The sequence below is a fragment of the Stegodyphus dumicola genome, chromosome 6 (assembly GCF_044657685.1).
Source record: "Stegodyphus dumicola isolate Sdum_Otavi_A_Nest chromosome 6, ASM4465768v1".
Classification (NCBI taxonomy): Eukaryota; Metazoa; Arthropoda; class Arachnida; order Araneae; family Eresidae; genus Stegodyphus; species Stegodyphus dumicola.
In genome coordinates, this window is record NC_140773.1 from 39,007,484 (window position 1) to 39,295,841 (window position 288,358).

Below are 288,358 nucleotides of genomic sequence, written 5' to 3' on the forward strand. Positions count from 1 at the left end.
GACTACAGTAATTTGCAGAGACCGGACTCAAATTCGGATGTGAATCAAAAACCTTCTCGCACAGGCAGAACTATACGTTTACCTGTTAGATTCAAGGACTGACTAAATTATTTTGATAGTGGTTAACACTGCAATACTAGTTACTACCTATTTCTCCATCTTCGTAACGTAACTTAGTTACTGGTGCGGGAGTAGTGTAGTGGCCCAGTTATTGCATGAGAAATAATTATTTTTTATTTCATATATTTGTTCATGTGTTTAATTATTTTATAAAATTAACTTTAATATTTTGTTAATATTCATATTTATATTTAAATTTCTTTATGCTGAATGGCAACTAGTTCTAGTTCTGATTCATGATTGCTAGGTTTTGGTTTCAAAACGTTGCTCGTAGCGTCGCATTTCGATAGCTGGAAAATAAAATGCAATAACTTAGCTATTTGTTTATAATTCATGCTGTTACTAGTCATAAATTAATTTTAAACATTAGTAGCCAAGGCTACAGCGTCACCCCTGATCGACTTCTTCACTACTGAAGACTTTGCACTTTTATTACAAATGCATATGACTTTTCCAGTTTATGGAATTTAACGAACTTTTACAGGTCCTTAGGGGATTGATAAACATGTAGTGGTAAAGGCCCTCGGGTCGAACACTACTTAACGAATAATGATCTCTGATCTCCCCGTTGAATCACTATTATAAATGTTCGTTTTACTTTTCAAACTGTTGCCACCAAATGTTAGAGTCTTGCATTATATTTGAAGAAATTAAATAATGAAAAATTAGAGTAGCTCCTAAACACTATACCATCTGGGGGGCAAGATCTTTTTATTATAAATTAATTTTAATAGAAAAGTTATTTTAACATATGTGCGTTTAAGAAAAAAGAGCAGCGAAAATTTCCCAAAAACGCAAGCACATGAATTTTGGCAGCATAGTTTTGTCGAAAATTGCGCGATTTGGCAACGTTGAAACGTAAAGCTGATTCGCTGGTTGTGTTTGCGCCAATGAACAAATGTGTTATTTACCGTGTGCTTTTCTTTTTAAAAGTTCCGAGACTTCAATGGATATTGATGCGGGTGATGAAGAAGAACGCTTCAAAAGGCTTGCTGTGTATGTATTCACTTATATATATATTTTTTCAAATACACAAAATATTGGTAAAAGTTTACAATTGGGTGCCCCTTGTTTTTTCTCGATTCTTTTTTTGATGCCAAGATCGGCACCAGGAAGGTACAATTTCTTGATGGTCGCTACACAAAACAAAAATAAGAAGTCAAAGAATTGTACAGACTCTGTGTCCATGAACACATTGATCTGTTTTCACTTAAAAAAAAATCCTAGAATTGCACAAACTAGGCATTGCGCACTGCCTTAAATTTGCCCATGTACACATCAATCTATTTTCATTTAAATAAAATCAGGAAGCTAAAACAGAGTTAAAACTATCATGGTAACCAGAAGTAAGGTTTCATCGCCAAAATTTAAAAAAGTTGTCGTGAAGCGAAGGGGCACTCAGTTCTACACTAGAGCGAAAATATTTATATTCGTGATCTGTTTGTATGTAGGAATTCAATATACAATTAAAGTAAAATGTTTGATATCCAAATGTAATCGAATATGTGTAGTTTCCTAAAAAAGTGCCAGAATATTTAAATGTGCGAAACTAAAAGTATAAAATGTTAGTTTCCTTGAATTATGCGTTTTCTTAGTCTTCATTTTACAATAAATCCAGATGTGAAGTATAAGTTCAAAAATAGGCTGACTATATTTTCGTCATGTCACATGTTATATTAAGTTGACCATTATTCTTCAGAACCGTATGTTTAGCTTAAAATGCTCGTTAAAAATGGGACAAAATGCCATAATGCACAAAATACCTTAGATGGAGCTCACACTGTAAATAAACTAGAAACTCTTAAATTTGTTATTAGTTTGCAAGTAGAAAAAGGGAATTTTTTAGTAAAATTTTTGGTGAATCTTCGGATTATGGTAACTTGGCGAAACTTTGGCGACCATCCCTGCTACAGCAACCTGCTAGTTTTTTTTTTTTTTTTGGATGCCATTTTGTTTTCACGAAGTAAAGCCATGTTTTATTTTATTTTTTTTTTTTACTCAAAATTTTTTCCAACAATCTGCTAGCCGAATTACGCTTATGCTAGAACTTTTATGGAACAAAAGTGCTTAATCATGACGAAGATTAGGTGCGAAATTGGGAGGAAGTGTAGAATCGCCCACTGCTTGCTGCGTTTTTAAGAATTGCATATACACGATATCTATGTACACATCAACCTATTATAACTTAAAAAAAATCCCAGAATTGCACAAAAATGGCATTGTGCACACTTTGGTATTGCGCAAACAAAAATGACTTTATCCATGTACACATTGACCTATTTTCACTTAAAAAATAAAAATTAAAAAAAAAAAAAAAATTACAAAAATCCAATTCTTCTTACTCTTGTAAAAAGCACCAAACAAATAAGTGGGCGATTCTGCACTTTAGCAGCGAAATTGTTTCTAAGTGCTTATTAGCTAAAATCCTGTTTGGAATTTTCCGGAAAATGTCACATGACATGTCTCATGATCTCTCATTTCTCTGAGACAAAATAATCTGTGATTCGAACTGTGTACTTCTCAGATTATTGCTAAAATCCTAGCTAGTAACCTTTATCACCTTACCAAAATGTCACCAAACTACCTGTTACCATGTTCCAAAGATTAACCAAATTTTTGAAATGATCTTTCTGAAAATTTCTAAAATCATGTATTTAACAGCTTTTGACACTATAACATATTTTCTGAAGCAGGGCAGAATTTGAAAGGTGAAACCTCTTGGAAAACACACAAAGATGTCTTGTAGAATATAATACAGTATTATCAATTAATTACATAACTGCTTTTCTCTTACTTGAAGCAGAACTTTACTAATCTTGTGAGATATTTAGTCCGAGACAATTTAATTATAATATTGGGTACTTTTCCGTTTCGCCGGCGCAAATCTCGCCAAGCAGACTTTATTGACAGCAACATACAGTATACACATAAAAAATTTAACCAATGTTAGTTTTAAGAATTTTTTATTTTGAAGGCATAAGCATTTTAGTATGGTTTAAAATTTTGTAAAAAACCAATAAATAAAGACAATAAATTTGTAAAAAGACATTAATTTAAGAATTTACTTTGCTTTCATCCTGATTCGCCGGTTCATATCACGTGACCCCAAGTGATCTTATCTCATGTAAACTACGCTACAAAAATATAATTCTCTCAGTAATTATCTACATTAATTTCAAGTTAAATCTTATGGAATACAAGTTCGAATGCAAGAATTATTTTAATTCGTACGAATAGCTTACTCAGAAATTATGTAAAACCGCAGTGCTTTACTTCGCTAGTGCATTCTCATTAGATTTGATGAATTTAACCCTTGATTTTCCTTTTCTATATCTTTGCGTTCAGGTGAGTGGTGTGATTGCATTGTAATTAATTACCGCGAATGGTCTTAGGGCAAAAAATTTAACTATCTTGTAAAAATTCTATGTAATTGTATGTCAGTATTGAAAGAAACAATCAATCTGATAAGAAATGGCTGCGACTTGTTTTGAAAATGAAGGGTAAAAGTTTGCCAGCGAAGATATTCCGTTTGGCATCAGTTGTACCATTATTGGCGACTTTATCGTTTGTGCCGGCAAAACGGAAAAGTACCTAATATTATTTTTCAAACTTAGGTATATTTATATTGTAATAGATGAGTAAGAATTAAGGATACAGTGGATATTTAGCTGAAATATGCTAATCAGCCTAAATGCTACTATTTATCCAGTAATGTTAAATATTTAGGAAGAGAAAAATTTCCACACTTTTTTTTAATAATTCAGGATCTTTATTGATTATTTATAATGGGGATATTTCCATTCTATTTTATTTCTTTCTTCCTGTTAAATAGTCTTAAAATTTGTTTTAATTAAAAATAAATAAAAGTTGTAGATTGGTAGAAGCTTTCCGTAATGTGAAACAACCTTTCCATGAATACGTTTCTTCCCATAATGTTATGCAATTGCAACTTTAAAATATTAGATTATGTTAATTAAAATTTGGGTAAAATCCTATAAGAGCCCTTGGCGATAAACTGGGAGAGTGCAGAATCACCCACTGCTCCGCACGTTTCACAAAATTGCCAACTTGAAAATAGCAAGTAAAAAAATTGGGCTAGAGTAGACTTTAAGGTACCCCTTGTATTATGGTGAAGTTGTTGTTTGATTTATCACCAAGTTGTTGTTTCATTTATGGTAGCCTGAGTAGTTGAATGTTATGGAAACCCTATTGTGACATAATCGGGTGCATGATTCTGGGAAATTTTGAATCATGGGATGTTTTGTAAGCGTTTTTGTGGTGTGTGTTGGTTTGATTCTTTAGACAGTAGAATGGCCGAATGTAGTAAGATTAATTTGAAGTTTCTGTACAATTTGGAGCAAAAGGGGAAAAGAGCTTTAATTGACTGGTGTGTAAATGTAGGTTTACTTAGTAGCCATTATAAGTGTTCTGTATGTAGGAAGGATATGCGTCTAGTCGAACGTAAAAATCGTTTAGATGGATTTGAATGGGTTTGTAGGAAGAAAAGTTCAGATGGTCACTATGTGAAGTGTTCGATCAGAAAGAGTACCTGGTTTGAAAAAGTCATTTGAGTATGATTGATATTTTGATTTTTACATGGCTCGGGGTGTACGAAGCGAACTCGAAAATCATGGTAAGTGAATATTTGCTTTTGGTAGTGCTTAAATATATAACATGTTTTTTCTTTTCTATGTTATTTTATTTTTTGGTTTAAAATGTATTTTATTGAGATTTTGCATTTTTTCCCCCTATATTGTAGAATTTGGTGCTCCTTTGACTTTTTAAGTGTAAATATATCAATGTGTACATGGACAAAGTAAAGGGAGTGTGCAATGCAAGTTTGTGCAATTCTGGGATTTTTTTTAAGTGAAAATAGGTCGACGTGTACATGGATAAAGTTAAAAGAGTGCACAATGCCATTTTTGTGAAATTCGGGGATTTTTTTTTTTTAAGTGAAAATAGATCGACGTGTACATGGATAAAGTTTGTGAAATAATGAAGTATTTATGACCTAAAGGGTATCAAAATTTACAAAAAAAAAAAAAAAAAAAAAAAAAAAAAAGAAGCTTAATATTGATTTGTTTGCCTTATTAAACATTTCTCTCAATGCAAGTTGTTTAAGTTGCTCCGTTTGTTGCGCTAATACATTCTCTTTAATTCTGTAGACAGGCATAATCCTTTGCTTAGTTACATTGTTGATGTCCTGTAACTGCTGTTTCGAGAATTCCGATTAATTTGTCAATCAAAATTTTCTCGTTGTCAGTAACTTCTCTGTCACTTTCTTCACTATCAGTAGCGTATTTTCTGGATCTAGAACTATACTACAGATTTCGCCATTCATTAATTGATTGATGATTGAGAAGGATTGTCATCACAATGAAAACTTCTTTTATATCATCCTCATTTATTACAGCTTGTCCACATTTCTTTACAAAATCCGTTAATTGGAAAATTTTGCCTTTGTTTTGCTATATCCGAAAACCTTTAAAATTAGTGGCTATCATCATCAAATTTAGCTATCCTTCACTGTACATATTTGGCTATGCATCATGAGCTTGGCGACTAACGACAAGTTGTTCTGTTAAATTTTATCTTGCTTCTATCACGCACTGAGACAATTATGCCTGAATTATATTAGTTTTGTTATTTATCATACTTATGTCTATTTCTTTCACGTGCTTAAGGCTTATTAGAGTTCTGAATAAATAAATTCCCACATATATTTCAGCCTTATTGAAGGCCGGCGCTAGATATCTTACCGCCTGATGCAGTCTCTGTGGGTCCTAAATTCTCCGAGTCTCTGCAGCCATACGAGCCCTGGTGCTGGTTCTGGGTTTATGTGAATAACAAATCAATTATTCTTAATTCAAATAGCCATAAATTTAATCTTTGAGTCTATGAGTATCATCAACAAAATCTATTTTTATCACATGGAAAGAAATGTTTGGTAAATGTTTCCTCGTAAACATTTTTTTAGCACATTTAACTTAAATCTGTAATCATCGCCAAGCGTAATGTCAACATATAAGGTTACCATACACCTTTATTATTCAATTACTAACAAGAAAAATTGGGTACTTTTCCGTTTCGCCGGCGCAAATCTCGCCAAGCAGACTTTATTGGCGACAACAGACAGTATACACATAAAAAATATTAAAAAAATCTTAGTTCTAAGAATTCATTTTTTGAAGGCATAAACATTTTAATATCGCTTAAAACTTTATAAAAAGCCGATAAATAAAGACAATAAATTTGTAAAAAGACATTAATTTAAGAATTTACTATGCTTTCATGGTTCAAAATCCTAATTCGCCGGTTTATATCACGTGACCCCAAGCTATCTCATCTCACGTAAACTACTCTACAAAAATCTAATGCTCTCAGTAATTATCTACATTAATTTCAAGTTAAATCTTAATTTGGAACACAAGTTTAAATGCAAGAAATATTTCAATTCGTACAAATAGCTTACTTAGAAATTATGTAAAACTGCAGTGCTTTACTTCGCTAATGTATCCTTATTAGAATTGATGAATTTAACCCTTGACTTTACCTTTTCTATATTTTCGGCTTCGGGTAAGAGCTGTGATTGCATCCTAATTGACTTAACTACTGAAAATGGCCTTAGACATAAAACTGAACTATCTGATAAAAATTCTATGTAATTATATGCCAGTATTGAAAAAACCAATCAATCTGATAAGAAAAAGCTGCGACTTGTTTTGAAAATGAGGCGTAAAAGGTTACCAGCGAGAATATTCCTTTTGGCATCGATTGTACCATTATTGGCGACTTTATCGCTTGCGCCGGCAAAACGGAAAAGTACCAAAAATTGTTTAGGCATCGCTACATGAGTCATTACTGAAGTTGTCATGTTTTGATAAACATGCGGTGATGAAAGGAAAGTATAATAAATAATGATTCCCAAGGTTGGCGTCAGATCAATGATGTATCTATGTGGAATGTTTCAGTTTGAGATGTGTACCATAAAGCGGATACGCAGGAATGAAACCAAGTTACTGATCCTGATCGTACACATTTATGCTAAAAGGTTTGTTTCTTCAATAACAATGTATTTCATTTAGTGTCAAAGTGAAATTAAGAATTGGCACACTCCAGATGTTTTATTATGCTCGGAGGGGGGTGGAATCAAATGTGCATGCGTAAAACCTAGGAGAAAAATGTTGTTGGTGGTTTTGAGGTCCGGATTTTAGATCATTTCGGATAATGGACGTCTGGATTTCAGACTTTGTACTGAATTTCTTATTTATTTTGATTAATATAGCAATTGGATTATATGGATGATCTTTAACTTTGTTAGAGATTTCTTGCTGGTAACTTTATGCTTTCTTGACTACTGTTATTATAATGACTTTTGAAATTGCTTGTTTTCATGAATGTGTTTGATTGATTTAGAAATTCTGAATTTTCATCCACAGAGAACCCGTTGGCGCCGTTGCTGTTTTACTCGCCAAGTTCACCTATGGTTGATGGGCGTTGGTTATGAGATATTAAAACACATGGAAGTAAGCCGCGTAAACATGATATTTAAAGAATATAATCAAAGTAATTAAAGAATAAGTAACATAAATTCACGTTAGCAGAGAAAACAATATATTAAGCATATGAAAGTGAAAATTCAAAATTAACTGGTTAAACACGATGCACGAAAATAAATTTGTATTTAATTCAAGTTAGCACAGAAAACAATATGTAAAGCTTAATGGAAGTAGAAAAATCATGTAATATTGAGCTTTGTAATAATGACCCTTTTTCTTGGCAATTTCTTGGGAAAATTGAGATCTGTCTTTGAATATCTTTCAGTATTATAAAATTCCAAAATATTTATGTTTTTAACAGTGCAGTTTCTAAAGAAATTGTGAATTTACGATTAATATCTTCATTGCATAATTTTAAAGTACTTCCAAAACTACGATTGAAAATCCATTATGATCGCATAAATGAAATGAATAGATATTCTCATTTAAATAGAAACTTAATTGCAACTGATTACATAAAAGTTTTTTTAGTAATAAATTATATTCTGCTCTGACTTATTTTTTTAAATTTTATGTATATGTTCATGTATTGCACGAAAAAACCAACATATTAACTTTACATTTGGCATATCGATTTTTATTAAGACTTGCTTTTTTGCATGTAACCAGGGTTCATAGCGGTCCTTATAAGTGCTTATAAGTCCTTATATTTGAAAATAAAATATAAAGGCCCTTATAGGTGCTTACTTTTTCTTTAAAGCCCTTATTTTTTTGTTTTTAGTGCTTATTTTTTGCTTTTAGTGCTTTTTTTTTAATGAACGCGCTATTTTCCCCCTACCAAAGCCGAAACTAAATAAACAACTTTTCTTAATATTGAATGTCAGGTGGTGAATCATACTCCCGGAAATAGCTTTTCCCCCTTTCTCTGCATTAACATAACCTTTGGTGCGCACAAAGAGTACAGACAGGTGCCCGTCGTTATATTGGTCAAAGAATTGCGAAAGCAGTAGAAAATTTCGGTACATTCGGCATTCTTTTCCTCTCACCCAAATACTATACACGTTTAAATTTCTATCCAGATCTTAATAATTTGCATTCTCGTTCCGCTTGGTCAGTTCATATTTGTGTTTATTATGATCATTATGCTTATATTATGAGTATATGTATGAATGTTTATAATAACAGTTGCAGTAACTGCTGAAGTATAGTAAACTTCCAAAAATGGTTGTATTTTAACACAGCGTTTTAGGAATAATACTCGGAATGGCTTAAATAAAGGGAAAGTAATCGAATAGTCAAAATAATTTAATTTTTTTTTGGCCAATACATTATATAGTGCGAAGATTGGGAGGTTCTCCCCTTTCTCCACAAAATCTCAAATATTGAAACTGTTACAAGTTCGCTGCAAAACAAGCAACGGACTTTTTTTTTTTTTTTTTGTCACTTTCCAATCTGGATTGAATAGGACTAAAAGTTCTGTGGTCTACCAACCCAAGCGAAGAATGATTCTATTGCAGAAATTTAACGCCGTCTGTTGAAAATTAGAATGAAAAACACCCCAGTTACTCATATTTAGTTCTTTATTCTCCCAATTTCAGCAGTTGTTGATTCCGATTGCGTAATATCACGTAGGGAAGAATTATGGCACACGTATTGTGCAATAATGTTTGCGATATTTCGCAGAGATAATTAATTAATTAATTTTGATGTTCTGTTTGAGATTTGTTTATGAACACTTAAAAGAGTTTTACTGTGCTTGCTAAGCAGAATATTTTTCAGTTCCATTGGTTTATTTTTATATGATTCACATATCAAAATGTCAAAAGCATTTATTTAGCGGAAAAATCTAAAAAGTGGCTACAGTCAACCCCCCCCCCCCCTCCGCTCCTCTTTTTCAAGTTACGCTCAACTGTCCGAATATTCGCCAGTTTCCAAGTATGCGGCTTAGTTAAGCTTTTACTGTTAAAGGATGACTGCATGAAGCAAATTTCTGTCTTCTGATTTCAGAAATGTTCCTCTTTTTTACTTAAATTACTTTGCTTGCAATATCTGTTAAGAGAAAACTGATATACAATGAAAATTTAGAAAATATTCAGAATTTAGATTTAAATTATTTAAATATTAATATGAGTGGAAAAATAAATTGTATTTATTATTAGGTTCCAAGCAAATACAATAAATATGCCTTATTATTATTTATTTTCTCTATTTTGAACTGAAATTTCATCATTAAATCTTGTAATATAGTTTAGTTCTGCATAGTTTTTTTTCTTTTCTCTCATTGTAAACTAGTTCTGTAAATTGAACTGTTATTTAAAATTTAAAGGGAAAAAAAAAAGTAATTATTTTCCATGGTTGAGGTAATGCTTATTCTCTCTTAATAAATACTGCATTTCTCATATTTTAAATTACAAGTCTAATTAAGGTTATGCAGTTGTGTATAATGTCATTAGACAGGTGCTTATTTTTTTTCTTAAAATGTGCTTGAAAAGTGCTTATTTTTTTAACTAAAATGTGGCTATGAACCCTGTGTAACTCATAACGAGAACCAAGGAATATATCATTTTTTGTGCACTGCTTTGCAACTGATATACAGCTCATCAGCAGCTAAACAGTAAAGTGACTGAACTCTGGTAGTTTAGTTAGCCAAGCTAATGGGCAAGTTGTATGATTGTTTTCATGGTATTCCCAATATGTAACGTGGATTCAAACCAGTGTCCTTCAGAAAGACCTCCTTGAAGGCATCTTTTCTTTTAGGCAGATATCTCTCCCATGCTTTTCCATAATTTAAACAAACCCAAATGATGTATGCTGCTAAAAATTTTATTTAAAGTCCATATTTAATAACATTACAAAAATTGCAAATATGGTCCAAGTTAGATCATTTTTAAATGCATATATTTATTTTAATTACACTAATTGTATATATTTATTATATGAATATTTTAAATGTCCATTTTATCATTAATTATTATTAATATATTTATGGACAACATTTCTTTTTTGATTGTTCTGTCCAATGTATCCTTGATTTTAATTTCACATTTAAATTTTCACACCATAATTTTATAAGTCTTCTGAAATTTAGTCACAATTTCACTCAATTTAACCGCGTAGTTCACAAATGCAGCATAAAAACTATGTTAATATCAGTCACCAAGGATGTATGGATTAGGTTTTTCATGCATAACCATGAGTTTTTGAGTATCCATAAAACTATTCTGTCATTTTAGAGAATCAATAATACTTTTTATTTCAGTTTAATCATCTCTTTGTGTGTCACACCTGAAATCTTCTCAAATGTTATTGTTTTGTTTATTTCATGCTTATGACTGCATAAGAAGACTTAAGTGAAACAAATGTGTCACAAGCAGTGACACTGAGATGTTATTTCACATATAACTGAGAAGTACAGCACTAATTAGCACTGTAATTGTTAAAGAAAGTATCCTGGCTTGTAAAAAGCTTCGTTGCATGTAATGTGAACTTAATAACTTTATCATTTTAAAATTAAGAAGGGTTTGTGTGTACTTAATTCAATATACAAAGCATGTGAGAGCTAGCTGAAAAAGGCATGCTTTTGTGAATATTTTCTAGGGTAAATAGGCTCATGGAAAACCACGAAAATGTCACAAAATTCACAAAACACATACGAAAAAAATAAACTGCACAACCAGCTCGTTTTTCAGGATTTGAGCCGAGATTGAACTACCACTATTCAGCCTTCTTAACCACTCGTAGGACTAAATATGTAATATGTAATATCATGTAATCAAAAGTTAACTATGTGTTGTGTAACAGGATTGCTTTCTCAAGTATTGAGGTAGGAAATACTTAATCTATTCTTTTTTTTAAGTGTTTGGTCATGGTATTATTCATTACATGTACTTTCCATAATTCATATAGAATATTAATATTTCTACTACAAGTGTCTTTTTTAAATTTTTAAGTGTTTTGCTTGTTGATATTCTCAAAATTGTATCTGATAATTAGTATAATAGGTATAAATACAGTAGACATATATAATCGATCAGGAGTGGCTAAACTTTATGTCAGTGAGAACCACAACTGCATATTTACATCATAGGTGAAGTAGGTTTCAGACAGCAAGAAATGTCGATTCCAAACAATCATTCAGTGACAGTCTTAGTTCAATAAGAGCCATGTGCCTGTAATAAATTAATGAATGCATGACTTTTAATACATCCATTTTACATAAACAGTTTTTCAATGTTATTTTTATCAATTTACTTGTAAACAGTTTAAAGCATTTTATGTTGAAACAACTGCCTGTCTTTCATAGTATATTTGACAGTGCCAATAATTTTCAGTATTGAAATTCTATTCAGTAGCATTGTTAATAAAACTTTTGAAGAGTCATTTGCACTTGGATTCATTACACAAGTAGTGGTTTGCTAATTTTGATGACTTTGAGTATCCATAAAACTATTCTGTCATTTTAGAGAATCAATAATACTTTTTATTTCAGTTTAATCATCTCTTTGTGTGTCACACCTGAAATCTTCTCAAATGTTATTGTTGGAAAAGCATTAACAATATATTATCTGGTTAAAGTTTTAAGCCATAAATATTGTTTTTCTCATAATTTTAGATGACCATACCAATAATAAAAACATTACTTAATTAATTATTTAAAATGCATATTTTGGCAGGTGATGAAGTCAAAATATTTTATCGGTTGGAAACCTCATGATTCTGTGTGCTTAACGCTACGTTAACAGCCATGTTACCAATTATCATTAACCCCTCTCCCGCCATATTTTCTTCCACAAACTAGCATCTGTCACCGAAAACTTCCTTTATTATATGAAAATATTTCTATCTATTTGTTAAAAGTTCATAAATAATAACGTGAAAATACAAAAAAATAATAATAAATAAGTGAAGAATAATTTAAATTGGCAAATGCGAACAATGACGGTGATAATTCAACAAAATGAACGTTAGAGGAATGGTTGCAACCTTCTTACAAGCGAATAGGTTGAATCTGCCGGATTACCAGGTTTGAACTATTATCGCCAAAGTTGGCGATGTTTACATTTGCCGGGTTCTTTGCGGAAGTGTTCCGAAATTCTAATTAGATGTAAACAAATTTCATTTAATAATAATTAAATGCCGTGTAAAGGTTCAAACTTATTTTTTTTTAACTAATACTTAAAAGATCTAACATTGTGGTTCTCAACCTATTTTGCCCTATTCCACCCCTTTCACCATTGCTAGAAGATCATTCCCATCATGCCCTTCCTTTTCAGTACTTGAAAAATGCATATATATATTTATTTAGATTGCTTTTGAACTTACTTTATAAATTAAACCAAAAAAAGTACAGAAAATGTTGGTATATACCAGGATTCGAATAAAAATAGTTTTTTATATTTATAAACCACAGCTGCCAACTCTGCTTTTTCTTCTGGTCTCCTGGTAGATCACCAAATCTCGATAAACTTGTCTCAGTTGCAACAAACAGGGCGAAAAGAATGACCGGGGTAAGAAACGTTTTTGTTATTATTTTGAAAGGAAAAATCAGTGACAAGATCTTACTTACCATTGTATCATTCATCAAGAAGCGCTTTGTGCTCGACATTTCCAGAAGAAATTTGCAAAGTTATGGAATTCATAATTATATTATTGTTAACCTCATTATTACTACAGCTTTTAATCATCGCCAGTTTAAAGAATTTTTAGTTGAAATGGAGAGCGAGTACTCAGATCTTCTGCTGAATAATAAAGTGCGTTGGTTATCAAGAGGAAATGTTTTGAAATGTTTTGCATCCTTATTAACAGAAGTTAAAGCATTACTCCTTGAAATGAGTGTTTATAATCCAGAACTAATGAATGATCAGTAGATCCAAAAATTTTATTTTATGGTAGACGTTACATCTCATCTAAATCAGCTTAATCAAAAAACTATAGGGAAGAGGTGTGTGTGTGTGTGTGTGATTATGGCAAAGCCTCGAGGGCTATCTGCCTAAGAGGAGGGATGCCTTTGTGGAGGACTTTCTAAGGGAAACTGGCTCGTTTTTAACACGTTACACATGGGGAAAACCACGAAAACACCCATGCAGCCAGCCCGTTCGCGGGATTCGAACCTCCTATAGGGAAGAGGAAACACAATTTTTCTGATGTTGGAAGAAGTTATTTCATTTGAAAGCAAATTATCTCTTTCTGCTCAAGATTTTTGAAACAGAAACTTTGGTTCACTTTCCAAGCCTGTTGAAACATTCTCAAGAAAATAGATCTAATATTGACATTTGCCATTTCAAAACAACAGTTTTATGACAGAAGTTTTTCTCAGCGGTTTCAGGAATTCTGAATCAGCAAAGCAACATTAGCCTTTGTTAAAAAACCTCTTAATACTAGTGCAACGGAATTGCATTTCTCTGTTTAATATTCACATTGGCAACTCTGAAATCAATTGCTGAATTTAAAAAAAAAAAAAAAATTATGAAACTTGAAATTTGAACATTTTAAGTGCTGATGTAGAAACATTGGAGAAAAATAAATGTGTGCTTAGTTCACAGCACAAGTAATCTGGAGAAGGAAAACATGTGGAATAATATTATTCCCGACTCATGTAATCAGCTTAAAAAACTAACGTTTGATGTTTTTCTTATTCGAGTCTACGTATTCATACGATCAATAATTTTCAAGCATGAACTTTTTGTCAAGAGTAAGTAGAGAAGTCATCTTATTCATGAAAACTTGTAATAAGGCTTAAAATGAAAAACAACATACAAAATGCAAACTTTTCAAGAAGATGCAAGGCCATTGTTTACATTAGTGTTTTGTTAGTCATTATTGCGATTCAAGTTTTTCAATATATTGCAATTCTCTTTTATCAATAAAATAGTATCGTTATTAAGTATAATATCAAGTTTTATTCGACATATATATATAGTTTAACTAAGACTTAAAAACTGAAATATTGAGTTAATTTTAGGGAGTGTTGTGGAGCGAAAAAAGATGTAGTGTTGAGAAAGGTATAAGATGGTTTGGACATATGCAGAGAATGAATGGAAGAAGATACTTGAAAAGAGAATACAAGTATTAATAAATACAGTGCTGAACTGTTGATAATTGACTCTGTTGACTAATGAGTTTGCCTTCACTGGCCAAAGGGATATAAAACTGAACTGAGAGCAAATTGTGTGCCATCTCAAACCTTTTCTGCTGCATGTACTATGCCCTAAAAGGCTGAATTGTTATTATGCCCAACAGTGTTATGTTGTTATATGTAAAGATTTTAAACAATTATTTTTTTGTAACTGTTTCTGAAATTATTAACTTAGTGTTTTATGTTCAGTTTCAGCAGTTTTCTTAGTGTTGATTAAAGAGTTACTGTTTATTACATTTGCTATTCCTTATTACTGCACTAAAGGCTATGATTCTGTATACATTAATTAGCAGCATGTTTAAATTCTTAGTTAAAGGTCTTCAATTTAGTTTCATAATTATTTATTGTATACCTTCTTCATATTCATCTTAAATTTCAGAAGAAATTTACTTCCCAGTTTAGTCCTTTGAAGCAACTTATATGTAAATATTGTATAGCATATTCTGTTATGTACTGACTATTGAAATGCATTTTTATTTCTTTTTTGCAGGACATTTTGCAGTTTGAAGTCTCTATGTACTACTGAGGTAAAAAAATTCTTTTATATCTAATCTGAAAATGAAATATTTTTTCATAGGCAATAAATTCAGTTCTTGACAACTGCATTCTAAATTAGAATTTTAAGCACATGTGAGAAAACAGGAAAGTGCTTTCCAGTATTTAATTTTAAAAAAAGTTGAATTTTTATTTTCAGAAATCATCTTAAATTTATTTAATAAAGATCATGGCAAATGATTCCAAAATTTTTGGTGCATGTTTTACTTGTCCCCAGAACTTTCTGAGTTGTCCTTCTGTGGATAATTTCTACATAACCACTGAATTTCTGTGATTCTGATTAATTCAGGCTCCTAAGAACTTGATGTTTGTGTCATTATTTGATTTTTAGGAAAGTGATTATTCTAAACCTCATGTTTATAAAAAAATTTACTGTAGTTTGAAAATATGAGTCTTGGATGATAATATCAGCGACTCTTTTAAATATAAGCTACAACTTGCTTAAAAGTATCTTATGCAGTTAATGCCACTAGATACCTTTCAACATAAAAAACATCTTCAGAATTATTTTTATTTCTTGCATTTGCTGCAAACATGAAAGAAAAGAAAAATCTTATAATTAAATTTTGTTGCTGTTAAACATTTCTGTAGTAGAAGATAAGCATGTTTAATTTATAATACTTTTTATGTATTATTTGACATATTTAGAAGTATTAAATATGTATATGATGCACAATTTTGAAATCTACAAAATAAATTTTGTTGTATATAAAATTTAATTATAAATATTGAAGTAAAATAACAGACAATAACATTGCAAAATTAAAAATTTACTCTTACAAACACTTCAAAAAAGTGAGAATAAAATGCATTAAAAATTTAAGCAATATTTTTTATAATTTAAAAAAGTATCTCTTCATATAGTATTAATAAATACAGTACAAAGTTCGAAATCCGCACTAGCCGATTCCGGATTTGGGATATTTCCAAATCCTGTGGGGGGCTGTAAAGTAATGTTGCTTTCTTACATTAAATTCAAACAAATAAATTTGTAACAAGTTTTTATTTTTAAGCAATAATATAATCACCCTCGTTATCAGCAACCTTTTGCCATCTAGTATGCAGATTTCAATCCCAGATCAATAAAAATCAATTGGTTTTTGAGTAAAATATCTCAAGATGGCATTTTGGACATCATCAAAATTTTGAAATTTTTTGTTACTAAGAAAATGTTGTAGGGATTGGAATAAATGGAAATCCGAGGGTGCGATATCGGGCGAATATGGTGGGTGAGGCAGTACCTCCCACCCCAATTCATTATGTTTTTCCAGTGTTCGTCTTGCACAGTCGTGTTGCAGAATGACGCCTTTTCCGTTGACAATCGCCGGATATTTTCCAATTAAAGATTGGTTCACTAGATCCAATTGTTCAGAATAAAGGTCTACATTAACAGTTTTTCCAGATTTCAGCAATTCAAAATGAACAATTCCACGAATACTCCACCAAATACCCAGAAGTGCCTTTTCGGGATGTAAACCCTTTGTAACCCCTATTAAAACTGCCTTTTGAGTTTTGGATTATCATATAGGACTTATTTTTCTGTCTCCACTAATCAAGCGATCAAAAAATGGTTCTGTATGGTGCCGTTGAAGCAATACATTGCGTGTAATGGATAGGTTGGCTTTGTTCTCTTCGGACAGATTATGGGGGACTCAAACACCTGCTTTGCTTATTTTTCCATTCTGCTTTAAATGTTTTTGGTCGACCAAGGTTGGTTAAGAGTGTTTGACAGTTCCTCGATTGTTTGACATTGATTTGCGTCCACTTCTGCCCTTAGCATGTTGTTGTCGACATGCATAGAAACGACATTACTTTTTGGTCCCCCTAATAATAGATCATCAATTTAAATCTGGTAAGATGGCATGCAGAAATTATACAATTAAAATTACGAAATTGTAATTTATGAAATAAAGAACAATTATGATCTAAAGGGTATCAAAATTTACAAAAGAAAGCTTAATATTTGTTTACTTTATTAAACATTTCGTTCAATGCAAGTTGTTTAAGATGCTCCCACAAAAAATTCAAAAAGTTCCTTTTTCTTTTTTCTTGTGTCATATACAGTGGACTTTCCAATGCCATACTCCTCACATAATTTTAAGACGAATATGCCTGTATGCATTTTTTGCAGCAATTCCACATTTTGTTTAATGGACTTCTAAACATGGTTTCGCTTTGTAGATCCCTTTTGTAACTCCAGAATTGGAAACTCTTTTCGACATAATCGAAAGTTCAAGCTTAGTTTTTATAAAATTTCTGTAATAATAACAGTCTGCGAAAATTAATAAACTGGGTCAAATTAGAAGGTCAGGGAGCAGCGCAGTCTGCTACATTAATTTAAAATGCCTTAGAATCAGTAATGATAATTTTAGCCTAACTTAATAGCGTGTGTTATACGTTATTGGCTATGTATCACAAGATTGGCAACGAAACCCAAGTGGTTTCGCTAAATTTTGTCTTGCTCCTATAGCGTTCTGAATTAAGCCTGAATTGTAATAGTTTAGTTTTTTACTATACCTACGTTTATTTCTTGCACATGCTTCAAACTAATATGAGTCCTGAATAAATAAACTCCCACATATATACTTAAGGCTTTATCTAGGGCTGGCGCTTGAAACCGCCTGGTATCGCCTCTACAGGTCCTAAATTCTGCTGCAAAGCACTTTTGTAAGTTCTAAATTTTAACCATGCCTAAACTTTGGATCCCAGTGCTTTCCCTAAATCATAAATACTTCTCATCCCTTAATTTTGACACTCGGTGCTTTCCCAAATTCCAAAAATTTCAACTTCCCTAAATTCTGCCGTCCAATACACACATATCTATAGTGCAGGACGGGTTTAAAAATTTTGCTTTTAATTTTTAGCCTATTATTATGTTTTTTTTTTTTATATGTATGTATATAGGCATAAATAAATGCAACAAAATAAAGAACAAGGTTATAAGGTATTTCTCCCGCCTTCCTAGCATCCCTTCGTGGTATAGTGGTTCTGCATGCTGAGCCGGTATTGTCAGAGGTCCGTGGTTCGATTCCCAGCAAAGGCGTTGTTAATTTTTCATCTTGCCTGCTTCCACAAAAAAATACCTAATGTCTCTAAAGTGGCGCCCGAACTAAAAGGGTGTTTCATGAGGATTCTCTGCGCCCAGGATTTGGCGATTGGGTCCCCTAAAAACCTCAGTCGCCCTTTCAAAAGGGGAGTATGTAAGGTATTTCTCATGCCTTCCTAGCATCCCTTCATGGTGTAGTGGTTCTGCACGCTGAGCCGGTATTGTCAGAGGTCCGTGGTTCGATTCCCGGCGAAGGCTCTGTTAATTTTCATTTTGCCTGATTCCGGAAAAAAATACCTAATGTCTCTACCAGGTATAAAATATGAAAGAAAAAAATCTTAAATATACAATGTTCATTAATGTATGTATATGTATATAATATCAATATAAATGTTAGGTTCTGAAGCAATTAGAAAATTTTTAATTACGCATACACACACATATATATATACATTTTATAAGCATATATAAAATAAAGCGATTTTTAAATTACTTATATGGTTTGTTGTGGTTTATTTAAATATAGCAAAGCACTCGACGGCTATCTGCCTAAGGGTAAGGATGCCTCTGTAGAGGACTTTCTAAGCAAAACTGGATCGTATATGCGTTATACATGGGGAAAACCACGTAAACGCCCATACAACATGAAAATGGATTGTCTGGTCCGCACTTCTTAAGCAGAAGTATCACCAGAGCCAATAGGCTAAGGAAATTTTCAATTTTGGAGCAAGAGCTCAAAGATCAAATAATGCCAATTAGAATTTTTGAAAGACCTAGTTAGAATTTTGAGGTCTTCTGACTAGGAGACGTGTTGGCCTCGCCAACATCTTTATTGAAAAAATACATTACATAGCATGTTTTTATATTTACAAAACAAATTATTTTTTGAACATAAATTGAGTTATACAATGCAACATAGAATGATAGGAAGAACAAAGTAAAGAATCAATATTAAGTATTACAATAATTAAATGATTAATAACATGGCAAATAAAAGTACAAAGATATTACATGATACGATTGAATTTACAAGTACAGATCTAATTCATTGTGATATGAGTATTCCAATATAAGTACAATAATATTATATAATACAATCAATTTATAAGTACAGATCTGATTCATTATGGTATATGTATTCCATAAAACTTGATAACAAAGATCGTCCCTTGTCGTTCTTAATTAGTTGTTTTAGAGTTTCTAAAGTTATATTTTGTTTGAAAATTTCTCTACGTTTTGTTGATACACTGGAACAGTCTATAATCATATGAAGTGCATCTGCGGATTCACTACCACATTGACACTTGCATGTAGATTCCTTTAGTTTGAATCTGTTAATATAAATCGGAAAGGCTCCGTGATTAGTGATAACTTGATTTAAAAAAAATCACTGAAATGCAGTTTCTCCGAAACATTCGGTAGAAGTGTGAACGTTTGTCGTCCTGTTTCTTCATCGTTCCATTGTCTTTGCCATAGATCGAGAGCTTTCATCTTTGTCGTCCTGATGCTATTACTCATAGGGATCTTGCAGTCTAGGTACGTGTTCGAGTAAATCCCTTGTTTGGCTAGCTCGTCGGCTTTTTCATTGCTGGCAGTGCCTTGGTGTCCTCTTATCCAATGAAGCTTTGCTTTTGTAAAAGCCAGTAATTTCTTTATGGCGATAATGTTCTGATTATAGATATTGTATTTATGGATAGACTTTAAAACAGCCTGGCTATCCGAATATATATGCGCAGGACTGGGGTGTGATTTTAACCATAGTAATGCCGACTTTAATGCTAAAGTTTCAGCTTGATATACTGTACTAGTCTTATCCAGTTTAAACATAAATTGATTGTGACAAACTCCATTCATGAAGGAACAGAAGCCAGCTCCAGTGCCGTCTTCACTTTTTGAACCGTCCGTATAAATTTCTAAACCTTTATTGATTGGAGGCTTGTTGTCCCATCCGAAGACTTGAATATGAGCTGGATGAGAATGCCATTTAGGTACTGGGAATTCAATCTGATCCCGTGAAAGTTCTAAGTCCTCATATTTAAAGTCAGTCCATCCTCGTTTGGTACGTTGGATGATGCTTTCCATGTCCAATTTAAGATCAAGCGGCATAATTCCAGCAATCACTTGAAGAGCTGCAGTAGGGGCAGTCTTATAGCTTTTGGTCATTGCAAGAAGTGCTATGCGTTGTATAGAGTTTGTTTTGTTTCGCATTTTTACCGTAGGTGGGTACCACCAGGCAGGACATGTGTATACTATGGTACGCTCTATTGCACGTTTATAAAGTTCTTTCAGAACTGGTTTGGGCATCCCAAGTAATCTAAGAAGATTGTTCATTATTTTACAAACTTTAGATTTAATATAATCTAGATGAGGTAGCCAGGTAAGGCATTCATCTATGACTATTCCAAGATATTGAATGGATTTTTGTTGCTTAATGGTATGATCGTTCATCTTTATTGTCGGTGCTGAATAGGCTGCACCACGCTTTTTGATTGCTATAAACATAGACTTTGACTTTTCGGGAGAGAATTGAAGTTTGCACTTGAGTGCCCATTCTGATAGTTTTTGAAGCGCCAACTTTGCCTTGGTTTGAATTTGCATATGCATAGATCCTGTTACTAGGAGTGAAACGTCGTCCGCATAAGCTTGGATGTGGATTCCATCTTCAAATTCGAGTTTTAAAGCTATATTCATTACTATATTCCAGAATAGTGGTCCAGAGTTGGATCCTTGTACACATCCTTTTTCTTGTTTTATGGAGTATTGAACATTATTTATTTCATAGATTATATGTCTATTATCCAATAAACTTTCAATAACTTTATAAATATTTAGAGGACATCCCAGATTGCGGAGTTCCTGTAGTAGGAACGGCCACCAAATATTGTTGAATGCACTCTTGATATCCAAAGAGATAACATTGGTGTAATTATTATTACGTCGGTTTGCTTCTATTTGTGAGACTATGTTGTCCTTGATGGCATCTGCTGAGCATTTTCCCACCGTGAAGCCATATTGTTGTTCACTTAATTTGGAATTCGATACTAAGAAATAAGTCAATCTGTTAGTGATTAATTTATCATAGACTTTACTCCATGCGTTAAGCAAGCAAATAGGGCGGTAAGCATCAGGAAGCTCACCATTTTTTCCTTCTTTTGAGAATAATACTAATTTCGCTGTCTTCCAGCAGTTAGGAAATATTCCTCGACGGAAGAGTTCATTAAGTAACGCTACTTGTAATTGTGGGTTAGCATAGAAAACTTCAGCTATAATTTCTTTAGATATATTGTCCATTCCAGGTGCTTTGCCTGGATTGAGGGATTTGATAGCATTTTCTACTTCTGGAATCGTAAACGGAACATCATTTATTGAATTATATGGATTCCTTAAGTTGTTACGAATTGTCGTATGAAACTCCGTGTCTTCGCTGATTATATCTTTAGGAAAGTGGTAATCCATTAGGAAACGTATAGTTTCTTCTATTGTGGAAGTCTTGGTTTTATCTGGTTTGAGTAACGCTTTTAATTGTAGAGGGGATTGCATAGTCCCCTTAGCAATGTCATAGTGTACCCCGAAGGGTGAACTAGGACTTAGACGCTCCAGATATCTTTTCCAGGTTGTTCTTTTGGCTTGCATAAGCTTTCTTTTATAGAGAGCAAGGTCTTTTTCATAGACTTGCTTATAGTGTGCCCTTAGTTCGTCATCATGAATACATTTGTGATAACGCTTTCTCAAAGCGAGGATTCTTTTTCGTAATATTGAGAGCTCCGGGGTCCACCAAGGGACACCTTTGTGTTGAGTTTTAACATATTTTCCCTTGGCGTGGGTTGCCAAGTCACAGTATTCCTGTATTTTCTGAGTCCACTTAATTATAAGTTGATTAAGATCAACTGTATCTTTAGGCAAGTAAGATTCCATTGAACCAAAAAAGTGACCAATTTTTGCCTTCAGTAAGAGCCAATCCATTTGTGTAAGTTTATATTTGACTCTTTGAGTTGAGCTAGAATGTTGATACGTAATTTCAAAAGAGATATAACAATGATCACTTAAAGTGATACAGTCCATAACTTTCCAATTATGAATGAAAGACGTGGAAGAGATTGATCTGGAAGCTGTAATATCAATCCAGCTCTTTCCCCTTGTGCAGTTGTAGGTAGGGGGACCATCCGGATCGTTTTCAACAGCCAGTCTATGCATTGTTAAGAATTTTCTAAGTGTGCGTTTTCTGGGATCCTTGAAGGGGGAGCCCCAGAGCACACTTTTCGCGTTTAAGTCGCCAAGGAGAAGAAGATCATGTTGATCGTCAAAGTAACGTTCAGCTAAGTTTAACAGAGTAGTTAAATCTGTTAAGTCCGTTATAGGTTGAGTATAACAGTTAAAAATGGTTATTGTCCTATGTTCAATCTTTAATGTAATAACATTTAAAGTAGAAGAAGCGTAAGTATTCAGAACCGTAAGTCGTGGGTTAACCACCACTGTGGCTGTTTTGGGGTGGTCATTTGGAGAAAAAATGTTTGAGTCGGAAAGCCAGACGGCTTGTCATTGATACAGTATGGTTCTTGAATAAAAATCAAGTCGTATTCAAAGATACAAGTCTTTAGTTGTGCTGTTGCGACATGTGATCTCGCTAAATTAATTTGCAACGCTTTTATATTTTGAATAAGTTCTCTAGCCATAATTGATTTTTCTTCGAAGATCTTCAATTTCTAGCTGTCTGCTAGGACAGTCTTTTGAGAAACTTGAGTGCTGCTCGTCAAGGTGCTTATCACTATTCGCATTTCTTTCTGCACAATGAATACATCTTTGGTAGTTATTGTCACAATTTTTGTGGGAATGTCCCACTTCTCCACAATGTCCACATGCCTCTTCTGTTTGGCATTGTTTAGAAATATGTCGGTATTGGCAGCATTTAAAACACTGCGTTGGTCTGATGTATTCTCTTAAATTGAAACGTTCCCAATTAACGCACAGTTTGCGTAACTTAGTAAGTGTTTGAAAACCTCCGGTGAGGTTTCACAAACCCAATGATTTCCGTTCTTATGCTTGATAGGAAATTTAACCTGTAGGCCATCACCATCGATGCCTTCGTTTTGGGCTAAAATGGCTTCCTTAAGTTCTTCCTTAGTCAAGTCCCTTGGAATATCATATATTATAATTTTAGGAAGCCTACGTGTAGGACGAACAATTTGTAGGTCCTTTTTAAGTTCTGGTACAGTATTTATTTCATTTTCTAGCGTCTCTATGTCTTCCGCTTTATTGGTCTCTATTAAGAGACCACCTTTTGCCTCATTTTTAAGTCTTTTCACTCCAATGTGGAGCTTTGTGGGATCAATAGTTTTTAAGAGCTTCTTTCTGATGTTGTCTGGTTTATCCCCTTCATTTGTGGGGTATAAAATAGTGACATGTTGTTTATCTGGTTTTCTCCATGTTTTGGATCGGTCACGAGCTGGACGTTTAAGTACGTCCGCATAAGAGTCTTTAATGTTTGGCGTTTGATGAATTTGTCCTTCCATGTGTGCCATCTCGACACACTGTTCAGTTAGAAGGTTGAACATCAATTGAAATTGATGTCGAATATCAGCGGCTACTGCCTTGTTTATGCCAGAAGCTTTATTTGTCAATATTGTCTCTAAGGTGGCAATATATGCCTGTCCTTCTTTGAGAATGTCTTTAGAACTCATTTTGATGTAGGTAGAGTTATTCAACGCTTAACTAAATAAGATGCACTTGGTCTGTAGACCGACCTGGTACCCTGGGGTTCACACCAAGTCAGTAAGTAGTAGGCACTTTTGCTCAGGCTTTCGACCCTCCTTGGAGAGGGAGCCCCCCGACCTTGCCAAGGTACCCGAGCACTGGGAAAGCACGAATGAACAGGTGAAACAAATATTCAAAATTATATCAATTTTGCACATTAATATCGCATTTCAATCGCATACAAATCGTATTTCTAATCGCTTTCCCCGGGGAGCGTAAACGCCCATACAGCCATTCCGTTCACTGGAATGCGAACTCCGGACCGAACTATCACTGTTTAGCGGCTTTACCACTCAGACGCTAATGAACCTTCTCCTCACATATACATGCATATATATATTATAATATTTACATGTAGAACATTTGTTATGGTGAAATACCGAAATCTGGAGAATGTCGACTTTCACCGGTGAATGTTGAACATATAAGAATATATTTCTTCTCCGTAATTCAGTCACGAAAAAAAGCACTTGAGACTTAAAATAAGAACTTAAAACACACAGTACATTGAAAATGAGAAAGGAAAATAATAGAAGTTAAAAACTTACTTAATTATACAGTGCGTTCTAAATGAGAAAATAAAATAATAGTAATAAAAAGCTTACTAAATTATGTGACTCAAATCTTATTTATTGCAACAACTTAAACTATTATGACTTCTTATGAACTCTCTTTTCGACCTACACCAGAGTATAACTGTGATTGTCGACATAACACCGGTGAGGGTCCGAATGTACAAGAATGTAATGCAGTATTCGATCTTTCACCGATGTATGTGGTAAATGTTGTCATTCTCCGGTGAAAGTCGATATTCTCCAATTTCGGTGTTTCACGGTAACATATACGTACACATTAAATTATTAAATTATATTTGCATGTCGATAAATTATATTTACAGGTTGATCATTGATAAAAAATTATAAAATATTGTACGGAATTACTTCGCTTCCTAGATTTTTCGTAAGCTTCATCATATTTCTAAAACAGAATCTAAGTGGTGATCCCATTTGCAAGCTGTTTATATATCTTATTTTTTCTGCACTGAATTATATTTAGAGAATTATTTCACATGATTATAGCTGAAAATGCAGTTTTACAAATGAAGAATTTAAAGGCAAGAAGAGAATTAGGTCCTTTTCTAATTATTCTTGAAGCATTTAAATTAAGAAAAACAAATGGCAGATTAATAGAGATCACTGAAATAAAGTGCTCACAGAGGACAGATTAATATGCAAATAAATTTTAGTTTTCATTAAGTAAAACAGAATTCATCTGGCTTCTGTGAGAAAGGAATCAATCCAAGAAACTATTTTTCTATTTTCGCAATCATAATTTTTTAAAAAAATATTCAAAGAATTCATATTCAAACATTGCAGTCTATTATAATCAGTAATAATTACCTAAAATGCAATTTTAATCAATATTAATTCTCATTTTCTCTTTGATAACCCCTCTTTAGAGTTAAATAGCAGTCACAGCATTTTTTGGCTACATTTTCCTTTATAATATGCTTACGTTTTCATTTACAACTTTTAATACTCTGGGAAAATTTCAGTATGAGAACCCAGAAAATTATTCTTAGTGATGCTAAGATTATTGATCATTGTCATGCCGCTGTGCTTCAAAAGAAATCCTATTGTTTAAAGGTTCATATCCTTAACCTTCCGACGTTCATATCCTGGCCTTAACATTACATTCATATCCTGACCTAAAAATAAAAGCTGCGAGTCAGAATTAAAGGGGTTGCTCATAGGCAACCTTAGTTAAAAAGAAGTTAGAGGAAATGTTAATCAATGCATAATATTATCTTTTGAATTAAACACTAACACACTATTTGATCAAGTTCAAATAGAAAACAGATATTCGGCATTTGATTTGAAAACAGATTAGACTTGCAAACAGATATTCGGCATTTGTAAAGAAAATAAGGATGAATCAATATGAGTTTGTTTTCTGATTGCAAAACCATCTTAAGATACTATCGGATTTAATCTTTAAATTATTCCAATAATATTCAGAATAGTGGGGAGCCACTATTCTTAACTAAAATTCACTAACACAAATCCTATTTTGGGTTGAAATGATTTTCATTAATTACGTTTTAGAATCTATTAGGTTATTTTTTTATAATACGCCGAGAGGTATTTTTGAAAATGAGCAATGCCTTTTGCCAGGACTCGAACCTGAACCTCTCGAATACGCGCCTAGTGTGCTAACCGTCACACCACAAAGGCATACTGGAAGGAGAGAGAAAATACATTATCCCTTTTAAAGGGCAAATGGAAATTAGGAAACCCGATCGTTAAATCCTGGTTGTGAAGAATCATCGTTCACAACATTTTAGTTCGAGCGCCACTGTAGAGTCATTAGGTTATTTTAAAGGAGCTGTGAAAAATGTGCAAAGGAGTCGCCGGAACTTGAACCTGCACCTCTCGAATACGCGCCGAGTGTGCTACGGTTACACCACGAAGGCATGCAGAAAGGAGGGAGAAAATACCTTATAACGTTAATGAAAAAATACTAAAAATATCTAAAAAGTTAATTTTTTAATTACCTCAGTTTTTGTACTGATAAATGATAAACTATTATAATATGAAAGAACAAAAGGAATAAAATTAATTATTTACTGATATTTGAGAACTCACTTTTTTACTTCCTTGTACGAAGTAAGTTGTAAATAATGAGACAGACAGTGAACGAAGTAAGTTGTAAGTAAATCAAACGAAGTAAGTTGTACTTTTGTAAGAAGTGTCGCAGCCATGAAAATTTTCGGGTATCATATTTCAATGAAAATACTCATATATTAACTGCTATCAGATACAATGAACGATGTTTTTGCATGACATCTGTAGGTAAGAACAGAATAAAGGACTCTTTTTCCCAAAACGGTTTGCAAAAAGGATTTAAAATGGATTCAGGACAGATATTTTTGTGATGTCTAGATGTACGTATGTAAGTATGTAGCTCGCATAAATCAAAAACGAGTAGACTCAAAACGTTGAAATTTTGTATATGATATAACATGTAGTTGTGCACCTACCTTTTTGGTTGGATTCGGCTGCACCAAAAGTGTATAAATAAGCAAATATACCCACTTTGTAACTCAGCTGCGTGAGCTCAGTTTTTTTTAAAATTAATTTTTATATATTGGTAAATTGTGCATGTTTTGCTTTAAAAATGATTGAATTATGTTGTTTTTATCTCCCAGTTAAAGTTCTTATGCCTTTAGTTAATCTGCATGCAATAGTTGTAGAATTATTAGCTATTTAAAAGTTTTTTAAGTGCGGCTAAGCCTAATTTTTTTTTACTATAGCTGCCATATTTGTTTGCATTTGAAACTTAGCGAAATAGTGAATTCAGTTTCTGCACTTTTAGTGTCTTTTTGCCAAGTGGGACCCAAAGTAAAAGTTTTGTGCACCGAAAAATCTGCCTTCTTGTCGCTGGCATAACTACTTGTTTTTGCGTAGAAACAATAATTTTAATTGTAAAAAAATTTTTTTTTTAATTGTTTTAATTGTATTTGGTGTTTCAAGTCTCTATATTTTGCAATTTTTAATAAAGCTATTTTGAGGTTTTATGTATTTTTGTCTTGTCGCAAAGTGAGAATTGAATTAATTGAAAGAGAAAACTATCTCTAATGAGAGAGGAAATAAGTTTCAATGAAATGCAGAAAAAAAATGTGCGTATAATTTAATATTCCGCGCAAGGGAAGTCGGGGTCTACATATCAGACTTTTTAATGCTGTGCTTACAACAAATCGTTTGAAATAGATTTTGACAAGTAAATATAGCAGTACAAAATTGGGTGTGTTTCATTCACTATATGCGTAAAGTTCTTGATATTATCTATATCCATCACATTTAGGAGCTCACTTTCAGTTATATTAATACCAAATAATTCAGTGAAATACTTAAACCAGCTAATTTAATAAAAAAAATTCACACTTGTATTTTCGTACACTGAAAATTTTCTTATCCGTAATATAAAACACAGCACAAGAAATAAATATTTTGCAAAACAGACAATATATATATATATATATATATATATATATTAATATTTAATAAGAATAAATCTTATTATATATATATATATATATATATTAATATTTAATAAGAATAAATCTTATTATGCAAATTTGAAAGGTAGTTCTGAATATTTTTTAATTGGCTGTTACATTGGCGAATGGCAACTGTGTGATGAAATGACTTGAAAAAGTGGTGGCGCTGTCTGTTACAAAAGTAATAACTAAGTACCAAAATTCGCCACATCGCAAGTCACGACAATACCCCTTTCCTGGCTCCCGGCCACTTTATAGTTGAGAAAAACGGGTCATAGCAGTACAGCAGTAAAGTCGCTGAACGCTGGTAGTTTGACCTGGACTCAATTTTGGGCGAACGGGCTGGCTGCATCGGCGTTATCGTCTTTTCCCCCATACATAACATGGGTATGAGTCAGTTTTCCTTAGACATTTCTCCAGGAAAGTATCACTGCCCTTACTGAGGTAGTGTGCTATGCCGTAATCAAGTAAACCAAGCCAAAAATGTGAAGAAAACGACGAAACTGCGATGCAGCTAGGATATGAACCCTGTTCGAACTACCTGTTTTCACCTATTTTTCCGCTTTGCCTCTGGTGAGCTAAATACAATTTGAAATGAATTGTATTAAGGAACTGGCAGAATTGAAGACTTTTAAGATTATATGACTGAATGTTGCTAAACATGATAGAAGCGGTAAAGCCATGTAAGAAATTATTTGACTTTATATGATATATCTCAAGATTTGTAAGCAATAAAAATAAACAATTCTCCCTGAATAAAACAAAAATCGGCTGCGTTTTCTTTCGATCTAATTCCTTTCCAGTTTGTAGAATTAAGAACTAAATTACGTTTAGACTTTTTAAAGGTTCATGTCGTAACAAGCAAACCTTTTCTTTATGTTTGAACGTAAAGAGCTCTTTGTCCCCGCTAAGGTCTTTGAAATATTAAATTATAAACTGTTAGCTAAAAGTTGATTACGTTCGATTAGTAATTTACTTAAATAAGTGATTAGACAGAAATTATAATTATTTAATCGTCCATGTATGAACTTTTTAAAAGTCGCACAACATATTAAGCAGCAAGTTTTCTGTTTATGCTTCAACCTAAGACAGACAGAAGTCTTTCTTCCCGCAGGGTGTTGATTTTGATTGATGTATTGAGATTACGGTAAAGCACACTAGAGCTATCTGCCTAAGGAAAGGGATGCCTTTGTGGAGGTCTTTCTAAGGGAAACTGGCTCGTATACACATTACACGTGCGGAAAACCACGAGAATGTGCATGCAGCTAGAGGATTCGAACCTCGCCCGAACTGCCAGTGTTCAGCAACTTTTACCGCTCGGCCGCTAGTGGGCCTCTCCTCGCAGGTCGAAAGATCAAGCTTAGAGCGAACAAAGGGAAATTCTGTGTGAGAGAAAGCTAATTGTGAAGCATTTTAATACAGAATTTTTTAAAGACCAGATAAAATACTGCATTAAAAAAATGTTTGATTGGAATGTATTAATTTCTTCTCATTCAAGGCGATTACACTTAATTAACCATTCACTTTTTGTTGGGAATTAACAGAAATATTTCGAAAACTAGATCATTTGGGATACGGTTTATATGCTTTCACTATAAAGAATCAAATTGGAAAAAGGTTAAAAAGTCGCGAAGAAAAGTCTCTTTTCTGTGTTATAAGGGCAAAAAAATATCTTTTACTTATATATGCTATTAAAGAAGTGTGTGTCTTAATACAGTGTAAATTGATGGTTTAAAATTCATTTTATCTGGTAGTATCATTTAACTTTTACAGTGAGTGTTATTTTATCCTACGAGTATCACCCATAAGGAAGGTTTCTTTCTAGCAAGTTGTAAAAAAAGTCGATTGCAAAATTTGTGTCGTATTTTTAACTGCCTACCTTCAAAGTGAAAATCTGATCTTTTGCTTTTGTTTATTATTTGAAAGAAAATTACTAAGTAGTAGCATTATTTTCAAATAATAATTGTGAGAGAAAAAATCAAATAAATATAAATAAAAAAAATTTTGAAAGCATTCAGATTTTACATTACGCCCAAAGGGGCGCTTTTTTAACATTTTGTATGTTACCTTTACTTATTAAATATCATGTTCTTCGCATTTAAACCATAAAATTCAGTTCGTCAGCAATATTGCAAAATAATGTTAAACGGGGCATAGCTTTAGAATTTCCAATACACAGTCTCGCGCTCTGGAGATAAAAATGATTTTTCCTTACAGTCTTGCCGTTGTTCGCTTTGAAATCGTGGAGTTTGTTAATAAAAAATTTGTTAAAGTTTTACAAAATATAAAATCGAGAATTAAACAAATTCTAAATTTCGGCTTCCTAATGCCCATATTTGGGTGGAAATGTTCAGTATTCAAAGTTTGATGACTCTAGGTATTGTTGTTTTATCACAATGCGAGAAACATACAGGGGTTGGACAAAAATATGGAAACACCTTTAAAAAAACATGTTTCTTTGCTTAATATGAGGTAGGAAACCCGTTGGCATCCAAAACAGCTTGCAGTCTTCTCGGAATGGATAAATACAGTTCCTGTTTGTTTGCCAAGGGAATATTATACCATTCTTCCTGCAAAACGGTGGCAAGTTCAGATAACGATGTTGGCGGTGGATAACGAGAACGCACTTTCCGTTCCAATGTAGACCACAAAGGTACGATAATATTCAGGTCTGGTGACTGTGGTGGCCAGGGGAGATGGGACAACTCATCCTCGTGCTCAGAAAACCAGTCCTGGACAATGTGAGCTGTGTGAACAGGGGCTTTGTCATCTTGGAAGACACCATCACCATCGGGGAACAAAGTTTGTACCATGGGATGAACTTGATCGGCCAAAATGTTCACATAAGTCTTGGCAGTCATGTGCTCTGACACAGTTATCATGGGGCTAGCAGAGAACCACGATATGGCTGCCCAAACCATAACAGAACCCCTGCCATGTTTCACTCTTGGCAACAAGCAGTCTGTATTATAGGCTTGAGATGGCGTTCTTCAGACGTAAACTCGGCCAGAAGTGGGAAACAATGTGAAAGAAGACTCGTCAGACCATATTACTCGCTTCCACTGCTCTGTAGTCCAGGCTTTATGACTTAAACACCACCTTTTCCTGTTACGGGCATTAGCATCACTGATGAGTGGCTTCTCAATTGCAGCACGGTCAGCAATTCCCTGTTTATGAAGCTCCCTTCTAATTGTTTTGGTACTCACAGGGTTTAATAACACAACATTCATTCAGGCAGTAACTTTTGCAGCTGTGGTCTTCTTATTTTTCGTCACAATTGCCCTTAATGATCGTCTGTCACGATCACTCAGGACACACTTTCGTCCGCGCTGTGATTTAGCAGATGATGTTTTTCCGCTTTTCAAATATGCGGAATAAATCTTTGATACAGTACCTCTTGAAACACTAAACACCTCGGCTACCTTGCTTACGGAAGCACCTACCATACGTGCTCCAACACTTTGCCCACGTTCGAAGTCTCTTAACTCTGACATAATGCAATGACAACCTCACATAACTGTACTCCGACAACAACTGAACTGTTTACCACATTTACGAAGTTGTATAGGTGGCGTCAGTAGTCAAAAATGCCAGCGCCACCTACATATTTCATTAAAATCAATCTTTCTTTTCAAACGTGCATTTCACAAGGTGTTTCCATATTTTTGTCCATCCACTGTACATAACATTCATGCAGACTCTTCATTAAATATAACACAACGGGGCTCTAATATTCGGCGGCAACAATTTAAAAAGTGAACCGACATTTATAGTGAGCCAACGTAGAATGCTGAAACGAAATTAATAGTCCTTCTGGGCAAATCGCCTCTTTGGAAAAATAAAAATACAATTTATTACAATGATGGGAACGAAAAGCGGAATATTGGGACATTAATTTATTCAGAAATGCTTATAAGGTATTTCTCCCACTTCCCTAGCGTGCCTTCGTGGTGTAATGGTAGTACGCTGGGCCGGTATTCCAGAGGTCCGTGGTTCGATTCCAAGTGAAGGCGGTTGCATATTTTTGCATCTTTTCTGCTTCTAATTAACCTAATGACTCTACAAGTGACACCCAAATTAAAAGGGTTGTGGATGAAGATTCTCCACACCCAGGATTTGGCGACTAGGTCCCCTAAAACCCTAGTCACCCTTTCAAAAAGGGGAGTATATAATGTATTTCTCCCACTTTCCTAGCGTTCTTCGGGTGTAATGGTTCTGCACGTTGGGCCGGTATTCCAGAGGTCCGTGGTTCGATTCCCGGCGAAGGCGGTTGTTAATTTTTCATCTCTCTGGCTTCCAAAAAATCCTAATGATTCTACATGCTTTATTAATGTCGCTTTTAATTTAGATGATTTTGTAGAGTAAACCATTAGGCCAAATTTTGTCAAATGCGATGTCCAGGAAGCAGGCAACGAAACAAGATTTATTATTAAAAGCTTCTGCAATTTTTTTCTGCTAAAATTGAGAATTAGTTGTTGAATGTCCTTGACGAAAGCCGAATTGATTATTCTGAATGTTGGAGTGGGATCTGACCTTTCAGGTCAGGTCAGGTCATAACGTTATACTTCAAGTTTTGTACTAATAAAAGTACATTACTTGACCTGTTATATTATCCATTAAAGGCCTTAGAAATGTATTGGTGCTTGTCTCATAAGGATGCATGTAAGTAGTAAAATAGATTCCTGAATCACAGTGTTAATTCGAGATGTTGATTACAAAAGTGACATCTATGCCAGGGATGTAATTTCAATTTACTAATGTAAGTCAGAGGTGCTGGTCACGTGTGCTATTTCCGTGATGTTGATTGGCAGAGTCGAGAGATGCTCAAGATGACATATTTTGCTTTATATTAAAATAAATAATAGACTATTTACAAATCTGATGAATAGAATTGTATTCTAACATTATCAGTAAACTTAGAAAAATATCAGTATGATGATGCTGATGCATGATGATTAAAGAAAAATATAACTTGAGTATAGAGGTGTAGCTGCTAATCGGCCAATACAGTTGCAGATAAATAAGGTAATTCCTTCAATAAAAGTTCATTCAAGGTTAAAAAGAATTGAAGTATAGCAAAAATCTTGAGTAAATACTGAATAATAAAATAATAAAATACGATGATGAGTATATACATATGTTACCAACGAACATTGTGATGAATTGTCCTTGGTCTTTTGTACGGCTGTTCTATAATGTAATCGTAATTGCCCATGTTTTTGACGAGATTTGAGGGATGATTTTCGATTTTATTGTAGAATTTATAGACGGTCTTTAGTATTTCTTCGTTAGTTGTGTTAATTTTCATATGTCTATGTAGGACTTCATTTCTTACGAACCACGGAGCACCCAGCATGGTTCTTATGATTTTATTTTGCAATGTTTGCAGAGGCTTTCTGTTCGTGCGTGCTGCTGCTGCCCACTGGCGAACCGTAAAGCATTACAGGACTTATGAGTTGTAAATAGATAATTTTTTTTGTATTTATGCTCAGTTTCGAGTGTCTATTGAATATACACTCATAAAAGCTTGCATAGTTTTGGCTTTGGTAGCTTGTGGATGAATTTTAAAATTAAGTTTGGAATCTAGGTTAATGCCAAGATATTTGACTGAGTTATCTGTATTGACCGGTTGATTATTAATGTACAGATGATCGCATACAGGTCTTCTATTAGTGCGTTTGAAGATGATATTAGTACTTTCCTGTGAATTAATTTTAATCTTCCATTTTTGGAGTCAATCTTGGATATTATTAACAGCATTTTGCAATTTGTGTTGAGCATAGGTAAGGTTGATGGATGTAGAAAAGATAGCAGTACTATCAGCATACTGAGCTAACTCAGTACCTGGATAATTTGGGAAATCATTTATATAAATAATGTAGAGATAAGGAGCCAAATTTGCTCCCTGAGGGACGCCAGCATTAATTTTTCTTTTGTTTGAGTAGTCAGAGTTGATTCTAACTTGGAAGTATCTGTTTTGCAGATAATTGAAGATAATGATGATTAGAGCAGGAGGGAAATTGTAGGTAATAAGTTTGAATATAAGGCCAGTATGCCAAACTTTGTCAAATGCTTTTTCCACATCGAGGAAAAGAGCAGCTACTGTTTCCTTTTTATTAAAGGCTTCACCGATCTTTTCAACGATGCGGGAGACTTGGTGAGTGGTGGAGTAATTTTTCCTGAAGCCAAACTGATAAGGAGAAATTATGCTATTATCTTGAGCATATTGTTGCAATCTTTTTTGAATGATTTTTTCAAATAATTTGGAAATAGTAGGTAAAAGAGAAAATGGTGTAACTTGTGGTTAATTTTTTGTCCTTTCCAGGTTTTTTAATGACAATAATAGTAGCAATTTTCCAGACATTAGGGATGTAATTATTCCTCAGGCTGTCATTGAATAAGTTGACAAGAAAGATCATAGCTTTTTTAGGAAGATTCTGTATGGCAGTATTTGAAATTTTGTCATAACCGCTGGCTTTTTTAGGATTTAAATGCTTAATCAGATAGAATACTTCAGAGGGAGTGTTAGGAGGATTAGCTGTGCTCCTATTGGAATTAATAAAGTTATGAACTTGTTCTTTAATGTTGTTGTCTTCCGGATGCGAAAAGTTATTTTTGAATTGTTCTTCATAGACATCTGCAAATTCATTGGCAATATCTACAGGATGATAAATAACTGTGTTGTTGTTCTCAATAGGTCCAATTTTCTGGTTGGTATTTCTTAGTTTTCTGGCTAATTTTCAAACAGAATGATCTGTATGAGATAAGTTTTCTACAGAGTCGTTCCAGCTGTCTTTTTTAAATTCAAAGATAGAATGATCTGTATGAGATAAGTTTTCTACAGAGTCGTTCCAGCTGTCTTTTTTAAATTCAAAACATAATTTTTTGACTGTGTAGTCACATCTTTTATAATTATTATGATCTCTCTGGTCTCTAGTTCTCTGCCAGATCTTCCTTAATCTGTTCTTGTTTCTAATTTCTTCTACAATATTGATAGGAAGGGAGTAGTCTTTTTTGGATGAATTTCTAGTTGCTTTATTGATGGCATCCAGAATTTTATTGTTAAATTTAGTAGTTGCTTCTTCTTTTAAGTCTGGAGTAGTCATTTTAGCTGCAGCAGAGATATTGTTGTATAAGATATTAAACTAGTATATTTAAAGTCAGTCGAGTTTACTTGAGTAGGCTGTGGGGGCATATAATGCTTAATATTATTCAAAATGAACATAATGGGATTATGATCAGAGTCCAGGTCTGTGATATTGATAAGGTCTGGAATTTGAGGGATATTGCAGGTAATAAGTATGTCTATAACATAAGAGATGTGGTTATTATTAGCCGAAATGTGTGTTGGCTCTGTGGTAGCTAGAATATTGATAGGAGAGTTTTGCATATAATTATACAATCTAACTCCATTACTGTTAGTAAGTCTGGAGTGCCATGCTGGGTGTTTGCAATTTAGATCACCTGCAATGATGATAGGGTATCCCAAGTTGGAGATATAGTCAATTTCGGTAGTATTGATAATTTTTTGAGGTGGTTTGTGCACTGAAACAATTAGATATGGAGTATAATTATTGCTTTAGATTAGGCAGGCACAAGCTTCTATTGTAGAAAAATTTGGCAGAAGATATTCAGTATGTTTGACAGAATTTTTTACAATGATAGCTGTACCTCCTCCACTTTTGTGCATTTTATCATTTCTATAGACTCCATAATTTGCAACTTTGAATTTTTTATTGGGCTTGAGATGTTTCATTGAGTAACATCATATCTAGGTTGTTTTCAAACAAAAATTTAGTATTTTGTAAATGCTGCCTTAGTAAACCATCACAATTGTAGAAAATTATCTTGGTGTAGTTTAGTCTATTAAAATTTGAATAATTTTGGAAATTGTTTGTATTAGTCATTATTGATATTTTTGTAGATCCTGAGTGCTTCAAATCCTACAGTCATTTTGTCAGTGACAAATTTAGCATTACAGAAGTCATCATAAAGATCATATATTGAAGCCATGAAAGCTATGAATTTGTCTAGGTTTTCCCCTGTACGTCGTTCATGCCTGTTATTTATATTTTTTCTCGGGATTGTTCCTTTTTGGCATTAGAATTGGAATTTTTGATGGGATTTATTTTATTTTAAACTTCAGTTGCATATGAGTTAGTGTTTTCAGATTGGTTAGCAGTATCACGTGACCTGTCATAACTTTTTTGAGAGTTTTCTGAGGTAGCATTGCTTTGAATATTTTCCATTTCAGAATATTTAATATTTTTTTATTTCTTCATTGTGGTTATCGTTACTATTTAGATTTCCTGGTCTGCGTGGGCAAGAGATAGAGGATGCTAGGTGCGGTCCCAGGCATAGGATACACTTTGCATTATAATTTTGGGTGCCCTTAAAAGAGCAGAGATGGGATCTGTGATTTTCAGCACATCTTACAAAGAACAGACACTATAGTACCATATGATTCCTGCCGCGCCTGAACACAGCGAGGTGTATTATGACACGCTCGCTGTGTATGATTCTATCGTTGACAGTTATAACACTGGGTAGGCCCAGGTTTAGATTTGTATTTAATAATGCGGACCCATAGTCTTATGATTTTTTCGAGGACTATGGGTCCGCATTATTAAATACAAATCTAAACCTGGGCCTACCCAGCGGTACAACTGTCAACGATACAATCATAGTGATAATTTTTCGCGTTTTCACTCTTCTCATTTAAAGCATAGTTGCTGCAGTGGACGATTTTTCACCAAATATAAACAAATATTTCACTTCTTTTCTCATGATTCACTCTTCCACACATGCAGATGCAACTTTTAAGTAATTTAAGGGGCGTTTTTTTAACATTTTGTGTGTTGCCTTTATTTATTAAATATCGTGTTCTTCGCACTTAAACCATAAAATTCAGTTCAACAGCAATATCCAAAATAATTTTAAAATCAGCATATTTTTAGAATTTCCAAAACACAGTCTCGTGTGCTGGAGTGGTTTTTTTTTTTTTTTTTTGTTGTTGTTGTTGTTGCCAGTTCTCGCTTTGAAATCGTTGAGTTTCTTAATCAAAAAACTCATAAATGTTTTACAAAATATGAAACAGATAATAAAGCAAATTCCAGATTCCCAATTTGGGCTTTCAGTTGCCTATATTCGGATGGAGACGTGCGTTATTCAAAATTGGATGGCACTACGTACCGTTGTTTTATCACAATGCGAGAAACAAGCATACATTTATGCAGATTCTTCACTATTTAATTTCTTTAAATATAATACAGGGCTCTAATATTTGGTGGGAACAATATAAAAAGTGATTCGCCGTTTATAGTGAATATAAAAACGAAACTAACAACCCTTCTTGGCTAACGCCCTTTGGGCTAAAAATGTGTTTATCTGTAGGAATAAGCGCGTTTGAATAGAGTAAGTAAAAAAAAAAAAATAAAAAAAGAAGTTCAGATTTTAATGATTGCCCAGATGGACTATTTTAAAGTTAATATTTTTTAACAGTAGGAATTATCGATCGAGATGTCCATGGATAACATGGGGACGTTATGTATCTTCTCTATATTTAAAAAATGACAAGGTGTGGAAAGTAATTCTATAAAAGTACTGAATGTTTTTTATTATATATATCATGAACGAAATATGCTTATTTTTTTAAATAAGTCGGATTAAAAAGGGAGGAAAATAATATTTCTCTTAAACAGTTTAGTTTGTTCATGAATAATAGATAGATTAAATATGAAATAAGAATGTCACGTTTGCGAACGGGAACAGACTCGAAATAAATAGAAACGACGCAAAATCTCTTTTCGAGACCAATAGCCCTTTTAAGTAAAAAAAGAGAAAGGTAACTGGGTACAGGACATTTAGTAATTAAAAATTCAACTATTATTAAAAAAAATGTTTTTTGTAGGTAATACTGTATTAAATCTTTTACGATGAAATTGATAAAACTAATAAAGGATGAAATTAAATAAAACTAATAAAGGAATTAGTTATTTTGTGTATTTAAGTATTTTGTTTATTTTATTTATTTTATCGTTGGAAAATTAAAGTTAAAAATGTCTTGGAACATTGCGGTAATAGGTATGAGAAAGAACCAGTTCTGATAGGCTTTTCTTGTAAAACAGCTGGAAGAATTTTAAACTTTTGAAAATATAAGGTTCTAGTTTTTCTTTGTTAAAATGCGTCGAAAAAATTCTGAGATATTTTTTTGACGAGAGAAAATATACAACTTGCTTTTTATAATCGTGGAAAATTGAAGAGAAAAATAAGTGTAAAGTAAGCGTGCATGAAATCTACTAATTCAAAATATTTACTTCGAAATACAGCAGAAATTTTTTTTAAAAAAATAAATTGCGAACAAAGCGTCCAAGGCATTTCAATAGCCGTGGAAGCTGGATCATTAAAAATAATATTAGTAATCTTTTAAAACGATAGCAGTTAAACTGAACGAATATTTAGAAAATCCGCTAATTAAGAAACCGTTGGGCCTATTTTAAGAAAAAATAATTTTCATGACCAAATAACTTGAAATAACCATTTCTCGTTGAAGCGAATTGAAAGGCAAATTTACACTTCGTTAAGATGTTTTGAAAACCTTCAAGGTTCTTCGTATTCAGTCAAATTGTAGGATTTTATGGTAAAATTAACCGGTTATGATTTGAAATTTTACTATTAATCTTTATCAAAATGAAACTTGATGATTATTTAAGTTGATGTTTTGAATGTTTCAGAATTAGAGCTCGCTTACAGTTACATATTATCGCCAGCTTTGCCAGAATTTAATCCGGCTTTAGATATTTTGCTAGCCGACTTTTGAAAAAGCGCGCCGTTATTTACTTAAGTAAACTATTTTGTGTGTAGTATCAGCCTTCTTTACTTGAATTTAAACGCTCAGTTCTATGTTATTTTAAGTACCGGAGGTGGTAGAGTTTCATCTGTACACAAGCAGTGCCTCCTGTTAATTTCAACAGTTCAATAAAAACGTTATTGCCTTAAAAAAAAAAAAAAAAAAAAAAAAAAAAAAAAAAAAAACTTAAAAAAGACCTTTTTAAGAAACCTTAAAAAAATTTCTGTCATTTGAATTCAAGCTGGAGCGATAACTTATTGTCATTATAATAGGATCTGGGATAGGTCTTACAAGTTTGTTATTGTCTTACAAGTGAAGCTTTTCACATTGAGTTAACATAAGCTTCTAGGTAAGTAAAACCCTATGATATTTGTAGGTAAAAATGAAGTCAGCATTTTTGGGAGTGATAGAAATCGAATGGTGTGAGGTATGGAAAAAAAACCCCATATTGAACTTCAAATGAAAATTTTACATTAATAAGGTATTTCTTCCGCCTTCCTAGCGTGCCTTCGTGGTGTAGTGGTTCTGCACGCTGGGCCGGTATTCCAGACGTCTGTGGTTCGATTCCCGGCGAAGGCATTGCTCATTTTTCATCTTGCCTGCTTCCAAAAATGCCTAATGTTTCTACAGTGGCGCCGGAACTAAAAGGGTGTTGGATGAGGATTCTCCACACCCAGGATTTGGCGATTGGGCCCTCCAAAAACCCCAGTCGCCCTTAAAAAGGGAGTGTATAAGGTATTTCTCCCAGCTTCCTAGCTTGCCTTCGTGGTGTAGTGGTTCTGCACGCTGGGCCGGTATTCCAGAGGTCCTGGTTCGATTCCCGGCGAAGGCGATTGCTCATTTTTTATCTCTCCGGCTTCCAAGAAATACCTAATGTCTCTACAGGTTAGGTTATAAATATGGTAAAGCGCACTTGTCCAAGGGGAGAGATGCCTTCATTGAGGATATTGTAAGGTAAACTGGCTCGATATGCGCATGGAGTTCAGGATTTACGCCAGCAAAATGCTCTATCTACCGATTAAAAAGAGTCCTGTACCACCTTAGCGCGCGATTTCCGCGAGCGTATTCTATTATAAAATTTGCTTATTTTGGTCCCTTTGTACACTGCGCAAATAAATAAATAAATAAAAATACAAGGACAATTCTAAATCTCCCATTCTACTGGGCCTATTGACGAAATTCAAACTGTATTTTTCATGTCTCGAAAGTGCGACTTATGATATATATTAGATAGAAATGGGAGCTTTAGAACTGTCTCTTTTTTTTTTTTCCCAGTGTACATATTTATTTTACTCCCTTTTTACCAGGAATACATACCATATTCCCGCGCATAACAGGCACCTGTAATTTCAAATTGCATTTTTTAATTTTTAGGTATATTCGCTGCATAACGGTGTAGAGTTCTTGGGATTTTTGAAGGAGACATGAAAAATGAGCAGTGCCCTCTCCCGGAGACGTAGCTAAGGTTTTGAGCGCTCGGGGACAACTGAAGATTTTGCGCCCATTTCTGTGTGCAAGAATGGAAAACATTTCATTTTAAAATTCGGTAACATCAATTTGGCGCTCCCTCGTTGCTGCGCCCGGTGACAGATGTCTCCCGCCACTGCCGTCGCCGGGACTCGAACCTGGACCTCTAGATTACGCACCCAGTTGCTAATATACTTCATACTACAAAAGGAAAAAAAAAAAAAAAAAAATGACATCGTATGTTAATTAGCACAAGACACAAAATGTGTTCTAAACCAATGTTTCTCAACCGCCGGTCCGCAAAAAAATATTTGCCGTCCGCGAAATATCCAGCTATGTGTCCAAAAATTGTGCCAATGGGTCGAATTATTAAACTTACCGGTCCGCTAGAACGTACCGAAATATTTTACCGGTCTTTGGAGTAAATCTAGTAGAGAAACACTGTTCTAAACTACAGATAGATATTATTTTTATTATCTTTTTACTTCTGCAAATAAATCTTTCCTTCTACGTAAATTAGGTTTAGAAATTCGATGAATTTGAACAGGCTAGTCTATTGAACATGAAATTAATGGTATATGTCTTTAAACAAATTTTATTCAGCGAAATTTTCTGCAAAAATTTGCATTAAGATCATGTTTATTATATTCATACAAGTGTTTGTGGCTGTAATATCCCAGCTTTACTTCTTGAAAATCGTTAATCGCTCTTTACAATTCAGATGATTTTTTTTTTTTCATTTAATTCGCATTTGAGAAAAGTTAATTTTTTAAGAGAAGAACTCGGTCTATCTCAAATAATTTATGATAGAAATCTAAACTATAATCACATAACTGAAAACTATTACAAAAAAAAAAAAAAAAAAAAAAAAAAAAAAAATTCCAGCGCACGAGACTGTCTATCGGAAATTCCAACAATATGCTCTTTAAAACATTTTGTGATACTGCTATTGAACAGATTTTTATGGTTTAAGTAAGAACATGATATTTAATAAAGAATAAAGGTAACACACAAAACGTTAAAAAACGCCCCTCTGGACGTAATATAAAAATCTGTTTTTTTTTTTTTTTTTTTTTTTGATCCCAAAGGGCGTTAGCCCAGAAGGGCTATTAATTTCGTTTGGCATTTTGCGTCGAAAACTTTAAATGTTCGTTTGACTTTTCAAATTTTTGGCACCAAATATTATCACCCTGCGTTACATTTAAATAAATTATATAATAAAGAATTTACATAAATGTGTGTATGTTTCTCGCTCTGTCTTCAAACAACGGTACCTAGAGCCATCTAATTTTGAATAACGTAATCCTCCCTCGAATATGGGCATCTAGAAGCCCTAATTTGGGATTTAAAATTCATTTTATTATCGATTTCATATTTTACAACACTTTAACGAATTTTTGATTAATAACTGAACGATTTCAAAGCGAGCAATGGCAACACTATAGGGAGAGAGAGGGGGGAGCACTTTCATCTCCAGCGCGCGAGACTGTGTATCGGAAATTCTAAAGATATGCTCATTTTAAAATTATTTTGCGTTATTGTTGTTGAATTTATGGTTTAAGTGCGAAGAAAATTTATTTAATAAATAACGGTGACACACAAAACTTTAAAAAAGCGCACCTTAGGGCGTAATGTAAAATCTAAAAGCTTTCAGATTTGTAATTAAAAAAAACATCTTTTTTCCCATAAATATTTTTGTTTGCCTGATTCCTAGAAATAAAATCAGGAGTAATAATCACTCTTACTTGGAAATTCTGTTTTCCTTTTACGAAATCGTTTACATTTATCTTATCTAAAAACAATAAATTGTAATTTAAAAAGTTAAACGTTATTGATGCTACAGATTTTCAAATAGTTTTATAAGGTAAAAGCTCCGTTAAAAAGGATGATGTCAAGCAGAATGTAATTGTTTAGTTCATTAAAATCACCGCACTTAGCGTTATTTATTCTCAAGAACTAATAAATTTAGAAAATATTTTAGGAATATAATGATAACAAATTGCCAAATCAGACTGGAGTGAAAAACAAAAAAAAGTTCTAGAAATACAATTTTGGAACACGTTGTTTATGTTCAGAGGCTATATTCTCTCGTCAATGTATAAGGCTTAAATGCTTCTGATGAAGTAAAACATGTTAGAGTATTAATAATAAAATACTGTGTAAGAATTTTTTGCAAGCCCTTTTTACTTCCTTGTACGAAGTAAAAAGGAAGTATTGTAATCGCGAAAAGTTTCAGGCAGCATATTTCAACGAAAATATCCATTTTGACCGCTATCGAATGCAATTTAACGATGTTTTTGCGCGATATCTGTACGTGAGGACAGAATAAAATACTCTTTTCCTTCAAAAAAATTATAAAACTGCTTTAAAATTAATTCTGAAGAGAATTTTTCGTCGCGTCTGTACGAACGTATGTACGTACGTGCATGCGTACGTACGTATCTCGCATAACTCAAAAACGAGTAGCCTCAGAACGTTGAAATCTTGTATATAGGACTGCTATAACATTTAGATGTGCACCTCGTATTTTGGTGCAATCGGCCGCACCAAACGTATATTTATATATATATCCACTATGTTACCCGGCTCAGTAATCTCAGTTTCTTTACTCTTATATGTTTGTAAATTGTACATTTTTTGCTTTAAAAATAATTGAATTATGTTGTTTTTATCTTCCGGTTAAGGATTTTATGCCTTTAGTAAATCTGTGTGCAATATTTTTAGAATTATCAGCAATTTTAAAGTTATTTAATTGCCGCTAAGCTTTTTTTAATGGCGGCCATTTGATGTTTACATTTGAAACAGGAGACTAGTGGATTTGTTGCCAATCTAGAGAAACTTAGCTTCGCAACAACAAAGATAACGCCTTCATTTATTATTTAAATCATGCTTAATCCTTTCTGGAATTTTTTCGAGGAAATAAGCGTTTAAAATTTACTTTGTAATTTTTAATATAGATATTTTGAGTTTTTATGTATTTTTGCCTTCTCGCGAAGTGAGAACTGAATTAATTAAATGAGAAACACTCAATCGTCTGTGAAAAACTATTTCTTTTTTTTTTTTTTTTGCTTAATTTCTTTTATACATCATTCTAGCTTTATTATAGTATTTGAATAGAACATGTGGCAACGATTAGATAATTCTATTCTTTAAATGATATAAATTTTGTGCATTATGAGTTATAATATGAACGAAATATATGAGTTAACTGTTATATAATTATTGGATTATATAACAGTTAACTTAGTTTCCGTTATAAAATTATTATATAAGTTAACTGTTATATAATTATTAATACTGTTAAGTGAACCTAGCGCCAGAGTGTCGCTATGGTAAACAAATACTAGAGTTAATTTTAAAGAATGCATTTATTCTATTGTGGTTTATGCGCTGTCGGCGGAGTAGATTTAATTCAATCCAATAAGTTTAAATGAAATGCAAGAAAAAATGCGTATAATTTAATATTCCAATACAAGGAAGTCATGGTGTACACATCAGATTTTTAATTCCGTAAGAAAGAGAGACTGTAATAAAAAATTCAGATTTTACATTACGGCCACACAGCCGTTTTTTTTTAACGTTTTGTGTGTTACCTTTATTTATTAAATATCATATTCTTCGCACTTAACCATAAAATTCAATTCAACGGCACTATCGCAAAATAATTTTTAAAATGAGCCTATCTTTAGAATTTCCGATATACAGTCTCGCGCGCTGGAGACAATTAGCCCATAGGGGCTTTGTCCCTGAAGAACTGTTGTTTTCGCTTTGCGATTTTGCGTTGGATCACTATAAATGTCCGTTTCACTTTTCAAACTGTTGCCACCAAATGTTAGAGACCTGCATTATATTTGAAGAAATTAAATAATGAAGAATCTGCATAAATATAAGTATGTTTTTCGCATTGTGATAAAACAACGAGACCTAGGGCCATCCAGTTTTGAATGACGTAATCCTACTGCGAATATGGACATCTGAAAGCCCAGATTTGAAATTTGTTTCATTATCGATTTCATATTTTGTAAAACTTTTACGAATTTGATTAACAAACTCTACGATTTGAAAGCGAGCAATGGCAACGTTGTACAGGAAAAAAAAAAAAAAAAAAAAAAAAAAAAAAAAAAAAAAAAAAAATAAAAAATAAAAAATAATTAATATATATATATATATATATATATATATATACACAGTAAGACCCCGCTTAACGCTGTTTCGTTTAGCGCTGTTTCGGTTTAGCGCTCTTTTATTTCAACCCGGGGATTCCACGAAATCGCTCGCAGCATAAGGGGATTCCCCGAAATATTATGCACCGATAGGTTTCAAATACATATCCGAAAGAGTGTACTTGTATTTCTTGTTTGGTGCGGTATTGTACAGACATATTTTTATTATTGAAAACATTTGTTGACATTATTGTAAGTATTAATTTACATATTTAATACTATATTACAGTGTCAAATATTTTGATCTTTAGTTTTTTACTATGGGTGATAATGAAAAAGAAAAGAAAGCAACCAGAAAAAGCATTTCACTCAAAACTAAAATGGAAGTGATTAGAAGATTAGATTCTGGTGAACGTCAAACTCTAATTAGTGCTTCATTGAATTTGCCAACTTCAACAATAAGGACCATCATGAAGAATAAAGAAAAAATACTGTCATCGGCAACTGCAACTACGTCAAGCTCTGCAACTAAAATTACCCGTTCTAGAAATAATATCATAGAGGAAATGGAAAAACGACTGTCTATATGGATTGACGACGAAATTGACCGCAATATGCCATTAAGCCAATCTATCATAATGGAAAAAGCTAGAAGAATTTTTTATTACATTCAGGCTGAGACAATTGACAAAAGTGAAACTTTCGTTGCTAGTCGAAGATGGTTTAATAGATTTAAACATCGAAATAACCTTCACAACATAAAGATTACAGGAGAAGCAGCAAGTGGTGATACAAAAGCGGCGGCTGAATTTCCAGCGATATTAAAAAAAAAAAAAAAAAATAATTGAAGAAGGAAACTATCCTCCAGAATTGGTTTTTAATGTTGATGAAACAGGCTTGTTTTGGAAAAGAATGCCGAAACGAACATTTCTATCCCGTGAAGAGAAACGGGCACCAGGATTTAAAGCTGCAAAAGATCGCTTAACCCTTCTACTAGGTGGTAACGCAAGCGGAGATTTTAAATTAAAACCATTACTAATTTACCATTCCAAAAACCCAAGAGCGATGAAAGGCATATCTAAATCAACTTTACTTGTAATTTGGGAGTCTAATAAAAAATCATGGATAACTGCGAAAATTTTCCAGGATTGGTTCACTGAACATTTCTGCCCGTCTGTTAAACGTTATTGCAAAATTAAAAAACTTGAACAAAAAGCACTTCTGTTAATTGATAATGCTCCAAGCCACCCAACAAATTTATCAGACTTAACAACATGCATTCCAGTCGAAATGGTTTTCTTGCCGCCTAACACAACTGCCTTAATTCAACCAATGGACCAAGGCGTTATATCAAATTTTAAGGCTTATTACTTGCGGCGAACCTTTAAGCAAATGTTTGAAAAAACAGACGGAGAAGAGAACCAGTCCATAAGAGAATTTTGGAAAAACTACAACATCGTGGATGCTGTAGAAAACATAGGCCTTTCTTGGAATGAGGTAACAGAAAGATCTTTGAAAGGAGTATGGAAGAATATTTGGCCGGATTTAAGTAAGAGCGATGACGTTGGACACTCTGTCGATGTGGATGAAATAGTGGAAGAGATAGTGAAATTAACGAAGCAAACCGGTTTTGAAGGGGTAAATGTGGAAGATGTCGTAGAAATAATTCAAGAAGCAGCGGCTAGTCTTTCTAATGATGAGCTCAAGGAATTAACTGAACAAGAAGAAAACAAAAATGTTGACAGCAGTGATTCAGAAGAAGAGCAAAAAGAACTTTCGATGGCGTTTGTAAAAAGGAGTTTGTCTACCATAACTGAAATAATGGATCAATTCATTGAAAATGATCCGAATTTTGACAGGAGCTCAAAAGTAAGGCGTGGTGTTAGAGATGCTCTATCCGTTTATGAAGAACTTTTAAGAGAACAACGCAAAAGAAAAAAGCAAACAACATTAGATGCTTTTGTCACAAAAAGGCAGAACACTGAAAACGCGGAAGGCTAACTAAATATGACTGACTGAGAATTTTATTTGTTTTTTTTTAAGAATATTCGTTTTGTTATTTATATTTTGTTTTTATTTTTGCAAGAAATAATAATGTGGTATTAATTTGGGCTTTAAGAAATAAATGTTTGGTTTTATTTTTATTAAAAAAAACATACTTTTTAAATTTAATACCTAACCAATTTCCTAGCCATCTTCCCCTAACCTCAATATTTACATGTAAAGATAGCCTCGTTTAGCGTTGTTTCGCATTACGCTCTACTTTGATGGAACGTATCCCCCGCGTTAAGCGGGGTCTTACTGTATTTTTTATCCTGCAGTTGTTTCTTATCCTTAGTTAAAATTGCTCTTCTTGACCGAAAGAGAAATTCACCCCACCTCATAAATTATTCACTTCCGAGGTTGGGAAACACAAAGCTTGGACCCACATAAGCTTTGTTTTTCCCGACGTAGTTAGTTTTTACAGAAGATTCGCTGCTTCTGACGTAAAAGGAGGTGCATCACTAGTTTTCCGCTGATACCATCACTGACCAGAGTTTTCTGCAGATTATGCTCTTCCAGCGTAGTAAATCTTCAAGGGAAACTCAAATTTTAAATTCTGAGAATTTTTTTTTTTCAGGTGTACAGGAATATTAATTAAAAATACTGATAAAAGTGTTAAAATATCAAACAATAACGGCACTCTTCTGTTATCGGGACTGGATTCAGAAATGTATGTATGTGTGTGTATGTATGCATGTAAGAAATGTATGTATTCAGAAATGTATGTGTGTGTATGTAACATATATACGTCCATACATACTATGTATGTATGTATGTATGGACGTATATATGTTAGAGTTGCCACGCTACCTGCAAAATCGGGAAAACCGGAAAAAGTCAGGGCATTCGAAAATTGACCAAAAAAATCGGGGAAAAGTCAGGGAATTTAAATATTTTAGTCAAAATCGGGAAAAGTCAGGGAATGTCATACGGCCCAAGGCCCAAGGCGTTTGACTTCCGGAGTACCTTCGCAACTTAATGCAATTACCTCCACAACTTCGATAAGGAAAACTGAGTTGAATAAGAACAAGCAATGGCTAAAGAAAAATGAACAAACCGTTAAGGGTTTACTATGAAAGAAATGAATAAGGAGTCCGCGCAAGGGACGAGTAATTCTCTCTGCTTTCAACTTGTAATCCAAGATTGAAAGAGAGAGAGGTGTTGATTGAGGCGAATTCCAGAACGCATTGCATTAATGGAATCGGAAAGGTTGGAAGAGAACAGCCGGGAAACATGTTGTTCCAGGGCTTGGGAAAGGTAATATTAGGTAATACGGACAGCCGCAGTGATGGCTGATGCCTTGGGGATGAACGGGGGGGGGGGAAGAGTCTTGCGACTAAACTGGAATCCAGGGAAGAAGGAGCGAAGAGGCATGGAGGTAGGAAAGGAACTTCCTACCTCCATGCGAAGAGGAGGGAGGGGATAGCCTATTCAGGAAGGCGAAAAGTTCTCCGACCGCCCGTGGCGAGTAGAGAATGGGAGCAACTTTTCGAGCGGAAGAGAACCGTGAAGAAAGTTAACTGCGAAAAAGACGGAGAAATTTTTAGAAGAGGATTTAAAGGGACTGGTATTGAGCAAAAGAAGGAAAGCAGGGAAAATAAAGGAAGGATTAAAAAGAGAAATTATATTAAATTTAATTATGGAAAAGAGTCGTGAAGTGATGAAATGCAAGCTTGTAATACCTGTGAAAAAATAAGGAATTGGAACTTAAATTTAAGTAAAAGGTGGTCTGCAGGAATGATTAAATTAAAGATAATTTATTGCAGGATTATTTAAGTCTCAAATTTAACGAAATTTTACTAGAAGTTAAATTAGTTTAATAAGTTGATGTTTAATATTGCTTATTTTTAAAGTTAACTTTAATGCTATAAGTCTGGTCCGTGAAAAATGAAAAGGTGAGGTCCTGATAAATGGGGGGAGGTCATGTTTAGTGGTACAGGTGTAGGTCGCGATGAACGAGGCCAGATTAGATCCGGCGGGCAGTGATGTAAAAAGGAGAGTTAGTTAAAGGTCGCCGGGTTAGGCCCGTGAAGTGCTGGTTAAAGTTTAAAGTTTAAGATTAGAAAGAATTCCTAGTCAAGCAAGCACCTCCGCTTTGGCTTCCTAGGAAAGATGTTAAATGTTCTATCAAGAACGCTCTTAGGTCGCTTAGCAGAGCTGGGCTCTGCTGGATTATAGGCAGGAAGTGAATGCAAGACTGGGTTTTCAATCTGAGAAAGTCTATTGAAAAACTTGGCCGAATTTTGCCGAAAAAAGGCATCTAGGGGTAAAATTTTGAGATCGTTATGGAGCACTTCATTCCGGACGAAATAATGAGCATTGGTGAGTATGCGAAGCGTGACGCTCTGGAATACTTGGAGTTTCTTTAGGTGGCTGTTGGCTGCGGTTGACCAGATGATAGCTGCATAGGTGAGGATGGGAAGGATGGTACTGCGATAAAGGAGGATCTTGTTGCTGAGAGAGAGGTTGCTGGTTCGGTTGATAAGTGACATTAGTTGGGTTCTGACAGTTCTTGCTTTGGCTATTGTATAGTTGATATGGGTACTCCAGAGCAGCTTCGCATCTAGATAAACTCCCAGATATTTATAGGAATCCACCCAGGGTATCTCCTCTTCAAATAACCTGAGTGGTTGGAGTTGACTATGGACGTTCCTCTTTCTGGAAAAGAAAACGGTGGCGGCACTTTTTGCGACGTTAATTTTGATTTTCCAGGTAATGAGCCAGGACTCCAAGTCTGTTAAATAAAGTTGAAGGTGATTGAGAGTGGCGTTAAGTGTTGGCTGCTGAGAAATGATGGCTGTGTCGTCCGCACAAAGGGCTAGATCGACACTTGGTGATTGTGGTATGTCATTTACATACAAGTTGAAGAGCGTAGCGCTAAGAATTCCTCCCTGAGGCACCCCCGCCAGGATAGGCCGAGGAGAAGAAACAGAATATTTAACTTTGACAGAAAAGGTACGATTATTGAGGTAAGAGTGCATTATGTGCACGAAATTAGCCGAAATTTCAAGTCGCATGAGCTTGAATAAAATTCCGATATGCCAACACCTGTCGAAAGCCTTTGCTACGTCTAAATAGACTATAGTTGTAGGCTTTCCACTGCGAGATCCTGTGTGAATGATTTCTACTACCCTCAGTAGCTGGGTCTGAGTTGAGTGTTTTGCGCGAAAACCGAATTGTTGAGGAATAATAATATTTCGGTTTCGGCAGAAATCATTCAGGTATCTAAGCAGTATAGCTTCGTAGATTTTACTAAGTGAAGACAGGAGGCTGATCGGTCTGTAATTTTGAGGGACTTTGGGTCCATACCAGGTTTTAGAATAGGAATGACTAAAGCATTCTTCCAGCTATTAGGATAATATTTTAACCTTAGCATTGAGTTAATCAAAACTGCTAGGTAAAATATGAATTTAATAGGCAAATTTTTAATCATGCGATTAGAAATCCTATCAAGGCCAGGTGCTTTTGCAGGGGTGAGATTTTTGACAATTGCAGAAATCTCAGTCATGGTTGTGGTAATGGGTTCCTCAGAATGTGTATCTGAGGAGAGAAATTCTTCAACTTGGTGTTGGACTTCATGCGTGTGCGTTGCACAGGTATCGAACATGAGTCCAGTGTTTAATGAGAATTGTGTTTGAAGACTGTCCGCTATGCGTTCAGCCTTCTCAGTATCTGTTAATGCCATCCGGTCATTGACCGTGCTCATTAGAGGGGGAATGTCATGTTTAGGTTTGCGAAGCCGTGCGCTAGCAACCCAAAGGCTATTGTCAGAAGTCTTTAAGGACTTAAGATAATTTGAGTATTTATCATCTGCGTACTTTTTAATGTCAGACTTGATCTCATTCTGGATTCTTCGCAGTTGTACTCGAAAGGATTCTAAAAGTGTGTTTTGCCAATCTCTGCGAAGACGGTTTTTAATTTTGATTTTATCCTTAATGAAGTCAGGTAATTTATAGTGATTAGGCCTGAATTTGGGTTTGGAAGCAGCCGTGAACGCACTTCCCAGGGTTTGGTTGAGCCTGTCAATGGCTAAGTCAACCTCCTGATTATCGTTAATTTTGATAGGGGGGAGAATACTATTCTCCAAAACATACCGAAAGTTGTCCCAGTTAGTCGAGACTTGCGCCGGTAAATTTTGATTGATTTTGGTAGTTTTAAGGGTGAGGTGAACCGGATAATGGTCAGAGGACAATTCCGGAATCACTTTGATCGAATAATCTAATGGAATATTTTTAAATAAAGCCAAATCAATAATGGAAGGAGCACCTAACCCCCCAGGAAACTGGTAATGGGTAGGTGAGTTCGGCGCTATAATTTGGGTACGGGCGTCCTGAGCCCAAATTTTGAGTTTATCGCCATAGTTGTTGGCATTGACACAATCCCAACTTCTATGACGGGCATTTAAGTCTCCTGCGATAATCAGGTTATTTGCTACACCACTTAATTTTCTGAGATCAGAGAGAAAGGCAGGTCCCTGTCTCGGAGGCATATAGCAGGACGCTACTGCTATTGGGGGGGGGAATTTTGAATATGAATTTGAATAATTGTCGCTTCTAGGGCCTCCAGTGGTGGCGTGGGTATTCTAGAATGCTTTAATGAGCGTTTTACATATATGCTAGTACCGCCACTAGCACGAACAGTGTCACTGATGCATACCTCTCTATCATTTCGGTAGCATAACATAATTCGCGATGTTCGCGCTAAGTCCCTCAACCAGATGTACAATCCTGTACGAGGAAGAGGTCCATGTGGTGCTCATTAATAAAATCCCGGACTTCGTGGATCTTGTTCTTTATTCCGTTGGCATTCCAGAACGAAATCAGTAGCTCTTCATCTCTATTTGGATCGTTGAACGTGCTGGTTTAGTTGAGGAGTCCAACGTAGGCCTCGTAGATAAAAAATGCTCGCTCAGGTCCGGTGGAGACTGTCCGTAGCTGAGGCAGGGCATTTCTGAAGGCTTGTAGTAAGGTTTTGTGGTCGATTCCGAACTCAGATGAGATCTGGAATACTCAACGGAGAGTGTCGGTACAGCTGCAGTCCTCAGGAGTTGGGGCTAGAGCCTGGGCCGGTGGTGCTGGCTGTGATGCAGGTCGCAGTGCCGGGGCTTGCTATGTCATACGGTGATCCTCCAAAAAGCGAGTTTTGCGCCAATGTTGGAAACGATCACTTTGTTGGCGACTTATGTATCGGATGAGTGTCATTCGGCCAGCTGGCGTAGAGCCAATTTTCGCATTGTCTTTTAGAAAGGCAAAGCAAGTTTTCGAACCGCGAGAATCCTAAAGACTCGCTTGTGCAGATTATGTTGAACTGAAGAAAATACTTTTCCATTCTCGTATGCAACAAAATCGGTTTAATCCTAATATACGGTACCATGGACTCTGATCTAATGTAAGAATGTCTATGTAAAGAAAGAAAGGTTCCATAGACGTAATGTAAATCAGTTTGCTAGAGTGTCGGTAGAAAGCGGAGGGAAAAACTCGCCAAGGGAAAAGAATGCCAAGGGGATTTGGCGACGGAACCTGACGGCCAGAATTTCCCTTTCCGCGATGTTCTTAGACTTTCGTGATAATTTATACTCGGATTTTCGTACTTTTTTTTGCTCAAAATAGCTAATCTATTAATTAATTTACTCGCACAAAAATTATTTTCTTTTCCTTTAAAGGAAATTTAAAACGATATTCGTTTTATGTACTCTTGATAAACTTGACCTTTGAATTTCGCGAGCTCCGGCGACAGATATTTCGCGCATACGGAGCTGTTTCCCTCAACGTTGAGACGGAGCCATTTCTGTTGCAGAGAAGTTTTTTTTATCTTAACAATACATATTTAGTTTATTCTAACCTCCATGTACGGTACACACAGGATTTGGTGATATTATGATGAGCAGTAACAACAGTTACCTTTTTCTGTCTCTTAGTCTCTGTTTAAGAAGATGTTGGGCAGTAAACCGGTCATTTTGGTGTTGGCGGCAGTTTTCAAAATTCTACCAAGGCCGTAGCAAAGACTAGGATTTTATCGCAAAATCTTTTAAACTTTTTTTTTTTTTCATTTTAATAAATGCCTTATTTTTCATTTTGCAGTAAAATAAAAAATCGTAATCAGTCAGTAAAAATAGTAATCGTTTAATCTGACTATATTCGCCAAAATATCATTGATTATGGTAATTCAATTTTTAAGTAATTAACTTCATTTTAATGTTATTTATAGCATTTAATGTTTAAATCCTCTAAATTTATTTATTATTAGTTAACAATACTTTCAAATTTAGGCAAATTTCTCTGGCATAATTCTGAAACTAAATCTAGCAGTATGATGACATACTATCACGAAATTTAATGCACATATTTTTGTTTATGTATGCTGCTAAATAAATATAAAATACCTGAATTTATTTTAAAATATCATTAAATAGATTTATTTATTTCGTTTAGCTGCAAAATGTCTGCAAAAAAACTCGTTTTTTAATCCAGATCGGGCAGATTCTAATCTCAATCTTCAGTGGAGAAAACAGCTCCTATTATAGCTATAATAGTAATTCTTTCAGGATTTTATTATATAATGCCTCTGATGCAATTGACAAACTTTTGTGTTTACAAATGGTACTATAATTAATTTACTTCTCAGCGCAGCCAACACGCACTATGCGAATAGACTGGAGTTTTCTCAAAACACACCTGGAAAATCTGGAAAAGTCGGAATTTCATTCTCCTCTTTAAGAGGCATACATACTATGTATGTGCTTATATGTGTATATGTATGTGCGGACTTACAGTTAGTCAATAAAGTCTGCGTACATCAAGAAAAGTAGTATCAAATCCAAATTTTAAGGTGCGAAAAGGGTAGTTTCTTAAAGTTTTATTTTTTAAATATTTAGTTTCAATAAGGGACTTTGAAATTATTTAACTGTAATATTTTCATATCTAATAATTTATGCACACTAATTTTTAAAAGATAAGTGGCCAGAAATTAAAGCCTATAAAGTTTGCGTACAACGCGAAGGAGGCAGGGGATTTCTTATCTAACTTTTAAACTTCAAACTTGAGAATGCAAAGAAGGTTACACTTTGAAGGTCATTGACTTCCGAAGCAAATTTCACGTTGATTGGAAGTTGCTATTTCTATTTTCTTTGACGAAAATGACAACCAATGAAGAAATTCCTTTAGTTACGAGACAACTAATTATCAAATTGAGAGATGAAGGTAAACCTCTTCGTTATATTGGTAAAACCATTAGAAAACCATTTTCTAGTGTGCAAAGAGTTATTCAAAACTATCTTGACACTGGTAGTCTTGCTGTAAAACCAAGATGTGGGAGACCGAAGAAGCTAACGCAGAGAGAAGAAAGAAAAATTCTTTTACGAATTAAACAAAATCCTAAACTTTCTTCTGCAAGCATTGCAAAAGACATTTTTTTAACTAGCAACAAGGAAATTTCTACTGAAACTGTACGAAAAGTGCTGCGAAAGTCCAAATATCATAGACGCAAACCTAGGTCTAAGCCATACATTTCCGAGACAAATAGAAAGAAAAGAATTGCTTTTGCCAAAACATATTTAAACTCTTCGCAGGACTTCTGGAACAATGTAATTTGGTCAGATGAAAGTAAATGTACAATATTTAAAGTTAATGACCACCCTATTGTATGGAGAAAACCAGGAACAGAACTGAATCTGAGAAATTTAAATCCAACTGTCAAACATGGAGTTGGCGGTGTGGTAGTATGGTGGTGTATGTCGTCGAAAGGAGTAGGAAATTTTCACATTATTGATGAAGTCATGGATAAGTATGTTTATCTGGATATTCTGAAGAAAAATCTACGAGACAGTGCCCGAAATTTAAACCTTTCTAATACCTTTATTTTCCAACAAGACAACGACCCGAAACATACAGCTAAAATTGTGAAGGAATATCTCCTCTATCACACTCCAAAACAGTTGCGTACTCCACCACAGTCACCAGACCTCAATCCAATCGAATATTTGTGGGCAAAATTGGAGAAATGAATTCGAAAACACAATATTACGTCGCGAAATAAGCTAATTAGTAAATTGCAGGAAGAATGGGCGAAATTTACGTCGGATGACACTGAAAAACTAGTTCAGTCAATGCCCAGACGTCTGCAAGCTGTTTTGAAGAATAAAGGATATCGTACAAAGTATTGAAGTAATGTAAAAAACTTATATTTTGCTTTTTTTTTAAAGTGTACGCAGACTTAACTGGAGGGAATTTCTGAGTTTTTTTGACAAAATATATTTTTGAAAAAATGTAAAAAGTATTACACTGATATTATTTACTTTTTATTTAAGCTTACAATTTTAGATAATAGAAGAAAAAAAATGCCCAGACGTCTGCAAGCTGTTTTGAAGAATAAAGGATATCCTACAAAGTATTGAAGTAATGTAAAAAACTTATATTTTGCTTTTTTTTTAAAGTGTACGCAGACTTAACTGGAGGGAATTTCTGAGTTTTTTTGACAAAATATATTTTTGAAAAAATGTAAAAAGTATTACACTGATATTATTTACTTTTTATTTAAGCTTACAATTTTAGATAATAGAAGAAAAAAAATGCAATGATTAAAATACATTTTTCTATGCTTTAAGTGTTTTTTTAATTTAAAATTTAGTCTGTATGCAGACTTTCGTGACTAACTGTATGTAGGTGCCTGTATGTGTGCGTGTATACACAGACATGCATACGTTTTTACACTGCGCGAAAAGCGGGGGGGGGGGAGTTCTTTATACCTTGTTCTACTGGGCCGATTGACAAAATTCAACTTGCGTTTTTCATGTCTCGAAAGCGCGACTTAGGATATGTATTAGAGTTATATATAGCATTGCTCTAACATAGGCATTTTGACACAAAATCGGACTTTTTCTGAAATAACGTACCAATTTTTTTCCCCTCTATATTTCGATTCTACGAGTTAATATTAAATTTTCTAATTTATTCTACGAGTTAATATTAAATTTTCTAATTTTTGGTGAAAAATTTATGGAGAAATTTCAAAAATCCACCTTGGAGCATTTTTTTTTTTTTTTTTTTGTTTCCCAGTTTGAGCCAAGATTAATTCACTCAGCGAACTTCTTAATTGGTACTTACGTATTATCGCAACCAGGTTGGCGCTATTTGTAAGTTTGAGTAAAAAAGTATGAATAGAAAGAAAATGTACATTTATTAATTACAGATAATTTTTAATACAGTTTTTTATATTATTTTGTTTTAAAATATAAAATAGCAATTAAACCCTTCCGGTTTCGAATTTGAATAAGTTGCAGAATTATTTTTTCGGCGGAAATCTTTTGGCTATTGCTTTTAGCACTGATTGAAAACCGTATTCGCCATAACCATGTACACGTCGACTTATTTTTACCTAAAAAAACATCCCAGAATTGCACAAAAATGGCACTGCGCACACTGTTGACTTTATCCATGTACACTGCTATTTTCTCATAAATTACAAAAATTTGCACGAAAATGCAGGAAAATTTTGTGAATTTCCACATGCTCGTTTTACAAAACTACGTATAACACGTAGGGGTGCCGTAAGTAGGGTAGCCAAATTTGGCAATTTATGCGAATTTTGGCCTGGTTGCGATAATACGTAAGTACCTCTTAATTTATTGCAATCTATTTTCCGTTCCTTTTTTTTTAATTATACAGGAGCGGGAAAAAGTCATCGTTCTTACTTTCAACTAATTTTAACAAAGTGCGTAAATGAGATTTGGCGTTATTATCGCTTATAGCAAATATGCCAAATTTCAAAACGCCCCAATGTGTAAATTCACGTATATCTTAGGAAATTCTGGATAAAAAAAACTCGAATTTTCGTAGATATGCTTAGAAATACAACTACTTTAAGATGATGGTAAAAATTTTATAGGTCAGAATTCAAAATTTGTTTCGAAAAATTGATAAAATTTGTTTAAAAATACAAATTAACAAATAAATCATAAAAAATGGGTGAATTTGATTTGGAATGAACTTAAATTTCGAAATGTGGAAGGAAAAATACAAAAAGTTTAATAAAAAAGAGATATTAATAAATATATATATTAAATTCAATTAACATGGAGGAGCTAAAATTTTGAGAGCGAATTTTTTAAAAATTCCCGTGCGAGTTTTTACAAAACTTGGCAATCTGGCATCATTTGAGTCGTAGAATCGAAATATGGAAAGAAGTAACATACTGTGGGTAAAAAAAAGTATTTGCACACCTACATTTTTGTTTGCAATTCATAAAAAGAAGCATTAAGAAATAAAAAAAATTGGTATTTCCAAATCAGAATAAGTTTAATCATCCGAAACAAACAGAAAAATTACAATAATATAAATAACAATGCTTTTTTGTAACAAAATTAAAATATCTCATATCAAAAAATATTTGCACACCTGCATGAATACAAAAGAAATAAAATATATAAGCAAATTTCAAATAACTAATATTTAGTATGCATTCCTTTAGCATCTATTACTGCTTGTAATCTTGCTGGCATTGATTTAATTAAATTTTCTGTAACAGTAGGGTCAGTATTCGACCACTCTTCAATAAGGGCTTAAGAGCAGATTTGCTTGAAATCTTCCTTTTTCTTATTTTTAAATCCAAAGAATTCCACAAATTTTCCAAAGGATTTAAGTCTGGTGATTGTGGTGAAGTGGCAAGTTTTCTGGGTACATTATAAAGCAACCACATACGTGTTATACCGGCAGTGTTCTTGGGATCATTGTCTTGCTGAAAATAGTACGAATTACTGATACCAATTTTATTGCACTTTGTGGCAAATTATCTCGCAACACATCAATATAGGTTCGAGCTATCATATTCCCATCAATAAAACACAAATCACCAACTCCTTTGCTAGCCATGCACCCCCAAATCATAACATAACCTCCTCCATGTTTAACTGTAGGTAACACATTTTGGGTATGAAAAGCAGTACAAGGTTTTCTCCAAATTATTTTCCTGCCATCTGATTTAAAGATATTGAACTTACTCTCGTCGGAGAATATGACATTTTTCCAGAAATGAATTGGCTTATTGTTATATTCCTTAGCGAATTCAAGTCTCTTCAGACTATTTCGTTCAGTTATGAGAGGTTTTTTTTCCTTGGTGATCTCCCATAAATGTGTGCTTCATGCAGGACATTTCGAACACTTTGGGCACAGGTTTGAACTCCAGATGTTGAAGCGACATCATTGGCTAAAGTAATTGCACTAACAAATGGACTTTTTGATGCTTCTCTTATGAATTTTCGCTTCATTCGCAGTGAAAGTTTCTTTGGGCGTCCAGAGCGCAAGTTATTTGATGTAGATCCTCTTTCTTTATAACGTTTTATAATATACCGAACAGTAGAGAAGCAAACATTTACTTTTTTACCTATTTCTCGATAACTTAGGCCATTTTCACGTAGAGACACAATTTTTTCTCGCAACGAAATCGGCAATTCAGATTTCTTAGGTGCCATTACAATTTGAATCGACAATCAACTGATAACGTTTCGACAACACCTAGTCGTCTTACGTACGTTATTTACTGCGGGATGACTGTCAAATAATAGCATAAAAATGCAAATTTGCTAAAGTTGAGTTGAGTGTGCAAATACTTTTTTGACATAAGCTATTTTAATATTGTTGCAAAAAATGTTTTTTTTTTATTAATATTATTGTATTCTTTAATTAATTTATATAAATAAGCTTATTCTATTTTTAAATGCCAATTTTTGTATTTCTTAATGCATTTTCTTATAAATTGTGAACAAAAATGTATGTGTGCAAATACTTTTTGTACCCACTGTACGTATCCTAAGTCGCGCTTTCGAGACATGAAAAACGCAATTTGAATTTTGTTAATCGGCTCAGTAGAACGGCAGATACGGGAAGTGTCCCATTTTGTGTTTTTGCGCAGTGTACTTCGCCAACATCACGCCAAAGTCGCCTAATCTGTACTTTTACTATTTTCACTTAAACGCATTTCTTGTATTATTTATTTTCAATGCTTCGCATTGTATCAGAAGGGAACACGCATATTTTGTGATAGTATTAGAAGAGATATTTTTTCTAGGAACGATAACTTGTTCGGTTTTCAGTCTCTTGAAGCAAACATTTTTAAATATTCTTGATTTTTGGTACGATGTCGACGACACATAAATCCACATGGCTCAATTTCTCTTCCTTGTTCTAAATCATGGGTATCTAAACTAGGACCGTTTGAGGGCCACTTTGTAAAGGATAAAAATTTGCGAGGCCGCATTGCAAAGAAAGAAAAATTTGCTGGGCCACACGTACAATATTTTTAACAAATTGAAATAAAAATTAGCTCTATGTTGTTTTATTAAAATAAATTAATTTCTTTTTATTATTAATTTATTAATATTTGAATTAGATATTTATGTTATTATTAATTAGTAAAAGTTTCATTTCATTTAGTTCGGATTTCATACAAATGGAAAAAGTTCGAATTAATGAAGATGGTTGAATTTGCTTTTGTTGAACAAGCAAATCGATATCGGGTTCAATAGACGAGATAGCAATTCTTAATGCATTTTCAGGATGTTTGTCAGTGATCTTTGTTCTACATTTGTATACTTCATTCTTGAAAATAATTGTTCACGAATATAAGTGAAGACATTAATAAAGCATGATTGTTAAAATTAGGATATTTATCGCGGGGTAGGTAATCTTTATAAAACTCCAGTAAAAAAAAAATTTCAAATTTTTCTTTCAGTTGAATGTCACTTTGCATATCAACATGACATACTAAGATGTTTTTATTTAAATTTTTATTTTAAAATAAATGCCAACGAATCGAGTTCAAACATTTATTTTTTTAATAAAAAAGTATAAATTTAAATACTTTCACAATTTGCGTACTTTAGACACCCATGTTCTAAATGTGTGATAACAAAATGGATTGCGAAAATGCGTATAAATCTAATTAAAATTAAATACAGTAGAATCCCGCAAACATGACTCCCCATATCCAGACATTCCGTATAACTCGACAACCTTTTTAAGATATTTCTAGGCCAAACAGAGCAAATATTACGTACAGTACATATAATTATTGCTTTCCTGTTCTCTTCAAGGATTTGAGTGTTCTTTTTCCGTAATTTTTGCCGTTTTTGCATTTTGCCATTAATTCTTGGAACTGTCTAACAAATTTCAAGGTATGTTGTAATACATGGCAACGCTGATTGCTTCTTTAGAGGTGGTGGTGGTGTAATTAATTATGGCAAAGCACACTAGGGCTATCTGCCTAAGGGGAGGGATACTTTCGTGGAGGACGTTCTAAGGAAAACTGGCTCGTATACACGTTACACATGGGTAAAAACCACGAAAACACCCATGCAGCCAGCCCGTTCGCGGGATTCGAACCTCGGACCGAACTACCAGTGTCAGCGACTTTACCGCTCGGCCGCTGGTAGGCCGCTTCTTTAGAGGATACGAAAAAAGTCGGGTAGCGGCTGGCCGCTGTCTCACATACCTTTATATTGTTGCGAAATCAGAGCTTAAATTGCACGGGTTCTGGTACTTAATTACCGGAACTCGGCTATTAAGTACCGGGTTCCGGTACTTCTTAGTTTTTAGGATAAATAATAATGCTAGCCGGAGCCCTAAAAAAGAAGGCTTCGGTACTTCTTCTATGGAACTGAACAACAATTTCAGTGGAAATTTGATATCGAAAATTTTATTTTAAGCAATAAAATTATATTAAAAATTACTTATTAGATTTATTAAAATTAGAGATAAATTTAAAAAAAAAAGACAAAAAAGAAAATCTGAAAGGTTTCAGATTCTAAAGTACGTCCAAAGAGGCGTTTTTTTAAACATTTTGTGTGTTACCTTTACTTATTTAATATCCTGTTCTTTGCACTTAAACCATAAAATTCAGTTCAAGATAAATATCGCAAAATAATTTTAAATTGAACATATCTTTGTTTCCGAGACACAGTCTCACGCGCTGGAGATAAAAATGTTTTTTCTGTACAACGTTGCCATAGCTCGCTTTGAAATCGTAGAGTTTGTAAATCAAAAATTCGTTAAAGTTTTACAAAATATGAAATCGATAATGAAACAAATTTCAAATCTGTGCTTTCAGATGCCCATATTCGCAGTAGGATTACGTCATTCAAAATTGGATGGCTCTAGGTATCGTTCTTTTATCACAATGCGAAACACATACTTACATTTATGCAGATTCTTCATTATTTAATTTCTTCAAATATAATACAGGGCGATAATATTAGGTGACTACAGTTTGAAAAGTGAAGCGGGCATTCAGAGTGATTCGACACAAAATCGCAAACGAAAACAATAGTCTTTCAGAGACAAAGCCCCTTTGGACTAATAATCTAATATATAGTACGAGGGCCATCCAGGAAGTAGATTACGTTTCCGTCTGTGTCCGCTAGGGGCGGGGTCAGAGCGTTGCGCAGCTCAGTCTGCATCTAGCCGTGCTAGTGAGAGGTTCGTGCTGTGCTCCGTTCAGATACTGTGACGGTTTGAAATGTCTGCGTTAATTGAAAATCCTGCGAGGTGCGCTCAGTAATAAGGTTTCTGACTGCAAAAAACTGTAAACCGATAGAAATCTATCGGCAGCTTCGTGAAGTGTATGGGGACAACATTATCACTGAAGGTGGAGTGCGTCAGTGGGTCATAAGATTTCAAAATGGCCGAACCAATGTTCACGACGAAGATCGAAGTGGGAGACCCAGCATAGTGACCGCCGAACTTCTCGAAAAAGTCGATGCTAAAGTCCGTGAAAATCGAAATTTCACAATAATGGAACTTTCTTTGAGTTTTCCACAAATTTCGCGAAGTTTGTTGCACGAAATCATCAGCGAAAAGCTTGGTTACCACAAGTTTTGTGCAAGATGGATTCCAAAAATCTTGACAGAGGACCACAAAAATCAGCGAATGGCTGCAGCGTTGAACTTTTTGGACGCTTACCATAAGGATGGTGACTCTTTACTCGATCGCATCGTTACTGGTGACGAAACATGGGTGAAACATGTGAACTGTGAAACGAAATTGCAATCAATGCAGTGGGGGCACACAAGTTCTCCCCAAAAACCCAAGAAATGCATGCAAACAATGTCGGCAAGGAAGATGATGGCAACTGTTTTTTGGGACAGAAAAGGTGTAATTTTGGTGGACTTCCTGGAAAGAGGCACTACAATAAACTCTCAAAGGTATTGCCAAACTCTCCAAAAACTCAGAAGAGCAATTCAAAACAAGCGCAGAGGAATGTTGAGCTCTAAGATCTTGTTGATTCACGACAACGCCCGGCCCCACACGGCAAATGTCACTCGTAAAGTTCTTGAATCTTTTAAGTGGGAGTTGTTTCCTCATCCGCCGTACAGTCCCGACCTGGCACCGAGCGACTTCCACCTATTCCCAGCAATGAAGAAGTGGCTGGCTATGCAGCGTTTTGATGACGACGCACAGCTGCAAGAAGAGGTAACGAAGTGGTTGAAGGCGCAGGCGGCCGAATTTTTCGACGAAGGAATTTCCAAGCTCGTACATCGCTACGATAAATGCCTTAATTTGTATGGTGACTATGTAGAAAAGTAGTATTTGAGTGTGGCTTTCATCTGTATATAATAAAATTTGTTTCCTATACTTTGTTTATTTTTTTATTCCAAAACGTAATCTACTTTCTGGATAGCCCTCGTATATTTAATCGAATAATAAATTATTCGATTAAATTATTATCTAATAATAAAGTTATTAGATTAAGTTATATTTAAAATCACCAAAGAAATAAATTTTAATATATTTCTTTTATTATTTATCACTTTGATCATTAATTATTTTAATGATTAACAATTTTATTAATTATTTTATTTATTTATTTATTCTTGTTCCTCTTTCCTGAGGGTCTACGGTAGGGCTTCGGCTCTCCTAATCTTAGAAATTAAGCCCTGTGTGAAACGTTAGAACAGCAGTTTTCAACCTTTTGTCTAACGCGTACCATCTAAACAAAAATTGATTGGATTGGATTATTTAATTATGACAAAGCACACGAGGGCTATCTGCCTAAAGGTAGGGATGCCTTTGTGGAGGACTTAAGGGAAACTGGCTCGTATACACGTTACACATGGGGAAAACCACGAAAACGCCTATGCAGCCAGCCCGTTCGTGGGATTCGAATCTCGGACCGAACTACCAGTGTTCAGCGTCTTTACCGCTCGGCCGCTGGTAGGCCCTAAACAAAAATTGAAAAACTTTAGTTCCACCACTACATTTTACATTGATTATTTTTCAATTTCTCAAATGGAGGAAAAAAAAGTTTGCCATTTGCACAACCTGTTGGCTATTTGCATTAAATATGCACGCATAAAAAATATTCGATTAAAAATGGGTTTCCATTTTAATTATCAAAATTTAAGTTATAATAATTAAATTCTAAAATTGAGTGCGAAATTGGGGCCCATTTAAGAGAGATAATTTTCATTATTTCTGGTTTTATTTCACTTAGTTTTAACCGTAAATTAGGATCCACTTTTAATTTAGTTCTGTATTTATTTTTAAAATACAGCATGGAAGAAAATCCTTATTCACACAAATAGGTTTTGCAAAAAGGCAATAAAATTTTAATAACTTTATTTGAAATGCCTTTAATTTTTTTCCACGGTTGAGCCGCTAGTTAGCCAGTTTTCTTCACGAGATTTTTGTGTGTGTGTGTGTGATTATGGCAAAGCCTCGAGGGCTATCACAACGAGATTTTTGAATTTAATATTTAAAAATACTTTGTTTCTCTTGATCCCAAAAGTGGCTCCCAAAAGTGTTCTTACACTTATGATTTTCATTGAAATAGGGCTCTATCCATTAATTAAAAGTAAACTTTCTGAATCAGATTTTAATAATAAGAAACTATAATCTATTCGTAACAAAATGACATGTAATATATTTAAAATAAGCGAAACTTTATTTTTAAGGAAATAATAATCAAAAAATGACAAACATTTTATCTCACAAGTCTTCGTACACTTCAAAAAAATCTTGACATATTATTAAATATTTTCATTTTTCGTTCAATTAATATTAGTAGGATATCCTTTAGCATCCACAACAGCTTTTAAATGTCTGGGAATAGATTTTAATTTTTTTTGTAATTTCTGTATCAATGTTCATCCATTCTTCCATCATGGCTGTTTTGAGTTCGATTTTCGTTTTGATGTCGTGTTTTTGTACTTTAACCTCTAGCTCTTTCCAAATGTGTTCTATGAGGTTTAAATCTGGCGACTGAGTTGGTGTTTTCAAAACCTGTGGACAATTGTAGAGACACTACAGGCGAACGTTGAGAGAACTTAGAATCGTTATCATGAATAAAAATAAAGTTGTTTCCAATACCCAAATTTTGGGCTGATAATTTTAAATTGTCTCTTAAAATATTTAAATAAAGAGAATGATTCATTATGCATCAATTAATACCAAATTACTTAGTCCTGATGCTGTTATGCCCTTCCCCCACACAAGTACACATCCACCGCTTTGCTTAACTGTTCCAACTAAGTTCTTAGAATAAAGTTCCTCATTTTTTCTTCTCCATACAGTTATTCGACCATCGGAACCAAAAATGTTAAATTTGCTTTCCTCAGCGAATAGGACATTATTCCAGTACGTTTCGGGTGTATTTATCTCTGATTTTGCGAATGAATGCCTAAGCTTTCTGTTTTTCTCACTAACAAAATTTTTTTACGGGGTGAACGCCCATGTAATCCAGCTTCTCTGAGAACTTGTCGAACAGTTTAAGGTGAAATTGAAGTAGAAAACTTTGCATTAATTTCTGCAGAAACTTTTACAGCACTCAAATATGGGTTTTTCACAAATTTTCTAATAATAAATCTCTCATCACGTTTAAATAGTTCGTATATCACGTTTAAATAGTCTCATCACGTTTAGTTAACTTTCTCGGTCGACCTTTTTTTACCTTGTTTTCAATCCGATTTTCTTCTTTAAAGCGTTTTATCACATACTGCACTGTAGAATGTGATACGTTAACTAATTTAGCGATATTTCGAATTGATTTAACTCTACTGTGGTGACAAATTATCAATATTCGAATGCTGTTTGTAATTTCTTTACGACTGCAACCCATTTTTCAATAATAAATAGAATATTATAAAGTAAACAATAAAAAATTAAAGCAAGCGATTTTTTAAATGTCACCACATTGCAAAAGTTAAAAAAAAGCGGCGAACTGTAATTCTAATTTTGATTTTATCTAAAAATATTTCAGTGTACAAAGACTTTTGTGAGATAAAATGTTTGTCATTTTTTTATTATTAATTTCTTAAAAATAAAGTTTCGCTATATTTTAAAAATCATGTAATTTTGTTATGAATATGTTATAGATCTTATTATTAAAATCTCATTGAAAAAGTTTACTTTTGATTAATGGATAGAGCCCTATTTCAATGAAAATCATAAGTGTTCGAACACTTTTGGGAGCCACTGTACCTAGCCAACCGGAAAAAAGAAGAAAGAAACAAAGTTCTTTCATTTCGTTAGAGATATATCCGAGTTCTTTAGGGTGAAAGGCAACAGCAAGAGCAAAGTTAAATTCCCAGCGAGTAACTAAAGGACATGTCTGAATATAATAACAGAAAATACGAATAAAATTCTGTTGACTTTGCATCTTTCGATACGCGCCAAAGCGGAAAAATAGATACTGTTTATGAGCTTTGCATCTGCCTTTTAAAACACTGCAGTTGAAGTGAACTAACTTCGTGATTCATGAATTTCCTTACATCTACCTTTTCGTTTCCAACGTTTTCGTATAGTAGCTAGGGTTGCCATAAGGTAACTAAGATTAATTAGGAAAAAAAAAAAGAATACTATTTAAAACTGTGTGATTACTTTGAAAATGGCTAAATTTCTTACAGATACAAAGCATACTGATCGGAAATCATATCCAAGAAAGCTAAGCTAATTGTCATTCTAGCCCACGATGCAAATTTCCAGAGAATATTTTCATTAATGGTCCTCAGGAATCGGATAAAAGTAACAAGTTTGCAGTGGAGGCAGTTGAAGCAATTCTGATTTGTCATTACAATGACTCACGCTCAATTTTGAAATTATGTGAAAGAAGAAAATGATATAAGTAAGAAAGTAAAATCAACATAAAATATGACTGGCATAAAAAGGATTGGTTTTACATCTTTTTTATTACTCATTGTTTAGGTTCCAAAAACTTTATTCATTTTTTGTCAGAGTAAAATAAACCATTTTAAATGTAGCCTGTAAACATCCCCTATCAATGCTTAACAGTTATGCCATTCCTATTCATAGCAGTTAAATTTTAACGTAGGAGGTCCACCAGCTGCCGAGCGCTAAAGTCGCTGAACACTGGTAGTTCGAGTCCTGGCTAACGGGCTGGCATGGGTGTTTTCTTAGTTTTCCCCAGTTTGAGCCAATTTCACTTAGGAACTCCTCCACGAAGGCATCCCTTCTCTCAGGCAGATAGTCCTCGTGTACTTTGCAGTAATTTAACAAAACATTAATTTAGGAAACCTGCCGTCCAGACGGGAACGTAACCGTAACCGAAGAGTCTGATTTCGAATCCCGGAGAAGGCATGTATGTAAATTGTCTGTGCCTTCATAGGACGTAACGGTGGCCGCCGGCCCCATAATAAAACGACCTCCTTTTCTGACCTTAGTAGGGGGCAACGCCTATAATCGGTTAGTGCCCGCCATAATTTAAAAAATAAATAAATAAATAAAATAAAATAGAAAGGCTTTCACGTGTTATATTACTCTCAAAGGGGCTTTTTTTTTTTTTTTTTTTTTTTTTTTTAATTACGTACATATACACGTTTGTGTTGGTTGTGCTGCGTTAACCATGAGGCCTATTATTATCGGCCAGGAGGGTTGCAGTACACTCGTATATATTACATTACGTTACACATACACATTTCGAGAGCATTTGGGCTAAAAATATTTAAAAACAGCATATCTTTAGAATTTCCGACAGATAGTCTTGCGCGCTGGAGATAAAAGTGTTTTTTCAATACAACGTTACCGTTACTTGATTTGAAATCGTTGAGTTTGCTAATCAAAAATTCGTTTTGACAAGTTTTACAAAATATGAAATAGACAATAAAAGAAATTCTAAATTCGGGTTTCCGGGTATCCATATTCGGGTAGAGAACTACGATATTCAGAGTTTAACGTCTCTAAGTAACCCCCCCTTTTTTTTTCCCGCACGATGCGAGAACCATACATGCATTCATGCAGATTCTGCATTATTTAATTTCTTTAAATATAATACAGGCTCTAATATTTGGGGGCAACAATTTAAAAAGTGATTCGCTGTTTATAGTGAATCCACGCAAAATGCCAAAACGAAATTAATAGCCCTGCTGAGCCAACGCCCTTTGGGCTAAAAAAAATAGGAAAGCTAAACTTCAGTCCACTTCAGGTAGTTTTTATTAGAATTTACGACTACCTGGATTTAGTGTCAAAATGGTCTTCAGTTTTTAATTTTTTTCGAAATTGTTTATGTCGCCAATATCGCCAATTTAAAAAATAATAATGAAAAATCTGAAAGGGTTGATTTTACCGATCGTCCAGAAGGGCCTTTTTTTCCCTTTGAAAGTGGAGATTATGGGCAGAGACGTCCCAGGTGGAATAACGGAATATTTTAAAGGATAATACAGGTACATAATACATTTAGGGTAACACAGGAATGTTCTGTATCTCTTGTGTACTTAAAAACTGAAGGAAATATAAAATGCAATTCTATATAATTAGATGTATCATGAATTAAGTGCATTTTTACTTAAACATATTAAAATGTAAATAGATAATATTCTTTAGAATTGCATCTATTTCTTTTAAATAGCTTAGTTGTTAATACTGGACAAACGAAAGAATTATATCTTCCGTTTTTCCGAAAGGCAACTGACTCGCATGAAAAGTGAAACAACGAAAAATCTTGTTTCAAGCGGGGGGGGGGGGCGACAGAGGCAAGACAACACGCGCCAAACAATTTTCTCTAGACTAAGTTTCGATCAAGGTTAATTTTTCTAAACTAAAGTTTAGTTTAGAAATCTCTATTTTAATTAGTTACTGAAGTTATCTTTAGTTTCTAAACTAAAGCTGTCTTTAGTTATCTTTAGTTTTTATCCCTGTCTTGAGCTAGCTGTAACGATCTGTAAACAAGTAACGAAGTAAGAATCATATTCAGTTGCTTTGAAAATGTGGAACACATTTAGTTTAATCTTGGTTAAATAAATAAATAAAAATATTTTTTTTTAAAAAATCAATCTTAGCTTTTCCAAAACCCCACGAGTGACCACTCAATACCGGTAGTTCGACTAAAATTGTAAACCTCTTCGAACTAGTGGGCTACATGAGTACTTCTCTTGGTTTTTCACTTGTCTGTAACATGAGTATAATCTAGTTTCCTGAGAAAGACCTCCACAAAGGCGTCCCATCCCTGAAGGTGATACCCCTACAGTACTGTGTGTATTCAGTTAACATAACCTAATTTTTTAACCCGAGCGGGCGGTGAGCCAGAAGGGCTATTAGTCTCAAAACGGCATTTTATGGCGTTTCACTATAAACGGCGAATCACTCTTTAAATTGTTGCCACCAAATATTACCGACCTGTATTATATTTAAAGAAATTAAATAATGAAGAAGCTGCATGAATGTATGCATGTTTCTAGCACTGTGAAGAAAGTACGGTACCTACAGTCATCCAATTTTTAATAACGTAATCCTCCACCCGAACATGAGCACCTGGACCCCCGAATTTTGAATTTCGAATTTTTTCCATATTTTGGAAAATTTTAAGGAATTTTTGATTAACAAACTCAACGATTTTAAAGCCAGTAGTGGCAACACCGTACAGAAGAAAAGTGTTTTTATCTCCTGCGCGCGACACTGTCTACAGATGTTCTGTTTTTAAACATTTTGCGATATTGCTGTTGAATTGAATATTATGTGGCCTGAGTGTGAACACACAAAACGTTAAAAGACGCAGTTTTGAATGTCATATAAAATCTGAAAACTTTCAGAATTTTTTTAAAATTTTACTTACTTATTTGTTTATGTATTTTTCAAAATTGGTTTCACGCTGATTTCCTTCAAATGTTAGGTTAGGTTATTTGGCCAAGCACATTGGCCAAATAACGTAGGTTTGATTTCGTGGAGTAATTTCTAAGGAAAACTGATTGCATAGTAAAAATCACAAAAGCCAACGCAGTAGTCAACAGTTTTAACTACTCGGGTACAGTGGAGCCAGATTTGCTTCTAAAGAATTTGGAATTTAGTGACAGAATATTACAGCCATGCGCCAAAAAAAATGGATAATGATCCAATTCCAGATGAAAAAAAAAATCATATTTTCTTGAAAGGAAAATCATGCAAACTGTCATTCTGTCAACCAAGAGTTTGAATCCCCCCCCCTGTTAATCAGAAATTGTAAAATACAGTAAATGCCCCTTAATGTTATCATTTGGATATTGTTATCGAACTGCAGAAATTCCTCTAATTTGTATATGAAAACATGAAAAATACATCACTCATTGCGATTAACAGTTCGGTTAATACGATCCAAATATTACAAATACATTTTTTAAACAAAGGTTTCTTTTAAAGTTTAATATGGTTTATCAGTTTGAGTTTATGTATAAACATGGCTCAAGTGGAATAGCGACACATTTTACAGGATATTAGAGGAATTATGCGTTTAGACTAACGTATTTCGTCCATTTTACGCCTATTTATTTCGTTTTTTCATAGTTGCCGGTTTTTCCCGGTTGCATATTTCCGAATTCTATCCCACCCCCTTTTCGAATTCAAATAAAATCGTGACTGTTTCGTATCATTTAAGTCGTTATTGTATTTTTCTCCATGGATAATTGATGTCATTTTTATTGCCGAAAAGGAAGATTGAGCGATTCTCCAATTGTATGAGGTTTTAGATTTTTCGTAATTAAATATGAAATTTGTAAGGATGCCGATGAAACCTCAGGAACTGTTGTATATTTTCTCAAAAATACATTTTGATATTTCACGCTGTTAGTTAATTTCTTAAAAATTAATCAGATTTATTTACTAAATCGTTATGTTTAGTTTCCAAATATAGTTTTAATTTAACAGGTTTCATGCATTGATTTTTCATTGCATTTAACACACAACGGATATTCATTTTCCACTGATAATGCAACATGTAAAACAGTATCTAATAAACTCTTCTTGATATTTACTTGATTTTTTATTAGAAGTAGAAAGAAAAATGTTTATTAGATGTCTGGCCATCATTCCCATTTTCACTCTTGCCGATTTAATCCCAGTATACGTTACACACGGGATTGGGTGAATTTTGCGACATTATTATAAGCAGTAAACGGGTCATTTTGGTGTTCGCGAAAATTTTCAAACTCGCGCCAAGACCATACCGCGTTCTAGGATTGTACCCTCTTGTGTAGCCATTTATCCATCAAACAAAACTGATTTTTTTTTTTTTTTTTTTTTTTTTTTTTTTTTTTTTATCATCCTTCAAGCACGCAATCGAATTTTCCAATACTTCGAAAATGTTATATGCTTGCTTGACAACAAATTTGGTTAGAAATAGGGAACACAAGTGTGTAAACTATGCATATTACAATTATCGCTGCGCGCTTTGAAATTCGATTCTCGAATTGTTCAAGCATAACGCCTGAATCAAGGGGAAAACAATACAATCAAAATTAATATATGGAAATGATTAATTTAAAATTCCTAGTAAATGTTAAACATCCAAAATTCTTTTCAAATGCCGTTATATTTTTTGTTGTCAAATAAATTTTTTTTGAATTTAGCGACCCCCCAAAATTTCTTCGCGACTTGCGTACCATTGCCATAATAACGCTTTGTATTCATGTAAACCTGATTAATTCTGAAGTGGTTTAAATTCTGTCAGAAACAGTACAAGTGATCTATTTTTCAATTGCATTTGGAAAAAATGATTTCAGACTTGTTTTCAACTGCATGTAACAGAGTATTATCAGAATTACGGGAAAGTGCGACTGTGAAAATGGATAAACATCAGCTGTCCAATGTGAAAAATAATGTTATCATTTGGATATTGTTATCGAATTGCAGAACGCCCTTCAGTTTGTATACGAAAACATGGAAAATACATCGCTTATTGTGATCAACAGTTCGGTTAATACGATCCAAATATTACAAATACATTTTTTTAAACAAGGTTTCTTTTAAATTTTAATATGGTATATCAATAGAGTTTATGGATGGACATGGGTCAAGTGGAATAGCGACACATTCTACAGGATATTAGATGAATATGCGTTTAGACTAACATATAATATAACATCTTTCATATATTCCAAAACGAAAAAAGACTTTCGGCCCGCCGCGTATTTAGAGTGCCCCCCATGCCGCACAGACACTATACATTTACAAACATCCATGCAGTCTCCGGGATTCGAGCGCGAGTCTTTCGGTACGGTACTCAGAGTCACTAATCACTATCCCGGTTGGAAAAATGTGATCACATTTAATGGAGTCTTGGTGTATCACGATGGAACGGTGTTTGGACACAACAAGGTGCCCAGGCACAGTCGCCTTAACCCTTCTACAACAAGTAAAAAATTCCTAAATAGTGCACGAAATAACTAGAGCAACGCATATAATTTATATGTATATTTGTATCTAATTTAATTCTTGCTTTTAATTTATTCCTTTTACAATTGAAATTTTGGTATTCATGATTTAATTCCAGTCCCCGTTAAACATTTTTAACAATTTTCATTCAAGTTGCTTAAAAACATCTTTCGAAATAGAACTTACTAAGTATGGATTCACTCTTTTCAGATAAATCTACTATAATTAATCTTAGAAGATAAATATAATCAATATTATTTAGTAAATAAATTATATATATATATATATATATATGGATATGGTATGTGTGTGTGTGAGAGAGAGAACACGTTTTAATTCTAGTTTGCAGTACATACGGGATTCGGCGGCATTATGTGTCATTTTGGTGTTGGCGACGATTTTTAAAGTCGCGTCAAATGCTGTTCCGTATACTAGGATTTTACCTAGAACAGGGTTTCTTAAACTGTAGGTCACGACTCCCGTGTTGGTCGCGGGACCTGCAGTAGGATGTTGCCAAAATTTTAGCAGTTTTGATATTTCTTTAACTTAATATAATAATTTTACAGTTATCAAATATTTTTACACAATGTATCTGAAAATAAAAAAAGCTAGACAATACAGACAAAGGGAAAAACGAAAACGTTTCGACGCATTCTTTTTATAATATAAACGTTCATTTTCCTTGCTTTGCACGTGAAGCTGTCATTTCGTTTGTTACATATTTAAAAATTTCACATCGTTCTATGTCTTAAAATTAGAAATTAAAGGGAATGACCTGAAACTGCAATAGTATATTACAGTACAAGTGAAAAAAATTGAGAGTTTCACTCACGCGTGTGTCTTATTTGCGCAATACTTATGGAGTCCCACAAAATTTGTGTAAATATTACGGGGTCCTGAGGTTTAAATGAAAGTTTATTGCAAGGTGGTAGTAGAAAGTTTTCCCTGCCATTTATATAACCGTACTTGCTACAATAAGATATTCCGCCTCTCCCGAGTAGCTAGTCAAATTATTTCGTTTGTCTAAAACTGAAGTGAAACTCATTTCAATTTAAATCTGACAGTTTTCGGAAGCGAAGTGTTTGTTTTAGACTAAAAAAATCACCAGCATTAATTGAAATGGTAACAAAGGATTCGAATTTGCAATGACCAATGCCTTTATCCCCACATCATCAAAGAATTATTTTTATCGCCAAAAAGAGGGTTCCGCAAAGAGGTAAAATTTAGTGCCAAATGTTAAATTTAACAAGAGTAACTGCCTTCTACAGTGAAAAAAAGGTAAAAACACTGAAGGACTTAATTTAGTAAATTTTTTTGTGTCAAAAAAGGGCCAGAATCAATTTTGTGAGGGGTTACATCATGAATTTTGACAAGCATCGACGTTTCCTTGATCAGTGGTTGTTAACAAGAGCAGAGTGAAAACGCTCGAACTTTATGTCGCCAAGTGCTTCGGGTCTGGGAGGGGGCCGAAATTTACTATTAGCAAACGGTGCAAATCCATCCAATGAAATTTTAGTGTAATTTTTAACTGATTTTTCTGATTGGCTAGAAAGGGCACATGACCGTTCGCCACTGACTTCGCGACGAAGTGCAAAAGCTTTACGGCTCATACTAAGGCTATACTAAGGTTTAGAGGAGCCTTAGCTCATACTAGACTTTAACTATGTTGGATCTAGGTGCTATTCTTGCCATTATAAATTCTCTATATATTTTTCATTGTCTAATTTGATCTAATTTTCTAATTCTTTTTAAGATCTTTAATAGCTTTCTGTTTGATATATTTTTTGTATAATTTTCTAATTCTTTTTAAGATATTTAATCTTAAATATCTTTGTATTTTTGATTTTTTTTAATATAATTTTCTAATTCTTTTTAAGAATCTTTAATATTTTTGTATTTGATATATTTTTTATAAATTTTCTAATTCCTTTTTCAGATATTTAAGCTTTAATATCTTCGTACATAACTAACCTTACTAACATTTGTATATAAATACTAATTTTTCTTACTAACTATTAACATTTGTATATAATATTTTTGTAAATAATCTTTGTAATAAATACTTTTTTTCTTGCCATTAAAATTTTTGTATTGTAGTATATATATTGTAATTTACTTGTGTAATAAAAATAAAAATTTCTGAAATGGAGTCCGAGCCTTTCAGCTCCAGGTAATGTATATTTGCGTATTTATATTGTTTTATTTATTTTTTAGCACTTCACTCGGTTTGTCGGTACTACCAATGTCCCGGTTAAATCTTTGTTGATGAAAATTAAATTATCTGCATTAAGTTTTTCATAATAAACTGTAGTTAAATTCTTTTAATGTATTGCATCAGTCTATTCTATTGGTTATCTATTTAATTAAGTGTTAATATTTGTGTTTAATTTTTTACATCAGTAATTGTTACTTAACGAAAGTTCATCCACTCATTAGTATGTACATGATTATTAATTTTATTTTCATCGTATTTAAAAGTACAGTTGGCGTCGTTTGATTTGCGTAACGTTTGTCTAGAGCTATTTTGTTAACTATATATATCGTTGAGCATAGCAGCAGAATTCAATTAATTGACTATAAATATAACTATAAACGGATAAATCGATGCTTTCACAGTATATTAGGAAAAGGAAACAATTGGTTTAATCCTCTGTTTGAAACAACGCAGCAAATATAAAATTAGGGTGTGAAGTGCAGAATCGCCCACTTATTTGGCGCTTTTTACAAGAGTAAGAAAAACTGGATTTTTGTCAATTTCCTTTGACTTTTTTACATCAATGTGTACTTGAACAAAGGAAGATGCACATTGCCGATATTGTGCAATTCTCTGATGTTTTTTTAAGTGAAAATACGTCGATGTGTTACCGGATAGGGTAAATCATCTTTATATGTCACAAATTTCATTTACATGATCAGCGCAAACTGATGCAAAACGGTGATATACAATCTTTTCTAAATTTGAAAAACTGAGATTTTAGTTGGAAAATGAGCTAGACAAGTTAAGGTACTGCTAAAATGCAGCTTTGTATTAACAAAACACAGAATCACAATGAACAGTATTTCGATAGACTTGCTTTCGATCGAATTTCGGATCCTTTAAATTCGGTGATATCGGAAAAGCTGTGATAGAAGTGGCGGTACGCCTCAATGCCGTATAGGCTATCTATCTTGTCCGGAAAAGGTCTAATATTTTTTGCCGATTTGAATATTTTTTTTAAAGTTTGTTCAGCATATTGTGAATTTCAGAAATGTTGCATGAGTATATGAACACAAGATTCATGTAATGAGAAGTGCAGTGCATATGGATTGCTTTTGGAGCAAAAGCTTTAATCTGAGCTCCAATTCCCTTTTTTATAACGTTACCTGCACCATCATAACTCATAGCTAATGTTGCTACCATCTAACCCGGATTTTGAAATTATTGAGATTATAGAATTATTATTGAGTGGACCTGTAATCTTAGCTAGTCTGAGAAAATGTAGGATGTCTTTCTTATCTAATATTTTTTGACTGTTCACAAATCATCTTGTACACCATCATAAAGTTTCCTTATTATTTGAAGTGACTTCATCAGTTATAATGGAATAAAAGTGAGCAATGGTATTGCTGTATGGGAAAAAAATTTCTTTACCTCTAGCACGCAAGGCTATTGGAAATTTTGAAGATAGGCCTTTTTTAAATATTTTTTTTATATAGCTGTTTACTTGAATTTTATGTGATTTATGTACGAAGAACAGGCTATTTGAGAATTAAAGGTAACACACAAAACATTAAAAGAATTCCCTTTGGGTGTAATATAAAATTTGAAATCTTTCAGCTTTTATTTTAATATTTTTAATTTTATATTTTTTTCTAAAGCACAAATGTGAATTACCCCAGAAGGGCTATTAGTTTCAAAATGGCATTTTGTGTCAAATCACTTTAAATGTCCGAAGCACTTTTCTAATTGTTGTCACCAAATATTATCACCCTGTATCATATTTCATGAAACTAAATAATGATAATTTGCATGAACATATGTATGTTTACGCATTGTTGAAAAACAATGTTGCCTATAGTCATTAAATTTTGGATAACATAGTCCTCCACCCGAACATATAGGCACTTGGAAGCCTGAATTTGGAATTAACATATTTTTATTATCTATTTTATACTTTGTAGAAATTTAACAAATTTTTGATTAAAAATCATAGTTTTAAAGTGAGCAGTGTAATTATTTTACATTTTGTAAAAATTTAACTAATTTTATATTGTAAACTGAATTTAATAAAAGTAGTTAAATAAGAAATTAAAAGATCCAACTCGGTAAGTCAGAGCCGGAACAGCTAATGAAGGTTATGAGACTGTGATATTACTTTTGGTTTTGTGAAACGAAGGATTACTAGGATACTTTCAGATTGAAGTTCTGTAGAAACAAAAGTTTAAGTACCCTCCCCCTTTCTGAAGCTCTTTATTTGTTTATTGACTTTTGCTTATTAAAATGTCACTAAAGGAGATATGAGCAGAAAAACGTACATTCGGAGTTGCGATTCGTATGTTACGCTGTAAGAAAGAAACGTAGTGCCAGAGTGTCACTATGGTAAATAAATGTATTGAAAGTAAAAGTGTTATTTTCTGTAATGTGTGTGGTGTTATTTTATTGTGATATATAGCTATTCATGAGAAATAGAATAATTCAATTCAAGTGTGTTTGGTGAATTGAATTATTCTATTTCTCATCAATAGCTATATATCGCAATAAAATAACACCACACACACATTACAGAAAATAACACTTTTACTTTCAATACATTTATTTTCCATGGCGACAGTCTAGCGCTAGCTTTCTTTCTTACAGAGTAACATATGATTCGCAACTCCGAATGTGTACAACAAGAATCAAGTTTATCGAAAATATATTTCAGCGGCGATTCTAGTGGCGCATGCGCTATTAGACAAGATTCTGCTCTGTCGCCAAGTATTTCTCAGCTAATACAAAACAAAGCCACTGTACTGAAGATAACACAGTTCAGTGAAAGAGTCTCTAAATGTCAATTACATTTAATGTTGCTGACGCAGACTCATTTTGCGTAGGATGCATATTCATAAATCGTTTCAGATGAACATACACTTGTTCGTGGTGATTAGAGAACCTTTCTTCTAGTAATGAAAAGGCTAATTTATAATTAGAGTCAACTATGGATATTGACTGAACAATACGATTAGCATCTCCTCTTAGCTCAGATTTTAAGTACTGTAATTTGACCACATCTGTTAAATTAGGATTTGAATCAACACTGGCTAAAAAATATCTTTAAGTGAAAGCTACTCGTGTAAGTTACCCGAAAACGTTGGCAAAATAATTTTGGATAATTTAACATTGACCTAAGCATTCGTGAAAACCAAAGGTTCCTATTCAATTTCTTTGGAAAGCTTAGCTAATTTACGATTTAATTCGACTTCTACATCTAAGGCAATATCGTCAATCTCTTCTTTCTCTTTTACATAAGTATCAATACAATCAAAAGTCTTTAATCCGGACTTGTCAGGACTTCAGCGATTCCAGATTATCGGTTTTCCCGGATTATAGATCATCAGTTTAAATCTGGTAAAATGGCATGCATAAATTATAAAATTAAAAATATAAAACCGTAATTTATGAAATAAAGAGCAATTATGATCTAAAGGGTATCAAAATTTACAAAAAAATCTTAATATTTATTTGTTTACTTTATTAAACATTTCTTTCAACCCGCGCATGCGTAAAGCATACATTATGCATAGAAATTAGAAAATTGCAACCAGAAAACTATTTGATGTGTATTCGTGATATTTGTAATGACGAGGAATTTGATTTAAATAGTATCAAAGAGGGAGCAAATCGAGATGAAATACTACATTTAATAAGGAATTATAAGCCGATTAAAATAAAAACATCTGCCATGAAAATGAGGATAGTGCTGAGAGATCAATTTTCAGTTCATTGCACGCCGTGACGTCCCCCCCCCCCCCCGCAGAGCAGCTTGAAATTGATAAACAGATTTTGGAATGGTTAGAGAAACAAAGGATATGCCTTTATCCATTTTTTGCAGCAATTCCACTTTTTGTTTGATGGACATCGAAACATGCTTTCCCTTTGTAGATTCTTTGCAGCTCCAGTATTGGAAATTGTGTTTGACATAATCGAAAGTTCCAACTTACTTTTATTAAATTGCTCTAATAGTCTAAAAGAAAATAATAAGCCGTATCCAATTAGAAGATTAAGGAACAACACAATCTGCAACATTAACTGAAATAGATTATTTTAGCTTAGCTTATACCGTCCGTTATACATTAAACGCGCATGCGTAAACGTATTATGCATATGCGTAAACGCATGCGCGGAAAATTTGTAGCTTTGAGGTCCGGATTATAGATCATTCCGGATTATGGATGTCCGGATTAAAGACTTTTGACTGCACTTTCTTCAATACATAACCCGAACAAAGAATGGAAATTGGAATTTATCTTTGTCTCGAACACTTTAAACTTATTCTTCAGCACTTCCAAATCACTTCTTTGGATATTTTTGTCGGCAACGTTTTGTTTTAACTTTGTTTTCAATGTATGTTTTTTCGCTGATATCTCCTTTAGTGACCTTTTAATTACCAAAAGTCAATAAACAAATAAAGAGCTTCAGAAAGAGGGATGGTACTTACTTTTTTGTTTCTACAGAACTTCAATCTGAAAGTATCCTATGTAATTCTTCATTTCACAAAACCGAAAGTAATATCACAGTCTCATAAACTTCATTAGCTGTTCCGGCTCTGACCGCCTAAACAATTAATTAAACAACGTTGAACAATTTAATTAATTGTAACAAATTGCCTCAGGCTCTTTTATAAGTATTAGTTTATGTTTTATAAAAATTTAGCAAATTTTTGATTAAGAAACATATTTTTAAGACAAGCAGTGTAATTAATAAAACATTTGTATTTTAAGTGTGCAAGACAGTCTGTCTGAAATTGTAGCTTTTAAATACTTTTAGTCCAAAGTAGCATTAGCCCAAACATCTAATGATTGTCTGTAAATGAAAAAAATTGCCCGTTTGGACCTAATTTTTATCCTATAAAATCTGAGATTGTTTTCATTATTTATTTGAGGGGTACTGAACCCAAGGTTTGCATAACTTTTCAACCACAAGGTTTGTGCTTACATTATTTTCTTATTTTTTATAAAAAGTTTTAGAAAAGTATTTAAAATAAATGGATCTTATATCGAGTTAAAGAAAGTGCTTACAGATTGTATTTTTTAAATAAGCTAATTATCTTTAAGATAAATGCTATTATTTTTTTATGATGACAATAATAGGAAAATAAGGGGAATAAAGTCTCCTGAATATTTCTTTTTGCAGAGTTATTTATATTAAAATAAATTTCATAATCCTTAATTTTATTTGCATGAATTTCACATATTTCATAAAAAAAGATGCATATTTGTATCCTATAAAATAATTTGTTAAAATTCTACAGGATATTTGAGTGGGCTTCCCAGACACTGTTATTTCATAAAATAACAAGCAAATATTTATATTGTATACATCAATGCCTTTAAAGATTACGTTATTTCATGTAATTGTAAGATACCTGTTTAAGTATTTATTCCATGCTAAAAGAAATTATTTGTAAATTAGGTGATATTAATTTCTTTAAAAGTAATTCATGGGTTCAGTGCAAATTGCATTTTATTTTATAGAAGAAATTTTGTTTCACAAACTTTTTGCATACACAAAGCTTTCGGTCGAAGGCTTCTTAGTATTTTTCGGTTTCGGCACGAAAATCGCCTACAGGTCGGCAGATAGTGTGGCTGGATACGAGGTTTTTATTTATGAACCTCGCGCTGTAACATCTTTCTCTATTGATTGCTATTTCCCTACTGCCAGTTGCCGCATTCATTCGAAACCATTTCGTATTTATCAAAATCTGACAAGAATATTCTGCGTGTCGTGATTTGGAAAGCCATCTTTCAATACGAAATAATCCGTAGATACACCTAGAAGATTAAAGGTGCCATTTAGTTGTTGAGTTATCGATGAAATGGTTTCATTTCATGGTTCTTGGACTATAGTTTAAGCCTAATTTTCTATCACGAATGAGGCCCACCAGCGGCCGAGCGGTGGAGTCACCGAACGCTGGTAGTCGGTCCGAGGTTCGAATCCCAGGAACGGGCTGGGCGTTTTCGTGGTTTTCCCCATGTGTAACGTGTATACAAGCCAGTTTCCCTTAGAAAGTGCTCCACAAAGGCACAGGCAGATAGCCCTTGAGGCTTTGTCATAATCACACACAATCATGAATGATGCCTTTTCTTTGTCAAAATTTTATTGCAAATTTTTCATCTCTGGCAATTTCTAAATAGATAGATTCGATGCACTTTTAAAAAGTATACCAGTATTTCAGTGGTAAATTAAAATTTAGAGCTATCTAAATTTATGTGCAGTCATAATTCACTTGCATTTAGAAGTATCTAAATTTATGTGATGTCAATTTATGATTTAAATGGATGTGTGTGCCAAGTTTGGTGCTTTTATGCATGTACTGTCACTGTGGTTTATTATGGTCTCGGTAATAAAATTGTACCTATTTTTGTTTATTATAGGAATGCGAAGCGCCCAAGAAGAGGATGTGAGCAAACAAGCCCTGTGGATGTGGAGGCTGAGAGGTAAGATACCAATTTTTTCTCTTGGCTTCTTTTTTTTTGTTATTGTTGCTTCTTTGTCTTTGAGTATGGTAGTAAAGTCATGCTGCGATAATGATGTTAATGTCACACTGCGACTTTTGTATAACTTCACAAAGTGACATAAATTTAATTGCTTTAAAGCAGCGGTTCTCAACCTTTTGACTAACACATACCATCTAAACAAAAATTTAAAAACCTTAGTACAACCAGTATAATTATTGTACATTTTATAATACTTATTCAGTTTCTCAATATAAATAGAAAAAATAAATGTTTTGCCATTTGCACAAGCTATTGGCTATCTGTATTAAATAGGCACACATAAAAAATATTAATTAAGAATTGGTTACCATTTTAATTATCAAAATTTAAGTTATATACTTAAATTTAGTGTAAAATTTGGGCCTGTTTAAGAGAGATCAATTTCTTTGTCTGGCCTTATTTCACTTAGCTTTAAGTGTGATCCACTTTTAATTTTATTCTGTATTTATTTTTCAAATAAAACATGGAAGAAAATCCTTGTTCACACAAATAGGTTGTGCGAAAAGGCAATAAAAATTTAGCTTTATTTGAAATGCCTTTAAATTCTTTTTTTCGATGTAGCCAAAAGTTGTTATTTATGAAATCTTCAGTGGAAGTGCAATCACAGGAATTTTCTAACAATTGTTCTTTTTTTCTTCATAGAATTTTTGAACTTTCTTTGCCTACCACCTATTTTTTATCTTGTGTACCACCTGTTGAGAATTGCTGCTTTAAAGATCTGTGTGGGTGTCGCACAGTGTTACATTAGTTTAATCAGTATAATGTCGCAATAGCAGTATTTCAGACATCTCCTCCAGTAAAACTGATAACAGCAGAAAAGCGTTTTATTGATCCAGTAAGAAGTTACTCTTCCAGTTATTAAAATCTTACTGGAATCTTTGGAATTTTTTAATTATTGAATATAGTCATCACAATCATATCAGATTTCCTCAGTGATTATTGTTATATCTCATTGTATTGAAATTATATAACAGATGCGTTTATGATTAATTTACATTTTTATGTAAAACTTTGCTCTCATAAATTGCTATAAAACTATATGCTCATAGTTTTTGTGTATCACTTTTGTGTACTTGCGTGTATTGCTATGAAACATATGCTAATAGTTTTTGTGCAAATAAAACTTACATTTCTTCATTCAAATATTTAGTATAGCCAATAACTACAGTGAGCATAGTTATGTGAATGAAATTAAGCATATAAAACAATTTGTTTTCCAATAAATGTAAGAAAGTTTTAAATAGCAAATTTTCTAGTGTATAAGACGCACTTTTTTTCTTTGAAAATAAGTCGGGAAAAAAAAGGAGGTGCATCTTGTATGTCGATACTCAGTTTTTGATTGCATTAATTTCTGGAAATTTCCTCTTTTTTTGGAGTTATGTGATTTTTTTCTTGTTTCCTTGCGATGTGTGGGAATATTACAGTTACGGAGAGCTTAGTAAATGTGCATCTGGCATGAAAACTGCAATTTTTGCGAACGACTTTTAAGTGTGGGAAATTTCAACTGTTTGGTGTTTCTTAAGTTTGTTGGCAAATTATGGTTCAAAAACAATGTTGAAATTGCTGTAACAAAGCATGCAAGCTGGATGCAGGCTTCAAATTTTGAGGTTACACCATCAAGAAGAAGGGGAAGGCCTAACATTTGGAAAGTTTGTGAATGGGTCAAAGCATCTTGGGATGCTGTGAAAACAGAGGCAGAGGTTAAATCATGTATGAAGTGTGGCATTATTAATACACTGGATGGTACAGAGGACAATCTGTTGTATGAGGACTCGAATGCTGATTTAGGAGAGGTTTCAAGTGACTTTTCATTTAGCTATGGTGATGAGTGTTTAGGTTTTGATGAAGAAAATTAAAAGCTCTTCCCCAGATGAATTGTGGGTATAAAGTATTACTTTGTATTTATATTTAAAATACTGTAAATTCATTATAATGAAATGTGTATAAAAAAAAGGGGGATGTGCCTTATGCGCCTGCAAATACGGTAATAAAGATATAAAAATATCCATTCACTTAAGAGAAACTTAAATTCATTTCCTGCAAAAATTTTAAAAGATCCTTTTAATATATTTAATGCAGCCTTTTCTTAATTAATAAGAAGTTAATATTGTTAATAACATATTTTATTTATATCGGCAATTCTGTCAATGTATACATGTTTTTCGAATGGCCTATCATCGAATTTTACAAAATATGACTCGTATTCATAATATAAGTTTACAATGTCTCCTTCAGCCTCATGAAATTAAACAAAATATGCATTATTATTATAAAAAATTATAATGCTATTATATGCATTGAGATGAGCAGTCACTGGCAAGAGTTTTAAAGCTATTTATTAAATTTTAAATTACTTTAAAATTGAAAGAAAGCTCCAAATTTTTAAATAGGTACTAAACATTTTGATGATTGTTTGATTTACTATTTTGAAGCTTTATTATTTATCATTTATACTTTTATTATTTTTGAAACTCGGACGCTTCCAAACATATGAATTTATAATACTTACAATTCAGTAAAAACAAATACAAACTTCAAATTTTAGATTCTAAGCTGTCAAGACAGCTTCTGTACACAAAAGTACTCGCTGTTATACACTCATGTCCATAAATTAAGGATAATGCAAAATCAGGCAAAGGAAAAGTTAGAAGCAAAACAAATTTGACTTATTTGTAAAGCTTATTTATTAAACAAAAGGTAAAGAGCAAAAACAGATGCTATATGTTTGATATTATTAAAAAAATTAGCGATTTTTTTTCTCCCTGGAGCAAATTACCAAAAAAAAAAAAAACTTATTTACAAAAAACCAATATTACATGGTTGGTTTGATTGTTAATACATTGTATGTCTCCCAGACGATGCAATACAGTCCGTACAACGCCTAGGCATCTGAGTATCAAATTATCGATCTGATCTTGGGGGATATTACATCACTCAAAAAGCAATGCACTCCGAAGTTCCGGTAGACATGTAGGAGGTTGACGGGCTGCAACTCGTCGGCCAAGCATGTCCCACACGTGTTCTACTGGTTCAAGTCTGGTGAGAATGCTGGCCAGTCTGTACGGGTGATATCCTCTGATTGAAGGCATTCGCTTACGATATTTGCACGGTGAGGACTGGCGTTGTCATCCATAAACAAATTGTGTGCCCATGGCACCCCGAAACAAATGTACATGTTGTTCCAGAATGACATCCCGATAGATATGGCTTGTCATGATTCCAATTTGAACATGAAGGTCAGTTCTGGAACCCAGAATAATTCCACCCCAAACGAGCACTCCTACACCACCGTAACGGTGTCATTCAATGATGCTTTCTTGATGGTAACGAATACCTGGAGCTCTCCATATGAAAGTCCGGCGAGAATCAGACTGCAAGCTAAACCTGGACTCGTCGGAAAACATCACACAAGCCCACTGTTGCGGTGTCCACAGTGCATGCTCTCTACTCCAGGCTAACCGCAGGCGACAGTGAGTTGCAGTAAGTGGAACGCATCTGACAGGTCTACGAACATATAAACCAATCTGCCCTAAGCGTCTGTACACGGTCTGCCTTGAAATTGTCGTACCAGTGGCTGAAGAGAGCTGACGAGGCAGGTCTCAGGCTGTGCTCCACCTGTTTGTTTTGGCAGTAACTGCCAAATACCGGTCCTTATTCGGCGCTGTAACTCTGGGGCGACCTGTGCTGTAACGTCTACTCACATTACCATCATCTCCAGTATCGGAAATTGTGTTTGACATAATCGAAAGTTCCAACTTACTTTTATTAAATTGCTCTAATAGTCTAAAAGAAAATAATAAGCCGTATCCAATTAGAAGATTAAGGAACAACACAATCTGCAACATTAACTGAAATAGATTATTTTAGCTTAGCTTATACCGTCCGTTATACATTAAACGCGCATGCGTAAACGTATTATGCATATGCGTAAACGCATGCGCGGAAAATTTGTAGCTTTGAGGTCCGGATTATAGATCATTCCGGATTATGGATGTCCGGATTAAAGACTTTTGACTGCACTTTCTTCAATACATAACCCGAACAAAGAATCGAAATTGGAATTTATCTTTGTCTCGAACACTTTAAACTTATTCTTCAGCACTTCCAAATCACTTCTTTGGATATTTTTGTCGGCAACGTTTTGTTTTAACTTTGTTTTCAATGTATGTTTTTTCGCTGATATCTCCTTTAGTGACCTTTTAATTACCAAAAGTCAATAAACAAATAAAGAGCTTCAGAAAGAGGGATGGTACTTACTTTTTTGTTTCTACAGAACTTCAATCTGAAAGTATCCTATGTAATTCTTCATTTCACAAAACCGAAAGTAATATCACAGTCTCATAAACTTCATTAGCTGTTCCGGCTCTGACCGCCTAAACAATTAATTAAACAACGTTGAACAATTTAATTAATTGTAACAAATTGCCTCAGGCTCTTTTATAAGTATTAGTTTATGTTTTATAAAAATTTAGCAAATTTTTGATTAAGAAACATATTTTTAAGGCAAGCAGTGTAATTAATAAAACATTTGTATTTTAAGTGTGCAAGACAGTCTGTCTGAAATTGTAGCTTTTAAATACTTTTAGTCCAAAGTAGCATTAGCCCAAACATCTAATGATTGTCTGTAAATGAAAAAAATTGCCCGTTTGGACCTAATTTTTATCCTATAAAATCTGAGATTGTTTTCATTATTTATTTGAGGGGTACTGAACCCAAGGTTTGCATAACTTTTCAACCACAAGGTTTGTGCTTACATTATTTTCTTATTTTTTATAAAAAGTTTTAGAAAAGTATTTAAAATAAATGGATCTTATATCGAGTTAAAGAAAGTGCTTACAGATTGTATTTTTTAAATAAGCTAATTATCTTTAAGATAAATGCTATTATTTTTTTATGATGACAATAATAGGAAAATAAGGGGAATAAAGTCTCCTGAATATTTCTTTTTGCAGAGTTATTTATATTAAAATAAATTTCATAATCCTTAATTTTATTTGCATGAATTTCACATATTTCATAAAAAAACAGATGCATATTTGTATCCTATAAAATAATTTGTTAAAATTCTACAGGATATTTGAGTGGGCTTCCCAGACACTGTTATTTCATAAAATAACAAGCAAATATTTATATTGTATACATCAATGCCTTTAAAGATTACGTTATTTCATGTAATTGTAAGATACCTGTTTAAGTATTTATTCCATGCTAAAAGAAATTATTTGTAAATTAGGTGATATTAATTTCTTTAAAAGTAATTCATGGGTTCAGTGCAAATTGCATTTTATTTTATAGAAGAAATTTTGTTTCACAAACTTTTTGCATACACAAAGCTTTCGGTCGAAGGCTTCTTAGTATTTTTCGGTTTCGGCACGAAAATCGCCTACAGGTCGGCAGATAGTGTGGCTGGATACGAGGTTTTTATTTATGAACCTCGCGCTGTAACATCTTTCTCTATTGATTGCTATTTCCCTACTGCCAGTTGCCGCATTCATTCGAAACCATTTCGTATTTATCAAAATCTGACAAGAATATTCTGCGTGTCGTGATTTGGAAAGCCATCTTTCAATACGAAATAATCCGTAGATACACCTAGAAGATTAAAGGTGCCATTTAGTTGTTGAGTTATCGATGAAATGGTTTCATTTCATGGTTCTTGGACTATAGTTTAAGCCTAATTTTCTATCACGAATGAGGCCCACCAGCGGCCGAGCGGTGGAGTCACCGAACGCTGGTAGTCGGTCCGAGGTTCGAATCCCAGGAACGGGCTGGGCGTTTTCGTGGTTTTCCCCATGTGTAACGTGTATACAAGCCAGTTTCCCTTAGAAAGTGCTCCACAAAGGCACAGGCAGATAGCCCTTGAGGCTTTGTCATAATCACACACAATCATGAATGATGCCTTTTCTTTGTCAAAATTTTATTGCAAATTTTTCATCTCTGGCAATTTCTAAATAGATAGATTCGATGCACTTTTAAAAAGTATACCAGTATTTCAGTGGTAAATTAAAATTTAGAGCTATCTAAATTTATGTGCAGTCATAATTCACTTGCATTTAGAAGTATCTAAATTTATGTGATGTCAATTTATGATTTAAATGGATGTGTGTGCCAAGTTTGGTGCTTTTATGCATGTACTGTCACTGTGGTTTATTATGGTCTCGGTAATAAAATTGTACCTATTTTTGTTTATTATAGGAATGCGAAGCGCCCAAGAAGAGGATGTGAGCAAACAAGCCCTGTGGATGTGGAGGCTGAGAGGTAAGATACCAATTTTTTCTCTTGGCTTCTTTTTTTTGTTATTGTTGCTTCTTTGTCTTTGAGTATGGTAGTAAAGTCATGCTGCGATAATGATGTTAATGTCACACTGCGACTTTTGTATAACTTCACAAAGTGACATAAATTTAATTGCTTTAAAGCAGCGGTTCTCAACCTTTTGACTAACACATACCATCTAAACAAAAATTTAAAAACCTTAGTACAACCAGTATAATTATTGTACATTTTATAATACTTATTCAGTTTCTCAATATAAATAGAAAAAATAAATGTTTTGCCATTTGCACAAGCTATTGGCTATCTGTATTAAATAGGCACACATAAAAAATATTAATTAAGAATTGGTTACCATTTTAATTATCAAAATTTAAGTTATATACTTAAATTTAGTGTAAAATTTGGGCCTGTTTAAGAGAGATCAATTTCTTTGTCTGGCCTTATTTCACTTAGCTTTAAGTGTGATCCACTTTTAATTTTATTCTGTATTTATTTTTCAAATAAAACATGGAAGAAAATCCTTGTTCACACAAATAGGTTGTGCGAAAAGGCAATAAAAATTTAGCTTTATTTGAAATGCCTTTAAATTCTTTTTTTCGGTGTAGCCAAAAGTTGTTATTTATGAAATCTTCAGTGGAAGTGCAATCACAGGAATTTTCTAACAATTGTTCTTTTTTTCTTCATAGAATTTTTGAACTTTGTTTCTTTGCCTACCACCTATTTTTTATCTTGTGTACCACCTGTTGAGAATTGCTGCTTTAAAGATCTGTGTGGGTGTCGCACAGTGTTACATTAGTTTAATCAGTATAATGTCGCAATAGCAGTATTTCAGACATCTCCTCCAGTAAAACTGATAACAGCAGAAAAGCGTTTTATTGATCCAGTAAGAAGTTACTCTTCCAGTTATTAAAATCTTACTGGAATCTTTGGAATTTTTTAATTATTGAATATAATCATCACAATCATATCAGATTTCCTCAGTGATTATTGTTATATCTCATTGTATTGAAATTATATAACAGATGCGTTTATGATTAATTTACATTTTTATGTAAAACTTTGCTCTCATAAATTGCTATAAAACTATATGCTCATAGTTTTTGTGTATCACTTTTGTGTACTTGCGTGTATTGCTATGAAACATATGCTAATAGTTTTTGTGCAAATAAAACTTACATTTCTTCATTCAAATATTTAGTATAGCCAATAACTACAGTGAGCATAGTTATGTGAATGAAATTAAGCATATAAAACAATTTGTTTTCCAATAAATGTAAGAAAGTTTTAAATAGCAAATTTTCTAGTGTATAAGACGCACTTTTTTTCTTTGAAAATAAGTCGGGAAAAAAAAGGAGGTGCATCTTGTATGTCGATACTCAGTTTTTGATTGCATTAATTTCTGGAAATTTCCTCTTTTTTTGGAGTTATGTGATTTTTTTCTTGTTTCCTTGCGATGTGTGGGAATATTACAGTTACGGAGAGCTTAGTAAATGTGCATCTGGCATGAAAACTGCAATTTTTGCGAACGACTTTTAAGTGTGGGAAATTTCAACTGTTTGGTGTTTCTTAAGTTTGTTGGCAAATTATGGTTCAAAAACAATGTTGAAATTGCTGTAACAAAGCATGCAAGCTGGATGCAGGCTTCAAATTTTGAGGTTACACCATCAAGAAGAAGGGGAAGGCCTAACATTTGGAAAGTTTGTGAATGGGTCAAAGCATCTTGGGATGCTGTGAAAACAGAGGCAGAGGTTAAATCATGTATGAAGTGTGGCATTATTAATACACTGGATGGTACAGAGGACAATCTGTTGTATGAGGACTCGAATGCTGATTTAGGAGAGGTTTCAAGTGACTTTTCATTTAGCTATGGTGATGAGTGTTTAGGTTTTGATGAAGAAAATTAAAAGCTCTTCCCCAGATGAATTGTGGGTATAAAGTATTACTTTGTATTTATATTTAAAATACTGTAAATTCATTATAATGAAATGTGTATAAAAAAAAGGGGGATGTGCCTTATGCGCCTGCAAATACGGTAATAAAGATATAAAAATATCCATTCACTTAAGAGAAACTTAAATTCATTTCCTGCAAAAATTTTAAAAGATCCTTTTAATATATTTAATGCAGCCTTTTCTTAATTAATAAGAAGTTAATATTGTTAATAACATATTTTATTTATATCGGCAATTCTGTCAATGTATACATGTTTTTCGAATGGCCTATCATCGAATTTTACAAAATATGACTCGTATTCATAATATAAGTTTACAATGTCTCCTTCAGCCTCATGAAATTAAACAAAATATGCATTATTATTATAAAAAATTATAATGCTATTATATGCATTGAGATGAGCAGTCACTGGCAAGAGTTTTAAAGCTATTTATTAAATTTTAAATTACTTTAAAATTGAAAGAAAGCTCCAAATTTTTAAATAGGTACTAAACATTTTGATGATTGTTTGATTTACTATTTTGAAGCTTTATTATTTATCATTTATACTTTTATTATTTTTGAAACTCGGACGCTTCCAAACATATGAATTTATAATACTTACAATTCAGTAAAAACAAATACAAACTTCAAATTTTAGATTCTAAGCTTTCAAGACAGCTTCTGTACACAAAAGTACTCGCTGTTATACACTCATGTCCATAAATTAAGGATAATGCAAAATCAGGCAAAGGAAAAGTTAGAAGCAAAACAAATTTGACTTATTTGTAAAGCTTATTTATTAAACAAAAGGTAAAGAGCAAAAACAGATGCTATATGTTTGATATTATTAAAAAAATTAGCGATTTTTTTTCTCCCTGGAGCAAATTACCAAAAAAAAAAAAAAAACTTATTTACAAAAAACCAATATTACATGGTTGGTTTGATTGTTAATACATTGTATGTCTCCCAGACAATGCAATACAGTCCGTACAACGCCTAGGCATCTGAGTATCAAATTATCGATCTGATCTTGGGGGATATTACATCACTCAAAAAGCAATGCACTCCGAAGTTCCGGTAGACATGTAGGAGGTTGACGGGCTGCAACTCGTCGGCCAAGCATGTCCCACACGTGTTCTACTGGTTCAAGTCTGGTGAGAATGCTGGCCAGTCTGTACGGGTGATATCCTCCGATTGAAGGCATTCGCTTACGATATTTGCACGGTGAGGACTGGCGTTGTCATCCATAAACAAATTGTGTGCCCATGGCACCCCGAAACAAATGTACATGTTGTTCCAGAATGACGTCCCGATAGATATGGCTTGTCATGATTCCAATTTGAACATGAAGGTCAGTTCTGGAACCCAGAATAATTCCACCCCAAACGAGCACTCCTACACCACTGTAACGGTGTCGTTCAATGATGCTTTCTTGGTGGTAACGAATACCTGGAGCTCTCCATATGAAAGTCCGACGAGAATCAGACTGCAAGCTAAACCTGGACTCGTCGGAAAACATCACACAAGCCCATTGTTGCGGTGTCCACAGTGCATGCTCTCTACTCCAGGCTAACCGCAGGCGACAGTGAGTTGCAGTAAGTGGAACGCATCTGACAGGTCTACGAACATATAAACCAATCTGCCCTAAGCGTCTGTACACGGTCTGCCTTGAAATTGTCGTACCAGTGGCTGAAGAGAGCTGACGAGGCAGGTCTCAGGCTGTGCTCCACCTGTTTGTTTTGGCAGTAACTGCCAAATACCGGTCCTTATTCGGCGCTGTAACTCTGGGGCGACCTGTGCTGTAACGTCTACTCACATTACCATCATCTGGGAATCGTTGCCAAAGCCTGGAGATGACACTCTGGGCAATTCCAAGTTTGTCTGATACTTCCAGTTGGGTACGCCCACATTCCAGACGGCCGATAATTCTACCACGTAAAAAATCATCCAAATGCGTCCTTTGTCGGTTATTGCACTGAAATGCTTATAAAGCCCCTGCGAACTATTTGGTTATTGCACTGAAATGCTTATAAAGTGCCTGCGAACAATTTTACTTCTTTGCCTGTATTCGTTATATATCACTTTCTTACATTCTCGTCATTGTGAAGTACCATGGGTGTCATCTGGTTACTTCCTAAAATTTGCATATGATTCTTGAAGATGTGTGTTGTGATGTTACAGGTGATATTTTAGTATATTTTAGAGTTCGATTTCCGCGTGACTCCGAATTATCCTTAATTTATGGACATGAGTGTAGTAGCAACTTTGTTGCAGCATATTTTGGGTGCCCCCATGCTGCACAGACACTATACATTTACCACCCACCAACCTTTTTGAGATTAACTGTTATAGTAGCACCTTTCTTTTCAATTGTTGCAGGGAGATGAGTTTGCACTATCTCTAAAAAATACATTAAATGGAAAATTTACTTGTGAATTTTTAATTATAATTACTGCATATTTAAACAGAAAGTCAATTAATTAAAAACCATAACATTTTTGCGATGCAACTATCACACGGAGGACGAGTCCAAGGATTTTCAAGTTCTCTTTCCCTACGATCAGCTTCTTGAAAGAACTTTTCGGCTTGCAGCATATTTTGAGTGCCCCCATGATGCACAGACAGTATGCATTTACAACCCCCGAACCTTTTTCGAGATTCGAACCCGAATGCTTTGGTACGGCAGTCGGCCTGATCGAGCGGTAAAATATAATGTAAAAGAACAAAGCTTTACTTAATTCAGCTCAATTACTGACAAATGGATAGATAACAAACTAAGTAACAATACATCATAAAAATTAAATAGCAGAACAAATGAGGATTAAACATCATTTTAAGAATAAAAAAAAGTTAGACATTTTAAATAACATTTTAAACATTTGTGATCAGATAAAACTGCTATTTTATGTTGTCTTCTAATTCATTTAAAGTCTTCTTGACATAACAGGTTCATACACTAAATATATTACTCTTCCTTCATGCATTGGGATATCTTTCCAGATGCTAATATCTACCTGCTTTATTTCTTCTGGGATGGTCACATATGCATTTAGTAGCACTATGCACTATTCATGGAAGTCTGGTCTTATTTTATTCGATTTTTTGAATAATTAAGATTTGACTCAGGCTGAGAGCTACGGGTGCTGGGTGTGACTTAATTTGGCAGATTTCATATTATACGTAATGTAAGTTATCAAGATATTTTGTAAATGATGATGTACATAAAAATATATTTATAAATGTTGACTTATGTAAAATAACCTATGATAACTTCAGGGATTTAAATGCCCCCCTTTTTTTTTCACTTACCCAACTGTACTCTTCGGCTAGCGTGTCCGACATCACTTCAAAATATTTGTTACGATTACTATTAATATGTTTACGTTAGTCTCCTTTAACATGAATATGTTTCAATTCATTGACCTAAATAAATAAATATATAAATAAAAATTGACTTTAATCTATAAATGCATAACCAACAAGATTTCTTATTCTATCATTTAAGAAAATTATTTCAACTTCACAGAACACTCAAGAAATCTAACTTTCCTCAAAATAAAATGCAAATGTAATGGAAACTTATTTATAAAATCATAACGTTTTCATTGCTTTGAGTTCCATATTTGTATTTTAGTACATTTTATGCAGTTAGTTTTTATATAAAGAAAATAAGATAATACTGAAATAGAAAATTTCATTTAAGCAAAAACGTAACAGAAATTACTTTATAAAATGAAAATGTGTGCAAAAAGTAAACAAAATAAAATAAAAAAAAAAAAAAAACTATTAGGATTAATGTAAAATATTATTTTACAATACCACAGGAGCTATGTTGTTGAGAAACATTCTCTCTAAAAATTGAAGTTCTAATTCAGTTTTTAATTGGAATATATTTAATTCTGAATTTTTCGGTTGATTGCACAGTTAGGAGTTTTCAGCAACTCCACCTTTTCTTGCAATATTTGTAATCTACTTGATAAAGAATTTAAATTTTTTAAGATTAGATGTTGAAGTTCTGCGGAAGAGAAAAGGTCAGGGTATTACATATTTAATTCAGAAGTCAAACAACAAAAATCAGCGTTATATTTACAAAATTTTCACAGTGACTGTTTACTGTGAAAATTTTGTAAATATAACGCTGATTTTTGTTGTTTGACTTCTGAATTAGTATTTATTCGGCGTGTTATTGTGTCTTTATTACATAATTATTCTAAAAACCTGAAAACAGAACACTTTTAAAAAATTGACTATTGGCAAATTCAGAAAGTTACTGTTAAAAAATTTCCAGCTGCGGTAAGATAGATTTCCCACAAAGCAGGTTTAGGATTTGCTAGATTTGGCGAGAAATCACCCATTTGGCAACATCTTTCAGCGAAATTGGCAATATGCCGTAGACGGATGGAGAACCATTTAGAACGAGTTCTTACTGGTTTGACTTAGAATGTTCTCGAATGCATGCTAAAAGCTATATAAACCCTGCCTGTATGCGGAGTAGCAGTAGTATCTCGAGTCTATCGAGTTGATTTTCAGTCTAGTATTGAGTTGATTGGGGAGTGCGTAGAGAGAGTCTCTTAATGTATCGCGAGTTAGTGCATCATCGAGTCTTATCTTGGAGTGTGTTGAGCTCCAAGAACGATTGAACTGAGTCAGAAGCTGTATTCTAGTGCTTATTGTGGAGTGCATCGCGAGTTGTAGCGTCGAGAATCTCGACAGTACGTCGAGTTCTGAGAAGACTGAACCTAGTCGGGAGCTGTACTCTAGCACTTTGCTGTGAAGCTGTCTTCACTGTTATAGCCTAAAGGCTCTGTTGCTGATTGTTTCAATGTGCTTGTCGCAGTTTTTGGACGACTGTAAACATGTTTTTGGAGATGTCCTGAATAATACTGGCAAATACATTGTGTGTTTATTAAGTGTCATCGTTAATCACTCCAAATTGCATGAACCTGTACAGGAATGCAACAGTACGAAACCTTTATTGGGTCTTTCTGATGAGCCTGCTTTTGGAGTATTAGTCCTCAGATTTGCAGTGAGGACTAGCTAAAACAGATGCAGAAAATTCTGGTTGAAAATATTTTCCTTGTGTGCACTCTGGTAGCAATGGCAAGCACAGCTCTGCTAGCTTTTTTACTATAGTACTACTTTTTTACTGTTTTTTACTTGTTTACTTTTTTTACTCATCTGAAGAATCGGAGAATTTAAATCGCTGGTGGTTTTTTTTTTTTTTTTTTTTTTTTTTTTTTTTTTTTTTTTTTTTTTGTTGTTGTTGTTGTTGTTGTTTCCGCACCAAATTCTGCACTTTTCGATGTCTGAAAACTTCATAGCCAACTTTAACTTTTCTATGCCTTTTTCACTGAAAATTTTAAATTTCCGTTATCACTCATAAACAATAATTTAACATAAAGCAAAAAGAATGAATTAAATAATCGTTTAATGTTAGATTAAACATCTAAATGTTCTAGCAGCATTTATTTGCTCATGTATAATTATCGAAATATTTGATGTAAAATTAAATTAACAGTCATGGCTACATTATTTTATAAAATTCTGCAAATTTCAGATATTTTGCAACAATTTATTCAATAAATAAATCAAATAGAATTTTTATGGTTTCGAATTGTAGGATTATACTATTTCATTATTTTTCCACTGCAAAATTAAGGTGACCGAATAGATTTTGAGAGCATCAAATTTGTATAAAAAAAATGCAGTTAAATGTTAAAGCAAATATATATTATATCCTGATATGATTGTTAATTTTTGAATTTTTTAATACATGCATTCCTATTTTTAAACAACTAGTCTGGTAATTAAAATAATGTTAAGATTCAAAAACCAAACTACCAACTCGTACTAATAATTTATGGATAAAAGTACTAAAAATGGAGATGTTACTATATTTTAAAAATATTTTGGTACTGATGTCATTCATAACAGCATTTTCCATGTTTTATTCAGCTTTCTAAATTATACAGTGAGAAAAATGAGCAACAAGAACACATAATTATAGAAAATATCATACTTGTCGATGCAAAAATTTAGAGAACCCGGTGAAATTGCCAAAGTTCTCAATAATCTGGGGCTTGATGTGATGCAATCATTTTGTTCAGTTTGATTCATTTTTTCATATTACATATGTCATTTATCCATATCAGCCCAAAACCAAGAATTTGGCACCGTTTGTACACCTTCATCAAATTCAGCAATGTAAAAGAAACTCTTGAAAAGCTAAAATAATTATTTTAGGTATTTTAGGTAAATTTAAAATAGATCAAGTCTTAAAATAAATAAAAAAGCACTATTTCATTCAAAATATTTCAGGTTCAAAGCATAAGTTTAGAGAAGAACAATTTACAAATAGATTTGAGTTTTAATACAATTTATTCCTGTGTTCTTATTAAATACGCATTACTGTTCTTTTTTAATCGATACAGATTTAAGTTTTGGTAGAGGGATAATTTTTTTTTACTTTGGTGTAATAAAGGCGTTTCTTCGAAAACATAAATTGGAAGAAATATTCTTGATGAATACTTACAAAATAATCTCTCTCTCTCTTTATTTATTTATTTATTTATTTTTAAATCTTAAATGATCATAAACAGCGTTTTTGTTAAAAATGCTATCTGTAAAATTTTCTTTAGTAAACACCAGCAAAATGGAAACTGCCCTAACATAATTAGAATTTTATTTATTTTATTAATGTATGTATAATGATGTATCTAAGTATGAAATCAATTAAAAATCAGCTTGCCATTTAAAAAAAAGCCTTGCTTTTATCAATTAACCCAAGTACATTTAGAAACAAATTTAATTGGTTTAATTATTCAGAGACTACTTTTAAGGAATGACTATATAGAAAATATTTCATATGAAATAAAGTTGCAACACTTAACTAATAGGATCACGTTCATTATTCTTTGCAGAACTTTATTGACATAGCTAATTTTATCTGCATATACATGTTTATGAATTAAATGTATATTCAACTGAGTAAAAGGAAATAATTATTTAATTTAAATTTTGTATATTTTGCTCTTTAAACAACCTGTTATTAGTAGTATATTCTGAGGCAGGAAAGTGATGTTCTATTTTTATTGTATTGCATGATTATTTTCGTGTTATTTAAAAAAAACATTAGCAAGCCTTGTGAAAACATAATCGAGTATATTTAGTTATCAATTAAATAAATTACATCATCAATTAAATAAATTACACAGACATCAGAAGTATGCAACCTGATAATGTAATGAAAGTATGTAGCATTTATGAAAAATTGTGGCTCGAATTGAAAGAACAGGAAATTTCTACAAATATTCTCATATTTAGAGTTGATTTTGGACTGACATCACTTTCATGAATTATTAGTTTTTTCTTCTTGATTGGTATGATGTCTCTTTCATCACTTGAGTATTCGTGATACGATTCTGCTTCAATAGATGATAAATTAGGGGAGATCTCACATCGACTAGACTTCATGATGAAATCCATAATTAACAATTGCCTGTTGTTTTTTTGTCCCCCTAAATCTTTTTAAACATCCGTATATAGATTTAAACACTTACTAAGCTCCCCTTGGAATCGGAGATTTCATTCGACATTTGTGTCATATTGTAAAAAATGATTACCTAATTTTCTTCCCAATTCAAGTCCTACACTGATGACTTTAGCTGTGAATGCAGCTGGTTCAGATTGGTCTTCATCATGTTTATTTGTTTCATGAATCATGTTAACTAACTCATCCTCATTTAGTTCTTCATCAACCATTATTCCTTTAATATATGCTTGAGCTAAATCCTCAAAACCTTCTCCTACTACAGTTTGAGCCAATTTAGTGATCTGAGAATATTCACACTCTAATGGTAATCTATCATTCTCATCTTTAGCAACATCCAGCGTATTGCTTTCCACAGCATGCGTTGAGCATTGATTGTTTAATCTGAGTATATGACAGTCCAACACAATCTAAGATTGTAAATTTCTTCCAAGCATCCATAAGAGTAAGATTCATTATTCTCCATTTTTTCTAAAATATACCTAAAGGTTTGTTTGATATACACAATGTTGTAAAAGCCAGAAAATATTACTTGATTCAATGGCTGTAATAAAGAAGTTGTATTTTTTGGGCAAAAAGACTATTTCTACTTTTTTGTGTTGTAAATTTTGAAGATGACCAGGTGCATTATCTATTAAAAGAAGAGTCTTAAAAGGCAATCCTTTTTTACCTAAATAATTTTTGACATCTGGGACAAACATGGTAAGAAATCATTCATTGAACCTTATGGCAGTGACCCGTGCTTTCCTGTTAGGCATCCAATAAAAGGGAAGGTTATTTATATTTGTTCCTTTAAATGAACATGGTGTTTTTGATTTGTTAATAACCAATGGTTTCATTATATAATTGCCTGAAGCATTGCAACAGAAAAAAATTGTATGACTTTTCACTACCTTATGACCACTAGCTGATTTGCAAGGTACAGTCAAAAGTCGTTAATTCGGACACCTATAATCCGGAATGATCTATAATCCGGACCTCAAAGCTAAAAACTTTCTGCGCATGTGCCGCGTTAGCACATGCGCACAGGCGTTTTACGCGAGCGCGTAAGAACTTGACTACTGCGCATATGCGTGTGAGCAAGCGCAGAATACGTTTTCGCCTGCGCGTTTAATGTATAACGGACGGTGTAGGCTAAAATTATCTAATTATCTATTTCAGTTAATGTTAATGATTGCGTTGTTCCTTAATCTTCGAATAGGATCCCGCTTATTATTTTTTGCAGACTGTAAGAGCAATTTTATAAAAGTAAACTTGAACTTTCGATTATGTCAAATAGAATTTCCGATGCTGGAACTTCCAAAGGATCTACAAAACGAAAGTATGTTTCAATGTCCAACAAACAAAAAGTGAAATTGCTGAAAAAAAATGGATAAAGACATGAAGAATGTGACAGAGAGGTTAGTGAAAACGAAAAAATTTCCATTGACCAGTTAGTCGGTATTCTCGGCACAGCAATTAACGGGACTTGAACAGCAGAACTCTTTAACTGAAAAGAAATTATGTCTGTTTATAGAATTAAAGAGAAAGTATTAGTATCACATAAAATGAAGCAACTTAAACAACTTACATTGAAAGAAATGTTTAATAAAGTAAACAAATAAATATTAAGCTTTTTTTTTTGTAAATTTTGATACCCTTTAGATCATAATTGTTCTTTATTTCATAAATTACGGTTTCATATTTTTAATTTTAGAATTTCTGCATGCCATCTTACGAGATTTAAACTGATGATCTATAATCCGGAATCGCCGAAGTCCCGACGAGTCCGGATTAACGACTTTTGACTGTATTTTTTTTTTTTTTTTCAGAACAACGTAGACACGTCAGCATTGAAGATCTGATCAGAAATGTAGGAGATCGTGGCAATTGATTTCAGCAAATTTTGCTGGATATTGTTGTTACATTCGAATCAGCAGATGCACTTTCTCCTTTCAATCTTAGATTATGTAAAGAATGCCTTTGTTTAAATATTATTAAATCTCTCAAACCAACCATGACTTGTGGAAAAAGATACCTTTTTTTCATCTGACAAAGTCGATAGTGACCGATTCTTAAGTGCTTTATAAATTTTTAAAGCCTTGTTTCTAATAGCATCAGTATCAATTGGAATCCATTTTAAATTTTCGTCTTCTACCCATATCTAATTCTTTTTCTAGTAGAGTCTTCATTTTTTTTTTTTAATTGTCCTTATTGTGGCTTCATTCATGGAGTAAAATTTAGCAACATTTGTTACTCCTTCTCTATTACATAGATGATCTAATATTTTAATTTTTGCTTCTAATTTCATTTTTGATTTTTTTTTAAAAATCGTTTTGGCATTATAATACTTTAAAAAATTTACATAAATTATAAAAAATGCCACAAAAACTATAAATGTTGAAAACTTGCTAGTAAACATTCAGATATGTAGATAAAAATGATGTAATCCTTGCTGCTAAAATACTGATACTGCATTAGTTCGCGTGAACCATATAATTTAAAATTTTACTGTTATGAAATACATATACATACTATTGAGATTCCCCTAACACGGGGAATCCCCATCCTTGTTGTTGCCACCAGTGTTACCAAAGAAATGAGATTAAAAAATGACTTCAAATGTATGTATTTGCATTTATGCAGCAAATACTATTTTACTAAGTTTTTGAAATCTGTTAATTTTTAAACTGTGTAAAACTGAAATCATGTAAAACAGGTAAGTACTGTATAAATCGAGGGATAGGTGTATTTCCACGAGATGTTAATACATCAGAACTTTAAATGTCTGTACATATATACTTGAAGATGAAATCCTGCAAAGTTGACAAATGTTTTTAGGAAAATGAAAATTAAAATGGAAATACAAATTTAAATTTCAATAAATTTGACTTTCTTATCGTCAAGACTGCACTTGCATTGTTTTAGAGTGGAATTCATACAGAAAAGCTTCTAATTTCAAAATTGTCGTGTAGTTTTTGTAGTAAAATATATTCCTGTTTCTAACTTTTCCAGGTCTAATAAAGAATACTGCTTTAACATATGGTTAAATAAAATGAAAAGGCATGATCTTTTGTAGTATTTGTAATAATTTGTCTGTCATGTTACCACAAGTTTTTGTTGGTGTTAATTGTTTTTTATTTTCATTTTTTGCTCAGAATTGCAGAATTCCAGGTCTTTAAATTTCTAAAAGATAAGCAACAAAGCATAGTATTTAAGAAAAATTTTTATTATTTGCACTTCAAATGCCGCATATGTCAACTAAGTTTAAAGTTGTATATTTTAATACAGAATTAAAAAGAATTAACACCAACGTGCTGCTAATTTGTGTGTGTCCAGTGAATTAGAGGAAAGACCATTCTTAATGCCCATCAACCATGATTTACCAACAATGCGAGAAACAGGCCATCTTTGGAAATCAGAATTTATTTTAGCAACATAAACGTTATTTATACTAGATTTGCATTTGCTGTCATGTAAGTTTTTGATGGGCTTCTGAAACAAAAGAAAATATTTGTTGGTGGTATGATGAAATAAAATATTTGATACTAATACTCTCCGACTGTCATCTAAAATCACACAATCGTTTCCTTTGTTGAAACAATTTATTGTGAATAGGTTTTCTTTTCCTTTTTTATTTGGACATCTGCAGCTTCATTTAGAGTATGCCCTTCCTCGATGAACTAATGTTCAGTTGTAGTGGGTTCCTGGGCATAGCCTTATCCCAGTGTAGTAAGTTAATACTTTTACGAATGTTAAAGAAATAATGTTGCTGAAGTTCGTAAAAATAAAAATTCGAAGAGCAGTTATGGCAGTGAAATGAAATGAAAGCAATTGTGACATTATAATCAGTAGTAATGGCAGAGTTTGCAGCAAATATAAGATGATGAGTTTTGAAGTTAAAACCTAGAGCTAGTTGGAGTGTGAGCAGCAGAGGCAATCGGGGGCGGAGAGAGAAGAAAAAGCCCTTTTCTTCTTTTTTCTTCCCCCTCTCCTCGAGTATTCAAGGCTGAATGGTTCAGTAGTCAGGTGGTAGGCGGGAGCTTGTTGAACTTCTGTTGGCTGGCAGAGGAGTAATCCTATTGGGTGAAGTGTGATTTACAGTGTGCTACGGGGAAGGCCTAGGCTGTTTTCAATCCATACTCCTTTAGAAGGGTACAAAGACACACATCATTTCCAGGTTCCTGGGTTGTACCTTATCCTGTGTATAGCACGTGAAATACACTGGTGTGCAAAAATTAAGGACGAAGTCGAAAAATTAGCATATCAGCTGAACGAAGAGGCAGAGCGGACAGAAAGACCAATCCCGAGATTAAGTAAGGTGATCTACGGTAGCACTTGCGCAGATATGCAGGTAGACATAATGGGGGAGTGTCTGAGTTGTATAAAGCATGTTCTCGGTGAAAGATCAGTATTTCTGGCAAAGAGATTGCACACCGTATAGCAGTTAAAATCACACTGAGTTGCTGCCTCGGCGAGAAATGGCGAATAATCAATCTGTTAGATGACATCTGGATGCTTTTACCCGAGGTCATTGGGAAGTTGGAGGAAGGCCGCCGTGTGACAAGTGTGGCTGCAGAGATCGGAATTGCTCACAGCATCGTTTCACGACTTTGGAGACAATTTAAAACTACAGGAACAGCTATCCGGGGGTTTAGTAGTGGTCGTTCACGAGGAACCACACCTGCAGATGACCGGTTTATTGCCTTACAGGCCAGAAGAAACAGGCGGCAGACAGCGGGAGAAATCGCTAGACACACGACGCAGGCGACTGGACGACATATATCGCGTTTTACCGTGGCCAGAAGACTGCAGGGTGGTGGTCTGTTTGCACGACGCCCTGTACGGTGTGTACCTCTAACGCCTGCCCATCGGAGAAGGCGTTCTCTGTGGTGCCGGGAACACCGGAATTGGAGAGACAATGAATGGGGACGAGTACTCTTTACAGATGAGAGCAGATTCAGTCTGAGTAGCGATTCTCATCGCATACTCATCTGGAGAGAGCGGGGAAGCCGCAATAATCGATCGAACATCATTGAAAGGGACAGGTATGGAGGTGGCGGTGTTAACTTCCGAAGGTTTAGCAAGACGGATGTTGTCTGTTTTTGGTTATGAAAAGTATAAATTGTTAGTGTAACTAACTGTGCGTTCTGTGTCTGGGTGTGAGATGTTAATGTAAAACTGAGTAGCGTAGTGATCAGCTAGTGACTCAGCTTTCTCAGTTTCTGTGTATGTGATCCCAGAGGGGCCATTAAGGGGCAGAATATTTGTGTAGCATCTATTATATCTAGAAGCAGCTTTCCATATACATGATCATCAGTAGAGAGTGATTCTAAATATCTAGACCATTTGTTTTGTGCGTGTACTGACTTCCTGATTCAGCCGATTTAAAATTCTCTTAACTTCTGGGCATCTGGTCCTCTGCCATATTTTTCTAGCTCTCTTTCTGTTAGCTAAAAGTTCTCTAATAGCAGGATCTCTGGCCCTACCAGTCAACGGGACCGCCTTGCTATTTTTCAGAGCACGGTTAAGTGTGCTAGTAAAATCTTCGATAACTGCGTCTAACTCGTCTTCACTGTGTATCGCGGGTAACGGGTACTGAGTGTTGTTTAGAGCTACCCAGTTCATAATAAAGGCTCTTTTGTGTGATGTACTATAGCTACTGATATTCACCTCCATTAAAACAGGGTTATAATCAGAGAATAGTTCACGTAATCTTTCTATCCTTGATGGTTGATAAATATTTTTTAGCAGGAAAAATTCAATAATGCTTGCAGATCTATAGCATGTTGGGTAGGAGGGAGCTACAACAGTAAAGTTGGCCGTTGAGGCAAATTGATTAACAATGTGACCATTTGAATTATCATTTCTGCAGTTCCGATTTTTGTGGTGTGAGTTAAAGTCTCTACCTATGATAATTTTATTGTTTAGTTTGGATATAGCCATTAAATCGGCGAAAAATCCTTCTGTGGTTTACGGTTGAGTAACTAGATCGAGACGAACGTGATTGGTTGTAGAGTGTGTGGTATGATTATGATAGCTACCGCCTTCATGGCCGAAAGCTGTTGAACTGTGATTACAAAGTGAGAGATGGAGCGCTTAAGGATCCTCGTTAAGCGCTCCATCTCTCACTTATTTCAATTTTTTCCACCAGCATTTTTTGTGATTGGTTGAAATTCTTTCTTGTCTTCAATCCATACTAATTTAAAGGGATGGCTGAGTGAATGAGGGGCTAGAGGACATGATGGAAAAATTAAATTAAGCCTGCTTCAATATTAATTAGTGATGCGATAGGAATAAAAATTTTAATTTTCCCAATTTTTGGTGCTAAGCTAGGCAATTAGGTATATTACAATAATTAGTTAAAGAATAATTAATTAGTTTTTTGGGTCTTTTTTAAACTGGTGTAAAGGCCCTTATTTTCGTGAGCCCGTCGTAATCGCAAAAATCAAAGCTTTGCGAAATACTTTTTTTTCCCCCCAACTTTACTTAAGTACTTTTAAAATTTTTCAACTTTCTGTTCTGTTCATATAAAATTCGTGAAATTTTCAACTCGCGAAATCACCGATATATTCATTTTTGTGAAAATTACGGCGTGCAAAAATAAGGGCCTTTACAGTAATTAAACGTTTATCAAAAACCTTTATTGTATGTCTCTGAGGATGGTTTTAGGCCTTTTCCTGTGTTCTTCGGATTTGATATGATTTAAAATTGGTATTGTGGACTTGTTTGCCCTGGTTATATCATTGTAGAATTTTTGACTGGAGGAACAACTTTTGGTTGTGGTGGTGTAGGTAAATTTTGACTTGAAGTGCTTCGTTGATTTACAGTGTTAACTGCATTCTGGACATAATTAGTATCGTTTTCAGGGTCCAGAGGACGAAATATATTTTTCATGGCAATGAAATTTGATGCATCTCTAAGAATTACAGTTTTTTAAAATCTGTTTTACACGGGAACCGATTGTCCGATTTTGATGCGGTTTCCTGCATTCAATAGCAATTTCATGCTCCACAAATTTTATATCTGCATCTCAAATAGGATGCAAGTTGTAGGAAAATGCTTTTGAAAGCAGCAAGCCGCATCAAAATCACACGACTCGAAAGTTAATGATCCATTTTGATGCGTTTTGCTGCTTTCAACTGCAAATGCATGCCCCATCATTTTGATATAAGTTTTATGTCTGTATCTCAATTAGGGCGTAATTTCGCCGGGTTGTCTGTCTATACCAGGGTTTCTTAAACTGGAGTCGCTGGACTTGCAGCAGGGGGTTGCCTAGAATTTTAGCAGTTTTGATATTTCTTTAATTTATTATAATACTTTTACAATTACCAAATATTTTTACATAATACAATACATCTTAAAATAGATATGGCAATACAGACAAAGAAAAAAAAATGAATCCGTTTCGACGCCTTCATTTTATAATAGAAACGTTCATTTTTCTTGCTTTGCACGTGACGCTGTCATTTCATCTGTTACTTATTTAAAATGTTCACATTGTTCTATGTCTTAAAATTAGAAATTAAATGTAGTGACCTAAAACTGCAAGTGTACAAAAGAAAAAATTGACAGTTTCACTCACGCATGTGTCGGATTTGCGCAGTACTTATTGGGTTCCACAGAATTTTTGTAAATACAGTCAAAAGTAGTTAATCCGGACTCGTCGGGACTTTGGCGATTCCGGATTATAGATCATCAGTTTAAATCTGGTAAGATGGCATGAAGAAATTATACAATTAAAAATATGAAACCGTTATTTATGAAATAAAGAACAATTATGATCTAAAGGGTATCAAAATTTACAAAAAAAAAAAGCTTAATATTTATTTGTTTACTTTATTAAACATTTCTTTCAACAAGCACATGCGTAAAGCATACATTAAGCATAGTCGAAATTAGAAAATTGCAACCAGAAAACTATTTGATGTGTACTTGTGATATTTATAATGACAAGGAATTTGATTTAAATCATATCAAAGACGGAATACATCGAGATGAAATACTACATTTAGTAAGGAATTATAAGCCGAATAAAATAAAAACATTTGCCCTGAAGATAAGGATAGTGCTGACAAATCAACTTCCAGTTCATTGCGCGCTGCGATGTCCCCCCCGCAGAGCAGCATGAAATTGATAAACAGATTTCGGAATGGTTAAGAAACAAAGGATATGCCTTTTTCCATTTTTTGCAGCAATTCCACTTTTTGTTTAATGGACTTCGAAACATACTTTTGCTTTGTAGATCCTGTACATATTAGTAAATATATATCGGAAATTCTGTTTGACATAATTGAAAGTTCAAGCTTACTTTTATAAAATTGCTCTAACAGTCTGCAAAAAATAATAAGCCTGATCCAATTCGAAGATTAAGGAACAGCGCAATCTGCAACATTAACTGAATTAGATAATTTTAGCTCAGCTTATACCGTCCGTTATACGTTAAACGCGCATGCGTAAACGTATTATGCGCATGTGCACAGGCAAAGTCACAGCCGTAAAGGTCTTACGAGCACACGTAAACGCGACGCATGCGCAGAAAGTTTGTAGCTTTGAGGTCCGGATTATGGGTGTCTGAATTAATGACTTTTTGACTGTATTATGGCGTCCTGGGAATCGCAAAAAATTCTCAGTGGTAATAAGGTATTGCAACTGAAAAATATACTATACGTATGTATGCCTTATAGGCTTACCATCCTCGTGGTTAGAATTAGCGTTTGAATTATCCGAGATTTCATGTTGTTTTCTTTTTATATTTAACTTAAAATTATCATTAAAAGCATTAGCAAGGCTATCTAAGGGTTTTTTTAGCATACTGAGATATTTAAAAACACACTTACCCTTAAGGGGCTCCAGTACTTTCAATGTATCACAGTTTGCTTTTGCCGTAAGAGGTGTATGCTGGTCCATGTCCGATGCGACTCGTACAGCATCCAATTGTTGCTTGAGGAGACGAGTATTCTCAATCTTAGCTTCTAAGGGGATGATTTGAGTATGGAACGAGTTAAGAGAAGATTAAGAGACATATCCTAAAATAATATGTCCAATTGTATCAAAATATTAGCAGTTTACAGCTATAAGGTGAATTATTCAGTATAATGATTTTTTAATGTTGACACTGATGGCAAATTGCTGCTAGAAATTCTGTGGTTTAGAGATATATAATCGTCCAGAATATAATATTTCATCACAATTATTCTTTTTCAAAGTAAAAAAATAAAATTTACAATAAAGCTTAGAACTAACATGAAAACTAATAGATAGTTCTTGTAACTATGCAATACATCTGGATTTATATCATAAAAATATTTTTCAATAAATAATAGATCAATAAATAAGTATCTTAATATTTTATTCATACTTACAAGCCAGATGATGGGTAACAGGTATAAGAACACACCTCTATTTTCCATGCAATGCAGAAAAATACATAGTAGCTTCATCTGCCAAACGGTCTAGTACATTTATGCAGCATTGTTGTCTAACAAGACTCCAGGTAACTCGAGAATCATGGGAATATTCCAAGTAAACACCACTTTCCCATTGAAATTTTTAAATTTCAGTCACTTAAATCTAATATCCATACATAATTTACATAATCTTACCACATAAAAGATTAATCATTATTATAATTAAAAGATTTACTTCAAAAGATATTTTACAAATAGATATTTTAGATAGGAGAAAAACATATTTATTATATATGCCTTGTACAATGACTAGAACTTTAAGCACTTAAGTGTAACTAAGCAGATGGAACAAATAAATATAATACTGGTTTTTGAGTAAATGGAATCTAATTTCAAATTTTTAAACAAACTAAGGGGGGTATCAAAGTATCAATATACGACAATTCCAATAATGAGTATAAGGATGGTACCTTACTCTAGATATAATATTACATGAATAATTAATTTTTATTAATCATGTATAAATATTCCTTTCTTTAGTTTTGTTAGTCAAAACATACTTTTATTTTTAATTATTAACTGTACAATGTTTGTCATTTCACAGCAAAATGCATTGTGAAGGAAATACATAAAGTCCATGCGGTGACCAGACAAAAGGACGAAAGTGCACACGACAAAAGCCCACAAAAATGACCCCACTGGGATAATTGCCCACGCGACTAATACCCACACCGATGAAAGCGCACATTGATGAAAGCCCACACAGATAAAAGCCCACATAGATAGAAGGGCACGCTGATAAAAGTCCACACTAACAAAAACCCACACCGATATATACGTCATGAATAGAGATAAAATAAAAAATAAATGAATAAGAAATAATTGAACAATATAAGTAGCGGAACACATTTCATTTTCGTCTCCGGCTGAATTAAATTCGTATATATATATATAGTACAGAGAGTCAATCAAAATAATATAATTAAAAACATATACATGTATGTATCTTTGTTTTTATATTTACGCAAGAAATGGAAGTGCCTTTGTATAAGTGTGACAAAGGGAGGTGAAAGGGAATACTGGCCACACAGCTTATTTTAATTCTACAAAATTATAAGGAGTATAATATGTATGTAAATTTTCATCATATACAGAGAATAATTTATGAATAATTTAACACTACAGAAAATTTTGCATTATATGAATTTAATATGGAGAATTAAAGCCGAACTTTCATTTTAACGAAAAAAAATAAAAGTACAGTATTCTATTATGATTAAGCGCAAACACCGTTTTAATGGTGAATAAAAAGCATGGTTTCAAATAATCCAGTTAAATTTTGACAACTTGGATTTTACATAAATTAATTTCATTCCCACTTGAAATTTAATTTTTTTAATCATAATAATTACTCGTAAAATTTTTCAGGAAGTCATAGTTATTTTGGATTTCCTGAAAATGTGTGCTGGTTTTAAGTGGGCATTCGTCTTGTGGGCTTTTGTCATGTAGTTTTCTAACTGGCCGCTGGCTATTCAGGCAGGAAACCATTGCCTTCCTTTTCTTTTGCCCCCAGCTGTGTGAAAAAGCAGTTAAAGAGAGGAGAGCCTTGCTTAATTGCTTTATTCCCTATGGAACCTGGGGCGCCAAAGAAGGCCTCAGAAGGGAGGGTGTGGCAGGAGAACAATTAAAGAGGATTTTAAATGTTTTTTGTTAGTTACCTACTAGAAAATAACATTATCTGAAATTCCGCTTGTAACTGAAGTTAACCCCTTTCTTACATTTCTTTAGTATAGTTCTTGAATAACCTTTTGTCTAAGGATTTAGTTAGAATTTCAATTATTTTAAAAATTTCAATAATTGGAAAATGAAAGGAATTAAATATTTTTTAACCATTTTTAAAGGGATAATTCACTGTTTTTGCAGTAAAACTGCAGAGTGGAAAAATATGCTAGTTCCTGATTTGATAGTGTCTCTAACAACTTTTTGATGAACTAATTAAACATGCTTGTTATATCAAAGCCATTGTTTAAAAGTAAAACTACTGAACTATTTCTAAAAACATTAAATTATTACATATATTAAAATTTACGTACAAGTAATATTTTTCATTTTAACTTTCATATGGTTGAAAACGCAACCATGTGAAAGTTAAAATGAAAAATATGAAACCGTAATAAAAGTTAAACTATTCGAATAATTTTAATAACACAGGTTTCTGAACTTAGCAACAAGAGGATTTAAGAACCATGAGCCCAGCGTTGTAAGAAAAGTAATCTTGCACATTAAAAATAATTTTTATTTCAATAAAAATATTATATTACTCGATTAACTGTAAACGCTTAAAAAACAGTTCATTTCAATTTACCGTAATTATTTATATACAAAAACTTTGATTGAAGCAAATTTAAACAGCATTTAGAAACTGAAAATTCACTGGAACACTTCTTTTGTGGGTTTTATGCTGTTATTATGTGTTGAATATTATTTCGCCTAGATTAAGAAAAAGAAACTCATAACATGTAAAAATTTATTAGGTAGAAAAACTATCAAATTAAGGTCATTTTCTTCTCCTCGAAGTGCATTGATTTCCTTATACGAATTTCATATTCTGACAGCACAGAAATAGTGGCCACATATCTTGTAGGAGGTATTTCTTAAAAGCCTCATGTGTTGACGATCAAGTAGAAAAAAAATGTTTTGTTATGGAGTTACGTTTTGAATAACTTTTTTCTTCTATTGAATGAGTTCAAAGTTTCTAATATCTTGTTTTCTAGCATGAAATGTTTCACCAGTTTTTAAGGTTCTTTTCTAAGAATAATTCTAATTCATTAAGCAGAAGTTAGTAAGAACAAGTAAGGTGTACTTCAAATTTGATCTCTTAGGTTTATTAGGTCTGGCTACCAAATAACTGTTTTTGAATTCAACATCAAATTTTAAACATATATTTTTTTTTAAATTTGTGTCTTTTATTTTCAAAAAACATGCACGTAATCCGAAGTTTCTGTGACAAAAGTTAGTATAAGAAAAGTGGGACAAATTAAATTATCTGTATATTTAGTCACTATTAAAAACGAATTCTGGCTAGACTATGGGTCCTCAATCAGGAGGAATAGCCCTAAGGGGAATTTCAAAGTTTCAGAGAGTAATTTAGTCCACCTTTTCTTTACGTATTAAGTATTTAGATTTAGTTTATGAATACAAAAAAGAACATTTATTCAAATTTTGGTATTTACCAACATGTTTGATACTTGTTTAATTTACTTAAAAAATAATCCGTATTTAAACAAACACATATCTACTTTTCAAGTTTTGGGAAGGAGAGGTTGAATGATCATTTAGCAATGGTGGAAAGGGTATATGGGGAAAAAGCTGGTGAGAATCACTGGTCTAGACTGAGCCAACTTGATTTAAATTTAGAATTTTATACTCTATATAGAATTTTATACGAATCTTTAGTTCTTACTGTAGAGTCATTAGGTTTTATATATATATATATATATAATGTTGTATGATCTTAAATCCATTTAGTGCGAATACAAGTTATTATTACTTGCGCAATTGCTGCAAAGTTAGTTAATAATAATTTATTTCCTAAACAGTATTGATTAATTGATTATATTATCTCCCGAGTTTAATTAAAGTAGAATTATTTTAAAAGTGTGAATCTATACTGTATATAGGTATACAAAGATACACATACATATACATGTATGTGCATCTTTGTTTTTATATTTACGCAAGAAATGGAAGTGCCTTTGTATCAGTGTGACAAAGGGAGGTGAAAGGGAATACTGGCCACACTGCTTATTTTAATTCTAAAAACTGGTAAGTTATAACTGGTAAGTTACTGGTTAATACTGGTAAGTTATATTTTGAAAGATGTTTTGAAGTAATTTGAAAGCAAAATGTTAATAATGTTTTAACGGGGACTGGAGTTAAATCATCACGAAGAATAAAATTTCAATTGTAAAAGGAAAATTAAAACATGTAATCATTGTCATTGATCGAAAATTAGTTGACTTTTCAAGGGAATCAAACCAACTCCCGTTCAATGAACAATAATTGATAAAAATACGTAAATACGAAAGTGTTTCGTCTGGTGTCCGCCGACAACATCGCGGCAAAAACATCGCGGAGGAAAACGTCGCGGAGAAAACAACGCAAGGCGAAAACGTCGTGCTACAAAACATCGTGGGAGAACACATCGCAAAGAGAAAAACATCGCAGTTCTAAAACATCGTGGTGCAAAATATCGTCGTCGAAAATAAAGCGGTTCAAAAACTTCGCAATTTAAAAGCATAGTCGTCGAAAATATCGTGATAAAAAATAAAGTATCTACAAATCATCGCATGACGATAACATCGCAGACATGCTTTTTTCAGACATGCTTTAATAACTGTAAATGGATATTCCCATAATGATTCGTGAGCGCAAGAGGGTAAGAAGGATAATTTTTACTTTCATATTTTTTATTAATACATTTTTGCTGAGAAAATAAAAAGGAAACTTAAGTGTAGAAAATTAATGCAACTTATAGCACTTAATAGAATTTTAAATCGACATAGTTAACTAACAAAGACCATAATAAATTATTTTTAATAAAGATTTTACAGGTAATTTTTCATAAAAAGTATAATCTATTAAGTTGCATTTAATTTTCTATGCTTAAGTTTCCTTCTTATTTTTTCAGCAAAAATTTATTAGTTAATAAAAAAATGTGAAAGTAAAAATTATCCTTCCTTACATCACTTGCGCTCACAAATCATTATGGGAATATCCATTTACAGTTATTAAAGCCTGAAAAAAGCATGTCTGCGATGTTATCGTCATGCGATGATTAATAGATACTTTATTTCTTACCACGATATTTTCGACGGCGATATTTTTAAACTGCGAAGTTTTTGAACCGCTTTATTTTCGACGACGATGTTTTGTACCACGATGTTTTCGCCTTGCGTTGTTTTCTCCGCGATGTTTTCGTCCGCGATGTTTTTGCCGCGATGTTTTCGGCTGTAACCGTTTCGTCTTTACTCGAGTTATAAGTTAAAGCCAAACCGGCAATTCTAGTCAGGCCAAATATTTCCGCGAATAGAAGGAATTATGAACCAATGCTGATATTGAAAGAACTTATTCTTATGAAGCATTTTAGTCAATTCAATTTGGAGTAAAAATCAATTACTGTAGAGAAATCCTATTTAACTCGAGTAATCGTCCCCGACACTTTGATGTTTATGCATTTGAGTACTATATTATTTGTAGAAATTAAACATTGGAAATTGTCATTATGAAATCGAATTCAAAGTAAAGTTGAAATAAACATAGAAGATTATAAAAAAAGATAAATAGTGCAAAATTTGTAAAAACAAATCAAAGACAATATAAAAATAATATAAAAAATAATATAGAAAATAATATAAATAAGATCAGTGAATGTACATGAAGATATAAAGGCCAGAAAAGGTATTAAGTAACTGTCTATTAGCTCTTGGACAGTGAAAATGCTTTTTTCCTTTCTTAAATTCTTAATCATTGCGACACGACAATTAGCCAGAAATTAATTAATTTCCATTCACTAGTATTTTCAAAAAAATCTTAACAGATGGTGTCTCTCAGATAAGAACTCCACAAAATACATCCCTCAAGAATTCCAAGTCCCACCCACTACCATAAATTGCTTCAAGTTTTACCGACTGATATTATTCAAAGCCCCTACTGCCGTTAAGAATTTTCGGACACCCTACACTTCTGAGTCAGACACGAAGAGAACACTTTGCCAACTCCCCCACTAGAAAGAATGTAAGTTACTTAATACCTTTTCTGGCCTTTATATCTTCCTGTACATTCACTGTTCTTATTATATATTATTTTCTATATTATTTTTTATATTATTTTTATATTGTCTTTGATTTGTTTTTACAAATTTTGCATTATTTATCTTTTTTTATAATCTTCTATGTTTATTTCAACTTTACTTTGAATTCGATTTCATAATGACAATTTCCAATGTTTAATTTCTACAAATAATATGGTACTCAAATGCATAAACATGAAAGTGTCGGGGACGATTACTCGAGTTAAATAGGATTTCTCTACAGTAATTGATTTTTACTCCAAATTGAATTGACTAAAATGCTTCATAAGAATAAGTTCTTTGAATATCAGCATTGGTTCATAATTCCTTCTATTCGCGGAAATATTTGGCCTGACTAGAATTGCCGGTTTGCCTTTAACTTATAACTCGAGTAAAGACGAAACACTTTCGTATTTACGTATTTTTATCAATTATTGTTCATTGAACGGGAGTTGGTTTGTTCCCCTTGAAAAGTCAACTAATTTCCGATCAATGACAATGATTACATGTTTTAATTTTTCCTTTTACAATTGAAATTTTATTCTTCATGATGATTTAACTCCAGTCCCCGTTAAAACATTATTAACATTTTGCTTTGAAATTACTTCAAAACATCTTTCAAAATATAACTTACCAGTATGGATGCACGCTTTTAAAATAATTCTACTTTAATTAAACTTAGGAGATAATATAATCAATTAATCAATACTGTTTAGGAAATAAATTATTATATATGTATATATATATATATATATATATATATGCGGGAGAAAGGAAAAATAAGCAATGCCCTCTTCGAGACTCGAGCCTGGATCTTTCGAATATGAGCCAATTGTACTAACCGTTACACCATGAAGGCATTCTAGAAGGAGGGAGAAAATACCTTATATTAATATCAAGTGTCATACATTACAAGTTTAAAAAATTGTATTTGAACTCGAGTGGATAAACTTGAGTATTTTATGAACGATTGGAAATTCGAACAAGATATAGGCAGAGTGTGAGCTAATAGTAGAATTTTAATAAAGGCAATTTTACAGGAAATTAAAGTATTTCAAAATATTTAACCTCATTTTACACTTTTAAAATATATTAAAAGTATTTTAATTGAAATTAATATATTTATATTCAAAATTCTTGGAAAGAAGATTTGGCTTGTCATCCCAATCGTTTTTCTATTTATTATTCTTAATATTATTACGTTAAAAGCCTTTTTGAAAACAGTGATTTTTTAATATGATAGCTTTATAATTCGTGATGACGAAATTTTTTAAAAGGAATTAAAACAAAATGTTGAATTATACTCCATCCGTCCCAAATTAGTTGTTACGTTTAGGTCGAAAATTTTGTCCCAAATTAGTTGCTACATTTCAAGTCGGTGGAGTTATAAGTAACTTTCTAAGCAGTTTAGTAAATTGACATCCGTAAAATTATATTAACAGTTACAGCAGTTTAAAATCAGATACATCCCATCTACATTAAACATCTAAAAGTTGTTATAAACATAAAAAGCATTTATTATTGGAAACTTTAAATCATATGTTTCAAGTAAACCTTCAGCAAGGGAAAATCTTCAGCAGAGGGAAAAGAAAAAAACACAAGTAGTGTCTTTGTGTGTATGTATGTTTTACGAAAACGAGTACAAACGTTTTCGCTGGGTAAACATTGTTTGGTTCTTTCCACAAACAATCCGATACGGGCTAGTGTATCCGATTGTTTCGAGAAGAGCTGTTGAGTTGGCCCTGAAAAGGCAAAGACGTCTGTGTATATTCTTCGGAAAATTGTCATAGCATTGAAAATTTTTTAAACGTTAGCGATGGAAAAATAGACGGGAAAATCGCATGTGCAAGAATTCTAGCTTCCCTCTTGGATGAAAGTTATAGAACCGCCTCACATACATACTGACGTTTCGAGATGTAGACAGGAGTGCTGTAATGCCACACTTTATATAAACACCGCTTCGCCTCAAGAGACAACGCAATTTGATTAAAAAAAGAGAAGATACGGCCACGTAATATTAAAATCGTAACACTAGCTGAATTGTTCTAACGTAAAAGTGTACGAGAAATCTGGTGAGTAATAAACAAGTAGTAATGTTTTGTAGAGACTACTAGTTTCGTTAACATAATAATAAATCTAGGATGCCTGTTATGAATCGATCACCCTCTCAAGCGCAACCCTGGTTGGCAGTGTGCCAAAACACATAGACTCGTCCAAAAGGGGTGGTATTACTTGCTGCGACGTGAAAGGTCTTCTCATCTCCGGAAAAGCTATGCTGGAGGGAAAGAAAGTCCCCATCCTTTCACCCTATTTTGAGAATAATTCGGTCCGAAATGCGCATGCGTGTTTGCGATCATGGTCGCGGATGAGTCGGTCATGCTATATCACAGTTCTTTGTGTTGCCCTCTGCAGCTTAAGCGATGGTGTAAAATTGAAATTACAAACGATAACCGCTTCGCCGACACAGTGTAATGCAAAGTTATGTTCGGGCTGGTAACCCAACATAGCGGAGAGGCGTGGCTTATAGGATGATTATGCTTGGTGGAAGTAAACACAGGAATTTAATTGTAGTTTAAATAACAAGCTTGAAAGATGGTACGAGACAACTGACGAATGTTCGAATTCCGATAATGAAAGTAAACATGCTTTAATTCCGAGTTTTATAAGTAGTGCGAAAAATTGAGAACTAAATGCGAGATAAATGTGATAGATGAAAACTACCAGTTTAAAAGGCAGGTGGTTGATATTTGGAAACCCGTCAGGATACATAATCTAGAGTAGACACTCCCATATGATAGTCAAACATTAAGGCATTAAGCTATACATTGAGGCAAAATTTTAATTATTAATTACAAGTGAAAATTAAGTATTTGTAATAAAATATCAAACGAGAGCATGTTAATGTAAATCCGGGCATAGAATCATAGGTTTAATAATTGAGAATTTCTTTTAAAGGAATGCCATTGATGTAGAGTTGGCTTCGATCGCATCGATTCGATTTATTGCATCATCACGTAGTTTTGATAAACGTTAAGTTGGAGTAGAAGAATTAAACCACCGTGAAATTAAAAAGAACAGTAACTGATTTTCTGTTTGTGAAATCCGATAGGAAAGAATGCAAATAAATGTTAATCTTCAGTGAAGTGTAGGCGTCAGACAAGTGTTTTAGCCTTTTACATAATAAAAACGTTCCAATAAAACCGTTGAAAAAAGAACGCAGAAAATTAAAAACTTGCATTGTCGACTGGTAAATAAAGTTATTCATTCATGATACTGCTTAATATGAGAAATGAACACAAGTTTAAACTGACATGCAAACATTTTAACAATATCTGCTTCACAGCCTAAGCGATAAAATGAATTTAATAACTATTAATCACCCCCTGTGACAGCATATAATTGAAAAATCTCCTCTCTCCACAAACACTTTCATGCGTATGAGTTTTCCTATATTTTAGAAATTAATTTTATCAGATTAGCGGGAAAAGGTTTATTAGTGGTTTGTGACTCAGGACAGTTTAAAGGATTACTTGTATTCTTACACTGTTTAAAACATTCTGCTTTGTACATAGTCCTACACTTTACAAATTCTACTCTGTACAAATTGGATATATTACACACAATATTTGCCTTTGTTAATAAAATAATTTTATCTTTTCAAATATGTAGTAGTGCACAATATGGGACATCAAACTGAACTCTGACCATCATTAGTGCACACCTGCTTCCTGTTCAAAGTATATGAAATGCAGATATGAAATGTTCTCAGTGATAAATAAACTCACAATTAGGGTTAATTCCCTAGAGAACTCGAGCTTAAATAAGCCTGAAAATTAACCCTCGGGCCGACGCTATCGAACACTTTAGCCACGTTTATCATGACTAAGACAACACATTGTTTATTATTAAAGGCACCTCTAATAAATTCTGTCAGACGCACCAACTGCTTCGTCACAGAGATTTTTTCTAAAGCCAAATTGCTGTGCGGGAAATCTGTCAAAAAAGGATGTATTCTGGCATGGATAACCTTTTCAAAATTTTGCTCGCATCGAAAAGAGGGCTGATAGTACTCAGTTTTTGTGAGGTCTTTGTGAGTGTTAGGCATCTTTTAACAGATTACGCAACGAGTGATGGTGTAGCACCGGGGTGCCTGGGTCTTAGACCCTATCCACAAATGAAAATATGCCACTTCGGGTACAATACAAAGTTACAACTTATAGTATTATATAAATATGCCCAGGATATCTTAAGGGTTTTTTTTCAAATAATTATTTATAATGGCCTTAATAAATGACTTGATGAATATTTGTAAGATGAATATTTGTAACACGCATACATGATTCGGTCATGAAAATGCTGTCCAGAAAAGCTGCAAACTCCGTCGAGCCATTGGGAACAATAATAAATGAACACATGAAAATTGTCAAGCAAACATTTGGTAAATAAAAGACCCAGTCAGCATTATTAAAAATGTGATCATAATCATAGAATAAATTAAGTAAGGAGCTCAAGTTAAAAGTAAACAGTTACATACAATACAAAATCATACTATATATAAGGTAGCCATGGTGCAGTTAAGCTTAATCAAGAGTGTAACTAAGAACGGCCATAGGCCTTTTGATATTACATTGATCATTTGCGTCGTAATCATAAATTTTAATTGCAGTGTTGTTAATAAACTCTATGTCTTTATAGAATTTCTTAGCAAGGCGATAGTAAAAGGTTAAAATGTGGTCAATTTTCAGTTCAGCATGCAAATCTGTAAATCCGAAGCTACCATAAAACATTACTAATTTGTCTCAAAACCCCGTTTTGTGCAGTTTTCAATTTCTTCCTTAAGGATCAACTAGAATAAGCCCAAACAGAGCAAGCATAAGGCAATATTGGACGTAGAAGGGACTTGTTAAATGAGTAACTTGTTGTCTATAGAAAGAATGCTATTTCACGCTGTTAACCCGCAAAGACGCGCGCTGCTTTTAGCTACGCGAGGACGCGCGTCGGGCTCCGTAGGTTCGAAACGTTATTTCTTAACGAAATAAAAATAAAATTGTTTGTGTAATCGAAGAAAAAAATTAAATAATAAAAAGTATATAAAATATAAAAATATACTTTGAATTTAATAATTCTAAAAAAATTGTATTTTAATACACTTTTAAGATTGAAATTATTTATCATTAACAGAAAAAATCAGACTGATTTCTTTTTGTGAGCAAACGAAATTTAATACTAATTTATGTAATATTAAATTTTTACAGAAATATTTTCAAAAAAAAACTTACATTTCACATTTTTTTTGCAAAAAATCGCGCTGTGTTTACCGCAAACATTTTTCTCTCACTTAGCGCAGCAAATTTGTGGTTTTCGGTCCTTTACGCTATTACATATATGGCATCTTTCCCTAGAACACTCCTGTTTTTTTGGCGAGTGTCCTTCCCAATTTTCCCTATATCTGCAATTTCATTTTTCACTCAATTCGCGTGGAAATTTTGCTGCGAGCTTCTTTCTTGAATGTGATCCTTGAAAAGTTCTAATGCAAATTCTTTGATAAATAAACTTCGTTTTCTATATTGCACTACTGGCGTCCTCGAAGATAACAATAATATTCTAGTATTCATAGCTGCAATGTTGAACATACTAAAGAATACTGCCATTGGTCATCTGTTGCTAATTCTAGCAGTACTATAAATGGTTACTACATCTATAGCACCCTTTGTTAAATCATTAAAAGTCATAATTTCTGTTTTTTTTATTTGCTTCTCCAGTCGAAACATCGATGGCTCTGTCATTATGCATGGTGGACAATAGAACAACGCATTTATTTTTGTTTGGTGTGTAGGAAACTAATGTCATATTTCTTTGAAATCCAAATAATGATGATCAAACTTCTCTTTTTCTGCCACAAGTAAAATATATTGGCAGTTCTTTTTTATTTTTTCTGATAGTTCCCACGAGCGTAATTTTCTTTTCAAGGTGATTCTTTACCAAGGTATAACTGGTAAACCAGTTGTACACGGTAAGGTTGCGCCCTGGATTCAAAATAGGCTCTCTAAACCTCTTGACTACTTTATCAAGACCATTTTCTGAGCTGCACGACCGTTTTGGTTGTGTTCCTGCATGAATTTCAAGATTTGAAGTACAAAATGTCCTTGCATCAAAAACAGCAAAAACTTTAATTCCATATTTTGCAGGTTTACTTGGAATGTATTGAAGAAAGGAGCATCTTCTTATAAAAGGTTCTAATTTTTCGTCAGTTGTGATGTATTCGCCAGCATTTTTAACCAACTTTTCAAAATCATTTCTTACCGGAGCCAGTTTATCCATTTCTCTTCTAGAAGGACGATCTCTTAGGTCATCAAATCCCAAACATCTCATTAGGATTAAAAAACGTTTATGAGACACTGTTCGATGAAAAATGTCAAGCCCTGTCCCGTCAGTCGCCCAAACTTCGCAACATTTACGTGAGAAGCCTTCTATTTTAAAACAAAATTCTCCAAAACAAAGAAGACAGATAAATGATCTGATTTCTGTAATATTCTTGTGTCGAGCAGCTCTCTACCTTTCAAATTTGATGGCTATCTTTGACAAGATATCAATTCACGGAAACAGAAATGCTGAATTCATTACTAGATTCATCGCTTGAATCTAATGTCTCTTCAGAATTCGATTGGTGATCACTAAACTGTTCTTCATCAATTATTTCTTCGTCTTCTTCATTAACTGAATCTTCATCAGTCAACATTTCGGCTAATAGTTTCTGTAATCTTTTCATTTCATCGTCATAAATCAAATAGCGTGACATTTTTGCAACTGCCTGACATCTTTCACATTTTTAAATGACAATGCTAGCGAGGGTCTCGGGCCTGGGAAGCCCGGCTACTCAGTTTCTGAGAAAAGATGGAGGGATAAATTCCGGAAATGATTGTGAATGACATGTACCTGACCTTAAACTCAGCTACTAAGAAGTTCGATAAATTTCACCAAAGGGTGAAATTTTTGTATTATGTTTTTGTAACGACCGGGCCTGGTCGGACTTGCCTGTACCAGGGAATTGACACTCCGTAGAAATGTAGGTTTTTATTGAACTTCTCCTTTTTTGTTAACAGGATTGCCTGAGTCTTTTCCACATTAACCTTAATTTTCCATCTGATGAGTCAAGTCTCTAATGCATGTATGTGGTTTTGTAGCTGTTGTATAGCCGGCCTTGTGTAAGGATCACAGTGTCATCAGCATACATTGCGAGTTTTGTGTTGTTCAGAGTGGGTATGTCATTCACGTATATATTAAAAAGTATAGGTCCGCGAAGACTTCCCTGGGGGACGCCTGCAAGGAAAAGTTTAGGTGTAGAGAGAATTCCTGTGACACGAAAGACAAAGTGTCTACCTGTCATGCAGGATTTAATTATGTGTTTAATGTACTCTTGGAGCCCCGAAATGTGTAAATTGTAAATAAGAGCACCCAGCCAAACACGATCGAAAGTCTTAGCTTTGTCGAGAAAAAAGCCTCTTGTGACGTTATTACGTTGCAAGCCTTTACTGATTAATTCTAAATCTCTATACAGCTCTACACAGTAAAAGAGTCACAGAAAAACGGCTCAGAGTAAGTTTGTAATCACGTAAGTCAGGCACAGTCTTCTCATTTTCACTTCGATTAAGGATTCTGTACATACTAGCATAAGAAATATATTAGTTCATGCAGTTTTATACGTCGATATTTATAGATAATTGTTTTGGCTATGTTTATTATAATCTTGTTCACCGTAACGGCTGGAGTGCCTAAACCATCATGCTGTGTAAACAAAACTGAAATCTTCATCTCTGAATACTGTTCCACTAGTGTTTAAACCACTGAAATGGTGATTATGGTAGAACATCTTTGGTAAAAATTTACTCTACGGTAACCCTTGGCAAATCGTTTCTTATTTTATATCAAGATCGTCACCTGGAAGAATCGGCACAAATTTCAAGATTGCCGTTACACAAAACCAAAATAAGAAGTCAAAGACATACACAAACTTGGTGTCCATGTACACATCGACCTATTTTAACTTAAAAAAAAAAACAGAAAACTGCACAAACTAGGTATTGTGCACTGCCTTAACTTTGCACATGTACACATTGATCTATTTTCACTTTAAGAAAACCAGAAAGTTAAAAATATCATGTTTACAAGAAAATATTCGCCACTGTCTTAACACACAGAGACAACCAAAAATACAAAAACAGAGAGGAATAAGTTACCAAAAATACATATTTTCTAACATAAAAATATTAAACAACAAAAAGAAAAATTAACACACAGAGACGAATAAATAAATGAAGCGTCATTTTTTTAACATACCTTTTTTTTCACATGCATATGTTTAGGCTTTCCACCACCATTTCCTCCATCCTCCAGATAAGCAATTCAATTAAATTCATCGTCTGTTATTCACCTCAGACATACTCAAACGATGGTACCCACACCAAAATAATAGCAAGTTCAAAATACACAAGACCATACCACTTACGTGCAACCAAACATAGCAATTAAAAAGAATGGTAAGAACCAAAAACACGGGTCCGTACAAAAGGGTTACTATTACAAAATGTAGCCCAAAACTAAATTTATCACAACACGTTGGCAATATTTCCAGAAATAACCCCTTTATATTGACAAAAACTTATTTTTTTCAAAGGCTATTTTCGCCAACATTATCAACATTACAATAACGGAAAAACTTATTTGTCGCAATGGGCTTCCAGATTTCACGAACAACCAATACCACTTGGCGATTTTTTCAGACAAAAAACAAGGTGTACCATACAGTAAAGATTAGCCGCATCTTGATTTACTACTGCTACAACATAAAATATACGTCTTTCGTAGATTTCTGCAGTTAAACTCAAAAGTTTAAAATTGCATTTTGCTTATCATGACCAGATTTTATTTTCTGCACGTAGTTAACAATTACTTATGTGTTGTCAGATAAATGTTACCAGATACAGTTAATTATTTTTTACTATCTCATGAGACAAGTTTTTTTGCTCCTGCAAGACAGCTTTACTTTGTGTTGCAAAATAAATTCCTTCTCACTCTTTTTAGACTTGCCTACACATTAAATTTTATGATTAGGTAAGATGTGATTATCATAATTTTGTTTCTCTCCTTATTTTGGCAACTTTATATGTTGATTCGTTATTTAGGTTACCTACCAGTGGCTGACTGATACAACTGCTCATATGGTTCAGCTGGTAGGTTGAGTTTAATTTCTGACATAAAAAATTTAAAAGGCATACCCCATGTTTATTTTACTATAATCGAATAGTCAAATTGAAGAAATAAATGAGCCTAAATAGATTGTAATATCAATGAACATTTTTAATGACAGAGATTAACTTAAACATAGTTGCATACAGCAGAGAAAAAAGGGCGAAGAAGTAAGAATGGTATACATATACATACATACGTAATAAACAGTTACGTCATCATACACCGCGCGGATAAACGCGAACGGCGCATGCGTCAGGAGAAGCTCTCTTAAGCTAAACGTCGTATTATAATTTATGATACAACACAAATAATGGCTACTCTGTTTATAGGTACTATATGTTAAAATATTTTAAAAGCTTCCTTTAATTTGCATTCTAATAGTGATTTGTTTAAATTTAATTATGAATTATATTCACATGTAGTAATTGCATTTTATTTATTTTTGGCAATGGCTAAGCTCCAGTTTAACTCCAGTATTTAGAGTTTTTATATACAGATGAATACATATTCCTCTTTTACATGGATATAAGATTATTTTTCAGGAATTTAAGGAAAATGTGATAAATTGGATTTATAAAAACTATTTTGAATTTTGAAAAGTGTTTTTCCTCTGTTAACCATAATATAGTGCCATAAATTTCTGAATGTGTTTAGTTTTCATCCAAATAAATAGGTTTACAAAAATTTGTCATATTAATAGTTATTGCAGTATTTAGCATTATTATAAATATTTATTATAACAGATTTAGCTGAACTACATGTTTAGTCTCTCTGCAGATGAAGTCAAAAGTAAGTGGTTAGATATTTTTCTGTATTCCCCATTACGTAATTTTATCTGGTAAATTACCATTACTTATATACTAAAGGTGAAAGAATAAGCTTTCCTTGAAAATACAAAAATTTTTAGACATTTAAAAAAATTGGTATACTTAAAAAAAATCTCAAGCTGCCACATATGCGAAACTGAAAATGTTATATATAAAATATTTCAGAAATATAAATATTTTCACTGTTTGTTAACTATAATTCACTGAATTTGTTATATATAATCACAGATTAAGGTAGCAGTGCTTTTTCTCACTGCGATTTCTCATGTATTTTGATTCATAAATACATAAATATGTTGTATAAATATTTTCAACATTTCTGATTTTTCGATAGTAACCATAGGAGAAGGATTTGAGACTATCTGTGTAAAGTAATTAGGTTTTAGATCATCACTACACCTTCATATACTTTCACTGGAAGTTTTCTCTGTATATATACTGGGATGTGACACTAAGCAGTTGACAGTATGTATTTAAGAGGTCAAAGGTATATTGTAATTAGTATTTAAAATCCTGATAACATCCCATACACTGTCGGTGGAACCTAGATAGGATGTCCAAAGGATATACTGGGATGTGACATTAAGCACTCGGGAAGATGAGTTTAGGAGGAAATTGGGATATTGTGGGATGTCCTGAGGATGTAGTAAGTAGGACTTTAAATCCTACCAACATCCCATACGCTGTTGATGGGACATAGATAGGATGATTTTTGGATAAAATGGGTTGTGTTTAGGAGGTGAGTGGGATGTCCTGAGGATGTAATAAGTAAGAGTTCATATCCTAATAACATGCCGTACGCTGTCGATGGGACTTAGGATGTCCTGAGGATATACTGGGATGTGACACTAAGAACTCTGGAGGAGGTGTTTAGGAGGTTCGAGAGATATTCCGCGATGTCCTGAGGATGTGCGCATACCCCGCGAGCAACATCTTCGGGATATCCCAGGCATGTTTTTGTGCTATGTGGGTTATTTGTTTTTTCATCAAACTTGTTTTCTGATTCCAGTTACATAGCTTTTAAGGCCAGAAATTCGTCAACAAGTTAAAGTAAATTTGAATGATAGACGTTAGATGCAGTTTTCACAAATAGTTTAGCTTTCTAACAAGGTTTACTCATCTCAAGCGAACATAGTTTGCAGATTAGGTTACCGTGCTGTTTGAGCTGTGACAGATTAACAAATAGAATATGGTCTTTGTGCTGAAAATACAGCAAAGTCTAATAGATCGATACCATGAACTATTAGACCAAAACTCTGTTAAAAATTAATGTTTCATTCTGCTCAAAAACACTAATCTTAAAAGCTATTGGTCTGAACCTAGAGGCCATCCAAGTAATCTTAGAGAGCCAGCAAATGCATTTTTCTTCAGTTATTTAGCATTATTATGATACTATTTATCATGTCAAGGATTTGTAAGAACAAAATCGTGAAAATCCTGAGGATTTTCATGATTTTGAATTCAAATTTATATTATTTCGATTCTCACCAAAACCGGAACTGAAAATTGTGATATTAAACAAATTCAGAAATTTGAAGTTATTCATTTGATTATTTATGACTTGGCATTAAAATCGTTATAGACTATTTGGTTTTCATAATTATTTTTTACTTTCACTGCTGCTTGTATACTCATGTTTAAAGAATCAGGGAACTTCCCGAATTAATACAATATACACATTGACTACAGACACCTTGATATATAAAAAACTAAATTTAAGGAAAAAATATCTAGTAACAAAGTGCAGATCAGTGTTTTCACACACGCGTTTTGATACCCAATTGAGACACTTAAACTATACCTGGCTAGTAGAGAAAAATAATATAAAACTGTTAAAATTAAGACTTGGATGTTGAATAAATCTCACAAATACTTCGTTTCTGTTTTTGAACAAATGCATGGTATTCTCGTTCATTACTGTCGAGGAATATTATCATTTGTCTCCGACAGCTCTTAAAAAAATCTGTCATAACACTTTACTAAAACAAATGCATGCAACTTATACGGATTCGAGTATTAAATATTTAGGAAAATTAGTTCTTCAAATTTCACATTTCTTTATGCAATACATGTGACATGGAAACAGGTTTCGATACGATATTGCTATGGATTTTTAAAAGTTTATTTCAAATTTGAAATTATTATGAGAAAAGTTATTACCAATTTCTTACTCAGTGGTTTTTTCGTACATTCTTGAGGTACATACATTATTAAAATTGCGAACTACAACACAATATTTAAGAAGAACTAACACGGCATTTTATGACGCCGCTAAGGAGTGCCAACATATGGACATTTTCAACCTATTTCACTATGAAATTTTACACGAGGACAGGCACCTCCGTCCATATGCCGCTTTTCTACTCAGTGGAAACCAGGATTTTCCAACATAATTTGTGTTTTTAAGTATGTAGTACTCTGAAAAACTTATTTGACTTGTAAATAATGATGTTTAGAAATCTTAGCCGGATGATCATGTGACACACACAGCCATGCCCACAAGATATTACTTGTATTTTTCCTGTATATACTATTTTACTTTTTGGAATCGTATTTTATTTTCTGCATTTATGACTGCAACACACACCTTTTATGAACTGATTTAGTACTATTTTATGTATAACTATTGTAAAACTTCAGATTTACAGCGCTACGATGCCTGGATACCTCATCGCCAACCAGATGTCTTATCGCTCATCACGTGACATTGGTCACACCCCCTGCATCTGCTATCCTGTCTCCACGAGAACTACGTTCGGCATTTCCTTACCTGCAGCGCTCCTAGAAGCACCAAAGTTCGATAGCCGGAACACAACCTGCGATTTCGCAGGTTAATCGCGGCAAATAAAGCGAGTTGGAGTTGGAGACTGCAACACATAACAATAAATAAACATTTTGTTTTAAATGAAACTGCTTTGTCTTTTTAAGGCAGAGCGGTGGCTTATGAATAAATTCTATTTTTGTATTAATTTGTATGCTAGGTTCTGTCCCTAAATTATTTCTACAGTTTTATGCCCATCACAAAAGATAATAAAAATGTAAAGCTTATGTTTGATTTGCAGCGTGTTGAAGATTTTAATATTTTTTGATTAAAAATTGATTTATGCCTTCAAAAGCTGAATTATGTTTAGTTGAGGACCGCTTTTTATGTAGCCCTTTAAGACGGTCAGAGCATACGCTTGGTTTCAAGATTTCTTTCACGTGCGCGTTCGAAGTTTCATGCCGCATTTCGCTATATAGCTCCCCACCGTTCCCTGGGTATTTATGCCTGTTGCGATCCTTGCTGTTTTGTATTTTTTGAGTGATCGTTTTGCTGTGTTTAATTGCTGCGATATTTTTGGATTACTATGAATATTATTTCGGCCATAGATATTGAATTTTCCCGCTGGGACATTCTTCGAATTTTACGAGCTAAAATGGCACCAGACCTAGTTCGTAAGCCGATACCTCGTGCTCTTCGTATAAAGATACTATGTCCCTGGATGTGTAATCTTCTACTAATTTTTTTCGTGTGACACTTCAGACATTTTGGCTATTTCCGAATAATAAGATGTTCGACCATAATTATTTGGATAAATTATTATCTCTGGATGTTTCAAAATGTGATACTTCGCGCTGTGCACGTGTTGACTTGCTCATCGAAAATTTGAAACGTATCGGTATTGAAGCATACGCTTTCGCTCTTAAGGATAATATCGGTTCTCTGTTGCATTACTATAATTTACCTCAATCCAATGACCTTCAGGCGTGTGAGCAACAATTTCGTTGTGATAATTTCAAGAAAATTAACAAATGTGAAGACTGTTCTACTTCGATAATGGGTAAATTCGATTTCTTTTGCCAAGCAGAGAACGCGTATCATCAACGGGCAGTATCAAAGGAGTTCCTTGCAGTATGACCCTCGACATAACAGCCAATTTCAATATCACAGGGAAAAATTTAACTCAAAAATTTAGAGATAACCTCATTTAGACGCCATCCTGTGTTACACTTCAGATTCTGTATGGTGACAAAATATCATCTCTGAAAGATGCTAACTTTTTGCAAGGCTCCTCCCTAACTGCGCAGTGACATATTTATTCGCGATTACCAAACCAATTTTAGTTCGAATATCAGATATACAATTTACGAAATACTCGAATATAACTGACAAATGCCCTTCAGAATCACTTTCATTCAAAAATGTTTTCTTATATTACCGAAATTAATTTTATGCTTAGCTTTATGAGAAAACATTTACTATTTGTTTGAAACAATTGACACTTTAAATGATTAATCGTATTCTTGCAATGTTTACAAATCCTGTTTTTACATACTGGATATGTAACATACAATAATTTATTTTTGTTAACCCATTAACCGCTGGTGTTGCGTTCACGCAACGGTCAAAATAAATGCGTATATAAATATAACTACCTAAAATATTTTATACCAGCAGATGATTTTGTGTAGGGAATATTATGAAGATTATATCTGTAAAAAATATTTGCCTTCAACAATTCATTTTGTTTATAATAATTAATCTCATACTTTAAGCAAATTTAAGCAAAATTATCGACCGTGTATTTTTGCTGAAAATATTTAAAGAAAGAATCGCCGTCTTTATGAGTGATCTATTTTTAGTCAAGGTCACCGTTTATCAGAACATTACATCACTCAGATGTTTAAATTTGATTTGGAAAGGAAAGGAAAATAAGTGTTGCGCTGACGTCAGCAGGAAAAGGGTAGTCGATCTTCTTTTTCACTCATTCCTTTCGATGTTCTGGTTCATGTTCTGGTTGTTTAAAAATGCCTAGAACGAGGTATCTTACATTAGAAGAAGCCCTACCCTTCAAAGATTTTTTGATGAAGAAATAGATGATGATAATGTTAATAATGACCAGAATGAAACTGATATTGTTGTTGTTCCCCCAGAAATTGCAGAATCTGGTGGCGAACAAGAAAGGAATGGCAAGACCTAGTATATTCAGCATTCAAAAACCATTGTATGGAGATGGTAGACATTTTATCGTAAAGTCCGTTGATAACAAAAGACTTTGTTGTAAAGAGTACCATAGCCAGACTATTTATAGATGCGAAGTATGTAATGTAGCTTTACATCATGATTGTAATCAAGCTTGTCATGCTTGAATCTTTCCATTGAAATAATCTGTATTTGTAAAAGAAATACAATGTATATTTTAATATTAAATTAATTAAAAGTAAAGTGATTTGGTAGATTTATAAAACGTTATACATCAAAAATGTAATCCTGCGCTCCACTCAAAAGAAACATCACACGAGTACAATCCTACTCACTAAACATCCGTAGTCTTATTCCGCTGACGTTGCGCGAACGCAACACTCGCGTTTTCCACAGGTGAGAGCATTTTTTTTTTTTTTTTTAATTTTCAATGTAAATTTATATTATAAATGCTTAATTTGATATTTGTTATTATTTTCATGAGAAAAGAAACATTCCTTGTAGTTTTGGCGATTAATGGGTTAATAAAGGTATTTTACCGTTTTAAATATGAAAGTCTTAAGATTCTCCTCCCCCGACCATAGCCTACTCACTTCCTCTGAGATTACACTTATTTTAGTATCATCTTTTCCTCTTTTTATCATTTTACGTCTCTACAATAGTTTTTATTTTTTAGTATTCCTTTCGCATTTGGTTATTAATGAGCAGAAACGGACGTTTGTCCCTGATGGGACATTAGACTCGAAACAGCATTTTTGTCGAAGCACTTATATCCGTTGTATTACTTTTCATGTTGATCACACACGATATTATCGCGCTGTACTATATTTAAAGAAATTATATGAAACATCCCTGGGTTAGGTGCTCATTTTCAGCCCGTTAGATCCTCGTGAATGGAAAAAATAAAAACTGGAGCTATATTCCAGGAAAACACTTTTCACAATAAAATGTTCAAATTGCTAACTTTTGCCTCTTAGTTCTTTTATTTAAAGAAACAAGTCTGGATTGCCATACTGCTGTGAAAATTATTACTATAAAATAATTTTGAAATTTTCCTATATATTCGCACACTATACATTAAATGCAGCATTGTTGGCACTGAAGTTTCCAATCTACGTTCGGAATTACGTTGCTGCAACGCATAGAAGTAATAAACATGCAGAAAAATTTTCCAGCTGTGACAGAAAACATTAGAAAACCACCGCTTCATCTCTAAGAGACAATGCAGTTCCATTCCAAAAATGAGAAATAGAACATTTCTTGATGCGAAATCAAGGAGAGTATATAAAGTTTTATACCGTATAAAAAATACTCGAAAACTGATATGGAAAAAACGAGCAATATTTTTTAATTGAAAGTACAGGATTCGTTTTGTTAATATTAAAATACAACCATTGCCATAAAAATTTGTGTAAAGAGAGAGTTGTCAGAATTAAACGAAATTTTACATATATAATTATTACTTTGATATAAGTAAGTGATTAGAAAATCAAAGAAAAGAGGATAATTTATTGCAGAAAAAAGTACACATGAACGGAAGTTTTAGTACTCTGTTAAACCACCTGTAGCGCGAATGCACGATGCAATACGAGCGAGCATTGTGGCATACAAGTTCCGTACGGTGTCCTGAGACATATCGTTACACAGTTGCTGTAAATGCGCCTCTGCTTCGGCTAATCTCGTCGGCTGTCCAACTCGCCATCCCAAATGATCCCAGATGGACCCGCTTGGTGACGAATCTGGGGATCGAGCAGGCCAGATAAGGATGGTAATGTGCCGAAGGCAGTCTTGTGAGATCCGTGCTGTGTGTGGCCGAGCATTGTCTTGTTGAAAACAGGCTTTTGGGTGCCCTGCCATGAGTGGCAACACATGTGGCTGAAGGATGTCATGGACGTACCGCTGGCCTGCCATTGTGCCATGGATCAATATTAGGCGTGACCGTGTATCGTAAGCAATGGCACCCCTTACCGTCACACCAACTGTGGGAACGGTCTGTCGCTGTAAAGCGGATCCAGGATTGAGGCGTTCACCACGAGTGCTCCACACACGAAAGGGATTGTCATCACTGGTCAAATTGAATCTAGATTCGTCGCTGAAGGTGACCTGGTTCCATTCCGTTAAAGTACAATCTTGTTGTGCGCGAAATCACTCGAAACGGAGGCGTCGTCGGGTGGGTGTAGTTGGCAGCACACGTAATGGGTGCTACTATACTGGATGTCCCTCAAACCAGGCGCTTTGCGATGGTTCGGGAAGACACAGGATTCCGTATTGAAGCAGCTGCCTGTGTCCGGATAGCGGCCAATGAGGCAGTTGGCTCTACGCGTGCATGTTGTATGATGTGACGGTCGTCTCGACGACTGGTCTGACCAGGTCGTCGCCCTGTAAATGACGTCACGCAGGCCCACAATAAAAATTAATGGAGAGCGGATTAAGATAGTGTCGAAACTCAGATACCTTGGCGTCATTTTTGACGAAAAAATGAATTGGATCCCCCACGTGCAAAGCCTTAAACTAAGGACAACTGCAATAGCTCGACAAATGAAGATGTTCTATGGATATAAATGGGGACTGAACCCCCACATACAAAAGGTGCTGTATTCCACAGTGGTAGAAAGAATAGTCACGTATGCTGCGGCAGTATGGGCCTATCCAATGCAAGGGAGAAAGGTTAAACACACCTTAATGCCATTCAACGACCCTTTGCATTGGGTATTACCCGGGCCTATCGCACCACTTCAAGCGAAGAAATTAATGTGCTGGCAGGCTTACTGCCCCTGCACATCCGTGCTGAGGAGGAGGCGGCACGACAGCAAGTCTTACAACTAAACAAATGGTCACATTTGATGAAGAAATTTACTCCCCTGAGGAGTATGAGGAAAGCTGCAACCCGTTGGATGTACACCCAGCGGCTAAAGGAAGAGGGGTATACGTCTCGGTGAAGCCTAAGGATAATAACCAGCCACTTGGCCTGACAGCTTACACGGACGGGTCAAAGTTGGACTAGAAAGTGGGCTGTGCCTACGCCGCCATGAGGCAGGGTTCATCATAGAAAAATGGAAGGGCCGGCTCAGACAAAACAACAGCGTTTTCCAAAGTGAAGCCTTGGCCATATTGCAAGCAATCCACTATGTACATTCCATAAGATGCAGGCAGGCCACAATAAAAACTGACAGCTTGTCAACATTACATGCGATATGGAACCCCGACCATCCCTCTGAAATTATTCAAGAGATACAGAAGGCCCTTAGAAATAATCCAAATTTTAAGATCACATTAGAATGGATAAAAGCACACGAGGGCCATGAAGGGAATGAAATGGCAGATCAGCTTGCAAAGGAGGCCACCACAGAAACAGCAATAGCAGAGACAGTTATACCATGGCCGCGTTCTTACTTTAAGCGTACGCTGAGATTGAAAGCCATGGGGAAGTGGCAATGTGAATGGGACGAGAGCAACACAGAGAGGAGGACCCATTACTTCTGTGGTTATGTGGACACAGACAGAAATATAGCAAACACGCAGCTCGCAAGGTTTATCTCAGGGCATGGTCCCTTTCCTGACATTTTCTACAAATGTGGTTTCTGCAATACAAGTCAGTGCGCATGTGGAGAACCGGGCTGGCCAGAGCATTACTTGGAGACATGCCCGCTGACTGAGGGTCTCCACATTAGACTACCAGATAATAACAGACAACCGTTCTGTAAATATCTGATTAAGCAACGGCACCTAATTAAAAAGATTGTGCAGCTAATGGACAAATTAGCGGAACTTAATCTGGATTTGTGCCAAATTGAGCTCCGTCACATAAACCGTATGTTATCCTCAAAATAAAATACCCTATGCAACTATAAGATTTAATTTCAGCAGTAAAAATTATAGACCCAGAATCAATGAGAGTATTAAGAATGTAAATATGTAAATAAATATAATAAGCTCGCGAGTAATACTATATAAATTTGCATGAGTCATACCTTCAACAAGCAATACAAACAGAAATGTAGAGTGGTGCAAGCAAGCAATGTACAGTGCATCCCCCTCAAAGTACAACGTAAATATGCTCAGTGCAAATGTGTTTATTAAGCAAGCGTGTTAATCAAGTGTGTTTTCAAGTGTACTCCAATTTACTGGCACACAGCATTATCACATATGTACCCGAAAATGTGCACTGTATACTCGAAAATGTGCATATAGGCCATCCTTAATATAAGAAATCTTATGCAATCATAAGGCCCAATGGTATCAGTAAAGATTATACATCTAGTATTTAAGAGAATACTCAAGAATGTAACTATGTAAATAGATTTCATAAGCATCGCTTGTAATATGTAATATGCTCCGCGTAAGTAAATATGTAAATATGATTGATGCAAAAGTATTAATCGAGTGCGTCGCAAATTGATTTCAGCATAAATAGTGCAAATATGTAATTAAGCCTCCTCAGTCTAGCAAGCAACATTACAAGTGTTGCCTCAATGTGGAAAGAGAGTTATGTAATGGTGTAAATATGTAAATAAGTTTCTATTGATAGCAAGCACTATTACAGGTGCAAAAACAAACGTTCACAACAGGATATGAATATAAAACTGCAGCAAATAAGGGATGTGAATATAAACTGCAGCGAATAAGTTTAGCAGGAACCCGAGGATGGACGACACTATGAATGTCTCAAAGCTTATAACACATGAACTACTACCAATGAACCGAACTAATAAACAGAAATCCAATGACTGTACTATATGTATCAGTAATTACAGACAATCATATGTAATAATCGAATAACAATGTAACAAACAGAATTATAATGTACTAGAAAGCAATATAATGTGCCAGAAAGAAAAATCTGTATGTAAAACCAGAAAATGCATGTAATCATATGAGTAGCCATTGTAATGCCATCTGTATATTATTTCTATGATTAAATAAATAATGTGCCCGGGCGGTAGGATGGAGTGAGCTCCCGGGGGCAGTTTTAGACAGTAGGACCGCCACCGGGGTGAATTAGGCGTTGGGTTTGGGCGCCAGGTGTGGGGCCCTTGTGTGGCTTCACGGCTGTTTTAGATAAAGGTGGACGTGGTGCTACACCAATTAATCTATGGTGGAGGGGTGGTGCCCACGTCCTCCGTCGCATGTCGCATGTCCACTGGGTCGAACACCTCCTCAAAGAAAACTCAGAACGGCCAACCTGACGAGCTGCTCGCCGAGCTAACCACCCAGCTTCCATCATCCGGATGATTCTCCACCTCTCGAACTGTGACAGCTGCTGATATTGGCTTCGATGGCAGCGTAACGGCATGTCAACCTCAGCGTTTCCTGAGTAAAATATTAAGTACACTCAAACAATTCCTAGTTCCGCTGATATGCTAGAATTATCATGCGAACCTGCGTAACGTGATCCGTCTCTCTGAAGTAGTGCCGTTCGAAGCCTGGGTGTGGCATTTCTTGACTAACTGCTGTCGTGTTTGAAGGAGCGCTGAGGGTGAGGTAAGGAGTGTGACCATTGCCACGTGGGTGGGGAAATTTCAACTCATTGGTCTGGAGGAGTTTTGATTTGCTGTCCTGTGTCTCGTGAGTTGATAATGTCTGCTGATTTGTTGTGAGGATATTATACAGCATTTTTTACAAACAGTAATACAATATGAAACTTAAGATGGATAAGATAAATTTATTTACACTATATACAGGTCACGATAGCATTTCAATATTCGCAAATTAGTTAGGAAAATTTGTATCAATCATATGAGCTACAAAGGGTCTTAGTGTTCGATTTTCGTCTAACAGTTCATAATGGAAGGTAGCGAAATAGCTCAGAGTATCGCACTCAAGGGCTTTCGTAAAAAAACCTTCATTTCTTCGATTGAGATATTTTTACGTCCAATTTGAGGTCTTTATGCAGCTGGTCGTTACGCACGTAATAGTGTGCATTAATTACCAGACGGAGAAATTTAGATTGTAAAATTTTCAGTTTACAGATGCTCTTATCCGTAACCACAGCGCAAGCAGATGAGGCGTAAATTAGGATAGGCCTAAAGGTTAAAGTATAAATAAGTTTTTCTTCTTCAGGTCCACTCTGGAATTTTTCTCTATCATTGAGAAGACACTCAAACAATCTCTGCTTACCTGTTTTATACCCCAAGAAGAACCAAGTTCAACGCCATCAAGTGGCATTACGCAATTGGCTATTTCTAACGCTGCATTTCTAAGCATTTCCATATTTACCCGACATGTATCTTCATGCCAAATCTCCTTACGATCTCACAGTTACTTCTTGGTGTGCAAATTTTTATGGCAATGAGTGTATATTGCGTTGGCATGTGGATGCCTGTTTCCAGAATTCCCTTTGTTGCTGTTTCCAGCTATGTGTTCTGTATGAATCTACAGATGTTGATGAACGCTTTACTCAGATTACCATATTGGGTTTGATTACCATATTGCGCACCAGTACATTAATTATAAAAATTTGCAATCACAGAAATAAAAGCAATAGATTTGTAAAGATATATATTAAGGCAAATTCCTTTCTATTATTAAATTGCATTAAATATGAAAATTATTTGAAAATAATTGTAGTATCAGTACATACGGATTTAAACTGCTCTGAAATTTTGTTTGCACTGTTATATACAATTTTAGAAGCTATTTCTATACGCTCAGCATGTGAGGGTCCCACTAGCAATAGAGAATTAAAGTCGCTGGGCACTAGTTCCAATCCACGCGAACGAAAGGGCCAGCTGCAAGGGCGTTTTCTTGATTTTGACTTTCTGCATGCCTTCGTGATGTAACAATAGCATACTCGGAGCGTATTCGAGAGATCCTGGTTCGAGTCCCGGCTGCGGTATTGCTCAATTTTTATGTTTTCACTACGTGATCAGTGCTGGTGTTGTGTTGTACCCCGACAACATCTGACGCATACGGCGAATTCCATAGGTGTCTGAGCCTCCATCCTATAGCTCCCATGTTGCTTTCAAGTATTTCCACTGGTTCTTGCATCTGAAGTCTTGAAGACTTTCCTGTCCGGGCATCACTTTACCACAAGAGAAATGTTGCAGGCAACTATGACAGGCTGCCTTCCTTCCCAGGCGGCAGACTTCTATGAGACTGGACTGCATATACTTAACCGACGATATAACAATTGATACAGTTCCGATGCTTGTTATGCTGAGAAGCAGCTGAAATATAGCTGTATCTTTTGCAGTAGGTCTTTAAAAGTTATAGTGCTTTGTTTTTTTTATGGTGTGCGGGAAATTGATTTTTCAGATGACCCTAGTATTGTTTAAATAATCATCATCTAAATCAGTATCTAACCCATTGAAATGATCATCTAAATATAAATCTTCAAAATCCAATCAAATTCATCCGCTAAATTTAAATCAGCATCTAAGTCAGCTAAATAATCATAACTATCCAAAAGATATCATCATTTCAAACCATCATATATATATCATTTCATCATCATTGAAAACATCGCCAAATTAAGATAAATCATCATCGTTCAAATTATATAAAAAAATCAGTATAATCTAAAGCTTCATCATCAAGAACACCATTCTCATTTGATCAGTATCTTCATCATCTAAACCATGTAAATGATCATCTAAATTTTTATCTAAATCACCGGAATATAGATTATAAAATTATCACCAGATAAATCAAAATTATCATCTAAATCATTTAAATTATCCCCATCATCCAAAACATATCATCAGGTTAAACCGTCGGTTTAACATCAGTTTAACATCGTCACTAACCTCATCGTCGAGATAGATAAATTATAATCCTCCAGTTCACCTAAATAGAAAGCAATGTAACCCAAATCATCTTCTTCTTCATCGTCATTTAACCATCGTCTCCACTGCCGAAACCCTCTAAACTATTCTATAGATCACTATCATATCAGCTATAAAATCCTCATCAGTCAAATCTATATCATCATCAAAATCATCTAAATATTCCTCACCACACAAAACACATCATCATTTTAAACCATCGGATCACTATCACCATCGTCAGAATAAAATAAACCACAATCACACAAATCACATCATCATTCCCATACTAATCATACGAAACTATATATCATCTACACCATCATCAATGAAGGCGTCAAATAAAAAAAATCACCTAAATACAAAGTACTATCACCTAAACATTTATTACCATCATGCTCAATTAATCATATTCTTCATCACTATAACATATAATCACGATAACTTAAATAAAATATCATCAGCAGTTAGTGTAAATCCTAATCCTTAAAATTCCAGCTATATTATTTAAATCATCATCATTTAAATCAAGGTTTTTTTTTTTGGTGTTTCGCTAGTATAACATCAAAACGAGCCACTTTCATTTAGATACATACATGTACAGGTAAAAGTGTTGGAGCTTCATTAAAGATTGCACATCTATAGCTCCCAATCACTAACCGAATAGAGCACGGACGGAAGCCCAGAAGAAGAATAAACCTGCTGATAGTTCTTTAAAGAGAGATTTAGAAGTTAGTTTTTAAGTGAGGAGGACAAAAAGGGAGAACGGTTAATAGAAGAAATGAAAAAAACTAGAAAAAGGGTCATTAGAAGGTAGTAGTAATATTGTAGTGGGTAAATCAATTATTAGCCCATCGGATGAGACCAGAACTCGAAACTTTGTGCTGTTGGGAAAGGAGGGAAATCTAATAAAACAGGTTTTACATCAAGCTTGTATAGAACACTAGCAGCTTCGTCTGGCTATAAATGTACCGGAAAAATGGCTGAAAGAAACACCAAACGGTAAATTTAAAAACAGCGTAGAATTTTACTCTGCAGAACAACTTCATAAAAAAAGTTATTACGTGTAACAAAACTACAATGAAATAAGCAATATCCCTTAATACAAATATTAATTATCCTAATAAATAAATTAACCAACTTCTCTTTGCAAAATCTTAAGAACTCAAATGGTATAAAGGAGGTTAAGAACTTTGTTTCCTAAAAAAATCACTCAGAACTTTTCAAAATCTTAAAAACAGTGAAATGAGCAATAAATAACACAAAATAATACAAGAAACAAAAAATTTCTTGAAAACAAAGTATAATTAATGATATTTTATCTTATATTTTCAAGAGAAAAAAATTACAATGAAATAAGCTATATCTCTTAATGCAAATAATTATTAACCTAATAAAAAATTAACGAACTTTCCGTTTAAGAAAAAAAAAATATGCAAAACTTTTCAGTATCTTACAAAAAGTGAAATAAGCAAAAAATAACATGAAAACAACTCAAAAAACATAAAATTCCGCGCAGAATTTTACTCTACAGAACAACTTTATCAAAAAAAAATTAATAAAAATGTATTATATATATATATATGTGAAGAATTTCAATCATTTATGCTGTGTTTTTTTTAGCAGCACAAAAACGAGCAAGATTAAATAGTGTACTCAACAGCCAAGTAAGAACATATTTTAAGAAATTATTTTTTTTTTTTTTGAAGAATCATAAATGTAGTCTTAGCTTAAATTATCAGATGATAAGTTTAAAAAACAGGATCCATTTATTATTATTCAGGCGAAATAGCAGTTACAAAAATCAGATATGCGGAGTAAATAAAAAAGAATTATTAATAACTTTTTGTATGAAGTTTACTGCATCGTAACATTTAACAAAAAGCCCCGATATTCCTTTTGCGAGTCTTTTTATAGCCTCTGGAAAGGCGGAGCTTCCAAAAATGACGTCAGCCAATCCAGTTCGCTTTAAATATTTCGAGAACATTCTATAACTGTACGTGTAGAAAAGGCGGGAAAAACAACTTGACTACGGGGCTGTGGATTTAATTCCGCGTACTTTCAAATAAGAGCACGTCGCCATTAAAAATGAAAAGACATACAGATAGAATTTCAAGTGTATTCTTGATTATGGAATATTATTATTACATATATATAAATGACAATGAAATATGCCAATCTCTTAAAAACAGTGACATAAGAAATACGATGAAAACTTGTTGCCAAACCCATATTTCTAAAACAATGGTGTATTGGTGTGTATTTTAATTATGGCAAAGCACACTAGAGCTATCTGCCTAAGAGGAGGGATGCCTTCGTGGAGGACTTTCTAAGGGAAACTTGGTCGTATACACGTGGGGAAAACCACGAAAACACCCATGCAGCCAGCCCGTTCGCGGGATTCGAACCTCAGACCGAACTACCAGTGTTCAGCGACTTTACCGCTCGGCCGCTGGTGCGCCCTAAAAGAATGAAACTATTCAAAATGATGCGATTTCATCAAAAATCTATCAACAACAATAAGACAGGAAAATTGTTTCCAAAATCACATTTTTAAAGATGTGAGATGTGCGAAGTGTACTCGGAAACTTCATTTAAAAATTTTTTTAAAAGTACAAAATATTATCAGTTTTCCAAAATTACTTTTGTAAAAGCAGTCGCAAGGATGAAAGTTTAACGTGTCCAAAAATCAAAGAAAAATAAACTGTACATTTTTAAAAATAAACTTTTTTAGAAAATATCCCTTTGAAAATGTGTTAAGCTCCATTTGTTAAATAAAATCGTATTTAATCGATTTATTGAAACAAGAAATATATTTTAAAATCGTAAAATATCTAAGTGCTTACGTTTCATGACGATTTGAAAATGGAGTGTGTAGAGTAAAATCTCGCTTTCCTATAGGCCATTATGTCTCAAAACGACGCGATTTCGTCACAAAACATAAAATTAAAAAAAAATTCGAATTAGAATTTCGAAACAATCGCTTCGAGGTGCACTGGCCCTTGTCTAGATACACCTATGTAGCAAATTTTGTAGCCGTGTGTCTATTAGCTTACGCGCAGTGCAAAGGAAAGAAACACACAGACAGACTCTTTCTTTTATTATATGTAGAGATATCATATGGCAAATTTGGAATAATTCTTAAAATAGAAGAAAAATATATGTAGAATAATACATCAAGTATACAATAACACATAATGTGCCATTATAATAAAATTATAATTTTGAATAAAGTGCTAAAATATAGGATAATACATGATGAATCATATAATAAAATATAAGTATAACATGTAGAAGAGAATAAAATTGTATTTTAGAATTCATGATCTCAAATAGTTTTCAGTATTCATTAGGCAGAGTTCATAAGTCAGTAAAGTGTTCATGATTAGAGAGATCATAAAAAGTTCCTCGTTTAAGTTCATATATTTTACATGATTCATACAATATTCATAGCTCATTTTTGTCATGACACAGCAAATCAGTATCATGACTCACCTATTCAGTTCTAGTTTACTCTCACGACTCAATTTTTATATTTCATTCTGTTTATTATGGATTTTGCAAGGCTTTTTTTATTACGATCAGTAGAAATAAGTATTTGTGACAAAGATCGATAATTATCTTAAAATTCTACAAGGGTGAAAATTAAATATTTTGTTATATTTCGTCTGTTGTAGATGGGGTTACTCTGCATGGATTTAATCCAATTGTGTTAAGTTTTGGTGAATTTGTTTCATGTTAGAATGAACATGTTGAAATTTGCTGATCGTTCTTTTGAATGATATATCAATATTTCTGGGTGCGCGAACAGGATACGTTTTCTTGAGAGGAGATGAGAAAAGATAGTGATCACTGTCTCCTTTCTAGCAGCATATACAGAAGTCAGTGTCTATAAAGTTTCTTTGACGAAAATAAACACGATATGGCCCATGGCCAGTAATATTACATGTTAAAAAGGATTTTGTACTCTTGGTGTCAGTATTGCAATAGGGGTAGAACTAGTAATTTCGTCGACCTGTAGATGCGTTATTCCATTGTTCTTGGCATATTTGGGTAATTTGTTCTTTTATGGAGAATCGAAGATAAGATTTGGGAAATTTCGTATATAGGAAATTGCTTTCTTGATTAGGAACAGCTTCTTTGCAAGTTTGTCGAATGTTTCGTTACCGGCATTTCTGCTATGGCCTCTTATCCATGATATATGAATTTTTAAATTATCTGTTTCTTAGAGAGGTTATTGATGTCATGAGCAATAAAAGACTGATTTTCTGGGTTAGAGATAGCATAGATGGCAGATTGACGGTCAGTATTAATATTTGATTCTATAATTAAATACTTCAATTGAATTGTTTTTAGTTTTAGTTTTTATTGATGTTTTCATTTTTGGGTGTGATACAGCAGGAGATGTCTATTGTAAGGAGCAGGGCGCATTTCGTAATCCTCTGTGATGTATATGGTTTTGTTATAAGTAATATTATGGCGAAGTTGATATATTGTAGAATAAATTGCTTCTTGAATGGATTCCACATGGAGTAGAATAGTTCCAGCTAAGATATTAAGAGCAGTACTGGAGGTAGTTCCAAAGCCTCTGGTAATATTAAGCGTAAATTGTCGTTGTGTTGAGGTAAGAATTTTTTCTTTTCTTGTTGTTATAGGGAATGGCCAGATGGCAGAGCCGTATGTAATAATTTTGGTTATTACTGTACGATATAGTAATTTGGTGATATGGCGATTTAAACCCCAGTTTGTGCCATGCACATGTCGAAGATTTTGACTTATAGAATGTGTACGAATTTTAAGTTCTTTGAGATATTCGATAAAATTTTGTTTTGATGTATTATAATTTCCTAGGTATTTGATTGATTTAGTATGCTTGATATTTTTCGCCATTTATTTTAACAGAAAGTTGCTTAGTAAGATTTTATCCAGGTTTATTATTTGTCATGATTCTAGATTTGGAGGATGAAATATCAAGTTTAATTTTCTTGCATTCTTGCTGGAATATGGCTATTATTTCTTGACAATTTCTTCGAAGGATTAAATGGGACCTTCCACTGATAACAAATGCGACATCATCGGCGAAAGCAGTAATTTTAGCAAAAGGAAGCCAGGCACTTTTTATAATTTTATTAAATGTAATATTCCATAATTCTGCGCTCAAACATGCGCCTTGTGAACATCCACGAACTTGTTTTCTTCTTATTAAAGTATTATTATATAAAATGAGACTATGCGGATTATCAAGGAAATTATTGATAATTTGATAGATATTATAAGGACATTCAATATTTCTAAGTGCTTCTTTAATTGAGGGCTGCCATAATGAATCAAAGGCTGATTTAAGATCTAAGCTGATTATTGCGGAGTGTAGGTTATTGATTTTATTAACATTGATTTGGTTTAGGACTGCACTGGTTGCATGAATGGTAGATTTTTGCTGCCTAAATCCATACTGATTTTCATTAATGAATTTATGATGGTGAAAATGGTATTCAAGTCTTCCTATAATACAACGTTCAAGAATTTCTCCAAGAGCTTGAAGAAGGTTAATTGGCCGATAGGAATTAGGAATATCAGGAACTTTTTTCGTTTTGAGGAAGAGTGTGATTTGTCCTGTTTTTAAGCAGTCTTGAAAAATACAAAGTTGAAGACATTTATTGCAGATTAGAATTAGCTTACGATTAGTTTTATGTATAATTTGGATGCAGATTCTATCTGGTCCAGGAGCATTTTTGTTATTGAGTTTTTTAATAATTCGATTGAGTTCCATGGATGTAAATGGGATATCATTTTCGTGGAAGTAGATTAAAACGAATTAATCTTTGTTCAGTTGAATCATCATATATCCTTTCGTTTGGTAGAATAACATCTAGGATGTTTTCTAAAGTGATCTTCGTAACATTTTTATCATTATTTCCCCTATTAGTGACTGTAAGTTGCGTTGGGTGGAAGATTTTGTTGGTTTCAATTTCGTACAATAAGCCATACGTATCCTGGTTGTTTGAACAATAGTTGCACCATGCTTAACGTTTTGCAGATATTATTTGCTTTTTATGTGAGGCTTTTCGTTTTTTGTATTTTTGAAGTAGGTTGAGTCGTTCTTCATCAGTTTGCGATGATTTGAGTTTTCTTGATCTTTTGAAGAAGGTACGTTCTTAGGTATCTTGAAACTTTCTGATAAGTTCCTTGGTAATATTATTAAGTTCTGTTTTAGTTGTACACAGAATAATAGAATTTAGAAAGTCATTTGAAATTGGATTGAACTTTCTTTTCTTTGTTATTATTGATTTTAAATCTTGTAAGTGCAGTAAAGGACGTATATTCAGTTATATCAAAAGAGATATATTTGTTATCAGATTCAGTGTTCATTTAGTATTGATCTGTTGTTAATTTTATTATCAAGATGTGTTGTAGAAATAAGAAGATCAGTCCAATCTTTGTTGTAGGTATTATCAAAGGTAGGTCGGTCAGTAAAATGATTATGTAGAATGAGATTGTTTGCATTTAAAAATTCTTCAAGTATTTCTCCTCTGTGATCGGTTTGTAAGTATCCCCATTAAGTACTATGGGAGTTAAAGTCTCCACTAAAACATGCGGACTATTATTATTGTTGTAAGATTTCATTTAGTATGGATAAGGTTTGATTTGGATATTTGACGGAGATATATAGATACTAGTAATAAGAAGCTGAGATGCATTAGTATTGATTGAAATTGTGATTATATCTCGAGTATTAATAATTATTGTAGAATTCCATTCATTGTTTGGAATGAATATGGCTGTAGGAGGAGTTAAAACAGCAGTTGAAGCATGACGTTGAATAATTGCCCAGTTATTTGGACTTCTTACTAATTTGCCAGTGATGCAATAATGTTCTTGTTTTATAATAAAATCTGCCAGATAATCTACTTGATACTGACATAGTTGGTCGGTGGCGGTCTTTGCTCTTTGAAGAGTTATTTTGAGAAAGCGGATGCCATTGTTATTCTTTTTATTGAAGGAAAGGGTCTATAGATAGTCTGCAGGATCTTGCATTATTGTTGATAATATGTATTGGATTTTACTCGTCTAACTTCTGTTTGATATGTGGACCAGGAAATAGCTAAAGCTGGATGTTTACAGTCAAATTTTGTTTCATACTTTTCATTGTTAATCCAACAGTTTATGCAGTACGGAGTTTGGGAATAACAGCAAGAAACATGATATTTTCCGCCGCAGAATGAGCATTTTGGTTGGTTTGTCTTATGAGAGAAATCCTGACAGACTTGACATCTGCGTACACCGATAAACTCGGTTATTTTATTGGTGCGCCATCCAATATATATTTGTTTTTTACTCATAAGATTTTGGAAAGTTTGACCGTGACATTTTATGATCCATTTATCAGTATTATTTTGATCATTCAGTTTAAATAAAGGTCTTAGCTCGGAAATATTTGATTATGTTTCTTGGGCTATAATTTGAATCAAGGCGTCAGAGTTGAAATGTTTTTGGAATATTATGAATTGTACATTTTGGTATTCTGGCTTCAGGAAATTTTACGTTAACTATATCTTTTACAACTGTTTTGGCAATGAGGTTATAGCTGATTTTTCCTATACCTTCTAGGTTATGACAGTGTATTGCAAGGCTTCCTTGAAGAAGGGTGTTTATTTTTTTGACGTTGATATTTAATGCTTGCAGTGGTATTATTTGCAGTGGTATATGATTTATTTGTTCTATTTTTCTTTTCCGGATCTTGCTTCGTTTGGTCATTAAATCAATCGTTCTACAGTCGTTATCCAGTTCTGGCTCTTTTCGGTGTTCATCCGGTTTCCTTTTCGGGTTTGACAGTTCTTTTTCGGTTCCAGCTTGTTTTTCAGATTTGGATTCTTTTCCGTTTTTTGCTTCTTTTCCAGGTATTGCGTCTTTTCTGACTCGTCTATATTTTCCAGTTCTGGCATCTTTTCCGGCTCTTGCTTCTTTTCCATTTTTTGCATTTTTTCCAGTTTCTTCTTCATTTTCAGTTCTTTGTTTTTTATTTTTTGCATTTTTTCCAGTTTCTTCTTCTTTTTGAGTTCTTTGTTTTTTAGTTTTTGCATTTTTTCAGTTTCTTCTGCCTTTTCAATTCTTCTTTGTTTACTTGTTTTTGTATCTCTTCCAGTTGTTTCTCCATTTTCAGTTCTTCTTTCTTTTCTAGTTTTTGTATCTCCTCCAGTTTTTTCTTGTTTTTTAGTTCTTCTTTCTTTTCTAATTTTTGAATCCATTCCAGTGTTTGCTTCTTTTTCAGTTCTTGCTTCTTTTCTAGTTTCTGTTGCTTTTCCAGTTTTTGTTTGTTTTTCAGTTCTCCCTTCTTTTCCAGTTTTTGCTTCTTTTTCTGCTCTTGTTTCATTTTCAGTTCTTGCTTCTTTTCCAGTTTTTGTTTCGCTTCCTGCTCTTGCTTCTTTTTCAGTTCTTGCTTCTTTTCCAGTTCTTGTATCTTCTCCGGTTCTTGATTCTTTTCTAGTTTTTGTATCTTTTCCAGCTTTTTCTTCTTTTTCAGTTCTTGCTTCTTTTCTAGTTTTTGTGTCAATTCCAGTTTTTTCTTCTTTTTCAGTTCTTGCTTCTTTTCCAGTTTCTCCTTCTTTTCCTGTTCTACCTTTTTATTCAGTTCTTGTTTCTTTTCCAGTTCTTGCATCTTTTCCGGTTCTCGCTTCTTTTCTAGTTCTTTCTCGTTTTCCAGTTTTTGCTCCTTTTCATGATCAGAAGGAGGGTTTTCCAATCTACAAAATAATCAGTATATCTTTATTTCAGTAGTAAAAAAGTGAAAGTAATGCAACGACGATGACGTTTAACATGTACAACACTTCCATATTTAGATACTATATAACACTTTGGGCTCAGTTTCATAGAGAAAAATCTCCCCGTAGGTTTATTGTTTGACAGAATGTTTTTCTACAAAGGGCGAATTTGTTGTTTTCGTTATAAGGACCTAAAGCCAAGCAAAGAAGTTAAAGAATTTGGCGTGATTTGTATGCAATAAGCTACCACCATGAATCTCACGTAGAGCGTGATAATTTGCAAAGTTTCACTGCCTTACTTTTCCTTACTTAATTTTTACATATGTTGTAATAATAATAATAGTAATAATAAACAGGTGTCTTAAAAACAGAGGGAAAGAATGGCGAAAATTGCAAAATAGGAGGAAAAAATGAAACTGAAATGAAAAATGAAACAACTACAAACAAAGGATGGAAAAAGCATTTTAGAAGATATACACCTAACGTACTTTCTGAATCAGCAAAACCTGTATTTAAACGAGTATAAGTTTGAGAGCTTTAGATTCATTTATTTTTTGAATCAATTACTATTTCTTACGCATGCCAGATATTTTAAATTTCTTCAATTTTTGTATAATTTACTTACGTATTTTGTATTTTAACCTTTTCTTATTATTATCCCAGTAGAGGTAACCTTACACATCATTAAATTATCTCCGAGTTTCATCATTTAAGTCATCTTCCTGTCAGATCAATCTCTTTGCATCGCTGGTTGCAAAGGTTTCAAATTTTTTCTCGTTATTCCAAATTCGGAATATATTGCTGGTCTATTTCGTGGTACAGCAGAGCAGCACTAGGAGTCTTGCCACCATTTGTATTCAATTGAAAATTTTATTCTCATTCTTCAGTTGCATTCTTTAAGTTTTAATCATTTATACAGGAAGAAAGAAAGAAATCAAACACAGTAAAACAAATTAGGAAAAGAAATATCTGTTTTCTCCTATATTTATTGTTCCCTGTAATTTCTTTTGCCTGTTCCATTAAATTTATTGAAGGAAAATTTGCTAAGTTTTTCAGAATGTATTTCCTAAATCCTTATGCGAATTAAGCCTTTCGGAGCGTTTCGGCTACACTTTAATGGTTTTTAAAATGTAATGTTTGAATATTGACAGCTGCCTATACTGAAATATTTTCTCCATAGTCTTTAAAAAAAGAAGAATTAAAGTTCCAGGAGATTTTTTTAATGAAGGACACACATTTCTTATTTGAAGGGCAAGAGGAAAAAAAAAGATATTTTCGGATGGGAATATGTAGCATTGTAAACACCGTGTTTGTAAATTTCATCATGTAGTAGCGACACTTGAGTCATAAGTAATTATGCACATATATGAGAGAGACGACATCGAGGAAAAATGAAATGGCAAAACAGGGCCGAAACAACTTTCCTGGCCGCTACAAACAACACAAAACACAAGAAAGAACGGACACCAATTATGCTTATCACAAGAGAAATTAAAAAATAGGAACAAAATTAGACACTTATGGACCTCAAAGAAGGTGTTCGAAATTACGACCTGCGCCCTGATGCAGGTATCACATCTCTCGCACATCGACCATAAGATGTTCTGGAAAATACTGTGCATCCTGAGGACTTTCCCAGCAGCTGCCACGATATGTGCCACAAGTTCCTGTTGGACTTCTAACAGGGATTTCGTGCACTAATGTGTTGACGTACCCCGAGCGGAAGTGATAATGCAAGTGAAGTCTCGTGATCTTGCTGAACAATGCACTGGACTACCCCTACCAAACCCATGTTTAGGATACTTTCCTAAGGAACTTTCGAATACTTTCTTTGATGACGATCCAATGTTTTTGTTCTTATTTCATAGTTTCCGCTGCGCTAAGAATAATAAAGAAATATCTTTACACTGTTCGTACCCTATTTTTCTTGTGTAGTCTCTCGTCACTATGGCGCCAGGAAAGCATTTCCGACCATGCATTGCAATAAACGATTATATATATATATAATTTATTTCCTAAACAATATTGATTAATTGATTATATTATCTCCTAAGTTTAATTAAAGTAGAATTATTTTAAAAGAGTGAATCCATACTGTTAAGTTATATTTCGAAAGATGTTTTGAAGTAATTTGAAAGCAAAATGTTAAAAATGTTTTAACGGGGACTAGAGTTAAACCATCATGAAGAATAAAATTTCAATTGTAAAAGGAAAATTAAAAACATGTAATCATTGTCATTGATCGGAAATTAATTGACTTTTCAAGGGGAACAAACCAACTCCCGTTCAACGAACAATAATTGATAAAAATACGTAAATACGAAGGTGTTTCGTCTTTACTCGAGTTATAAGTTAAAGCCAAACCGGCAATTCTAGTCAAATATCCTAAATATCTTCGCGAATAGAAGGGATTATGATCCAAAGCTTATAGTCAAAGAACTTATTCTTATGAAGCAATTTTGTCAATTCAATTTGAAGTAAAAAGCAAAATCTGTAGAGAAATCCGATATAACCCGAGTAACCGTCCCCGACACCTTCATGTTTATGCATTTGAGTTCTATATTATTTGTAAAAATTAAACATTGGAAATTGTTATTATGAAATCGAATTCAAAGTAAAATTGAAATAAACATAGACGATTACAAAATAAAATAAATAATGCAAAGTTTGTAAAAACAAATCAAAGACAATATAAAGTAATATAGAAAAATGTAAAAAATAATATATAATAAAAACAGTGAATGTACATGAAGATATAAAGGCCAGAAAAGGTATTAAGTAACTTACATTCTTTCTAGTTGGGGAGTTGGCAAAGTGTTCTCTTCGTGTCTGACTCATAAGTGTTGGGTGTCCGAAAATTCTTAGCGGCAGTGGGGGCTTTGAATAATATCAGTCGGTAAGACTTGGGTGAAGTAATTTATGGTAGTGGGTTGGACTCGGAATTCTTGAGGGATGTATTATGTGGAGTTCTTATTTGAGGGAGACTGTGTGTTAAGATTTTTTTGAAAATACTATTGAATGGAAATTATTAATGTTTGGCTAATTGTCGTGTCGCAATGATTAAGAATTTAAGAAAGGAAAAAATAATTTTCACTGTCAGAGAGCTATTAGACAGTCATGAAATAGGCCCATTTTTTTTAGCTAAAGTCATGAAATAGGCCCATTTTTTTAGTAACAGTATAATAACAGCATGAGTCTGAAGACAATTAGCTTTTTACAATATATACAATTGAGTAATTACATTATATACAAATCCTTCAACTGATAGTCATACAACTTATACCGCCTTTTCAGGTTTAGGAACAAATTATCATATCCCTATCAGTTACATGATTTAGAGTGAGTATTTAACGCCTGCTCTTTTAAGGCAATGGTTGATAAATTGAATGGGTATTAGATTATTTTTGAGAATTTTAATAAGGAGCAAAATTTCGCGTTGTAAATCTATTGTATCTGTGCATATAATTTTAATTCGTTGTATTTGATTAATTATACTATTGTTAATTACTTTTTTGGATATGTTGGAGTTCCAATTTATTAATTTCTTAGTATTGAAATTGAAGTTTCTTGTTTTGTCAAAAAGTAAAATTTTTTTGTAGTTAATGATTTGAAGATCTAGAAAGTCTATGCTATTTTGTGAATTATTAGTTTTATTAAGTGTAAGACAATTCGGATAAATCTCGGAGTGTTCAATTTTATCAAAATTATTAATTGTAATAAGGTCATCAATATATCTGTAGGTGTGTTTGTAGTAATTTAAATCTTGTAGTTGTAGATTTTTTTGGAAGTTAAATTCTTTGACAAATAAAAAGATATTACAGATCGAGGTGCTGGAATGTAAGCCCATTGGCAATCCTCTGACTTGTTTAAAAATTTGATTTTGAAACTTGATGTAGTTATGAAAAAGTGTGCATTTTAGGTAGGTTTCCCATTTGTCAAGAGTCATGATATTGAGCATATCAGGGAAGAGTTTAGTTAGATCAAGTAGACTGGTATAGATTTCTTCTAGAGGAAGTGAGGTATATAAGTTTTCAAAGTCATAGTAATTAATGTTTTGGATGTTAATGGTTTGAATGGTATTAATGACAGGAGTGTTATGAATGATCCAGGATTGTTTTGATTAGTCTTACAATCATTGAAAATAAATTTACAGATTTTATTAAGTTGAATTAAAAAATAATAGTCTACATTTTTCTTGTAATTTGTTAGTTCCATTAGCAATAAATCTGAATTTTAATTGAATTTTAATTGTGTTTTATGGAAATTGGGAATCGCCTAAAGATTAGTAAATCTGTTGTAGTTTGCATTGAAAGTAATATTGAGTTTCTTATGAAAAGTTTTAAACCTGTTTATTATAGATGTTTCTGTAAGGTTGGCTAATTGATAAGTAGTTGCGTTGAGAAGTTCTTTATGAATAATTTCTGCGTAGAATTGTTTTCATATAATAAGTTATTAGTTGCTTTATCTATTTTTGTAATAGTAAAAAGCTGTTTTAATGTTTTAATATCTGATGTAATTTGTGACCAATTCAGTGTACTTTTAAACTTGAGGTGACTGATTTCGGTGGATATGCGTTGAAGAATTTTAGCTTTCCATTTTTAGAAGGTATCTATGGGTAAATTCAGTTGATAGCTTGCTTTAACTATAACTTTGTTGATAGTGTTTTCGAAAGTCTTGTAACAGAAATTTGTAGTCATGTTTCTGACTGGTCTAAATTTTGTACCATAACTCATTAGTGTTTTAAGTTGATGGTTTTATATGATATTCAGGTTGCCAGTAATTATGTGCTGGTGATGAGAATCCACGTAATTGCTGTAAATTGGTGTCTTACAATGTCATTCTGCTGTTTCATCTATTTCATGGTGGTTAGTCAGCAAGTTGCTTAAGGTCCTTTGATATTTAAATGCAACCATAGGTAATGTGTAAACTGCGGGGAAGTAATCTTTACAATCTCTGATTATTCTTGAGAAATGAATATTGTCAAACTGCGGATGTAGAAAATTGACTTTAAAATAAATTTTGCGTTGAGTGAGACTATTAGAGAGTCCGAAAAAACTAAAATCGAGAATCATGTCTTTAATGATTTGTGTGTCGTCGTAGCTTTATTGAATGAATTTTTTTAGTTTGATAAGGAATTTATTAGTACAGGAGTGTAACAGTTGAGAAGTTTCTTGGGAAAGTTGTCTGAGTCAAAAAAACATTTCAATTGTTTTTTCAATGCAAATGTATCCAAAGTGGATAAAAATCTTGCATTATTTTTTATTTTGCTTCCTCTTATTTCTCTCTGCGTTTTGTTGCTGTAGTGCTTAAATTGGCTGAAAATAGACTTCTTAGAAGTATCTGTATGACTATGTATATAAGTGTTAAGTCCATATGGATAAAGTGAACGTTGTTTTAGTATATGGAGAGATTCCTAAAAAATTCGTGTTTTGTGATTGGGTATTATATCTAGTATCTGAAGTTGAATAGAGTTGAAGTCATGGTGTTTAAAGTGCTCTAATTCTGCTGTATTGAGTTGTGATGGTGTACTTATTTTAATGCTATTTTTTGTGCGTTGAATTTTTTGATTTGAGCTCTATGGTTATTGATTCGAAAGTTAAGATTGTTTTTAGTCTGTCCTATATATTTTATATGTCAAGTGCCGCATGTAATCATGTAAATACAGTTAAATGTTTTTTATAAAAATTGTTTTTTGGGTTTATCTGTAGCAGGCATGGCGTTAAATTTTCAAGTTTTTCATCTCGTGGAATGACATTTAATGATTTCAATTTGAGATAAACTAGCAAGATATAAAAGTAAGGAGGCTGCTAACCTTCAATACAGTAAAGGTTTTGTATAAGAACTTTATAAATTTTAAAAATTGAAATATTAAAAAAGAAGAATGGAGGTAATATATAAAGTGGGTACATTAGGCAAGAGATAAATAGCGCTAATAGCTGCTATTTAGCATATCAAATGTTGTATGATCTTAAATTCATTAAGTGCGAAAACAAGTTACTATTACTTGCGCAATTGCTGCAAAGTTAGTTAATAATAATTTATTTCCTAAACAATATTGATTAATTGATTATATTATCTCCTAAGTTTAATTAAAGTAGAATTATTTTAAAAGAGTGAATCCATACTGGTAAGTTATATTTCGAAAGATGTTTTGAAGTAATTTCAAAGCAAAATGTTAATAATGTTTTAACGGGGACTAGAGTTAAATCATCATGAAGAATAAAATTTCAATTGTAAAAGGAAAATTAAACACATGTAATCATTGTCATATATCATATATATATATATATATATATATATAATCCTTATATAAATATATATATATATATATATATATATATGTTACCGTAAAAGACCGAAATTGGAGAATGTCGACTTTCACCGAAGAATGTCAACATTCACCAAATACGTCGGTGAAAGATCGAATATTGCATTACATTCTTGTACTCGTACATTCGGACCCTCACCGGTGTATGTCGACACTCACGGATGTGCTCTGGTGTAGGTTGAAAAGAGAGAAGTATATGTACACGCTGTCATTGCAAAAGGAAGTGTTCCACAAATATATGCTGTTGTAAAAGCAAGGGCCTCTTGTGCAATTGAAAGTGTCATAAGAGTTTAAGTTTTTACAATAAATAAGATTTGAATCACGTAATTTAGTAAGTTTTAAACTTCTATTATTTTCCTTTCTCATTTTGAATGTACAGTGTGTTTTAAGTTCTTATATTCTTAAGTTCTTAATTTAAGTGCGTTTTTTCGTGACCGAATTACCATAAGTAGATGGTGAATGTGGACGTTTACCGGTGTAAGTCAGAAATAAGAGTATTTGGAAAATATTTCGGACATACAACAAGCGACTACGTGAATGTTGACATTCACCGGTGAAAGTCGACATTCTCCAGATTTCGGCGTTTCACCATAACATATATACGATAAACGTATATATATAGATATATATGTAAATGTGTGTGTGTGTGAATTAATGTTAGGAATTCTGATCGCACATATTGATCTATAATACAGAGCAAATTTGGCAGATGAATAAGATAAAATATTCAGATTTATTTCAATTCATATTTGCGGCTCCAATTCATTTGAAATTCTAAACCTACCTATTTCTAGAATATTTATATTTCTCATATTGTTGGAATAGGAAGAAAGTAGCACGACGTCGTGTCAGCGGTGACAGAGATAGAAAAAAATGTGCATAGTTCGACAATATTGTGGCTTAGTAAGAGAAATATTTGATTCAGGAAATTTAAATTCCCACTTAGCTAGATCATCATCTTTATGTAAATCATGTGATGGGGATATATATATCTACATAAATATATTTTAATTAATTAATTTTTATTTTTTAATTTTCTATTAATTCAAAATTATTTAATATTATATATTAAAAAAATAATTACAATGAAAAGTTGGAATCTGGAAATTTTTATTATGTTTGATGAGTACATTCTCAAAACTCGAGCTAAATAATATTCTAAATCTCTGTAAATCTAGAAATATATAGTCTAACAGAAACAGATGAAGAGAACAATTTATATTAGATTTGTTCCGAATAGAGTATAGGATGGATTTCAGTGTTTACGTAATTTGTTTTACATACATATATATTATTATTTATAAACATAAAGTCCTTTTTGTCTTTGTTACTCTAATTATATCAACTATTTGACATTCAACAACTAACTTCATAACAACTTCTCATTCACAAATTTTACAAACTGGCCGTTTAAACACGTGTATTTTGTATATTAGCTTTCTGTTTAGATATTTCATTAGTTAATGCAATAACGTTTCCTCATAATCAAAAGGTATGACAATAAATTTGAATTCTTCACAATAGGATTTTCCATCTTAAACATTTATAATATATTTTTGTAATGAAGGAATGAAAAAAACATTAAGCATTATAAATCTGAAAACGTATTATTTTCCAGACCAGCGTTTTTGTCAAAAAATTATTAAAGGTATAATTAAACTGGACCTGAAACATTATGTTTTGTTTTATTATTTTTTCCGAAAAGACTTACGTCTCCGACACGTATTGCAATCTTAAACATTGGGGATCCAATTCTTCTAGTAGTTGATCGCTGTAGTATATTCCTGCTTCTCCTTCTTCTTCTTCAAATATACGTCGATAATTATTTGCGCTGAAATATTTTTATTTTATTAAATATATATGTTCATATGTTTGAATTCATTAATTTAATAAATGATTACTTATACGTTTTTTGTCAAAAGTAGTAAGTTACAGTTTGCGAGCATTTTTACAGATTGTCAAAGATTTTTAAACGCTCAATGTTCCACGAAGAAAATATCTTTACTTATTCAAAATCTTTTAAAAACAATAAATATGGAAATGAATATTCCTCTTATTAGCCTAAATTCCATTATGAGAATATACAGGTATAATAGGAAATGAAGCTGCTGGCACCAACAGCTCAGGATGCCATATTAAAAGGTCTGATTGACATCTATCATCTCAAATCAAACCATGCAATCAGGAAAAAATTTTCCAAACACGTTTTAATAAAATAACAAACAGGATGGGACGAGACAGATACAAGAAGATTGCTCGACGGTTACCTCCCGCAAGTATCCCTATAAAGAATAAATTTTTTTCCCCAATTAGATTGGCAACAAGTCATAGAAAGTTCCCATTTTATTACCAGAGATTCTTAAGAAGCACGTAAAATGCGAGCGCGAAAAACCTGCAAATCTGGAAAACCTAAGCTTTATAAATGGCACTCTCCGTTACTTTCCCTTCTTAGAAAAAATAACCAGGATTTGCATCAAAAATTCCAGAGAAACGTGTTTCTACAATATGAAGTGTGTGTCTGCACTTCAACAATTTATGAAATATATTATTGAAAGTGAAGGAACTGTGATTATAAGTATCTAATCATATTACAAAACTGAATAAGCATATATTTAAGAACAAGAAAATTTTTTAAACGGTGGCTTCCGTTGACCATGCTGATGAAATTTCCAGTCGAGCGCAATTAATCAATGTTTGGGATCTCAACCTGATGGCTGCGTATGCTGAGTCGATGACTGATCATTCATTTGGACAATTTCCGCACAGGATTAAAAATTGCCTTCCTACAGACTTCTTCACTTAACGGGCCATGCGTTCAAAACACAGATTTACACGTTAACTGAAATGTATAAAAAAATTAGCGAAAACAAAAAAAGTATTTAAACGCACAATATCTCTTCGGATCTTCCTATGTTCCTGATTATTACATCTGCTGAAAACAATTTAATACGTTTAAATGCAACTACATTTCATTGAAGTGATCTATTAAATGTTTAACAGTTTTCTGCTGTTGACTTCAATAAATTTAATAATGTTTGGTATTTCATTTGTTTCCAGCAACACCTAGTCTCCTTTGCAAAGAAAATTAATATTAACTTTTGTAATTAAGAAATGATTTAGATGAAAAATTAAATTGGACTGGAGATAATGTCTCGGTTGTTTTCGTTAAAAGAAGTTGGTGCTTTCCTAATTCAAAAAATATCTCCATATATATACATAACATACATGTAATTAATTTACACACTTAAAAAAAGTATTCTTCACATGGTATCTTCAAATGGGTAGATACGATAGCTGAAAAACAAGTGTCGGACTAAAGCGGAGCTGCAAAGAGCGATTTGTTGTACTGATACTTCCGTTTATATAATTCTTGTTATTCGATGCATGTAGTTTTGTTGAAATTCGTGTTACAAATTGCTTTATTCTCTGATGTAAAATGAATTATCCCAAATTTTATTCAGAAGATTTAAATAACGGTTTCGATCACAATACACAGCAGTTACTAGTAAAATATCTGGATCAGTGACTTTTTGACGTCATTTAAAACGCTTAATTACAGGGCCGTAGTACAATTCCCAACCGGCCCCAAACCCAGGGGTATAGCGATATACAATAGTGACATGATCGAAGATTCTTTGGAAATAATCGCTGTCATCGAATGACATGCATATTCTATTTAAGTAATCATAGTCATCAGCTTTTAATATTCGTTGCAAATAATCATTGTCATCGAATAATCATTGTAAAGAATTATTCTCATCGGATAATCATTGAAAATAATCTTTGTCGTTACATAAAGGGGCATAATAGCTGATGTATAAAGAATTGTACTCAAATTCTCAATAAAACAATCGAATATGTATTGCAATTTATCATATGATCATTATTTACAGGAATGATTCTTAAATGATTTCGACCTACGGCTCCTAATGACGCCGAGAAAAACTTGCGCAACTGTGACAAAAAGAAGATTTTAAAATACAATAAAAGCTTGAAAGCTAGGAAAAATGTCTGAATTTAATTTCCTTTTGTTTAAATGAAGCTTAATGTTTTTAAAGGAAACTGAATATAACGTCATTGTATGTCGAAAATCTTTCGTTAATATCAGTATTTTAAATGAATAGCTGCTTTTGGCAACTTTTATGTTTCACCTTTGGATACGTGACACGATATGCTATCGCTACGTTAATTCCTTTATTGAGATTTTGAAATTTTGTTATATTGAAATAAATTTAAATCATAAACTCTAATGTATTACCTGAAGTGTCAAAGGTCTTTGTTTCCTGAGTTGGCAAGAAAAATTTATTTACGAATCGCTGGTTGCTTGGAAAGAATGAATACATTTTCTTCATAATGAAATGTTTCTATGCAGTTTATGCTATTCTAATTTTATTTATAAAAATTTAATTTCTTTTATTGTATAGTTCCTTTCTGAGTAGAAGTTTAAACTTCTGTAGGTATTTAACGTAATTTAGATGCAATGTTACTTTACTACAGTTACATAATTTTTTTTTTAATTTACTAAAATGCCTGAACGCAAGAAGACAGCACAAATGTTACAGCGAGCTACATAAAAATGAAGTAAGAAACACTGGGAAACTCAGCAGGCAAGTACAAGAAAACTTGCGAGCTTCAAAAATGAATGAAGATACAACTAGAAACTCAGCAGGCAAGCATAGTGACAAGAAAGCTTACACATTCAAGAAAGGGAAGAAGAAACGAATAGGAGTTCCAGCAGACAAGCAGCAACTCAAGAAACTTCGCGTGCTAAAACTGTATCAGAAACTAGTAGAACACACAAAAGACATTCAGAAAACCAAGAAACACTGCGTGCTTCGGAAAGGGAAGCCGAAGCGAAACGGAGGCCCATTAGATAAGTGGAACGTCAACAGAATATGCGCGATGAAGAGAAGCGATGAAGATAAGTTGTGCGATGAAGATACGTTGCAAGTAAACGAAGGATACAAGACTCTCCGCGTCACCGTAAGATTCGACAGGAAATACCAGAACAGCTCAAGAACCTGCATAAACAACTCAAGACGCTGCAGATTACGAACAATTTCGGTTCGAAGAGGCAGAGCTTGTACGAGAAAACAAGCTTCGCAAGAACGCATTAAGTACTCTTCACAATGCAGGAAGTTTACTTTGAGCAACACACTGTATACATAGAACTGGTAGACATATATAGTAAAGATTTTGCTTTGGCAACAGCCCCCTAGTAAAATGTATGAAGTTTATATTGGTATCTCACAATACCTGAACGAAATTTTTCTATTTACTTCTTCATTTACTATTTTCTTAAATTTTTTATCAGTAATCCTGTCTATCTATTATAGATATCAAAATCAGAAAAATTTAATTAATTATCTTTAAATGTATCTAAGTAATGAAAACTTCGCCCCTGTTCATACCGAAACAACACGATGTAATTGTAGATAGCTAGAAAGTAAAATGTATTCAGCAGGCTGTACAGCAAGCGACATGTATAAATGGTGATAACACAAGAATGGTATTTAATGTTATATACTGGCAGAGTTTTAAAATAAGAACATATACATCAGTGTTTTAAAAATACGAATTTTGCATCAAATTGCAAAACAAATATCTTAAAATCTGCCTTTTCATGCATAAGAGTTCAGCATTCGGAAAATTATATTTTCGTAAACGGTTTAGCAAAAATAACAAAAATTATTGCCTTGAGAAATGGATAATCTTGGTATGAATCCGAATTACGCCAAGACTACCCGTCAATGGTTGTTTTGAACACGCCCTAAATGTATATATATATAACCCTTAAAAAACGTAAAGTGAGTGAATCTACTATCCGAGTGTGTAATAGTATGATAATGCTATGTCGTATGAACATAACTTCTTGCATTGTAAATAATCTGTAATATTATGATAATGCTATGTCGTATGAACATAACGTTTTGCATTGTAAATAATCTGTAATAGTATGATAATGCTATGTCCTATGAACATAACTTCTTGCATTGTAAATAATCTGTAATATTATGATAATGCTATGTCCTATGTGTTGAAGTATGTTGTAACAGTAAGTTGCGCTATGTCCTAAACGTTGTTAGTGCTATGTCCTATGTTTACTGTAATCAGGTCCCCTGTGTCCAGAGAGCTAGTACATGGGGGCTATACCATTTTTGTCAATGGCGATGGCGTGGTGCCCCCTGTACTTGTTCCTGTCCTGTCCTGTCCTATCCGAGTGTGTCTTTATGTCTTGAGATTTTAAGAAATAAGAAATGCATTTATCAATCTGGATAAAACTAACGCTATTGCCCGAATAACAACGTTTATTTAACACTTGATATAACCAATTTCATATACATCTTGAAAGAAAAACATAAATTTCCTAATCAGATTCTACCAATTGCAGAAAAAAGACAGAAATAATGGAATTTCTAATAACACTACAAGTAACATACCGAGGAATAAATTGCGCGGCAAAACTGATGCAATCTACAATATGTAAACCAAAAAATTTAGGTTCCGCTATAGAAATGCAATAGAATGAGAAATGAAACTATGATGAGATTTATAATGAAAAATTTACCATAAAGTATTAATATATGGTATTAGTAAATATATACTTTTAATACTACTCATTTAAATATGCTGAAACTTTCATAATATTCATTACTTACAAACGCTTTTTCATCCATCGAAGCATAGCACAAGCCATTCTCAATTCAGTGCTGGTGCACGTCAATAAAATAAGGATAAATCCAAATTTTCACAAAAAATCAATCGCTTTGACTCGTTTCTCAAAAACGTTTATCTACAAATGCAGTATTAATATATCACATTAATATAATTCTGGATCATAAAATCTCCAAACAACGCATTAAACGCAAAAAATCGCATTAAGGCAGAATGAAGAATTTTCACTCTTACAATGGCTTTTACAACAATATACAATAGAATCTAATTTCTAAACTAAGTGTTCATTGTTACACCATATTTCATTCTTGAGGAATCTTTCATGGTTGTTCAGTAATTCTAACTGTTAACTGGTTTAAATCGAATTATGATTTCATATATATGCACAGACTTATATATGTATATATTAATACGTATCTGTAGTAACATACATCATCTTATTATATGTAGGCGCATAATTCTAAATTAATTATACTAGTCAACATAATTTATATATTGATAGCATCAGACTTTAAAAATTATTTATTACTATCTGCTTGCTAACTATTATATAATTACGTACAGTGGTACCTCGACATACGAGTTTAATTCGTTTCGTAACCTTGCTCGTATCTCAAAGCAATTTTCCCCATTGAAATAATTCGAAATGCCATTAATCTGTGCCAGCTCTCAAATCACGACCTCAGTTGTTTTTGTTAAGTGTTTTCGAATAAGAAATATGTATTTTCTTATTCAAAAACAAGAAGAAACAATTATTTATAAATAACAAATACATATTCTATAAAAACATAATTAAAAGAAAAAGTGAAGTGCCTACGGAAGCGCTTAATTTTTGTCTCTGGTCTTCGCTTTTTTCGTCATGCTCTGCTCATTTTCACCCGCAGATCGTTTAAAAAACTGTCGAAGGAGGTTTGTTTCTTCCTCCGTGTCAAGGATGCACGACTAGTTGCAACATTTTCGCGCGTTGATTTTTATCCACGCACTCTACAACTTTCTCCCACATTCCCAAGACCTAAGATCACGCTCTCTAGAAGAATTTCGGCTCGACAGCAGTTGTCGCCCAACAGTGGCGGAGGGGTAAAATCGCTGAGCACTGGTAGTTTCAAACTGGTTTCGATTCTAGGCGAATAGGTTGACTGCATGGGAGGTTTCGGAGTTTTTCCTATGTGTAACGTGTATATTAGCCAGATTCCCTTAGAATGTTCTCCACGAAGGCATCCTTCATCCTAGGCAGATAGCGCAAGTGTGCTTCGTTATAATCAACTAAATCAAACCAAACACCAGAATTGCCTGTGTGGCACAGACAGACTAAACACTTGTCGAGCACCGAAGCTAGAATCCTAAGATTCGAGGACGAATACGAAGGTTGTGGAAACCGGCTTTCCTATCTCCATGCCAGAAAACCGCTAAGCGGAAAATATTTTCAAGTTTTTTGTGGTGAGTAGGCGAAATAAAGCAGGATTACGATTATCGTAGGATTTACGTTATAATCATGATGGTAAAGTGATGTAATTATATTAAAATCATGACCAGTATATGAAATTATTCGTCAAAGTTTTGGAATGATTTTGGTATATATGGTTCGAAGGTAGCATTTATGACATTGAAGCATCCTTTTTGAATATTTATATAAATATGTCGCGAGACTGCTCAACTAAGGTGAGATCGTTATAGGCAAGGTCGATTATGCTGACATTTTCTCAAGTCAGTAAATTGACCAAAGTATTATACTTTGGTACTTTAGTTTTACACTAATGTTGCAAGGAAATAAATGTTTCTTTGCTCTTATCTGTTCCGTAATAGAGTTCCAGGTAGAGTGTGATATATGTAGGGATTATAGCGATGTTCAAAGTAAAAGGTATACAGGAAAGAAAAGTGACAAAAAGAAAAATGTGCCTTAAGTTATAGTTGAATTCTTTCTTTCAGCAAATCATGTATATTCTAAACGCGATCGTCTAATACTATAACCAAAATTTATCGAAACATCGCGGCATAAAAATACATAGCAACGAATTTTCAAGCATAATTTTTTTTTATAAACTGACTAACATATTTACATTTTTGTGAAGTAGCATATTTACATGTATACGAAATGAAAAATAGATATGAGGTAATAATAAAAAACTAAATAAAATATGCTCCCAAATAAAGACGTTAAGGCAATAATTGCTACACAAAGACAGAAAGTTGGTAACTAAACTGAGAACTTTTGCGGCGAAGACAATTTATTAGTTCAAAAATCTATAAATATGTCAAAATAGAATAAATTCTATGTAGAAATGTTAGCAAAGATACTGTTACGAATTTGGTATTTAAAAAGCTAATGTTACTTCAATTATAAATTAAATGGTTTTATTTCTCGCGCAGTGCAGGGCGTGACGAATATTAAAAGAAAGCTAAGCAGGAAAATTGAAAATACAAGATGGCGTGCATTAAATAAATAAATATCTCTTTTTGATTTCGAGAAAGTACTGGAAAATTCTAGCGCGTGATTTTAAAATCTTATAAAAGGAGGAAAACGTCTCAGTTCGCAGTAGTTGCTTAGTTTGTTGTTGTTTAGAAAACGGCTCTTGTTGATTGTAGCGAATTCGCGGATTAGCGTTCTTTAGCTGTTTTGAATTACGTTCTATTGGACATTTGAGTAGTTAAAAGATAACTACTGTGAGATATTGTAATACTGCATGATAATTTGAGAAAATGTAAGCATTTTTGTTGTGATAATAATAAATTTTTGTTCATTTTTCATCGGACTTGTGCATTCATTTCATAACGAACTCGTACGCACGCAACAATTTTTGGTGTCAGAAGTGGGATTTGAATGCCAATAACAAGAGCGATGGAAGAGCAATTAAGGCAGTTGATCTCAGCCTTTACCTCGTTGAAAGAAGATATGAAATCTAATCAGGAAAGGATTGAAGCGGGACAAGAATCCGTTAAGGAAGAGATAAAGGCCATTCAAGCTGGTCAATTAACTTTTAAAGACGAAATAAAAGCCGTACAAGTAAAGATTGAAAAAAGTCAATACGAAATGAAAAGAGAAATTGCCTGCATAATGGAAACCAAATTCGATGCTATGGAAGGCAGAATAGATGTGGTTGAAAATAAAGTTGGGCAAATTGAAGAAAAGGTTTCTTCCGTAAAAGGTCAAATTGAAGAAAGAGTTTCTTCGGTGAAAGAAGAAATAGAAGAAAGAGTTCCTTCTGTAAAAGACCATATAGAAGAGCGAGTTTCTGCCGTCGAGCAACAAATTGATGATAGGGTTTCAGCCGTTGCGAAAGAAGTTGACACTTTAAAGAAGAGCATAGCGAACGAAAGAAGCAATTCTGAGGGTTTTAAATTCTTACCGATGCCTGCTCGTCCATCTCTGAAGATATCCACATATGATGGGAATACATCCTGGCAAGTGTATAAAACACAATTTTCTATCGTTTAGGATGCGAATGGATGGGATTCCCAAACTAAGGCCTGCCATCTCGCCGCTTCTCTGAGAGCAGACGCAGCGGATATCCTGCAGACGCTTCCAGAAAACCAAAGACTTGACTTCGAAGCTTTATCCGGCGCATTGGAACTGCGCTTTGGCGAGAAATGTTTAAAAGACTACAGCAGGCTTCAATTAAAATCCCGTCAACAGAAGCCCACCGAATCACTCCAGGAACTCGCCACAGATGTTGAAAAGCTGTCCCACCTCGCCTTTACGGAGTGCCCGAGAGAAACGAGGGAAATCCTGTCCCTGCAGTACTTTATCGATGGCATCCGGGATCCCGAAATACAGAAGGCTCTACGAATGGCGGATGTTAAAGATTTGAAAAGTGCTTTAGTGTACGCCATGAAATTCGAGGCAGCCCAGCAAGCCACTCGTCGAGACCGCCACCCCGTGAGAGCTGCTCAAGTCCAGCAGCCAGAGAATCAAGTCACTGCTCGTCTAGACGATTTAACTAGACAACTCAACGCCTTGAGACGGAATATTGGTGATAAGAAACCGACCGTTAAGTGCTGGAACTGCGGTGCTGAAGGACACATACGACGAAACTTCAGAACACCCCAGGGCACGGATGTTAAGACCGCTCCTAGCAAGCAGCAGGGAAACTAATTAGTGGCCATCTCGTGGGGCGGAGGTTGCCAGATAATGAAAAGCCCCAGTTTAAAGCGCTTCAGATTTCTGCAGTGAGAGGCGGCAGTAATGGACTTTTTGTAATAGGACATATTAATGGAGTTCCCTGCAATATGACAATAGATACAGGAGCCAACGTTACCATCATCCGAAAAGATTTGGCTCAACAATTGGGAAGCAAACTTATCTGGACGCCGCCCTGCGTTACCCTCCAGACTGTGTCCGGTGAGAAGATCGATATCGCGGGGAAAGTGAACGTTAATATCAGGTTTGGAAGTGCCGCTTACCATCACATAGCATATGTAGCAGACGTTACAGATCCTTGCATACCCGGATTAGACTTTTTAAGGAAATATAATTTTTCCTTGGACTTTAAAAATAATGAATTGCATTCTGCGTCTGAGGACATAACGTTATTTGGAATTAATAATGAAGAAGTTAAATCTGTCCACAGAATCATAGCACAAGACAATATCACAATACCGGCAAGAACAGAAATTTTACTCCCTGGATCTATAGCCGAAAACAGAGATTTTCGCTACGGCATCATAGAATATCCCAATAACTCTAATACCCCGAAAGGAGTACTAGTAGCCTCAACACTCGTCGACTTATCGAGAATGGTTATTCCTGTGAGAGTTGCCAATGTAACTGAGAAGGCGAGAGTTATTAAGAAAGGCGACGTGGTTGCAGCATGTACTCCAGTAACCAGCGTTGAAAGAAAGAGCAACATCCCAGAACTCGTGTCCTCAGAGAGCATTACATCGGAGTTATTGCAGAATGCGCAATTAAACGATGAAGAGAAGAATGCTGCCGATCGCGTCATTAAAGATCTTCAAGTTGTTTTTTCCCGCTCGTCTTCTGACGTGGGTCGAACTAGTCTAAAGGCAACATAGAATCGATACAGGCGATCATCACCCGATCAAGCAACATCCAAGACGCCTACCGTTTGCTAAACAGGAAGAGGTACGAACACTTTTAAAGGATATGGAAGAAAGCGATGTTATCGAGCCTTCAGCAAGTCCATGGGCATCTCCCATCGTTCTTGTCAGAAAGAAAGACGGCTCAACAAGATTTTGCGTTGACTATCGCCGGTTGAATGAGGTTACGAAGAAAGACAGTTACCCTCTTCCTAGAATTGACGACATTTTGGACACTCTTTCTGGAAGCAAGTGGTTCTCAACACTTGATTTAAAGAGTGGGTATTGGCAGGTAGAAATACACCCTGATGACCGAGAAAAGACGGCATTTACTACGGGACAAGGGCTTTGGCAATTCAAGGCGATGCCGTTTGGACTGTGTAATGCGCCGGCAACATTCGAACGTCTTATGGAGACTGTTTTGAAAGGCCTTTCCTACGAAGCCTGCCTGATATACCTGGACGACATCATCATCGTCGGAAGAGTTTTGAAGAACATTTAGAAAATTTTAGGAAGGTGCTTCAGAAACTGAAAAAAGCCAATCTGAAGCTGAGCCCCGCTAAATGCAAATTGTTCCGAAAGGAAGTGACTTATCTGGGACATGTCATCTCTGCAGAAGGTGTACGCACGGATCCTGAAAAGATATCAGCGGTTAAATCCAGGACACGTCCCGAAAATGTCCATCAGCTGAGAAGCTTCCTAGGGCTTTGCACCTACTATAGGAGATTCGTGAAGGACTTTTCTTCCATCGCAAGACCCCTTCACAAGCTGACAGAGAGCAAGCAAACGTTCTTGTGGACAAAAGAATGCGAGGATGCATTTAACAACTTAAAGGAAGCTTTAACATCTGCTCCAATCCTGACGTATCCTCAGCTCGACAGACCATTTATTCTCGACACGGACGCGAGCAATGACAGTGTCGGTGCGGTTTTGTCCTAAGAAATAGACGGCCAAGAACGTGTAGTAGCGTACTGGAGCAAGTGCTGGTCTAAACCGGAGAGGAATTACTGTGTCACCAGGAAAGAGTTGCTCGCCATAGTCAAAGCTGTAGAACATTTCCATCATTATCTATACGGCAGAAAATTCCTCCTCCGCACGGACCATGCATCATTAGCCTGGCTTTTAAATTTTAAGAATCTTGAGGGTCAAATAGCCAGTTGGATACAGAGACTGCAAGAATATGACATCACTATCCGTCATCGAAAGGGATCATCACACGGGAACGCCGACGCCCTGTCTAGAAGACCTTTGCCAGAAAGCTGCCGATATTGTTCCAGGGTGGAAGCGAAATACGAGCTGCTGACTCCGGTCGCAAGACAAATTACAACATCAACATCGGCTGATCGAGACCCGTGGAGTGATGATGAAGTCAGGAAAGACCAGCTGGAAGACCGTGACATTAAACCCATACTTGATTTAATAGAGTCATCAAACAGAAAACCTACATGGCAGGACATTTCTATCTGTAGTCCTACAACAAAACAATACTGGGCACTCTGGGATTCACTTCACATTCGAAACGGCGTCTTATACCGGAAATTCGAGTCGGATGATGGGAAGACGTGGGACCTCTGCCACGAACTGCTGATGGTAACAAATACATACTCGTTGTCATTGATTACTTCACCAAGTGGCCTGAAGCGTATCCTATTCCTGATCAAGAGGCTGTTACAGTAGCTGAGGTGATGATACAGCACTGGATTTCCAGGTTCGGGGTGCCTCTTCAGTTACATTCCGATCAGGGAAAGAATTTTACCTCGGTAGTAATCAAAGAACTATGCAAACTACTCGGCATTGACAAAACCCAAACGACGCCATTACATCCCCAGTCGGACGGCATGGTAGAGAGGTTCAATCGAACCATCCTTAATAACCTCTCATTAGTGGTTTCCAGAAGCCAGCAGGACTGGAACAAGAAATTACCACTCTTTTTACTGGCTTACCGCAGTGCTGTTCACGAGACTACCGGCTATTCCCCATCACAGATGGTCTTCGGTCGTGACCTTCGTCTGCCTTGTGATCTATTGTTTGGACGCCCTCCGGATTCTCCTTCATCGTCTGAGGAATATATTCAAGATCTCCAGGCCCGGTTTGAAGTGATGCACAACTTTGCACGAGAGAGAGTCAAATTGGCGACAGAGAAGATTAAGACCCGCTACGACACAAGAGCTACTGAACATCAATTCCACGAAGGAGACAAGGTGTGGTTGTGGAATCCGACTCGACGGAAAGGACTTTGTCCGAAATTACAGTCACCTTGGGATGGCCCGTACACAGTCCTAAATAGGCTGAATGACATCGTGGTTCGGATTCGTAAGTCTTCGAACTCTAAACCTAAAAAACCTTCGAACTCTAAAGTCGTTCATTACGACAGGTTAGCTCATTACTATGGCCATAGTACGTAATGTAAATAATTGTAAATAGTATAAGACCATGGTCCTTTTTGTTTTTAAATGTATATTTGATTTGATTTGTATTTAGTATTTGATTTGCATTTAGTATTTGATTTGTATTTGATAGCATTTGATTTGTTTTATTTATTGCATTTATTGTTCATGTTGTTCATTCTTGTAATGTAATGCTTATTAATGCATGTATGCCACAGTTGTAAGTTTAGCTTCCTGTCCAGGGATTGTACTGCCCGGGACGTGCAGTCCTTGGGAAGGGGGCAGTGTTACGAATTTGGTATTTAAAAAGCTAATGTTAGTTCAATTATAAATTAAATGGTTTTATTTCTCGCGCAGTGCAGCGCGTGACGAATATTAAAAGAAAGCTAAGCAGGAAAATTGAAAATACAAGAGCGCGTGCATTAAATAAATAAATATCTCTTTTTGATTTCGAGAAAGTACTGGAAAATTCTAGCGCGTGATTTTAAAATCTTATAAAAGGAGGCAAACATCTCAGTTCGCAGTAGTTGCTAAGTTTGTTGTTGTTTAGAAAACTACTCTTGTTGATTGTAGCGAATTCGCGGATTAGCGTTCTTTAGCTGTTTTGAATTACGTTCTACTGGACATTTGAGTAGTTAAAAGATAACTACTGTGAGATATTGTAATACTGAATGATAATTTGAGAAAATGTAAGCATTTTTGTTGTGATAATAATAAATTTTTGTTCATTTTTCATCGGACTTGTGCATTCATTTCATAACGAACTCGTACGCACGCAACAATACATTACTGAGAGCCTGCAAACACAAATTGTAAAACAAGTTTTCGAAACAGTACAGTGGTTGGCTTGTTTACACTTAGATGTCCATTGCAATGAAATGTTTCCATGGCGTATTTGAAGGGCTCGATTTGCAATAGCAAGAACTTGGCATCCAAAACATATCCTCAGCAATCATTCCGCTAATGTCAATGGCAAGCAACTTAATAAGAGAATAAAACTGTATGCATAACATTTGGCCCATTTCACTTTGACTGCAAAGAAAGAAAATTTAAATGTTTACCTAACAAACCTAACGGTTTTGGTAATTGCATGACAACTAAATATTCACTAAAACTCGAAAACTGTTTTAATGTTTGGCTCTGAAACCGCCGTACCTTCCACAACGGCGTGGAAAAGACAGTGATCATTGTTAAAAAATACCGCTAGTACTTTTTGGCAGGTTCTTACATGATTTACGTGTAAATACGGCTGGCTTTTACATTTATTTTTTTCTTCTAAACATTGGTCATTGTCTGCCCATATTTTAAGATTACACGTTAATATATAAAAGTATCGTTCAAAATATTCATTGACGTATGCGCTCGATTTTTTAATATATGTTGCGGTCACTTTAAATTAATATCTGTATGAGTTAAAGAAATGTAGAAAGCAACGAGCGAATGAAGGACAAGAATCGAAAGATAACTTCTTTGTAACCATTTACAGAAAATGTAATAACTGGTTTAATTGGACTGGGTGATGAAAAATCTTCCATCATTTTCATATTTTGGTATATTGGCTTTAGAGCATGAAATAAAGCAAGCTCAAAATATGACCTAAACGTCATCATGAAATCAACAGTAGCAGTTAGATACTCACTTCTCGGAAGTTATATCAGAGCGTGAAATAAATGAAGCTGGATGTATATAAATTGGCAAGATATAATATCGTTGAAACAAACGTAATTTTCCGGGAAACTTTTATTACAGATCTGGTGGCATGGGCAATCCAATGTAATTCTGAACCCAAATGGCTGTCTGAAAATGGAAATTGTCAGATTCTCGGAAAGAAGAAAAAACTGAAGTCAATCATTAAATCAAGAGCTAATTTTTTCTACATCAAAGAAAACTTTTGACCTAATCTGTAAACGATAGAACATAATCTGTTAGATATAGTCACTTTGTCGACATGGGATTCGGTAAAATAGATGAAAGTTGTAAAATATTTATTCATTTTAATTTACCAGGTATTTTATGGTTACGCATCTTTACTGTGAGTTCTCTCTTACCTCTTCCCTGTCAAAATGTAAACCTTAGTTCGTGCGTATTTAAATGAGGTAGAAAAAGGTAGTATTAAGGGAGGTTTTAGATTAGAACGTGTACGGCTTGCTGAAGGACACATTACCAGTTCGAATTCTACGATAGCAGTCTGTCGTTATTGTTGTATATTCTTGGCAATAGTACTTGTCCTCCTCGTATATGATTCAGTGAACTTCGCGTTAATAATTTCTCTGCAGCCTTTGGGCTAGCTTAATATTTAGCTAAATTTTTTTAATAGAAATACCTTACTTTTAAATTGCAAAAAAAAATAAAAAAACATGCGTTTAAAAATCGCGATGCAGTCTTAACTGGTGGCATATATATATATATATATTTTTTTTTTTTTTTTTCATTTTTCTATTCAGTCGTTTTTCAGCTAATCACCTCAACGCTCAGTTTTCTTACTAAGATGGCTTTAAAAACTTATTTTGCCTTCTTAATATTAACACTCTGTGCGTTTACTTTATTTATTAAATATGATACGTTTTGCCCCTTAAACCACCTAAAATTGGATTCAACTACAAAATTACAATATATTTCACAGCAGCATAAATTTAGAATATCCGATAAACGGTCTCGCGTGCTGGAAATAAAAATGTTTTATTCGGTACAGTGTTGCCACTGCTCGCTGGGTTTGTTAATAAAAAATTTGTTTTACAAAATATGAAATAGGTAATAATTCCAAATTCGGCTTTCCATGGGGCCTTGCTGGGGTGAAGGGCAGCGCTACTCTAAATCTGATGGTTATCGGAACAGTTGTTTCTTCACAGTGCGGAAAACCTACATACATCCACGCAGATTCTTCTTATTGAATTCCTTTAAATAAAATACAGTGCGATAATATTTGGTGGGAATAATCTGAAAACTGATACAGCGCATTTAAATGTTTCGAATCAAACTGTCGTTTCGAGACTGATATCCCGTTCAAGATAAACGTCCATTTTGGGGTAATAAGTACAGTATGCGAAACAACTGCAAAATTAACAAAAAAAAGCTATTGTAGAGAATTCAATCGCAAAAAGAGAATGATTCAATCGCAAAAAGAGATGACACCAAATTACGTGTAATTACGGAGGAGGTGATTAGGCTACAGGCGAGGTTGAGAATGTTTTGACTTTTATATTTGAAATGGTAAATTTCCTTTATTAACTGTTATTAGCTATTGTTGTATGTATAATATCCAATCTGTACAAGCAGAATTCGTAAACAGTGCAAGAATGCATTTAATCATTTAAACAGTCCCTTGTGTCAAACGACTCGCAAACATTTTACCAATAAGTTAAGTAATTTCGGAAATATACGAAAAGATTTTTGGTATGAAAGTGTTTCTTCAGGAAAGGGCTCTTTCAGTTTCACAAGAGTATTTCTTGACTTGCAAGTCTGATATCCAAATTAATATGGGTTTCGTAATACTTAATAAATATTTTTAGAGCCACAGCGCATTTAGAGAGGGGCCTTGCAAAGATCAACATTAGAATTATACGTATCGAGTGCTCTTGGAAAAATTAGTAGCCTTCAGAGATGCTATTTTATAAATGTTTGTAGAAAAGGAGAATTAATATTTGTTAAATTCATTTTATCGTTTAGGCTACTAAGTCGATATTTTAAATTTTTACGTTTATTAAGGTACTGTTAAATAGTTTAAATTTGTTTTCATTTTTCATAATAAGCCGAATCATGAAAGAAAGAGATTGCTTACCAGTCGAAAATGCATGTTTTTAATTATTTTTCCTTTAATGATCTTTTTTAAAACTTTTGTATGGGAACTTATATTATTTCATTAAAATTTTTTGAAATAGATTTGATAAGATCGAATGAAGTGTCAAGAATTTAAGAAAATGCTAAACATTTCTCTGACTCCGATAAAATTAACATTTAATTTTCATTTCTCATATCGAAATTCACAAATAGGAAACCAGGCATTGTTCTTTTTCATTTCATGGTGTTCTAATTTTTCCACTTCAACTGAACTTTATCAGAAACTAGATGATGATGCAATAAATCGATGTCATCGAAACGACACTACTATATTAGTAGTGTTCCTTTATAGGAAATCATCAATATTATAGGTTTTTATAAACAAGATTTTATGCCGCTGTTTACATCAACATCCACACGTTTGATATTTTAATATAAATATTTAATTTTCCTTTGCAGTTAATAACAAAACTTTTGCCTTAGTATATGGCTCTACAATTGCATTGCTTTTATTTCTGAGAATGCATATTTTTATAGTTATTATATCCATGCTCACCCCAAACCCAATACGGTAATTTAAGTAAAGTGTCCGTGAATATCTGTAGTCGAAGAATATAAAGCCGTAGATGGCAACACAGGGAATTTCTGAAAACAGCGTAGACGCATTGTATTTTAATATTAAATAAACAAATCTTGTACTCTATATATAGAAAGTATTGCCCGCTTATTGCATACCAGTTTTCTCGTCCGCCTATACGGTATAAAAGTTTGTCTCTTTCTTGCTCAGGACACATTTAGTTTCTAAGTTTAATTGTTTTACTTTTTTGAATGAAACTGCATTGCTTCTTAGATGTAAAGCGGTGGTTTTGTAATGTCTTGGTGTGGAGAAAATGTTTTTCCGTGATTACTAATTTTATGTAACATATATCCGAACTTTTTGGAAAGGTGAGTGCCGACATTTCTCCTTTTAGTGTTACATGTGTGAACTTATAAGAAACTTCCGAAATTCTTATCTAAGGAAATTTTTCTCAAAAATATGGGTAAACCAGACCGGCTTCATGAAGTAAAAAATTCAGCAATTTGAACGTTTTATTGCGAAACGTTCTTTCCCGGAGGACATTGCACCAAGCTCCAGTTTTTTATTGTTCCATTTACGGGGATTAAGAAGGCTAATGAGCACGTAACCCAGTGAACCAGCTGTTGTGTCGATGGCGAAAAGGAAGAAGGCAGACAATAAATTGCTATAAAAGTTGCTTAATTTTGAACTCTCCACTCCCACGATTTAGACTCCGTGCTTGTTCTTCCTTGCTTATTGACGCTGAAAAATTAAACTGTGTAGATTAGAGATGATGGGATGAACATAAGTCTGAATAAAATTACATGAAAGAGGGAAGCCGAATAAACAGTGAAAGATTCCTTGGGAGATGTGTTGCAAACGGCCTACTTCCGTTTACTAGCGTATTTTTGACATTTTCGCTGACATTGAATTTACAGATGAAACTCCTACTAAATTTCTTTAAGAATGCTTTACTATTCCCAAATTCAGGATCCCGGTGCAGTTATTTATTGCATAATTCAGCAAACCTGAATTTTTTATGCAAAATTCTAAGTGGCAGAGCGAGCAGGAATTGTGTAGAAAATTGATGTAGTTTTATTCCGGGATAAAATTTTCTTACAAAGTGAAATAGCTAGTACTATTACACTTTCCAGTTTCCTCCTCTCGTATTGCAGTTTTAAAGCATTATTTTTATTCCTTCCCATTTCAACTAAAACTGTCAGTGAAATTCAGTCACTAAACATTGTGGTCGAGCGGAAACAAATAAGAAAAGCTACCTTCAATATCGATGCAGTGGTGAATAGGAAAAATTTGACAGAAGCAAAGATTTAGAAATAAAATATTTAGGAATGAGATTACTATGAACGAGTGCTACTTCAACGAGTGTTTCGTAAAGTTAATTTAAAATAAAAACTCGGATGCAAATTTAAAGGTTCAAATCCCGCGAACGGGCTGGCTGCATGGGCGTTTTCGTGGTTTTCCCCATGTGTAACGTGCATACGAGCCAGTTTCCCTTAGAAAGTCCTCCACGAAGGCATCCCTCCCTTTAGGCAGATAGCTCTCGTGTGCTTTGCCATAATTACGGATGATCTGCTCGGAGGATTCGACAGAAGGAGAGAGGCTTGTGACTCGATTAGTTTTCATTATTATCATTTTTTTCTTTTCTGCGAACAAAACGGGGAAATCCCTTTTTATGTCTATGTATAAATTAGAGTAATGTAACATTTCCACTTGTGTGAAATATCGAAAAAGATCTCGACATTGAATGATCCGTGCTCCGATTATTTCAACTGTAACGTGCACTTTGTAACCTAGTGGGTTGCAATATATTGAATCTCGAGAACATAGAGTCCGCGATTTTATTTTTCGTTAAGTACGGATACCAAAATTTTGAAAGCAAAACGAAAGTCGCGTTTAGGGTACAGAAATAGCTCAGTCGTATTTAGGGTGCAGATTTAGAATAAAATCGCATTTAGGTTACAGATATTAGTCGCCCAGATATAGCTCAGAAGATTGAAAACGAAAGTTTTAAAGATGGTTTGATTTAATGATGGTTTGGTTCAGATTTATGTACGGGATCCATTTTCCATAGTAACGAAAAATGCTGCTGGTCGGATTAAATGAGATTTAGCTGAACTTTATGATTTACTTGAGAGCAAGCTCATGGCCCTCGAAAGCTCAAAGGTAGAACTAAGGAAGAGTTTGCTGAATTTTTGGAGCCACTTGTTGAGTCCTGCTTACCAGAAACTGTTCAATGGATGATGCTTCGTCCCAGCAAGATAGTGCGCGCTCTTTGGATAAACGTTTGTGCTTTCTTCGAAACCAAGTGCAAAGGGAGGAAAGGATTAAGCTCGCACGTAGCCGGGTCGGGAGCTTCCCTTTCTGCTCATTCACGTCCACATTCTGATGTTCCCTATTGCTCTACAGCTGCTGCCTTCGTAAATTTCCAAGGCAATACAGGTAGGCGGAATTTAGGTTGTATTTTTTGTTAGAAATCCCACAATTCTGCCGAATGTTTTTCTGCTCGCAAAATGTGTTTAGAAGATAAACTAAAGCCTTTGGTGCAAACGCCTGTCTATTTTCGCCGCCTACGAGTTGGACATAGCTCACAGGCCTTCAGAAAAAAAGTAAAATGTTTAACATGTGTATAAATTTCACTATACCAATATGTGCTCTAATAGCGAAACTGTAAAGCGAAATGAAACTGAAAGTACTGTTTTTTCAAGTAATGCATTGTCTAATCAGCCAACTGTTAATAAAAATGTGTATTTGCAAACATTTGATTTAAAAATAGTTTTCGAAGGTACACAACTTACAGTTCGTACGATTTTCGACAGTAGTTCACATAATCTTATCTTTCAGAAAGGGTCATCACGTTTTTGCAACTGCGTCCCAAATAGAAACAAACCATTCTTGGGGAGAGAGAGACAAGTCCTAATTGCCATTTAGTGTTTGATGTTAATTTAAGAAATTTTGAGGGAACGTATGAACATAACTTTGAAGTACTTACTCATAACAAAATATGCGAATCTGTTCCAAAAATAGTTGATCACAATACCCTAAATTAAAAGGTAGAAATATCACCTTGTCTGATTTGCAAGCTAAGGAATATAACATTGAATTACTTTTAGGAGCAGATGCCATCGGGGACATTATTGCTGGCAGCTCTCTGAAACTGCACTCGGGTGTGTCTGTAGTGGCGACTGAATTCGGATACACTGTGATTGGTAAAGTAAACAGCTTATCTGAAAAATCTACTTCAGCTACTATTCTAGCATTACTGGAAAATAATTTGTTCAACAATATAGTGTCGTTGCATTCCTCTAATCTTGTGTAACCGAACTCTGGAATTTAGATGCCATTGACATAACAGACCCAACCGAAGATGTTAAACTAGAACTTGCTCACACCAACACAGTTAAGCAATTCAAAGAGATATTAAATTTTCTTTCCGATGGCCGATATGAATTGCCACCATCCTTTAAATTTGAAATTCTGTTACCTAACAATAAATCTATGACCTTTAAAAGTCACAAAAGAATGTGTCGACGAATTGATGAGAAAATCAGTTAGGTGAATATAAGGTAGTTTTTGAAGCAACGGGAAGATCTAAAAGTAATAGAAAAGAATTTAGTATGCTTGATTTTTTTCGCCATTTATTTTAACAGAAAGTTGCTTAGTAAGATTTTGTCCAGGTTTATTATTTGTCATGATTCTAGATTTGGAGGATGAAATTTCAAGTTTAATTTTCTTGCATTCTTGCTGGAATATGGCTATTATTTCTTGACAATTTCTTCGAAGGATTAAATGGGACCTTCCACTCATAACAAATGCGACATCATCGGCGAAAGCAGTAATTTTAGCAAAAGGAAGCCAAGCACTTTTTATAATTTTATTAAATGTAATATTCCATAATTCTGCGCTTATACATGCGCCTTGTGAACATCCACGAACTTGTTTTCTTCTGATTAAAGAATTATTATATAAAATGAGACTATGCCGATTATCAAGGAAATTATTGATAATTTAATAGATATTATAAGTACATTCAATATTTCTAAGTGCTTCTTTAATTGAGGGCCGCCATAATGAATCAAAGGCTGATTTGAGACCTAAGCTGATTATTGCGGAGTGTAGGTTATTGATTTTATTAACATGGATTTGGTTTAGGACTGCACTGGTTGCATGAATGGTAGATTTTTGCTGCCTAAATCCACACTGATTTTCATTAATGAATTTATGATGGTGAAAATGGTATTCAAGTCTTCCTATAATACAACTTTCAGATTTTCTCCAAGGGATGGTAGAAGGTTAATTGGCCGATAGGAATTAGGATTTTCATGAGCTTTGTTCTTTTTGAGGAAGAGTATGTTTTGTCTTGTTTTATAGCAGTCTTGAAAAATACCAAGTTGGAGACATTTATTGCAGATTAGAATTAGCTTAGGATTACTTTTATGTATAATTTGATAGCAGATTCTATCTGGTCCAGGAGCATTTTCGTTATTGAGTTTTTTAATAAATAGATTGAGTTCCATGGCTGTAAATGTGTTATCATTTTCTTGGAAGTAGATTACAACGAATTAATCTTTGTTCAGTTAAATCATCATATATGTTTTCTTTTGGTAGAATAACATCTAGAATGTTTTCTAAAGTGATCTTCGTAACATTTTTATCATTATTTCCCCTATTAGTGACTGTAAGTTGCGTTGGGTGGAAGATTTTGTTGGTTTCAATTTTGTACAATGAGCCATACGTATACTGGTTGTTTGAACAATAGTTGCACCATGCTTAAAGTTTTGCAGACATTATTTGCTTTTTATATGGGGCTTTTCGTTTTTTGTATTTTTGAAGTAGGTTGAGTCGTTCTTCATTAGTTTGCGATGATTTCAGTTTTCTTCGTAATGCTCGTGTTTTGTGTTTGACTTAGCGGAGTTCTTTCGTCACCAGTTGATTTTTATAATGGGTATTGATGATCTTTTGAAGAAGGTACGTTCGTAGGTATCTTGAAACTTTCTGATAAGTTCCTTGGTAATATTATTAAGTTCTGTTTTGGTTGTACACAGAATAATAGCATTTAGAAAGTCATTTGAAATTGGATTGAACTTTTGTTGAAATTTCTTTTTTTTTTTTTTTGTTATTATTGATTTTAAATCTGGTAAGTGCAGTAAAGGACGTATATTCAGTTATATCAAAAGAGATATATTTGTTATAAGATTCGGTATGTTCATCTAGTATTAATCTGTTGTTAATTTTATTATCAAGATGTGTTGTAGAAATAAGAAGATCAGTCCAATCTTTGTTGTAGGTATTATCAAAGGTAGGTCGGTCAGTAAAATGATTATGTAGAATGAGATTGTTTGCATTTAAAAATTCTTCAAGTATTCTTCCTCTGTGATCGGTTTGTAAGTATCCTCATTAAGTACCTTGCGAGTTAAAGTCTCCACAAAAAACATGCGGACTATTATTATTGTTGTAAGATTTCATTTAGTATGGATAAGGTTTGATTTGGATTTTTGACGGAGATATATAGATACTAGTAATAAGAAGCTGAGATGCATTAGTATTGATTGAAATTGTGATTATATCTCGAGTATTAATAATTATTGTAGAATTCCATTTATTGTTTGGAATGAATATGGCTGTACGAGGAGATAAAACACCCGTTGAAGCATGACGTTGAATAATTGCCCAGTTATTTGGACTTCTTCCTAATTTGCCAGTGATGCAATAATGTTCTTGATTTATAATAAAATCTGCCAGATAATCTACTTGATACTGACATAGTTGGTCGGTGGCGGTCTTTGCTCTTTGAAGATTTATTTTGAGAAAGCGGATGCCATTGTTATTCTTTTTATTGATGGAAAGGGTCTATAGATAGTCTGCAGGATCTTGCATTATTGTTGATAATATGTATTGGATTTTACTCGTCTAACTTCTGTTTGATATGTGGACCAGGAAATAGCTAAAGCTGGATGTTTACAGTCAAATTTTGTTTCATACTTTTTATTGTTAATCCAACAGATTATGCAGTACGGAGTTTGGGAATAACAGCAAGAAACATATTTTCCGCCGTAGAATGAGCATTTTGGTTGGTTTGTCTTATGAGAGAAATCCTGACAGACTTGACATCTGCGTACACCGATAAACTCGGTTATTTTATTGGTGCGCCATCCAATATATATTTGTTTTTTACTCATAAAATTTTGGAAAGTTTGACCGTGACATTTTATGATCCATTTATCGATATTATTTTGATAATTCAGTTTAAATAAAGGCCTTAGGTGGGAAATATTTGATTATGTTTCTTGGGCTATAATTTGAATCAGTTCATCAGAGTTGAAATTTTTTGGAGTATTATGAATTGTGCATTTTGGTATTGTGGCTTCCGGAAGTTTTACGTTAACTATATCTTTTGCAACTGTTTTGGCAATGAGGTTATAGCTGATTTTTTCTATACCTTCTGGCTTATGACAGTGTATTGCAAAGCTTCCTTGAAGAAAGGTGTTTATTCTTTTGACGTTGATATTTAATGCTTGCAGTGGTATTATTTGCAGTGGTATATGATTTATTTGTTCTATTTTTCTTTTTCGGGTCTTGCTTCGTTTGGTCATTAAATCAATCGTTCTACAGTCGTTATCCAGTTCTGGCTCTTTTCGCAGTTCATCCGGTTTCCTTTTCGGGTTTGACAGTTCTTTTCCGGTTCCTGCTGGTTTTGCAGATTTGGATTATTTTCCGTTTTTTGCTTCTTTTCCAAGTATTGCGTCTTTTCTGACTCATCTATCTTTCCAGTTCTGGCATCTTTTCCGGCTCTTGCTTCTTTTCCATTTTTTGCATTTTTTCCAGTTTCTTCTTCTTTTTCAGTTCTTCTTTGTTTTTTAGTTTTTGCATTTTTTCCAGTTTCTTCTGCCTTTTCAGTTCTTCTTTGTTCACTTGTTTTTGTATCTCTTCCAGTTGTTTCTCTATTTTCAGTTCTTCTTTCTTTTCTAGTTTTTGTATCTCTTCCAGTTTTTTCTTGTTTTTCAGTTCTTCTTTCTTTTGTAGTTTTTGAATCCATTCCAGTGTTTGCTTCTTTTTCAGTTCTTGCTTCTTTTCTAGTTTCTGTTGCTTCTCCAGTTTTTGTTTGTTTTTCAGTTCTTCCTTTTTTTCCAGTTTTTGCTTCTTTTTCTGCTTTTTCAGTTCTTTGTTTTTTAGTTTTTGCATTTTTTCCAGTTCCTTCTGCCTTTTCAGTTCTTCTTTGTTCACTTGTTTTTGCATCTCTTCTAGTAGTTTCTCCATTTTCAGTTCTTCTTTCTTTTCTAGTTTTTGTATCTCTTCCAGTTTTTTCTTGTTTTTCAGTTCTTCTTTCTTTTCTAGTTTTTGAATCCATTCCAGTGTTTGCTTCTTTTTCAGTTCTTGCTTCTTTTCTAGTTTCTGTTGCTTCTCCAGTTTTTGTTTGTTTTTCAGTTCTTCCTTCTTTTCCAGTTTTTGCTTCTTTTTCTGCTCTTGTTTCATTTTCAGTTCTTGCTTCTTTTCCATTTTTTGCTTCGCTTCCTGCTCTTGCTTCGTTTTCAGTTCTTGCTTCTTTTCCAGTTCTTGTATCTTCTCCGGTTCTTGCTTCTTTTCTAGTTTTTGTATCTTTTCCAGCTTTTGCTTCTTTTTCATTTCTTGCTTCTTTTCTAGTTTTTGTGTCAATTCCAGTTTTTTCTTGTTTTTCAGTTCTTGCTTCTTTTCCAGTTTCTCCTTCTTTTCCAGTTTCTCCTTCTTTTCCGGTTCTTCCTTTTTATTCAGTTCTTGTTTCTTTTCCAGTTCTTGCTTCTTTTCCAGTTTCTCCTTCTTTTGCAGTTTCTCCTTCTTTTCCGGTTCTTCCTTTTTATTCAGTTCTTGTTTCTTTTCCAGTTCTTGCATCTTTTCCGGTTCTCGCTTCTTTTCTAGTTCTCTCTCGGTTTCCACAGTTTTTGCTCCTTTTCATGATCACAAGGAGGGTTTTCCAATCTACAAAATAATCAGTATATCTTTATTTCAGTAGTAAAAAAGTGAAAGTAATGCAACGACGATCACGTTTAACATGTACAACACTTTAATATTTAGATACTATATAACACTTTGGGCTCAGTTTCATAGGGAAAAATCTCCCCGTAGATTTATTGCCTGACAGAATATTTTTCTACAAAGGGCGAATTTGTTGTTTTCGTTATAAGGACCTAAAGCCAAGCAGAGAAGTTAAAGAATTTGGCGTGATTTGTATGCAATAAGCGACCACCATGAATCTCACGTAGAGTGTGATAATTTGCAAAGTTTCAGTGCCTTACTTTTCCTTACTTAATTTTTACATAAGTTGTAATAATAATAATAGTAATAATAAACAGGTGGCTTAAAAACAGAGGGAAACAATGGGGAAAATTGCAAAATAGGAGAAAAAAAGGAAACTGAAATCAAAAATGAAACAACTACAAAAAAAAAAAGGATGGAAAAAGCATCTTAGAAGATATACACGTAACGTTCTTTCTGAATCAGAAAAACCTGTATTTAAACGAGTATAAGTTTGAGAGCTTTAGATTCATTTAGGTTTTGAATCAATTACTATTTCTTACGCTTGCTAGATATTTTAAATTTCTTCAATTTTTGTATAATTTACTTACGTATTTTTTATTTTAACCTTTTCTTATTATTATCCCAGTAGAGGTAACCTTACACATCATTACATTATCTCCGAGTTTCCTCATTTAAGTCATCTTTCTCTCAGAAGAATCCCTTTGCATCGCTGGCTGCACAGGTTTCAAATTTTCTCTTGTTATTCCAAATTCGGAAAATATTGCTGGTCTATTTCGTCGTCCAGCAGAGCAGCACTAGGAGTTTTGCCACCATTTGTTTTCAATTGAAAATTTTATTCTCATTCTTCAGTTACATTCTTTAAGTTTTAATTATTTATACAGGAAGAAAGAAAGAAATCAAACACAGTAAAACAAATTAGGAAATGAAATATCTGTTTTCTCCTATATTTATTGTTCCCTGTAATTTCTTTTGCCTGTTCCATTAAATTTATTGAAGGAAAACTTGCTAAGTTTTTCAAAATGTATTTCCTAAATCCTTATGCGAATTAAGCCTTTCTGAGCGTTTCGGCTAATGGCCGAAATCACTTTAATGGCTTTCACAATGTAATGTTTGAATATTGACAGCTGCCTATACTGAAATATTTTCTCCATTGTCCTCGAAAAAAGAAGTATTAAAGTTCCAGGAGATTTTACAATGAAGGACACACATTTCTTATTTGAAGGGCAAGAGGAAAAGAAAAAGATATTTTCGGATGGGAATATGTAGCATTGTAAACACCGTGTTTGTAAATTTCATCATATAGTAGCAACACTTGAGTCATAAGTAATTATGCACATATATGAGAGAGACGACATCGAGGAAAAATGAAATGGCAAAACAGGGCCGAAACAACTTTCCTGGCCGGTACAAACAACACAAAACACAAGAAAGAACGGACACCAATTATGCTTAGCACAAGAGAAATTAAAAAATAGGAACAAAATTAGACACTTATGGACCTCAAAGAAGGTGTTCGAAATTACGACCTGCACCCTGATGCAGGTATCACATCTCTCGCACATCGACCATAAGATGTTCTGGAAAATACTGTGCACCCTCAGGACTTTCCCAGCAGCTGCCACGATATGTGCCACAAGTTCCTGTTGGACTTCTAACAGGGGTTTCGTGCACGAATGTGTTGAATTACCCCGAGCGGAAGTGATAATGCAAGTGAGGTCTCGTGATCTTGCTGAACAATGCACTGGACTACCCCTACCAAACCCATGTTTAGGATACTTTCCTAAGGAACTTTCGAATACTTTCTTTGATGACAATCCAATGTTTTTGTTCTTATTTCTTAGTTTTCGCTGCGCTAAGAATAATAAAGAAATATCTTTACACTGTTCGTACCCTATTTTTCTTGTGTTGTCTCTCGTCACTATAGCGCCAGGAAAGCGTTTCCGACCATGCATTGCCATAAAGGATTATATATATATATAATTTATTTCCTAAACAATATTGATTAATTGATTATATTTTCTCCTATGATTAATTAAAGTAGAATTATTTTAAAAGAGTGAATCCATACTGGTAAGTTATGTTTCGAAATATGTTTTGAAGTAATTTGAAAGCAAAATGTTAATAATGTTTTTGGTTAATAATGTTAATAATGTTTAGCAAAATGCAAAATGTTAATAATGGGGACTAGAGTTAAATCATCATGAAGAATAAAATTTCAATTGTAAAAGGAAAATTAAAACCATGTAATCATTGTCATTGATCGGAAATTAATTGACTTTTCAATGGGAACAAACCAACTCCCATTCAACGAACAATAATTGATAAAAATACGTAAATACGAAGGTGTTTCGTCTTTACTCGAGTTATAAGTTAAAGCCGAACCGGCAATTCTAGTCAGGCCAAATATCTCCGCGAATAGAAGGGATTATTATCCAATGCTTATACTCAAAGAACTTATTCTTATGAAGCAATTTAGTCAATTCAATTTGGAGTAAAAAGCAAAATCTCTAGAGAAATTCGATATAACCCGAGTAACCGTCCCCGACACCTTCATGTTTATGCATTTGAGTTCTATATTATTTTTAAAAATTAAACATTGGAAATTCAATTTGGAGTAAAAAGCAAAATCTGTAGAGAAAGCCGATATAACCCGAGTAACCGTCCCCGACTCCTTCATGTTTATGCTTTTGAGTTCTATATTATTTGTAAAAATTAAACATTGGAAATTGTTATTATGAAATCGAATTCAAAGTAAAGTTGAAATAAACATAGAAGATTACAAAATAAGATAAATAATGCAAAGTTTGTAAAAACAAATCAAAGACAATATAAAGTAATATAAAAAAATGTAAAAAATAATATATAATAAGAACAGTGAATGTACATGAAGATATAAAGGCCAGAAAAGGTATTAAGTAACTTACATTCTTTCTAGTGGGGGAGTTGGCAAAGTATTCTCTTCATGTCTGACTCATAAGTGTTGGGTGTCCGAAAATTCTTAGCGGCAGTGGGGGCTTTGAATAATATCAGTCGGTAAGACTTGGGTGAAGTAATTTATGGTAGTGGGTTGGACTCGGAATTCTTGAGGGATGTATTATGTGGAGTTCTTATTTGAGGGAGAATGTCTGTTAAGATTTTTTTGAAAATACTAGTGAATGGAAATTAATTAATTTCTGGCTAATTGTCGTGTCGCAATGATTAAGAATTTAAGAAAGGAAAAAAGGAATTTTTCATTGTCCAAGAGCTATTAGACAGACTAAAGTCATGAAATAGGCCCATTTTTTTAGTAACAGCATGAGTCTGAAGACAATTAGGTTTTTACAATATATACAATTGAGTAATTACACTATATACAAATCCTTCAACTGATAGTCATCCAACTTATACCGCCTTCTCAGGTTTAGGAACAAATTATCATATCCCTATCAGTTACATGATTTAGGGTGAGTATTTAACGCCTGCTCTTTTAAGGCAATGGTTGATAAATTGAATGGGTATTAGATTATTTTTGAGAATTTTAATAAGGAGCAAAATTTCGCGTTGTAAATCTATTGTATCTGTCCATATAATTTTAATTCGTTGTATTTGATTAATTATACTATTGTTAATTACATTTTTGGATATGTTGGAGTTCCAATTTATTAATTTGTTAGTACTGAAATTGAAGTTTCTTGTTTTGTCAAAAAGTAAAATTTTTTTGTAGTTAATGATTTGAAGATCTAGAAAGTCTATGCTATTTTGTGAATTATTAGTTTTATTAAGTGTAAGACAATTCGGATAAATCTCGGAGTGTTCAATTTTATCAAAATTATTAATTGTAATAAGGTCATCAATATATCTGTAGGTGTGTTTGTAGTAATTTAACTCTTGTGGTTGTAGATTTTTTTGGAAGTTAAAGTCTTTGACAAATAAAAAGATATTACAGGTCGAGGTGCTGGAATGTAAGCCCATTGGCAATCCTCTGACTTGTTTAAAAATTTGATTTTGAAACTTGATGTAGTTATGAAAAAGTGTGCATTTTAGGTAGGTTTCCCATTTGTCAAGAGTCATGATATTGAGCATATCAGGGAAGAGTTTAGTTAGATCAAGTAGACTGGTATAGATTTCTTCTAGAGGAAGTGAGGTATATAAGTTTTCAAAGTCATAGCAATTAATGTTTTGGATGTTAATGGTTTGAATAGTATTAATGACAGGAGTGTTATTATGAATGATCCAGGATTGTTATGATTAGTGTTACAATCATTGAAAATAAATTTACAGATTTTATTAAGTTGAATTGAAAAATAATAGTCTACATTTTTCTTGTAATTTATTAGTTCCATTAGCAATAAATCTGAATTTTAATTGTGTTTTATGGAATTTGGGAATCGCATAAAGATTAGTAAATCTGTTGTAGTTTGCATTGAAAGTAATATTGAGTTTCTTATGAAAAGTTTTAAACCTGTTTATTATAGATGTTTCTGTAAGGTTGGCTAATTGATAAGTAGTCGCGTTGAGAAGTTCTTTATGAATAATTTCTGCGTAGAATTGTTTTCATATAATGCTAAAGTTATTAGTTGTTTAACTATTTTTGTAATAGTAAAGAGCTGTTTTAATTTTTTAATATCTGATGTAAGTTGCGACCAATTCAGTGTACTTTTAAACTTGAGGTGACTGATTTCGGTGGATATGCGTTGAAGAATTTTGGCTTTCCATTTTTATAAGGTATCTATGGGTAAATTCAGTTGATAGCTTGCTTTAACTATAACTTTGTTGATGTTGTTTTCGAAAGTCTTGTAACAGAAATTTGTAGTCATGTTTCTGACTGGTCTAAATTTTGTACCATAACTCATTAGTGTTTTAAGTTGATGGTTCTGTATGATATTCAGGTTGCCAGTAATTATGCGCTGGTGATGAGAATCCACGTAATTGCTGTAAATTGGTGTCTTACAATGTCATTCTGCTGTTTCATCTATTTCATGGTGGTTAGTCAGCAAGTTGCTTAAGGTCCTTTGATATTTAAATGCAACCATAGTTAATGTATCAACTGCGGGGAAGTAATCTTTACAATCTCTGATGATTCTTGAGAAATGAATATTGTCAAACTGCGGATGTAGAAAATTGACTTTAAAATAAATTTTGCGTTGAGTGAGACTATTAGAGAGTCCGAAAAAACTAAAATCGAGAATCATGTCTTTAATGATTTGTGTGTCGTCGTAGCTTTATTGAATGAATTTTTTTAGTTTGATAAGGAATTTATTAGTACAGGAGTGTAACAGTTGAGAAGTTTCTTGGGAAAGTTGTCTGAGTCAAAGAAACATTTCAATTGTTTTTTCAATGCAAATGTATCCAAAGTGGATAAAAATCTCGCATTATTTTTTATTTTGCTTCCTCTTATTCCTCTCTGCGTTTTGTTGCTGTAGTGCTTAAATTGGCTGAAAATAGACTTCTTAGAAGTATCTCTATGACTATGTATATAAGTGTTAAGTCCATATGGATAAAGTGAACGTTGTTTTAGTATATAGAGAGATTCCTGAAAAATTCGTGTTTTGTGATTGGGTATTATATCTAGTATCTGAAGTTGAATAGAGTTGAAGTCATGGTGTTTAAAGTGCTCTAATTCTGCTGTATTGAGTTGTGATGGTGTACTTATTTTAATGCTATTTTTTGTGCGTTGAATGTTTTGATTTAAGCTCTATGGTTATTGATTCGAAAGTTAAGATTTTTTTTAGTCTGTCCTATATATTTTATATGTCAAGTGCCGCATGTAATCATGTAAATACAGTTAAATGTTTTTCATAAAAATTGTATTTTGGGTTTATCTGTAGCAGGCATGGCGTTAAATTTTCAAGTTTTTCATCTAGTGGAATGACATTAAATGATTTCAATTTCAGATAAACTAGCAAGATATAAAAGTAAGGAGGCTGCTAACCTTCAATACAGTAAAGGTTTTGTATAAGAACTTTATAAATTTTAAAAATTGAAATATTAAAAAAGAAGAATGGAGGTAATATATAAAGTGGGTACATTAGGCAAGAGATAAATAGCGCTAATAGCTGCTATTTAGCATATCAAATGTTGTATGATCTTAAATTCATTAAGTGCGAAAACAAGTTACTATTACTTGCGCAATTGCTGCAAAGTTAGTTAATAATAATTTATTTCCTAAACAATATTGATTAATTGATTATATTATCTCCTAAGTTTAATTAAAGTAGAATTATTTTAAAAGAGTGAATCCATACTGGTAAGTTATATTTCGAAAGATGTTTTGAAGTAATTTCAAAGCAAAATGTTAATAATGTTTTAACGGGGACTAGAGTTAAATCATCATGAAGAATAAAATTTCAATTGTAAAAGGAAAATCATATATATATATATATATATATATATAAAATCTTTATATATATATATATATATATGTTACCGTGAAAGACCGAAATTGGAGAATGTCGACTTTCACCGGAGAATGTCAACATTCACCAAATACGTCGGTGAAAGATCGAATATTGCATTACATTCTTGTACATTCGGACCCTCACCGGTGTATGTCGACACTCACGGATGTGTTCTGGTGTAGGTTGAAAAGAGAGGAGTATATGTACACGCTGTCATTGCAAAAGGAAGTGTTCCACAAATAAATGCTGTCGTAAAAGCAAGGGCCTCTTGTGCAATTGAAAGTGTCATAAGAGTTTAAGTTTTTACAATAAATAAGATTTGAATCACGTAATTTAGTAAGTTTTAAACTTCTATTATTTTCCTTTCTCATTTTGAATGTACAGTGTGTTTTAAGTTCTTATATTCTTAAGTTCTTAATTTAAGTGCGTTTTTTCGTGACCGAATTACGGAGAAAATATAATATTCTTATGTGTTCAACATTCACCATTAGTAGATGGTGAATGTTGACATTTACCGGTGTAAGTCAGAAATAAGAGTATTTGGAAAATATTTCGGACATACAACAAGCGACTATGTGAATGTTGACATTCACCGGTGAAAGTCGACATTCTCCAGATTTCGGCGTTTCACCATAACATATATACGATAAACGTATATATATAGATATATATGTATATGTGTGTGTGTGTGAATTAATGTTAGGAATTCTGATCGCACATATTGATCTATAATACAGAGCAAATTTGGCAGATGAATAAGATAAAATATTCAGATTTATTTCAATTCATATTTGCGGCTCCAATTCATTTGAAATTCTAAACCTACCTATTTCTAGAATATTTATATTTCTCATATTGTTGGAATAGGAAGAAAGTAGCACGACGTCGTGTCAGCGGTGACAGAGATAGAAAAAAATGTGCATAGTTCGACAACATTGGGGCTTAGTAAGAGAAATATTTGATTCAGGAAATTTAAATTCCCACTTAGCTAGGTCATCATCTTTATGTAAATCATGTGATGGGGATATATATATCTACATAAATATATTTTAATTAATTAATTTTTATTTTTTAATTTTCTATTAATTCAAAATTATTTAATATTATATATTAAAAAAATAATTACAATGAAAAGTAGGAATCTGGAAATTTTTATTATGTTTGATGAGTACATTCTCAAAACTCGAGCTAAATAATATTCTAAATCTCTGTAAATCTAGAAATATATAGTCTAACAGAAACAGATGAAGAGAACAATTTATATTAGATTTGTTCCGAATAGAGTATAGGATGGATTTCAGTGTTTACGTAATTTGTTTTACATACATATATATTATTATTTATAAACATAAAGTCCTTTTTGTCTTTGTTACTCTAATTATATCAACTATTTGACATTCAACAACTAACTTCATAACAACTTCTCATTCACAAATTTTACAAACTGGCCGTTTAAACACGTGTATTTTGTATATTAGCTTTCTGTTTAGATATTTCATTAGTTAATGCAATAACGTTTCCTCATAATCAAAAGGTATGACAATAAATTTGAATTCTTCACAATAGGATTTTCCATCTTAAACATTTATAATATATTTTTGTAATGAAGGAATGAAAAAAACATTAAGCATTATAAATCTGAAAACGTATTATTTTCCAGACCAGCGTTTTTGTCAAAAAATTATTAAAGGTATAATTAAACTGGACCTGAAACATTATGTTTTGTTTTATTATTTTTTCCGAAAAGACTTACGTCTCCGACACGTATTGCAATCTTAAACATTGGGGATCCAATTCTTCTAGTAGTTGATCGCTGTAGTATATTCCTGCTTCTCCTTCTTCTTCTTCAAATATACGTCGATAATTATTTGCGCTGAAATATTTTTATTTTATTAAATATATATGTTCATATGTTTGAATTCATTAATTTAATAAATGATTACTTATACGTTTTTTGTCAAAAGTAGTAAGTTACAGTTTGCGAGCATTTTTACAGATTGTCAAAGATTTTTAAACGCTCAATGTTCCACGAAGAAAATATCTTTACTTATTCAAAATCTTTTAAAAACAATAAATATGGAAATGAATATTCCTCTTATTAGCCTAAATTCCATTATGAGAATATACAGGTATAATAGGAAATGAAGCTGCTGGCACCAACAGCTCAGGATGCCATATTAAAAGGTCTGATTGACATCTATCATCTCAAATCAAACCATGCAATCAGGAAAAAATTTTCCAAACACGTTTTAATAAAATAACAAACAGGATGGGACGAGACAGATACAAGAAGATTGCTCGACGGTTACCTCCCGCAAGTATCCCTATAAAGAATAAATTTTTTTCTCCAATTAGATTGGCAACAAGTCATGGAAAGTTCCCATTTTATTACCAGAGATTCTTAAGAAGCACGTAAAATGCGAGCGCGAAAAACCTGCAAATCTAGCAAAATTTAAGCTTTATAAATGACACACTTTCTTACTTTCCCTTCTTAGAAAAGATAACCAGGATTTGCATCAAAAATTCCAGAGAAACGTTTTTCTACAATATGAAGTATGTGTCTGCACTTCAACAATTTATGAAATATATTATTGAAAGTGAAGGAACCGTGATTATAAGTATCTAGTAATATTACAAAAGTGAATAAGCATATATTTAAGAACAAGAAAATTTTTTAAACGGTGGCTTCCGTTGACCATGCTGATCAAATTTCCAGTCGAGCGCAATTAATCAATGTTTGGGATCTCAACCTGATGGCTGCGTATGCTGAGTCGATGACTGATCAATCATTTGGACAATTTCCGCACAGGATTAAAATTGCCTTCCTACAGACTTCTTCACTTAACGGGCCATTCGTTCAAAACATAGATTTACACGTTAACTGAAATGTATAAAAAAATAGCGAAAACAAAAGAAGTATTTAAACGCAAAATATCTCTTCGGATCTTCCTATGTTCCTGATTATTACATCTGCTGAAAACAATTTAATACGTTTAAATGCAATTACATTTCATTGCAGTGATCTATTAATTGTTTAACAGTTTTCTGCTGTTGACTTCAATAAATTTATGATGTTTGGTATTTCATTTGTTTCCAGCAACACCTAGTCTCCTTTGCAAAGAAAATTAATATTAACTTTTGTAATTAAGAAATGATTTAGATGAAAAATTAAATTGGACTGGAGGTAATGTCTCGGTTGTTTTCATTAAAAAAAGTTGGTGCTTTCTTAATTCAAAAAATATCTCCATATATATACATAACATACATGTAATTAATTTACACACTTAAAAAAAGTATTCTTCACATGGTATCTTCAAACGGGTAGATACGATAGCTGAAAAACAAGTGTCGGACTAAAGCGGAGCTGCAAAGAGCGATTTGTTGTACTGATACTTCCGTTTATATAATTCTTGTTATTCGATGCATGTAGTTTTGTTGAAATTCGTGTTACAAATTGCTTTATTCTCTGATGTAAAAGGAATTATCCCAAATTTTATTTAGAAGATTTAAATAACGGTTTTGATCACAATACGCGGCAGTTACTAGAAAAATATCTGGATCAGAGACTATTTGACGTCATTTAAAACGCTTAATTACAGGGCCGTAGTACAATTCACAACCGGCCCCAACCCCACGGGTATAGCGATATACAATAGTGACGTGATCGAAGATTCTTTGGAAATAATCGCTGTCATCGAATGACATGCATATTCTATTTAAGTAATCATAGTCATCAGCTTTTAATATTCGTTGTAAATAATCATTGTCATCGAATAATCATTGTAAAGAATCATTCTCATCGGATAATCATCGAAAATAATCTTTGTCGTTACATAAAGGGGCATAGTAGCTGATGTATAAAGATTTGTACTCAAATTCTCATCAAAACAATCGAATATGTATTGCAATTTATCATATGATCATTATTAACAGCAATGATTCTTAAATGTCTTCGACCTACGGCTCCTAATGACGCCGAGGAAAACTTGCGCAAATGTGACAAAAAGAATATTTAAAAATACAATAAAAGCTTGAAAGGTAATAAAAATGCCTGAATTTAATTTCCTTTTATTTAAATGAAGCTTAATGTTTTGAAGGAATTTGAATATTGTACACAGGAATCAACAATATAAATATCTGTGGATTTTTGCCTCCCTGTTTTTTTCTTCGTAACATCATATCTCCGGAACGGGGAGTTTGAGTTTGGAAGGAGGTACCCCCGGATTTCAAAACTTCTTGGTAAAACTTTCCGACTATTGTTATCTTCCTACGACTATCACTCGAGATATTATATAAAATTTCGGAAAACGGTAATTTTTCGTATTTATTTTTCCAAGTAGCCGAAGTCTAGCGTACTGGACATCAAAATGCTTTACTTGGAAAAATGTTGGCCGTTCTCACTTTCAAATCGTAGAGTTTGTTTAAGAGATATTTTTAAGTTAAAAAAAATATGAAATAAATAGTATTGCCAAACGTGAAACTTATTGTTATTATTATTTACGGTCATATTCTGAAGTTGAAGAAAGCACGTGATTCCATATAACGTCATTGTATGTCGAAAATCTTTCGTTAATATCAGTATTTTAAATGAATAGCTGCTTTTGGCAACTTTTATGTTTCACCTTTGGATACGTGACACGATATGCTATCGCTACGTTAATTCCTTTATTGAGATTTTGAAAATTTGTTATATTGAAATAAATTTAAATCATAACCTCCAATGTATTACCTGAAGGGTCAAAGGTCTTTCTTTCCTGAGTTGGCAAGAAAAATGTATTTACGAATCGCTGGTTGCTTGGAAAGAATGAATACATTTTCTTCATAATGAAATGTTTCTATGCATTTTATGCTATTCTAAAATTATTTATAAAAATTTAATTTCTTTTATTGTATACTTACTTTCTGAGTAGAAGTTTAAACATCTGTAGATATTTAACGTATTTTAGATGAAATGTTACTTTACTACAGTTAAATAATTTTTTTTTTCCAATTTACTAAAATGTCTGAACGCAAGAAGAGAGCACAAATGGTACAGCGAGCTACAGAAAAATGAAGTAAAAAACACTAGGAGACTCAACAGGCAAGTACAATAAAATTTGCGAGCTTCAAAAATGAATGAAGACACAACTAGAAACTCAGCAGGCAAGCATAGTGACAAGACAGCTTACTCATTCAAGAAACTGAAGAAGAAACGAATAGGAGTTCCAGCAGACAAGCAGCAACTCAAGAAACTTCGCGTGCTCAAACTGTATCAGAAACTAGTAGAAAACACAAAAGACATTCAGAAAACCAAGAAACACTGCGTGCTCCGGAAAGGGAAGCAGAAGGGAAACGGAGGCCCATTAGGCAAGTGGAACGTCAACAGACCATGCGCGAAGAATAGAAGAAGTAGCAAGTAAACGAAGGATACAAGACTCTCTGCGTCAGCGTCAGATTCGACAGAAAATAACAGAACAGCTCAAAAACCTATATAAACAACTCAAGACGCTGCAGTTTACGGACAATTTTTGTTCGAAGTGGCAGAGCGTATACGAGGGAACAAGCTTCTCATGAACGCATCAAGACATACACGTAGTACTCTTCACAATGCAGGAAGTTTACTTTGAGCAACACACTGTATACATAGAGCTCGTAGACATATATAGTAAAGACTTTGCTTTGGCAACAGCCCTCTAGTAAAATGTATGAAGTTTATATTAGCATCTCACAATACCTGAACGAAATTTTTCTATTTACTTCTTCATTTACAATTTTCTGAAATTTTTTATCAGTAATCCTGTCTATATAATATAGATATCAAAATCAGAAAAATTTAATTAATTATCTTTAAATGTATCTAAGTAATGAATACTTCGCCCCTGTTCATACCGAAACAACATGATGTAATTGTAGATAGCTAGAAAGTAAAATGTATTCAGCAGGCTGTGCAGCAAGCGACATCTATAAATGGTGATAAAACAATAATGTGATATAATGTTATATACTGGCAGAGTTTTAAATTAAGAACATATACATCAGTGTTTTAATAATAAGAATTTTGCATCAAATTGCAAAACAAATATCTTAACTTCTGTCTTTTCATGCATAAGAGTTCAGCATTCGGAAAATTATATTTTCGTAAATGGTTTAGCAAAAATAACGAAAATTATTGCCCTGAGAAATGGATATGCTTGGTATGAATCCGAATTACGCCAAGACTACCCGTCAACGGTTGTTTTGAACACGCCCTTAATGAATATATATAACCCTTAAAAAACGTAAAGTCAGTGAATCTACTATCCGAGTGTGTCTTTATATCTTGAGTATTTAAGAAATGCATTTATCTATCTGGATAAAGCTAACGCTATTGCCTGAATAACAACGTTTATTTAACACTTGATATTACCAACTTCATATATATCTTGAAATAAAACATAAATTTCCTAATCAGATACTACCAATTGCAGAAAAAATACAAAAATAATGGAATTTCTAATAACACTACAAGTAACATACCGAGGAATAAATTGCGCAGCAAAACTGATGCAATCTACAATATGTATACCAAAAAATTTATGTACCGCAATAGAAATGCAAAAGAATGAGAAATGAAACTATCATGAGATTTATAATGAAAAATTTACCATAAACTATTGATATATGTTAATAAATATATGCTTTTAATACTATTCATTTAAATATGCTGAAACTTTCATAATATTCATTACTTACGAACGCTTTTTCATCCATCGAAACATAGCACAAGCCATTCTCAATTCAGTGCTGGTGCACGTCAATAAAATAAGGATAAATCCAAATTTTTACAAAAAATCAATCGCCTTGACTCGTTTCTCAGAAAACGTATGTCTACAAATGCAGTATTAATATATCACATCAATATAATTCGGGATCATAAAATCTCCAAACAACGCATTAAACGCAAAAAATCGCATTAAGGCAGAATGAAGAATTTTCACTCTTACAATGGCTTTTACAACAATATACAATAGAATCTAATTTCTAAACTAAGTGTTCATTGTTACACCATATTTAATTTTTGGGGAATCTTTCATGGTTGTTCAGTAATTCTAACTGTTAACTTGTTTAAATAGAATTATTATTTCATATATATGCACAGACTTATATATGTATATATTAATACGTATCTGTAGTAACATACATCATATTATTATATGTAGGCGTATAATTCTAAATTAATTATACTAGTCAACATATTTTATATATTGATAGCATCAGACTTTTAAAATTATTTATTACTATCTGCTTGCTAACGATTATATAATTACGCACAGTGGTACCTCGACATACGTGTTTAATTCGTTTCGTAACTTTGCTCGTATGTCAAATTGCTCGTATCTCAAAGCAATTTTCCACATTGAAATTAATCGAAATCCCATTAATCCGTTCCAGATCCCAAAACACGACCTCAGTTGTTTGTTAAGTGTTTTTAAGTAAGAATCAAAAACAAGAAGAAACATTTATTTATAAATAACAAATACATATTCTATAAAAACATAATTAAAAGAAAAAGTGAAGTGCCTACGGAAGAGCTTAATTTTTGTCACTGGTCTTCGCTTTTTTCGTCATGATCTGCTTATTTCCACCCGCAGATCATTTAAAAAAACTTTCCAAGGAGGTTTGTTTCTTCTTCCGTGTCAAGGATGCACGGCTAGTTGCAACGTTTTCGCGGTGATTTTTATCCACGAACTCTACAACTCCCACATTCCCAAGACCTGTTTTATATCTCTTGTAGCGATAACCTCCTCCACCTCTGGCTCCTCTTCAAAACTAATTTTTCGTTAACACAACGTATGCTGCTGCAAATACAGATCGTGTAACTCCTCGGTTGTCAGCTCCTGAGACTGTTGTTCGACGAGTTCGTTCACATCTCTCCCATCCACCTCCAGACTCATGGATTTTCCCAGAGAAACAAGCTCCTCTACCTATGCGACTTTGGGTTCCAATCCTTCGAAGGCCCTTTCAGCAACAGCCTCAGACCACAGCTTCTTCCGTGCAGAAGTTAAGGTCCTCGTTGTAACACCCAGCCAGGCCTGATCAATAATTCCTAGGCATATGACGATCTTAAAGTGGCCTTTCCAGAACTCTCGAAGGGTAAGGTTTGTGTTCTCCGTCACCTCAAAGCAGCCCCAAAAAATGTGCTTGGTGTACAATTTCTTAAAATTAGAAATCACCTGCTGATCCATCGTCTGCAGGATAGGAGTGGTGTTGGGTGGTAGGTAGGGAACTTTTATATACTTGAACTATTAGAGTAAATCAACTTCGTGATTTGGTGGGTGAGTAGGGGCATTGTCGAGGAAGAGAAGGGCTTGCATGGGTAGGTTGTTTTTCTGTGGGTATTTTTTAACAGAAGGGCCAAACACCAGGTTTATCCACTTCACAAAGAATTTCCTGGTGACCCAAGCCTTCGGATTTGTCATCCACATACCTGGCAGATTTTCTTTTGAAATATTATATGACTTAAAGACTCTGGGATTTTCCGAATGGTATACTAGCAGAGGCTTGATTTTACAGTCGCCAATCTCATTGGCGCAAATTGCTAGAGTTAATCTATCCTTCATGGGTTTGTGACCTGGCATCGTCTTCTGCTCTGCCGTTATGTAAGTTCTATTCGCCATCCTTTTCTAGAAAAATACTGTATCGTCACAGTTAAAGACTTGCTGGGGGGATGTATGCTTTGGCTAGTATCAGTTCGGAAAACATTTTGATGTGAACCTCAGCTGCCTTCACATCGGAAATTGCTGCCTCACCATGTCTGAGGACGGAGTGAATGCCGGTCCTTTTCCTAAAGATGTCAAGCCAGCCCTACTGGATTTAAACAAGTCTTCCGATTCCTCATTTTTAGAAGTGTGTGGGATCTTCTTTAGCAAATAACCGTAAATTGCTCGTGCCTTCTCACATATGATGCTTTATGTTAAGGTTCCTCCTTGAAGCTGCTCCTCTCTCACCCACCCCATCAGTAGTTTCTCCATCTATTCACGGAGAGAGGTCCAGAGTTTAGACATTATTTTATCGGCCTTAGATGGCGTTATACCCTTTATCAACTCCTTTTTTTTAAGCACAGTACATATCATTGATGTGCTACGACCGTACATCATCGCCAAGTCAATTACTCGCACACCTTGCTCATGGTTTTCTATGATTTCACGCTGTAATTCAAGAGACATCATCTTATTCTTTGTACCCATGGTTATAAAAATAAATATGATAATGTTTTCTAAATGTACAAAAAGCAAAAAGCGCCAACCCAGCTTATCAAATATGCTTCCAAAACGAGGGAAACAAGCACACAGACTGAGATCTTGTCTGAGGTGGGAGAAACTGTTAGACGCTGCATCTAAATATAAATAACCATCGTCTTCACTGCCGAAACCCTCTAAACTATTCTATAAATCACTATCATATCAGCTATAAAATCGTCATTAGCCAAATCTATATCATCATCAAAATCATCTAAATATTCCTCACCACACAAAACACATCATGATTTTAAACCATCGTATCTCTATCACCATCGTCAGAATAAAATAAACCACCATCACACAAATCACATCATCATTCCATACTAATCAATCGAAACTATATATCATATACACCATCATCATTGAAGTCGTCAAATAATAAAATCACCTGAATACAAAGTACTATCACCTAAAGTTTTATTACCATCATACTCATTTAATCACATTCTTCATCACTATAACATATAATCACGATAACTTAAATAAAAAATCATCAGCAGTTAGTATAAATCCTCATCCTTAAAATACCAGCTAAATTATTTAAATCATCATCATTTAAATCAAGATTTTTTTGGTGTTTCGCTAGTATAACATCAAAACGAACCAGTTTCATTTAGGTACAGACATGTACAGGTAAAAGTGTTGGAGCTTCATTAAAGATTGCACAGGTATACATCCCAATAACTAACCGAATACAGCACGGAGGGAAGGCCAGAAGAGGAAGAATCCTACTGGTAGTTCTTTAAAGAGAGATTTAGAAGTTAGTTTTTAAGTGAGGAGGACAAAAAGGGAGAACGGGTTATAGAAGAAATGAAGAAATCTAGAAAAAGGTTCATTAGAAAGTAGTAATAATATTGTAGTGGCTAAATCAATTATTAGCCCCCCGGATGAGTCCAGATCTCGAAACTTTGTGCTGCTGGGAAAGGAGGGAAATCTAATAAAACAAGTTTTATATCAAGCTTGTACAGAATACCAGCAGCTTAGCTGCCAGCCTTCGTCTGGCTTTTAAATGTACCGGGAAAATGGCTGAAAGAAACACCAATTTTTAAACTTGAAAACAGCGTAGAATTTTACTCTGCAGAACGACTTCATAAAAAAAAAGTTATTACGTATAACAAAATTACCATGAAATAAGCAATATCCCTTAATACAAATATTAATGATCTTAATAAATAAATTAACCAACTTCCCTTTGCAAAATCTTAAGAACTCAAATGGTATAAAGGAGGTTAAGAACTTTGTTTCCTAAAAAAATCACTCAAAACTTTTCAGTATCTTAAAATCAGTGAAATGAGCAACAAAGAACACAAAAGAATACAAAAAACAAAAAAATTCTGGAAAGCAAAGTATAATTAATGATAATGCAAAGTATAATTAATGATATCCCTTGTAATGTTGCGCGCTTCCAACCTGCACGCAACAATAGTGGTGACTGCTAACAACTGGAAAGTAGACAAATTCTTGAGAAGGGTTTAAATCCCTTTTTATTCAACTTTAGAAATTACAAATGCGTGCTCTTGACGCTCGCAAACTACGCCGACCCGGCGGTAAAATAAAAATAAAAAACTAAAAAAAGAATAATAACATGTGACTAACTACGAGGCTCTCTATACGTAACTAACCTCACCGCGTTCTAAGATACCGCTGATAATTCAGCAAACTTCTGAATATTACGTTGAAAAATTAACAACAAGAACTTAAACGCGTGGTTCTTCAATTTCTAACTAGCCACCTCCACGCTCGTGCAGCAAGAAACACACTTTCGAACTCGTTTCCCTTCTATTTAACTCAGATTACTTCCGCTGACAATTTGAATCCTTTGCGCGTTCTACTAAAATTTACATACTCTGGCATTGGCAATTCCAGGGGAAAGTAAGGCTTAACAGGAAAGATAGTTTAAACTTAAAATAAATATTAGTTAAAATAAATATAAACCCTACATTTCCCGCTGCCAGAATTTGGAAAACTTGGAAGCAGGTCCTAGAAACGACCTATTGGAAAGTTTCCACAATTCTGATCTAAATTTTAAGAGCCTCGTTGACATAAAAAAAATCTGTTATCTCACAAAAGGTAGAACAAATTTCTGTAGATACTTATTTAATTCTCTCTTCTTACAGCAACCTTTCCCGGACTTCAGCAATCAATCTGTTCTCTTCCTTCCAGTATCTGGAAGGAATAAGTATCAGTATCTTTCTAAATACATTATAATTTACACTTTCTTGACACTGAATAAGTTTTTGTTTTTGAACGATTTATTTTCCTTAGTTACTGCTTAATTCACATTCATTCAAGTATTCAAACATGAATTTAACTTTACCCTGGCTCTCCACCATGTGAGGAGTCAAACGGGAATATTCGTGTTTTAGTATTGCAACACTTCTCCTAACCACAATGATTTGTTAGAATTCAACGACCAAATAGACACACCTTACTCGACATTATACAAGTCGATGAGCTACTTTAACATTCTTAAAATTCAAGTGTAGGTGGAGAACATTACAAAACACATTCATTCTAAATTCCCCCTCATTTATCTATAGACATGCAGGCTTTCGCTCTAAAGCATGATTTTATCTACAGTTTAATAATTAAATTTGAATTCATTGCTTTTGAGCATTTACTTTTAGCATCTAAAATTTTATGCTTCTAGACTAAATTCTACTTTTACATAACTTTCAAGCATTTACGTATATTTACAAAATTCTAATACATATGATTTTTACAATTTACCATAAAATGAATAAGAGAAAAATAAATTTTTACTTTACTCATTCTTCGCCAAGCTGGAGGCACTGAAACTAAAGTTGTTATTAATACAAGAATACGAAGTTATTTTTATCTTCGGCCAAATTTTGGCTTTAACATAAAAGAATTAGTCTTTCGACCAACAGAAACTGCTTGTTCCTAGATTTTATACTTAAAGAAAATAATACTTTTGCCTTAGCTAAATAAAGTAAAATAAAACTAAATCTCAACCGAGACACATTGACTTTCGTCAAAACATAGAACTTTGTATTTACGCATAACATTTCGGAACAAAAGAAAAAAAATGTTATAGAAGATTTTAACTTATCTTTGAGTTTTCGATGATTGTAACTCCGACATTCTCTTCTGGCAGAACTGCTCCCATGTTATAGATTTCATTGACGTCAGTCGTCTCCTTAGGGTCCTTCGAGTGTCGTCCACGTTGCTTCTTCTTTTTCGCCCTCTGCATGCTGGCCTCTTGGAGTGGTAGTCGTCGGGTTGCTGTCTTTTCCGTTTTGCCCCTGGACGGCTGGTCTTGGCGTCCTCCGGTCTTGAATCGTGCTTGGATTTCTTCTGTTGGTGGTGGTCTTTTCGTTCCTTCTGCTGTCTTTTCGTCCTCGGGAACGGCGGCCTTGTTTGCACCTGACTCTCTGGCCCTGGAAGCGTTCTCCTCGATGTAGAATTTCTACTGCGATAAGTTGTAAGTGGTGTTTTCCTCTTTACCAAAGTGTCTTTACGCGGCGGCTTTGCTTTCTTGTATTTCTTAAATGCTGGAGTCTGACGTTTTCATTTCTTCTTTTCGGTACCGTCGCATGACTTATAGAACGGCTAGGTTTCTCTTCTTGTTCTCTGCTTCTTGGGTTGTGGAACGGGTGACGTTATTTCTGGACCTTCTACTTCTTTTACGCTTGAGTCCTGCAAGAAACTTTCAAGGATTTCAAAATCATTTTGATTATAATATTTTTCACCTGGTCGGGACTTGCTTTACAGATTTCCCCTCTCTCGTTGTTAAGGTACAATACGACTCCCTTGATTTCCTGAATTACATAGGGCCTTCAAATTTTGGAGCTAACTTTGCAGTAAAATTGTCTGGGGCACTTGATAAAGAAAATTTCCGCTTCAACACTTTATCTCCAACTTTAAAATCTGCTTCACGGCGTTTTCTATCATAGTATAACTTTTGCCTATTTCTTGCCGTATCCGATCTTTTAACCGCCTGGTCAATAAGTGTTTGCACATCTTTCTGTTTAAATTCTTGGTCTCTTTGTTGCACAAAGAATAATTTATCTAATGGCGTAATTAACTTTCGTCCTAAAAATAATTCTGCTTGGGTTTTCCCGTAGTATCGTGATTTGCCGTTCTTAAAGCATAAGCTAACATATTTATGTAGCCATCCCAGCGCTTGTGATGTGTGCTAACATAACTTGGAATTATTTTTACAATGTTTTTATTAACTCCTTCTGCTATGTTTGCCTGTGGTCTATACGGAACCATTTTGATATGGCGTATGCCAAGTCCAGTGCATATGTTTTCAAATATTTGGCTAACGAATTGTTTACCGTTATCGCTATGTACTTTTTCGGTGCACCGTATTTATGTATCCGTGTAATGTATCTGTGTAAGAATGCATCTGCGACTGTTTTGGCTGACGCGCGTTTAAGTGGAAGAATTTCTGGCCATTTTGAAAAATGATCTACAATTACTAAAAGAAAACGATTTTTATTTAACTCACTCTGGGGGAAAGGACCAAGAAGATCTTTGCCTAAAATTTCATTCGGAAATGTAGCGCGAAAGTACCGGCCGGGCTGTAATTAATATCATTTATTAACTGACATTTATTGCAGGACCTGACATACGCAGTTACTATTTTGTATATTTGCGGGAAATATACCGCTTCGCGTACCCTTTTTAAAGCCTTTCTGACCGCTAAATGACCCGCTGTTTTCGCGTCGTGTAATTCCATCAAAATGCTTATACGAAGCGAGGCTGGGATGACTGGTTTGTATTCTAGATTTTCGTTTGTTGTTTTCGTATAAAATAATAAATTATCTATTATTTCATACTTTTCTGCTCTATTTCTTATCTCATCGATATCTGTGTGTTCAAAGCTTTCGGGGTCTTTCAAATACGCATAGATACTTCCAAATTCAGGATCAGCTTTCAATTCAGCAATAATTGTATCTCTAGAGTCTAAAATTTTTGAAGTCAACACAGCGCATTTAAGTTCATTGCCTTCATCGTCCAGTTTTATACGAGAAAGTGCGTCAGCTACATTGTTTTCCTTACCCGGTTTATATTTGATTATGAGATTATATTCTTGGAGTTTTAAAGCCCATCTTATTAACCTGGGCGTTAGGTTTTTCCCCGAGTAAAGTCTACCAACAGCCGCATGATTCGAAAAGACTGTTACTGGCGCTTTGCCGAAATAAACTCGAAATTTGTGTACAGCCATTAATACGGCTAATGTTTCTCTCTCTGTAGCTGTATAATTCCTTTGTGTATGATTCAACGTTTTACTAAAAATTGCCAAAGGATGGCCATTTTGCATAAGAACCGCACCCACAGCATAGTCCGACGCATCTCCTGCAATTTCCAGGTTTTCGTCCCCCTCCGGGAATTTCAAAACAGGGGCATTGATAAGCGCTTCTTTTAACCTTTCGAATGCGGTATTTGCTTCTGCTGTCCACATGAATTTACTTTTCTTTCTTTTAATTACTAACAAGGGTTCAACAATATTAGCAAAATCTTTTATGAATGGCCGATAATAAGAACATAACCAGAGGAAAGGAGAAATTTTCTTGGCGGTGTTGGGAGGTGGGAAATTCTTGATTGCTTTTATTTTTGAATCTTGAGTTTCTATACTCTTTTGCGAAATTTTATAACCCAGATATTTAAGTCTTTAGTTGTGAACTTGCATTTTAAGGCGTTAATTGTAAGACCGGCCTCTTTTAATAATTTAAAAACTTCTTCTAGATCTTTAATATGTTGTTCCAAGATACTACTCTTTATAATTATATCATCTAGATAGATTAAAGTCGATTTTCCTAGGACAAGCTTTAGAACAATATCCATAGCTCTCTGGAATGTTGATGGGGCCCTACACAACCCAAAGGACATGCGTAAAAATGCATAAGTGCCCGATTTTGTTATAAACGCGGTTGTATGTATGTCTTCGGGTCTCATAGCTATTTGATAGTAGCCAGACGTTAAGTCCAAAGTAGTCATGTATCTTGTAGATTTAATCTTTCTAATAATTTCCTCTAGAACCGGCAAAGGGTAAACTGGGAATTTAGTAATACTATTAAGTTTTCTGTAATCGATAGCAAACCTCCAAGCCCTTTTATCCGAAGGAGGAAACTCGTCCTTTTTCTTACATAGTACGACTGGACTCGCGTACTCACTATTTATGGGCGTTATTATTTTGTTCTTTAACATTTCCTGAATATGTTCTTCTATGATTTGGTCTTTTTGTTTATCATAGCGGTAAGGTTTAGTCCTACAGGGTTTGTCGGCAGTTAACTGTATCTCATACGTAACTATTTGACAGCTACCAGGCCGTTCTGAAAACAAGTTTGAAAAAGTACTCACCACTTGCTGGATGGCTTGACTTTCATGGTCATTCAAATGGCTAAGGTCAACTTACGGTTGTTCCACTGATTCCACCACCCTCCGATCCATCTCCAGCACGATAGAACTTTCCTGAAAATTCAGTTTGGCCTTTGCGGCTTTTAAAAACTCCATACCTAAAATAAGTGGATTAATTATTAATTTTTTACTACAATAATTAATACTTTAAGGCTTTCGTTTTGAACTTGAATTTTTAAAGATAGTTTTCCAATACAATGACAAGTTTGTCCTTGCGCTGCTATGATTTCTGTGTTTTTATTTTTAAATAATCGAAACCTATTAAAGTTCTTAAAAAAAATATCACTCATAAAATTACCTTCTGCTCCTGTATCGATGAGGGCTTCTACTGGTACATCGCCAACCAGGACTTGTATAATTGGTAACTGTGAGTTCTTTACGATGACCGTATTTAAGTGTCTTCCTGAGGGTTTTTTCAAAACTTCCGGGGTCTGGACCCTCGCTTTGACAGGCCCCTCTACTCGTTTAAAGCTTTTCTTTCAACTTCTGCCTTCTGGGTACGCGGACGGTTGTTTTCAAATTTCCTTTTTGGGCCTTGACCTTCGAGTTTCGATGACCTTGCTTGATAGCACTTTCCCCCATAAGAGCGGTTTGCATTTCTGGTCTGCTCATTTGAAGATTGTCTTCGGATACTTTGAGAATACGATGCCCCTCTAGCTTTTTCCGCTATTCTGCGATTTTGGAACTTGACCGCTAATTCGAAGAGCTCCTGCAATGTGCTTAAGTTTCTAATTTCGAAGTAGTCTTGAACAGCATGTAACAATCTTGGTAAGATTATTTCAATAATCTCCGCGTCGGGTTTCTTCCCATACAGCATATCCGTCAGCTTAATTTTTCGCAGAATAAAGTCCGTCAACTCTTCTATATTCCGTTGATAAAAACTATACAGTTCGGCTTCTAACCTTGCTCGATCTTTCACTATGGGGAAGGCCTTTAATAACGATTTTTTGAAATTTTCAAATGTATATGTCTGGCCTCCGAATTCCCCTAATAAAAATTTGCCTATATTCTTCCACCATAGCGCGGCCTGTCCTCTTAGTGCAGATGTGGAGATGGCAACTTTTTGTCTTTCAGGCACAGGGTAGAGCTGGAAGTGATTGTCGAGGCATTCTAGAAATATCGCCACCGAATTTTTTCCTTCGAAATTGACGTTTGGCTTGATTGACGCTGTCATCGTCTGGACCAGGTATCCGAATCCTTCCAATTGGCTTGCCATTTCTTGTTGTTCTCCAGCAACTTCCATCCAATTTTCGGCCATTTCAGTTCGACAAGTGTTAAGGCGCTAATGTTATGTTTGCACGCAACAATAGTGGTGACTGCTAAGAACTGGAAAGTAGACAAAGTCTTGAGAAGGGTTTAAATCCCTTTTTATTCAACTTTAGAAATTACAAATGCGTGCTCTTGACGCTCACAAACTACGCCGACCCGGCGGTAAAATAAAAATAAGAAACTTAAAAAAGAATAATAACAAGTGACTAACTACGAGGCTCTCTAAACGTAACTAACCTCACCGCGTTCTAAGATACCGCTGATAATTCAGCAAACTTCTGAATATTACGTTGAAAAATTAACAATCTGGCGAGGCAAGCACACAGGCCGAAACGCGTGGTTCTTCAATTTCTAACTAGCCACCTCCACGCTCGTGAAGCAAGAAAGCACACCTTCGAACTCGTTTCCCTTCTATTTAACTCAGATTACTTCCGCTGACAATTTGAATCCTTTGCGCGTTCTACTAAAATTTACATACTCTGGCATTGGCAATTCCAGGGGAAAGTAAGGCTTGACAGGAAAGATAGTTTAAACTTAAAATAAATATAAACCCTACAACCTTAATGCAAATAATTATTATCATAATAAAAAATTAACCAACTTTCCGTTGAAGAAAAAAAAATATGCAAAACTTTTCAGTATTTTACAAACAGTGAAATAAGCAAAAATTAACATGAAAACAACTCAAAAAACATAAAATTCCGCGCAGAATTTTACTCTACAGAACAACTTTATCAAAAAAATCAATAAAAATGTATTATATATATATATATATACATGACAATGAAATATGCCGATTTCTTAAAAACAGTGACATAAGAAATACGATGAAAAATTGTTGCCAAACCCTTATTTCTAAAAGAATGAAACTATTCAAAATGATGCGATTTCATTAAAAATATATCAACAACAATAAACAGGAAAATTGTTGCCAAAATCACATTTTTAAAGATGTGAGATGTGCGAAGTGTACTCGGAAGCTTCATTTAAACATATTTTTAAAAGTACAAAATATTATCAGTTTTCCAAAAGTTTTTTGTAAAAGCAGTCGCAAGGATGAATGTTTAACGTGTCCAAAAATCAAAGAAAAATAAACTGTACATTTTTAAAAATAAACATTTTTAGAAAATATCCCGTTGAAAATGTGTTAAGCTCCATTTGTTAAATAAATTCGTATTTAATCGATTTATTGAAACAAGAAATTTATTTTAAGTTCGTAAAATATCTAAGTGCTTACGTTTCATGACGATTTGAAAATGGAGTGTGTAGAGTAAAATCTCGCTTTCCTATAGCCCATTATGTCTCAAAATGACGCGGTTTCGTCACAAAACATAAAATAAAAAAAAATTCGAATTCGAATTTCGAAAAAATCGCTTCGAGGTGCACTGGCCCTTGTCTAGATACACCTCATGTAGCAAATTTTGTAGCCCTCTGTCTATTAGCTTACGCGCAGCGCGAACGAAAGAAACACACACAACACACAGACAGACTCTTTCTTTTATTATATGTAGAGATATCATATGGCAAATTTGGAATAATTCTTAAAATAGAAGAAAAATATATGTAGAATAATACATCAAGTATACAATAACACATAATGTGCCATTATAACAAAATTTTGAATTTTCCAAATTTAGAATAAAATGCTAAAACCGAATATATCATGACAAATACTGAATAATACTTAAAATATGGGAAATAAAATATAGCTTAATACATAAAGTATAGAATAGTACATAATATATCATATAATAAAATTATAATTTTGAATAAAGTGCTAAAGTATAGGATAATATATGATATATCATATAATAAAATTAATAAAATAGAAGTATAACATGTAGAAGAGAATAAAATTTTATTTTAGAGTTCATGATCACAAATAGTTTTCAGTATTCATTAGGCAGAGTTCATAAGTGACTAAAGTGTTCATGATTACAGAGATCATAAAAAGTTTCTCGTTTAAGTTCATATATTTTACATGATTCATACAATATTCATAGCTCATTTTTGTCATGACACAGCAAATCAGTATCATGACTCACCTTTTCAGTTCTAGTTTACTCTGACGACTCAATTTTTATATTTCATTCTGTTTATTATGGATTTTGCAAGGCTTTTTTTATTACGATCAGTACAAATAAGTATTTGTGACAAAGATAGATAATTATCTTAAAATTCTACAAGGGTGAAAATTAAATATTTTGTTATATTTCGTCTGTTGTAGATGGGGTTACTATGCATAGATTTAATCCAATTGTGTTACGTTTTGGTGAATTTGTTTCACATTAGAATGAAGATGTTGAAGTTTGCTGTTTGTTCTTTTGAATTATATATCAATATTTCTGGGTGCGCGAATATGAAACGTTTTCTTGAGAGGAGATGAGAAAAGATAGTGATCACTGTCTCCTTTCTAGCAGCATATACAGAAGTCAGTGTCTATTAAGTTTCTTTGATGAAAATAAACACGATATGGCCCATGGCCAGTACTATTACATGTTAAAAAGGATTATGTACTCTTGGCGTCAGTATTCCAATAGGGGTAGAACTAGTAATTTCATCGACCTGTAGATGCGTTATTCCATTGTTCTTGGCATATTTGGGTAATTTGTTCTTTTATGGGCAGTCGAAGATAAGATTTGGGAAATTTCGTATATAGAAAATTGCTTTCTTGATTAGGAACAGCTTCTTTGCAAGTTTGTCAAATGTTAAGTTACCGGCATTTCTACTATGGCCTCGTATCCATGATATATGAATTTTTAAATTATCTGTTGTTTTAGAGAGGTTATTGATGTCATAAACAATAGAAGTCTGATTTTCTGGGTTAGAGATAGCATAGATGGCAGATTAACGGTCAGTATTAATATTTGATTCTATAATTAAATACTTCAATTGAATTGTTTTTAGTTTTAGTGTTTATTGCTGTTTTTATTTTTGTGTGTGATACAGCAGGAGATGTCTATTGTAAGGAGCAGGGCACATTTCGTAATCCTCTGTGATGTATATGGTTTTGTTATAAGTAATATTATGGCGAAGTTCATATATTGTAGAATCAATTGCTTCCTGAATGGATTCGACATGGAGTGGAATAGTTCCAGCTAAGATATTAAGAGTAGTTGTGGAGGTATTTCGAAAGCCTCTGGAAATATTAAGATTAAATTGTCGTTGTGTTGAGGTAAGAATTTTTTTTTCTTGTGGTTATAGGGAATGCCCAGATGGCAGAGCCGTAGGTAATCATTTTGGTTATTACTGTACGACATAGTAATTTGGTGATATGGCGATTTAAACCTCAGTTTGTGCCATGCACATGTCGAAGATTTTGACTTATAGAATGTGTGCGAATTTTAAGTTCTTTGAGATATTCGATAAGATGTTGTTTTCATGTATTATAATTTCCTAGGTATTTGATTGATTTAGTATGCTTGATTTTTTTCGCCATTTGTTTTAACAGAAAGTTGCTTAGTAAGATTTTATCCAGGTTTATTATTTGTCATGATTCTAGATTTGAAGGATTAAATTTCAAGTTTAATTTTCTTGCATTTTTGCTGGAATATGGCTATTATTTCTTGACAATTTCTTCGAAGGATTAAGTAGGACCTTCCACTGATAACAAATGCGACATCATCGGCGAAAGCAGTAATTTTAGCAAAAGGAAGCCAGGCACTTTTTATAATTTTATTAAATGTAATATTCCATAATTCTGCGCTCAAACATGCGCCTTGTGAACATCCACGAACTTGTTTTCTTCTGATTAAAGTATTATTATATAAAATGAGATTATGGCGATTATCAAGGAAATTATTTGTTATTTGATAGATATTATAATTACATTCAATATTTCTAAGTGCTTCTTTAATTGAAGGCCGCCATAATGAATCAAAGGCTGATTCAAGATCTAAGCTGATTATTGCGGAGTGTAGGTTATTGATTTTATTAACATCGATTTGATTTAGGACTGCACTGGTTGCATGAATGGTAGATTTTTGCTGCCTAAATCCATACTGATTTTCCTTGATGAAATTTTGATGTTGAAATTGGTATTCAAGTCTTCCTATAATACAACGTTCAAGAATTTCTCCAAGAGCTTTTATGTATAATTTGAATGCAGATTCTATCTGGTCCAGGAGCATTTTTGTTATTGAGTTTTTCAATAATTCGATTGAGTTTCATGGATGTAAATGGGATATCATTTTCGTGGAAGTAGATTAAAACGAATTAATCTTTGTTCAGTTGAATCATCATATATGCTTTCGTTTGGTAGAATAACATCTAGGATGTTTTCTAAAGTGATCTTCGTAACATTTTTATCAATATTTCCCGTATTAGTGACTGTAAGTTGCGTTGGGTGCAAGATTTTGTTGGTTTCAATTTTGTACAATGAGCCATACGTATCCTGGTTGTTTGAACAATAGTTGCACCATGCTTAACGTTTTCAGATATTATTTGCTTTTTATATGAGGCTTTTCGTTTTTTGTATTTTTGAAGTCGGTTTAGTCGTTCTTCATCATTTTGCGATGATTTGAGATTTCTTCGTAATGCTCGTGTTTTGTGTGTTTCTTTGCGGAGTTCTTTCGTCACCAGTTGATTTTTATAATGGGAATTGATGATCTTTTGAAGAAGGTACGTTCTTAGGTATCTTGAAACTTTCTGATAAGTTCCTTGGTAATATTATTAAGTTCTGTTTTTTTTTTTTTTTTTTTTTTTGTACACAGAATAATAGAATTTAGAAAGTCATTTGAAATTGAATTGAACTTTTGTTGAAATTTCTTTTCTTTGTTATTATTGATTTTATATCTTGTAAGTGCAGTAAAGGACGTATATTCAGTTATATCAAAAGAGATATATTTGTTATCAGATTCAGTGTTCATCTAGTATTGATCTGTTGTTAATTTTATTATCAAGATGTGTTGTAGAAATAAGAAGATCAGTCCAATCTTTATTGTAGGTATTATCAAAGGTAGGTCGGTCAGTAAAATGATTATGTAGAATGAGATTGTTTGCATTTACAAATTCTTCAAGTATTTCTCCTCTGTGGTCTCCTCTGATCGGTTTGTAAGTATCCCCATTAAGTACTATGGGAGTTAAAGTCTCCACTAATAACATGCGACTATTATTATTGTTGTAAGATTTCATTTAGTATGGATAAGGTTTGATTTGGATTTTTGACGGAGATATATAGATACTAGTAATAAGAAGCTGAGATGCATTAGTATTGATTAAAATTGTGATTATATCTCGAGTATTAATCATTATTGTAGAATTCCATTTATTGTTTGGAATGAATATGGCTGTACGAGGAGATAAAACACCGGTTGAAGCATGACGTTGAATAATTGTCCAGTTATTTGGAATTTTTCCTAGTCTGCCAGTGATGCAATAAGATTCTTGTGTTATAATAAAATCTGCCAGATAATCTACTTGATACTGACTTAGTTGGTCGGTGACGGTCTTCTCTCTTTGAAGATTTATTTTGAGAAAGCGGATGACATTATTATTCTTTTTATTGATGGAAATGGTCTATATATAGTCTGAAGGATCTTGTATTATTGTTGATAATATGTATTGGATTTTACTCGTCTAACTTCTGTTTGATATGTGGACCAGGAAATAGCTAAAGCTGGATGTTTACACTCAAAGTTTGCTTCATACTTTTCATTGTTAATCCAGCAGTTTATGCAGTACGGATTTTGGGAAGAACGCAAGAAACATGATAATTTCCGATGAAGAATGAGCATTTTGGTTTGTTTGTCTTATGGGAGAAATCGTGGCAGATTTGACATCTGCGTACACCGATAAACTCGGTTATTTTATTGGTGCGCCATCCAATATATATTTGTTTTTTACTCATAAAATTTTGGAAAGTTTTACCGTGACATTTTATGATCCATTTATTATTTTGATCATTCAGTTTAAATAAAGGTCTTAGCTCGGAAATATTATGTTTCTCGGGCGATAATTTGAATCAGTTCATCAGAGTTGAAATTTTTTGGAATATTATGAATTGTGCATTTTGGTATTCTGGCTTCAGGAAATTTTATGTTAACTATATCTTTTGCAACTGTTTTGGCAATGAGGTTATAAATGATTTTTTTCTATATCTTCTGGATTATGACAGTGTATTGGAAAGCCCCCTTGAAGAAGGGTGTTTACTTTTTTGACGTTGATATTTAATGTTTGCAGTGCTATTACTTGCAGTGGTATATGATTGATTTGTTCTATTTTTCTTTTCCGGTTCTTGCTTCGTTTGGTCATTAAATCAATCGTTCTACAATCGTTATCCAGTTCTGGCTCTTTTCGCAGTTCATCCGGTTTCCTTTTCGGGTTTGACAGTTCTTTTCCGGTTCCAGTTTGTTTTTCAGATTTGTATTCTTTTCCGTTTTTGCTTCTTTTCCAGGTATTGCGTCTTTTCTGACTCGTCTATATTTTCCAGTTCTGGCATCTTTTCCGGCTCTTGCTTCGTTTCCTGTATTTGCATTTTTTCCAGTTTCTTCTTCTTTTTCAGTTCTTCTTTGTTTTTTAGTTTTTGCATTTTTTCCAGTTTCTTCTGCCTTTTCAGTTCTTCTTTGTTTACTTGTTTTTGTATCTCTTCCAGTTGTTTCTGAATTTTTAGTTCTTCTTTCTTTTCTAGTTTTTGAATCCATTCCAGAGTTTGCTTCCTTTTCAGTTCTTGCTTCTTTTCTAGTTTCTGTTTCTTTTCCAGTTTTTGTTTGTTTTTCAGTTCTTCCTTCTTTTCCAGTTTTTGCTTCTTTTTCTGCTCTTGTTTCATTTTCAGTTCTTGCTTCTTTTCAAGTTTTTGCTTCTTTTCCTGCTCTTGATTCTTTTTCAGTTCTTGCTTATTTTCCAATTCTTGTATGTTTTCCAATTCTTGTATCTTTTCCGGTTCTTGCTTCTTTTCTCGTTTTTGTATCTTTTCCAGCTTTTGCTTCTTTTTCAGTTCTTGCTTCTTTTCTCGTTTTTGTGTCAATTCCAGTTTTTTCTTGTTTTTCAGTTCTTGCTTCTTTTCCAGTTTCTCCTTCTTTTCCTGTTCTTCCTTTTTATTCAGCTCTTGATTCTTTTTCAGCTCTTGCATCTTTTCCTGTTCTCGCTTCTTTTCTAGTTCTTTCTCGTTTTCCAGTTTTTGCTCCTTTTCATGATCACAAGGAGGGTTTTCCAATCTACAAAATAATCAGTATCTCTTTATTTCAGTAGTAAAAGAGTGAAAGTAATGCAACGAAAATCACGTTTAACATGTACAACACTTCCATATTTAGATACTATATAACACTTTTGGCTCAGTTTCATAGGGAAAAATCTAACCGTAGATTCATTGCCTGATAGAATGTTTTTCTACAAAGGGCGAATTTTTAGTTTTCGTTGTTAGGACCTAAAGCCAAGCAGAGAAATTAACTCTTTCGCATAAAGTCGCCCGAAACGCCCGTGCATTCAGGCAACAGCAAACCGCCGCAACGCCTCGTTTATTTTCTACCTAGTTCTTTCCCCTCCGCGTTAGTGTGTATGGCTCATTGGTTTCGCGAGTTGTTAAAAGACATGTCAATCATTCTTTTGAAGCAATAAAATAATAATAATATATAACTAAAAGAGAAATAAAAAATAAAGGAGAAGAAATAATAAAGGAAAGGAGAAAAACGAAAAATAAAAATAATAAAAACAATAATATAAATTAAAAAAGGGAGAAAAACGGAAAGTAAAAAGGAGAAAAACGGAAAGCTATTGACGCTCGCAGGTGCAAACCGGCCCTAAGGTGAAACTGCACACAATGGATGAAACCGGAGGGGGAAAGGAAAACTATTCCAAGACAAATTCATAAACACGGGCGTTTTCGATGTTTATTGAAAACAGATTCGGTCGTCCCTCGATGCGAAAGAGTTAAAGCATTTGGCATGATTTGTATGCAATAAGCGACCACCATGAATCTCACGTAGAGCGTAATAAGTTGCAAAGTTTTAGTGCCTTACTTTTCCTTACTTAATTTTTACATAAGTTGTAATATAAATAATAGTACTAACAAACAGGTGGCTTAAAAGCAGAGGGAAAGAATGGCGAAAATTGCAAAATAGGAAGAAAAAATTAAACTGAAATGAAAAATGAAACAACTACAAACAAAGGATGGAAAAAGCATTTTAGAAGATATACAAGTAACGTACTTTCTGAATCAGCAAAATCTGTATTTAAACGAGTATAAGTTTGAAAGCTTTGGATTCATTTACATTTTTGAATCAATTACTATTTCTTACGCATGCCAGATATATTAAATTTCTTCAATTTTTGTATAATTTACTTACGTATTTTGTATTTTAACCTTTTCTTATTATTATCCCAGTAGAGGTAACCTGACACCTCATTAAATTATCTCCGAGTTTCCTCATTTAAGTCATCTTCCTGTCAGATCAATCTCTTTGCATCGCTGGTTGCAAAGGTTTCAAATTTTTTCTCGTTATTCCAAATTCGGAATATATTGCTGGTCTATTTCGTGGTACAGCAGAGGAGCACTAGGAGTTTTGCCACCATTCGTTTTCAATTGAAAATTTTATTCTCATTCTTCAGTTGCATTCTTAAAGTTTTAATTATTTATACAGGAAGAATGAAAGAAATCAAACAAAGCAAAATAAATTACGAAAAGATATATCTGTTTTCTCCTATATTTATTGTTCCCTGTAATTTCTTTTGTCTGTTCCATTAAATTTATTGAAGGAAAATTTGCGAAGTCTTACAAAATGTATTTCCTAAATTCTAAGCGAATTAAGCCTTTCTGAGCGTTTCGGCTACACTTTAATGGCTTTTAAAATGTAATGTTAGAATATTGACAGCTGCCTATACTGAAATATTTTCTATAGTCCTCGAAAAAAGAAGAATTAAAGTTCCAGGAGGTTATACAATGAAGGACACACATTTCTTATTTGAAGGGCAAGAGAAAAAAAAAGATATTTTCGGATGGGGATATGTAGCATTTTAAACACTATGTTTGTAAATTTCATGATATAGTAGTAACACTTGAGTCATAGGTAATTATGCACATATATGAGAGAGACGACGACGACGAAAAATGAAATGGCAAAACATGACCGAAAACACTTTCCTGGTCGGTACAAACAACACGAAACACAAGAAAGAACGGACACCAGTTATGCTTAGCACAAGAGAAATTAAAAAATAGGAACAAAATTAGACACTTATGGACCTCAATGAAATTCTTCGAAATTACGACCTGAACCCTGATGCAGGTATCACATCTCTCGCACATCGAACATAAGATGTTCTGGAAAATACCGTGCACCCCCAGGACTTTCCCAGCAGCTGACACGATATGTGCCACAAGTTCCTGTTGGAGTTCTAACGGGGGTTTCGTGCACTAATGTTTTGACGTACCCTAGAGAAAGTGATAATGCAAGTGAGGGCTCGTGATCTTGCTGAACAATGCACTGGACTACCCCTACCAAACCCATGTCTAGGATACTTCCCGAAGGAACTTTCGAATACTTTTTTTGATGACGATCCAATGTTTTTGTTGTTATTTCTTAGTTTCCGCCGCGCTAAAAATAACAAACAAATATCTTTACACTGTTCGTACCCTATTTTTCTTGTGTTGTCTCTCGTCACTATGGCGCCTGAAAGCGTTTCCGACAATGCATTGCAATAAACGATTATATGTATATATATATATATATATATATATACCATTAGTAGATGTTGAATGTCGACATTTACCGGTGTAAGTCAGAAATAAGAGTATTTGAAAATATTTCGGACATACAACAAGCGACTACGTGAATGTTGACATTCACCGGTGAAAGTCGACATTCTCCAGATTTCGGTGTTTCACCGTAACATATATACGATAAACGTATATATATATATAGATATATATATATATATGTGTGTGTGTGTGAATTAATGTTAGGAATTCTGATCGCACATGTTGATCTATAATACAGAGCAAATTTGAAAGATGAATAAGATAAAATATTCAGATTTATTTCAATTCACATTTGCGGCCCCAGTTCATTTGAAATTCCAAACTTACCTATTTCTAGAATATTTATATTTCTCATATTGTTGGAATAGGAATAAAGTAGTACGACGCCGTGTCAGCGGTGACAGAGATAGAAAAAATGTGCATAGTTCGACAATATTGTGGTTTAGTAAGAGAAATATTTGATTCAGGAAATTTTATATTCCCACTTAGCTAAGTCATCATCTTTATGTAAAAATCATGTGATGGGGATATATATATCTACATAAACATATATTTTAATTAATTAATTTTTATTTTTTAATTTGCTATTAATTCAAAATCATTTAATATTACATATTAAAAACAATAATTGCAATGAAAAGTTAGAATCTCGAAATTTTTATTATGTTTGATGAGTACATTGTCAAAACTCGAGCTAAATAATATCATAAATCTCTGTAAATCTAGAAATATATAGTCTAACAGAAAGAATGTGAGGAGAACAATTTATATTAGATTTGTTCCGAATAGAGTATGGGATGCATTTCAGTGTTTATTTAATTTGTTTTACATATATATATATATATATATATATATATATATATATATGCATATTATTTATAAACATAAAGTCTTTTTTGTCTTTGTTACTCTAATTATATCAACTATTTGACATTTACTTCTCATTCACAAATTTTACAAACTGGCCGTATAAACACGTGTATTTTGTATATTAGCTTTCTGTTTAGATATTTCATTAGTTAATGCAATAAAGTTTCCTTATAATCAAAAGGTATTACAATAAATATGAATTCTTCACAATGTAATTTTCCATTTTAAACATTTATAATCTATTTTTGTAATGAAGGAATGAAAAAAACTTTAAGCATTATAAATCTGAAAACGTATTATTTTCCAGACCAGCGTTTTTGTCAAAAAATTATTAAAGGTATAATTAAACTGGACCTGAAACATTATGTTTTGTTTTATTATTTTTTTCCGAAAAGACTTACGTCTCCGACACGTATTGCAATCTTAAACATTGGGGATCCAATTCTTCTAGTAGTTGATCGCTGTAGTATATTCCTGCTTCTCCTTCTTCTTCTTCAAATATACGTCGATAATTATTTGCGCTGAAATATTTTTATTTTATTAAATATATATGTTCATATGTTTGAATTCATTAATTTAATAAATGATTACTTATACGTTTTTTGTCAAAAGTAGTAAGTTACAGTTTGCGAACATTTTTACAGATTGTCAAAGATTTCTAAACGCTCAATGTTCCACGAAGAAAATATCTTTACTTATTCAAAATCTTTTAAAAACAATAAATATGGAAATGAATATTCCTCTTATTAGCCTAAATTCCATTATGAGGATATACAGGTATAAAAGGAAATAAAGTTGCTGGGACCAGCAGCTCAAGATGCTATATTATAAGGTCTGATTGACATCTATCATCTCAAAACAAACCTTGCAATGAGGGAAATAATTTCCAAACACGTTTTAATAAAATAACAAACAGGATGGGACGAGGCAGATACAAGAAGATTGCTCGACGGTTACCTCCCGCAAGTATCCCTATAAAGAATAAATTTTTTCTCCAATTAGATTGGCAACAAGTCATGGAAAGTTCCCATTTTATTTCCAGAGATTCTTAAGAAGCACGTAAAATGCGAGCGCGAAAAACCTGCAAATCTAGCAACATTTAAGCTTTATAAATGGCACACTTCCTATTCCTTCATATGTATACTTTCCTTTCCTTCATATGTATTGCAATTTATCATATGATCATTATTTACAGCAATGATTCTTAAATGTCTTCGACCTAAGGCTCCTAATGATGCCGAGGAAAACTTGCGCAACTGTGACAAAAAGAATATTTAAAAATACAATAAAAGCTTGAAAGGTAATAAAAATGCCTGAATTTAATTTCCTTTTATTTAAATGAAGCTTAATGTTTTTAAAGGAAATTGAATATTGTAAACAGGAATCAACAATATAAATATCTGTGGATTTTTGCCTCTTTGTTTTTTTCTTCGTAACATCATATCTCCGGAACGGGGAGTTTGAGTTTGGAAGGAGGTATCCCCGGATTTCAAAACTTCTTGGTTAAACTTTCCGACTATTGTTATCTTCCTACGACTATCACTCGAGATATTATATAAAATTTCGGAAAACGGTAATTTTTCGTATTTATTTTTCCAAGTGGCCGAAGTCTAGCGCACTGGACATCAAAATGCTTTACTTGGAAAAATGTTGGCCCTTCTCACTTTCAAATCGTAGAGTTTGTTTAAGAGATATTTTTAAGTTAAAAAAAATATGAAATAAATAGTATTGCCAAACGTGAAACTTATTGTTATTATTATTTACGGTTATATTCTGAAGTTGAAGAAAGCACGTGATTCCATATAACGTCATTGTATGTCGAAAATCTTTCGTTAATATCAGTATTTTAAATGAATAGCTGCTTTTGGCAACTTTTATGTTTCACCTTTGGATACGTGACACGATATGCTATCGCTACGTTAATTCCTTTATTGAGATTTTGAAAATTTGTTATATTGAAATAAATTTAAATCATAACCTCCAATGTATTACCTGAAGTGTCAAAGGTCTTTGTTTCCTGAGTTGGCAAGAAAAATGTATTTACGAATCGCTGGTTGCTTGGAAAGAATGAATACATTTTCTTCATAATGAAATGTTTCTATGCATTTTATGCTATTCTAAATTTATTTATAAAAATTTAATTTCTTTTATTGTATACTTACTTTCTGAGTAGAAGTTTAAACATCTGTAGATATTTAACGTATTTTAGATGCAATGTTACTTTACTACAGTTAAATAATTTTTTTTTCCAATTTACTAAAATGTCTGAACGCAAGAAGAGAGCACAAATGGTACAGCGAGCTACAGAAAAATGAAGTAAAAAACACTAGGAGACTCAACAGGCAAGTACAATAAAATTTGCGAGCTTCAAAAATGAATGAAGACACAACTAGAAACTCAGCAGGCAAGCATAGTGACAAGACAGCTTACGCATTCAAGAAACTGAAGAAGAAACGAATAGGAGTTCCAGGAGACAAGCAGCAACTCAAGAAACTTCGCGTGCTCAAACTGTATCAGAAACTAGTAGAAAACACAAAAGACATTCAGAAAACCAAGAAACACTGCGTGCTCCGGAAAGGGAAGCAGAAGGGAAACGGAGGCCCATTAGGCAAGTGGAACGTCAACAGACCATGCGCGAAGAATAGAAGAAGTAGCAAGTAAACGAAGGATACAAGACTCTCCGCGTCAGCGTCAGATTCGACAGAAAATAACAGAACAGCTCAAGAACCTATATAAACAACTCAAGACGCTGCAGTTTACGGACAATTTTTGTTCGAAGTGGCAGAGCGTATACGAGGGAACAAGCTTCTCATGAACGCATCAAGACATACACGTAGTACTCTTCACAATGCAGGAAGTTTACTTTGAGCAACACACTGTATACATAGAGCTCGTAGACATATATAGTAAAGATTTTGCTTTGGCAACAGCCCTCTAGTAAAATGTATGAAGTTTATATTAGCATCTCACAATACCTGAACGAAATTTTTCTATTTACTTCTTCATTTACAATTTTCTGAAATTTTTTATCAGTAATCCTGTCTATATAATATAGATATCAAAATCAGAAAAATTTAATTAATTATCTTTAAATGTATCTAAGTAATGAATACTTCGCCCCTGTTCATACCGAAACAACATGATGTAATTGTAGATAGCTAGAAAGTAAAATGTATTCAGCAGGCTGTGCAGCAAGCGACATCTATAAATGGTGATAAAACAATAATGTGATATAATGTTATATACTGGCAGAGTTTTAAATTAAGAACATATACATCAGTGTTTTAATAATAAGAATTTTGCATCAAATTGCAAAACAAATATCTTAACTTCTGTTTTTTCATGCATAAGAGTTCAGCATTCGGAAAATTATATTTTCGTAAATGGTTTAGCAAAAATAACGAAAATTATTGCCCTGAGAAATGGATATGCTTGGTATGAATCCGAATTACGCCAAGACTACCCGTCAACGGTTGTTTTGAACACGCCCTTAATGAATATATATAACCCTTAAAAAACGTAAAGTCAGTGAATCTACTATCCGAGTGTGTCTTTATATCTTGAGTATTTAAGAAATGCATTTATCTATCTGGATAAAGCTAACGCTATTGCCTGAATAACAACGTTTATTTAACATTTGATATAACCAACTTCATATACATCTTGAAATAAAACATAAATTTCTTAATAAGATACTAAAAATTGCAGAAAAAATACAAAAATAATGGAATTTCTAATAACACTACAAGTAACATACGGAGGAATAAATTGCGCAGCAAAACTGATGCAATCTACAATATGTATACCAAAAAATTTATGTACCGCAATAGAAATGCAATAGAATGAGAAATGAAACTATCATGAGATTTATAATGAAATATTCACCATAAACTATTGATATATGTTAATAAATATATACTTTTAATACTATTCATTTAAATATGCTGAAACTTTCATAATATTCATTACTTACGAACGCTTTTTCATCCATCGAAGCATAGCACAAGCCATTCTCAATTCAGTGCTGGTGCACGTCAATAAAATAAGGATAAATCCAAATTTTTACAAAAAATCAATCGCCTTGACTCGTTTCTCAGAAAACGTATGTCTACAAATGCAGTATTAATATATCACATCAATATAATTCGGGATCATAAAATCTCCAAACAACGCATTAAACGCAAAAAATCGCATTAAGGCAGAATGAAGTATTTTCACTCTTACAATGGCTTTTACAACAATATACAATAGAATCTAATTTCTAAACTAAGTGTTCATTGTTACACCATATTTCATTTTTTGGGGAATCTTTCATGGTTGTTCAGTAATTCTAACTGTTTACTTGTTTAAATAGAATTATGATTTCATATATATGCACAGACTTATATATGTATATATTAATACGTATCTGTAGTAACATACATCCTATTATTATATGTAGGCGTATAATTCTAAATTAATTATACTAGTCAACAGAATTTATATATTGATAGCATCAGACTTTTAAAATTATTTATTACTCTCTGCTTGCTAACGATTAGATAATTACCTACAGTGGTACCTCGACATACGTGTTTAATTCGTTTCGTAACCTTGCTCGTATGTCAAATTGCTCGTATCTCAAAGCAATTTTCCACATTGAAATTAATCGAAATGCCATTAATCCGTTCCAGATCCCAAAACAAGACCTCAGTTGTTTTTTAAGTGTTTTTAAATAAGAATCAAAAACAAGAAGAAACATTTATTTATAAATAACAAATACATATTCTATAAAAACATAATTAAAAGAAAAAGTGAAGTGCCTACAGAAGAGCTTAATTTTTGTCACTGGTCTTCGCTTTTTTCGTCATGATCTGCTTATTTCCACCCGCAGATCGTTTAAAAAAACTTTCCAAGGAAGTTTGTTTCTTCCTCCGTGTCAAGGATGCACGACTAGTTGCAACGTTTTCGCGGTGATGTTTATCCACGAACTCTACAACTTTCTCCCACATTCCCAAGACCTGTTTTATATCTCTTGTAGGGATAACCTTGTCCACCTCTAGCTCCTCTTCAAAACTAATTTTTCGTTAACCCAACGTATGCTGCTGCAAATACAGATACTGTAACTAATCGGTTGTCAGCTCCTGAGACTGTTGTTCGACGAGTTCGTTCATATCTCTCCCATCCACCTCCAGACTCATGGATTTTCCCAGAGAAACAAGCTCCACTACCTATGCGACTTTGGGTTCCAATCGTTCGAAGGCCCTTTCAGCAACAGCCTCAGGCCACAGCTTCTTCCATGCAGAGGTTAAGGTCCTCGTTGTAACACCCAGCCAGGCCTGATCAATAATTCCTAGGCATATGACGATCTTAAAGTGGCCTTTCCAGAACTCTCGAAGGGTAAGGTTTGTGTTCTCCGTCACCTCAAAGCAGCCCCAAAAAATGTGCTTGGTGTACAATTTCTTAAAATTAGAAATCACCTGCTGATCCATGGTCTGCAGGATAGGAGTGGTGTTGGGTGGTAGGTAGGGAACTTTTATAAACTTGAACTCTTGGAGTAAATCATCTTCGAGATTTGGTGGGTGAGTAGGGGCATTGTCGAGGAAGAGAAGGGGTTGCATGGGTAGGTTGTTTTTCTGTGGGTATTTTTTAACAGAAGGGCCAAACACCAGGTTTATCCACTCCGCAAAGAATTTCCTGGTGACCCACGCCTTCGGATTTGTCCTCCACATAACTGGCAGATTTTCTTTTGAAATATTATATGACTTATAGACTCTGGGATTTTCCGAATGGTATACTAGCAGAGGCTTGATTTTACAGTCGCCAATCTCATTGGCGCAAATTGCTACAGTTAATCTATCCTTCATGGGTTTGAAACCTGGCATCGTCTTCTCCTCTGCCGTTATGTAAGTTCTATTCGCCATCCTTTTCCAGAAAAGCACTGTCTCGTCACAGTTGAAGACTTGCTGGGGGGATGTATCCTTTGGCTAGTATCAGTTCGGAAAACATTTTGATGTAAACCTCAGCTGCCTCACCATGTCTGACGACGGAGTGAATGCCGGTCCTTTTCCTAAAGATGTCAAGCCAGCCCTACTGGATTTAAACAAGTCTTCCGATTCCTCATTTTTAGAAGTGTGTGGGATCTTCTTTAGCAAATAACCGTAAATTGCTCGTGCCTTCTCACATATGATGCTTTATGTTAAGGTTCCTCCTTGAAGCTGCTTCTCTCTCACCCACCCCATCAGTAGTTTCTCCATCTATTCACGGAGAGAGGTCCAGAGTTTAGACATTATTTTATCGGCCTTAGATGGCGTTATACCCTTTATCAACTCCTTTTGTTTAAGCACAGTACATATCATTGATGTGCTACGACCGTACATCATCGCCAAGTCAATTACTTGCACTCCTTGCTCATGGTTTTCTATGATTTTACGCTGTAATTCAATAGACATCATCTTCTTCTTTGTACCCATGGTTGTAAAAATAAATATGATAATGTTTTCTAAATGTACAAAAAGCAAAAAGCGCCAACCCAGCTTATCAAAGATGCTTCCAAAACGAGGGAAACAAGCACACAGACTGAGATCTTGTCTGAGGTGGGAGAAACTGTTAGACGCTGCATCTAAATATAAATAACCATCGTCTTCACTGCCGAAACCCTCTAAACTATTCTATAAATCACTATCAAAAAAGTTATTACGTATAACAAAATTACCATGAAATAAGCAATATCCCTTAATTCAAATATTAATGATCCTAATAAATAAATTAACCAACTTCCCTTTGCAAAATCTTAAGAACTCAAATGGTATAAAGGAGGTTAAGAACTTTGTTTCCAAAAAAATCACTCAAAACTTTTCAGTATCTTAAAATCAGTGAAATGAGCAACAAAGAACACAAAAGAATACAAAAAAAAAAAAAAAAATTCTGGAAAGCAAAGTATAATTAATGATAATGCAAAGTATAATTAATGATATCCCTTGTAATGTTGCGCGCTTCCTACCTGCACGCAACAATAGTGGTGACTGCAAAGAACTGGAAAGTAGACAAATTCTTGAGAAGGGTTTAAATCCCTTTTCATTCAACTTTAGAAATTACAAATGCGTGCTCTTGACGCTCGCAAACTACGCCGACCCGGAGGTAAAATAAAAATAAGAAACTAAAAAAGAATAATAACAAGTGACTAGCTACGAGGCTATCTAAACGTAACTAACCTCACCGCGTTCTAAGATACCGCTGATAATTCAGCAAACTTCTGAATATTACGTTGAAAAATTAACAATCTGCCGAGGCAAGCACACAGGCCTAAACGCGTGGTTCTTCAATTTCTAACTAGCCACCTCCACGCTCGTGCAGCAAGAAAGCACACTTTCGAACTCGTTTCCCTTCTATTTAACTCAGATTACTTCCTCTGACAATTCGAATCCTTTGCGCGTTCTACTAGAATTTACATACTCTGGCATTGGCAATTCCAGGGGAAAGTAAGGTTTAACAGAAAAGATAGTTTAAACTTAAAATAAATGTTAGTTAAAATAAATATAAACCCTACATTTGCCGCTGCCAGAATTTGGTAAACTTGGAAGCAGGTCCTAGAAACGACCTGTTGGAAAGTTTCCACAATTCTGATCTAAATTTTAAGAGCCTCGTTGACATAAAAAAAAATCTGTTATCTCATAAAAGGTAGAACAAATTTCTGTAGATACTTATTTAATTCTCTCTTCTTACAGCAACCTTTCCTGGACTTCAGCAATCAATCTGTTCTCTTCCTTCCAGTATCTGGAAGGAATAAGTATCAGTATCTTTCTAAATACATTATAATTTATACTTTCTTGACACTGAATAAGTTTTTGTTTTTGAACGATTTATTTTCCTTAGTTACTGCTTAATGCACATACATTCAAGTATTCAAACATGAATTTAACTTTACCCTGGCTCTCCACCATGTGTGGTGTCAAACGAGAATATTCGTGTTTTAGTATTGCAACACTTCTCCTAACCACAATGATTTGTTAGAATTCAACGACCAAATAGACACACCTTACTCGACATTCTACAACTCGATGAGCTACTTTAACATTCTTAAAATTCAAGTCTAGGTGGAGAACCCTGCAAAGCACATTCATTCTAACTTCCCTCTCATTTATCCTTAGACATGCAGGCTTTCGCTCTAAAGCATGATTTTATCTACAGTTTAATACTTAAATTTGAATTCATTGCTATTGAGCCTTTACTTTTAGCATTTAAAGTTTTATGCTTCTAGACTAAATTCTACTTTTACATAACTTTCAAGCATTTACGTATGTTTACAAAATTCTAATAAATATGATTTTTACAATTTACCATAAAATGAATAAGAGAAAAATAAATTTTTACTTTACTCATTCTTCGCCAAGCTGGAGGCACTGAAACTAAAGTAGTTATTAATACAAGAATACGAAGTTATTTTTATCTTCGGCCAAATTTTGGCTTTAAAATAACAGAATTAGTCTTTCGACCAACAGAAACTACTTGTTCCTAGATTTTATACTTAAAGAAAATAATACTTTTGCCTTAGCTAAATGAAGAAAAGAAAACTAAATCTCAACCGAGACACATTGACTTCCGTCAAAACATAGAACTTTGTATTTACGCATAACAAAAGAAAAAAATGTTATAGAAGATTTTTAACTTATCTTTGATTTTTCGATGATTGTAACTCCGACATCCTCTTCTGGCAGAACTGCTCCCACGTTATAGATTTCATCGACGTCAGTCGTCTCCTTAGGGTCCTTCGAGTGTCGTCCACGTTGCTTCTTCTTTTTTGCCCTGAGCATGCTGGCCTCTTGGAGTGGTAGTCGTCGGGTTGCTGTCTTTTCCGTTCTGCCCCTGGACGGCTGGTCTTGGCGTCCTCCGGTCTGGAATCGTGCTTGGATTTCTTCTGTTGGTGGTGGTCTTTTCGTTCCTCCTGCTGTGTTTTTGTTCTCGGGAACGGCGGCCTTGTTTGCACCTGACTCTCTGGCCCTGGAAGCGTTCTACTCGATGTAGAATTTCTACTGCGATACGTTGTAAGTAGCATTTTTCTCTTTACCAAAGTGTCTTTACGCGGCGGCTTTGCTTTCTTGTATTTCTTAAATGCTGGAGTCTGACGTTTTCATTTCTTCTTTTCGGTACCGCCGCATGACTTATAGAAGGGCTAGGTTTCTCTTCAGTTTTCTGCTTCTTGGGTTGTGGAACGGGTGACGTTACTTCTGGACCTTCTACTTCATTTACGCTTGAGTCCTGCAAGAAACTTCTAAGGATTTCAAAATCATTTTGATTATAATATTTTTCACCTGGTCGGGACTTGCTTTACAGATTTCCCGTCTCTCGTTCTTAAGGTACAATACGACTCCCTTGATTTCCTGAATTACATATGGGCCTTCAAATTTTGGAGCTAACTTTGCAGTAAAATTATCTGGGGCACTTGATAAAGAAAATTTCCGCTTCAACACTTTGTCTCCAACTTTAAAATCTGCTTCACGGCGTTTTCTATCATAGTATAACTTTTGCCTATTTCTTGCCGTATCCGATCTTTTAACCGCCTGGTAAATAAGTGTTTGCACATCTTTCTGTTTAAATTCTTGCTCTCTTTGTTGTACAAAGAATAATTTATCTAATTGCGAAATTAACTTTCGTCCTAAAAATAATTCTGCTGGGGTTTTCCCGTAGTATTGTGATTTGCCGTTTAGTTGCCTTGAACTAAAAAGCATCAGCTTTGTATAATAAACTTTATTCTTATTCTAAAACATAAAATTCTTTAAGAGAAATATTGCCTGCAGCGCAGTGCGGCTAAGAACGCTATTCTACTGAAACATAAACATGAACAACTGTTGCAATTCACACAAACTTTATAGTAAAATAAAGCACGTTGCCAGTAACAAGATTATTGCAAAAATCATAACATAAAATTAAGCAGTGAGGAAATAAAATATACAAAAAAAAAAAGAAAAGCAAATATTAAATATGCATCCAACATTAACTCCCACCCTTGCCATTGCATTAACATAGATCATTCCCGATGCAATGGCAACGGTAAAAGTTTTACTACGGGTATTTTAAAATAACCATTAACAGTTTTCACTGTAACAACTCTAATATTGCCATTAATTGATTATTAGATGACAATTTATATCTGTGACAAACAATACATTTATGGATAAAGGACTGAATAAGTTTCTTACCATTTACAATCCAATAGCTTTGCTTTAAAATGTTAGCTAGTAAACTGGGCCCTGCATGCATATAAGTTACATGATATTGTTTAACAAGCAACAAAGCAATCCTGTGTTGACCTGGTATAATTATGGGATGCTTAGCATTGAATGACAAGTCAGAATTTTGCAGCCTACCTCCCACCCGTAAAACACCATCATCATCTAGAAAAGGAAAAGTGAACTTAAAACACTTTTAGGACTTAAAGATGAATTATTTTTGAGATCCTTTATATCTTTATGGAAGTGCACAAACTGGATCCATTTAATGATCAACTTCATAGCTGCTTGCCTTTCATTAGATGAAGGTACTACTGCAGGACTTTTTAACCTATTATCTTCAGAACCAAAGACCCGTTCTTTGCACCTAGAAATAAATCTTAAACAAAAAGAAATTACATTAACTATTTTAGATAAAGAAGAACAGTTCTGAAATAAATTGTCCAGAGTGTCATTAGTCAAATAAGCTGTTGTACAAAAAAATGATTTTGTCCTTTGTTCAGTTAAGACAGTTGCATCGCTGTTAGTCTCATTACTGACAGAACATTGTAGAGGCCACTTTGAACTGTCGAACGCTAAGAATGATGGCCCATGCCACCATAGGGATATGTTCGGTAGAACTTTAGGATCGATTCCTCTAGAAGGAAGATCGGCAGGATTCTGTTTCGACGAAATATAGCTCCACTGTTGATAGGGAACAGCATCTAATATTTCTGAAGTCCTGTTTGCCACAAAAAGCTTCCATTTTAGAGGATGAGCTGCTAACCAACAGAGAACAACCTTAGAGTCAGTCCAAGCGTGAAAGGAAATTTCAGTGGTGGAGAAGGCTTTACGAACAGCTTTGATTAATCTGGCAAGGAGCAATGCACCTAGGAGTTCCAGTCTAGGTATGGACACTTGTTTAATGGGAGCAACTTTGGTTTTAGCAACCACCAAATTGACTTCATTTCTGTCGTGAGATGTTGGTTGAACACAGTAGATAACAGCAGCGTAAGCAGATTCTGACGCGTCACAAAAACCATGCAGATAGATGTGGTTAGACGTAGTTTGAAGCCACCTCGAAATTTTAACATTTTTGAGAGCCTTAAGATCTTTTTGAAGTCGCTGCAACTTCTCTTCCCATTCTTTAGGCAGTGGGGCATCCCAGTCAAGTTTTAAAAACCACAATTGCTGATAAAACATTTTCAACTTGACTGTACATGGTGATAGCAAGCCAAGAGGATCAAAGATTTTAGAAGATTGAGAAATGAACCTTCTTTTAGTAATTTCAGTCCCAAAATCCATAGAAATGTTAAATAAAAATACTTCTTCTGTAGAGTTCCAAAACAGCCCTAAAGCCTTGGCACATTCATCTGAGTGAACTTCCAGGTCATCTTCTTCATGATTATCAATGGATAAATTTTCGAGAAGCTTTGAGCAGTTTGACCTCCATTTCCTTAAATTAAATCCACGTTTCTGTAATAGCTGTGAAAGCTTAGAGCATAGGTCAGCTGCTTCCTCTAAACTGTTTGCTCCAGATAAACAATCATCTACATAGAAATCATTTTTAAGAACGGAGGATACATGAGGATGATCCTGTTCTGCATCCAAAGCAATTTGCCACAAACAGCGTGTTGCTAAAAATGGTGCAGATGCAGTGCCATAACTAACTGTACATAATTTATATGTCTGCATTTTTGAATTAATAGATTCTCTCCAAACAATTCTTTGTAAATGTTGATCCTCATTATCTACTAAAATCTGGCGGTACATTTTTTCTATGTCAGCAGAAAAAGCTATTTTATGTATACAAAAGTTGAGCAATATTGAAAATATATCTCGTTGTAGTGTTGCACCTACCCCTAAAACAGAGTTCAAAGAAACTGAATTTTTAGGTTTACATGAACCGTCAAATACTACACGAAGTTTAGTGGTAGAGCTACTTGGTTTAACAACAGCATGATGCGGTAGATAATATACTTGCTTATTTTCTTCATTCTCAACAACTGGAACCATATGATTTAAAGTTTCGTATTCTTGCATGAACTCCTATTATTGCCTACCAAGTTCTTTATCTAAATCAAATTTTCTTTCCATGGATAGAAGACGAGAAATAGCCAAAGGTTTGGAGTCGCCTAACTCTTCAGCATTACTGAAAACGGGCAGTCGGGCAACAAATCTGCCATTTCCGTTTACTCGATAATTTTCTTTAAAATGCTTCTCACAAAACTCTTCTTCAATCGTTGATTTCTGATTTTGGAACGTTAATTCTTCCAACTCCCAAAAACGCTTAAGTGTTGCATCGACGTTATCCTCAATATGTAAACTAATGCGATTAACACTAATGGGATGCGGAGTATTGCCTTCTGTTTTAATTCTGCCTGATACAACCCAACCAAAAATAGTATTTTGCGCAATTACATTTTTATAGCCAAAAATCTGCCCTGGCTGAAGCAGAGAAAAGAAATAGTCAGCTCCAATTATCATGTCTATTTGTTTGGGCGTACTGAAATTTGGATCTGCAAGATTAATTGAATTCAAATAATCAAGGTCCTTGCTATCAATCTTTACTGAAGGCAAATGCGAAGTTAATTTTTTAAGAATATATGCTTGTATTAAAACACCATTTTTTTTCAACTCAGATTTGGGAAACAATTTTACATTTACATAACCACGAGTCAAAGCTGCTTCAGAATCACCAAGTCCCTTTACGCAAATACGGGCATTTTGTCTGCGTATATTTAATTGTCGAATAAATGATTCACTGATAAAAGAAGCTTCACTTCCACTGTCAAAAAGAATGATACATTCGTGACCTTGACCAGCAGAATCGTAAATTATTACTGCCGCCGTTGGTAAAAATGAAGTACTCTGACCCTGAATAGAAAAACTCGAAATATTATTTTGTTCGTCTGAATTAGAAATTTGTTCATCAGATGGAGATGAATTTGACACAACTACGTTAACACTTTTAATATCTTCATGCAGTAAAGTATGGTGTTTTGCTTTGCAAATAGAACACACATTCTGCGATGAACAAAATTTTAATTGATGATTTCCGAAACAATTGAAGCATAATAAATTCTTGCGAATGATATTTTTCCTAGTCGTAATATCTGCACCTTTAAATTTATAACACTTTGATAAAAAATGAGAACCATTGCAATGCTGACATTTTAGAACAGAATTTTTATTATTATGTGAAACATTCTTCGAAACAGAGCACTGATTTTTATGCGATACTCGCTTTTCATTATTATGAGTGTTTAACATTTCAAGTGAAACACATCTTGAGTTTAAGAATTCCAAAAAACATTCTAAGGTAGGAAATTCTTCTTCACCATTTTTTTGTGACCATAAATGGCGCGTTTCTGGATCGACTTTTTCTAACAAAAAATAAATTAGCCAAACATCTCTAGACGAAGCCTTTTCGCCAAGAGATTTTAATCCACGGATAACTTCATCAGATGTATCAGATAGTTTTCTTAGATTAACAGAATCAGCGCTAGTAATTTTTGGTTGCTCAAGAAATGTTCTGACAAGCGACATTACAATTTGATTTTTTCTATCATAACGATTCATCAATTTGTCCCAAGCCTCATCGTATGTAGTTTCGGAAATCGGAATATGCTTAATAATAGCAGCTGGTTCGTCTTTTAAAAGTCCTATCAAATATTGGAATTTCTGAATTTTCGCTAATGACTGATTGGTATGAACTGTCGCCATGTACAGATCTTTAAAATTAAGCCAATCAGTATATTTACCATTGAAACTCGGAATGTTTAACCGCGGAAGTTTAACACCCCGAGCGTTACGGGTTTTTTCAGGAAACGACGTAAAAATAATCGTGTTTTGTTACCATGTCTGTCGCAAAAGCGGCAAGCATTTTTACTCAAACTGCTTCAAAAGCGGACCCCCTTACCATGTGGATATAATTAAGCTAATTCTCCCCTCCGTTGAATTTAGCGAGTGAAATTATTTTTTCTCCCTATGGTATCTTCGTCACGAGACTGGTTGCTAAAATAGTATTTTATCTCCTATTTGGCTACTTTATAATTTGCACACTAACACATATTACTGTATATTACTCGTACCTTAAAATCAAGATATGTGCCGAATACAGAAAGTTAGTCAATATACATCAGTAAGAGAAACTACGTAAAATGCTTTAAATTTCCAGTTTCTTTAAGGAATTGCTTCGATAATGGTGAATCTTGCATTTTTTTATCCTTATTTTCTGAGGAAATATTTTTTAATATACAAAGGGATTTTGTGAGAATTTTTTTCTCTCGTGTTCCAATTTTTCGAATACAAATTATTCGCAACTTATTTTAGTATTATGTTTGTATTTAATTTTCAAATATTATAAGTTTATTCCAGTTTAAAGTGTTAGATTTAAATAATTCTTTAGATTGCACCATAAATTTATTAGTAGTTAGTTATTTATGACACCGTTTTGACTTGTGAGAAATAAATAAAGTATTGTAATCGCGAAACATTTCGATTTTCATATTTCAAAGGAAATTTCCATTTTGAATAGTTCCATCATGACGTTTAAACGTACGTATGTCGCATAACTTAACATAAAATGTTGAAATTTTATATTTGGGACTTATGACTAGTTTTAGCGCGACGTATGTATGCATGTATATCGCATAACTCAACAGCAGAATAGATGAAGTGGCTGATGAATGAGATCAGGCAGTTCGGCTTTCATAGAGTAAAATCACTTTGGGGGTAGAAAACAAGTAAACAGCTTGGACAAAGGAGCTTCTTGAGAAAATAAATGTATTTTCGAGTTACAATGCAATTTCCTTGTAATTAGCTATATATGAGTTACAATGCAAGTATTTATATACTACGTGCATTATCGAGATGTTAATAGAAACCAAAAAAAAAAAAAAAAATTCTTTGTAGCAAAATTGTTAACGATATTATTTCTCCAAGACATTTACGCAGATGTGTATTCTTTTCATGAAGGATGAAAAATAAGTTAACAGTTTTTCGAGCAGATGCTCCAAATTATACAGCTTTGAAGATTAAGTAATGAAAACATAAACTCTTATTTCTGGTTATGTGCTGAAAAAGATATTACCCTTTTCAAAGAAAACACCTAATAGCGGAATCTCCAAGTTGACTTCAACGTAAATATACCTCCAGGGGTATATTTTAGTTTACTGAACTCTTTTAGTTTACTGAACTAAAAGCTTACCACCTTTGTACATTTTCTACTTTATATGGGAGACCATTACCTTTGTGCAAGGACAAAAAAGCATCCGCTATCTATTTTTCTCAGTTCTTTCATTTTGTTAACTATGACGAGAAATGGAGCTGCCGAAAATTCTAAATTTATTGCTTCTTCCAAAGACTCTGATTTCAAGTTGTGTATTTGCCGTCTGTTAGTAATTTAAGGCCTTAAATTCAGAAACATCCTTTCATCAGTAATTACAGTACATATAAACACAATATCATTATTTAAATTCAGACTTTAAAAACTTCATTTATGTTAATCTATGGAAAGCGCAATATATATATATATATATATATATATATATATAAATGTAGTAAGCTCGCATAAAAGTTACCAAGAGCTGTTGCTCCAAAAATTGCACAAGATGTTTTCTAGACCAAAATTAGTTTTTCAAAATTGTAATTACTACCTTGCTTGATATATATATATAAATTTAAGCAGTTTATTTCGTGAAAATTTATCACACTTTTCGTAGGAATTATTAAAACTGTTTTGCTGTTAAAATTATTAAAACTGTTATATGTAAACTATATATATATATATAGATATATATATGTAAACACACAATACAAAACACTGTGTATACATATGGTAAGTTTGTGAGCATGTGTGCGCGTGTATGTTATATTTCCCTATTATATATCATATCAGTATTTTATTGAAAGTAGTTGTAGACAATATTTAATAGAAAAAACTGAAAAGTATAGTAAATCTCAAAATGATAGTGCAATTATGAAACTGAATATTACATAAAATCGAAAATTTATGTGAAGCAACTATGGAATGAAAATAAATTCTAGTTAGGTTTCACAGCATACAAAATAACACTTTAATCTAACCACTTGAGTAAAACGAATGCCAAGAAAATATCCTGAAAATGTATATCGGGAAAAAAAATTCTCCGGAAAATGCCTCACGGAAAATATGCACCTGGTTAAAAATATCGCTAGAATAATAAACAATGTAAATATTTTTATCAGGTACATATACACATGCACCTTGAAAAATATTTGTAATTTTTATACTTTGTAGAGATATATAGAGGATTCTTTAGTATTAAATATATTTTTCAATTATTTATTACAAAATATTCTTTCTTACTAAAAATATGCTTAATGATTACATCGTTTATATATCCTAATTAATTATGAATATTTTTTTTAGCTTTTTGTTATTTGTGTTTCGTTTCTGAGAATTATTAAAATTCAAGCAATCTGAATTTTACACAAAAATAAATTCTTTCCTTAGTGACAAGTATAACTTTTGCATTAGAAATTATTCATGATAAATGCAATCTTGCTTTTTTGCCAACAGAATGTTTTGGCTTATTTGACTACATCAAAGCATACTAGAGCTGTCTGCCTAAGAGGAGGGTCTCTTCGTGGAGGACTTTTTAAAGGTTAGGTTATTTAATTACGGCAAAGCCTCGAGGGCTATCTGCCTAAGGGGAGGGATGGCGTCGTGGAGGACTTTCTAAGGGAAACTGGCTCGTATACACGTTACACATGATGAAAACCACGAAAACACCCATGCAGCCAGCCCGTTCGCGGGATTCGAACCTCGGACCGAACTACCAGTGTTCAGCGACTTTATCGCTCGGCCGCTGGTGGGCCCCAGGACTTTTTAAAGAAACTGCTCGTATATATGTTATATATACGGAAAACTATGAAAACTCCCATGCAGCCAGCCCGGTCTCTTAGAATCGAACTTAAGTCAGAACTCGGTATTCTGCGACTATTCAGCGACTTTACCGTTCGGCTGACAGTGACAGAATGTCTGCTACCTATACATTAATATACTACATAGGTAGATTTGTTTCCGAGAAAGAGATGCGAAACAGAAAAGATATGAGAATCATATCCATCTCACTGAGATGAATATGATCATTTTCAATGTGCCATTTGGTAGTGCTCTATTTAAATGGTCAACGTGTAAGTTAAGTGGGTGGCCAAATACCAGACAAGACATTTTTTAAAGCATAAAGATAATTAAATGTATTTTAAAAATTGAGTTTGTAATCAAGCTTCGCTATCTAGGAATAAGACATAGCTTGCAGTTAAGTTATATTCTTTCTTAAAAAAATATTTCTTTTGTTCACCTATTAAAAATAACAATCAGCAGCGTGTGTTTTTGAAAATATCCCTAAATGCAACATAAATACACGGCAGATTTCTTTAGGGAATTCTTTACGAAGACATTTTACCACTTAGGTGGAAAACGTTTTGCTAAATTAAACTCTAAATTTACAAAGGCGATTTTATGAGAAAACAGAAGGAGGACTCTACATTGGACTAATAATTAGCAAGTTGCTCATCAGTGAAACATGATGACAATCTTGTATAAAATGAAAATCAGAACGATATTATTGCAAATTCTTCAATAAAGCATCTAACGTATTGCAAATTAAAAATTTATAAAAGCGTTCTTTTTTTTTTGTGAGTTTATTTGTGAAACTATTTGAGAAATAACCTCATTTTATCTTGTAATATTGGAAAATATTTTCAGCTGTCATTATCTATCACAAATTAAATACTTTGAAAGTAGATTCATTTTAAGCTGTTTAAAATATGATTTGTGTTCGTGCTTAGGGTGAAGAAATGTTTGTGTGCTGTGTTCATTCATAAGTATATGTATTTCGCCAGGATTTTGATTTTGCACTTCCCAGTTTTTATCAAATAATATAAAATTAGCATTTCATGGGGAAAAAACAACATTTTTTGTTTATCTTTAATTTAAACTACAAAGGGATTAGAATTTTTGTTACTTTGCAAAAAGTACTTAGATAAAAGATGGATTTCGAATTTGAAATGTTTTTGCTATTTGGTTAGTAAATTAATTAATATAATGTAGTATACTACTCAGTTAACTATGTTTTTATTGGGAACCATTTAAGGACATATTATAACGGTGGAAATTACTTTTGTTCTGTTTTAAATTCCTCTATACATTATAAAATTAACCAATTGATAAAAATTTGCATTATACAATAAAATAAGTACTATAACACAACAACGATAAATAGCCTTCTTATATAACAGCCTCAATTAAAATTACTAACTAAAAACAACGAACGTGGAGACATTTCTATTATGTAGTAAAGTAAGCTTTAAAATATTTTGGAAGAACTGGTCAGAAATTATGTGAAAGAAAGTGAATCCAATTTTCATTTTAAAAAATTTTCTTATAATGTGTGAGCTTATTTTAAGCCATTTTACCTAGTAATAACAACTTGATATTGTTTCAGATTAAAAATAATGAATGCAATATCATCCATATTTCAAAATGGGCTTATTTAGTTATGCTGTTATAACTACTAATAACTGTTGATGAAACATTTCCACAGCAACATAATTTTGATCTGCTATGCAAGTTTATTTATGTGTTTATTTTTTAAACAAATATTGAATCGTCGAATGTAAAAAAAAAAAAAAAAAAAAAAGCATTAATAAAATCTTTAAATGCCCGTCTTTGAATTTGAGTTCGAATACAGCATATTTAAAACAAGAGACTATTACAAGACTTTGCTAGGATCCTGCTAGCCGCCCAAGACGCTTTGTTAGAAGGAAACAACTGATTGAAAGCATGTGTTCAAATTATCACATCTGTCATTTATCTGTCGAACAAAAGGTAGGACTTTTGTATGAGTATGTTTCAAAGCTTGTTTTTCCGTTCCGTAAGTACGCCAATCCCCAGGGGTGTAATTAGTCTTTTACAACAAATCTGAACTACTACAGTTCTTCCGAAACGTGAAGAGAATATACTTACGATGACCTTACTGAATGATCTGAAAACCATCTGCTATTCTGAACTATTTTGTACTTTCTTTAAAAATGCAGAAGTTTATAAGTACAGGTTTTTTTCGCATCTACAGTTATTGTTTTCTAATTACTGTCATGTAACATAAATGCAAAAGCATTTAATATTACTGTCATGTAATATTGTTGTGTTATAGTACTTATTAATCTTTCACATAATATGTCAAAACAAATTTCTCTTAAGTCATCTGTTTATGGCTGAAGTTGCTATGTGTATTTCTTTAATTTATGCTATGGAAGTTAAAAGTACAGCGATCAATAAAAAATATAAAAATTCTGCACATGTGAAAATAAAATTATGATGCTTGAACACCATCTCCAAAACAAGAGACTAAATTTTGAAAAAATCATGTTTGAGCTAAAATATTAATGTCTTGCAAAATCTTTCTAACATACGTGACAATTTTCGATAGAGGGACAGGCTTTCTTTTACTGCTTAGACCTAGAGTACTTTTTTTTACTTCTTACTAAACAATCATAGATCCTTTCCCAGATTTACTAGTCAGGTCTTGCTGGCCTAAGATGTAATACTTTGATAAAAAAATTCTAAAAAGTTTAGCTTTTTTTATTTCAGTAACTCTGAATACTTATAAAAATTCGGACTACTACAAATTTTAGTAAAACTCATCCTATGATTCAAAAAGTTGCTTCAGACCGCTGGCGAAGTTTTTAAATTAAAAAGAAACTGTATTTGATATGGTAATGAAGTTAAAATATCATTGAACCTGCTTAGACAATATTCAATCTAAGAATGCTACTATTTTAGAGAATTCTATGCATTTCAAATAAAAAATAGCACAAATAATTATTATATATTCAAATTATACACGACTACTGCGTCATTCGCAAACAACATGCATTCAAAAAACAATAAAAATTTTTTTAAAAAAAATCTTACAGGTCTCAGATTTTAAATTACGTCCAAAAAGACATTTCTTTAACGTTTTGTGTGGTACCTTTATTTATCAAATATCATGTTCTTTGCACTTACGCCATAAAATTCAGTTCAATAGCAATGTCGATAATTAATTTTAAAATGAGCATATATTTAGAATTTCCGGTACACAATTCCGCGCGCTGGAGATAAAAAGGTTTCCACCCCCGTAGAGTGTTGCTATTGCTTGCTTTGAAATCGTTGAGTTTGTTACTCAAAAATTCGTTAAAGTTTCACAAAATATGAAATAGATAATATAAAATTTGATCTTCCACATGCCCATATTCGTAGGAGGATTACGGCATTCAAACTTGGATGGCCTTTTTTCAAACCTTTTTTTTATCACAATGCCAGAAATATACACACATTTACGCAGATTTTCATTATTTACTTACTTCAAATGTAATGCGGGACTCTAACATTTGGTGGCAACAGTCTGAAAAGTGATTCGCCGTTTATAGTGATTCAACGCAAAATCGCAAAAACGAAAACAGTATTAGTATTTAAAACAATAGTCTCTCAAGGACTATTGTTTTAAATACTAATAAGCCCCTTTGAACTAATAAATAAAAATATGAAAGGTTTCAGATTTTAAACTGCGTCCAAAGGAGTGTTTTTAACGTTTTGTGTGTTACCTCATTAAATATCATGTTCTACGTACTCAAACCACAAAGTTCAGTTCAACAGCAATATCTCAAAATTATTTTAAAATGAGCGTATCTTAGAGTCTCTCGCGCTGGAGATAAAATCGCTTTGGAACTTGCTTTGAAATCGTTTAGTTTTTTAATCAAAAATTCGTTGAAGTGTTATAAAATATGAAATCGATAATAAAACAAATTTCAAATTCAAATTAGGGCTTCCATTTTTGAAATTTTGATAGCTCTAGGTACCGTTGTTTTATTACAATGCGAGAAACATACGTACATTCATGCAGATTCTTCATTATTTAATTTCTTTAAGTATAATACAGAGCGATAAAATTTAGTGGCAACAATTGGAAAAGTGATCCGCCGTTTATAGTTTCCAATGAAAAATGCCAAAGCGAAATTAAAAGTTCTTCAGGGCAAATTGCCCCTTTCAACTAAAAATAAAGTAAGCAAACATAAATAAAAAAAAAAAAATCTGAAATTTTTCAGATTTTAAATTATGTCCAAAGGGGCGTTTTTTTAACGTTTTGAGTGTTACCTTTATTTATTAAATATCGTGTTCTTTGCACTTAAACCATAAAATTCAGTTCAAGAGCAATATCGCAAAATAATGTTAAATTAAGCATATCTTTAGAATTTCCGATATACACAGTCTCGCGAGCTGGAGATAAAAGTATTTTTTTTTCTATATAACGTTGCCATTTCTCGCTTTTAAAGCATTGAGTTTGTAAATCAAAAATTCGTTAAAGTTTTACAAAATATAAAATCTATAATAAAACAAATTCCAAATTTGGGATTTCAGATGCCCATATTCGCAGTAGGATTTCGTCATTCAAAATTCGATGGCTCTATGTACCATTGTTTTATCACAATGCGAGAAATAGACAATCATTTATGCAGATTTTTCATTATTTAATTTCTTCAAATATAATGCAGGACTCTAACATTTTGTGGCAACAGTTTGAAAAGTGAACCGACGTTTATGAGTCCGACGCAAAATGCCAAAACGAAAGCAATAGTCCTTCGGGACTGAAATCTCTTTGGACTAAAAAGTAAATTTTCGTGCTTCTTTTCTTAATAGTATTTCGTTTTATTTATTAACTGCGGTTTTTTTTAACTGAAATTTGTTACTTTTAGAAAAGTTGCGGGTTATATTTCGGACATTCAGTTGTTAGGCTGTAGGTTGGTTATTTTAATAATTTATATAGCAAAATACAGAAATTTTAACACACCTTTGCCTTTCTGCTTGTAGTTATTTTGCGTTGAACAATGTAATTACAATTATGTAAGAAAATCAAACTAATTGAATTTTTTTCTAATAAAAATCGCATTGAAATCAATGTACATATAAAGATTTGGAATATTTGAAATGAATTTGAACAGAACTTCATCAAACCAGTATAAGCGACGAATATTGTTCCAAAATGAATAAATAATTCGCCATTATTATTTTTACTATAAAATTAGATTATGCTTCATAAACCCGTTCAAAATACGCTTATTATAAATTACTGTTGATGGCTAATTTTTATTTGAATTATTGCTTAATTATGTTATTCTTTACATGTAATTATATATAACTCATATTAAATGCAGTATTAAATTAAATGCAGTAATTAAATGCGCTATTCGTTCGCTCGAATAATTAAAACTTATAACTTGTCGGTTTTAATTATGTATCTATATATCCATAAGTAAATTTGTTTAAATATTTCCTAATGCTATTTTTTAATTGAATTCACGAGCATTTCGCATATTTCTGAACAATCAATTTAAAAACTAAAGGATATTTTATGAAAATGTTATCTGTTTAAAGAGACTATTGAAAAAACATGCTTACATGATACTTTTTCATTTCGCGAAGAATGCCCACGTTTGTTTGTTGTTTATAAACCATTACATGTTCAAGCGTTTTCTTGGCGATTAAACATAGCGGTCTAAAACGAAAAAGACAACCCTCTTTGCCTCCTACTGAGAACTGTCATTTAGAGATCTCCAGGGTTCCAGAAATAAGGAGGGCAGGAGACATCTGCACGGCCGCTTTAAAGCGGTCATAACGCTTTCGAGGTCTTCATCACTGACCGCCTAGAACCGTCAGTAACGCTTTCGAACACTTTTCCAGTGACCGCCTAGAAGCGTCCGTAACGCTTTCGAGGTAGGCCGTCTTGACCGCCTAAACCCGGTCATAACGCTCAGAGGGTTAAAAGAGCTTCAACGTTTTCATATGAACGTGTATTTCTGTTGAAATTCAACTAGTTGCATAAGCACAAATCTTCATAATTTATTTTGAGATGGTGGAAAAACAGTGCTGATGTGTTATCAAGCTAAAAAAAAAAGGGAGGACTGTGCTATATCTCCCGTTCTACTGGCCCGATTGACAAAATTCAAACTGCGTTTTTCATGTCTCGAAAGCGCGACTTAGGAATATATTACATTTATACATAGCACTATTCTAACATAGGCATGTGTTGAAATCTTACTCCAGCTTTGGATTAGCGTGAAACGTGATTGTTTACAAGCTCTTTTGCGATTTCTAAATTTCTTTTGACTTTTTTGAAGGTGTTTTTATTATAACATTGCAGTTTTTGTTTAGTATTTTTATCACCTGATAATTATGGAAAATTGTGAGGAAGATGTAAAATATATCTTATATTCATCGACCAAAGAAAAAAAGTTCCAGGGAAATCAGCATAATGATACAATGAATAAGAAGTGTGGTGTCAGTTCTTCGTTTAAAAAATTAAATAGTGACACTGATTTGCCACCAAGAGATAAAGATAACTTTAGAGCCTAATTTTAGTGGTTATAGACTATTTGATTTGGATATCCTATTTCAATTTATTGAAAATAATTTATGTTGTAAAATTTGTAATGTTCATTTAAGTGAACTATTTCATCATGGTTTAAGCTCAAAATTTGAGTTACTATGCTCAAAGTGTTCATGTAAAAGAACTTTCAGAAACTCTAATATGATAGGTGTCCGAAAAAATATATCAGAGCTAAACAGAAGATTTACGTATGCAATGCGAACTCTTGGTCAAGGGAAAGCTGCTATGCAGAAATTCTGCTGCGTTATGGATCTCCCTCCTGTGATTGCACATCGTTCTTTCAAATTCGTCGTTAAATGTGACTGTAAGTGGAGACGGTACATGGAAGACTCGAGGACATACGTCTTTGGTTGTAGTCTGTTCCGTAATAGGGTCAGAAAGCAACACAGTAATCGATACAGAAATACTGTCTTATATTGCAAAGGTTGCGAGTCATTTCTAGGAAATGGCGTAAGTGAACACAAGGCCTGTTTGAAGAATAATGCTGGTTCTTCAGGAAAAATGGAAATGAATGGAAAGATAAACAATTTTTCATGTTCCATGGAAAAAAGAGGTGTAAAATATACTTCTTATATTGGTGACGGTATCAGGTTCAATGTTCTGTCTTACTTTTTTCGGGAACATGCAAGGACCTGACTCGGAACAGAGAGCTTACTAAAGCTATGTTCAATAACTGTGGGAAGTAGACAGGATACACAAGAAGGGTATACAAAACCCTTTGTTTTCCTCTCTTTACAATAATTTCCGTACTTCGGAATGCAAAGACCCACTACTTGTGGTCTAAACGTAAGAATATAAAAATATTTAACTAAACTCTAACTTAACTTTGGAATAATAAACGTGGAAGATTGGCCTTATATTAACAGGAAGCCGTATGTAGTACAGAGAACTGTTAACACTACAATACGTTTAAAAATTATCACGAGGATTAAACCTCTGGCCTGGAAGGCAACCAGCAACTGAGTAAAACTTCTAAGGTAAGCGGCCTGCTTCAACTAACTCCATCCTCTCTCTCGCTTGGCAAAAAGCCACAACTTAAGTACTTGGCGTTCACCAGACAAATTTTGCATAAATAAGTTAACGCTTTTAATTCTGGCCGGAAGTAGAAAATAAGAAGTGATAGTAAAGATTTAAAATAAAATAAACGTTAGTAAAACTTAAGATCCTTACATACTTCCCGCCAGAGTTAATTAGTTTTAAACTGAGGTCTAAAACGACCTTGTTGAAAACATTTAGCTCTAGAATCTAACGCGAGGCTAATCTTTTACAAACATTTCTCACTAGAAACTAGAAATTAAAAAAAAAGAAATTTGTTTTTACAATAGCAGCTCCAAGGACACGCAATTTTTCATCTGTACTGCATCTAAACAGGAGCTTTTATTCAAATCTGTTTCCTTCCAGAGATCTGGAAGGAAAACTAGTTTAATGAAATGTTACACAATGAAATGGCAAGTAACATGCATATTTATATTTCTCTTAACATTCTTATTTCATTCATGACTATTTCAATTATCTCTCCCCGTGCTCTCTGACATGTGTTGTAAAAGAACACCAAACACGAATGTGTTTATGTATACGTGTTCAACACTTCCTCCTACAATCAAAACACTAACGTGTTAAAAATTCAACATACCAAGCCCTCATAACACACCCTAACTTCAACTCTAAACCCTCAGGTACTATTCTGAAAGTGGCTAACTCTGAAGTGTAGCATCAGAGAGCCTAACTACATTCATTCAACCTTTAACACATATTCACCATGATTTGGTCTTTTTACAGTCACACGAATAAAAAAACATTTTAACATTACTTTCACTTTTACCATATCACGGTATTTCTTAACATTTAAAATAACAGTTCACATTGTATATAAGAACATATTAACATGCCGTTAATTTTACGCATTTGAAAACATACATTAGTAGTACATTGTTAACTTCTATTCTTTTCAAATCAAGTGCTAATTCTTCTACATTGAAATACTACATTTCAAAAAGTCTTTCAGACTAAAACTTCTTTCTTGCCAGGATGTTTTAAATAAAATTTATACAATAACTTTTACAATATTTAAGTCTTTACATATTCCTATTATACATCAACTTTTGTTTTACGCGCGAGTAATTGAAAAACATAATACCAAAATCGGTAACAACTCATTTCTCGCCTTTTTGGCGATAAAGGTAGACCTCGCATGACGTAAAACTTCTTGAAATCTGCCACTTGCAGTAAGAATGAAAGATTAACTTACGTTTGCAAAGTAACATAAAATTTTACTTATCTTTGTTACATTCGGACATTCTTTTCTGAGCCCAGTCCTGGAAGGTAGCGCAGATTCTCGTTTGATTTATCCTCCTTCTTGTGCGGGCTCGCCCTTCAGGGCCTTCCTCTAGAAGCTTTGTTTTTTCTCCAGTTCGGTCACCCTTGAATACCTTCCTTTTCGCCGCTGCCTGTGGTCTTGGCCGTTTGATGGCAGCTGGTCTTGGCGGAACCGGGAGAATCCTTTCGCGTTCCTGCTTGGACCTCGTTGCTGGCCGTTCAAATTTTCCTTGTAACTTTTCCTCCGCCGCTGGTGGCCCTTCCGCAGTTCGGCAACATTTGCTGCGGAGAGTCCTGTCGGATGAGTAGATCTTCCGTTTTAGAGCCGGATTATAGTTGCCGTCATTTCTCCTGGCTCTCTTTGCATACGTCGTCCTTCTCCCTTCTTCATTCTGGGGGTGTTCGTGAGCTCTCTTTTCTGGACGGTGGAACGGTTTCTTTTTCTTGTAACCTTTAATTTTCCCGCGGGGAAACTTTCTTTTCACTTGCTCCTGCCTCTTAATGGCTTGCCCTTGTACTTGTCGTTGTTCCACCTCTGGAGCTTGTGCCCGCCGTGTCTGTCGTGCCGGATCCTGCAAAAGATCTGTAATTATTTGCATTTTATTACGATCATAGTAGGGTTTGATTTGATCAATGTTTGCGGAGCAGGTTTCACAATTCCTGGCTTTTAACACTACTACAGCGTGAGTTATATTTTCTATGACATATGGTCCTTCAAATCGTGGAAAAAATTTGGCAGTTTTATCTTCTGGTGCTGAAGATAGTGAATGCTTAATTTTTAACACTTCATCCCCTACTTTATAAGTTACTCCCCGTCGTTTCAAGTTATAATGCAGCTTTTGTTTTCTCTGTGCTACTTCAGTATTCTTTTTTGCTTCTTTAATTAGTTTTTCTATATCACCCATTTTAAATTCTGGGGCTCTTTGTTGCACATAAAATAATTTATCTAACGGCGTTATAATCTTTCTGCCTAAAAATAACTCAGCAGGAGTTTTGCCCGTTGTATCATGTTTTGCGGTCCTAAGGGCGAAAGCAAATTCATTGACATAGTTATCCCAGCTTTTATGAAAATTGTTAACATAACTACGGATAATTTTCACTATATTTCTATTCAGCCGTTCCGCTATATTTGATTGCGGCCGATACGGGACCATTTTTAAATGACATATGACCAGTTTTGGGCACATGTCTTCAAATACATTACTTACAAATTGAGGACCATTATATAACTTTTAGGGGCGCTCCGTATTTTAAAATATATTTATTTAAAATAGAATCAGTAACTAATTTCGCGGAGGCTCGTTTTAAGGGAACAATTTCGGTCCACTTACTAAAATGATCAACCATAACAAGGAGATAGCGACTTTTATTTAACTGACTTTTTGGGAAAGGGCCCAATAAATCGATGCCAATTATTTCATTTGGAAATTCGGATTTAATACTATTTAGAAACCCGGCCGGGCGGAAATTAATATAATTAACTGCTTGACATGTTGGGCAGGACTGGACATACGCCCTTGTTAACTTTTGCAGTTCAGGAAAATAGACTGCCTCGCGTACGCTTTGGATAGGTTTTCGAATACCAGCATGAGAAGCTAAAGGGCTGTCATGGAGCTCCTGCAGGATATTTAATCTAAGACTAGCTGGGATAACAGGTCGAAATTCGTTGTTGGAATTCGTAGTTTTTGTATAAATTAATAGACCATCTATTAGTTCGTAATGGGCCGCCCTATTTCTTATCGCCACAATATCTTGGTGGCTAAAATTTTCAGGATCCTTTAAATACTTTTAAATGCTTCCAAACTCAGGATCCTTACCCAGTTCGGTTATTACAGTTTCTCGGGAATTTATTGTACATGCTGTGAGCATTGCCACCTTTACAGTATTACCTTCTTCATCTATTTTAATTCTGGATAGGGCATCTGCTACGATATTTTCCTTTCCGGGGGTATGCTTGATTACCAGATTATATTCTTGTAGCTTGAGTGCCCATCTTATTAACCTTGGGGATAAGTTTTTCCCTGAGTACAATCTAGTTACCGCCGCATGATCAGAGTACACAGTTATTGGCGCCTTTCAAAAATAGACTCGGAACTTTTGCACTACTAACAGAACTGCAAGTGCCTCTCTCTCGGTCGCGGAATAGTTTCTTTGTGTTTGATTTAAAGTTCGGCTAAAAATGCCACGGGCTGCTGATTTTGCGAAAGTAGCGCTCCTACCGCATAATCCGAAGCATCCGCTGAAATTTCTAAATTCTCATCCTTTTCTGGAAATTTCAACACAGGGGCTTGCGTTAATGCTTGTTTTAATTTTTCGAAAGCACTATTGGCTTCGGCCGTCCATTAGAATCTCGCCTTTTTCCTTTTTAATTTTAACAATGGTTCAGCAATAGCTGCAAAATCTTTTATAAAGGACCTATAATATGAACAATGTCCTAGAAAAGAAGAGAACTTCTTCGCCGTGTTTGGAGTCGGATACTTTTGTACAGCGATTATTTTTGATTCGTCTGTCTCTATTCCTTTCTGAAATATTTTGTAACCTAAATATTTTAATTCAGGGGCTGCAAATTTGCACTTTTCGACATTAACTTTTAGACCGGCTTCATTTAATAAAGAAAACACCTGTCTTAAATCCTGTACATGTTGGTCGAGATTATCACTAGTAATAATGATATCCTCTAAATAGATAAATGTGGACTTTCCATGAACAGGCCTTAACACAATACATCGCTGAAATGTTGCCGGTGCCCCTGAAAGGCCAAACGGCATGCGCAGAAATGCATAAGTGCCAGACTTGGTTATAAAAGCAGTCTTAGGCACGTCCTCAGGCCTAACCCCTATTTGAAAATAACCAGTCGTTAAGTCTAAAGTCGTCATATATTTGGTGGATGTTATGTTCCTTAGAATTTCTTCAATAATAGGTAACGGATATACCGGATATTTAGTTATGGAGTTTAATTTACGGTAGTCAATTGCGAATCTCCACCTTTTTGGATGTGTCAATGGATAGTCATTATTTTTCTTACATAAAACCACCGGGCTAGCAAAACTACTTGAGATGGGCGTTATGATCTTTTTACGTAGCATATCCGTGATATGCCATTCTATAATTTTTTCCTTATTCTTATCATACCGGTATGCTTTGTGGCGAACTGGCATTGAATCTCCGGTGTCAACACTATGGTTAGTAACCTGAGTAAATCCTGGAATATCACTAAATAACGAAGCAAATTCACTTACCACTTGTCGGATTCTTCGTTGCTCTTCATTAGGCAGGTGGTCAAGGTTTAACATCGGCGGTTCAGCCTTTTCTTCACGAACTGGTTTCATTGTCAGCTTAAGGGACGCTTCATTAAAATCTAGCGTTGCTTGTGCCTCTGAAAGAAAATCTATTCCTAAGATAATATGTGCTTGCAGATTCTTTACTATGAAAAACATAACCTTTACTTGTTCGTCCTTGATACGGACATACAGCGGTAATTTACCTATACACTTACATCTTTCTCCTTGCGCAGCTAACACTGTCGTATTATCCGAATTATATATACGATATTTACGAAAATACTTCCTAAAAAAATCTTCTGCCACACAGGAACACTGCGCGCCTGTATCCAGGAGTGCGGTGGCTGGGATATTATTCACCAACACTTCAATCTTCGGAAGAGTCAAATTTTTCACCATTACTGTATTTAACTTGAAGGAAGAGGGCTTTTCGTGGCCTTCGGATTTCCGCACCCTCCCGTCAGCAGAAATCCGTTTTAGTTTAAATTATTTTTCATTCCCGTGCTTTCCTTCTTTTTCCACTGGCCTTGAGACTTTTTTCCTGGATTGCTATTGAACTGTCGACGTTCGCCGGCTGTTTTTGAATGCTCGGGTTTCCTTGCCCACTGATTCGCTTTGCTTCCGTAGCAGTGTGCTTGAGTTTGCTGTAGTCTTGGCGCACCAAATTGGTTTCGCTGTTGATAATGGCGTCTTCTTTCAATGTTCGCCGTTCTTCTACTTTCAAACTGGATTGCTAGCTCAAATAACTTTTCCAGTGTAGTCGGATTTCTTAATTCAATAAAGTCTTGCACTTGGGGCAGTAACCTCGGCAAAATCACTTGAATTATCTCAGGATACGGACGGTTTCCATACAAGATTTTGAAGACGTGAATTTTTCTTAAAATACAGCTTGAGAGATTTTCGATTTTTTGCTGATATATGCTGAAAAGTTCCGTTTCTAATTTCGCACGATCCCTTACGACAGGGAAGGCTTTTACTAGCGCAGTCTTGAAATTCTCGTAAGTACAGGTGGGACTTCCTGCTTGACCCAAGAGACTTCTGCCTATATATTTGAACGAATTAAGCGCTTGGTCCCTCAAAGCGCTGGTAGCTAAGGTATCTTTTTGAAATTCGTGCACGGGGTAGAGCATGAAGTGGTCATCCAATTTTTCCAAAAAACTGGTTACCGCTGAGTTTCCATTAAATGTTGCTTCTGGTTTCATCGAAGCGCGCATGGTCTGGACGATGTAACCAAATCTTTCCAGGGCGGCAGCTGGCATTTCTGGATTCTGAGCCGCTTCTGCAGGCAGCACAGGTTCTTCTTGAAACTCGGCCATGGTTATTCTTCTTCGTTGGGCGCCACTCTCAGGTTCAATGTTCCGTCTTACTTTCTTCGGGAATATGCAAGGATCTGACTCGGAACAGAGAGCTTACTAAAGCTATGTTCAATAACTGTGGGAAGTAGACAGGATACACAAGAAAGGTATACAAAACCCTTTATTTTTCTCTCTTTACAATAATTTCCGTACTTCGGAATACAAAGACCCACTACTTGTGGTCTAAACGTAAGAATATAAAAATATTTAACTAAACTCTAACTTAACTTTGGAATAATAAACGTGGAAGATTGGCCTTATATTAACAGGAAGCCGTATGTAGTACAGAGAACTGTTAACACTACAATACGTTTAAAAATTATCACGAGGATTAAACCTCTGGCCTGGAAGGCAACCAGCAACTGAGTAAAAATTCTAAGGTAAGCGGCCTGCTTCGACTAACTCCATCCTCTCTCTCGCTTGGCAAAAAGCCACATCTTACGTACTTGGCGTTCGCCACACAAATTTTGCATAAATAAGTTAACGCTTTTAATTCTGGCCGGAAGTAGAAAATAAGAAGTGATAGTAAAGATTTAAAATAAAATAAACGTTAGTAAAACTTAAGATCCTTACATAGGTGATGCAAAACCATTTGCAGGTATAACTGACGCCAAATCATATGGTTCATTAAATAAAGAAAAAATTGAGTGTGTTGGACATATTCAAAAACGAATGGGAATATGGCTACGCAAATTAAAAGTTGAAAGAAAAAAAGTAAAATTAAATGACGGTAAAATTTGTCTGGGAAAGGGAGACTAACAGATAAGTTAATAAATGAAATAACTTCGTATTATGGTAATGCGATTAGAGAATATAATGAGTCTGTTAGTGATATCAGAAATGCCATTTGGGCAATTTACTACCACAAAATATCGAGTGATGAAAAGCCGATTCATGACGTTTGTCCTACAAATGAAACCACATGGTGCAAATACAATATAGCTAAGCAAAATAAAGCTGATTATAAGCATATAAATTCTTAACCAGTCGCTGTAATGGAGGCAATAAAGCCAGTTTTTATAGATTTGTCACAACCTTCGTTATTGAGACGTTGCCTTGGCGGCAAAACACAAAATACTAATGAATCATTTAATTCCTTAATTTGGAAATTTTGTAAAAAGACATGTCGTGCTGGTAGTAGGATAGTTCAAATTGCTGGAAATGAAGCAGTAATTGCTTTTAACGAAAGGTCTGTTGGTAGACATTCTGTAATGAATGAGCTACAGCTTTTTAGAAGTAAGTTTTCTATTGAAGGATTTTTACAAATTGATAACAAGAGAATAGATAACGCCGAAAAGAAAGGCTTCTCAGAAACAAAACAACAGCGTAAACTTGAAAGGCAGCAAAAAATGTCAGAAGTTCAGGCCTCCATAAAAATGATGGGGATGTTTATTGTGCTGGTGCGTTTTAATTTGTAAATAAAATTTTAGCAGTTTAGCATACAATTTGAAGTAAGTCGTAAAAGATTTTTTCACCCATGTTAAATAATATGTATATTATACAATATAATACATATCATATGCTTAAATGCTTGAGTTTATTTAACTAAAGTGGTTATGTAAAAATAAATTTTTGTGCAAATATGCTACATGTATTTTAATATACGGCTATCATTCTGTCATGGTAATGTATATAGCAAGGTAAATTTAACGTGTTTCATACTAACAAAAGCTTCTGCAATTTATTAGGATTTATACTTTTTAAATGTATTTTCAAAATAAATATACTATGCACTTTATTATTAGAAAGTTATATACTGAAGTATTGGCATTAAAACTCAAATTTCTTAAAATACGGTTTTTCGCAGTTGTATACATAGCATTTAAAGTATGCTAAAGTTACATTGTGGAAGAACTATTAAATGTTTTATAAGTTTGATATACAGTAATATATTACAGAGAACTTGAGCTAAGACATTTGGCTATAAGTAAATTCTTATTTGTAAGGAAGTTTTAGTTTTATCATTCTTAGTCGATATGTTATACTTCGATGAATGTAGCAGTTTAGCATACAATTTCAAATAAGTCGTAAAGGATTTTTTCCCACCTATGTTTAAATAATATTGCATAATATGATACATATCATATGCTTAAATGCTTGAAAGTACTTAACTGATGTGGTTATGTAAAAATAAATTATTTGTTCAAATATGCTACACGTATTTTAATACACGGCTATCATTCTGTCATGGTATTTTATATAGTATGGTAATTTTAATGTGTTTCATATTGACAAAAGCTTATGCAATTTATTAGGATTTATACATTTTAAATATATCATTTCGAAAATAAATATACTATGCACTTTATTATTAGAAAGTTGTATACTGAAATATTTGCATCAAAACTCGATTTTCTTAAAATGCATTTTTTCCCAGTTGTATACATATCATTTAGAGTATGCTAAAGTTACTCTGTGGAAGAACTATTAAATGATTTATATGTTTGATATACAATAATACATTACAGAGAACTTTACCTGAAACATTTGCCTATAAGTAAGTTCCAATTTGTAAGAAAAATTTTAGTTGTATCATTGATAGCGTAGAAGTTTCAAATCATTTTTAGTTGATATGTTATACTTTGATGATGGCAGCTTATTTTACATTAATTATGCTTATACCAACTATTCGAAATTGTATAATATTAAAATATCTCTCAGAAAATAAGCATTTTATATATTTTATAACAAGAGAAGTATTTAAAAAAATATTTACATTAAAACTTGATTATCTCAAAACATAAATTTTCACTGCTGCGCGCATGATATTTTAAAAACGGTTCTTGGTACACACTTTAAATTTAATGGACTTCTTTATATGAGTATTATCATCTAACTGAACCAAAAAATATATTGAATATTTTAATAGTCAGAAATTTTACGCATGGAAATATTAAAAATTCTTTATTAAAATGCATTGTATAAATTTAGTTCTAAATAAAATGAGAATTTAACATGAAATTCTTAAGATTTTTGGTTCACAGTAGTCTTTAGATGCTATACAAGCTGTATATTAGCTATGAAGTTAAAATATATAACAGAATGTTTGAAATTGTGCACGCAAAGTGGGAGTATTGCGTGAACATATAAAAAATTACCTCACAAAGAAAATTAAATTATAAAAACATTTGTGGCAACACAAAATATTTGCTTACTAATTCAGCTGTGCTATGTAGTCAGCTGTAAAAAACTGGAAGTAATAGCTTTAAAAATAAATATGCTATCCCAATTCTTACAACAGGATCATATTCAGAGATTTTGAGGGTTTTAAGGTGTACGAGACCCCTTAACGTAATTCAATGGAGAACGTGATGCAACCACTTCTCATTCCCCAATGACTTTAGCTTTGGCACTTACGTTTCAACCGTCACCGGAATGACGGCCTTGATAATTCAACGAAAGAACATATTATTAGTACTCATTTCGTGCTCTTAACGTTCTTAGCATATTTCATAATGCCTTACCGGAAATTTCTGTTTTCAGCTATAATCCTGGAAGGAAAAGTTCTGTTCATGCTGGTTCTATCATCTCGACTTGAGGTTTTGGATGATGGTAAATTACTCATGTATCGATTGTTATACAAAGGGAACTCTATTTGTATGCCTCATGATTGAAAAGTCCATTATTGCCACCAACCATAACCGAAATCTGAAAGGATTTTATGTGGGACTTCTCAATATCTGGCAATCTCTGGCAAATTCCGCTCAACATCCACGATTTGTTTTCGTGACTTCTTGCTGATTAGCAGCATTATCTTCTGTGTCCTAATGTGTTCTGCAGTTCTTTCGTAAGTGTTCATCACCACTGCAGTTCTAGCATACTAAGGTCGCTTTCGTCTGACGTCTGTTCCGCCTTAAGGCACTTACTTAAGTGGGTAGACTGCCTGGACGAGCTGTCACTTGTCCACTAGCTTCTGGGTTGGAGTAGTTCCGATTGGGCAATGGTGTGTGCAAGTTTCTGAAAGAACTGCTACGTGTTTCATGGCGTACACTCTAGGCATTTTTTAAATCCTTGAGATCCACTATTCGCAGTTGTTTCTATACCTCAGGTTCCCGTATGCCACCGAGGAAGTATTTCATGGATTGTACTTCACGTATTTCTGTTGAGCAGTCAAAAAAGGAGAGATGGGAGAGCATTTCGATATCAGTGGCGAGCTTCTGGATTATTTTGGTGAGCTTCTGCTATCGAGATATTAACTGCAGCCTTCTGTAGCCTTTTAAACACTTCTTAGTAGAGCTTTCGCGTACCGGGTACAGCATCAAAATCTAGCCTCTGGGTTTCTAGAAGAGTGGGACCGATATCGTCTTCTTCTATTCTCAGAGAAGCTGCGAAATTACAGGTTTGTCTTCGGAATCCTACCCATTTCCATTTGGAGCTATACAGAACTGAGCCTTGTACATATGCCAAATGTTTTTTCCATCACACGTGGAAAGCATGAGAAATGGGTCGGAAAACATAGGTACCAATTTAAAGGTATCAGAATCGTCTCCAGTTGTCATTGTGAATGTGTTAAAGCTGTCAGATTCTTTGGCGACAACAGCAGAAACTCTGTCATCGATTTGTTGTTCGACATCAGAAACTCTTCCTTTGATTTGTAGTTTGACAGCATTAACTCTTTCTTTGATTTGCTGTTTGACAGCAGAAACACGTTCTCCAGTTTCTCTAACTCTCCTTTCGACCATGTTATTTCTGCTTTCAAAATCCTCGAAAATCTTCTACTGTTGTCTTTTATTTCTTCTTGACAGGCTTAAGTATCAATTTTGGATAGATTCCATCTTTCCTTGAACTGGTATTATTTCCCCTTTCCCTCTTTTGTTGGACGCATTTATCTCTTCTGTAAAGGAATCAACCTCTCCTTTTATATCTTCTTGGAACGCAGCAAAGACTGTCACAAGCTGCCTCAGATGCTCCTCAATTGTTCTTGTCTCTAGCATCTGTCCTACTTCTAACACCCAAAATTGTTCCTGGCATAAAGGTTCGTAAAGCATGCGGAAGAGCTGGTAGCTTGTTAGAATTTATTTGTCTCGAAAAAACACTGAACAATTCTGGAGTTTTTCGAAAAGTACGAGTAAAAAAATATAATTCCAAAAATATACGAAATATAAAGGAACACTGCTAGTAGTTATCACTTTAAAGTGCTGAGAATGATGAACAAAATACGATGAAAAGCGCACGTAAAGAGCGAACATAAATCTGTCAATACTCCTTACTCTATGCTGAACTGCAAAGTTCAGAACTGAAGTTCATTCTGGTCTTATCTCATTTTCTAACTCTCCATACCAAAAGCCCGAAACTGACAAAACTGTTGGACGTTCGAAATTTTGGAAGAGAAAACAAATGAAGCCACAAGGAAAAATCTACATGGCTTATAATGATTGTCACATTAAAAAAACTATAAACTGTATTTACAGTGGTACCTCGATATACGAGTGCCCCAACATACGAGTGTTTTGAGACAGGAGCTACCGAGCGAGCGATGTTTTTGCTTTGAGACGAGAGCAAGATTTGAGATACGAGGAATCGCACACTACACCGCTGTACACGACCGCAACATGCGCGCGCATGTAGGTGTCGTGTGCAGCGTCTAACAGTTTCTCCCACCTCAGACTAGTCCTCAGTCTGAGTGCTTGTTTCTCTCGTTTTGGAAGCATTTTTGATAAGTTGGGTTCGCGTTTTTTGCTTTTTGTACATTTAGAAACCATTATCATATTTATTTTTATAACCCTGGGTCCAAAGAAGATGATGATGTCTATTGAATTAAAGCGTTAAATAATAGAAAACCATGAGCAAGGTGTGCGAGTAATTGACTTGGGGAGGATGTACGGGCGTAACACATCAATGATATTTACTGTGCTTAAACAAAAGGAGTTGATAAAGTATAACGCCAACTAAGGGCGTTACAATAATTTTTAAGCTCCGACCTCTCTCCGTCAAGACATGGAGAAACTACTGATGGTGTGAGTGAGAGAGAAGCAGCTTCAAGGAGGAACCTTAACACAAAGCATCATATGTGAGAAGGCACTATTACGAGTTATTTACGAGCGATTTACGGTTATTTTCTACAGAAGATCCCACACACTTCTACAAACGTGGAATCGGAAGACCCGTTTAAAGCCAGTCGGGGCTGGTTTGACAACTTTAGGGAAAGGACCGACCTTCACTCCGTCGTCAGGCATGGTGAGGCAGCAAATCCGGATGTAAAGGCAGCTGATGTTTACATCAAAATGATTTCCGAACAGATAGTAGCCAAAGGATACATCCCCCCCAGCAAGTCCTCAACTGTGACGAGACAGGGCTTTCTGGAAAAGGATGCCGAATAGAACTTACATAACGGCAGAGGAGAAGATGCCAGGTCACAAACCCATTAAAAATAGATTAAATCTAGCAATTTGCGTCAATGCGAGTGGCGACTGTAAAATCAAGCCTCCGCTAGTATACCATTCGGAAAACCCCAGAAGCTTTAAGTCATATAATATTTTAAAAGAAAACCTGCCAGTTATAATTTTAAGAAGATATGTGGAGGGCAAATCCGAAGTCGTGGGACAGAATGAACTTCTTTGTGGAGTGGATAATTCTGGTGTTCTGTTCTGGTGTTGGCCTCGACAATGCCCCTACTCACCCATCAAATCTCGAAGATGATTTACTCGAAGAGTTCAAGTATATAAAATTTCCCTACCTACCACCCAACACCACTCCTATCCTGCAGCCCATGGATCAGCAGGAGATTTCTAATTTTAAGAATTTGTACATCAAGCACATTTTTCGCCGCTGCTTTGAGGTGACAGAGAACACAAACCTTACCATTCGAGAGTTCTGGAAAAACCACTTTAACATCGTGATGTGCCTAAGAATTATTGTTCAGGCCTGGCTGGGTGTTACAACGTCTGCATGGAAGAAGCTGTGGCCTGAGGCTGTAGCTGAAAGAGAATTCGAAGGATTGGAAACCAAAGTGTCAGTGGTAGAGGAGCTTGTTTCTCTCGGAAAATCCATGAGTCTGGAGGTGAAGGAGAGAGACGTGAACGAACTCGTAGAGGAAAAGTCTCAGGAGCTGACAACCGAGGAGTTACACGATTTGCATTTGCAGCAGCATACGGTGGTTCTACGAAAAATAATTTTCCAAGAGGAGCCAGAGATGGAGGAGGTTATCCCTACAAGAGATATAAAAGAGATCTTGAGAATGTGGGATAAAGTTGTAGAGTTCGTGGATAAAAATCACCGCGAAAAAGTTGCAACTAGTCCTAAATCGGAGTTGTTCAACGAAACTTGCCTAACTCGATTCCGCAATACCTTGACAGGTAGGAAGAAACAAACCTCCTTGGACAGTTTTTTTAAACGATCTGCGGGTGAAAATGAGCAGATCATGACAAAAAGAGCGAAGACCAGTGACAAAAATTAAGCGCTTCCGTAGGCACTTTTTCTTTTAATTATTTTTTTATAGAATATGTATTTGTTATTTATAAACAAATGTTTCTTCTTGTTTTTGAATAAGAAACTACATTTTTCTTATTCAAAAACACTTAAAAAAACAGCTGAGGTCGTGTTTTGGGAGCTGGAACGGATTAATGGCATTTCGATTACTTTCAATGCGGAAAATTGCTTTGAGATACGAGCAAGGTTACGAAACATATTAAACTGGTTTGTCGAGGTACCACTGTACTTAATTATATAATCGTTAGCAAGCAGATAGTAATAAATAATTTTAAAACTGTGCTGCTATCAATATACAAATTATGTTGACTAGTATAATTAATTTAGAATTATGCGAATACATATAATATAAGATGATGTATGTTACTATAGATACGTGTTAATATAATACATATATAAGTCTGTGCATATATATGAAATCCTAATTCTTTTTATACCAGTTAACAGTTAGAATTACTGAACAACCATGAAAGGTTCCCCAAGAATGAAATATGGTGTAACAATGAACACTTAGTTTAGAAATTCGATTCTATTATATATTGTTGTAAAAGTCATTGTAAGAGTGAAAATTCTTCATTCTGCCTTAATGCGATTTTTTGCGTTTAATGCGTTGTTTGGTGATTTTATGATCCCGAATTATATTGATGTGATATATTAATACTGCATTTGTAGATATACGTTTTTTGAGAAACGAGTCAAAGCGATTGATTTTTTGTAAAAATTTGGATTTATCCTTATTTTATTGACGTGCACCAGCACTGAATTGAGAATGGCTTGTGCTATGCTTCGATGGATGAAGAAGCGTTTGTAAGTAATGAATATTATGAACGTTTGAACATATTTAAATGAATAGTATTAAAAGTATATATTTACTTATATCATATACTAATAGTTTATGGTAAAGTTTTCATTATAAATCTCATGACAGTTTCATTTCTCATTCTATTGCATTTCTATAGCAGTACATAAATTTTGTGGTTTACATATTGTAGATTGCATCAGTTTTACAGCGCAATTTATTCCTCGGTATGTTACTTGTAGTGTTATTAGAAATTCCATTATTTTTGTATTTTTTCTGCAATTGGTAGTATCTGATTAGGAAATTTATGTTTTATTTCAAGATATATATGAAGTTGGTAATATCAAGTGTTAAATAAACGTTGTTATTCGGGCAATAGCGTTAGCTTTATCGATATAGATAAATGCAATTCCTATTTCTTAAATACTCAAGATATAAAGACACACTCGAATAGTAGATTCACTCACTTTACGTTTTTTAAGGGTTATATATATACATTAAGGGCGTGTTCAAAACAACCATTGACGAGTAGTCTTGGCGTAATTCGTATTCATACCAAGATTATCCATTTCTCAAGGCAATAATTTTTGTTATTTTTGCTAAACCGTTTACGAAAATATAATTTTCCGAATCCTGAACTCTTATGCCTGGAAAGGCAGATTTTAAGATATTTGTTTTGCAAAATTCAAAATTCGTATTTTTAAAAATTTATTTTATGCAAAATTCGTATTTTTAAAACACTGATGTATATGTTCTTTTTTTAAAATTCTGCCAGTATATAACATTATATAAAATTCTTGTGTTATCACCATTTATAGTTGTCGCTTGCTGTACAGCCTGCTGAATACATTTTACTTTCTAGGTATCTACAATTACATCGTGTTGTTTCGGTACTAACAGGGGCGAAGTATTCATCACTTAGATACATTTAAAGATAATTAATTAATTTTTTCTGATTTTGATATCTATAATATATAGACAGGATTACTGATAAGAAATTTAAGAAAATAGTAAATGAAGAAGTAAATAGAAAAATTTCTTTCAGGTATTGTGAGATGTCAATATAAACTTCATACATTTTACTAGGGGACTGTTGACAAAGCAAAATCTTTACTATATAAGTCTACGAGCTCTACATATACAGTGTGTTGCTCAAAGTAAACTTCCTGCATTGTGAAGAGTACTACGTGTATGTCGTGATGCGTTCATGCGAAGCTTGTTTCCTCGTATGAGCTCTGCCTCTTCGAACCGAAATTGTCCGTAATCTGCAGCGTCTTGAGTTGTTTATGCAGCTTCTTGAGCTGTTCTGGTATTTCCTGTCGAATCTGACGATGACGCGGACAGTCTTGCATCCTTCGTTTACTTGCGACTTCTTCCCGTCATCGCGCATATTCTTTTGACGTTCCGCTTGCCTAATGGGCCTCCGTTTCGCTTCTGCTTACCTTTCCGGAGCACGCAGTGATTCTTGGTTTTCTGAATGTCTTTTGCGTCTGCTACTAGTTTCTGATACAGTTTGAGCAAGCGAAGTTTCTTGAGTTGTTGCTTGTCTGCTGGAACTCCTATTCGTTTCTTCTTCAGTTTCTTGAATGCGTAACCTTTCTTGTCACTATGCTTGCCTTCTGGGTTTCTAGTTGTATCTTCATTCATTTTTGAAGCATGCAAGTTTTCTTCTACTTGCCTGCTGAGTCTCCTAGTGCTTTTTACTTCATTTTTTCTGTAGCTCGCTGTAACATTTGTGCTGTCTTCTTGCGTTCAGACATTTTAGTAAATTGAAAAAAAAAATTATGTAACTGTAGTAAAGTAACATTGCATCTAAAATATGTTAAATACCTACAGAAGTTTAAACTTCTACTCAGAAAGGAAGTATACAATAAAAGAAATTAAATTTTTATAAATAAAATTAGAATAGCATAAAATGCATAGAAACATTTCATTATGAAGAAAATGTATTCATTCTTTCCAAGCAACCAGCGATTCGTAAATAAATTTTTCTTGCCAAGTCAGGAAACAAAGAACTTTGACACTTGGGGTAATACATTTGAAATTATGATTTAAATTTATTTTAATATAACAAATTTGCAAAATCTCAATAAAAGAATTAACGTAGCGATAGCATATCGTGTCACGTATCTAAAGGTGAAACATAAAAGTTGCCAAAAGCAGCTATTCATTTAAAATACTGAAATTAACGAAATATTTTTCGACATACAGTGACGTTATATGGAATCACGTGCTTTCTTCAACTTAGAATATAACCGTAAATAATAACAATAAGTTTCGAGTTTGGCAATACTATTTATTTCATATTTTTTTAACTTAAAAATTTCTCTTAAACAATACGATTTGAGAGTGAGAAGAGCCATCATTTTTCTAAATAAAGCAATTTGATCTCCAGCGCTTTCCGAAATTTTATATGACATCTCGAGTGATAGTCGTAGGAAGATAACAATAGTCGAAACGTTTTACCAAGAATTTTTGAAATCCGAGGGTACCTCCTTCTAAACTCAAATCTCCCCCCCCGTTCCGGAGGATATGATGTTACGAAGAAAAAAAAAACAAAGAGGCAAAATCCCACATATATTTAAACTGCTGATTCCTGTTTACAATATTCAATTTCCTTTAAAAACATTAAGCTTCATTTAAATAAAAGGAAAATAAATTCACACATTTTCCCTAGCTTTCAAGCTTTTATTGTATTTTTAAATATTCTTTTTGTCACTCTTGCGCAAGTTTTCCGCGACGTCATTAGGAGCCGTAAGTAGAAAACATATAAGAATCATTGCTGTAAATAATCATCATATGATAAATTGCATACATATGCGATTCTTTTGATTAGAATTTGAGTACAATTCTTTATACATCAGCTACTATGCCCCTTTATGTAACGACAAGAATTATTTTCAATGATTATCCGATGAGAATGATTCTTTACAATGATTATTTGATGACAATGATCATTTGCAAAGAATATTAAAAGCCGATGACTACGATTACTTAAATAGAATATGCATGTCTTCGATCACGTCACTATTGTATATCGCTATACTTCTGGGGTTGGGGGGGTGTTGTGTATTGTACTACGGCCCTGTAATTAAGCGTTTTAAATGACATCAAAAACGTTAGTAAAACTTAGGATCCTTACATACTACCCGCCAGAGTTAATTAGTTTGAAACTGAGGTCTAAAACGACCTTGTTGAAAACTTTTAGCTCTAGAATCTAACGCGAGGCCAATCTTTTACAAACATTTCTCTCTAGAAACTAGATATTAAAAAGTCGTTTTTACATTATCATCTCTATGGACAAGTATTTTCATCTGTACTGCATCTATAAACAGGAGTTTCTTAGTTGAAATATGGTTCCTTATGGAAGGAAAACTAGTTTAATGAAATGTTACACAATCAAAAGGCAAGTAACATGAATATTTATATTTCTCCTTTAAAATTCTTATTTCATTCATGACGTTATTTAATTATCTCCCCGTGCTCTCTGACTTGTGTTGTAAAGAAAAACACCAAACACGAGCGTGTCTATGTACAAGTGTTCAACACTACCGCCTGCAATCAAAACACTAACGTCTTAAAATTCAACATAACAAAACCTCAGAACACACCTTATATTCATCTCTAAACCCTGAGGTACTATTCTGAAAAGTGTCTAACTCTGAAGTGTAGCGTCAGAGAGCCTAACTACATTCATTCAACCTTTATCACATATTCACAATAATTTGCTCTTTTTACAGTCACACGAATAAGTTAAAATTTTTGGCATTACTCTAATATTTTTACTTTTAACATATCACAATATTTCTTAACTTTTAAAATAACAGTTCACATTGTATATAAGGACATATTAACATGCCGTTAATTTTACGCATTTTAAAACATACATTAGTAGTACATTGTTAACTTCTATTCTTTTCCAAGCAAGTGCCAATTCTTCTGCATTGAAATTCTACATTTCAAAAGTCTTTCAGATTAAAACTTCTTTCTTGCCAGAATATTTTAAATAAAATTTTATACAATAATTTTTACAATTTTCTTAAGGTACCTTTCTCAAAGATTATCAATGCTTTTTCAATATTCAAGTATTTACACATTCCTATTATACATTAATTTTAGTTTTACTCGCGAGTAATTGAAAAACAATACTAAAATAGGTAACAACTCCTTTCTCGCCTTTTTGGCGATAAAGGTAGGACTCACATGAGGTAAAAATTCTTGAATTCTGCCACTTGCAGTAAGATTGAAAAATTAACTTATGGTTTCAAAGTAACATAAAGTTTTACTTATCTTTGTGATATTCAGACATCCTTTTTTCTGCCCAGTCCTGGAAGGTGGCGAAGACTACGGTCTGGTTGATCTTCCTTCTTGTGCGGGTTCGCCCTTCGGTTCCTTCCTCCATGAGCTTTCTTTTTCTTCCAGTTCGGTCACCCTTGAAGACCTTTTTTTTAGCATCTGCCTGTGGTCTCGGCCGTTTGATGGCAGCTGGTCTTGGCGGAACCGGGACAACTGTCTCTCGTTGTTGCCTGGATCTCGTTGCTGTCTGTTCAAATTTTTCTTGCGTCTTTGCATCTGCAGCTGGTCTTCCTTCATCAATTCTTCGACATTTGCTGCGTAGACTCCTATCCGATGGGTAGATCTTCTGTTTTGGAGCCGTGTTATAGTTGCTGTCATTTCTCCTGGCTTTCTTTGCATTAGTCGTACTTCTCCATTCTTCATTCTGGGGGTGGTCGTGCCCTCTCTTCTCTGGTCTGTGGAACGACTTCTTTTTCTTGTTACCTTCAGTTTTCCAACGGGGGAACTTTCTTTTCAATTGCTCCTGTCTACTAATGGCTTGCCCTTGGGATTGTCGTTGTTCCACCTCTGGAGCTTGTGCCTGCCGTGTCGGATCCTGCAAAAGATCTTGAAATATTGGCATTTTATTACGGTTATAAAATGGTTTTATCTGGTCTACGTTTGCGGTGCAGGTTTCATCATTCCTGGCTTTTAACACCACTAAGCCTGAGTTACTTTTTCTATGACATATGGTCCTTCAAATCGTGGATAAAATTTGGCAGTTTTATCTTCTGGTGCTGAAGAAAGTTAATGCTTAATTTTTAACACTTCATCTCCTACTTTATAAGTTACTCCCCGTCGTTTCATATCATAATAAAGCTTCTGTTTTCTCTGTGCTACTTCAGTGTTCTTTTTTGCTTCTTTAATTTATTTTTCTATATTGCCCATTTTAAATTCTGGGGCTCTTTGTTGAACATAAAATAATTTATCTAACGGCGTTATAATCTTTCTGCCTAAAAATAACTCAGCAGGAGTTTTGCCCGTCGTATCATGTTTTGCGGTCCTAAGGGCGAAACCTAATTCATTGACATGGTTAACCCAGCTTTTATGAAAATTTTTAACATAACTACGGACAATTTTCATTATATTTCTATTGACCCGTTCCGCTATATTTGATTGCGGCCGATACGGGACCATTTTTAAATGACGTATGCCCAGTTTTTGGCACATGTCTTCAACTATATTACTTACAAATTGAGGACCATTATCCGATATTACTTTTAGGGGCGCCCCGTATTTTAAAATATATTTATTTAAAATAGAATCAGTAACTAATTTCGAGGAGGCTCGTTTTAAGGGAACAATTTCGATCCACTTACTAAAATGATCAACCATAACAAGGAGATAGCCACTTTTATTTAACTGACTTTTTGGGAAAGGGCCCAATAAATCGATGTCAATTATTTCATTTGGAAATTCCGATTTAATACTATTTAGAAACCCGGCCGGGCGTAAATTAATATAATTAACTGCTTGACATGTTGGGCAGGACTGGACATACGCCCTTGTTAACTTTTGCAGCTCAGGAAAATAAACTGCTTCGCGTACGCGTTGGATGGTTTTTTGAATACCAGCATGAGAAGCTAAAGGGGAGTCGTGTAACTCCTGCAGTATATTTAATCTAAGACTAGCTGGGATAACAGGTCGAAATTCGTTGTTGGAATTCGTAGTTTTTGTATAAAATAATAGACCATCTATTAGTTCGTAATGGGCCGCCCTATTTCTTATCGCCACAATATATTGGTGGCTAAAATTTTCAGGATCCTTTAAATAATCATAAATATTTTTAAATTCAGGATCCTTACTCAGTTCGGTTATCACAGTTTCTCGGGAATGTAACTTACATGCTGTGAGCATTGCCACCTTTACAGTATTACCTTCTTCATCTATTTTTATTCTGGATAGGGCATCTGCTACGATAATTTCCTTTCCGGGGCGTGTGCTTAATTACCAGATTATACTCTTGTAACTTTAGTGCCCATTTTATTAACCTTGGGGATAAGTTTTTCCCTGAGTACAATCTAGTTCCCGCCGCATGATCAGAATACAATGTTATTGGACCTTTCCAAAATAGACTCGGAACTTTTGCACTGTTAACAGAACTCCAAGTGTCTCTCTCTCAGTCGCGGAATAATTTCTTTGTGTTTGATTTAAAGTTCTACTAAAAAATGCCACGGGCGGCTGATTTTGCGAAAGTACCGCTCCTAGCGCATAATCCGAAGCATCCACTGAAATTTCTAAATTCTCATCGTTTTCAGGAAATTTCAAAACAGGGGCTTGCGTTAATGCTTGCTTTAATTTTTCGAAAGCACTATTGGCTTCGGCCGTCCACGAGAATCTTACCTTTTTCCTTTTTAATTTTAACAATGGTTCAACAATAGCTGCAAAATCTTTTATAAAACTCTAACTTCAATCTTTGGAAGAGTCAAATTTTTCACAATAACTGTATTTAACTTGAAGAAAGAGGGCTTTTCTTGGCCTTCGGATTTCCGCACCCTCCCGTCAGCAGAAATCCGTTTTAGTTTAAATTTTCTTTCTTCCTTTCTATGCCTTCCTTGTTTTTCCGCTGGCCTTCAGACTTTTTTTCTGGCTTACTTTTGAACTGTCGACGTTCGCCGGTTGTTTTTGGATACTCAGGTTTCCTTGCCCTCTGATTCGATTTGCTTCCGTAGCCGTGTTCTTGCCTTTGCTGTGGTCTTGGCGCACCAAATTGGCTTCGTTGCTCATACAGGCGTCTTCATTCGATGTCCGCCGTTCTTCTACTTTCAAACTGGATTGTTAGCTCAAATAACTTTTCCAGTGTAGTCGGATTCCTTAATTAAATAAAGTCTTGTACTTGGGGAACTAAACTCGGCAAAATCACTTGGATTATCTCAGGATCCGGACGGTTTCCATACAAGAGTTTAAAGACGTGAATTTTTCTTAAAATAAAGGTGGAAAGATTTTCGATTCGTTGCTGGTATATGCTGAAGAGTTCCATTTCTAAACTTGCACGATCTCTTACGACAGGGAAGGCTTTTACTAAGGCAGTCTTAAAATTTTCGTAAGTATAGGTGGGACTTCCCGCTTGACCCAAGAGGCTTCTGCCTATACATTTGAACCAATTAAGCGCTTGGCCCCTCAAAGCGCTGGTAGCTAAGGTGACTTTACGGAACTCATGGACTGGATACAGCATGAAGTGGTCATCCAATTTTCCCAAAAAACTGGTTACCGGTGAGTTTCCATTAAATGTTGCTTCTGGTTTCATCGATGCGCGCATGGTCTGTACGATGTACCCAAATCCTTCCAGGGCGGCAGCTGGCATTTCTGGATTCTGAGCCGCTTCTGCAGGCACCACAGGTTCTTCTTGAAACTCGGCCATGGTTATTCTTCTTCGTCGGGCGCCACTATCAGGACTTGTATTCCTCTTTACTTGCTTTGGAAACATGAACTATCCTGACTCGGAACAGGGAGCTTACTCAAGCTATGTTTACTAAATTACGTGATTCAAATCTTATTTATTGCAACAACTTAAACTGTTATGACACTTTCAATTGCACAAGAGGCCCTTGCTTTTACAACTGCATTTATTTGCGGAACACTTCCTTTTGCAATAACAGTGTGTACATATACTCCTCTCTTTTCAATATACACCAGAGCATATCTGTGATTGTCGACATACACCAGTGAGGGTCCGAATGTAGAAGAATGTAATGCAATATTCGATCTTTCACCGACGTATTTGGTGAATGTTAACATTCTCCGGTGAAAGTCGACATTCTTTAATTTCGGTCTTTCAAGGTAACATATTTTTATACGATTATATACATATAATATATATAACACTTTCAATTGCGCAATAGGCCCTTGCATTTACAATTGCATTTATTTGTGGAACACTTCCTTTTGCAATAACAGTGTGTACATATACTCTTCTGTTTTCAATCTACCGAAAGTCGACATTCTCCAATTTCGGTCTTTCACAGTAACATATGTTTATACGATTATATATATATATATATAATATCTAACACTTTCAATTGCACAAGAGGCCCTTGCTTTTACAACTGCATTTATTTGTGGAACACTTCCTTTTGCAATAACAGTGTGTACATATACTCCGCTCTTTTCAATCTACACCAGAGCATATCTGTGATTATCGACATACACCGGTGAGGGTCCGAATGTAGAAGAATGTAATGCAATATTTGATCTTTCACCGACGTATTTGGTCAATGTTGACATTCTCCGGTGAATGTCGATATTCTCCAATTTCGGTCTTTCACGGTAACATATGTTTATAAGATTATATATATATATATATTGTTTATATATATATATATATATAATCGTTTATTGCAATGCATTGTCGGAAACGCTTTCCTGGCCCATAGTGACGAGAGACAACACAAGAAAAATAGGGTACGAACATTGTAAAGATATTTGTTTATTTTCCTTAGCGCAGCAGAAACCAAGGAATAAGAACAAAAGCAGGGGATCGCCATCAAAGAAAGTATTCGAAAGTTCCTTCGGAACGTATCCTAAACATGGGTTTGGTAGGGATAGTCCAGTGCATTGTTCAGCAAGATCACGAGACCTAACTTGCATTATCAGTTCGTCTCGGGGTACTTCAACACATAAGTGCACGAAACCCCAGTTAGAAGTCCAACAGGAACTTGTGGCACATATTGTGGCAGGTGCTGGGAAAGTCCTGGGGATGCACGGTATTTTCCAGAACATCTCATGTTCGATGTGCGAGAGATGGAATACCTGTAACAGGGTGCAGGTCGTAATTTCGAACACCTTTTTTGAGGTCCATAAGTATCTAATTTTGTTCCTACTTTTTAATTTATCTTGTGCTAAGCATAACTGGTGTCCGATCTTTCGTGTGTTTTGTGTTGTTTGCACCGGCCAGGAAAGTGTTTTCGGCCATGTTTTGCCATTTAATTTTTCGTCATCGTAGTCTCTCTCATATATGTGTATATCTACTTATGACTCAAGTGTTGCTACTATATGATGACATTTACAAACACGGTGTTTAAAATGCTACATATTCCCATCCGAAAATATCTTTTTCTTTTCCTCTTGTCCTTCAAATAAGATATATGTGTCCTTCATTGCAAAATTACCTGGAACTTTAATTTTTCTTTTTTCGAGGACAATGGAGAACATATTTCATTATAGGCAGCTGTCAATATTCAAACATCAAATTGTAAAAGCCATTAAAGTGTGGCCGAGATGATCAGAAGGGCTAAATTCGCATAAGGATTTAGGAAATAAATTTTGAAAGATTTTGTAAATTTTCCTTCAATAAATTTAATGCAACAGGAAAAAGAAATTACAGGGAACAATAAATATAGGAGAAAACAGGTATATCTTTTCCTAATTTACTTTGATTTGATTGATTTCTTTCTTTCTTCCTGTATAAATAATTAAACTTTAAGAATGCAACTGAAGAATGAGAATAAAAGTTTCAATTGAAAACAAATGGTGGCAAAAATCCTAGTGCGGCTCTGCTGGACTGCGAAAAAGACCAGTAATATGATCCGAATTTGGAATAACGAGAGAAAATTTGAAATCTGTGCAGAGATGATGCAAAGAGACTCGTTAAAATACAGGTTTTGCTGATTCAGAAAGAACGTTACGTGTATATCTTCTAAAATGCTTTTTCCATCCTTTGTTTGTAGTTGTTTCCCTTTTCATTTCAGTTTCCTTTTTTCCTCCTATTTTGCAATTTTCGTCATTGTTTCCCTCTGTTTTTAAGCCACCTGTTTATTATTTCTGTTATTATTATTGCAACTTATGTAAAAATTAAGTAAGGAAAAGTAAGGCACTGAAACTTTGCAAATTATTACGCTCTACGTGAGATTCATGGAGGCCGCTTATTGCATATAAATAACGCAAAGCACTTTAACTTATCTGCTTGGCTTTAGATCAGAACAACGAAAACAACAAATTCACCCTTTGTAGAAAACAATTCTGCCAGGCAATAATCTACGGGGAGTTTTTTCCCTATGAAACTGAGCCAAAAGTGTTATATAGTATCTAAATATGGAAGTGTTGTACATGTTAAACGTGATCGTCATTGCATTACCTTCACTATTTTACTACTGAAATAAAGATATACCGATTTTTTTGTAGATTGGAAAATCCTCCTTGTGATCATGAAAAGGAGCAAAAACTGGAAAACGAGAAAGAACTGGAAAACGAGAAGGAACTGGAAAAGAAGCGAGAACCGGAAAAGATGCAAAAACTGGAAAAGAATCAAAAACTGAATAAAAAGGAAGAACAGGAAAAGAAGGAGAAACTGGAAAAGAATCAAAAACTGAATAAAAAGGAAGAACAGGAAAAGAAGGAGAAACTGGAAAAGAAGCAAGAACTCAAAAACAAGAGAAAACTGGAATTGACACAAAAATTAGAAAAGAAGCAAGAACTGAAAAAGACACAAAAGCTGGAAAAGATACAAAAACTAGAAAAGAAGCAAGAACAGGAAAAGATACAAGAATTAGAACAGAAGCAAGAACTGAAAAAGAAGCAAAAATTGGAAAAGAAGCAAGAACTGAAAAACAAACAAAAACTGGAAAAGCAACAGAAACTAGAAAAGAAGAAAGAACTGGGAAAGAAGCAATTACTGGAATGGATTCAAAAACTAGAAAAGAAAGAAGAACTGAAAAAGAAGAAAATACGGGAAAGAATACAAAAACTAGAAAAGAAAGAAGAACTGAAAATGGAGAAACTTATTGAAGAGATGCTAAAACAAGCACACAAAAATGAACTGGAAAGGCAAAAGTTGAGGGAAAAATTGCAAAAACCAAAAAAGAGAGACCTGAAAATGAAGAAGGAACTGGAAAAAATGCAAAAACTGGAAAAGAAGCAAGAGCCGGAAAAGATGCCAGAAATGGAAAATATAGAGGAGTCTGAAAAGACGCAATACCTGGAAAAGAAGCAAAAAACGGAAAAGATTCCAAATCTGAAAGACAAGCTGGAACCGGAAAACAACTGTCAAACCCGAAAAGGAAACCGGTTGAACTGCGAAAAGAGCCAGAAATGGATTCCGACTGTAGAACGATTGATTTAATGACCAAACGAAGCAAGACCCGGATAAGAAAAATAGAACAAATAAATCATATACCTGCTTCATTTTACCAAAATTTATTATCAACAACATTTTTATTATCAAGAACTTTATGGTATTCTTAGTATATGGACGGCATTTGATAATATTTTGCTCGGTAAGTGTAACTACTGATATATTATTAGCTAGTAATTAGTCATGCTAACTTAAAGATACCAGTATTATTTTAGTAGCAACTAAGTACACTCTTTCGTAGTTCAGATCTATGTTTTCAGTGCCTTTCATAGCTGCGAGGTCTTCCGGTTTTACCTGGAAAGTCACAGTTTATTGACTTTTTTAACACATAGCTTTACACATGACAATATTTTTCAACAATAAATTTAAGTTGTGCTACTGGCTTTAAATTGTGCAAATAAATATTGCACGGCATATCTTTCATAATTGAACTCATGAAATTAATTTATACAAATTTCATTTTAAAATTTGTTTGACCCTGAGCTGTCTTATCCAACTGCAGATATTCATAGAACTTTATATCAAGGTTCAAAGAGACGTTCAAAAAGGAATGTTTATCCACTTTTAATTATGTGTTAATCAGCATGATTTGCATTACTAAGATTGTAATTCTAAACAAATTAAAAGCTGTTGTAGTATGTACATTAGCTTTTCATTTGCTTTCACCTTGTTTAAATTCAGTTTGACATACCACAGTTTCCGTCTCTACTCAGGATTTTTTCAGTGTAAAAATTCAAGATTACAAATTGAAATGAGCGAAAGAAATAACTTTTAAAATGTGTGTATACATTACATCAGAATTATAATATAATTAGATAAATAAACTGAATAATATGTTATAATGCGAATTTATATCAATTTCGATTTCTTTCAAAATGGAGATTCCTTCGCACCTCACAAATCTCACAGAAACTCTCGGTTTGTGATTCGTGAGCTTTAGTTTTTTATATTTGAAATTTGGCAGCAATATGATTCACTGTTACGATGCAAATTCTTGCTCACAAATTGGTTATCTAACTAGAAAATGGTATAATTAAAATAAAATGAATATTATTAGATGGAAATGTTGGTTTCCTTTGCGTTTATCTGAATGGTATCGTATATATCAACCTGTTGGAGACGTTTTTTTCCCACACATCGAATAGAGACACATAGTCACATAATACAAATAATATGAATACAAGAATATAGTGTAAGATGAAGCTCTACCACATTTCTCTATTACTTAAGACTGCGAAAGATTTGTTAAAGCATTACAGGATCATACTCTGATGGATCTCGCCGTTCTGTTTCATTTTCCGCCCTCGAAAACACATATCTTAGTACAATAGATTACTTTTGAAGGAATGGATTATTTGAAAACATTGTAACTGTAAGAATTATTCTCTGACGTTATTACTGAAAAAGCGGTTGAGAGCATAATCTTTGGCTATGCGCTTTAAGCTGTATTAAAACCATTTTGAAATGTAAGGCCTACAAACTTAAATTCAACTTTATCTTATTTCTGTACTATTCATTAGAGTTCTATACATTCCCATCAATAGATACTGAATGGCTAAATATTCTGCTTACTCAAATCAGTTATTTTTTTCCTCTCTTCTTTTTCTTAATTTTAATTAGTCCGGAAAGTAAAGGTATAGAGAATTTCCCTTCTTCATTAGAAATCTGATTTAGAATTTTGTTTTCGGAGATAAAAGTTTGAATTCTCTATCCCTTTTCTAAACACAAAGATTGAAAAACGTAACATCGAAATTTTGAAAACATTTATACACTAATAGAAGGAAAAAAAAAACAGAATATAATGCTTCAGCAAGCATGTAAATATCTCTATCACTTAAGTTTCAGCTATGTTTGTTATAGTATATTCAGGCGTATAAGGCGCACTTTTAAAAGAAAATGCAAGATGGAAATTTATGGGTACGCGCTGTACGCCAGCTATAAAAATGTTATGTTTAGAAATATGGAAAAAGTTATTAGAATTAGATAAAATTAGATTTCTGCGTGTAATTAAATGCTTTTTATTTAAGAGAAATAACATAGTTTATGTATTTAAAAATTTTCGTTATCGGATTCTGTTTCATTTTCACCTTCACCTCTGATCCATACTTGCATAGACAGATCCAAGGTCCTCATATACGTCTCAAGCTATAACTTCAAGCACATCATCGAATTCTGTTTCAGTTTTGCCGTTACTTTTACTCTGATCCACACATAAATAATCATCTTTCGTTGCATCTAGACCGTCAGATATACCACATAAATTAAACGGGTTTAATTTTATTCCGTGATTTTATTATCTACTGACACACTATTTATGGACTGGCATGACGTATTTGGTCTCCATTTGTATATGTTTTTTTCACCTTCACTTTTGTTCGAGTATTCCACTAACGTTTAAAATATTCTATCGATGATTTATTGACATATATGTCTAATATCTGAACTAATGGCAATAATCCGCCTGGATAAACTGTCATATCTGTATAACACTCTTTCAACAACATATTTGTGTTATCCGTTAGATGGAGGCTGAGCATGTTCCCAAAGTATTAGACCTTCTTGATTATCTGAGGCAAAAGGAAGCTTTTGCCAAATATTTCTTATCCACAGTTTCACAACATTTTTCTCCGCCGATCATTTCTCGTGAATACGGATGAAAACACTTTCGGGAAACTGCACTTCAGCAAAGTCTTTCTTTTCAAGATATCGATGAGCTTTTAATTTCGCACGGTCGGCTAAGCAGGAGATCAGTACGGTGAGGTGAGATTTCTCGTTGGCCTATTGATTTTATGTTAACCGTTATTTTTCTTTCATATTATTGTTTCTTTATCTCCTACTATATCAAAACTACAGGAATGACATCCATATTTGCAACACGTGATAGTAAATAAATTTTTACATATTTTTAAAAGCTCATCAAAGTTTTATCTCTATATTTTCGAAGCCTTTGAAAAAATTTTATCTCTTTTTCTCGGAGAACTGAATTATTCCGTGAAGTAAATCGAATACACAACCTCAGTTTGCTTTAGAGTTTTCACTTCCATTTGCACACCATTTTTTCTATTTTTAAGGCAAAGAAACGTACGCTGTTTCTTGTTACAATTAATCCATTCTAGTGATGATGGGGATTTTCTACAATGCAGTTTCCAACACTTTCGCCGACGGTAAGCTATTTCATTACTTCTTTATGCAATACACATTTATTCTTTGGCGCAATAATCATTGTAAAATTTCATGCCTCTTCCACTCGTGTACGAAGCATTCACGAAAACCAACCATGATTTCCATTTTCTTTCGCAAACTGAATGACTTAACATTTGAAACTTGCATTGTGTTTGTTTCGTTCGGCGAAAGCCATAACTACTGCTGAAGAAAGCACTGGATGACCTACACTTCACTAAAATCAAATGTGATATCGTTAAGTCTTTGATGTTGACATCTGAACCACAACTTCAAATGACTACAGAAAGAAGAAACATGACTCCTAATTCCGCAAATTCACTTTGGTCGAAAGTGCACTCTTATCCAAATTATGTTCCTTATTTCTCGAAGTCCTAGAATAACAATCTCTTCCACATCCAGAATGAATACAAATCACCTCCTACCTTGCAGAAATATTTTCCCCGATAATCAATTCTCCTGCGCAGCACCTTATCGCTTGCCAAACTGCAATATTTCCGCAATTGACATATTTGCTCGTGTTTTATAAGGTATGAAATAATCAAGAAGAGCTGTTGCGGGATATGATGTTTTTGGTATTGCCAAACCGCCATGTGTATTTTATTGCTTTCTTTATTTACTAAAGATCTGATGCATTGTAATTAAGCGATATAAGAACTTGATTTATATGCGATTACGTTTTCTTATACAAAATGTTCCAACAATGTGCTTATGCGTTGTAATTTCATTTATTCAAAACTCAGTCTAGTTATATTTATAAAATTTTCAATAGCAAACGAATGTTTTAAGAAAACAGTTTAAACGTTTTGGGTCAAGATACTTTTCAAAAAAAGTCTAAACCAAGAATTATTTATATGAGAAATTTTATGTAAAAACAAATGGCGCACATTTTTACGTTTGAAATTTACTGGCATATTCCATGACAAATTTAGTAAGAGATTTCAGGTTTTTACCAGCTATAGGAAGTCAAGGATTTCTAGAATAATTTAGAAAGTCAAGGACGAGTTCTGTCTATTGTTAATTGGTATTTTCATTTCCAAAACAGAACGTTGAAAATTAAATTTCGAGAGAAGTCTTTTTAATTTTTTTGGCACGCTGCATAATGAGTTCACTTCAAAAAAGCTGAAAATAAAAGTATCAGTTTTCTACATTTTACTAGTTATTCTTTCCTCCAATACCTAGACTTCATTTCGGAAACTTTCCTTTTGGTTATAAGAAATAAATCACAAAACAATTGACTGATGTCAATCGAAATCAGACGGAGATACTTATGTTCAAAATTATTTCATAACGAGTGCAAACTGTTTCCTCATAAAATTATGAGTGTCGGAGAAACATATGAAGAGCTAGGCTTCGTAATTTTTACAAAACAAATGACTTTAAATTTAAAAGTACCAAACCGCAAACATTTACGTTTTTCAAAACACATTTGTACTTGCAAGTCAATGCCTACCACAAACGACCAAGATCCGGTCTGAACTTTTGCAGACAGTGCACAGACATGCGTTTCGAGTACCTTTCATTTTGGTTATTTGCGTATGCCATATAACCTTCTCAAATATTCTCATGCTTGTGACTAAGAATTGAATTATCATTTTAACTGATATTTTTATGTGACGTGTAACAATAATTTTGTTTATTTTTTAGGATGAAGATTCAGGCCCCCTTTGCGCATACCGACTGTAATTTGAATAGCCAGTTTACAATAACAAACTTAATAGTAACCGACCGTCATAGAAAGACGCCCGAGGCTTAAAGGAACGCGAATCTCTATCAAAGTTGCAACTTGTGTAAATGCAATTTTGACTTTTAAATTCTTTTATTTTCCCTTTCTCGTGTCAAAAATGTTTTTCTCTTCAATATTTAGTTTAATAACGTGAAACTTTAATTTAAATTTTTCTTTTCGCAATTTTTACTTTAAAAAGATTTTAAGTTCTTTCATTTTACAAAAGTAATACAGATTTTAAAAACTATAAATATTTCCTTTTGGTTTTTTATTTTAAAAAATTGCTTTTAAATGCTCACTTTATTTATTTTACAGAAATATTATATACTCTTAAAGCTAAACATATTTCTATTTCGTATTTCGATAAATGCCATTTTTTAAAAATATTTTACTCCTTTTTATTAAGGGGTGTTGGAAACCCTATAGCAACAATGTTGAATTGGCCATTTTTGGATTACCTTTTCTGAAAATCTGCTGTTCTTACAGGTTTGAAGGTTTTTACGTAATTAAAGTACATCTATCACCTCGCGCTCTTTCAAGCACGAGGCAGCTTCGTCTATGCACTCGCCATAGTAAGAAAAAAATCTCTCTTTGAAATTTTATCCTCTAATTTATTACACATAACGGTACACAATATACAATAAAACAAATATCACTAGTATAGTATACATTTAATTATATACATAATATAATATTGTTATTTCAATCCATTTCATCGAGAGTCGCGATCAAACTTTTAACTTTTGTTTTTAAACTCTGCAAAATAATTTTCCCTTCTTCAGATATTTTATAGAGATTAAGAATCACTTCAGCATGATGTAAAAAGAACAGCCATTTCTCAGCTTTCGATGGTGGGTCAAACATAACTCTTTTATTATTTTCAAATGTTTCAATAATCGTTTCCCTTGCTCTAAGAATCTCTAAGAATCTCCTATATCTTGATAAAAATAAGAACCTTAATTTCTCATTTCCATTTAAAATATACTTTCTCGGTGTCTACTGGCTTTAACGCCTGACATTCGAATCATGTTATTAACAGACATAAAAACAATTATAATTTTCTAAGTTCATATGGTTAATATATAAATTAAGAAGGACTTACTTTTGATCCCGATAGTGAAAATATCGAACGAAGAGCACAACTTGACGCTGTTAACTTTAATCATGAGCACACTGCACTGGCACGTAACTTGACATGATTACAACACGGTAATTCACATTACCCCTGATTTAACTTTTCACGATTTCAGTAGGATGATGAACACTGATGATCCCATTTTACCACTCACTGGCTGTTAACGTTTTAGCACATCACGCTTTCACAAATCGGATGAATTTATTCGAACACATGGCCCTAAACGCGCCATTTTCTTTCGTCATAAAAATCTTCTCTCATCGTAGATCCATTCGTGAACTATCACCGAATTTCATTTTATAACTTTCAGTAACTTTTTACAACCATATTTATTTATTATTTTCACTATTTAGTGATTTTGTTTTTCACAATCTTATCCTATCGACTGCGCCGATTTGCACCTCGCGCCGTTTCAACTCCGAGGCGGGTTCGGTCATTTCTCATGCACTCGCTATAATAGGAAAATAATCTCCATCAGCTTTGAAATTTTATCCACTAATTTATTAAACAATACACAATAAAACAAATACCACTACTATACATTTAGCTTAAGTTATCTCTTTGCACACGGCATGACTGCCGGTCCAACCGCAAAAGTCACAAGTCTCGTATTCTTCCCACCAGCTTGCCCCCACTCTGTTTTCCGGCGTAACTACGTCCCTTCCTTTAACCGTCTTTCGCCCCTCGCGGATAAAATGTTCTGGAAACGTCTTTCGCTAAGGGAAGGAACATCACAATACCTAGCTGAATATCCTGAAACGAGCTTTTTTATCATTTTAAATTTTAGAGTATTTTACAGTATATTTTGTTACGCATAGTAAAATTTAGCACTGATTATAATCAAAAGCTCATTTCGGCAAATATTTGGAAGCGTAGTAAATAAGGTATAAAAATTTCAGATACCTGTGAGCAGTAGTTCTTGAGAACAGGTACTACATCGAGTATAAAAAATAACGTTCGGGGGAAAAACGCGATTTTATGTAAAAATTCTCAATTATCAAAGTATTCAATGACAAATTAAAGCTAGATTTTGTACAGTCCTAATTTTCATAGAGATTAAAGAACGGTGTTTTAAGAAAGCTAAAATTGTAGAGAATTTGAAAATGCAAATATCAGAAATCCTCATTTTATGAAATGTTTTGGCTTTCAACACCCCTTCAACTATCCTATTCTTTAAAGTCTTTTCTCTTTTTTTATATTCTGGTAAAACTTGATATATAAATTTAATTCTTTGTCTTTTAATTTTTAATTTTATATCTCTGGTCGCATTTCTCTTTAACGATTAACATTTTGCATTTGGCTTATTATTATTATATTAAAATTATGCGAAATGAACAAACAGTAAATAATGAGATGCTCAATTAAAAACAAATACAGATTTAATGATAAAAGGGAAATTTTTAATGTCATTACAAACAAGATTTCAAGGGGTTCAAGAGGCCGTTGCCTAAAAAAAAAAGAAAACAATTCGTCGTTTCCGGAAGAAATGAAACTTTAAAAAATATTTTCGTTGTCACAAAAATCAAACTTTTTGAAACATTACGTTATTCAAACTCTTACGTCACTTCCGAGTGTCACGTTATCTAAGATGGCATAGGTTTCGGCTACGTCACCAAGCCTCTGGCATCTCCTGAGGGCGGTTGGTTACTACACCTGTACCAACGATAGTGAACTTCCGGTGATATCCTTCTGTCTGTACCTGAATGAAACTGGCTCTATTTGACGGCACACTAGCGAAACACTAAAAAGTCATGATTTAAACGACGATGATTTGAATAATTTAACTGGAATTTTGAGGACGACAATTTAGATTAACTGCTGATGATTTTTTATTTAGGTGATCGTGAGTATATGGTTTAGTGATGAAGAGTATGAATAATTGAGTAGGATGATAATAAAACTTTAGGTGATCGGGCTTTGTATCTAGGTGAAGTTCTTTTATTCTGACGACGACTTCAATGATGATGATGAAGATGATACATAGGATGGTTTAGAATGATTGATGTGATTTGGGTGATGATGGTTTATCTTATTCTGACGATGATCATGGTGACGCGATATACATGATGGTTAAAATGACGATGTGTATTAAGTGATAATAAATATTTAGATGAATTTGATGGTGACATAGTTTTGACTGATGACGATTTTATACATGATGTGAGAGTGATTTATATAATAATTTAGAGGAGTTAGACAATGAAGACGATGATTAAATGAGGATGAAGAAGATGATGATTTGGTTGATATTGCTTTCTATTTAGATGATCTGGAAGATTATGATTTATCTATCTCGACGATGATAATGGTGATATTGACATATACGACGGTTTAAACTGAAGGTATGATTTCGATGATGATGATTATTTAAATGATGGTTTTGAATTATCTGGTGATAATTTTATAATTTCTTTCTTGTTTATTCAGATAACAATTTTGATGGTGAATTAGAAGGTTGAGGTGATGAAGACGATGATCAAATGAGAATCATATTGTTGATGGTGGTGATTTAGATGATACTGCTTTTTATTTAGTTGATTTGAGCTATGATGATTTATCTTAATTTGGCGATATTTTCAATGACGATGATGATGATAATATATATATGATGGTTTAACATGAAGATGTGTTTTGGGTAGTTATGCTTAGTTAGATGTCTTAGATTAGCAGATGAAGTTGATTGGATTTAGAAGGAAATTTATATAGATGATGATTTTAATGAGTTAGATATTGATTTAGATGAAGGTATATTCATTTGATAATGATTATTTAAACAATAAGAGGGTCGTCCGAAAAATTACTTTGCCGTAAACCATAAAAAACAAAGTCTTATTACCTGGAAAAACTTATTGCAAAAGATACAGCTATATTTCTGCTACTTCTCAGCATAAGAAACATCGGAACTATACCAATTGTCATAGCGTCGGTTACCTATTTCCATTAGAGTGTCATAGAAGTCTGTCGCCTGGGAAGAAAGGCATCCCGTCACATTTGTCTGCAACATTTCACCTGTAGGAGAGTGTGCCCAGACAAGAACGTCTTCAGGTGCAATAACACGTGGAAGTATTTAACAGCAAGATCGGAGCCACAGAATGGATGGTCAGACATCTCCCAGCGAAACGTCTGCAACATATATTTTGTGGAATTCCCCGTATGCGTCCGATGTTGTCGTAGGACACCACAACACCAGCACTGAGCATCCCAAACCATTTGTTCTGAATGGCTCTTCAGATGTTCTCTAGTAAAGCGCAATAAAGATCAGCTTTCACCGGAGCACCACTCGCCAATACGTCAATGAGCAGAATGCCTTTACTATCCCAGAATACCGTGGACTTCAATTTCCGTGCATAGACTGAGGATCGTCCGGCGCGTGGATCCCTGTGACGCCAATCAATCGTGAGTTGCTGTTTTCTGTGGTGAAGTGAGCTACGCACATCTCATCACCTGTAACGATTCTGTTAAATTGCGTTCAATAAACTGATTTATGTATCTGCTGCCTCTAGTTCTTTGTGTTTAAGTTTTGAGTATTCGAAATGGAACTCAAATACAATCAATCATATATATAGATTACATATCAATTCATATACTTGAATTAAATACATATTTACTTACCGGCCCGAAACTTTCTTAACACGTTGAGCGCGGCGCCGGTCTCTGGGGACCGACAGTGAACTTTCCGTGTGGCCGGCGTCGGACCCTGGGAACCGACACTGGAATTTTCGTTTGCCTGGCGTCGTTCCACGGAACCGACAGTATAAGTTAAAAAATAAATATAGTCTCAATGAAATGTGATTAAATTTAGCATTAATGAAATGTATTGAAACATTCTAAACAAAAATACGGCTTAGCTTTAAGGCTTAGCTCGCTGCCGGCTGAACGGAAAGGACAGCAAATTCGGCGCCGAATTCAGCGTGTTAATTAGAAAGCTACCGCTCGGCCTTAAAAACGCACAGCAGTTTGGTTTAAATAACCATTGATAACACTATTCTATAACGTTCTTTCTATAACGTTCTATAACGTATTATTCTATAACGTTCTTTGTACGTTAAAGTACATATAGGACAAGAGTGTGCAAGGAAACTGATATATAACAAATTTATTTAATATTTTTCATATAATAAGGATAATTTCAAACTGTAAACATAATTCTAAAAATCCATGACATTATCGAATTGAGACCTGTTTCGATGTCAGATATATCTCGTAATAAAATCTGAAATTTTTTGAAATTTAACAACTAATTTTTCGAGGTATTTGACAGTCCAATCTGTATAAGTTTCATTTATTTGTTTAAATGTTTGTAAAGTGTTATCACAGATTTTCAAAAAAAAAAAAAGGGTGTGAGAGATAAATGATAAAATTGATAGATAGAAATGGCGGGAATATTATGCATTTGTTCAGAAACATAAACGTAGTATTTGTGAGATTTCTCGCACAGCCAAGTTATAATTGTTTTGTTAAATTCTTTTTTTTTTCATATTTAATTCTTCTAAATTAATTTCTCAAAGTTTGTCATAATTTATGTGACTCAACTAGGTACGAAAAATTGATTCGGAATGTAAAAGAAATATATGTATTCTGTAACATTATTTTTTGTAAAGTTTAATTTTTTTAAATTAACAAGGTCTGTAACCAATGTTTGCACTTATTTAATGCACGGAGTTCCAAGGAATTTCACTCATCATCCTACAAGCTGCAATAAACACAAAAACACTACTCTGAAAATGAAATATTCTAACAAGGATTGTAAAGCCAAAGGCATATAATTAGTCTCCTCTGTATGCTCAGATCATTCAATATGATTTCTCTCACAGCTTATAGATTTTCAGATGAGTTACTCAAGTTCGTTTTTAATGGTAATCAAAATAATGTAAAACTGCAATTAAAAAGATTAAAATTTCGACAAATTGACTAAATGAAAAATATATTCGCTGGTCGCTTAAAATTGCTTCAACGGTACCTAGTTCCAAATTGCAAGACGGCTATTCCACACACGGATAATCGAGAATTAGTATAACATTCTACAGCAAAATAATGCAAATTCCTGGTTTTTTTCATATAATGCATTCATGCTGTCAGATTTCTTATGTCTAATCTTATAATATTATTGTAAAATTACTGCCGGTAGAAATCATTCCTTGAAAATGAAGGCCCCTTGCCACCTTCTTGATGCCTAATTTCAAATGGATAATTCAAACGTGGCCAAAGGAGAAATATTAAAATTTTCAAAAATTCGTGTTTACGGTTTTTTAATACCTAGATTTACCACTATTAACTAATATTATGATATAATAATATATTAATAATTAGTCAAATGAAATTTATGTGGCTTCGTGTCAACCACTTGGTATTTTTAACGCTGTGTTTGAGCAAAAACAGAATATTGTTTATTAAGCTATAATAAACATCCTACAGTAACATTTAGTTATTGTACATTGTTTTTTATCAGCACTTACGAGCTGAAGTTTCGTCTTATTAAACTATCCATATTGGTGTTTTTCATGCTCCTATATTGTTTTTGTATATAAATAATGGAAATTACAATTGGGATGATCAGTTCCATAAAACTCTCAGTATTCTGCAATCCTAACCACATGACCAATGGTGCCCCAAACATACAAGAAACAAACAGGTATTTACAAGTAGGAATGATTTTCGAAACGTTTGCTTGAACAAAACTCAAAACAAAATAAAACAAAAGGTTCGAATCAAAATGTTAATGTTTCATAAAAATGTGCAGGATAATGTTAGATGTAAAGCCTGTTTTCGTTTCCCTGGCAGACGTAATAGGAAGTTTCATAAATGAAAGTTTTCTCTTTTGGTGGGATAGTGGCTGTGACCTATACATCGAGCATTCATTGCTGGACAGTACGTGTATAATTACAGATAGATAGATATAAGTAATTAATAGAGTATTTGACATATATAAACTCATCATTCAGATCTTCGAAAGTGTTCAAATAGTAAAAACACGATACCGTATGCTTTCACCACTTCACTTATGATGTATACTATGCCCATATGAGGTACTTCTCCCTGTTAGAGTTAACTAAATCTTAGCTATTGAAATATAGCATTTTCAAATTCTTTCCATTTGAATTTAACATGAATAATTTTACTCTGATCTCTCTTTTTCTTTTCTGTTTGTTTCTTACTTCTAGCCATTTATATCCAGTTCTATATCTTCTACTTGTGCCTCTGATATTTAATGTAACGGCATTTTGCTTTAGAGTAAATAGATTTAAAATAATTAAAAATTACATTCCTATTTTCAAAATACTTTTATTAATATTTCAAGGTAAACATTTTGATATTCGTCAAATGGAACTCGAACCTAAAATTTAATTTTTATTAAATCTTTAATCTATTTCCAGCACTATGCATAAAAACGCCCTTTCTTGTTAAAATAACGAAACTGATTTCAGATTTACTAGTAATGAATCAAATTGCAAATTGCTTAGATGACATTTTTCAGCTCTCAGAATACATTCCATTTAACTATGCAGTAAATCGAATGATTGTTTGCAGTTAACAATATGTAAAAAGCTGTTTGGGCCAGGTGGAGAAACAGGTGGTTTACATCTGGAGGAAACGAATGTTTGACAATGTCTATATATTATATATAAACTAATAATTAGAAACTTCCGCGTAATGCCCTTATGAAATAATTCACTGTATATTAGAAAAGTACGAGAAACAGACGCATATTTTTTCGAATGAAAAAAATCGAAAAATTATGTGCTCACTAAAATCAAAAATCTCAGGCGAACAACAAATAAGGTCTTGTAAGGCCTTATGTGTTGTTCCTTATAAGTTATGTGAATTTCCTTATAAGGCCTACTAAAATATACACACTTTTTGCTGCTGATCATTTAAATTTATTTCTTCGAATTGCTTTTTCAAACTTGAATACCCGATTCCTAAAAGAAAGTTGCTGATTTTGAAATTACGTATACTGCACAATTTTGGTCGTGCGTTTATGAATTTTTTCTAATTTTATTTCTTTATTAGCGGAAGTACCCGATGTCAATTAAGTTAGATTGAAAGCAATGTATCTAACAACAGAGAGAACGATACCGTTGTAATCCTTCTCTAACGATGTAAAAAATACGATTCATAGTTATACATTTTTCAGTCTGGTGCGATATGCAACCCCACATAAAAAATTTCGATAGAAAAATATAATTCTCTCTCATTGTATCAGAAGCAATGTCACTCAGCTTTTAGTGATTTTCGTCTTTCTAATCAAATGGCCATAACAGCTCAAGTTCCATCCAATATTTCACCTATATTCAACTTTAGTCGATTCAATGTCGCAAAATATTTATCATAATTGATCAGAAATCAATAACGCAAACAAACAAACAAACACACAAACAGACATTCTTCTTTATATATATATAGGTTATGTAAAATTTACAAATTTTTTTATTAACAAAATGTACGAGTTGCAAGCGAGCAGTAGCAACACATTTCGAAATAAAACAATTCTATCTCCAACGCCCGAGACTGTTACCACTAGGAAAAATGAGTGCGAAAATTAGAACTTTCAGAATTTTTAATTAGTATTTTGGCTCATGAAAGTGGTTAAGATGAGAATAGTCGAAATGGCTTCCCTCGAATTTTCGGAATCGGGAATAACGTATTTAATATTTGGGAAAGCTATTTTTATTTCATCTTTTATCTATTTTCGTATTTTAACAAACTCTAGGATTTGAAACAGAGCAATGGTAACAACTTTCGAAATAAAGCAGATTTTCGTCTCCAGCTTGCGAGACTGTTGCCACTCGGAAAATGAGAAAGAAAATTATCGTTTTTCCGAGTTTTTAATTTATAGCTCTGATTTTAGCTACTTTTTTTTTTTTTTTTTTTTTTTTTTTTTTTTTTTTTTTGGAGAAAAGTGACGTCGACCTATTCTGGGACCGATAAAAGAATTGTAGAAAGTTTGGTGGTGATAGCTAAAGTAGTGACCGAGTTATGAGAGGACAAACACACAAACTTTCTTCTTTATATACTATATAGATAACAAGTATGAAACTTTCCCAAATGTAAGTATACGAACCGCGAGACTGTATTAAAATTTGGATTTACTTATTTGTCAAAAAAGAATTTTTTTAAATATTTGACATCGCCAAAACATGAATATTTTCGTGATTTAAAAACATTTCGATAACTGGAAGTATATTACTACAAGCAACGATTGCAAAAATAAAGGTCGTGTAGGGACTTTTAAGCCGGATAAAGGATGTTGGTGTACATATACGTGAGCATATACATATACGGTTGGTACAGCTAACCTGCAATATAAAGAGAGAAGCAAGCCTACTCTTTAGAAAATTTCAATATTCTTCGGCTAATCGTTTTTGAGTTATGCGAGATACATACACACATATATTATATCTACATACATACAGAGAACACGAAAAAATCCCTTTTGAATGCATTATAAAATATACTATGAAAAGGAAGAAGTCTTTATTCTGTCCGTATGAGATGTCGCACAATAATAATCCAAATGGATTCAGATATGGAAAAATGGATATTTCCACTGAAATGTGATACTTGAAAATTTTCGTGATTATAATACTTCCTTTATATTGTTGCGTGCGTACGGGTTCGTTATGAAATGAATGCACAAGTCCGATGAAAAATGAACAAAAATTTATTATTATCACAACAAAAATGCTTAAATTTTCTCAAATTATCATGCAGTATTACAATATCTCGCAGTAGTTATCTTTTAACTACTCAAATGTCCAATAGAACGTAATTCAAAACAGCTAAAGAACGCTAATCCGCGAATTCGCTACAATCAACAACAGTAGTTTTCTAAACAACAACAAACTAAACAACTACTACAAACTGAGATGTTTTCCTCCTTTTATAAGATTTTAAAATCACGCGCTAGAATTTTCCAGCACTTTCTCGAAATCAAAAAGAGATATTTATTTATTTAACGCACGCGCTCTTGCATTTTTAATTTTTTTTTTGGCTTAGCTTTCTTTTAATATTCGTCACGCGCTGCACTGTGCGAGAAATAAAACCATTTAATTTATAACTGAATTAACATTAGCTTTTTAAATACCAAATTCGTAACACTGCCCCCTTCCCAAGAACTGCACGTCCCGGGCAGTACAATCCCTGGACAGGAAGCTAAACTTACAACTGTGGCATAAATGCAACTGAAGCATAAACATTACATTACAATATCAAACAATATAAACAATAAATGCAATAACTAGCTTAAACAAATCAAATGCTATCAAATACTAAATACAAATCAAATACTAAATACAAATCAAATACTAAATACAAATCAAATACTAAATACAAATCAAATACTAAATACAAATCAAATCAAATACACATTTATAAACAAAAAGGACCATGGTCTGATACTATTTACAATTATTTACATTACGTACTATGGCCATAGTAATGAGCTAACCTGTCGTAAGAGTTCGAAGACTCACGGATCCGAACCACGACGTCATTCGTGTTCAGCACTGTATATGGACCATCCGAAGGTGACTGTAATTTAGGGCTCAGTCTTTTTCGTTGAATTGGGTTCCAAAACCACACCTTGTCTCCTTTGTTGGATCTCTGTCTAGTAGCTCTTGTGTCGCATCTGGTCTTCACTTTCTCCGTCGCCAAGTTCACTCGCTTTCGTGCGGAACGGTGCATCACTTCAAAACGGGCCTTGACATCTTGGATGTGTTCCTCAGGCGATGAAGGCGCATCCGTACGGCGATGAAACAGGCGGTCACAAGGCAGACGAAGGTCTCGACCGAAGAGCATCTGAGATGGAGAATAGCTGGTAGTCTGGTGTTTCTTTTCGACCCTAGCATGATTTCGGCTGTTTCTCGAGCTGGTTCTTTCGGACAAAGCGTCGGCATTTCCAGGTGAGGATCCCTTCTTAGGATGGATAGTCATGTCTTCAGATCCTGAAAGCAGTTTGTTGTTTTTCAAGTCTAAGGAAAAATTGTATTTACTTAAAAAGTCCAATCCGAGTATGCATGGATCTGTAATATCCGCCACATATGCTGTGTGATGGTAGGCGGCACTTCCAAACGTGATGTTTACGTTTAACTTCCCAGTTATGTCGATCTTGTCACCAGACGCAGTCTGAAGGGTAACACAGGATGGCGTCCAAATAAGTTTATCTTTAAACTGTTCAGCTAAATCTTTCCTAATGATGGTAACATTAGCTCCTGTGTCAATGATCATACTGCAAGGAACTCCATCGATATTCCCATTGATGGACAGTCCGTTATTGTTGCCACTCACTGTATAAATTTTTAAGAGCTTTAAAACAAGGTTTTTCACTATCTGCAACCTCCGTTCCTCGATATGGTCACTAATTTGTTTACTGCGTTGTTGCTGGGAAATGGTCTTATTTTCCGTACCTCGGGGTGTTCTGCAGTTTCTTCGTATGTGGCCTTCAACTCCGCAGTTCCAGCACTTAAGAATTAGTTTCTTTTCACTTCTGTTCCGTCTCAAGCCACTGACTTGTCTGGTAAAATCATCTGCTTTATATTCCGTACCCTGGGGTGTTCTGCAATTCCGTCTTAGGTGACCTTCACTACCACATCTCCAACACCTTAGAGCCACTTTCTTCTCGCTCCTACTCCGTATCAAATCTTCGACTTGTCTGGCTAAATCATCTAAACGAGCCATCAGTTGATCCACTGGCTCATGGACTCGCACAGCTCTAACTGGGTAGCGATCTCTACTAGTTGCTTGCTGGGCTGCCTCGAACTTCATGGCGTACAACAGAGCGCTTTTTATGTCCTTTACATCTGCCATTCGAAGAGCTTTCTGTATTTCAGCATCTCGGATGCCGTCGATAAAGTATTGTAAGGACAGGATCTCCCTTGTTTCTGTCGGGCATTCCGAAAAGGCGAGATGGGACAGCCTTTCAACATCCGCGGCGAGCTCCTGAAGTGTTTCGGTAGGCTTCTGTTGACGAGATTTTAATTGGAGCCTGCTGTAGTCTTTTAAACATTTATCGCCGAAGCGCAGCTCCAAAGCGCCGGATAGAGCTTCGAAATCTAGCCTTTGATTTTCGGGAAGCGTCTGCAGGATATCCGCTGCGTCTGCTCTCAGAGAAGCGGCGAGATGACAGGCCTTAGCTTGGGAATCCCATCCATTCGCATCCGCAACGATAGAAAATTGTGTCCTATACACCTGCCAGGAGGTCTTCCCATCATATGTAGATAGTTTCAGAACGGAACGAGCAGGCATCGATAAAAATTTAAAACCTTCAGAATTGTTTCCTACCGTCGCTATGCACTTCTTTAGGCTGTCAACTTCTTTGGCGACGGCAGCAGAAACCCTATCATCAATTTGTTGTTCGACGGCAGAAACTCTCTCTTCTATATGTTCTTTTACAGAAGAAATTCTTTCTTCTACTTGTTCTTTTACCGAAGAAACTCTTTCTTCTATTTGTCCAACTTTAGTTTCAACCGCGTCTATTCTGCCTTCCATAGCCTCAAATTTATTTTCTATTACGCAGGTAATTTCTCTTTTCATTTCGTCCTGACCTGCTTTCATCTCGACTTTAAGGGATTTCATCTCTTCCTTAAAGGGCCGGTTTTATACCTTTATGCAAATGTAATTCAACCGCATATAGCAGTACTTCCCTGTTAGCTGAATTACTTTCACACTGAGTCTTCCGATGGGAATTTTCCTAATTAAATACCAAAGGATGAATGATTATAAATTTCAAAGCACCTACTATCTTAACGATCGTTTCACTCAAAATCAAATATTCGAAAAGTGAGCAGAAAGGCAAAATAGACAATAGCTAAACATGGGAACATTGAATGTGAATAGCACTTTATTGTTGGTCTGCTGCCTTTTACCAGCTAAGATAGTACTTGCCAGAAACCGAAGATTATCCAACTGTGGGCATTGTGGTAAGAAGTCCTTTACTGAGTTCTCCAGCCGAGTAAACGTAAATGCGATTAACCTCTCGAAGCCGGCTGGTACAGCAGTTGTACAAGGAGAATGACTTTCTCAGACGCCGGCATTGGTACAACTGTCATACCATCCATGCCCTCCCCATTTTAGAGAATCGCCTATCTGTAGATCTTTGGGTGGTCCATTGTTGCTGCTCAGAGTAGCCGCTGGCTACGCATTATTTCTCTCTTCTTATCAGTTTAGCTACATTTGGCAAAAACCGCAGGTTTCGTCTCTCGCCAATATACGTGAAAATTAAATAGAGGCCATCTCTTTCTCAATCTGTCTCATAATTTTAATGCTATTTTTTTTAGTACTGACTTTTGCTATGATTAAAACGTCAGCGATTTTGCACGCTCTTGAAGCTTACCATATTTAATGTTCTTTAATCATAACAAATAAGAATAGATTAATATTTTAGATTTAATGCCCTTCTAGAAAATAGGTAAAACCGTTTTTATCGTTTACTCGTTTACTTCCTTTTCATACTTATGAATAATAAGATTTTATTTTGACATTGTTTTGTGGAGTGCATAAAACACTTAAGAACTGTCAACTCTTTCAAAGTGCTTCTATTATGCAGGCAACTTTGTCTGATTTATCAGGAGATAAATAAGAGACAATTGTATGCATAATAGTTTTTCTGATTTTCATTCATTCAGTGATTGCTTTCAATGATTTTCATTGATTGTAAATTAAATAAAATCAATTTATCTTTACACCCTCTTTTAGGATGAGATCTGCCAAAAAATATTTAAATATCAGTAAAGCTGACGTTACTTGTAAACTGAATCAAAACATCAGTTAAATGTTATAAAATTTTGGCTAGTTTTATTTGCTGAAATTCTTATACTCTTCAAGAGATAGAGAGAATTCAGACAAGTTGATAAAAAAATATCTTAAAAAAGTTGTTATTTTGTCTGTAATAAGGTGTATGTCAACTTACTACTAAATGTATGAAAATTAGGATTGGATTACGGAAAAGCACGCGAACGCTATCTGCTTAAGGGAATGGATGCTTTCGTGTAAACCTTTTTAAGAGAAAATTGCTCGCATTTACATTCCTGGTGGAAAACTCCACATGTAATCAACCCGTTCTTCGGTATTGATTGGATTAATTTGTTCGCTTACTGAATTACATCAAAGCACCCAACGATTACCTGTATAAGGGGAGTTCTTCGCGGAGGACTTTCTAAGAGAAGCTGGCTTGCATTTACGTTACACAAAAACCATGAATCCAACTATTTATCCGGGATTCAAATCCAAGCGAGCTATAAGTGTTCAGCCACCTTTACCGCTTTACTGAAGAGCAGGTAAAAATATTGATAAAGGAAAAGTATTGAATTAACCGATTTAATTTACTAACCTATATTTCTCAATCGACAGTACATAAATTACGCATATGAGGGGGATTATTTGTGAATAAATAAACTGTATTGCACTTTTATCCACTATGTCATATTACAATGGAATTATTGCATTTCAAAGTTATTTCTCATGAATTAATTTTGCTCTTCATGATTTTTGATATTTTCAAAGAGAAAATTCTACACTTTAAATAAAAATATACACGAGAAGATACTTTATGCAAAATTTGGCGTAAACGGTTTTCTTAATTTTGCTTTGAAAATATTGCAGGGTAATCGTTTTCATTACTGGAAGAAATATAAAAAACAAATTTACTACATGGTATCAACACCCAATATTTCCTTATTCTTTTGAAAACGTGAAAGATTACTCTTTCTAAAATAAATTAGAAAATATATTATGTGCAAATAGAATATTCGTTGAAAATGAAATAGACTTCAACTTTTGGATATAACGATAGTTTTAGACGAAATTTCTACCTATGGAAAGAAATTGACGTATAATTAATTCTTCATGAACATTTAAAACTGTTCTCAAAATTCTTTTGATGATTGCATGTATAAGTCACGAATTTTTTTCTCGGCTAACATAAACAAAAGCCAATTTTACAAAGAAAAATTCTCGTTAAAGATATACCTTCTTTGCCTGATAGTCCAATGTAATATTTGTTAAAATTAATTATTAAACGCAACCAATGTATCTCGGATTTTGATTTTTATATTATAATAACAAAATTATCGAAAAAAGCAGATTTAAATCTCTGTTATTGTTATGTAAAGCTTTATTATTGCTGTAAGTTCATCTCAAAATCTAATTGTATTGAATCTCATTCTAATCATCTAATGGTAATAAATATTATTATTATTATTTCATTAAATTAGTCATTACCATTATTTTATTAATGAAAATATGTTATTAAAAATCGCATTCCGGCCTGCAGACTTACAGATCTAGTCTGTATTTACTATATTTTGTTAAATTTTGTTCTCGCTTTCTAATTTCTAATACGAAAATACGCGAATATAAATGAAGAGTGAAAACAAAGTTAAAAAATTCACAAATTATTTACGAGATTGATTAGAAATAATGAATGAAATATAAACATTGCATACATTTTGTTCTAAATAAAGTGTGCACTGGATATGCATCCAGTACTGCACATTTATTTATGCACTATTTATTTAGAATTTTGCTTTCATTTAAATATGAAAGCAAAATAATCATCAAAAAAATTGCAAATCTAGCAACTCCTCTACTATGGGACGTAGGCGTCCGACAAACATGTAAATTTTACTTCATCCATGGAGGAGAACTGACGACTTTTCTCATTAGGAAAATGTCAAAGAGGGGGCAAAACTGTTTCGGATCGCGCTGGTCTGAAAGCTATAATATGAGAATTTCGGCCCGGTTTTAGAAGGTTAAGAGGGTAATGCTTGAGAACCTATTGTAATAATTTTGTGGAAACATTTATTTGGAAGAACGTTTATAAAAGTATAAAGAAACATTACAATGAGAGAGAAAATATAAATTATTATCAGGTTTTAGTCAAATTATCTGTATATGAAACGTCGAAATGGTAATATGAGGAGTATTTTATTAATTTGTGTAAGCATTTTATTTACTTGCATACCAACGAGTTCTGACGAAAATTCTGCATAGATTTATTACCTAATTATTGGCACTTCTTGCAGACGCAAATGAGATCTAATCAGAAAATAATCAAGCATCTGAATCAGTCAATCATCAACACGCACATTCTAAATCAGATTTCTGAATTACTTTCTTGAAGCGTTTACGGTCCAAATAAAACTGAAGAAACATTTTAAACACAAAACAAAGCAGCAGAAGTGTGAGAAGTATATATTACTATAAAGCCAACACTCTGTCAGTTAAAGACAAAGTAGTTTGATTAAATAAACAAGGTGAACAGAGACACAGTTGTAGCCGTTTGTAATTTTAAAGTACATAAAACGCAGGAGTATATCAGAAAACTAGTGAGTAGCACATTGGTTACAATTTTTATTATAAACATGCTGAAACTGTGAATATAATTTCAAGCATCGGTGGCATCATCGAATGGAGACATGCTTCAGTGTCAGATGTATTTCATTAAAAGATATGAAATATTTTTAAACGTTTAAGAACACAGTTTCTGAAGTACTTGACAGCTCACCCTGTATAAGCTTCATTCCTTTGTTTAAAAGTCGGTAAAGAGTTATCACAGATTTTCTTAAAAATTATCGGTGATCAATACTGGTATTGATCAATCATAACGACAATAACATACATTGTTATGGAAAGAGAGAAAGTACTTGTGAAGCTTTCTGAAAGACCGAGTCTCAGTTTTAATATTTTAATATTAATCTCTACAAGTCTGACCTAACTGACACTACTGAAATAGTTACGAAAAATTGATTCCCACTGTTAAAAAATTGATCTGCATTTTTTTTTCGTAAATTTTATTTTTTTAAACAACATGTCTGTAATCAATGTGCGCACCGCTTTGATGCTGGAAAAACACTAAAATTTGAATCATCGTTGTACAAGCTAAAAAAAAAAAAAAAAAAAAAAAAAAAAAAAACTTAATTGTGAGAATAAAATATTCTAACGACTATAATGATAAGTCAAGAATAAAATCAAATCTGTAGCTGCAAGCCTTTTTTAGCGTTATGGTGGTTAGGGAAAACTGAGTGCGATACCGAAAGGCTAGGGTTCGAATCCCGGAGAAGGCATGGATGTAAAATTGTCTGTCCCTTCATAGGAAGCAATGATGGCCCGCCTACTAGGCGCCTCCATGATAAAGAGACTACCGATCTGGCCTTAGGGCAGGACGATGCCGACATAGGCAAGTGCCAACCATAAGAAAAAAAAAATTGATTGTAATCTTATTCAAAAATTCCTAATTATAAGACGCAAATTCTTAGACCCCTTTCTCATGTTCGTTTTTAATGGTAATCAAACTAATATGAAAGTGGACTGAAAAGTCATTTTTAAATGAACCCCATAATCTTATACATCTCTGTACATTTGCATAAATCCATAATGGGCTAGGTATTATTTTGTCGAAGGACAAGAGTCTAAATGGAACGATTACTTCGCTTGCTTGCGAGTGAATTCTAGGAGGTCCGACGAAGACATCGCGGACGAAAACGTAGCGGAGAAAACAACGTAAGACGGAAACTTCGTTGTAGAAAACATGTGGCAGAAAAGAAGGCAGGAAAACATATCGTAAGTCTAAAACATCATCGAAGAAAACAATCGTGGTACAAAACATCGACGAAGAACAGAAAGCGGTTCCAAAACTTCGCAGTTTAAAAATATCGTCGTGGAAAATATATTCCTATAAAAGAGAGTAAATAAAATAATCGCATGACGATTATTCTGCAGATATATCTTTTCTACTTTTAAAAGGTGCTGGTGCGTATTCGAGTAATGAATTCTAGGTGCGAGTAAGAATGAGGAATATTTTTACCTCTATATTTCATATATTTCCTTTCATTAATAATTTTTTGTTAAAAATCCAAGAAGGAACTCTTGCATTGAAAAGTTGAAAGGAAGTAGAAAATTAATGATACGTATGGGAGTACTACGCAGTTTTTTATTTTTTATTTTAAGAGAATTTTAAATTTATTTACTTAACTATTAAACGTTATTATTTAATTAAGTCATTTCATAAAGTTGTATCGGCAGTTCTTCATGACCAATATATTTTTAAAAAATTAAAAAAGGGAAAAGGAGCATTTACTTTAGATTAAATGTATTTAAAAGTTTTATGCATGTCTCAAATTTCTAATATTATGTTCTTTGAATAAAATTAAGACTTCAAATTAATCCTTTTATATAAGTATCCTTTGCATGTTGCGATTCGTTAGTTGTGATGACAACAGTCAGGATAAACTACGTAATATTTCAGTACCGTATTTATATTTATTGGATTATTGGAAGAGCACGTTAGGGCTCTTTTCCTAAGGGGAGGGAAGCGTTTGGGGAGGACTATCTCAGGAAAAGTTTCGTACGCACATTACACATTAGAAAAACCACAAAATTCTCAAGCAGCGTGTTTTTGTGCTGGGTCTAGCTACCAGCGTTCAACGACTTTACCTCTGGACCACTGCAGCCAGATAGAGTTATTAACGGAATAGATTATTAACGGAAATGCATTCATTTTCACACTATGTTTTTGAGAAAGATCAAATTTAAATTTAGATCTAGAAAATGTAAACGCAGAATTTTACAAAAAGAAAATATAGGTACAATAAATCCTCTTGTCGATTACCATCCTAAGATGACCGATGTTTCTGAGAAAATAAGTAAATATAGGTTTTTCACAATGTCTCTCTAAGATGCAACGGAAGACTAAAGAGATATGGAATCGCCAACGATCGCTTTGAAACGAATGTTTTATATTTAACTTTACATTTATTTATTTTTATAAATGATTCTAAAATACGGTTAAGCTTTTGTGTCTCAGTGTGCCACTACATGGAACACCCAAATTGAATCGCTTCGAAAGCCTCTAAATTCAACCGTAAATAGATAAAAATGCTTTTATAATATACTTTGAACTCTTCTTTTTAAACCGTAGATAGCAGCATATCACAAGGAGACACATAACTTTAATTTATTATGTGTTATTAAAATCCATTTTTTTCAAGTAATTTTCTCTATTTTTTTAATGATATAAAAATTTTATTTGGAGAAAAAATAGGCATAATTTTGCTGGCTGTACTCCAAATTATTTTTTTAATCTTTCATACAAAAATCATACGCAGAATCATTGAATAAAACCAGGTGTTCCATTAGCGGGAACACTGCGCCTTTAGCAATCTCATGCTCTTACTAATCAGAACATCTGTGCTCTTAGGAGAGAACATCCGTTGTTTTCGTTTTCTGTTTCCGTTGATTTTTTTTGGGGGGAGGGAATGAATTCAAACAAAGCAGCATTGAGGGGCGAGGTGGTTTTTGTGTTATGAAAGCATTAATATTGGCATCTCGAAATTTTTGGGGGTAGTTTTTAGGCGGGAATTTCATTAGTAGCTTGACTCATCTTTACTTAGACCTACGCGAATTTTTTGCTGTCATTTTAGTCTCATTCCCGTTTATTTTCAATAATTGTGTAGATATTTTTCGTGTATCTATATATTATAAGCTTATTTTTCTTTTTTGTTAATATTAATCGTAGTTAATTATTTTAATCTTAGTTGGTTTGTGCTTCCATCAAAAAGGTGTGACTTGCTTTGAACAATTTCACGAAGCTAAGAAATAGGAAAATTTATAAACATTTTTGTATATAGGATTTGTGTATATAGATATGTACCTCATTTATCCGTATATATTCAAGAATATTGTGTATATCCAGGAAACCATGTATTCAGCCATAATACAGAGTTTTTTCATTCTTATGCAAACGCTTCTACTCATTTTCGTGCTTCAGTGCAATGCTCGCTTAGTCGCACTTTTAAAAGCTCTGGCGGCGCTGTGTTCCACCTCATGGAACACCCACAGAATTAAAACGTGCAATTTTTACAACATTTTACCTGTATACTTATTTAGGACTAAATATACTGAATACAACGTTTCTTGCTGAAATTCCGACTTTAACGTACAGTGCGCCGCAAAGGATTAAATATTTTAGTTCTATGTTACGCAAATTGTATTTCTCTCTTTGTACCGAGGAGAGGCGCAGACACAAATTTGTTAGGATCGTAAAGCTCGGGTTTAGAGCTTCTAAGTTGCGGTGAGTTTCAACTAAGCACAGGTTCTCTTGAGTTTACATGGTGAGCCGCTACTGAAGTCGGAGGTTTCAAAGAGTTCTTCGCCGTTCCTCAGCCAACTTAATGTTTGAAAGCCAATAAAGTAGTTTCGGTCAACATTATGACTCTGAGGTTTCTTGGGACTCTGAGGTTGAGGGAACATCAAGTGAATTTACATTCCACTACTTTTGAACGACGGGACATACAGTTTTCACACACAATTTATTCGAAAATGTTTTAGTTATTGCTTGAACTTTTAGAACGAAGTTGTCAGCGAACCACTTTTTTTTACGACCACTTCTTAAACGTATAGCTGTGGAATTCTGGTACTAATTCTCATCTTTTTAAGATTTCCATTTAGGTAATATTTTATTACTGCATTTTACAATAGTGTTACGAATTTGGTATTTAAAAAGCTAATGTTAGTTCAATTATAAATTAAATGGTTTTATTTCTCGCGCAGTGCAGCGCGTGACGAATATTAAAAGAAAGCTAAGCCAAAAAAAAAAAAAAATTAAGAATACAAGAGCGCGTGCGTTAAATAAATAAATATCTCTTTTTGATTTCGAGAAAGTGCTGGAAAATTCTAGCGCGTGATTTTAAAATCTTATAAAAGGAGGAAAACATCTCAGTTTGTAGTAGTTGTTTAGTTTGTTGTTGTTTAGAAAACTACTGTTGTTGATTGTAGCGAATTCGCGGATTAGCGTTCTTTAGCTGTTTTGAATTACGTTCTATTGGACATTTGAGTAGTTAAAAGATAACTACTGCGAGATATTGTAATACTGCATGATAATTTGAGAAAATTTAAGCATTTTTGTTGTGATAATAATAAATTTTTGTTCATTTTTGATCGGACTTGTGCATTCATTTCATAACGAACCCGTACGCACGCAACAATTTTTTGTGTCAGAAGTGGGATTTGAATGCCAATAACAAGAGCGATGGAAGAACAATTCAGGCAAATGATGACTGCATTTGCTGCTTTCCAAGAAAAGGTGGAAGGAGCCGTCAACTCCGTTAAGGAAGATATAAAAGCTGTACAAGAGAAAATGGATGCTGGTCAAATATCCGTTAAGGAAGAAATGAAATTGGGCCAGGAATGTGTTAAGGAAGAGATGAAATCCCTTAAAGTCGAGATGAAAGCAGGTCAGGACGAAATGAAAAGAGAAATTACCTGCGTAATAGAAAATAAATTTGAGGCTATGGAAGGCAGAATAGACGCGGTTGAAACTAAAGTTGGACAAATAGAAGAAAGAGTTTCTTCGGTAAAAGAACAAGTAGAAGAAAGAATTTCTTCTGTAAAAGAACATATAGAAGAGAGAGTTTCTGCCGTCGAACAACAAATTGATGATAGGGTTTCTGCTGCCGTCGCCAAACAAGTTGACAGCCTAAAGAAGTGCATAGCGACGGTAGGAAACAATTCTGAAGGTTTTAAATTTTTATCGATGCCTGCTCGTTCCGTTCTGAAACTATCTACATATGATGGGAAGACCTCCTGGCAGGTGTATAGGACACAATTTTCTATCGTTGCGGATGCGAATGGATGGGATTCCCAAGCTAAGGCCTATCATCTCGCCGCTTCTCTGAGAGCAGACGCAGCGGATATCCTGCAGACGCTTCCCGAAAATCAAAGGCTAGATTTCGAAGCTCTATCCGGCGCTTTGGAGCTGCGCTTCGGCGATAAATGTTTAAAAGATTACAGCAGGCTCCAATTAAAATCTCGTCAACAGAAGCCTACCGAAACACTTCAGGAGCTCGCTGCGGATGTTGAAAGGCTGTCCCATCTCGCCTTTTCGGAATGTCCGACAGAAACAAGGGAAATCCTGTCCTTACAATACTTTATCGACGGCATCCGAGATGCTGAAATACAGAAAGCTCTTCGAATGGCAGATGTAAAGGACATAAAAAGCGCTCTGTTGTACGCCATGAAGTTCGAGGCAGCCCAGCAAGCAACTAGTAGAGATAGCTACCCAGTTAGAGCTGTGCGAGTCCATGAGCCAGTGGATCAACTGATGGCTCGTTTAGATGATTTAGCCAGACAAGTCGAAGATTTGATACGGAGTAGGAGCGAGAAGAAAGTGGCTCTAAGGTGTTGGAGATGTGGTAGTGAAGGTCACCTAAGACGGAATTGCAGAACACCCCAGGGTACGGAATATAAAGCAGATGATTTTACCAGACAAGTCAGTGGCTTGAGACGGAACAGAAGTGAAAAGAAACTAATTCTTAAGTGCTGGAACTGCGGAGTTGAAGGCCACATACGAAGAAACTGCAGAACACCCCGAGGTACGGAAAATAAGACCATTTCCCAGCAACAACGCAGTAAACAAATTAGTGACCATATCGAGGAACGGAGGTTGCCAGATAGTGGAAAACCTTGTTTTAAAGCTCTTAAAATTTATACAGTGAGTGGCAACAATAACGGACTGTCCATCAATGGGAATATCGATGGAGTTCCTTGCAGTATGATCATTGACACAGGAGCTAATGTTACCATCATTAGGAAAGATTTAGCTGAACAGTTTAAAGATAAACTTATTTGGACGCCATCCTGTGTTACCCTTCAGACTGCGTCTGGTGACAAGATCGACATAACTGGGAAGTTAAACGTAAACATCACGTTTGGAAGTGCCGCCTACCATCACACAGCATATGTGGCGGATATTACAGATCCATGCATACTCGGATTGGACTTTTTAAGTAAATACAATTTTTCCTTAGACTTGAAAAACAACAAACTGCTTTCAGGATCTGAAGACATGACTATCCATCCTAAGAAGGGATCCTCACCTGGAAATGCCGACGCTTTGTCCGAAAGAACCAGCTCGAAAAACAGCCGAAATCATGCTAGGGTCGAAAAGAAACACCAGACTACCAGCTGTTCTCCATCTCAGATGCTCTTCGGTCGAGACCTTCGTCTGCCTTGTGACCGCCTGTTTCATCGCCGTACGGATGCGCCTTCATCGCCTGAGGAACACATCCAAGATGTCAAGGCCCGTTTTGAAGTGATGCACCATTCCGCTCGAAAGCGAGTGAACTTGGCGACGGAGAAAGTGAAGACCAGATGCGACACAAGAGCTACTAGACAGAGATCCAACAAAGGAGACAAGGTGTGGTTTTGGAACCCAATTCAACGAAAAAGACTGAGCCCTAAATTACAGTCACCTTCGGATGGTCCATATACAGTGCTGAACACGAATGACGTCGTGGTTCGGATCCGTGAGTCTTCGAACTCTTACGAAAGGTTAGCTCATTACTGTGGCCATAGTACGTAATGTAAATAATTGTAAATAGTATCAGACCATGGTCTTTTTTGTTTATAAATGTGTATTTGATTTGATTTGTATTTAGTATTTGATTTGTATTTAGTATTTGATTTGTATTTAGTATTTGTTTTGTATTTAGTATTTGATAGCATTTGATTTGTTTAAGCTAGTTATTGCATTTATTGTTTATATTGTTTGATATTGTAATGTAATGTTTATGCTTCAGTTGCATTTATGCCACAGTTGTAAGTTTAGCTTCCTGTCCAGGGATTGTACTGCCCGGGACGTGCAGTCCTTGGGAAGGGGGCAGTGTTACGAATTTGGTATTTAAAAAGCTAATGTTAATTCAGTTATAAATTAAATGGTTTTATTTCTGGCGCAGTGCAGCGCGTGACGAATATTAAAAGAAAGCTAAGCCAAAAAAAAAAAAAAAATTAAAAATATAAGAGCGCGTGCGTTAAATAAATAAATATCTCTTTT

At 33.9% G+C, this 288,358-nt stretch overlaps 2 long non-coding RNA genes across 5 annotated transcripts; one reads left to right on the plus strand and one right to left on the minus strand.

The window, feature by feature from the left end:
• Window positions 1–406: 406 nt before the first annotated feature.
• On the plus strand, window positions 407–124,172 carry LOC146996699 (uncharacterized). Of its 3 annotated transcripts, none has more exons than XR_015041624.1 (5): window positions 407–1,116; window positions 15,245–15,281; window positions 79,922–79,984; window positions 86,240–86,302; window positions 97,613–97,798. It is a non-coding gene; the product is annotated as an uncharacterized LOC146996699 (long non-coding RNA). The 3 variants fall into 3 exon arrangements; XR_015041622.1 differs by lacking the exon at window positions 97,613–97,798 and adding an exon at window positions 123,758–124,172 and having other exon boundaries at window positions 409–1,116; XR_015041623.1 differs by lacking the exons at window positions 407–1,116; window positions 15,245–15,281; window positions 97,613–97,798 and adding exons at window positions 54,998–55,081; window positions 123,758–124,172.
• On the minus strand, window positions 10,427–105,298 carry LOC146996700 (uncharacterized). 2 transcript variants are annotated; one of them, XR_015041625.1, is made up of 3 exons: window positions 104,621–105,298; window positions 94,272–94,477; window positions 10,427–11,788 (listed from the first exon to the last, which is right to left on the minus strand). It is a non-coding gene; the product is annotated as an uncharacterized LOC146996700 (long non-coding RNA). The 2 variants fall into 2 exon arrangements; XR_015041626.1 differs by lacking the exon at window positions 94,272–94,477.
• Window positions 124,173–288,358: the final 164,186 nt, after the last annotated feature.